This window comes from Aotus nancymaae, unplaced genomic scaffold (assembly GCF_030222135.1).
Source record: "Aotus nancymaae isolate 86718 unplaced genomic scaffold, 86718_ANA_hifiasm-v0.15.2.pri h1tg000062l, whole genome shotgun sequence".
Lineage (NCBI taxonomy): Eukaryota > Metazoa > Chordata > Mammalia > Primates > Aotidae > Aotus > Aotus nancymaae.
The window spans coordinates 35,721,812-36,010,169 of NW_026988476.1; the positions used below are offsets into that span (position 1 = coordinate 35,721,812).

Genomic DNA, 288,358 nt, shown 5'->3' on the forward strand with positions numbered 1-288,358 from the left:
TAGATAGGATGAATGAATTCTACTGTACTTTTGCACAACAGGGTGCCTGGTTAACAGTAGGGTATTGTTTATTACAAGACAGCTAGAAGAGAGGCTTTTTAATGTTCTTAACACCAAGGCATAATAAATTCATGAGATGAAGGATATGCTAACTACCCTGACTTGCTCATTATACAGCATATACACGTACTGAAACATCAAATTGTACCCCATAAATATGTACAATTACAATGTGTCAATTACAAAATAAATAAAAACACATTTAAGGCTTTATCTTGGTTTCAAGGCTATCTTCTGGAGGCAATAATTCATTCAATGCAGTAATTTAACTAGTGGGGATTTAAAAATAACAGGCTGAAGTCAGTAACAATTCTTTTAAAGCAAGAAGATTCTTTTGGATTCTTTGAAATCACATAATATGTGTGACCAGGCTGCCTAGAGGTTGGGGTAGGCTTTGCATACATAGTACAAATTTAATTGTGACTGAGCTATCATGCCTAGTAATCATGAACAAGTACTTTTCTGAGTTAAACTTCAGCTACACTCCTTTAAGGCTGTCTTATAAACTAAAAAGTTAGATTTCTGTTTAATAAGGCCATCAGTGAATCTCAGTCAGCAGAACAACTTTTAAAAACATGACTGTGTGACTAGGGAGTTATCCTTAGATACTATCAGCTTAATCTGGTATCCCCTAATTATGTCTCTCAGTACATGCTATTGTCCTTGGAGAGCAATCAAATACCCTAACTGAAAACCTCCCTTTTAAGGATGTGAAAGGGCCAGACTGGTTTAAAATACGTATACATATATGTAACATTTCTTCTTTAAAGCAAATGACATACCAGCAGGGAGTTGATACAAGCTGATTTTACAGAGAGGAAACCAAGTCCCTTCATTTATCAAACTTAGGTTTTTTCTCTAAGAATAATGTTGAAGGCTGAGGTTTATCAATAAGACAATTTGTCTTATGTACTTAACACTCAGTAATTTTTAAACATGTTTTTAGGCTTTTTTCTTTTGGTCTTTTATTAGTATTTTAAGATTCCAAGCTTCTACCCAATAGTCCATTAGAAATTTTTCCCATATTCCTTGCAGTTGAGATGGCCATGCATTACTACATCTTATAGAGCACTGTCTTTGCAGATTTATTTCTCATTTAGTAATTCCATTTAAACTGGTTCCCATTATGATTGTTTTCTGGGTTGTAAATTATTTTAATCTTTGAAGGCTTTATTTACCATTGTGTTCCAGAAAATAAGAAATTTGCCTTATTATGAGGGGAAAAAAACATTTTTATTCCTCCTTTGTCTTATTTTTTATTTATTTTAAAGTCTACAAATGTGGATAACACAGAGAATAAATCCATCTACAGAACCGCCATTCTGTGAACCTCACACATAATTTCTTGGGAAGAGATTATAAATTAGAAGTAGAATATCTCAATAAAGAATGAAATATTTAGGCCAGGCATGGTGGCTCACACCTGTAATCCCAGTACTTTGTGAGGCCAAATCAGGCAGATCCCCTGAGCTCAAGAGTTCAAGACCTGCCTGGCCAACATGACAAAACCCTGTCTCTGCTAAAAATACAAATATTACCTGGGAGTCACCTATAATCCCAGCTACTCGGGAGGCTAAGGCAGGAGAACCACTTGAACCCGGGAGGCAGAGGTTGCAGTGAGTCAGGATTGCGCCACTGCACTCCAGCCTGAGAGACAGAGCAAGACTCCATCTCAAAAAAAAAAAAAAAAAAGAATTGCGAGAGTCAACCACAGAAATTATTGTCAATTTTCTATTGCTAGATTTTTTTAGTAGTCATCTTTTACTGCAATAGTCACAAGTTCCTCCCCCCACACACTTCAAAGCTATAAATTGCAAAAGTTACACATTTATGCTACTAATGAGGATTCAGTCCATTGCTATGCTTCATTAATTATTTAACAATCAGCCTGTGGAGAAAGAAAGGAAAGCTCTAATTTTTAGCCTTTGCCGATTTCTTCAGTGTAAATACTATCATCAAGCCTGATTTTAAGTTCCCAATGTGACATCACTAAAAGTAGAATTGCAAAGTGATTCACAGCAGTATTCCACACACACACATATATATACACATGCACACACACACACACACACACATATACACACAGACACACACACCACATATATATATATATATAAAATAAAGATAAGTTTTCCTCATGCATCAGACTCGTGGTGCCCCATCTGTGGAGTTACACCTCACTATAATATTTTTCTAGCTGCTTTGTCTCTTCACAGAAATAGTCAATGCACACTCAGACACATCTCTATATATTCAACACCTTGTTTTTTTCACATAACAATATATCTTAGAAATTGTTCCATTAAAGCACACATAGAACTGCCTTACTCCTTTGCCAGCTGCATAGGACTCCACTGTAAGGATGTACCAGTTATTTGACCAGTCTTCTGTTGACAAAAATTTAGGCTTTCAGTGTGTGCCTTTTTCCTCAAGCATTATTACAGTAGGCATCTCTGTACACACACTGTAGTGCATATGAGTAGTACTATCCATAAAACAACTTTATAGAAGGGAAATTATTGAGTCAATAATTTATTCATCAATAATTTCTTAATTTACACCGTTCAGAGTTACTGTGAGAACTGAATGAGATTACAGAGGCCAGGCTCGGTGGCTCACACCTATAATCCCAGCACTTTGGGAAGCCAAGGCAGGTGTATCACTTGAGGTCAGGAGTTCGAGACAGCCTGGCCAACATGGTGAAACCCTGTCTCGACTAAAAATACAAATATTAGCCTGGCATGGTGGCACACGTCTGTAGTCCCAGCTAATCAGGAGGCTGAGGCAGGAAAATCACTTGAACCCTGGAGGTGGAGGTTGCAGTGAGCTGAGATGGCACCACTGCACTCCAGCCTGGGTGACAAGAGCAAAACTCCGTCTCAAAAAAAAAAAAAAAGATAAAGGAGATAAAGTGGCTAATACATAATTCAGCATATAGAAAGCACTCAGTAAATGTTAGGCATTATTAGCATAGCACCTGTGGCTCTCAATTCAAACCAGGACCCACGGACTCAGGGGAGCTGGTAAACAAAGGGACACACTTGCAGGCCATACATAGCTGAGCACTCTGGGGCAGGTGTACAGAACAACAGCAAAGACAGCTGGGAGAATATGTCATTACATGATTTCATTTTCTTCAAAGAATGACATGGATGTCATTAGAAATGGTCTGACTGGATCTGATAATTAAGTGCTAGGCTTAACTGGCAGATCACTCAGCCAACTGGTTGTTTCTGTTCTGCATGATACAACCAGTCTGACTAAAGTTTTTCATTTTTCAGTTGATTACCTTGGCAAGTTTTAGACATTTTAATGTAAGCATTAAAGGCGAAAGAAGTTCAGGCCTTATTACTTAAGTTTATTCCCTAATATTTATTGCTGAATTCAGGACATTACCTCCTCTGATGAGAAAGCCAATAGACTAGAAACTGGCTTATGATTACCAATATCAGGCCTCCACGCCTCTGGCATTAGGGCTGATGTATCAACTCTGCTGTGTTGCTCATGCCAAGGCAGGGGCTTCACTAATCCCACTTTTAATTGGATTTCCCTCCACCATTTCTAACAAGCAACCCTCTGTCTCTGTATTAGAATAAATGTTTCTTCCCTGCTGAGTGCTTAAAGGCTCAGTATTCAAGAAAGGAGGCAGATTTATTCTAGCTTTTCATTTTCACATATTGTATTCCATTCTTAGTATTTACTGAGCATTCAAAACATGTAAAGTTCTGAAAACAAGACACCTTGCTTCCTGTCCCTGGAGCTAATCATGAGAGAAAAAGAAACTGTTGGGATTAATTAGCTATTTATTTACATTTAAAGGAAAAACGCTGCATGATCTTCCCCTTTTGTTTGAGACAGGGTCTCACTCCATCGCCCAGGCTGGACTGCAAGTGGTGCGATCTCGGCTCACTGCAGCCTTGACCTCCCAGGCTCAAGAGATGCTCCCACTTCATCCCCCTGAGCAGCTGGGACTGCAGGTGTGCACCACCATGCCAAGCTAATTTGTTGTGTTTTTTTAGAAGCAGAGTTTCGCCATGTTGCCCAGGCTGGCTCCAACTCCTGGACTCAAGTGATCTGCCTGCTTCAGCCTCCCAAAGTGCTGGGACTACAGGTGTGACCCAAAGCACCTGGCTAGTGCCTCTTCTCCCCTTCCGCCTGCCACCCTGAGAAAAGGCAGTCAAAATATTTCACCTCTTTTTCCACCATAATATCCATACTGAAGTTCTACAGTTACCGTGTTGTGAGCCTAGGATGAGGCCAGACATCTTTCTGGTTGTTTTGCCATGATGGGCATAAAGTATGTCTATTGTGCTAGCTACTTTTAGGGAGCTTAACCAAATGTCAGAAACCAGATCCTACTGATGGTCCTGGCTACTGAGCTGCTTCTGCTACTAGGCCATTTAAAACATTTTGTGAACAGTTTTGTTTTTAATAACCTGGATGCTAGTCGGTTAATGACAATGAAAATGGAAAGAAAGATTATTACTGGAAGGCAGGAGGAGCTTCGGGAAGAGGAGAGAAGGATGTTAACCTGGGTGAGAGACACAGCTGAACTGAACTGATATAATCTTTCCTTTCTTCTTACCCCTCCCAAATTTTCCTAAATCCTTCTTCACTCTCCCATGTCTCCCATTCCCTTAACCATGACCAAGAAAATCCCTTTCATCAAAGCTGATACCATTTATATAAGGAAGTACATGATTCAGAGTCCAAGGACCTTAACGCTTCAAAAGGATATTTACATTCTCAAAAAAGTGTTTGCTAATGCCTTTCCAACGGGTGTATTATGCTAGTGTATTTTAGGCTCAACTCTCTGATACTTCCTGTCTATTCCACAGACTGTGCTGCTTGTTCTTCCTCTTAAATTTTAACTATTTAGGAGATTAAAAAAAGAAATACCCACAGCATCGCTACGTTAAGGCCCTGACTTCCTGAATTCATTGTGTGTGTGTGAGAGGCAGTGGAATGAAGGGCAAGGAGAGGGTTCGCATTAAAACCTGAGTTCCCCCCGACTGCCTGCCTGATGCTTCTTCCTCTCTGTTTCTCTTGTATTTTCAATTTTTCCACCTCTACTGACCCTTCCTTCTTTGCCTGCAAACATTCCAATGGACCTTCTAGGTAGAGCTTTTGTCCTTGTTTTTCCCTGGAATTTCTAGAGCAAGTGGTCCCCACACCTTTCCTCTGCCTCTTTCTCACCCCACTAACTTGCCCAGTCCTCAGCGCTTGCTGTCTGGTCTATGTTCTCACCACTCAACTTTCCCGCACAGCTAATAGGCCACTCCCATTGAAGCTCCCTGACCTCTTAGAATCTTCAGCGTGGCAATCTACTACATCTTGACTTCTCTCCTCCCTGCCCACACAAACTGCTCTTGCCTAAGACACTAATGATTGTTTCCATTATATTCAATATAGGCTTCTCCGCTGACCTCTGGCAGTGTTTAGTACAGTTAACCCAATGTGCTAGTTGATATATCCTTCCCTGTATCCTGGAACACAGACTCTCTTCTGCTTTTCCTCCTGCCTCTCTGGTAAAAGTGTCCCAGCCTTTGTCGTTGTCTCTTCCTTCTAATCCTATCCCTTAAATACTGATATTCTTCAGGGATCTATCTTGGTACTTTCCTGTTTTTGCCTGGGAGTATGTCTGGTAAGCACATATTCTTCAGAGGTTCCGCTTTTCATTTATGTGATAATGACTTTAAAATGTATAGCCCCAGACTTGACCTCTCTTATACCCATCAAACGCATACTCAACTGCCCACTGGACATCTCCGTTTAAATATAATCTCAAATTTAGCATTACAAGACCAGGTCTCTTCCTACAAATCAAATTAAACACACACAAGCACCATCCCTAGCTACTTTTCTATTTGTTACTTAGTGCATGGTAACACCCACCACCTTGTGGCCAAGAAGAAGCTAGATGTTTCTCTTGACGCTTCTCTTCTACTACCCCTACTCCACAAAAGAAATAATGAAGTCTTGTACCTCTATCTCTTGAGTCAATTCACATTTCTCAGCCCACATGGATACTATACAAGACCAGGTCTCCTGAATTTCACTGCCCTGTGTTTTTCCTCCTTCTGTTTCCTCATTGTTGCAGAGCAATTTTTATAAAACTAAACTATGATAATACCCATCAGCTACTTCCTATGATTCTCTGGATAGAGTCCACATTCCTTAACATAACCCTCAACCTCTGAATAATTGGCTTTATCTTTCCAGCCTTCTCTCTCAACTATTTTTCATCTTGTATTTTCTGCCCTTTTGCACCTTGCTGCCACTCTAAGCTGAGCTTTCACCCTGCAAGGGGATGCTCTCCCCAATTCACTACCTCAATCTTCCGCCACTTAGAGGTCACTTGTCCCTGGGATCTTTCCCTGACCTCACAGTGTAAGTAACACGTTCTGAAACTCTTCCAGATGCCATAACACCCTGTGTTTCTCTCTCTTACCCCAAACAGTTACCAGTTTGGGTTCACCTGTCTGCATCACTCAGCAGACTGTAAGAACTCTTAGATATCAGAAGCCATGCGTCTTGTTCATCTTTGTAATCCCAGTACATCATACAATGCCTGGCACATAGTGGATTTTCTAGATAAATAACTTGCTAACAATTTGCTAAGTAAATGACTACCAATTCTGTATCTTAGCCCTGGCCTATTTCTTGTAATTTAGTTGCCTGCTGAGCATTTCTAATTGTTTCTAGCTAGTACCTTCATTTCAGTGCATTCCAAAATAAACCCCACATTCTCCAAGACTCCAGACTTTCTTCTCTCTCCACGACAACATTATTATTCCAATCTCCTGGGCCTGAAATCCAGGCATCATCTCTATTTTCTCCCCCTTGTCAGGCACATCTAACGAGTAGTCAAGTCTGTAGATTCTACTTTCAGAGTTTCTCCAAACTTTTCCTTCTTTTACTATTTCCACTTCTACAATCCTAATATAAGAGATTTGTTACATTTTGTTTAGATGACCAGAAGACTTAGTGTCATGGGTTTCAGCCTCCTCTCCTAATAAATCCATTAGATTAATTTCTGAAAAGTGCATTTCCAGTTATATCACTTCTTTGTTAAAAATCTTCAAAGATTCTTTACTATTTAGTTAAAAACCGAATACTCAGCCTAACATTTAAGGCTCTTCCTAATGTGGCCCCAAGATGACTGTTCATTCTTATCTTTCCCTATTCTTCTATAAGAATGGGATGCTTCCGTTAAACCACATTGTTCTACCAGCATGCTCTGCACTTTCCCACATGGGCATGTTTGTTCTCCTTCTTCCAGATTACTGGAATGCCCTCTTCCTGTCCCCTTTCTTCATATGTTGAAATCCTCCTCACACATCTAGGTTGATCATAGAGTCCACGTCTACCATAAAGCTCTTCCCCATCTCGCTTGATGAAATATGATCTCCTGCAGTGTTAAACCCGCAGAGCGCTTTGTTTCTCTTACATGCTACTCACTAGTACCAAATTTGGACTTGCCCCTTACTATAGTCATACAACTCTAATACACTGTCTCTGTTCCTGAAAATCCACTGAAGTTAGGAGTGATAGCTTACCTATTTTATCAACTCACCGCAGCACCAGTTGTAACTCTCCATGTACATGGATGCACACACACATTACACACATACAACAATTTGCACGGGCTCATGCACTTGCTTTCATCATGAAGAAAAGAGTAGAGAAATACCCATTGCTCTGCTCTTCTCTCTGCATCTTCTACTCAGGACACATACACTAAAATACTAATCATGGCTATACTTTTTCATTCCTAGGGCATCTAAGATATATCTCATTCTTCCAGCTCATAATCTTTTTTAAACTAATTCAGACTAGAGGCGTTACTGGACCAGCTGCTTGCTGTCCTGCATATTTGGGAAGACTCCCTTTATGGAACTGTACACTGACCAAAGTGGGTCTTTCCCAGGAATGAGCCACATCCTTGTGTTTTTCAAAGTATTCAGACAGACCTTGCCAACACCTGGGCAACTTTAGAAAGCTCTGTCCTTCTCAGGTAGGATTCATGTTCACATTTCCAGATTAAATCACCAGTGCCACTGGAACTTGAGAATGAAGGGAGATCATTCTTAGCCTGAACAAAAGGGACTTCATGCCTGACTTGTTCCCCAGGGTGAACAAACACAGCCATGTTTACCCTCACCAGGGCACATTTGCAAGCTGAAAAAGACTGGGCATATTCATCCTTTTCCTGTTTAGAGTAATGGGGAGCCCAGCTGGGGTGGTTACTAGGCTCACAAAGAAAGAGGCAAAATTTTGGCAAGTCATTGGGAGACCTAGCAACAAAATTCACTTCCCCCACCCCTTTCCCATCCATTTGAAATGCAGGTTGCCTCAAAGCAGCATGAAATCCCTGGGAACTTCTTGTGCCCTTTCAACAAATCAGCTTGATGAAGGGAGATGACTCAGTCTCCTTTGCCCCTGAAAGCCAGAGCCAACTCTGGCTACCGGCACTCTTGGCTTCACAAAAGAACAATTTACCCTGGTTCCCTCCCAGACTCCAGTCAGTCTCCCTGCAGCTTCAAGTGGCATCAAAGAGGGTATGTATACTCTGTTTAATTATCACTTGCTCTCCTGGAAATACCTCTTTGATGGCCTGTGTGTGGAAATGTGCCGATTTACAAATGGATGCTTCTATTTGCCAAGTAGAACAGTTCAATGCAAATCAAAGAACTCTTCCTTTACATTTAGGATTTTATTTATTTATTTTTCTTATGCAAATGGGACAGATAAGCTCTGCCCAATTATAAACTGGTTCTGCTGACTCTCAGCAATTTAAGACCGATAATTATATTGCAAACTGCCTACTTTCTGTGGTACAGTAGAAAGGATTTATAGATATATATGGTGGGTTTTGTTTTTAAAGGAAAATGTGTCTGTTGAATCTTTGTATTGGTCTAGAAACCAGTCCTGACTTGGCCTGGAGCAGGACTGCTGATGGCAAATTGAGACCTGGAGACACATTTCATTGCCTGATGGATGGGAGAAGCTACCCAGCCATGGTGCCTCATTTTTCTCAGGAGGAGGGAGGACCGCACCTCTGTTCAGAGGAAATAAATCACAGGGTCAGAGGTCAGAGGGCATTAGTCTATAAAGTTTTATGACCTGTAGCTGACAATTATTTCTCTTGGGTAGAGGCGCAGGAGGAAAAAGGAAGACAACTTGTACTTGTTCTCTTTCTCATTTCTTATCTCTCTCTGAATTTAATTTCCTCATTGTTGCATTCGATCCCCAAACATTGCTTTCTCAGCGTTTCTATTATTTATTCTTCACTATCTCATTCATTTTTACTACTGTTTGCTTCAGCATTCTATTTACCTTTTCTCGGTCATGTTATTACTGTTTTATTTGTTTCAGCTAGCTTGTCATCCTTCTCCAGGAACTGACTGTTAGCAAAGCCTTGCTTATTGACAAATTCATGCCTCCTTGAAGAAATGCTGAATTAAATTGTTGAGATAAATCCTTTGTGTTCTTGTAAATTTTTTCTATTATTAAGGTTATTTTCTTAACTTTACATTTATTTTTGTATTTTTACATTTTATTTTGGGCCCTGGATGGAGGCAAATAGACTGAAGGATAACAAACGATAGCTACACTATCTTTTTCAACATTTATTTCTAATTTTTCTCCTTTCTATCTTATTAAAAATTATTGAAAATTAGGCTTAAAAAGCCCTTATAGATTTCTCAGCAAATTTAAAAAGAAAATGGACCTCAGTACATGCATCTATGTAATTTATTTGAAGACATTTCTGAACATTAATGGAAATATGTTCATTCTGGTTGTTTAAACAATACAAAGATTAGGAATAAAATAAGAGTAGAACAGAATAATAGAACTTAACAGACCTCCTATGAACTTCAGAAGAAAACTAAATTAAAAAATGAGTCTAGAATAGGAGTAATGGAGATCAGAGGCAGAGAGAAAGCTAAAGAATGAATTTGGGATGAGTCATGTGCCCCTTCACATCCCTCAGAACCATCAATAACTGTCATTTTCTGTGTGACAGCTAGAACAAAAGCTTCTCTGAGGTAGCTCTGTGTCTTGTGTGGAGCTCTATGTCTAGCCTCTAGCATAATTCCTGACACAAAAGAAGTACTCATTAAATACGTGCCCTGTGAGACAATGACTCAACACAATTATCAAAGACTTGTGATAATGGGGTTCTGATTGCAGGAGTCTCCTGTTGGCTTATCTGTCCTCTACTATGTTGTAGCCCACGGTGCAGTTCTTGTGGTTCTCCACGTGCACTGTGTTTTCTCAGTTTAGGTTTCACCATTGTGCTGCCTGACCGGAGCTGACTCCTGTCTCTAACCACTTCTACTTCCTTGTTCCTTTTAGCATTTCATTTACATGACCTTCCTCAGGAGCTGGGTGAGGAGCCTCAACGCATAACAGGCATCCGAGTCTACTGGAGGTGCATGTTTGACTTGCTAGGCTGAAAGCATCTTGAAGGTAAAAAGAGTATCTTACACAGCTCTGTACTCTCAGTGTCTAGCCCAGAGCATGAGACAAAATAGAAGCCAATATATCTGTTGAATTAATAATGAATGAAGGAGCAGCAACAACAAAGGGAAGAAATGGAACAAAGGGAAGCAGGTAATGGCAAGAAGGGGTTGAAAAGCAGTCCTCTGTCTTTACCTTGAGAATACAAAGCACAATCTTATACAACAATTAAATTGCTTTGGATTCCAGTGCCCTCCTATGGGGACCATCTGGTTAGATATGTGTTGTTCTGAGAGATTCAAGGTAAGGAATGAATTAGGTAGAGTAGATTGTTCAGTTAAGAGTATAAATGACTAGAAGTGAGAGGTAGCATCATGGGTGGGCTTTGTCCCAGCCATAAAGTGAAGAGGGCACTATGGTGGATTCTCCCACCTACCTGCTAGAACTTATTCCGCACTCTCCCTTAATGTTTTCCTTCTCATCTGGTTGAATCTACATTTTTACTGACTCTATAAAAATACCTTATTAATTTCTACTTTACCACCTTTTCTCAGTTTCCCCTTTTCTGTTGTTTCTTCTCCCTCTTCTCACATATAAAAATATGGTCCTTTAAAGATCAATTATATTTGTCTGCCTTCAGACTCTATTAAGACGTGCAAATGAATCTAAGCCTGTCGTCATTGGAACACCTACAATATTGCCACCTACACTATACAATCGATAGATGACATAACTGCTAATAACACTGTATTGCCTACTGCTTTATCCACTCAGTTTGTCTCCCAACCAGACTATAAAACTCTTTCAGTCCAGGTATTACACTTTGGACTTTTTGTAATCCTTTAAAGCACTCGGCCTTATAAGATGCCAGTTGCCTCATGAATAACTGATTGAGAAAAATGGGTTATTAGATAACTTATGTATATGTGACATCATCCTCAGTCAGCTGATTATCCTACCCAAATCTTGCTTTTGGTGCATCCCGATTTTATAATTCTATATGGATGTACATATGTAAGCATAGATATGGTTATAGGTGTAAATATAGAGAAGTAGAAAGAGCTCTTTCACTGTTTTATTGGACACTTCATATTCAAGAAGTTCTTGTACTTGCAAGCTTCTTTTCTCTTATTTCTTTCTAAGAGGGGATGATAAACAGTTGTTTACTGCCCTTTGAATAATGGACTGTCACGAATGCTACTTCTGGTTTCCTCCTTTCTTGGCTAAACAACCTTAGCCCCTTTAGACATTTCAATGCCATGAACAGATGCTCAATAATATTACTTGGTGATTAGCCATAATTTATAGTGCTTATTTATGGAAGTTGATGAAAACAGAAGCCTTATGTATTTTTAAACCTTTCTTTCACATATGGCATACTTTACAGAGAGTGAGGATTTAGATGAATGGATAGATGAATGCAGCTAATATTATTATTTTGGTCTCATCTAAAAGGGGGGAAACATAGGAAACATTAGAATGAAAGCTAAAATGCAAAAGATGCTATTTTACTATTAACTCAGACTTTTCTTTTGCCAGATGGTGTTGGAGGAAAGCTTTTGATTTTTTGATGATAGGTATCTCCTTTGAATTTTGCTAGGCAGACACATTTCCTCTCTTCTTAGCATGCAGAGACAGAGCGGCCATCTTTTATATACCTCCTAGATACAGTAACTGGTTTGGCATTTCCCAGTGACTGTGGATCTGGCAATTGCTCAGAATTTCATTAGCACTCCAGTCATGTGTAGAAGATGCTCCCAGAGATAAGCATGAGATCTTCATCAGTAGAGTTATTTTAGGCTCTGCTTTACTAAAACAGCATGAAATTCTAATAGAACCTACCAGACTTAAATGAAGGAGCTACAGTGGACTAACAACAATGTACTGTGATATCCAAAATATCAACACAATACTACAAGTAATCACAAATGTGTCTGTGTTTGCGTGTGTGTGCATGTGACGTATATGGTAGAGTGGAGGGCTGTTGACGTATATGGTAGTGGGTTGTTTTCGTACCATACCAGATAGGTCTTGGTACTGTCCCTCAAGAAAGACATAAGATTATAAAAGGGAAAGGTAACCGAATAAGCAAAGGAGAAAGCAGTTGCCACGTTAGTAAAACTAGATCTTGAGATGGAAGGAAACTGAGAGGTCAGTTAACACAACTTCTTACTTGATGGGGAATGCCATTTCTATTGTCATCAGTAAATATCAGCTATCCTTGGAAGTCTATATGAAAAGATTATTATTTATTTTGTAAACATAAAGACAGAGAAAGAAGAAGAATTGAAACTATTACTTTTCAATTAATAGTTGGGAAGGCTAAAGAAAGGGTAAGCATGGATTTAGTCACCTATTACCAGAATATCAGACTTAAAGGCACTTCTTGAAGCTGAGAGATGGGTTTGTGCTTGTGGCATTTAGCTCAGCAGGACAGACTGGAAATTACACTTCTAGTCCTAAGTGCTGGAATGTAGCACAGGCTCCATATAGCTAGCTATGTAGCACTAAGCTATACACATGGCTTCTTACCTGTAAAATAAACAAGTAGAATTAAATGATCCCTAAGTTCTTTCCCAGCAAAAAATTATGTGATCCTAAGGAAAATATTTACTTCTAACAGTGGATCAACTGTAGTGCTGATATGAATCTCAAACTTTCTAGCACATTCTCCCCTACCGAAAATTATACAGTCATTGTGTCTGCCCCACAGGCTTGCTCCATTTCTTTTTCTTTTTAAGATCATCTTGCTTCCAGATTCCTCCCACAGACTCAGTGTTGGATTAGAGAGGTATTAATGTTCACAAGGATGATTCTAAGGCTATGGTGTATCTTGTCCAGATTGTATACTGCACAAGGGTACCCAACTGAAGGAGCAAGTGGGAGCTGCAAGCAGGGTGCCTTGGGTAGATGCATCCACCTGAAGGCAGGCATGCCTATGCTAATCCACTCTAGGGTATTGGCTTAGCGTATTCTGAGAAGTGGGATTCACCCATTTATTCTATGATATGAAAAGGCCTGAACGATACCAACACTATTAGCATTGATTCTCCAATGCTGAACATATATCACAAAACCAATTACAAGAGACTCGGGGGTTAAAAAGAGATGTAACATATCAGTTCCTCTTAAGGGGCGAAACATTCCACACAGCTCAGATTAAACTTTTGCATCACCTATTTTGTTGGAATACCAGTACATTATCATGGGAAAATACATTTTTTAAATGAAATTTATTGGATAAAACATCCTCCAGGCTAACTTGCACTGAATCCCTGCTGAATGATCTCAAATGAATAAAACAAATTATGTACACTGCATTAGGCCTTAGCATGCATAGTACAGTCAAAAGGAGATTCAAACACTCTCTGTAGGTGCCCTGCCTGGCAGGGGAAGGCAAATCTCACTGAAGCACTTGTTAGTATTCCTTCTTCCTCAGAAGAATTTGATAGAATTTTCTGCAGATATTCAGCAACCTGTTTGGGGTTTGGAGTGAAAATGTGGTGTGTAAGGCTGCCCTCAAATTTCATGGAAAATGTAAATTGCCTGAGTTTTCTTCCAAATCAAATCAGACTGAAAATGGCTCCCATAGCTTCTCCCTTCAGCCATAAGATGCCCATTAGGTCCAATTAATGCTGAGACCCTAGCAGTCTGTATGCCTGATTCATTAATGATGAGCCTCATTTACAGTTGAAAAAGTAACGCAACGGAGCGATTACAATAATTTCCTGCTTTTTCCACACTGACCCATGCTCTGCCAACTGCTGACCTCTTCCCACAGAGAAGCTTTGCTCCGGCTGGTCAATGGCAGCATATGCTCAGGAGACAGTGAACATGGCGACAACAAAGGTGAAATCTCACCTAGCATCACAACCTCCATGCTTATTTGAGACCAAACATGAGACCCTTTCTTTTTAAATGAAATTTCTAATTTAATTAAGGATGGAACAGAGAAGCTGAGACCTCGATTACTCTGCAGCACATTGCTTTTCTACAAGGTATTCACTTCATCAACACCCTCTAAATCTGTAAAATATCCTGCTAGCCTCATTACTAACATGAAACTGGCTCAATTATAATTTGTAATGCTGCTCTGTGTCAGAGGTGCTGGTTTTTACAATAAAAATATAAATACACACACATATATATGTACATCTTTTACATTTTGCCTGAGTATTTCATTGCAGTGACTACAGATAGGATAGTTATTTATTTAGCTGTAACAATCAAGTGAACTTTTCTCTGTATCTTGCTGCATTCTTCCTATTCTCCAACCTAAACAGGGATACAAACAAGAAGGGACTGGAATTCTGGGCACCAGCCAGTGTCCCAAATTTACCGTAGCCAGAGAAAGGGGAGAATGCAGCCTTAAGTCTAGGAAGCCAGGAAACACTAATCCTCTTCAAAATGAGAAAGTGGCTCTCTCTGCCTTGGAGGGAAAACACACCAGCCCCGGCAATCTCTTTTCTCCATAAACTTGGCAAGCATTTTTCTCCCTGCTCCCACTCTTCCTGCTCATAGAAGAAAGCATGACACACTTATTAGCAGAGTCATTTTAAATACTGTTTTGCTTAAAGCAGCATCAAATTCTAAACAAAAATCTGTGAGTTTTAATTTTAACTTTTAGTTCATTTCTAGTGGGCTAAAATATAACTTTGTACTTTCTACAAACAACAGTGGAAGTGACATTGAAGAGGAAACTTTTATGCTGCTGATATGGCTTGGCTCTGTGTCCTCACCCAAATCTCATCTCAAACTGTAATCCCTATGTGCTGAGGGAGGGACCCAGGGGGAGGTGACTGAATCATGGGGGTGGTTTCCCCTATGCTGTTCTTATGATAGTGATTTCTCACGAGATCTGGCTTTGCCTCTCCTCACCTCCCTTCCTTCCTTCCTTTCTTTTTTTTATTTTTGAATTTCTCTCTTGTTGCCCAGGCTGGAATGCAGTGGCATGATCTCAGCTCACTGCAACCTCCATCTCCTGGGTTCAAGAGATTCTTCCACCTCAGCCTACTGAGTAGCTGGGATTACAGGCACCCGCCTCCATACCCAGCTAATTTTTATATTTTTAATAGAGACGAGGTTTCATCACGTTGGCCAGGCTTGTCTCAAACTCCTGACCTCAGGTGATCTGGTGGTTTTTATAAGTGGCAGCTTCCTTTCTCTCTCTCCTGCCACCATGGGAATATGTGCCTTGGTCCCCTTCCTGTTCCACCATGATTGTAAGTTTCCTGAGGCCTCCCCAGCCATGTAGAACCATGAGCCAATTAAACCTCTCTTTTTTTTATAAATTACCCAGTCTCTGGCAGTATATTTATAGCAGTGTACAAACAAACTAATACAGTTGCTAAGCAGAATCAGCAGTTTTCCACATCTTTTTGCAGTAGTACATTTGATCAAAATCCCTCCTGAGCCATTAACAAGCATGTGACCTTGAACAAGTCTCTAAACCTCTATAGGCCTCAGTCTGCTTATCTGTAAAATGAGAGCATTGGATTGGATTTTCTCTATGTGATCCTTATACCTGTAAGAGGTTATGATTCTATACATTAATTGCAAATGACTCTTACATAAGTGATAAAAATCAGTGGCCCAACACACTATTGAAATGAAGGCTGTTTCTAGCATTTTTTTCTCTTGGATGAAGATAGAAATAATAATCATTATCTGGGGCCTTGGGGGCTACTTGCTCGTACTCAGGCTTTTTGGAAAGTTGAGATGCATTAATTGGCTATCTTCTGGGTCTAAATCTACCTCAAAATTGATTAGGGAGTTTGCATTTTCTCTGTGAGACTCAGCAGTGGCTAGGTACTCAAAATAAGTTATTGTCAAACCAGGAAGCATAGTCCTACTCTCTGGAGGGCTCAAACTAAAACCAACTTTATTCCTACTTAAGCCTCTGGTAATTTTCTAGAGGATGGAGGGACCAAAAAATTACCCAGTCCATTAGACATTTCTGATATGTTTAACTAAACTGAAGCACAGTTTTATATATCCATAGAGTTAGGATGATGCCAGGTAAACTGTATTAACTGTACTATCCAGCCCAGTAAGTTTACTCTTTATGTTTATGACTTGTCATTTATTTAAAATATATTATTATCTACAAGGATTCAGTGGCTACAATGCCTTTTATTTTGTATAATGCTGTTTTTAGTCAGATTAAGCAAAGGTTAATAGCATTAATAGCACCAGTTTGTTCTTTTCAGAGAAAAGCAAAAGCCCTTGGATGTATGGACAGAAGTTACACAGGGTTAACTGTATCCTTACAAACCTCTATAGAAAGGGATGACAGGACTTTGGCTTCATCCCCTCAATAGCTATATCAGTAGCAGAAGTGCTATAATTTAATTTCGTGGGCAAACTATTCAGATAACCCTTCACACAGAATTATAGCTTCTATTAAAAATGTGTATTCTTTCCCAAAGCCTTTTTATTATCTTGTTTTAATATGAAACAACTGAGAGTTATAACAGCACATTGGGAAAGAATTATTATCCTTGTCAACATCCTTAGGGGACTTGATTAATATAAGAATCTCTTCCTCCTGACTAATGATACTACAGGCTGCAGGAGCATTCCCCAAACAATTGTGTAATTCAAGTCCTTTGTATCTGGTGTGTATCTGACAGACTGGTCAATAGCTTCTGCTGAAGAAAAGTATCCCTCTCAATTTCAATCACAAAGCGACCTCTAAGGAGAAATTCTCAAGTCTCATAAGTAGGCTGGACTTAGAACATGAGGCTCACCTGTGACACTCCGGCCTCAATGGAGATGTTGAATTCCAAAAGATGTTGAATTCCAAAGGAAATCTGGAGAAAGAATGACAGAGAAAGGTCATGTACTACGGTACAGAGAAAAACAGTCAGGTAAATGGTACCAATCTTAAATTATTTTTATATGATGATACCAGCAATAATAAGCTATTGTATATGGAGCACTTACTTTCTGCCAGCTAATTTTGGAAGTGTTTTTATATGTATTAACTAATTTAATCCTCACCTTGACCTTATAAAGTAATGTATAGGACTATAATATGTAAGTAGTTTTCTCTACTACTGTTTTACTTAATATTGTTTTGTTTGAATTTTCCTATATCAGTTACTTCCATTTAGTTGTAAAAGCTGTTGACTTCCATCATTTAGGTAATCTACAACTTCATTCACTCATTCCAACATCACAAACTTGGCTTGGAAGTTTCCTCTTTGCCAAGAAAGGGGAGAGAAGATTCAGAAGATAATAGGGGATGAGTAAAGGATGAACATATATTTTATTGCAGTTTCTCAATACTGTCAATTGAGTTGTATGCCTTTTCCGTGATAAAGCTGTAGTTAGGTTTTCAACTGTGCCAAAATGGCTAATGATAGATTTGGTGCCCAGTATGGACTGAACTGTGTCCACCTGTCCCCCAAATTTATATGTTTAAGTCCTAATCTTCAGTATCTCAGAATATGACTACATTTAGAAATATGGCCTTTAAAGATTAAGGTTAAAGGAGGTCTTATATAATGGTGGGCCCTAACCCATGAGACTGTATTTAGAGATAAAGTCCTCAAAGACATGACTCAATTTAAACAAAGACATTAGGGTGGGCTCCTAAGCCAATCTGACTGGTGTCCTTATAAGAGAAAATCTCGTTCTGAGGGAGACACTGGGGGCACACACAGAGGGATGACTATGTGAAAAGGCAGCAAGAATGCAGCTATCTGCAAGCTAAAGGCCTCAGAGGAAATCATACCCTGCCTGCACCTTCACCTTGGACTTCCAGCCTCCAGACTTATAAGGAAACAAATTTCTGCTGTGAAAGCCACCCAGTCTGTGCTATTTTGTTATGGCAGCCCTAGAAAACTGATTTAATATACAGCAAAATGCCGGTTTTTGCTGTTTTTTTATTTAACCATTTCCCCTTTAATTAGCTGAAATAAACTTGTACTAAGGAAAAAGGAAGTCTTGATAAGCCTTTCGAACACATGTTGAAAATGGCCAGTCACAGACTCAGACCATATGTACATAAGTAATTTAACCCTGGTGATTTAGTAACACTACAGAGAGCCTCTGGGAAGTGTCCAGCAGAGGAATGGTGGTATTTACGGATCTGACTAGGCAGCATTTGGTGTTCCTCAATCCTAGGAACTACCAGATATTGTAGCATCCCATGACCTGGGCATCTGTAGGTCCATCCACAGTGCAGCAAAGAGCAAACAGCACAGAAAAATATCTTTTAATTGTCCTGCCTTCCCATGGCATAGTTGGGTCTTGAAATCAGTTATCTTGTTGCCAAGTCTTTACTTAAAAATGTACACAACATACTGGCATTCAAGTATTTATTAAATTCTAATTATATGTTGCATATTTATATCGTGCTTTGAGTAGTAGAAGAAGATCTAAGAGAGTATTGATACATATCCCTGTTCTTGAGGAAATCTGGAGGTCCAAAATCCTGAATAACTGAGGTGTGTCATCTAGCCACATTATTATGCTGAGTGCTCCTTATGCATCCTGGAAAATAAGGCCCATTTGAAAATAATGTCTTTAAAAATTTTGGCACAAATTTTTATGACAGTGTTGATTAAAAACTAAAAAAAGATAAAAGCATATGCTGTCATTTTTAAGCACATATGTCTCCCTTCAGAGAAATCACATGCTTTCTCTCTCTTCCTTCTCTCTCTCTCTCTCTCTCTCTCTCTCTCTCTGACAATGCCTTTGGTTATCCATTGAGGAATTTAATCATTTCCAACATTAAGAAGAATTTTCTTACATAGATGATCTTAATCTCTAATGTAGCAGTTTGTCTATTTCTTCCTTTTAGGTCTTCAGCAAAAAGAGAGAACAGCTGGTCTCAATCTTTTCTCTGTCAGTTTTTCACATACTAGGGGACTTAAAAGGGTGAGCTACTTCATGCCTGTCAATTACAATAGCAGACTTGAATTCATATAACCTTGTTTCGTTTAGCTCCCTATGCCTGAGAAACAGAGGCTGGGGAATAACTGGTGTTTGGCAGGGTTTCACAGGTTGCCATAATCTTATTTGCAAACAATGTCTGTCCTCTCAGATTTGTCTTACTTCATTAGCAAAGTGCCTCAGGGAAAGTACACAGGATAACCGAGAAAATTTCTTCTGTGCATGATTGAAGAAAACTCACCAAAAAAAGGCAAATAAGTCCCTCTGACTCTTCCTGTGTTGTTCATGTTTTGTAAAATGTGTTAAACACTTGTGATACACATTTTGTTGAGCACTTGTGACGCTTATGATCCTGAATTGCTAACCTTTAGATTAAAAAACAAAGTTTCTAGGATTTTGGCCCCTATGGATTAACTTGGTCATGTCAACCCTCCCACTGGCAACAATAATTAAACCTAAACAAAATTAAAAGCTAGCAAACAAACAACTATTTGAAGGCATTGCAGTGACCAAAAACAAGCAGAAACTAGAGAAGACTGCTTTTGAAAGATGAACTGCAGTAGGTGAAACTTACGTTTTGTGGCTATTTGCTTCAAAAAATACATAAAATACAGCAGAAAGACACAAAACTACATTCTTAAGGTGCCAGAGAATATAGTTTTGGGTTGTCAGAGGAGTCAGAATGTTTGGGGAGGAAATCTTGAAAGTGAAAGAACTAAAGAGGTGATCCCTAAAACAAGTGTCCGAAATTTACCCAGACTTTTCGCTAACCAGTAAACTACATATTTACAGGGAAGATCCTAGAAGGCCAGAATAAAAGCAGCAGGTGGAGGCTAAAATTACCGCATAGAGAGTCAGCTAATACCAATGCAGAAGAGACAGAGTTTGACTATCAAATTAACTGCCTACTAGAATATTAAAAAAAAATCATTCCCCAGATAAACATAGCGGAATCCAGAATCTTTACAATGCATCATCCGTAATGTCCTGTATCCAAATAAAAATCATTAGATATGTAAAAATAAAGGAGAACATCACCCTCAATCATGAAACAATTAATGGAAACAAACCTCCAGGTAAACCAGGTGTTGCAAGAAGCAGACAAATACTTCAAACAGCTCTTACAAATATGTTTAAGTTCTTAAAGGGAAATACGTGTATAATAGATGAACAGATGGGGAAAACTCAGCACAGAAATGAAAACTGTAAAAAAAAGAGCAAAGGGGGAATTATAGAACCCTAAAATACAGTAATTGAAATGAAAAATTCACTGGAAGGGCTTAAAACAAGTTTGAGATAGGAAAAGGAAGAACTGGCAAACTTGACGATACATCAGTAGAAATTATCTAATTGAAACAACAAAGAAATGAAAATTGGAAGAAACTCGAACAGAGCTTCAGTGATCTGTGGGATAATAACAAGACATCTAACGTACATGTAATTTGAGTTGCAGAAGTCAAGGCAAGAGAGAATGGAGCAGAACAACAACAATTTGAGCAAATAATGGCTGGAAACTTTTCAAATGTGCTGAAAAACACCAATTATAGCTTGGAAGATACAATATTTTAAAAATATTCATTTTACCCAAATTAATATTCAATTTTAATCTCAATCATAATCCAACAGCTATTTTTATAGAAATTGATAATGTTGTATTAAAATGTACATTAATATGTATACAACCTAGAATTTGCAAAACAATCTTAGAGGAAACAATAAAGAAAAACTTGGAAGGCTTGCACTATTTGACACTAAGAATTACTCTAGATTAATTTAGTCAAGACAACAAAGCACTGTCACAAAGATAAACAAATAGATCAACGAAATAGAACGGAGTGTACAAATGAACCCATGTTTATATGGCAAATTCAGTCTCAATTAAGATGCCAATTTAGTTCAATAAGAAAATGACAGCCTTGTCAATAGATGGTGCTGGATTAACTGACTATCCATATGAAAATGAAAATGTTCGGCTCCTAGTCACATCATGCACAAAAATTAATTTGTGATAGCTCAGAGGCCTAAACATAAAATCAAAATCTATAATGCCTTGAGACAAAAGCATAGAAAAATATTTTTATTAACATTACAAACATTAAGGAAACAAAGAGGCAAGCCAAAGTATTAAAAAAATTCAAAAATATGTATTTACAAAACATATATTTGACAAAGGACTTGTATCTAGAATAGACTCATAATTCCCACAGTTCAAAATATGAGCAGAAGACATGGAAAAGTTGCAAATTAAGTTATACACAAGACCAATAAATACAGGAAAATTACTCAGCAAATTGAAATGATTTATTACTGAATTCCTATAAAATGGCCAGAATGTAGAGATTTAACGACACTGATATTGCAAAGATGTGAACAACTGGAATGCTCACACTGGTAAGAACACAGAACTTCATATAACCACTTTCATATAAAAGTTTGACAATTTTTCTTAAATTGCCTATCCTTAGACCCAGTTTTATTTTCCTAGGTATATATAGAAGAAAAATGAAAACATATGTCTACACAAAGACTTAGACCAGAGCATTCACAGCAACTTTAACAATTATAGCCAAACACTGGAAACAATTCAAATGCACATCTGCAGAAAAATGGATCAACAAGCTATTGTATAGTCATAAAACAGAATACTACCCAATAATAACAATGTCTGACCTGTTGAATCACTTAACAACCTGGATTACTCTCATAAACAATATGTAGAGTGAAAGAAAGACAAGAAGAACACAGGCTGAATGATATTATTTTTGTAAAGTTTTAGAACAAGCAAACCTTATCCAAGGCAATAGGAAAATGGCAATACTGGTTGTCTGCTTTGGGGTAAAGGGGTATGCCTAGAAGGGACTACAGCAAAGTCTTCAGGAGAGACAAGAAGGCCCTGTTATACTGAGGTGTGGATTGTGGGTTACCTAGTTGTATTCAGTTTTTGAATTGTACATTGAATGTTTGTGTATCTTAGTGTAGGTGACTTACACCTCAATGAAAAAAAAAAGGCTCCCTGATGCCTGTGTATCCTGAGTAGGAGATACCTCCTAGCAGGGGCTGACAGATACCTCACATAGGAGAGCTCTGGCTACCAACTGGTGAGTACCCTCTGAGACACAGCTACCAGAGGAAGGAACAGGTAGCAATCTTTGCTGTTCTGAAGCCCCCACTGGTGACTCCCAGGCAATCAGGGTCTGGAGTGGACCTCCAGCAAACTCCAGCAGAGGAGCCTGACTGTTAGAAGGGAAGTTAACAAACAGAAAGAAATAGTTTCAACATCAACAGAAAGGATGTCCACTCAGAGACCTCATCCAAAGGTCACCAACTTCAAATATCAAAGGTAGATAAATCCACGAGGATGGGAAGAAACCAGCGCAAAAAGGCTGAAATCTCCAAAAACTAGGACACTTCTTCTTCTCCAAGGGATCACAACTTCTCACCAGCAAGGGAACAAAACTGGATGGAGAATAAGTTTGACGAACTGACAGAAGCAGGCTTCAGAAGATGGGTAATAACAAACGTCTCTGAGCTAAAGGAGCATATTCTAACCAAATGCAAGGAAGCTAAGAACCTTGGAAAAAGGTTAGACGAAATGCTAACTAGTATAACTAGCATAGAGAAGAACATAAACGACTTGATGGAGCTGAAAAACACAGCACAAGAACTTTGGGAAGCATACACAATTTTCAATAGCTGAATTGATCAAGCAAAAGAAAGAATATCAGAGATTGAAGATCAACTCAATGAAATAAAGAATGCAAGATTAGAGAAAAAAGAATAAAAAGAAGTGAACAAACCTCCAAGAAATATGAGATTATATGAAAAGACCAAATCTACATTTGATCAGTGTATCTGAAAGTGATGGAGAGAAGGAAACCAAGTTGGAAAATACTCTTCAGGATATTACCCAGGAGAACTTCCCCAACCTAGCAAGGCAGGACAACATTCAAATTCAGGAAATACAGAGAACACCACAAAGATACTCCTTGAGAAGAGCAACACCAAGACACATAATCGTCAGATTCCCTAGGGTTGAAATGAAGGAAAAAATGCTAAGGGCAGCCAGACAGAAAGGTGCGGTTACCCACAAAGGGAAGCCAATCAGAGTCACAGCAGATCTCTCAGCCAAAACCCTAGAAGCCAGAGGGAAGTAAGGGCCAATATTCAACATCCTTAAAGAAAAGAATTTATAACCCAGAATTTTATATCCAGCCAAACCAAGCTTTATAAGCAAAAAAGAAATAAAATCTTTGACAGAAAAGCACCTGCTTAGAGATTTCACAATCACCAGGCCTGCCTTACAAGAGCTCCTGAAGGAAGCACTCAACATGGAAAGGAACAACCAGTACCAGCCGCTGCAAAAAATATATATATATATCAAATCATAAAGACCATGGACACTATGAAGAAACTCCATCAACTAATGGGCAAAACAACCAGCTAGCATCAAAATGGCAGGATCAAATTAACACATAAGAATATTAACCTTTGGTGTAAATGGGCTAAATGCCCTAGTTAAAAGACACAGACTGGCAAATTGTATAAAGACTCATGATCTATCGGTGTGCTGTATTCAGGAGACCCATCTAAAGTGCAAAGAAACACAGGCTAAAATTAAGAGATGGAAGAAGATTTACCAAGCAAATGGAGAGTGAAAAAAGCAGAGATTGCAATCCTAGTCTCTGATAAAACAGACTTTAAACCAACAAAGATCAAAAGAGACAAAGAAGGGTATTACAGAGTGGTAAAGAGATCAATGCAACAAGAAGAGCTAATAATCCTAAATATATATGCATCCAATACAGGAGCACACAGATACATAAATCAAGTCCTTAATGACCTATAAAGAGACTTAGACTCTTATGCAATAGTAGCGGGAGACTTAACACCCCACTGTGAATATTACACAGATCAACAAGACAGAAAATTATCAAGGATATCCAGGACTTGCACTCAGATCTGGATCAAGTGAACTTGATAGACATCTACATAATTCTGTATCCCAAATCCACAGAATATACATTCTTCTCAGCACCACACTGCACTTATTCTAAAATTGACCACATAAGTGGAAGTAAAACACCCCTCAGCAAATGCCAAAGAATGGAAATCGTAACAAACAGTCTCTCAGAGCACAGTGCAATCAAAATAGTACTCAGGATTAAGAAACTCACTCAAAACTGCACAACTGTATGGAAACTGAACAATCTGCTCCTGAATGACTACTGGATAAATAATGAAATGAAAGCAGAAATAAAGATGTCCTTTGAAACCAATGAGAATGAAGACACAATATGCCAGAATCTCTGGGACACTTTTAAAGCAGAGTCTAGAGGGAAATTTATAGCACTAAATGCCCACAAGAAAAATGAGGAAAGATCCAAAATTGACACCCTAACATCAGCATTAAAATAACTATAGGAGCAAGATCAAACAAATTCAAAGCTAGCAGAAGACAAGAAATAACTAAGATCAGAGCAGACCTAAGGAGATAGAGACACAAAAAACCCTTCAAATAATCAATGAATTCAGGAGCTGGTATTTTGAAAAGATCAACAAAATAGATAGATGTCTAGCCAGAATAATAAAGAATAAAAGAAAGAAGAATCAAATAGATGCAATAAAAAATGATAAAAGGGATATCACCGCTGATCCCACAGAAATACAAACTACCATCAGAGAATACTACAAACACCTCTATGCAAATAAACCAGAAAATCTAGAAGAAATGGATAAATTCCTGGACATCTACACCCTCCCAAGACTAAACCAAGAAGTTAAATCCCTGAATAGACCAATAACAAGGTCTGAAACTGAGGCAGTAATTAACAAATTAATAGTCTACCAACCAAAAAAAGTACAGGACCAGATGGGGGCGCAGGTGACTTCTATCAGATGTGCAAAGAGGAGCTGGTACCATTCCTTCTGAAACTATACCAGACAATACAAAAAGAGGGAATCCTCCCTAACTCATTTTATGAGACCAACATCATCCTGATACCAAATCCTTGCAGAGACACAACTAAAAAAGAAAATTTCAGGCCAATATCACTGATGAACATTGATGTGAATATCCTCAATAAAATACTGGCAAAGTGAATCCAACAGCACATCAAAAAGCTTATCAAACACGATCAAGTTGGTTTCATCCCTGGGATTCCAGGCTGGTTCAACATACGCAAATCTATAAATGTAATCCATCACATAAACAGAACCAAAGACAAAAACCACATGATCATCTCAATAGATGCAGAGAAGGCCTTCAACAAAATTCAACAGCCCTTTACGCTAAAATCTCTCAATAAACTAGGTATCAATGGAATGTATCTCAAAATAATAAGAGCTATTTATGACAAACCCAAAGCCAATATCATACTGAATGGGCAAATCTGCAAGCATTCCCTTTGAAAACTGGGACAAGACAAGGATGTCCCCTCTCACCATTCCTGTTCAACATAGTATTGGAAGTTCTGGTCAGGGCCATCAGCTAAGAGAAAGAAAGAAAGCGTATTCAGTTAGGAAAAGAAGAAGTCAAATTGTCTCTATTTGCAGACAACATGATTGTATACTTAGAAGACCCCATCATCTCAGCCCAAAATCTCCTGAAACTGATAAGCAACTTCAGCAAAGTCTCAGGATACAAATTCAATGTGAAAGAGTCACAAGCATTCCTACACACCAGTAATAGACAAACAGAGAGCCAAATCATAAGTGAACTCCCATTCACAATTGCTACAAAGAGAATAAAATGCCTAGGAATACAACTGACAAGGGATGTGAAGGACCTCTTCGAGGAGGACTACAAACCACTGCTCAAGGAAATAAGAGAGAACACAAACAGATGGAAAAACATTCCATGCTCATGATTAGGAAGAACCAATATCATGAAAATGGCCATACTGCCCAAAGTAATTTATAGATTCAATGCTATCCCCATCAAGCTACCATTGATTTTCTTCACAGAACTGGAGAAAACTACCTTAACCTTTATATGGAATCAAGAAAGAGCGCACATAGCCAACACAATCATAAGCAAAAAAAAAAAAAAGGAGCTATTATGCTATCTGACTTCAAACTATACTACAAGGCTACAATAGTCAAAACACCATAGTACTGGTAACAAAACAAAGATAAAGACCAATGGACATAACAGAGGCCTCAGAAATAACATCACACATCTATAACCATATAATCTTTGACAAATCTGACAAAAACAAGCAATGAAGAAAGGATTATCCATTTAATAAATGGTGTTGGGAAAACTGGCCAGTCATATGCAGAAAGTTGAAACTGGATCCCTTCCTTACACATTATACAAAAATTAACTCCAGATGGATTAAAGATTTAAACATAAGACAACACCATAAAAACTCTGGAAGAAAACCTAGGCAATACCATTCAGGACATAGGCATGGCAAAGACTTCATGACTAAAACACCAAAAGCAATGACAACAAAAGCCAAAATAGACAAATGGGATCCAATTAAACAAAAGAGCTGCTGCACAGCGAAAGAACCTATCATTAGAGCCAACAGAATAGGAAAAAATATTTGCAAACTACCCATATGACAAAGGCCTAATATAAAGAATCTACAAAGAACTTAAACAAATTTACAAGAAAAAAACAAATAATCCCATCAAAAGTGGTTGAAGGATATGAACAGGCACTTCTCAAAAGGAGACATTTAGGTAATGAACAAACATATGAAAAAAAGCTCATCATCACTGGTCATTATATAAATGCAAATCAAACCCGCATTGAGTTACCATCTCATGCCAGTTAGAATGTTGATCATTAAAAAATCAGGAGACAACAGATGCTGGAGAGGATGTGGAGAAATAGGAATGCTTTTACATTGCTGGTAGGAGTTTAAATTAGTTCAACCATTGTGGAAGATAGTGTGGCGATTCCTCAAAGATCTAGAACTAGAAATACCATTTGACCCATTACTGGGTATATACCTAAAGGAGTATAAATCACTCTATTATGAAGATATATAGACACATATGTTTACTCTGGCACTGTTCACAATAGCAAAGACTTGGAACCAACTCAAATGCCCATCAACGATAGGCTGAATAAAGAAAATGTGGCACGTCTACACCATGGAATACTATGCAGCCATAAAAAAGGATGCGTTCATGTCCTTTGCTGGTACATAGATAAAGCTGGAAACCATGATTCTCTGCAAACTGACATGAGAACAGGAAACCAAACACCACATGTTCTCATTCATAAGTGGGTATTGAACAATGAGAACACATGGACACAGGGAGGAGAACATCACACATTGGGGCTTTTTTGGGGGTGGGGGGCTAGGGGATGAATAGCATTAGAAGAAATACCTAATGTAGATGACAGGGTGATGGATGCAGCAACCACCATGGCATGTGTATACCTATGTAACAAACCTGCATGTTCTGTACCTGTACCCCAGAATCTAAAGTATGATAAAAAATAAGATAAAATAATATCACTAATACCACTAATGATAATCAAATTGTAGATACAAAATGGTTGAACGTATAGATATAACACAAATGGCAGAATGTTGATAACTATACAATCTGAATGACAGGTCCATGGGGTTTCAGTGTACTATTTTATTTAGTTTTTATGCTTTTATTTAGAAAATTTATAACAAAAAGTTAAAAATAATTTGATATGCAATACAGTTACATGACAATTATTGGAAAATGGCATTATTCAGTAATCATTTAAAACTCAAATTTGTAGGCTGGGCATGGTGGCTCAAACCTGTAATCCCAGCACTTTGGGAGGCCAAGGTGGGCGAATCAGGAGGTCAACAGTTTGAGACCAGTCTGACCAACATGGTGAAACTCCGTCTCTACAAAAATACAAAAATTAGCCAGGCGTGGTGGTGCGCGCCTGTAATCCCAGTGCCTGCCTGAGTACAGGAGGCTGTGGCAGGAGAATTGCTTGAACCCGGGAGGTGGAGGTTGCAGTGAGCCGAGATCACACCACTGCCCTCCAGCCTGGACAACAGAGTGAGACTCTGTCTAAAATAAATAAATAAATAAATTACTAAAAAATGAAAACAAAAAAACCCTCAAATTTATATTAGATTTTATCTAAAACAATTAAATCTAATTGCTCACACACAAAAATAAAATAGCTTTTGTATCTTAAAAATCATATGGCACAAACAACCCAATTAAATATTCACAAGAAATTTAAATAGATATTTTACTAAAACTCACAAATGGAAAATAAGCATATGAAAAGATGCTTAACCTCATTTGTCATTAGAGAAATAAAAATTCAAACTACAATAAAGTGTCACTTTATATTCATCACAATAGCTAAAATAAAAGAGATTGAAAATACTAAGTGTTGGCAGCTATGCAGATCAACTGTTGGGAATACAAAATTAAACACACTTACCAAACTACCCAGAAATGTCACATCTAAGCATTACACAAGAGGAATGAGGATATGTTCCCACAAAGATTTGTGAAGGAATGTTCACAGATAGCAGTTTTATTCTTAATAATAAAAAACTAGAAACAATCCACATGTTCACCAACTGCAGAATAGACAAATTTGGGATTATATGTACTATAGAATGCAATTCAGCAATGGAAAGGAACAAATCTTTATATTCACATCATAATTAGGCCTCAAAAGCATTGTGTGAAGCATCACAAAATAAGCCAGTAACAAAATATTACATATTCTGTAATTTTGCTTATATGAAATGCTAGGAAAGGGAAAAAACAATCAGTGGTTGCCAGGGTTCTGTGGGTGGAAGGAGGCAAATGATTGCAAAGGGATGTGAGAGAACTTTCTGGGATGATGGAAATATTTCCTATCATGATTGCAGTAGAGGTAACATTATTGTGTACATTTGACAAAACCCATGGAATTGAACAAGTTAAAAGAGAAGATTTTGTAACTTAAAAAGTGGATTGGGAACATGCTTCTACATATACAGACTCTATCTTCCATGGGAAGTTTACTTTTTTTTCCTGGTACTGTTTCTGAAAGAACAGCCAATATGATCACAGAAAATCACATTAAACGTGAAAATGCAGAATGGAAACCAGGCCTGCACTTCAGCACAGGCACTAAAAGGCTCAGGAAACACTATGCTCTACTTAGACTCAGTCTTATGACACAATCATATTAAAAAGTTCTAGCTCTGAAATGCTAACAAACTGTGTGGCTTTAAATATACCATCTTCAAATCAGTTCTAAGTAAAGGCCAACTTCTTATATGTTATCCTACTTGCTGGCTATACCTTATGGTCACCAAGTGCTTCTCTGAGAAGTTGTTGCGTAGTGTTATTTCACAGTCTTCTGCCCTTCTGAGTCAGAGAAGGAGAACTCAGTTGAGAATTAAAGGGGGAAAATGAAACACAGAAAATAACCTTGTCTATACTGGGAGACAAATGGAGCTAAAAAGGTAATCAATTGAGATTAATGTTGGTATCAACCTATCCACAAAGATTTTTGTTGTGGTTTGCAACTGTCTTAAGAATGAAAAATTCAAAATGCATCTAAGTAACATTCCTAGTAACTCAGAATGTGAGTAACCTTTCTTATATGATCTTTTACATTTTTGTATATTTTTTATTTGACAAAGATAATATACATATTTATGCCGTACAATGTGATGTTTGGCTATATGCATTCCACATTGTGGAATGGCTAAATCAATCTGTTTAACATACGCATTACCTCACATGCTTTCTCTTTTTTTTGTAGTGAGAACACTTAAAATCTACTCTCAGCAATTTTCATGTATAAGTATATTGTGACAATAATTACAAGGATGTACACCAATCTCTTGAACTTATTCCTCCTGGCCAGCTGGAATTTTATATCATTTGGTCAACGTAAACTTTAAGTTTCTAGTTGCCTTTTTTGGTACCAGAAGTCATAGAATTCAAAAATACAGAGGGGACAAAGGGCATCACTTGGTTTTAGTAAACCAAGTGATGATTTTTAGTACAGTGTCACTTTTAGAAAGCTGCCATTTCCGAGGCTGCCAACAGTTTCCTAAATATGTTTACACCCATTAGAAAGGTTTATCAACATTACAGGAAACGCTGACAGAGAAGATCTAAGGTGTGGCTGCTGCTAAACTCAATGCCCAAACTCACCATTCTTGGAATTCTTATCAGGGCTGTGTCCCAGGAACAGCTATTTCTAGAAACCAGAATATGTATATGTGTGATGGTGGCGGGGGAGTGGTGGTAGTGGTGTTAAACATAGGAAAACAGACATTGGAGAGATGCTGTTTTTAAGTTTTCCATATGATATTTGGCTGGGTATACCAACCACGTTTAGGAAGCCTGACTCTTATTCACACATCAGAATTTTGGTGAGAGACCTCTCATTCTCCCCTCTTGAATCCCAGTGCCCTTCACACTGCACCATTCTGCCTCCAGCTAAGTAGATGTTACCACAGGCATGAACTGGCAAGGGAAAGGATAAACCAAAAGCAAGAAGGCCTCTTGGCTATTGCGATAAACTAGATAAAGTAAGTAGTGATTATGAAGATGTGAGAAAGTTGAAGATACAGGAGACATTTAGGAGGAAGAATTGGAAGGTCTCGCAGACCTGATGAGGTGAAGAAATTAAGTAAGCGGCAACTGGGTGGAGGGCACCACCATTCTCGGAGCTAATAAAACAGAAAATGTTGCTGGCTGAATTGGGGGAAAATGGAGAGTATAGGCATGTAAGGGATACGTGTGAAAATGCAGCAAGAATATTAAACTGTGGTGTGAATCTTGTGGCTTTATTATTTGCTTGTTTAATATTCAGTGTAACTGTCTATACGCCATCATGCCCACTTACTTTGCTTTCTCAGTTTTCTAGCATATTTATAATAGTTTCTTTCAGTTCCTTGAGTGCTCTTTGCTCTGTCATTCTTCAGCAACTTCTGCGTGTGAGTTTCTAGGCCTCTTGTCTTGACTCATTGCCATTCACCCTTCAGGTTTCCACTGAGACATCCCTTCCCCTGGAAACTTTACTGGCACCATCTCCAACCTCCCAGGGCCCAAGTTAGGTAATTCTCTGATACACTTTGACTTCCCTTATTGGAGGAATTATGACCAATACTGATACTGGACTTTTAATTGTCTCTTTTCACCTCAATACTGTAAGCTCTAATAAGATAAAAAGAAAATGCCTTGTCAATAATTAAGCCCAAATATCACAATGAAAGTTAAATACAGGTTAATGGAAGTAAATATTTTAAAAATTATATATTAAAGTTAAATAAAATTCAAACAAACATACAAAGATATCCTAGTTTTCTTCCTTTGTATTCATTATGATTTATGTCTTAATTTACATAAATTTATAATTCATAAGTAATATGTGAAACACATATATTTATAGGAATATAACTACATATTATATAGCCATATATGTATTCATGTGTACATATATGTACTCATATGCTGTACTGGTCCATTCTGTATTGCTATAAAGGAATACCTAAAGCTGAGTAATTTATAAGAAAAGAAGTTTATTTGGGTCACAGTTCTACTAACTGTACAAGAAGCATGGCACCAGCATGTGCTTCAGTTGGAACCTTGGGAAGCTTTTCCTTATGGTGGAAGGTGAAGGAGGAGAAGGTGTGCTACCTGAGAGACAGAACAAGAGAAAGAAGGGAAGAAATGCCGGCTCTTCAGTCAGCTCTTTTGTGAACTAATAGAGCAGAACGCACTCATTACTGTGGGAAAGGAACCAAGCTATTCATGATGGGTCCACCCACATAACCCAAACACCTCCACAGGGCCCGACCTCCAACATTGGGGATTACATTTTAACATGAGATTTGGAAGGGACCAACATCTAAACTATATCATATACACATAGACATACAAACACATAAACACACATGCAATAATATGTTACTTTATTGCCTTTTGCTTTATTGCAGCTTGCAGATATTGTGGTTTTTTTAATTAATTGAAGGTTTGTGGTAACTCTACATCAAGCAAGCCTCTTGATATCATTTTCCCAACAGCATGTGCTCACTTTGTGTCTCTGTGTCACATTTTGGTAATTCTCACAATATTCCTAACATTTTCATTATTATTATATCTGCCATGGTGATCTGTGATCAGTGATTTCTGATGTTACCATTGGAATTGTTTTAGGGTGCTGTAACAATCAGCTTACTTGATAAATGTTATGTGTGTCTGACTGTTCCATTTTCCTTCTCTCTTCCTCTCTCTTCCCCTGCTTCAGCCTGCCTATTTCCTGAGAGCAACATTATTGAAATTAGTAAACCTGCAATGACCTCTAAGTGTTTAAGTGAAAGGTAGAGAGAGTTACATGTCTCTGACTTTAAGTAAAAAGCTAGAAACAATAAAGCTTAGTGAAGAAGGCATGTCAAAAGCCTTTTTTTTTTTTTGAGACGGAGTTTCGCTCTTGTTACTCAGGCTGGAGTGCAATGGCACGATCTCGGCTCACCGCAACCTCCGCCTCCTGGGTTCAGGCAATTCTCCTGCCTCAGCCTCCTGAGTAGCTGGGATTACAGGCACGCGCCACCATGCCCAGCTAATTTTTTGTATTTTTAGTAGAGACGGGGTTTCACCATGTTGACCAGGATGGTCTTGATCTCTTGACTTCGTGATCCACCCGCCTCGGCCTCCCAAAGTGCTGGGATTACAGGCGTGAGCCACCGCGCCCGGCCGCCATTTTTTTTCAAGAACAATTTTATTCCTGGATTCTTCAAGCTTTGTTTTATATATTATAAATATTTAGTCAGGGCTAGCAACAGACTTGCTGAAGGTGAAGTGCAGCTAGTTAACATGCCTAACATTTAATAATAATGAGAGGCAACATGGAGGCTGTAGGCACAAATCAGGCACATGTCAAAATAAATGACTAACATGGTAGTACCTCATTTCCAAAGAAATATAAGATGTGTAAACAATATCAGAGAAAGTGAGAATCTTTCACCTGTTCTAAAACAAAAGAATGAGAAGTTGGGAAAAGTCCTTAGACATTATGTAATCCAACCCAACTGGAGACTTTTACCTTTTGGAAATGCCCCAGTTACGTGCTGTCCCAGTCACTCTTGAAAATCTCTACAGAGGCAATCTCACTGAAGCAACTTATTTCGTCTTTGGACAACTCTGTTCATAGCAGAGTGTTTTTTTTTATTGTGATCCCAGAATCTTCCATTCATTGGTTTTAGTTCTGCCACTGCGATCATGTAAAATACAAATACTCTTTTTTTAAAATACTTCTTTCACATGATAGCCTTGAATTACTATTACAAATCTAGAATGAATCCACAATTTTGTGTTTCTGTGCTACAGAAAATGTAATACAACAATCAAAACTTTTTGGAGCTAGAATGAATAGTTTAATTTCTTTTTTATTCAACAAATTACAGAAATTATGGTTTAGCTTAAATTCTGATTCATGTTGTGTTTGAACTAAAGCTGCCCTCTTTTAAAAGTATCACACCACCTTCGTGCCTCTTTTCTTAGTCTAACATCAATCATCATAATCTAGTTTTCGTTCTTGCTTCTTGATACACAGAGGTGGGTGGTCAGTTTGATGACATCTGACATTTAATGCTTGCTGAGTTCTCTGTTTTATAGAAATAATTCGATATGTTGTATTGAAGCAGGCTGCCAGCTGATGCTGGGGAGTGGGGTGGTTGTGAAGATGGCGAGGGCTGAAGCCACTTCTGCTTTCTGACAAAAGTGTGTTGTAGTACAGGGTTAAGAAAATAATACAATGAATTCTGTGGAATGAGACCTAATTTTGTAACTTGGCTTAGAAAGTTACTATCTACATGACCTTCATTAAATGAGCTGATTTCACTCAGCCCTAGGGTCCTCATCTGTAAAATGGGAATAATATTGACTTTGCAGGCCTGTTGTGATAATTAAACAAGACTGGCACATTTCATCTAGTACGATGTCTGGCATCTTTCATTCCAAAGCTAGGGTAGAGTGAGAAACTTTAGCTCTTAGTTGTTGCTAGCTCCCCTAGCGCCTCCACTCCTAATCATTTACACAGTATTGTTGTTCAGGACAGTCTCCCTCCCCACAGTCAGGACAGGCGGCATTTTGGGCTCTGAGCTTTCCTCTTGTCCAGTTAGATTATTCTGAAATGGAAGCTCCTCAGCAGTGGTGAAGGCATCCGTTTTCTAATTTCGCAGAATAATAAAGGTGGTGGCAATGCAAAGACTGAAGAGGAGTTGAATGTTTCCAGGACTCGGTTTGGTATGTCCCTGAGTAACTGACGCTACTATGCCTCTGCACATACTCTTGACGGTATTGGGATGGCTTTGCATGGGAGACACCTGCTGCTATTACCCAGTGAACCCATGAGAAAGAAACATACACAGAATACTGATTGTGTGCCAAGAATTCTGCCAGATCTGTGCCTCAAAAAAAAAAAAAAAACCTCACTAAGATATTCATGCATTCATTTATGCACTCATTAATTTATTTATCAAAAGTGTTGAAAGCTCCCTTTGGGTCAAATGGTGTATGACAGTCCCAGTAAAGAAGTTACAATATAGTATAGAAAGTAGAGTAAATTATGTCAAATGCATAGAAATGATAGTGAGAAAAGGATCCCTACTCCTTGGGGTTGGAAAAGAAAGCTTCCAGGAAGAAATGACATATAAAGTGAGGTTTGTTAAGAGAATAGGCTTTCAGAAAAAGGATAATCCGGGCAGGCATATGAACACATATGTGAAAACAGAGGAGGCTTGACCTAGCATAGCTTGTTATGGAAATGTACTTATGTTGATACTATAGAAGCTTAACATGCAAAAGGGGGTTGTGAAAATAGCTTAAGATAGAAGGAGAGTGTTGTGGAAAAAAGACCCAAAACCAAAACCTCAAAATTTAATCTAAAACTATGCTGCTTACCAAGAAGGGAAAGGTGGAATTCTCACTAGTTCATAGTGGCTGGGCTGCTATCACAGTTCAATTCCTTTGCATATCAAAATCTTAGGCTTCCTGTTATATACGGGTACAACTTAAAACCCGTTTGAGAATCAAATTTTGTTGGCAATGAAGTGGAGATTTCATGGTCACAGGTGATGGGGTTATACTTTGTGAAAAGGAAGAATGGAAAACTTGGGGTAAAAATAGGAGAGAAATCTTACAAAACACCATCTTCAGAAGGCTGTTTGTGAAGCGAGTGACCACTTAGACTTGAAAGGGGTACAAGCTTTTTCTGGTAAACATTAAGGTGTTCTTATTTTGTAGAGACCATATATTCTTCTAACAGTAAGTTATGTGAGATGAGGTTTTGACTAATACAAGAGAGTTGTTTTTTTTTTCCATCAGAAACCTGGACTTGTATGTTATATACATCTTGCAAGGCTAATATGGAATTATAAGCTTGTAGAGTCATGATCAGATTTGCAATTCATAAATATTACCTTGATCACAATGCAGAAGATGAATTTGTGGAGTATGAGGCTGGAGGCAGATAAATTAGTTAGGAGGCTATTGCACTATTCCTAGGGAGAGATAATGAGGGATTAAACTAACAAGAGCCATTGGGAATAGAAAGGAGATGATGAGGTTATCTAATGCAAGCCCAAAGAAAATAACAAACGTAATCGGGAGAATTTAGATGCATTCTGTTTAAAGTTGGAATAAGGCATGAGCGCCTGCTATCAGGTATACTTTTTGATATAGCACAGAAATTCTGTACAATTTAGAAATTTTAGAAGAATAAATAAGATGTATAAAGACTGGAAGCAATAATACAGTATGTGATTGTTTACAGATATGATAAGATACAGGAACACACACGTATACCTCCACACATACACACACAAAAATTCATAGACCAGCTATTAAATTCAAAATAAGTCTATCGATATGCTGGATATAAGATTACATTACAAATCATAAAAAAGATCAACAAATTGAACCACAAAATAAAATTTTGCCAAAGACCAAATTTCCACTCAGGGAATCTCCTCATGCAACTTTCTCCCTTTGTCTCCTAAGGGTGGCAAACCTCCCTGCCCGCTTCAAGGGTAACCTGTAGCTACAACCAGGGAACTCCACTATCCCTGTGGCTTTCCTATACTTCGACTGCACTTCAGTAAAATATCATTTATTAAAGTCTCTGGTTAGGACTGTGACAAATATAATTCCTTCTCAAGATGGATAGTGTTAGCCACCACAAAAGCTCCATTCTTCTTGTCTGTCATTGGTTCAATAAATATTTATTGTCATATGATTGCATTCTAGCCATTGAATGAGGTTGGAATTCTATTGACTAGCTTCTGAAAAAATGTTTATTGACTCATAAAAAATTACAAGAAAAGATTTCTTTTTTTTTTCTCTGAATATTGTCCTATCTGATTGTGGAACCTGGAATTTCTGAATCATCTTTCTATCAGTTTATGGATGAAGTCATCCCAAAGTGTCCCTTCAGCATTGACAGATGGAAGGGAATGAATGGAGAGGAAGAAGGCAAAGGACTGGACTCTAGAGAACCTCAACACCTGGTAGGTGCTGTGAAAAGAGGAATCTCAGAAAAGAAAATATCAATCAAAGGTACAGAGATGAACCAGAATAACAGTTAGAAAAACTAAAAAATAAAGAACTTCAAGAAAAATGTCACGGCCAATATCATCCTGCTGTTGAATGGGCTTATCAGGTAAGGTCTGAGCAGAGACTATACAGTCTGAAGCAAAAGCAGTTGCAGTGAAATGATGGTGCTGAAACCTGATTTCTAAAGCTTGAGAGACAGAGAGGCATTAGACTGTGTAAGGAGACCATAGGAGAAGCTGAGTACATTTTCAGAGAGTTTTCTAGTGAAGCAGGGGAAGAAAAGTCACTAAGTAAAGTTGTTATTGTTATTCTTTTTTTTTTTTTTTTTTTTTTTTGTACAGGGAATAATTCAGGGTGAGGGAAACCTATGGGTAAAAGTGATAAAGTCACAAAAGAAGAGATATTATGGAACTGTGACAACTTTGAACAGGTAGGCCATTTTGAACAGATGAGTGATTTTAATAGAATTTACCTCACATATTTAAATACTCAGACCATACCTATAATCTGAAGTGGTGTCGAATCTGGATTCCTACTTACGCTTTCTTCTCTCTTTCTCTCCTACTCTGTCACTCTGTATAATATTAATACTAGCACTGCAACCTCTATTCTGAAAGTGTGTCACTTGCCTTTAGGATTTATATGCTCTGACTCAGCCTGATCTCCATCAGGAATACCTGTGGCCCTGGTCACTGCCTGAGTTGTCGGTAAGTGACGCTTTACTAAAATAAGCACTGGGGAAAACTCAGGAGTGCTGATCTGCACAGGAGCACTTGAACAGGATGTGCCTACTTCTGATGGCATTTTTGGCTGGGAGCCATTTCTCTAACTCCTGAAATCTAGGTCTTGCCCCACGGCAGGAGGCTTGGAGCTTAGAGAGAAGCAGATTGGAACAGGGAGTGGGTGCTCAGAGGAAGGTCTAAAAAATGTAATCTTAAAAGGCAGAGCAGCAACTAGTTCATCTTTTTTCTTTTCTTTTTTTTTTTTGGTGACATATGCCCCAAAATGCTGGTGAAGGAATGGGCATTTGTGCATGAAGCATGTCCACACATATGTGCCCCTGAAGGAACATGGTGGTGTGGAGAAACACCTGGGCTGGTCCCAAGTGGACTTTTATTCAAAATCTGGCACTGCTACTCACTGTGGGTACAATATAATCGCAACAAGCAAAGCTGATTGCACAGTTGCACACTAGGCATGGTACTGAGTGTTTTGGACAGGTAGGCCCATTAATGCTTACTCTTTTACCTCCGCTGGAAAGTTGATGGGAAGACTGAGGCATAAAGCTGTAAGAATTAGTCTACAATCACACAGCTGGAATGGTGGTGCCTAGATTTGAACCGAGGCAGTCCAACTCCAGAGCATGCACTCTCTTTTTTTAGAGGCAGGGTCTCGCTCCATCACCAAGGCTGGAGTACAGTGGCGTGACCATAGCTCAGTGCAGCTTTGGACTTCTGGGCCCAGGTGATTCTGCTGCCTCACTCTCCTGAGTAGCTAGGACTACAGGTGTGTGCCACCAGGCCTGGCTATTATTTCTTTTTTTGTACAGACAACGTCTCTCTCTGTTGCCCAGACTGGTCTCGAACTCCTGGGCTCAAACAATCTTCCAGCCTTGGCTTCCCAAAGTGGTGGGATTACAGGCATGCATCACCACGCCTGGTCTTGAGAGTGTGCACTCTCAATCACTATTCTGTATCTCAGGGCCTTCATTTTCTCCTCTGTCATGAGGGCTGACTGCCCCGTCTGCATGAGTTCTGAAGACTGGAGGGAGAGCACCTTATGGGAAACATGTTCTCCATATGTTGAAGCTGTTAGTATTTTTTTTTTTTTTAATGAGAGAAAGAAAGAAAGAGAAAGAAAAAGGGGGAGAGAGAACAGGATTCTTGCTCTATTGCCCAGGCTGGAATGCAATCTAAAAATAGGTATTAAAATCCTCTTTCATGCCGATAATTGTGCTTAACAACGGAGACAGGAAGGAATAAGGGAAGAAAATAACAAATAAACAGCCAACCAATATTTCATTTAAGTCTGTGAAATGCTATGCAAATGCTGAAGAGTGATTTACTTCCAATTATGTGGTCACTTTCAAAATAGGTGTAATGTGATACTGAGGAAAATGTATGTTCTGTGGACCTGGGGTGGAGAATTCTATAAATATTCACTGAGTTTACTTGTTCCAGGTCTGAGTTCAAATCATAGATGTCCCTATTAATTTTCTATGTCGTTGATCCGTCGAATATTAACAATGTGGTGTCAAAATCTCCCGCTATTATTGTGCGGGAGTCCAAGTCTCTTTATAAGTCATTAAGAACTTGTCTTATGTATCTGGGTGCTCCTATATTGGGTGCATATATATTTATGATCATTGACTCCTGTTGCTGCATTGATCCTTTTACCATTATGTAATGTCCTTCTTTGTTTCTTTTAGTCTTTGTTACTGTTAAAGTCTATTTTGTCAGAGACGAAAGTTACAACTCCTGTTTTTCTTTTTCTTTTCTTTCCTTTTTCTTTTCCTTTTCTCTCATTCTTTTTCTCTTTTTAAATTACTAGAGCCTTTATAATAACTAACGGTAGTCAGAAAAAAATCTAAGGTTTTAAAAATTGTTTTGCACTTCGTGGAATTCATTTCCTCCTTCACACTCCGCTCCTGTATTTCCTTCCTATTTAATATTAATGTGATTCCAATCCTGCTTCCTCTCTACTCTGCCTGCTTTCTTTTTCAACTTCAGTGATGAGTCCCTGGCACTCAGGTTAATTTTCCTTTTATTTTAATTATTTCTGCTTTCTCATCTTGACCTTCCCTTCATTTCTAATTGATGCCCTCAGACTGCTGTGAAAAAATTAAGTCACCTCCATCCATTTCAGAGGACCAAAGTGTATCCTGTCCAGTCACAAATTCTCCATCTCATTTTCTCCTGTAACAGAAGCCCATAGAGATTACTCAAAAGGAGCAAGAAATGGGTAACCTATCTGTCCATGGTAGTTAAAAATTTAACATATAGTAACAGCACATTTACCTCATTTCCCAAGGGTATGGGGTTTTTCATGGAAGGGATTTTTTTAAGTAACAGGAACTCACTACTTCTCAGGCTCCAGTGTTCAAAAGAAACAACTTTCTCTTAAATAGAAGTCTTTGTGAAGACTGATCATTGTGTAATGCACTTCCTAAATAGCAAGCTCAATACATAATGCCACTGGAAAAGGGAGGCAGCATGGTGAGCACTCTGACTATCTGAATTTATCTGAGTTTAACTCTGCCAAACTCTTCAGGGACAAGCTAGGAAGGTTTGGGAAGTTACTTCACTTCTCTGAGACTAAGTAGCAGTCTGAAAAATGAGAGCTTTAGCTCCATGATGCATTTCTAACATCTCTTCCAGCCTTGCTACTCTGTGATTCAACTTTAACTTTTCTGTTTAAATTGTTCCTGGTTATTAGGAACATCAATTATTATTATAGTGATACATTCAGGCCTAGGGTTTATGAAATAAAACTTTTCAATAAAGAAATAAATGGATACATGACCCTCCATAAATGAAAGCAATATGCTAACATATGTAAAATACTTGTATCCATCTTGGCATTTTTTAAAACCTTCTTACTCAGCAATTATTTACATCTTTATATGACTCTCAGCTCACTTTTTATAGCATTTTTCTCTGTTTTCTAATTTGAGGTTTCTAACCTGCTACGATTTGGGAAGTAAAAATCACTGTAGTTGCTAAAAATGCACACAAACTGTCAATGAGTTCTAGATAATGAAAAGACTTAGTGTGTTATGAAAAACATGCTTTTGTATTGTACATTTAGTACCATTTATGCTAATTTATTTGTACTAAAAAATTTCAGATAAATGAAGTTGCTGAGTAGATTCTTGTATTAAAATATTATAACACTCCCACATTTAAGAAGACTAATACATCCTGAGCAGCTTATTATTTTAAATAGCAGAAGTTAGAACCAATTCTAAAAATAGAGTTAAAGAATGTGTACAACATTTACTTAAAAATGCACAGCATAGTCACAAAGAATCATGTCTAAAATTCAGTTCTAACCCCCTTGTGGTGGAATGAGAAGAACATGGGCTCAGGAATCCAGCAAGAGTATGTTGAATCCAGACATGTTTGCAAAGGGGATTTACACCAGGCAACTACTGAAGGGCTCTGGATTCCCACCTTGCCTGTGGGGTGGGGATGAGAGTACCATCTCCCAGGGTTGGTGGGTGAATTACCCCACTTCTTAACACGTACAGTTTATCAAAAATATAGTAGTTTCTTCTCATCATCATTTATTATTCATCAAAGCCATTTTGATTATCTTGAAATTGCCTGCAGAAAGCAATTTAAATTTTTTTTTCTCTATCAACAAATCAGGGGAAACGTGCAGGTCTGTTACAAAGGGATATTGCATGATGCTGAGGTTTCAGGTATGATTATATCTGTCACCCAGGTAGTGAGCATAATACCCACAGATGGTTTTTCAGCCCTTCCCTGACCTCCCTCTCTTGTCCCCCTAGTAGTACCCAGTGTCTATTATTTCCATCTTTATGTGCATGTGTACTCAATGCTTAGCTTCTACTTGGGAGACAATGTAGTATTTTGCTTTCTGTTTCTGTATTATGTCCCTTAGGACAATAGCCTCCAGCTACATCTACGTTGCTGCCAAGGGCATAATTTCATTCTTTTTTATGGCTGCATAGTATTTCATAATACATATATTCCACATTTTCTTTATCCAGTCCACCATTGATGGGCACATTTTTGCTATTGTGAACAGTACTATGATACATGTGGGTACATGTGAACGTATGGGTGCATGTGTCCTTTTGGTAGAACAATTTATTTTCCTTTGGGTATATACCCAGTAATGGGATTGCTGGGTCAAAGTGTAGTTCGACTTTTAGTTCTTTAAGAAATCTTCAAACTTCTCTTTGCAGTAGCTAGACTAATTTACATTCCCACCAACAGTGTGTAAGTGTCTCTTTTTTTCTGTAGCATCACCAATATCTGTTATTATTTGACTTTTTAAAAAGTCATTCTGACTAGTGTGAGATGGTGTCTCATTGTGGTTTTGATTTGTATTTCTCTGATGACTAGAAATAATGAGCATTTTTCATATTTTTGGGCTACTTGTCTATCTTCTTTTGAGAAGTGTCTGTTCTAAAATTCATATGGAACCAAAAAAGAGCCCAATAGCCAAAACAATCCTAAGCAAAAGAACAAAGCCAGAGGCATACATTACCCAACTTCATACTATATTACAAAGCTGTGGTAGCCAAAACAGCATGATACTGGAACAAAAACAGACACATAGACCAATGGGACAAAATAGAGAACCCAGAAATAAAGCCGCACATCTACAACCACCTGATCTTTGACAAATTCAACAAAAATAAGCAATGAAGAAAAGACTGTCTATTCAGTAAATGGTGCTGGGATAACTGGGTATTCGTATTCAGAAAGAACGAACTCCTACCTATCAACATATTAAATAAACTCAAGATAGGTTAAAGGCTTAAATGTAATACCTCAAACTATCAAAACCCTAGAAGTAAACCTAAGAAATATTCTTCTCAATATTGGCCTTGGCAAAGAATCGCTCAAAAGCAATTGCAAGAAAAATAAAACTTGACAAGGGACAAGTTTAATTAAACTAAAGAACTTATGCACAGCAAGAGAAACTATCAAGGGAGTAAACAGACAACTTACAGAATGCGAGAAAATATTCACAAATTATGTATCTGACAAAAGTCTAATATCCAGAATCTATAAGAAACTTAAATCATCAAGCAAAGAGAAAATTACCCCATTAAAAAGCAGGTAAAAGACGTGAATTTAAAATATTTTTATGGGTCATGATGAAGTTTATGAAAATGAACATGCTGCCAATTATGGATAATCCATTTAATACAAAGTTGAAAGTGAGTAGGCTAACCAATGTTAATGTAATCAAACCATCAGAAAATCAAAACAAGCTCAGAATCCAAACTTACCTCAGCTACAAAGAAAGCAGTGCAGTTCTTTGAGAGAAACTCAGATGTGGACTGAGAAACTTGGATTTGAACTTCAGACAGACAACATTTTACTAATTGTGTGACTTTGAACAAGTCTCTTGATCTTCAGTGACTCAGTTTTCTCATTTGCCAAGTAGAGATATTAAGATTTTGTATCTACCTCACTAGCTTATTGTAAAGGAGAAATCAGATGAAATAAGTCACAGGTTTCAGAAACTAAAAGGTGCTCTGAAAATGCAGCAAGCCGTTATTACCACAGTTACATTCTACCTTAGTCAACGAGTATCAGTAGATTTTCTGAATACTGAACTTTTTTTTTTTTTTTTTTTTTTTGGGACAGAGTCTTGATCTGTCACCCAGGCTGGAGTACAGTGGTACAATCTTGGCTCACTGCAACCTCTGCCTCCCGGGTTCAAGCAATTCCCTGCCCCAGCCTCCTGAGTAGCTGAGATTACAGGCACACACCCCCATGCCAGGCTAATTTTTGTATTTTTAGTAGAGACGGAGTTTCACCATCTTGGCCAGGCTGGTCTTGAACTCCTAACTTCGTGATCCACCTGCCTCAGCCTCCCAAAGAGCTGGGATTACAGGTGTGAGCCACTGCGCCTGGCCAAATACTTAGTCTTAAGAATAAATTTTGCCCTACTTTTACAACACTCTGAATAACTTAAAAGAGAATTCATATATTTTTGTTTTTTATTTCTGTGGCTTCCCTGTAATGAATGTCTAGTTCTATATTACACAGAGTGGATGATTCAAAATAATGCAAGATACAGATTTAAAACATAGATAGGAAAATAAAAAACAGAAACAGAACAAAGGTTAGTCCCACATTTTGAATTCATGGTCTTCATCCTTATTTCACACCAAGAAAAAGAGCTCTGTTGGGTCAAAGAACACACGAAACTCTAAATTGTACACAACTTAGGTTTCTAACAGATGCTCACTATTTTCTAACATACTCATTCTTTTCTCTCATTCTCTGTGGACAATATAATGGTCCCAGACATCTGAAAACCTTCTTCTTAAGGACTGCCCACCTTCTGGAAAGCTGAGGTCATCAGTTGAGGCAAAGAGGAAAGGGCACACACAGTGAATGGTTCAGGTCAGTTCTCTTCTTAGGGGGCAGCACAGCAGAGCTGTACAACCAGAGAGACCTATGTTTTACTGCCTATATGCGAAATCATAAGTAAATGCCTTAACAGCTCTTAGTGTTGGCTTCCTAAGTGAAGATAAGGTTATATTTAAATCTCACCAGATGATTATGAGTATTAAATGAGATCATCATGAAAAACTCTTGATTGGCACACTCTAAACATTCAATAATGACAGCTGTTAATAACTTCTAAGCTGTAGAGAAACGGGTTCTCCCTTTTTTTAACCATAAAATAAATAAAATATGAAGGGACTAGGCAGGACTTTGTTAGATCCAATGAAAAAGGAAGCCTAGACTAAATAAATAGAGTCAGCCTCTTTTCTAGGTCTTAAGCCTCCTTGACCTCCACAAACTCTAATCTGTATCTTCTCAAATCACAAATACTACCAAGCTGCCCGCACTGTAGCCTAGAAACTGCCTCCAAGCAGAAAGTGGGGCAGTTGTCAGGCTCCTCTGATTTGCTTTCCTTCTATAATATTAAGGATCTTAGTCACATGCTGCCTTTTGTGAGATGTCTGGAGACCATTATTTGATACATTTTTTTCTAGTTTTGTTGTTGTTTAAGTCAGGAAGGTCAAGCCCTTCCCTGTTACACCATCATGGCTGGGAGCAAATGAGGGACTACAACTCTGTCTTTACTCTTGAGTATTTGATTGATTGTTTTCTTTAATAATTTTTACATGTATTATTTTGTGAACTTACTGCTATTGTGAAATTTACTGTCAATGCATTTGTCATTTGTTCATAGGTAATATGCCTCTCTTTTTTTCCCAACCCAAAGCAAGAGGGCAAGGAAGCTCATTTATAAAGATCATATAGGGGCCGGGCACGGTGGCTCACGCCTGTAATCCCAGCACTTTGGGAGGCTGAGGCGGGCAGATCACGAGGTCAAGAGATCGAGACCATCCTGGCCAACACGGTCAAACCCTGTCTCTATTAAAAATACAAAATAATTAGCCAGGCGTGGTGGCACGCGCCTGTGGTCCCAGCTACTTCGGAGGCTGAGGCGGAAGAATCACTTGAACCCAGGAGGCAGAGGTTGCAGTGAGCCGAGATTGAGCCACTGCACTCCAGCCTGGTGACAGAGCAAGACTCTATCTCAAAAAAAAAAAAAAAAAAAGATCATATAGTTAGGAAAAAAAAAACATCCATGTTTGCCTGAAACTGCTCTAGTCTTTGCAATGAAAGTCCTGTGTTCAGGATAGTTGGTCACCTTACAATACAGGTCAGCATCTCAGGGCAAGAAATAGGGTGAAGAGTGTTGTAAAGTGGATTGAGAGGGACAAATAGAAGGTATCTAACATACATTGTATTGATAATGTTTTCTTATCAATTTTTCTAATTTTGAATTTTTAATGTATGATTTCTCCCTTGTATATAACATGCCATTTAATCTTTCCTTCGATTTTTTTATCTCACATTTTTTATACAATTTCTTTTTCATGATTTTCAAATTGGCTAATGTATGTTTGCTTGTTTGCTCATTTTTTTATGGTTCCACATTATCTCAGATTGGGTTCTCCAAGAAGCAGACTCTCAGATGTAGATAAGCAAGCGCGACATTTGCTAAGTAGTGGTTGAGACCAACATCTGTGAAAGGGAGAGGGACAAAACAGGGTTTGAAGAGTGAGAAGATGAACTGCATGACAGTACCTACAGAAGCTCAGCTGCTGCCTTGGGGAACTCTGGAGATGGAACGGTCTTTCAGTTTATCCTGAATTGGACCAGGGAGTCAGCTCTTTATCATCTGCCTGATCAATCATTGGAAGTAGGGTGCCTCTAGAAGGTGATGTGTGACTTGAGTTAAACAGTTTTCTTTATTTGAGGCAACATACAAAGAGGACTCATCGCTGAAAGGCCTATCCTGGAAGCCCTCGTAGCAGTTGGGGAAATAAGTATGTTACTTACAAGGCTACAGTAATCAAAGCAGCATGGTACTGGTACCAAAACAGAGATAGAGACCAATGGAACAGGACAGAGGCCTCGGAGGCAACACCACACATCTACAACCATCTGATCTTTGACAAACGTGACAAAAAGCAATGGGGAAAGGATTCCCTGTTTAATAAATGGTGTTGGGAAAACTGGCTGGCCATGTGCAGAAAACAGAAACTGGACCTCTTCTTGACACCTTACACTAAAATTAACTCCAGATGGATTAAAGACTTAATCGTAAGACCTAACACCGTAAAAACCCTAGAAGAAAACCTAGATAAAACCACTCAGGACATAGGCATAAGCAAGGACTTCATGCCTAAAACACCAAAACCACTGGCAACAGCAACAAAAAAAAAAAAAAAAAAAAAAAAAAAAAAAAAAAAACCCAAATGAGATCTAATTAAACTCCACAGCTTTTGTACAGCAAAAGAAACAATCATTAGAGTGAACCAGCAACCAACAGAATGGGAAAAATTTTTTGCAATCTACTCATATGACAAAGGGCTAATATCCAGAATCTACAAAGAACTAAAACAGATTTACAAGAAAAAAGAAACTCATTCAAAAGTGGGTGAAGGACATGAACAGACACTTTACAAAAGAAGACATACATGAGGCCAACAAACATAGGAAAAAATGCTCATCATCACTGATTATTAGAGAAATGCAAATCAGAACCACATTGTGAAACCATCTCATGCCAGTTAGAATGGCGATCATTAAAAAGTCTTGAGACAACAGATGCTGGAGAGGATGTGGAGAAATAGGAACACTTTTACCCTGTTGGTGGGAGTGTAAATTGGTTCAACCCTTGTGGAAGACAGTGTGGCGATTCCTCAAGGACCTAGAAATAGAAATTCCATTTGACCCAGCAATCCCATTACTGGGTGTATATCCAAAGAATTAAAAATCATTCTATTATAAAGACACATGCACACGTATGTTCACTGCAGCACTGTATACAATAGCAAAGACCTGGAACCAACCCAAATGCCCATCGATGATAGACTGGATAAAGAAAATGTGGCACATATACACCATGGAATACTATGCAGCCATAAAAAAGGATGAGTTCATGACCTTTGTAGGGACATGGATGAATCTGGAAACCATCATTCTTAGCAAACTGACACAAGAACAGAAAATCAAACGCTCCATGTTCTCACTCTTAGGCGGGTTTTGAACAATGAGAACACATGAACACAGGGATGGGAGCATCACACACTGGGGTCTGTTGGTGGGGAATAGGGGAAGGACAACAGCGGGTAGGGAGGTTGGGGAGGGATAACACGGGGAGAAATGCCAGATATAGGTGACGGGGGATGGAGGCAGCAAACCACATTGTCATGTATGTACCTATGCAACAATCCTGCATGTTCTGTACATGTACCCCAGAACCTAAAGTGCAATTTTATATGTATATATATAATTTTAAAAAATGTATTTACTTCTAAAGGAGAATCTGAGTAGTCCCTCACAGCAACCACCACACGTTATTTTCTTCTCTTTCTTCCATGCCTTTATTTATTTTGATCATAAATGGTTAATAAGCTTTATCTTATAGTTTAGCTATCTAAATTTTTTGAATGTCTGATTGTGTGCTTTATTGTGTCTGCTGATTTTGGCTAATGTGAATGACACAAGAACTGCTTTTCCTGGTGTATTTTATAATTGTGCATGAGTAATTCTTTTCTGTGAGAATTTAACTGTGGAAATTCTCTGTAGCTTATATTTAAGATTTGTCTTTCTAGAGTGTTTCTATTTTTCTCTGCTGTAGGTTTTCATAGCTTTTTCTTTTATGTTAATTTTAATTGGGATATTCCTGCACCACATGGTCACATTTTAACTCCAAACCCATGTGAGATTCAGGCCCAGGATATCAAAGATTTGAGAAAGTCTTTGATGTTTTTGTTGTTATTCCTCTAACCACACCTCAGGTGGAGAACAAAAACTTCATTATTGTCTCCTTGTGATGAACTTTTGTTAATATCTACCTCTTTTAGATTATGTAAACATTATTCGTGGGTTATAGCTTAAAATCACTTTCTCACAAAGGCTCTGAGTCTCAACTTCTATTTTTGTGGGATAATTAAATTGCAAATTTAGGTAACCTTACATATTAGTAATTAATGCCAGCTGATGCAGCAAATGACCCCATAATATCTTACAGGCTTAACAAAACATAAGTTGATTGTTCACACATCAATCAATAAAGATTGAGCATCTCTCTTGGATACTTTTCTCTAAATAGCAATTAAGGGTCTAGATAGCTTTCCTATTTTCATTTGCTTCCAGATACATGGATGAAGGCGAGAACAAGTGGAAGAGTGAATAGACTGTATTTAGGGATAATCCCTCCTACCCCCCATCCATTGGCCAGAACTCATTTGCATGTTCAACCTAGTTAGAAAGGAGGCTGAGAAATATAGAAAAACATGTGATTATGGATATACACTAATAGTTTCTGCCATATTTTGACAGAAAATTGCCACACTATAATTCTGATGGTATACATAGGCTGAATGCCCTTGTTTTCCATTCCTTTTTTTTTTTGTCCTTGTGAGCTCAGCTAAGTATTTAATGGGTGCTAACCTGTATTTCTAGGTATTTTGTTCTTGGAAAGCTTTCAGGTTGTCTGGTTCTCCATATTGTAGAGAACAGAAGTCTAAATTCACCAGTCTACATGCAGCTGTCCTAAATATGCTATTCAGACAGGATATTGTCAGAACAATAACTGAAATTTTTCAGAATCTAACACAGTGCCTAACACATAGGAAGTGATTGTAAATGTTGGTTAAATTGTAAAATTATAAAATGTAGCACTCTACAGAAATCTCTGTGCAAAATCTCAAGAATCCATGAGTTGCAAAATCCAAGGGAGTGCTCCTGAGCTATCATTGGAATTGCTTGGATGTTATGGCAAATGGAGATATCCTCTCGCTCTTTCTATGAAAATTAGGCCTCTGCTCTGCTAATGCCATCAATGTTACATAGATCTCAACTTTCTTTAATGTTCATAGCTTCCTAACATGATCATTGGGAGGCAGCTTTGCCTTATTCATCTTGCCCAGCATCATATAAATAAAGCATTTTTAGTGCTTGTGGGTTTTCAATTCTCCTTCTTGTTTTTTATATGAGGGTTAAAGTGCATGGAGCTTGGTGCTCTGCATCTGGATGAAAAGACCTAGGAGTCCCCTCATCATCTGCCATTATCTTTTCAGCAGGTAAATGCCATATTTTCACCTTAGTCTATCCTAATATTTTACCGCATCGAGATTTATAAAGGGTACAAGGTTGAGCGTCTGTAAGAGCTAGACAACAGAGGCCTACTCTACAACTCCATACCACTGTTTGTATTTACAGACTGTGCAGGAAGTATTTATGTGCCCTGGAAAACCAGGTTGGATGACAGCACCTAGAGAACAGCTTTGTCTTTCATTTTAGTTTCATTTCCTGATGTCATGGCAGATGAGTGCATGTTTCCTTTGCTGTTGGCAGGTGTTGTATCCAAATTCAACTGTGTTTTCCCTGTAATTTACTTCTTCCATTCTTCTTGAAGTAAATGTTACTCATAGTTTCTTGTAGCTCTCATTGGCCTAAAGTGTATAAAATGCAAGCCTCAGTCCTGAACTTATGGCTGATGTGTGGATGTTACAAACACCAGATCAGTGAGATCATGCCATGGAACTGGAGGCAAACCTTGGGGATAACCAGGACAAGTCCATTAACCTGTTTTGGTCTCAGCTTCCTTATTGGCACAGTGCACATGTTAACCTACATCATCCTTTCCACTATGACATCTTGGGATTCTGGTTCTTGATGTTTTTTATTAATGGTTAGATTCTGCATTTCTTAGTGAATTGTTTAAAACTTTTCCTTACACGCACACTTAATTATCGGTCTAGGCCATTAATTGCCACTTTGTGAATCTATCTATGTATTAAAATAGTAAATGTGGATGCATTGCTGTGAGTGCAATTTCAGACGGTGTTGCATTGAGGAAACATAAACTACAAGTAACTCAAATGTTTTCCTGAAATCCTCAAGACTAAAAGATTTACCAAATAGTGCACAGAAATATTTTTTTTAACATCCCTTGTTCTTTCTACGTTTCTCTATCTTCATAAACTCTCTACAGAGTCTCCCTCCTCCGAGTGCAGAAGTACCTCCTAATTCCTCATTTCCTATCTTTCTCATATCAGTCGCTCTTAATTATTTCATTTCTTACAGAGATTCATGCACCTTTTTCAGTCCCAAGGGAATTATAGTTTATCTTCTGCCCTTAGTCTATTCTCACCCTTCTCTTCATCGTCTTTCTCCTTCCAGTTCTTGGGAAAAGGATAAAAGACAGGGAAGCAGAAAGTGAATGTTTGCCTTTTTGCCATATTCTTCTCTGAGTGATAATTTATTTTTGCAAATCGTTATGAAAGTGCAGGAATGATAATTTAAGGAAATCATGGTGAGAAACATGAGAAGGGTGTATTTCAGCTCCTTACCGGTGATGTAGGAGAGACCTGAGGAAGAAAAAGAATAAACTTCCCAGTAACAATCCCTTCTCTTTCTTACATTGAGTTCATTAAAATGCAAGCGGGTCATGAGTCTTTGGAATATGAAGCTGGACACACTGCCCATAATTACCTTTCCTCCCAAATACCAGGAAACTGTGGGATCTTTGTGGGCTAGTTCCAAAATTATATATTGAAGTGCTCACTTTGGGCACTAGTTACCTCCAAAAGCCAATTATAAAACAAAGGGATTATGAGATAGAAAAGTAGATATGTAATTCATTTTTCATTGTTTAAAATTCAGACTTTCTTGATATGATTTTGAGTTGGTCAGTTTCTGATCAAGTTTACTCTTATTCAACCTAAATGTCCACAAATTGGTGTAAATTATTGAATATCTGGACTGGCCTCCCAACAGTTGCCTCTTTAAAAGAATATATCTTGTATCATTTAGAAATCATTGACTGCTATCATTAAATCATGAAGGCTATTGCTATATACAAAATGTCTCAAGGGATACAACTGAATGCACTATTTTGGTGACCTATGACATCGGAACTGCCATCTCTGTGACTAATATGGGCTTCCTTTTATCTTTCCACATCATGACCACAAGATGACTTCTGTAGACTTAGCTTTATATCTGCACTCAAGCAGAAAGAAGGGAAAAAAGGAAAAAATTGTACCTGGAACTTTCCCCCCTCTTTTATTAGGAAAGTATAAGTAAGCACTTTCTGCAAACAACCCTACCCATCCCCACCCACTGCCATCCCAGCAGACATGTCATTTGATAGAACTAGATTCTATGGCTATTCTTTACTATAATGGAGGCTAGAAAAGAAGACAAGGAGACTGATGCACGCCACTGCCTGGGGCTGTGAATACCACAGCTCTGAAGTGATTGGGGTGCTTTTCTCAAGGAAAATGGGGCAAGGGTTCTGACACAGCCAATCCTCACTTGTTCCATGATACCTCTCAAATAAGTGGACATCATCTTTTTGAGACCTTTACTTTGAAAGAAAAGAGCTAGAAAGTTTTTATAGAGGTTTACTAGTAAGTGTTGATCAAATAATCTTCGTTATATGGAGACTTGTTCCATTACACCTCTCCACCAAGTAGAGCATCATGTTTTAGAGAACTTTACCTTAAAAAAGAGAGTAGTAAGCTTTTGCAATGGTTTTCTAGTACATGTTGATCAAATATTCTTCAATATATAGGAGCAGGAAAGAAAAGAGGAAAGGGATAAAAAAGCATGAATATCCATTGGGAAAGCCATGGAACTGAGGCATTTTTCCTGGTGAACCTGGAGTGTAAATTTATATTTCTCTGAAGAATTCATCATCCATTCTACCTTATATTTTGCTTCTATGAAATTATTCCCCATCCCACGTTGGTGCTTCTAGATAGCCTACTTTAATCTGAGTTCCTCAGCATGAGCATGACTGAGAGTGCCACAAACTGAGTATGGGTATATCCCTTTCCTTTAGTTTTGTAAAGATAAATGAAAAGCTAAATGTTTAACTCCCTGAGAACTTGGCAGGCACAGCGGTACTGCAGAAATCACACAGTCAACATGTGCATGTGGGAGGGTTTTTCCTCTCCTGGGGAAATAGAGTTTCCCCAATGCTGAAGAGCTGGAAGCATAGGTATATTCAGAAATACTTGCACACTGAATCTGTATTCACACCTCAGCTCTAGATAAAGTCTTTCTGCCTTTGGATTTATTCAAAGAACTGTAAGAATCCAATGTTTAAAAACATGTCTTTAGATGTAGTGAATATATGTATTTCATAATTTCTTCTGGATGGAGATGCGAACCTCAAGTGTAAAAGACCAGGGAGTCAAAAGCAGAGCTTTTCAGGTCTAGTAAGACACTATGTGTGTGCAATGTCACTGCAGCCTTGTGGCCCCTGAAGTTGAAGTCCCTTAGGACTCTCTGAGATTGAAGGAAACTTTGCTAAAATATGGTTTTCAATTCCAGCCCTGTGTGCCATCTCACATCCATTAAAATATTTTACTGTGAGTACTTAAATGACAAAGTAAATCTCACCATATGGTAGATCTATGCATGTGGTTTGTTCCCTCTTGCTAACCTCCCAGAATGTGAGTTTCACAAGTAAGGCTGATGACACAAAGACTGTGGTCCTGGTCGCTCTTCCCAGTGCTGGGTTTTCCTGCCACACTACAACAGTGCTGTCTGGGGAAAGACCACACTAATGTGGAACAGGTTGCTACTACTGGAAATATACCAGAGAGAATCTTGTTGACTAAAATTACCTGTTATACCAGCCTCAGCTAGTGTATTAAATGAGTTCCAAGGAAAAAGAAAACTGAAAAAACTTAGGAGGCACCTGACAAGGCACTGATAGCAAATGTATTCCTATCCATTACCAAAATCCTAATAAGACTTGGTAGTCTGCTCACCTAATTGAAGCATTAGGAGAAATCTGGGAAACATTATATCAAGAACATATCTACAGAGGTATACTCCTGAACCCCAAAAGACAGGCCTGTGTAGAGAAGTAATTTCTGAATTTGAAGGTTGCAGTGTAGGTGGGTGGTATATGGAGATAACAGTTATTGAATCCCATCAAAGCAACCCTGTTCTTCCAGTGTGGTTTCCTCCTGATGATAAAGGAGGAGTCTGTCTCTACATGAATGACCTGGCACCCACTTAGCTGTGAATTTGGAGCAGAAATAACTTGGAGGAATCCAAGAAATGTGGGCTTTAACCATGAGATGCCAAAAACCTGTGGGAATAACCCAAGATCAGGAACCTAACCAAGCAAAAAGCAACAATTTTTTGTTATAAAGCAAGTAGCAGCTGCAAATTGAAAGGCATGAGCTATATCAACCAGTTATAGATACAGCAGAAAAAAGAAGCCACACAGAAGGATGCCATGTGGAAAATGTTCTGTGAGCTTCTTAAGGAAACACAGAGCAGAGAGCATGGTGCGGAACTAACATCCCACAGGCTAATTCTTGCTGTCAGGTTACAGTGCCTTGATTTGGAGTGATTGTCAAAAACATGAGTCACTAGAGTTCATCCCCATACCCTCACTTCAATACAGATTTCCTTGTAACTTCACTGACAGTAAATATAATAATAGCTGCTGTAAGCTAAGTCCACTGCACTGCTCACAGCCACTGAGGGTCTGAGGCTTTGCCATTCAACATGGTGACTTACAAGATTTCCTTTGCTCTTCTCTCTTTTGCAATAGCACATGCTTAAGCACAAGCAAGCATAGAGCACCCTGGATAGGAGCACCAAGCAAAGTCTTTAATTACCTCATTCGTTTGCATGTGGCCAAAGTTATAGTCATAGACAAGAACAGATTAGGTTATTTGGCTAAATATTTTATTTTGGTGTGAAGAACAAAACAAAGACTCTAGACATTAGACTCGTGAATAGCTGTGCTTTTTCCTAAAGATTTGATATCTGAAAACAAACAGCCCTAAATACAATTACCAGTTTACGAATTACTCTAGGCCTTGGTTTGAATGACTCTGCTTGGCCTGGTATAGTCGAGTTTCAATTACATGTAAATACTATGGGGCATTGCCACCGGTGCAGGGAAGACTAGCACTATTCTAGAAAGTAGTGGATTTCTGACTTGATTAAAATTCTTTTCTCAATTGAAATGTTATTAGAAACCCAAATATATAAATCATAAAGAAGCTGGTTTTTTTAAACTTACTATTTTAAAATAATTATGGACTCAGAAATTTGTAAAAATAGTACAGATAGGTCTCATACATCCTGCGTGTCGCTTCCCTCAAAGGTACTATCTTACATAAAACTCTAGTATGACATCAAAAATCGAAACAGACTTTCTCCATTATTACACTGTCATGAAACTTTGCAAGTACTTGCTTGAGTTAAAAAAAAATCTCAAAATATAATTGTGTGTATTACATTCCAGTTGCTTGCTTTTTAAATGTTTTGATGCCTATCATAATGCCTGGATACTACCCCTTAGTTAATCAGCCAAAACAAAATACGCTCTTAAGACAAGGTTCTTCATTTGTAATGATAAATATAACTCTATCTCTCAAAGAATTTCACTGATAATTTTGTGTTTTTAGGCTACCATCTTATGCAATCTGATTAGATAACAATTTTTTTAAAAAAAATTTGAGATCTAACAGCTTTATTAGAATTGTAAGTCATCCCAGTGCTCTCCTTTTAGTGTTTTACTTGAGTCATGCACTGTTAGTATCATCTTCCACAAGCGAGGGACTTTCAGAATCCACAAGGGTAGCTTTTTGGAGTACTGCTATGTGTGGCATGCTGGCTAAGGTACTCAGTCATGAAACAGAATGGTCACTACAAGTAATTTTCTTCACGCTGTACAGTTTCCTCTCATTCTAAATACCTAGAAGTTTGCTTCCATCTTTGGTTTTTATAAAACATTAAAAAGTTGTTAACATTAATTAATTATTTATACTGTGGTGTGTACTCAGTACAGATTACATAAAGCCAATATAAGCATATATTCAGTGAGTGACAGAGGCCACACCAAAACAGTTCTGTTGTTAGAGAGACTTAAACATGCCATCGTAAACATTCCTTAGGGATCTTTCATGTGTCATATATTATCTCATTTAGTCTTCCTGATCTTTCATTGGGGTAGGTATTATGACTTTTTGTTATAACTTTGTAACTTTTCAGATGAGAAAATTGAGGCTTTAAGAAATTCGGTAATCAAAACAGCATGGTACTGGTACCAAAACAGAGATATAGACCAATGGAACAGAACAGAGGCGTCGGAGGCAACACAACATATCTACAACCACCCGATCTTTGACAAACCTGATAAAAACAAGCAATGGGGAAAGGATTCCCTGTTCAATAAGTGGTGTTGGGAAAACTGGCTAACCATATGCAGAAAGCAGAAACTCGACCCCTTCCTGACACCTTACACTAAAATTGACTCCAGATGGATTAAAGACTTAAACATAAGGCCTAACACCATAAAAACACTAGAAGGAAACCTAGGCAAAACCATTCAGGACATAGGCGTAGGCAAGGACTTTATGACCAAAACACCAAAAGCATTGGCAACAAAAGCCAAAATAGACAAATGGGACCTAATCAAACTCCACAGCTTCTGCACGGCAAAAGAAACAGTCAATAGAGTGAATCGGCAACCAACAGAATGGGAAAAAATTTTTGCAGCCTACCCATCTGACAAAGGGCTGATATCCAGAATTTACAACGAGCTAAAAAAGATTTACAAGAAAAAAACAAACAAGCCCATTCAAAAATGGGCGAAGGATATGAACAGATACTTTACAAAAGAAGACATACAAGAGGCCAACAAACATATGAAAAAATGCTCATCATCACTGGTCATTAGGGAAATGCAAATCAAAACTACATTGAGATACCATCTCACGCCAGTTAGAACGGCGATCATTAAAAAATCTGGAGAAAATAGATGCTGGAGAGGATGTGGAGAAATAGGAACACTTTTACACTGTTGGTGGGAGTGTAAATTAGTTCAACCACTGTGGAAAACAGTGTGGCGATTCCTCAAGGACCTAGAAATAGAAATTCCATTTGACCCAGCAATCCCATTACTGGGCATATATCCAAAGGATTATAAATCGTTCTACTATAAGGACACATGCACACGAATGTTCATTGCAGCACAGTTTACAATAGCAAAGACCTGGAACCAACCCAAATGCCCATCGATGATAGACTGGACGGGAAAAATGTGGCACATATACACCATGGAATATTATGCAGCCATTAAAAATGAGGAGTTCGCGTCCTTTGTAGGGACATGGATGAACCTGGAAACCATCATTCTCAGCAAACTGACACAAGAACACAAAACCAAACACCACATGTTCTCACTCATAGGAGGGTGTTGAACAAGGAGAACACATGGACACAGGGAGGGGAGCACTATACACGGGGGTCTGTTGCGGGGGAGTGGGGGGGACAGCGGGGGGGGAGTTGGGGAGGGATAGCATGGGGAGAAATGCCAGATATGGGTGAGGGGGAGGGAGGCAGCAAATCACACTGCCATGAATGCACCTATGCAACAACTTTGCATGTTTTTCACATGTACCCCAAAACCTAAAATGCAATAAAAAAAAAAAAAAGATAATTATAAAAGAAAAAAAAAAAAGAAATTCGGTTATGCTATATCACAAGGCTAAGTGTAAGATCCAAGATCTGAACTTCAGTTGAATACTAAACCAGCGCTTTTAAGCACTATATAATGTATCTTTATAGAACACTATAGAAACCCTTATTCTGGAGGGACTAAAGAGTCTCTTTAAGGCCCACACAGGATTGTGCCAATCAGGCAACATCTAGATGCTGATACTGTAATATTAATCATAGAAGTTCTCAAGTTCTCTTTTGAGAATTGTTATTGTTCAAAAGTCAGACTTTAATTTCAGTCTTTTCCCAGCTATTCAGAACTCAGTGTTATTGCATGTAACAACAGCTAACAGGGATTTTAGGAAACATAAATCCTTTCATGTTTCCTTCAATCCGGAATGCCCCTGTAAATACTGCCTACCTAGAAATGCTTATTTTTTCAGCTTTGCAGGACTTACCATTTTTCTTGTTGAATACTATAGGCATTAATTTGTCTGAAAGGAAGATATTCTCCCTTACACTAAAATGTGCTCTTCTTCCTGTTATTTCCAATATTCTAGCTTCAAGCAGCTTGGGGGAAGCGTGGGTATTTTACTCATTTATGTCCATTCTCTGCTACATGAGGCTATATCCAGCTTTTGTGGGGCTTAAAATTCATACAACTTGGCAAACCCTTTTTAAGAAATGTAACACAAAAATACCTTTCATTTTTGCAACAGGTATGCATTGCTAAGGCCCCTTCCAGATCTTAGAAATAGGCCCGGGCAGGGTCCTCTGGGAAAATTAAACTCCAATAGCTTCACGATGTGGACAATCTCAGCCTGTGTGGGGTAATGCTGGTCTTCTGAAGCCATAGAAGAAAGAGATCATCACACAAGTATAATAATATCTGTTTCAGAACCAGAGAGAATTTGAGACATCCTCAGAGTACTGGTAGGGCAGGAGATAAAGGAAAGGGCATAGGAATCCCCTGGGGAAGGCAATACTCAGGCTCTACCATATACCTGGCATCTGTTAGCAAATTTTATGTATTTATTGACAAGAAAACGAGCATAGAGGATTTCCTCAGCGGGTCTCACAGGTAGATTTTTCTGATCTAATGAGCCAGTGAATTAGTTCTTTGCTTTAGTAAAATATGGATATTTTAAATTAAACTCTTTTTTAAAAACTCAATGTATTTTAAATATGAAGCTAGGGCTTTGACTCTGTGATCATTCTCAGTAACCAGCATGCCAGATCAGTTCTCCTTGCCACTCCAGAGCAATCGAGTTCATGACAGAGATGTGCAAATCCATGTCCACATACGGTCAGACAAGCCTGTCAAGCAGAAGGACATGGCGAGTTAAGAAGTGCATCTGTCCCAGGCAAAATGCATGCCCGGAAAAAGTGGATCATGTCCGAGTTCTAAGATACTGTGGTGTCCAATTTATTTATAATGTGTTTTCAAGGCAAAAATCCAAGGACGTGTAAATGTAAGGAAGGGAAGGAATAAAAGCAACATTTGAAACTCAACGAGCTCCAGATCATTTTCATCAAACTTATTTCCAGTCACTGTCACTCCCCCGAGCAGACGATTTTGTCACAAGGCACCAGGCCAATGCAGTTAGGTTCCTGACAGATTTCTTCATCAATCCAGGAAAGATGTAGTGGGCTATTTGTGCCATCTGCCACCCAGGTGTCAGTCACTGAAAGGCAGAGAGGAACCCAGGAAAATGCATTGGGATGCCATTTGGAAAACTGCTGAATGCTACTCTGGGAAAGAGACCGGGAGCACATCAAGCATGATAAAGAAAACGACCACATCAGAAGAGCATGAAGGAGACAAAGACTTATGTTGAAGCTCTGACAAATGAGAGGAAATTTTACTGTCTCTTGGCCAATTGGATAAGATCCATGCTTTAGAAATCATAAAAGTTTCCATATTTCTCAGGCATTTTGTAGTGGTTGATATTACACTCTTTATGTGTATAAATATCCCCCTTGTAATAATATTTGCACACGCTTCTTTTCAGAGTGAGAACATGGGAGAAAGTTTCAGTGTTAGGGATCCTAACCCTGACCTCATCTCAGCCTGTAATAAAAAAGCTTCACTGTATTTACCATCCTGAAATAATTATGATTTTCACTTAGAAACATATTAAAGTCACAACAGTAGTCCTCCTTTATCCATGAGAGATATGTTTCAGTACCCCCAATGGAGGCCTAAAGTCACACATAGTACAAAACTCTAGAGACACCATGGCTTTTTTTTTCTTTAATCTGATAACCAAGATGGCTACTAAACAACCAACAGGCAGGAAGGAAGCAGATGACAAATGGCAAATGGAGCGTGGATCCACTGGACAAAGGGAGGATTCACATCCCTGGACAGAGAGGGTGGTGGTAGGTTTCTCAGTACAGTGTGAAATTTGAAACTTATGAATTGTTTATTTCTAGCATTTTTCATTTAATATTTTCAGATCACAATTGACTGTGCATAACTGAAACCACAGATACAGGGAGGTGCCTTTATACTGCAACTTTCGCACAGTTGGTGTTTTAAGCACCGGCAGTCCTGGGTTCTAAGAGACATTCATTTTATTTGCCTCAATACAAGACTGTCTTACTTCTCAGTTTGGAAGGCTTAATACAGGCCACTGAGTTTTCACGCAAGGTGGGTCTGTGATGGAACTGCACCCAGTGACACAGAAGGAGTCACTGTTTCATCTGCCTTTGTATACTGCTCCAGTATCCAAGTGATTGGTACCATTGTAGTTCTCAGTTATACTTACTGTGTTTTCAGCACTGGGTCATGACAAAGGTGTGTAGTTGGTAAAATTTCCCCTTGGTATCATCCCACCTTTTTAGTGCTGCTTCTGATTTTGAAGGGACCTGTGTTTCCTTCCCTCCCCTAACCCCTACCTATCTCTTGCCCTCCACACAAGTTGCTACCTGTTGCTTGATTCCAACAAAACCTAACCTGGGGCTTAGGAGCATTCATAAGAACGTGGGTTGTGTTTCTCAAGCTTGAGTAATATGTTTCTCCTTTTAAAGAATAAAACATAGGCATGGGCAAGGATTTCATGACCAAAACACCGACAGCAATGGCAACAAAAGCCAAAAAAGACAAATGGGATCTAATTAAACTAAAGAGCTTCTGCACAGCAAAAGAAACTATCATCAGAGTGAACCAGCAACCAACAGAATAGGAGACAATTTTGCAATCTACCCATCTGACAAAGGGCTAATATCCACAATCTACAGAGAAATTTTAAAAATTATAAGAAAAAAAAACAACCCCATCAAAAAGTGGGCAAATATTAACAGACACTTCTCAAAAGAAGATATTTATGCAGCCAACAGACATAGGGGAAAAAAAGTTCATCATCGCTGGTCATTAGAGAAATGCAAATCAAAACCACAATGAGATACCATCTCATGCCAGTTAGAATGGTGATCATTAAAAAATCTGGAGACAACAGATGCTGGAGAGGATGTGGAGAAAGAGGAACACTTTTACGCTGTTGGTGGGAGTGTACGTTAGTTCAACCATTGTGGAAGATAGTGTGGCAATTCCTCAAAGGTCTTGAACTAGAAATACCATCTGACCCAGCAATATCATTACTGGGTATATACCCAAAGGAGTATAAATCATTCTATTATAAAGAAACATGCACACGTATGTTTACTGTGACACTGTTCATAATAGCAAAGACTTGGAACCAACCCAAATATACATTAATGATAGACTGGATAAATAAAACATGGCACATATACACCATGGAATACTATGCAGCCATAAAAAAGGATGAGTTTCAGGGACATGCGTGAAGCTGGAAACCATCATTCTCAGCAAACTGACACAAGAACAGAAAACCAAACACTGCATGTTCTTACTCAAAAGTGGGAGTTGAATACCGAGAACACATGGACACAAGGAGGGGAACATCACACATAAGGGCCTATTGGTGAGTGGGGGGCTAGGGGAGGGATAGCATTAGGAGAAATACCTAATGTAGATGACGGGGTGATGGATGTAGCATCACATGTGTATAACTATGTAACAGACCTCCACGTTCTGCACATGTACTCCAGAACTTAAAGTATAATAAAAATAAATAAATTAATAAAAGAGTAAACCAAAATACTTCCAGATCTTGAATATTAACTGAAATAATTTTTGCTACTTATGTATGAGCATAAAGCTAAGTATAATCTCCATCTGTTTAAAACTGTTTTAGAAGAATACAACCAAAAACAAATGTATATATTAAACACAGAGAAAAGCTATAAAATCAATAAAAGTCAAATTAACACCATTAATTTAATGTAATAGAAAAAATCTATTTTGCTAAAATCCTATTGACTGTCATATTATGAATACTTTACTCTGCTACAGCTCACGTTCTTGAGTCTGACAGGCATGTACTATTATATGCTCTGTGGTGACTATATAGGTGTGCAGGACAATTGTCATTTAGACATCAGGACAGGCCAGTATCAGGACATTCCAATATATTAGAAGAATTACAAAGATTTGACTATATTTAAATGCCTTCTTTAGTTTTATAAATAATCTTGGAACTTTCAAAAATTCCATTCAAAACAATGACTATATTGGTGGTTACTTATAACAGATTTTCCTCTTGTGTAATGTTATTGTTAATATTAACAGAAAAAACTCTTGTTGAGGATTTATATGCCCTAGTTTGAGTTTCTTTAGTATCTAATTTTTTTCATGTATTTAATTATTGAAATAGAATGCAGCAAATGCCAAATCTTAGACTTGCTAGAAACATCTGCATTTTTTTGCAACTTGATAGGAAATCTTACTCACTGCATAATTTATTGCAACTTTTTTCCTTCAAACCTTCAGCAAAATTTTGTCTATGTCTTCTCAACATCTTTGCTGATAGAGAAACACATTTTAGTTTATTTCCATATTGCTTTTCATGTATTATTTCAGTCATTTTTCCTACATAGAGAAAAACAGCTATTTATTCCAATGGTATATGGCTTCTTGTTTTTGTTTTTTGCCATTAAGAAATCTTTTAAAATTCAGCTTTCACACACACACACACACACACACACACACACACATATGTATATCAAGTGTTAGAGAAAATGAGTATTGAAACAATTATAGACTCATAGGCATTTTAGAAAATAGTATAAAGAGGTTCCAGGTACCTTTACCCAGCTTTCCTCAGAGGTAACATGTAACATAACTCTAGTATAACATAAAATATCAAAATTGGGAAATTGGCGTCAGTACAATCTACAGGCTTTATTCATTATTAAATGTTAGTAAAACTTTGTAAATACTGGCTTGAGTATAAATGACCTCTATTATTGAGAAAATGAGTGTGATGTGTCCCATGAGCCAGGTGCTTAGTTAGCAAATGTTTTGGTGCCTATCATGACGTTTTCATAGTATCCATGGGCTAATCCAGTGAGGGAAAATAGGCACTTGGGACAAGGCTCTTCATTTATAATAATGGATATAAATCCACGTTTCAAATCCTTTTGAGGCAGGAGAATAGAGTCTGGAGGCGGCGAACCTAAGGCTGTTTCACACTCTCTTCCTAGAACTAAGTTGAAAGGAAAACCCTAACTTTGCATGCCTAAGTAACAAAAAAAAACCCAGAAGCTATTCCCTTTGACCTTTTCTGTGTTACAGATAGGAAATTGACTGTTCACAACAAATCATACTGGGTGTGGGTGGAATCTTCATTTGCAACTCTGTAACTTCAATTCAGTCTCTGGTTGGCAGCTTTCTGCAACCAATCAGACTGATTGCCAGCTACCACTTCCTTTACATGAGGTGAGCATGAAGTAGCCAATGTGACACTTCTTGGGGATATTTGGACCCCAGAAGATTCTGTATCTGGGCCCTTGAGCTGCTGCTGGGGCCCACTCCCACACTGTGGACTTTCGTTTTCAGTAAATCCCTACTTTTATTCTTTTGTTGCTTCAATTCTTTGCTGAGTGTTTTTGTCCAATTCTTTGTTCAAAGTGTCAAGAACCAGGACAGCTTGCAGTCATCACCCTTTACTGGTGACACTTTTATTCATAATTTTTGTTTCTAGGCCCTATTTTGTGCAATATGATTAGAATACTCTTTTTCAATTTGACCTATGGCTTGATAGTTTTCTTAGAAATAGGAAATGTGTCAGTTCTCTCCTTTTATTGTTTCATACAAGTACATGCATGATTAGTGTTATTTTCAGCCTAGTTTCTCTGCAGGAATCTTTCTAATCACTTCATTTTTAAAGTGTTTCATTAAAATCAGATATTTATGTAGTACATCTACCTAATTAGGTACATGTAAGCTACATAAATCACTTAAGATAAAAGAACAATTGAGGCTCCAGTTCCTCTTGCCCTCCCTTTATGTTCAGGAGCACTGTTTCTTCATTCAGGGTTTCTTTATATACTTCATGTGGCACCTAACCTATGTCTTCCTTATGAATAGATATTTAGAAAACATGACTTGAAGTTTAAACACTCAACTGATCCTCGTATGTCTCTATTGGAGGCTATAAACTCCATTTAAAATAAACTGACCTGCAGGATATAAAGCCTTCCCAGTGCTTTCCTTTCTAGTCTCAGCCTTGAGTTTACATGCTCACAATACCAACCGATAACTCATCACATACATCTTGATCTTTCACAGATCCTCTCCTGTACAAATGCTTTTCCATCCATTTGGAGTTTTCTTCCTTCTTTTACTGACTGAGAGGACTTCTCATCTTTGAAAGCCCAGTTCAGATGCCCTTTCTTCCATTAAGATTTTCCTTCTCTGCATTTCATGCCTGTTCCATGTGAATCAACCTGTGCCCCAATATCTCATTAGGCTGAAATCGATTTCATTATATCTCTACTTGTTGAAGACTAAGAATTATGGTGTATTCTTCTTTCTCAGTGTTTAGTATTTTTGGACTACATTTATTTTAGACTGGGTCTTTCTCCCACTCCACCCCCAAAAACCAATGGCTTGCCTTTATCATGTCTTGACCATTTGGATGACAGAGAACCACCAGAAGAACTAGACTGGCCTTCTTTCAATGTCAGGTGGCCCGCTGAAGGGACAATAGATCAAGAGGTGGTTGGCCATGTATATAGAGTAGTAACCGGGGTCGGAGGACAACCTGGACACCTTGATCAATACCCATACATTAACTCCTGGCTAAATGTGGTCCAATTAAATCCCAAGTGGCTGAAGCCCTGCCAGAAAGTGTACTGTAAAACTTTGGTTGCTTGAGCAGAATCAAAGATAGTAAAGGAAACCACAGTGCCCCTCGCCCAAAAATAGGGAAGGGAGAACTGGAAAAACAAAAACAAGTCCTACAAGCCCCTCAGGAGGAGAGAGAATGCCGACCTCCCTGTGTGCCAATATATCCATCCTTGGCTAACCTAAGGCAAAGTGAAGGGAAAGTAGCTGGAGAATAAGTTTCAAACAGAAGTGACACTCCAATGTCACCCCTTAGCCAGGAACAGAAAGGCACATCCATGGAAGTCAGGGAAAAGGAAAGGGACAATTCCCCTAGCCAACTCTGGTCTGGCGGTACCTGAGCCTCACAAATGCCTTTCTGGGAGACTAGGTTCCAAATTCACCACGATGCTGAGGGCCAAGGCAGAGGAGGAGAAAGATTCTTTATCCACCAGCCATTCTCCACCACTGACCTCCTAAACTGGAAACAGCATACTCCCTCCTACACGGAGAAACCCCAAGCCATCATGGATTTAATGCAATCCATTTTCTTAACCCACAGCCCCACATGGGCAGACAGCCAGAAGCTCCTGTAAACATTGCTTAATACAGAGGAGTGGCATAGAGTAACCCAGGCAACCCTCCAATACCTGGAAAGAAATACCCCGTCCAGCACAGTTGGTGCATACCGATATGCTAAGAAACATTACCCTGTGGGACCCAGTGGGATCCCTAGTGGGACCCTAATGAGGCAGAGGGCTTACAATGCCTGCAGGCATTTTGGGAGGCACTTCTAAATGGAATCAAGGCAGGAGGGAAGAAGGCCCTGAATATGGGAAAAATTTCAGAGGTCTGTCTTAGAAGGCAGATGAGAGCCCAAGTGAGTTTTATGAGAGGCTCTGTGAAGCATATTGACTCTACACCCTGTTTGACCCAGAGGCACCAGGAAATCAATGTATGGTGAATGCAGTCTTTGTAAGTCAGGCAAAGAGTAATATCAGAAGGAAACTCCAAAAGCTAGAAGGGTTTGAAGGCATGACTTCAATTCAGCTCATACAGATGGCGCACAAAGTATTCATTAACTGTGAGGAGTAGGCCAAAAGGGAGGGCAAAAGAGAAGCGGATTGGAATCTTAAAAGGAAAGGAGATTTGCTGGTCATGGCTCTCACAGAAAGGGGGACAAATGCAGCAAGAGGATGTGGCCAAGGTCATGGGTGAGGGAGAGGTTTAACCCGAGAGAACTTTGAAAACCATTCTAGAGGGAGACCAGTGTGCAACATGCAAAAAAAAAAAAAGGACACTGGAAAAATGAATGCCCAGAAAGAGATGCAGTTGACAGTAATGAAAGTCAGAAAAGAGTTCAAGAAGCTGACCTAATCGGCCTGGCGGTGGCCAAACGCCATGAGAAATGAGACAGACCAGGCTCCATTTCTCTAGGTTCCCAGGAACCTATGGTCAGGATGGAAGTAGAAGGCCAGGATATAAATTTTATGGTAGACACAGGTGCTAAACATTCAGTATTAACTCAACCAATTGGATCATTAACTAAAACATATGCTGCTATAACTGGAACCACAGGAGTGGCAGAGAAAAGGCCCTTTTGCTGGTCAAAGGGGTGTGTTATAGGAGGACAGGAAGTCCAGCATGAGTTCTTATACCCCCCAAATTATCTGTTTCCCCTGCTAGGGAGAGACCTACTCCAAAAGCTGTTGGCTCAAATTTCCTTCAAACTGGAAGGGAATGTGACTTTAGATCTCCCTGGCCAGCAGCAACGATGCTAGCTCTAACTGTGCCACAGGATAAGGAGTGGAGACTGCACACTAGGGGAACACAAGGGCAGGACCATCCCTTAACCCCAGAGGAAGAAACCATACTAATTAGATGAATTTCCCAAAGTCTGGGGTGAAAATAACCCACCTGGGGTGACTGTAGACCATGACCTAGTGGTAGTAGAGCTAAAACCTGGTACCACCCTATCCATCTTCATCAATATCCTTTGCCTCAAGAAGCTTTTAGGGGTGTATGGGAGCACACAGAGCCTCCTTCAGCATGCCTGGATATGTCTCAGCCCCAGTTCACATTCCTTTCCTTATTTAGAAATATGTTAGCTCTCTATCCCCTGTAAATGATCCCCTCCTTTCTTTTTTTCTCCCCCATCATGCACCTACCTTATCCGAGAAAAAGTCTAAGTGTTCACGCAATCGGGCTAGTTTAGATTGTGCAGTCTGAACCCACACAGAAGCAAGGACTGCATTAGGCATAAAAACCCTTACTCTCCTTTGTTCCCTGCACTCTTGCAATCATGACCAATGCAGGCAGCACCCTTCTGCAGAAGTAAATTGCTTTGTTGAGAAAACTCTGCCCGAGTGCTGATTTTTCCTTGCAGCACTGAGCATTTATTTCTAACGCAAATCAGGCCCTTTTCATTTTTTTTAAGAGCTGATTGTGGAACATTTTCCAGCTCACCCCTGAAAGTAGATTAAATTCAAATAACTTTAAAGATATATATGGGACCAATGGGTCTATAAGGAATTTCTCTTTTATGCTGCTGTGCTTAGTATACATACAATTGCTTACTACTTGCATAATGATTCCAAACTTATTATCAGCATTAGCTAGAGTCCTGGCCAAAAAAAAAAAAAAAAAATCATTCATTCAAAAAATACTGAGTGAACTCTGTGTATTCTGATCAAGGTTTAGGGCATGCTGAATACAAATCAAAAGGATTAGTACAAATAAAAATGGAGATCCCTTACTATTTTTTAGCCTGAAGAAGAAAGAACAAGGAGCCATTATCAGAACCTGGGGACAAAGCAGCTGTGTAGAGAAGTGTACTTGATAGGACCTGTGACCTTTGGAAGAAAGATGTAATCAGCCTAAGGGAACCCTTGGGAAGGAGTCAGAAGAATACTATGATGTCAGTCTTCTCCCTAAGAAACCTTGTCACTTTCACCATTGTCCCAACCTAGTGGTAAGCCAGAGCAAAACTGAGCCTGTTGGTTTAGTTCATACAGGTCTGAGTCACAGGGAAAGAAGAGAGGTAGAGTGACTCTGGAGATACAAATGGAAGATATCCAGTGAAATACCCATGGATGTTGGTTTTATATGTCATTTTCTGGTGTGTGGGTTTGCAACATGAAAGATGCTAGGCCTTAGAGAATTGCTTTTGCTGATTCATTACAAAGAGGCAGCTAGCAGTAAACTGTAGGTTGCCCTGTCAAGGATCAAACCATACATTAGCAGTAGGGCTGCTCTGGGTCCAAGAACTCAGGTCATTTGTGTTGCTGTTTCCTGTAACTGGCAGGCTAAGTGGCTACAACTGGGTAAAGTGAATACTTGATACAGATGTTCTCTTCCTGAAGGAACTATCCATAGTAAATGGTTAATGGGAAGAACTGGTGAACTTTTATAACTGGAGCTTCTCTGTGTTCAGTCTCTATTTCATGGTGGCCTCTACCCAGTGGTGTGCTAAAGCAGGTTTCTACCAACTTTGTGAGAGACAAATGCTTATATGTTTTCCCAACTTCAGTTCAGTGACATACGATGATAGCTTGAAATCTGCCATGATGTGAGAATTTACACCATGGAAATCAGCAAACACTATAAGTAATTTTATTTTCTTCCCCACAAGTTTGTTTTTAAACACTGAGCAGCATACCCCTGCCTCTGTATGTGAAAATTCTGAATAATAAGTTACTGAGAAGAGTTCTATGAAACAGAATTTTTTGCTTAGGTCTCAGATCTGAGGTTCTGGCTTTCTTGTTTTATTATTCTTCTCTTAAAATTTGATCTTTAGTTTCTCCCCAAATTTGAATTCTTTCCCTATCCAGAAGTACCAGCCCACTAGAGTATCAGGAAATTTATGGTGTGAAAAATTGTAACATATGAAGAATTTTTCCTTTTTAAATATTTACTCCAAAATATGAAGGATCGTTGAGATAAAGGCAAGTAAGAAGCAAATACAAAAAAGGTCCCCATTCTTCTATTTTTCTGAAATCAGGACATAGATTTAAAAATAAAAAAGGTATCCTGTCCCTTTACCCCAATCCCCACCAAGGAGAATAGAGGTCAACCACTGAAGACAGCTTTAGACCCTTACTAGCCTAGCAATGGTACCAGAGGGACCTATCTTAGCACGCTGTGCTAACTAGGCTCGACCTGCCATTGATTTGCCTTCTCACAAGTTATTGCCCCAAGATACTTGGCCCATGACTTTTTTTTTTTTTTATTGCATCCAAACTTCATGGCCATGCTCTTCATTGTTGCTCTTAAATAAAACAGTTTTTCTGCATACCCCTTTAAAGAGTAGCAATTTCTTCTGTTTCAGGAGTATTTTACAGTTCGAAATAATTATGTGAGTATAAATCACATAATTATTTAAAGCATTTGGAAATATCACTATGGCTGTAAACTTCTCTAATACTTCCAGAATATGGAAAGGCTACCAGCAAATCTGGCAGAGTACAGTCTGTTAACAGTCCAAACACTAGCACTTTCACATCTGTTGAATGCTCACAATTTTAAAACTAATGTATTCATTCCAGAAACAGCAGAACAAAAAGATATCCTGCTAAGAGATCTATTTTCATATCAATATCTAAAATGCTTTCAGTATTCACCATTTCACACTCACTAAAGCTCCAGTGACTTTTTGCTCCGAGGAAATCCATCAATTACAAATCAAAGAGAACATCTAAAAGGACCTGTAAAACGGAATACACATCGGCAGGCAGGAAGTCCAACCCTCACCAGAGAATGCAATTAGCAAAATTTTTCCTAATTTATGCAAATGAATAAATCATGTCACCATCTTGAAAATCCATATTTATTATTACCTCAAAGAGAATCACTCAATATCTACTTTTAGAATCTGGCCTTCAGAGGAAGGTACTCCTCATAATTAAATGACGAACACACTAAGGAACATAAAAAATACACAAAATATCCAAAATATACAAAATATAAAATTATGAAAAAACATTAGCTTCATTAATAAAATTATGTAAAGTAAAAACAATAGTTTTTTTTTTGTCTTTCACATTGATGAAAATATTTCAGTGGATAATACTAATGAATGCTATGGAAAAATACTCCTACTGTGTTGTGGTGAAAAGCACAGTCTATGGAAGTCACCCTGCCTGGACACTTATATCCCAACTTTATTTCCAGTTGTGGAAACTTGGACTTAATATGGTTAACCCATAGCTTCTTAACTTGTAAAATGGGAATGATTAGAATATGCCTTACAGTATTGTTGAGAAGATTTAAAAATATAATGTCTATAAAGCAGTTGGAACAGGGCCTGCCACAGGGTAAGTTCCTCCTAGTTGTCGATAATCATCATTACAGCTATGATGAATGAAGATGAGCTGTGGTGAGGACAGTGAGTTAGGCAAAAAACACTTGCTTATCCAGTATTGAGAGAATAAATTGGCATATATTTTCTGGAGAGAGGCTTACCTGTATGCATATGATTTATTTTCAAGAATGTTTTAGCGTTATTTATAGAAAATCATGAGAAATAATGTATAAAAATGTCAATATCAAAATCACTCAATGGGGTATTATGCAATAAACTACTTTTGATTATTATTTAATATCTAAGTAGAATACATACAAAAAAGCAGAATATCAAATGTGTTTCTGCAGCAGAATCTTCATGTTTGTTTAAAATATAAATTTTATAAATTATATATGTACATAAAAATTATATATGTATGCACAGGAAAAATATCAATGTTAATTCATCAAACTAGTTGATTTTGAATACTGTTATTAGTTTATTTTTGTTGATTTCTTTATATTTTTGTGTTTTCTAAGATTTTTATTATGAGCATTAATTAGTTTCAGAATTACAGGAAAAAATCTAGTGAAAGTCTCAAGTGCTTTATATGTAATTAACAGATGTTCAAGTTAGAGCAGTTCTTGATAGTCTCCCAACTCATCTTTCTTTCCTGACAGATGCATGCTCAATTAGATGCATTTACAACTTCATGCACAACTGAAGGCCTCTGTCGTAAGTGTGACTATAATTACCTGGCTGACAATCCCGACACCAATTTAGCAGCCAAACATGGACATACGTTATCTCCATTTTCAAGGCTCTTAATAACTAGCATTTACTGAGAATATACTTTATGCTACACACTGTTAATTATTTTGCATGCATTAGCTACTTACATCTTTGTAACTATCCCTTGAATTAGGTATACTCTTTTTCTCTTTAACAGAACAGAGATTTGAGGCCCATTCAGATTAACTTGCTCACAGTTGTGAAAGTCCTATGACTAGAATTTGATGCCATATCAGTCTGACTTCAAGAGATTAAGCTCTTAACCCCTATGTATGCTGCCTCTCAATAAAATGCCTCACACTTGCTTCTTTTCTTTGCTTTTACTATTGAGCAGAAAGAAAAAAATACAACTTATTAAAAAGTATAATCTAAGAATTCCTGATGTCTGTAAAGTTAGTATAAAATAACTTCGAATTTAACAATTGTAACTAATAAATAAACCAGGCAAGCACACTAAAGATGAGTTGTACGCATTTTGCCAAGACAATACATTAAAAAATCATAAAATAAAAAGTTCTTAACCATATATATGAAATGCACATTATAGCATTCTTTTTTCAAGAAAACAAGCTTTTAAAAGTCTGTTGAATAGGAATTAATTTCTCAACAATGAAAATATTTCCTGTTTTGTTTTGTCTTCAGGTTGATGGTTGTGGTGGAAGAAAAACAAAGGCAAGGCAAATGATAAGGTTTTCGTATAGAAATACTGAGCTTTTGTAGAAACTGATTCTGTTTCCGGTTCTATCACAATTTGCTATGATGGCCTACCCAGAGAGGATAAGGGTAATCGTGTAATGAAAGAGTATTTTATTATCTCAAACATACCTCTTGACTATATCATTCTATGTTTCTCTTAGTGCCCAAACATCATAAATATACAATAAATATTTATCAAATTGATATATATCTTTAAGTTACTACATAATACTATGTACAAGGTCTAGCTGAAGTGTCACCTCCTTAATGAAGTCTCTTAATTATTCAAGCTGTCTCAACTCATAGTTTGTGCAGTAATTGCATGTTATTTTTAAACATGGCTTAATTTCACATTTAAAAGTCGTTTTCTTAAAACAAGTTGTAAATCAATTTGTCAAAGACAGATTTTTGATACATAATTTTAGGTACTCCCTGTGTTCTATCACAGGGCTCCTTGGGTCTCATAGTTGATGCTTAGCAAAGTCTTGTTGAACGAATGCAGAGTAAATCTGAATCAGAAACTAGATTCAGTATTTTCTATTTCAGGGCATTTATTTCATCAAAATGAGGTTCCTCCAGTTGCAGTCTAGGTCTTCTTTATGCCTGTTGTGGTTTTATCATCACAACCATCATCATCTTCATGATAAAGAAACATTTACTCAGTCCTTCTGCAGTGAATGGCAGCAATCCAAACTCTATCCTCGAGTGAGATAGGAAGCAGCTGGCCATCATTCGCTGTGTAATAATCTTTCATATGTTTGAAGACTATTTTCAGAGTCTAAGATCATTAACTTTAAAAGAGCTTTGAATATTGGACAAGGTCAATTGCTACAAAAGTGGGAATCAGAGGAATGACGGGGAACACATTATGAGGAGAGGAGGCACGGTGTGTGTTACCAGCTCGCTAGCCAGCTCTCCACTCAGTGTAGTGCAGCTGGTAAGAGTGGGAGAAGATGAGCTGTCAGTCTCTTGGTGCACATCGTTTGTCATGGGTCGTCTTATGTCTGCAGAGGCAGGGACAACCCTGTTAGTATGCAGAGCTTGTCATGGAACCAGGAGTATCTATGCACACTGAGTGCACTTTTGTTCTTGCCAGTTAATGTAGCTGAGAATGGTTGTACTGCAAGATTGCAATTTTGCCAGCGCTCTTGGCAGTTGAAATTAAAATCGAATTCCTGAATATAGATTTTTAAAAAGATAGATGGCTGTCCTCATTCTCCTATGAGGTGAGGGATAAACTTAGAGCACTCTTTTGACAGTTACTGTTTACATTTAACAACTCACCTAAAGTCCAGAGTATGGCCTTGGTGTGGGACTATGTTTTGACATGGCCATTGGACAAAGAATTAGAGATCATCCTGAAGAATACACATGTGACTTCCACACTGAACTGCATAATTCTAAGGATAATCATTTTGTGTCCCCACACACATCACTTCACAAACCAGTAGTTGTTTAGGGAAAATAGCATAGAAAAGCTAAAAGACGATTTGAATAAAAATCCAAATTTGGCCATGATCCTCCTCTGAATAGAAGGAAAACCATATATTCAGCTTGCAAAATCTCCATTATTTTCTAGTTTATTTACCCAAAGTCTAAGTTATATGCTTCTTACTGTATCTCATCTTTAGTTCTATGTCTTCTTTTCATTTGACTCAGGAACACATCTCTCTTTTTTGAACTCTTCCTAGAATTTTGCTTTTCAGCCCAGGGAATTAAGTCTAATTAATCTGAAATATGAATAGGTGAGGGCTGTAAGCACACCAACACAGAACAAAAATAATGAGAAAGATGTAAAAATATTCTGATTTGGGGAACGGGGGGTATAATTGTACTAAGAGGTTCAAATTATTATTTTTTTCTTGGCACTCATTCCTTTTATTTTTCTAACCCCTGCACTAAGGCACTGATAAATATTCCTTGCCTAGAATGATGATGCTGAGTCGAGCAGGCAGAATTCTCCATCCTCGATTCTTTTTTTTAATAACACCTCACTGCTCCTTCAGTTGGAACTGGTGTCATTAAGCAGTGTTCATGAGGGCTAGATTTCCTGGGAAAATTTCAATGTCAAAATTTCAATTTTCAATGTCAATGTCTCTCATAATCTCATCCAGGCAATTTACAGCATGTAACCTGATTCAGGGATTTAAAAAAAATAAAGTCACTTATTTTGTGTGCGTGTATGTGTGGGGGGGAGTGCACGTGCGCATGCATGTTTGTGTGTAGAAATATATATATACATACACACAGTATATACATTTATACATGTATATATGTGTTATATGTGTATGTAAAGTCAATTATAAGTCTATTTATGTATATTTTTCATAACAGTCTCTTATGATCCTGAGGCATCTGTTGCAGTATTGCCTCTTTCATTTCTGATTTTATGTATTTGGGTTTTCTCTCTTTATTCCTTAGTTTGTCTAGCTGAGAGTTTGCCAGTTTTGTTGATTTTGCCATTAAACAAACTCAGTTTTGTTTACTTTTATTTTTTCTATTGTTCTATCCTCTAACTGATCTATATAGATTTATATTGACATTGTATCAATATAAATTTTCTAATTTACTGACTGGTTCTAGTAATAATTTTTGTAGATTCTGTGAGGTTTTTTCATAGATAATTATGTCATATGTAAAGGAAGTTTTAGTGATTCATTTTCAATGTGGATTTTCTTTTTTTTTTTAAATTTTTTGCCTTGTTTTGCTGGCTAGAAGCTTCATTACTATCTTAAATAGAAATAATAATAGCAGACATCCTGACATCCAGACATCCAGGTATTACAGAGTACTTGAAATAACAACTATTTGCAATTTTTGGGGGGAATCATTATTACATTCCCTTTTGCACTTTGTTCAATTGATATCTTTAAAATTTAAATATACGTTGTGTCTATATACAACAGTTTGCTCATCTATTTACTACTAGATGAATATTTGAATTGTTTTTACTTTTTGGCTATTATGAATAATGGTGCTACAAACTTTTGTGTATAACTCTTTATGTAAACATATGCTTACAATACCCTTGAGCATATACTTAGGAGTGAAATTGCTGGGTCGTAAGAAAACTCTATGTTTGGCCGGGTGCGGTGGCTCACGCCTGTAATCCTAGCACTTTGGGAGGCCGAGGTGGGTGGATCACCTGAGGTCAGGAGTTCAAGACCAGCCTGGCCATCATGGTGAAACCCCATCTTTAAAAAAAAAAAAAGAAAGAAAGAAAGAAAGAATATTCTATGCTTAACATTTTGAGGAACTGGAGCTGCCTGTTTTCCACAGTGCCTGTGCCACCTTCAGTTTCCATCAACAGTTCATGAGAGTTCCAATTTCTGCCCCTTTTTTCTAACACATCCACTTGCATGTATTTTTTAATTTTAAGCATCCTAACGGTTATAAAGTGGCATCTTATTGTCATTTTGATTTACATTTTGCTAACAACTGATGATGTTGAGCCTCTTTTCATGTGTTTGCTGGATATTTGTATGGAGTTTTTGGAGAGTGTATTCAGACCTTTTACTCATTTTTAAACTGCAACTGTCTTTTTACTGTTAATTTGTATGAATTCTTTCTATATGCTGTATATGTCTCTTGTCAAATATATTATTTACAGATATTTTCTTCAGTTTTGTAGATTGTCTTCACATTCTTGATGATGTTAATTGAAGCACCAAGCTTTCAATTTTTATGTGTAATTTATCTATTTTTTTTTCTTGTTTGCTTGTGTTTTAGGTATTCCTACGAGTTGAATGTTTGTCCCCTCCAACACTCATGTCAAAATTTGGTTGCCACTGTGGCAGTGTTAGAAAGTAGGGACTTTGGAAGGTGATTGGCCATGAGGAGTTCTCCCTCATGGGCAAGACTAATGTCATTATAAAAACAGTTTTCTTTTGTCTTTTTGATTTTTGTTCTGCCATGTGAGGACACAAAGATTGTCCCTGCTTCCCCTTCCACCTTCCACCACATGATGACACAGCAAGAAGGCTCTTGTCAGATACTAGAGCCCTGATTTTGACTTCCCAGCCTCCAGAACCATAAGCCAACAAATTTCTGTTCATTATAAATTACCCCATCCTAGGCATTCTGTTCTAGCAGCACAAATGGATTAAAGCAGCTATCATAACTAAGAAATCATTGCTTAATCATGGTCATGAAGATTTACACCTATGTTTTCTTCAAATAATTATAACATGTTGCCTTTTACAGTTAGGTTTTTGATCCATTTAATTTTGAGATGAGGTAGAGGGTCCAAATTTATTCTTTCACATCTGGGATCAAGAGAGGATCAAGAATATCTGGTGCCATTCATTGAACTAGGAACATGTGGAATGGTCATTGGGAAATTTCATAAATTCAGCTCTTATACGTTGCCTTGAGTTTAATCTACCTTACAAAAGAAATATAGATTAGGCAACTGTATATAATCATAGTAGTAGTCATAAGAACAAGTAACACAATGTAGCCCTTCTTTTTTCTGAGCAACGTTCTCAAAGCATCATGTAACAATTCACTTTATTCTTCCAAGGAATCTAGGAAGTAAAAACTATTAATTCCATTTGACTGACAAGACACAAAAAGGTGTATTTGTGCATGTGGCTATGTGTGGGTATGCATAAGTTTTTATGGTGTGCAAAGGGAAGATTGTGGAGCACTGAGACAGCAAGAGACCAAAGAATTGGGTAGGACTGCCAAACAGCTTTGATGGTTCCTTTGAGGCTACAGAACCAAAAATTTTAATAATATCAATAGGCTACATTGTGGGGTACTTGATCACTTGAGTAGAGACAGATAAAGCAAAGAGCGGGCTGCATGAGAGATGAAGTTTTACCTCACAAAGTGTGGTGAAGTGTGATGAAAAGACAGACAATAGTGTTCATGGTGTGGCTAAGAATATTACTGAAATAATGCACAAGAGGAAAATGGGAAAAAGAGTGGAGCTAGAAATTGGCAGAAAATTGAGGAGTTAGTGAATTTCCTTTTAGCTAATTTCCAGCCCCCATAGCATCCTTGAAAATCCAGTAATATTGTGATGCTAGCCTATAATTTCCTTGGCTTAAACCTCATAAAAATACTGTCAGTATTTTCAAAGTCCAGAACATTTTGTTTGTTCTCCATGAGTTAATCACGACTCAGCTGTTTTTCTTAAAGCCCCAAGGATAATCTCAATGGGATCCAATCTGCAGAGGTCTGTGCCTTTAAAGTTTAATTACTCTAAACACAATAAATCTATCCACAATAAGATGTCTCACATTTATTAGACTTTCACTTTAATTAAAGGTTTATTTCTGATTTTTTTTTTTACATTGAAGTTGAAACCATAAATCTAAACCTTAGATAACAAACCTTTTCTGTAGGTTCATATGTTGGAAAAAATATTGCTGAGGTAGCTTGAAGGTAGCTTAAATAATAAATATTTACTATTAACAAATAATTCTGGACAACACAATCTTAGGACATGTATTTTTGGCATCAGTGGCCCTTCACTATTGAGACAACCAGAAAAATGTCTGGGGATGAATGGATAATAAGATAGACTGGAGCCTTCAGACAGAATGACACTGAATGGGAAAATATCTCACAATTTTGTGACTGTTCTGTTATTTGTATTTTCTTGGGCTTACCAAATCAATGTGAGGAAATACATTACTGTGTAATTCAAGTTATTTGCTTGCACATTTTGGGGGCTGTAAATGATTCTGACCTTTCCTGAAGTATTATGAGCAGAAAGGACAACTGTCCCTTTAAAACTTGCCTGTTGATGTTAGTAAATTAGCGACCTCTCACAGCTCCATGCCAGACTCCATTTGTTGTAATGTTGAATTGAAGTCTCCAGGTGAAATGAACAACTGCCAAGCTAGCCTTTCAAGAAGCTGCCTTTGGGAACATAATACTTTATTATCTGTGTTGTGCCATTCTATGCTGAGTAGTAGTTAAAATAATGAGAGGTCTGACTAAGTGATCTATTTCAAGGTCTGTTTTCTCCTTAGCCAGTGGAACACCTTTAGACTGTTCCATCCATCTGTTTTTCCTCAGGGCACAAGAAGTAAGCCAGTTGGCTGCAACTAAGTCTTTCAGCTGTTTTTCAAAAATCTAAACGTGTAAACTGAATTCAGTACCTAATATGTTTTTCTAAAGCTAAGCTTTTGACTTTCCTAAAATTAGCATAGTTTTTCACTAGTATTTTTTAATATATATTTTTTCATTTGTTTGAGTTTAAAAGACCCTGAAAGTTCCTATAGCCGGAAATTAAGGGCAGTTAGTTTTTTTTTCTTTTGTTATCTTTAACCCCTCATTTTTCCTGTTCTTGAAAGATGATAGAACCGAATTTACCTAGTCCAGTGCTATTTTGTTCTGGCAGAACAAAATTTCCTCTTAAAAGCTTTTTGAGGAAAAAATACAACAATCTTCAAATTTTGGCTTGGACATCAAATGGCTTTTATTAAGCAACATGTTGAGTATAAATAAATTAAAAACATGTTTTAAATAACAGAGGAAATGAATTTGGAAAACCTTATGTTAGATCTTTCCAAAAGCAAAATAATTGAAAATTTTTTATGATGCTTGGCAAACTGAAAGTATTCCTTTTTCTGGGTTTGTTGGGAAGAATTGTAAGAGATTCAGTGGTTTGAGATGTGGAGTTCTGTCTTGTCTTGAACCAGGATAATCTGTTAATTTATTTCTTATATCCAGGAATAGTAACAGAGAAGGTTATAGGAACCTACCACCCTACATATGAAATTATACTAATAAACTGCACTGAAATTGATTTTTTTACAATAAGTTTTCTATTGTGTCATACAGAACTAGGGAGAATAAAATAGTGCTAGAATTCTAGATATATGATAGGCACTGTTGGGGCTGATCTGTATCAGGGGCCCCATTCGGCACTCCTAGACACTATTTTATGGCATCCTATATTTGTCCCTGCAGCTGGAAAAAGGTTTTAACCTTGCATATCCTGCTTCCTCTCATAGCTTATAGACTGCAAACTGGAAGAGCTTTTAGATGACCTCTGTCACGACTGTAATTTGATTTCAAGGTATAGGCTGGTTTCTCAGCAGGAGCTTTTTCTGACTTCGCAAAATTAGGTCTCCTTCTCTTCTAGTTTCTTTCTCATAGAACCTATTTATTTCCTTTCTAACCTTTATTACAATTGGTAATTTCGTTTATCTAATGTCTACTTTCCCATTAAACTGTTAGCTGTGGCTCCATTGTAAACCTCCCATGTCCAGGCTAATATCCTGACAGCTCCCTTCTGATTTCAGCTACTCACTTCATGATGGCAGTGTCTTCCCTCTAGGGATATTTTATTTTATTCCTAATCTTCTCCCGTGCTGCAGTCTTTGTGATACTCATTCATCAAACAGGCATTCACAACCTGTAATACAGGGGGTTAATGTCTCTGGGGATGACTTTCATCCAATGGGGTTCAAAGCTAATGAATAAATGTTTTGGTCTGTCCTTGAATGCTGAACTGTTGAACTCACTCATATATAGTGTGCACCACTGGCTCTACTAAACACTGTACAATTGTGAATGTAGCCCATTTTCCCAGCTGTCTTGACCAAGGTGCTCACATTCACATTGAAAAGGCCCAATACTTCAAACTATACTACAAGGCTACAGTAATCAAAACAGCATGGTACTGGTACTAAAACAGAGATATAGACCAATGGAATAGAACAGAGGCCTTGGAGGTAACACCACACATCTACAACCATCTGATCTTTGACAAACCTCACAAAAACAAGCAATGGGGAAAGGATTCCCTGTTTAATAAATAGTGTTGGGAAAACTGGCTAGCCATGTGCAGAAAGCAGAAACTGGACCCCTTCTTGACACCTTACACTAAAATTAACTCCAAATGGATTAAAGACTTAAACATAAAACCTAACACCATAAAAACCTAGAAGAAAACCTAGGCAAAACCATTCAGGACATAGGCATAGGCAAGGACTTCATGACTAAAACACCAAAAGCATTGGCAACAAAAGCCAAAATAGACAAATCGACCTAATTAAACTCTAGAGCTTCTGCACAGCAAAAGAAACAATCATTAGAGTGAATCAGCAACAAACAGAATGGGAAAAAATTTTTGTAATCTACCTATCTGACAAAGGGCTAATATCCAGAATCTACAAAGAACTAAAACAGATTTACAAGAAAAAAACAAGCCCATTCAAAAGTGGGCGAAGGATATGAACAGACACTTTTCAAAAGAAGACATATATGATGGCAACAAACACATGAAAAAATGCTCATCGTCACTGGTCACTAGAGAAATGCAAATCAAAACTACATTGAGATACCATCTCATGCCAGTTAGAATGGCATTCATTAAAAAAATCTGGAGACAACAGATGCTGGAGAGGATGTGGAGAAACAGGAACACTTTTACACTGTTGGTGGGAGTGTAAATTAGTTCAACCATTGTGGAAGACAGTGTGGTGATTCCTCAAGGACCTAGAAATAGAAATTCCATTTGACCTAGCAATCCCATTACTGGGTATATATCCAAAGGATTATAAATTGTTATATTATAAGGACACATGCACATGAATGTTCATTGCAGCACTGTTTACAATAGCAAAGACTTGGAACCAACTCAAATGCCCATTGATGATAGACTGGACAGGGAAAATGTGGCACAGATACACCATGGAATACTATGCAGCCATAAAAAACGATGAGTTCATGTCCTTTGTAGGGGCATGAACCTGGAAACCATCATTCTCAGCAAACTGACACAAGAACAGAAAACCAAACACCACATGTTCTCACTCATAGGCAGGTGTTGAACAATGAGAACACATGGACACAGGGAGGGGAACATCACACACACTGGGGTCTGTGGGGGGAACTAGGGGTCCAGATCCATGCTCAGGATTCTTTTTCAACAATGACAGAGCTAGTTCTTACTCCTCACTCCCAGGTAGACTCTATGGAGACCCAGGAATGTCTCTGTCATTTTGGATCTTGGTACCATCCCCCACCTCTTCCCAATGAGTTCTGACAAGGACACCAGAGTATTCCACAGTCATCTGTTTTATAATCCTCTTTCTAAAGGATCTTTGTTTTTTCTCAAAATTTCACAGCAATATAGCATCTAAGTTTATGCATAGCTCTTAGTTACTGTTGTGCCTTCAGAGATTGGACATTCAAACCAGCTGACTTTTGAAATTAGTATTTCAATTCCAGGACTTAAATTACTTAGAGATTTTCAAAACTAACTCTATCCTTTGAATTAGGATTTGAAGATGAGGAGTAAAACTTGGCTTTAGAACCTAAGGGTGACTTGCTGCAGCCAGGCAGAGCTCTGAGGAAGACAAATGACCCACTGGTGATCCCAGGTGCAGAGGCATATGGGAAATGGGAAGCCTTTATATGAAGCTTAGAAGGAAAAACTGTTCACCAGTTCTTAAGTATAACATTTAACTAAAAAAGTGTAACATGTAGATGGTAATCAAAATGCACTTCTATTTCTATTTCCTATTATCTCTTTAAAATTTTACTTAGAGATATATAATCTAGCCCTTCCTCTAGATAAAAGTTTGGGCAGGCCTGTGACTTTACTCTTCCCATTTATATTAAGAATGAACAAACAAATAAGCAAACAAAAAATTTAGTCATTTTTAGTCGCAAAAGTCAAAATTCAGAAATTAAGTAAAATTGGTATCCAGGCCCACATAAAAGTTAAAATTCGAAACTTGACTTAGTGTTAAAGATTTGATTTATCCCACTTCAGGTTGAAAGTCTCCAAGGGCAGGAGTGTAAACTACTTCTGTTCTTTGCTTTCTTCATGTTCACATTCTCTACTTTCTTTCCAGGGAGGTGGTTGAGGGAGGTGAGTCAGTAAGCTAGTTCTTATTTGTCTGTCAAGAATATTCATTAAATCTTTATATAATCTTTATCTTGGCAAATGCCTAAAGTTGGTGACCCTGGGTGTGCCTAGCCAGTGATAATCTTTATCTTGTGGATGTGTTTGTGGCATTTCCATGGTAGCCTGCTTGGTCCTCCTTGCTGTTGTTGCCATGATCACCCAGATGCATCTATCTCTCAGATGGTCTCTTGTAACCTCTAATTCAGTTTCTGAGCATTCAGCAGCACAACCTCAGCCTTTCTCTCAATGCCCCTTAGCACATCCAGAAGATTACATGGTCAGAACCAAGAGGATGCTGAACTTACTCATTCCACCATGAGGCTAACCCGAGATGGTGGAAAACACATCTGTTGCACTGGGGGGTTCAGGAGCCTCTTAGTGTAGTAGCACTGAACTGGTTCTGCCATCAGTGATATGAGTCTGACTGAGATTGCCTTCTGGATTTCCAGGGATGGGATCAAACCCCATCCTTAATTCACTTTAGCTTCTTCAGGCAGGAATCAGATACTGCTCTCTGTCTTTTGACTGTAGAGGATATATCACAAAGCATTCTGAGTGATCATCTTATCAAGGAATGTTATCCAAAACTCATAAATAAAGCAAAAAGATTACCATATGCCCTTTCAAATTTATATCAGAGTATTGTCTGACAAGCCTGTCCAAAGGTCATCTGTCACTCTATATAAAGATAATATTTTTGACTTACCATTTGCTGATAAGTAGGACTCAGGCTCTAAAAAGTCAGATATTAACTTACAGAATATTGTTCAGTTGCAAATTATTTTTAATCAGTAGCAATACAAATGAGATTTTTAGTAGAGAAGATGATTTATGATTTCTATGATTATGACCCTTTTGCCCTATAGGACACTATATAATATTCTATCTAACTTTAAAATATTATCTGGCATTTGTTTATCTACTGAAAAAATATATGTGTGTGTATTTTATATGTATATAGGTATATGTGTATTTTTCTTTGAACCAGGTTTCTCATTAGGCAGGTTTTCTCATTAGTGAGTTAATAAATTATTGACACACACTATACATTTGTGTGGGAGTTAATTTTCTGCAAATTATATTTTGATGCCCTTGAGGTCCCCTTTCTAAGCTTGAAAGTGGACCCTTGCTTCTCCTACACTGAAGGGGGCCATCTGAGAGCTCACCAAGGCAACAGGTCCGTTAAAGAACTGTATTCACAAATCTCTTTCTTTCACAAAATCCTTTCCTAACACTCTGATCTCTTATTATATTCATGAAATGGACGAAAATGTTCATGATTTCTGTAACAGGTTTTTAATCATTTCCATTCAAAATCAGTATACAGATGGGTTGTGTCTCATTCATTTTTGGCTCCCTGATAAACCAAAATATATACACTTCAGTCAATCAGAGGCTCAAAAAGTCATCCTCTGGCGTCTTGTTTTACTACTATTAAAATGAAAGAACAAATTCAAAGAACAAAGGCAAACGTGACTATTTTTAACCTTTGACTCACTTGTAGGAAACCAAGGTTTTACATTTGAAGTCCCTTTTTATTTAATACTTCCTTTTTTTCTATGTGGATTCAGCAATAGTGTTCTTTGGACCTCAAATTCTCACAATATTATTGTCTAGAAATTTGGATTGGGCCAGCCTCTATTACTTAGGAAGCTAAAAAATGTTCTCTGTTAATGTGGAGCTGGTACAAGATTCATGCTAAGGAAGGGAAGGGAATATATTAGAGAAAGTGACTTCACCTCAACTGTTGTCTTCTTAAATTTATAACATAATCACTGGGAAGCTAGTATGATCTTTTAAAGGTATTACAGAATCCCGTTTTGTAATATTACCAGAATTACTTTTCTAGTTCCTTCTCATTTGAATAGTCCATTTCTTCAAATTGTTCTCGAATTTGTTTGATTGGATGGTGATTTTTTTTTAAATTTTTTCCCTCTTAAGAATACTTAATGTTTATTTTAGCCTAATTTGATTCTTGGTGCTTGTAGGGGTGAAGTCTCTATTTGAGTTCCTTAGTTACAGAAAGTCTTTGTGCACTGGTATCTCCCAATGATGGTTGTAGTAGTTATGTTCTTGTCTCCCATGAGGTTGGAATGGCAGGAATATCTTGAAGCTTATCTCATTCTATCATGGTGTATTAAAAGTCAACAAAGTCTTCAAGAAATATGGAATTATGTTAAAAACATAAGAATACTTGGTATTCCTGAGGAAGAAGAGAAATCTAAAAGTTTGGAAAACATATTTCAGGGAATAATTGAGGGAAACTTTATTGGCTTTGCTAGAGTCTAGATGTTTAAATACAAGCTCAAAGCTCACATATCAATAATTACGTTGAATATAAATGACCTAAATGCTCCATTTAAAAGATACAGAAGGCTGGCGCAGTGGCTCATGCCTGTAATGCCAGCACTATGGGAGGCTGAGGCAGGTGTATTACGATGTCAGGAGTTCAAGACCAGCCTGGCCAACATGGTCAAAAACTGTATCTACTAAAAATATAAAAGTTAGCTGGGTATGGTGGTACACACCTGCAGTCCCAGATACTCGAGAGGCTGAGACAGCAGAGTTGCTTTAGCCCAGGAGGTGGAGGTTGCAGTGAGTGGAGATCACACCACTGCACTCCAGCCTGGGTGAAAGTGTGATACTCTGTCTCAAAAAAAAAAAAAAAAAAAAAAAAGAAAAGAAAAAAAGAAAAAAAAGGATACAGAAAGGCAGAATGGTTAAAAATCCACCAACCAAGTATGTGCTATCTTCAAGAGACTCGCCTAACAGATAAGGAGTAATATAAATGTAAAGCAAAGGGGTGGAAAAGTTATTCCACACAAATGGAAACCAAAAGTGAGCAGCAGTAGCTTTCTTACATCAGACAAAACAGGCTTTAAAGCAAAAACAGTAACAACAAAAAAAGACAAAAATGATATTATATAACAATAAAAGGATTAGTCCAACAGGAAGATATTAAAATCTTAAATATATATGCACCTAACATTGGAGCTCCCAAATTTATAAAACAATTATTATTAGATATAAAAAATGAAATAGCAACACATAAATAGCGAAGGATTTCAATATTCCACTGAAAGCACTAGACAGATCATCAAGACAACAAGTCAAAAAAGAAATAATGGACGTTACCATGGAACAAATGGACTTCACAGATATTTGCAGAACATTCTACCCAACAACTGCAGAATATACATTCTTCTCATCAGCATATCGAACATTCTCCAAGATAGACCATATCATGGGCCACAAAACAAACCTCAATAAATTTAGGAGATTTAAATTAAGAATCTTTACATATCACAGTGGAATAAAACTGGAAATTAACTCCAAAAGTAATCCTTAAAACTATGCAAACACATGTAAATTTAAAAATATGCTCTTGAATAATCTTTGCATTAATAAAACCACGATAGACGCTTAAAAATTAATTCAATTAATTGCTAATAGTGACAACATATCAAAACCTTGGAGAGATGGCAAAAGTGATGCTGAAAGGAAAGTTCATGGCATTAAATGCCTACATCAAAAAGTCTGAAAGAGCACAAATAAACAATGTAATGTAATGCCTCAAGGGTCTAGTGAAACAATAACTAATTAAAACCAAACCAGCAGGAGAAAAGTAATAACAAAGATCAGAGGAGAACTTAATAAAGTTGAAACAAAAAATAAAATACATAAATGAAACAAAAATCTGGTTCTTTGAAAAGATAAACAAAATTGACAAATCACTAGTGAGATTAACCAAGACAAGAGGAGAGATGTTTCAAATAAGCTCAATTAGAAATGAAACAGGAGATATAACCAATACCAAAGAAATACAAAAGATCATTCAAGGCTACTATGAACACCTTTATGTGCACAAACTAGAAAACATAGAGGAGATGAATAAATTCCTGGAAATATACAACCCTCCTAGATTAAATTAGGAAGAAATACAAACTCTGAACAGACCAATAACAAGCAGCAATATTGAATCAGTAATCAAAAAAAAAAAAAAAAAAAAAAAGCCAACAGAAAAGGTCCTGGACCAGACAGATTCACAGCTAAATTCTGTAAGACATTTAAAAAAAAAATGGTACCAATCCTAATGAAACTACTTCAAAAGATAGAGAAAGAGGGAATTCTTCTTAAATCATTCTATGAAGACAGTATCACCCTAATACTAAAACCAAGAAAGAACATAACAAAAAAAAAAAAAAAAAAAGGAAACTACAGACCAATATCCTCGATGAACATAGATGCAAAAATCCACAACAAAATACTAGCTAACTGAATCCAGCAGCATATCAAAAAGACAATACATGATGATCCAGTGGATTTAATATCAGGGATGCAAGGATGGTTTAATATACAGAAGTCAACAAATGTGATCTATCCCATAAACAGAATTAAAAACAAGAATCATATGATCATCTCAATTGACACATAAAAAGCATTTGATAAAATCCAGCATTTTAAAAAATAAAAACCCTCAACAAAATTGTCATAGAAAGGACATACCGCAAAGTAATAAAATCCATGTATGACAAATCCACAATGAACATCATACTGAATGGGGAAAATTTGAAAGTATCGCCCCTGAGAACTGGAACAAGACAAAGATGCCACTTTCACCACTTCTATTCAATGTATTACTGTAAGTCCTAGCTAGAGCAATTAGACAAGAGAAAGAAATAAAGGGGATCGAGTTTGGAAAAATCAATGTGTTGCTATTTGCCAATGATATAATTGTATACCTAGAAAACCCTAACGACTCATCCAAAAAGCTTCTAGATCTTATCAATGAACTTAGTAAACTTTCAGAATACAAAGTCAATGTATACAAATTAGTAACACTGCTATACACCAATAATGACCAAGTTGACAATCAATCAATAACTCAATCTCTTTCACAACAGTTACAAAAAATATAAAGAAATACTTAGAAATATACTTAATCGAGGAGGTCAAAGATCTCTGCAAGGACAACTACAAAACACTGCTGAAAGAAATCTAAAGCAACACAAACAAATGAAAACATATCCCATGCTCATGGATGGGTAGAATAAATATTGTGAAAATGACCATACTGCCAAAAGCAAGCTATAGATTCGTTGCAATTCGCATCTAAATGCCATCATCATTCTTCATACAACCAGATACACAATCCTAAAAACCATTTGGAACCAAGAAAGGGCCCAAATAGACAAAACAATACTAAGCAAAAATAAATCTGGAAGCATCACATTACCCGACTTCTAATTATACTACAAGGCTATAGTTAACAAAATAATATGGTACTGGTGTGAAAAAGGAATATGGACCAATGGAACAGAACAGAGAACCCAGAAATAAAGCCAAATACAGCCAACTCATCTTTGATAAAGCATACAAAAATATAAAGTGAGGAAAGGAAACCCTACTCAATAAATGGTGCTGGGATAACTGGTAAGCCACATGCACAAGAATGAACCTGGATGCTCATCTCTCACCTTATACAAAAATCAACTCAACATACATCAAAGACTTTAATCTAAGACCTGAAACCATAAAAATTCTAGAAGATAACATCAGAGAAACTCTTCTAGACATTGACCTATGCAAAGAATTCATGACTAAAAACCCAAAAGCAAAAGAAACAGAAACAAAAATAAATAGATGGGACCTAACTAAACTAAAAAACTTCTTCACAGCAAAAGAAATAATCAGAAGAGTAAACAGACAACCCACAGAGTGGAGAAAATATTCACAAACTATGTATCTGACAAAAGACTAATATCCAGAATCTACAAAGAACTCTTAACAAATTAGCATGAAAGAAACAAATAATCCCACCAAGATGTGGGCAAAGGACATGAATAGACAATTATCAAATGAAGATATACAAATGGCCAACAAACATATGAAAAAATGCTCAACATCACTAATTATCAGAAAAATGCAAATTAAAACCACGAGATACCACCTTGCTCTTGAAAGGATGACCATAATTTAAAAATCAAAAAATAATAGATGTTGACGTGAGTGTGGTAAAAAGGGAACTCTTTTACACTGCTAGTGGGAATGTAACCTGGTAAGACTACTGTGGAAAACAGTATAAAGATTTCTTAAACAACTAAAAGGAGAACTACCATTTGATCCAGCAATCCCTCTACTGGGTATCTACCCAAAGAAAAAGAAGATATATGAAAAAGACATATGCACATGCATGTTTATAGCAGCACAGTTTCCAGCTGCAAAAATACAGAATCAAGCTAAATGCCCATCAACCAACCAGTGGATAAAGAAAATGTGGTATATATACACCATGGAATACTACCCCATCAAAAAAACAGAACAAAATTATGGTCCTTGCAACAACTTGGATGTAGCTGGAGGCCATTATTCTAAGGGAAGTAACTCAGGAATGAAAAACCAAATATTGTACGTTCTCTTTTACTTATAAGAGGGAGTTAAGCTATGAGGATGCAAAGGCATAACAATTACATAATGGACTTTGGGAGGTTGGAGGGAAGAGTGGGAATGGGATGAGAAATAAAAAACTACACACTGGGTACAGTTAACACTGCTCGGGTGATGGTTAAACCGCAATATCAGAAATCACCACTAAAGAACTTATTCATGTAACCAAAAATTACCTCTTCCCCCAAAATTATTGCAATGCATATATACATATATATATATATATATTCAATAAAATGTACATAACATCACTTAGCTTAAAGTGAATTTGTAGAATACTAGATTTCCTATATAAAGTCTATAATCAAAAATATCAACTGAAATAGTTATAAATTATCAACTGGGGGATAATCACCTGATTGGTGTTATAGAAATTTTGGCAAAATTAACTACCTCCACCTTGCTCCAGTGTTAGTTATGACAATAGGCTCTAGCAACATCTGTTAAATTTTCTTTTCTAGTGTTCAGGTCATAGACAGACAAATTATGACTTGAACACTTGAAAAGATAATAAATGCAAGACATTTCCCCTCACACAGCCTCCAAACAGGGAAGCAGTATTTGCAACTATTGACTAAATGGAACTGACAAGAACTTTCAGGTTGGGATTTTCCTTGCTAATTGTGTTTCGTTTTCAGATGATTGAAATTTTGGAAAATGATGACATCAGCATAGGCAAGCCCAAAGTGGTTGACATTTTTATTATCCTCTTAGAAGCATAAAATGATGTCATCTTAACAATGAAATTTCTATAAAGTTTCAGACTTCTCTTAAGAGTAAAAAAAATCTGTTAATTGCAAACATTAGGATCGCAAGTTAATTGATTATAATTATAGTGCTGCATTTCCTGGAAAAATATTGAATAGAAAATGGTCACCCATCCTACCATTCTATGTTCAGGCCCTGTTATCTTTGAAATGCTTAAAATGCAAGTTGTATGAAAACTCTAAAAAAGAATTCATTGTGCCAGAACTGACAGAGGGCAGCAGAAAACTTAAAAGCTGTCCTCTAGTCGACTCAAAAAGTAATTAATTGCAGGTGCTGTTTTGCAGCAAGCTAGGGAAATGTCATCAAATACAGAAAACTCTAGAAAGAGTGACAAGGCCTTCCTGTAATTCTCCCAGCCTAAACAGAAATGAGATGAATGCTTTGTGACTGCTCTAGGTAATGAGACTTTGTAAGATTATTATAAATAGGGTGCATAATTAGCACTCTACAGTTCAGTAAGCATTTTGTGTTGTTTTTGTGAATTTGGAGTTGGCCCCAGTGGCTTGACAAAACATTCACTCTCCCTAAATCAGGCGAATATTTTGGCTTCAGACACCGATTCCAAATACATGGACTGTCAAGGCAAATTAAAAAAAAGAATCAAGACATTAACTACAGAGAGAGAAACTAATAGTAAATAGGTGGCTATCATGTGTCAGCCAGGGGCATCTGCTCTACAAAGCACACATTACCTGTATTCGGTCATTTAGTCTGCATAGGGCACTATTGCTTTTCTCTCTTACAGAGAAGAAGCTGAGGTCTGGAGAGGTAAAATTCATCTACATTCATAGATAATAAGTGATATTTAAACATAGGTCTGTCAAATTTAAAATACCTGAGTCTCTGAATTCCATACCCTACCTTCCACAGTTTCTGCAATGTCTGGAAATTTATCTTGTAGATCTTTTCCTTTGGGATTCTCTTTGGAAAGATGTTTGCTATGCATTGTAGTGAAAAATGTTACAGAAGAACATATGTACTTACCACAGAAAAACTGATGAAGGCAACCACGACAAATGAAAAAAATATGTTCAAATTATTAATGGGTGAGAATCAGGCACCATTCATTCATCAGTCTGTCATTATATTTGCAGAGGTGAACTCATAAATATCTGGAAGATTTTATTTACTTTTGGTAAGGATTAAAAATAAAGAGACTAAAATTGAACATGAGTATCTCTGATTTTATAATGATAGGAAGGTATCACTGGCTTAGAAGAACATCAGTAAAGAGGAAGGGATACATATCTCTTCACGCCTAGACATAAAATGGGATTTAGCCCTCAAATTGTATCATGGTCAAAAGCATCTTGAAAACTATGATGTGAACTAGGATCTGTGTAATGTGGGACTGGGGTAAAGCAAATGCAAGGAAAAAGAGTAGGCCAGGTTTCTGAAGAATACCTTTACTTGTACTAGTTGGGATAGAGTCCAAACTAATACAAAAAAAAAAAAATACAAGACATAATGGCTTAAGGATTATAAAAACTTACTTTTTTCACACAATATTCAAACATAAGAAGTTCAAGGCTGCCAGGGAAGGTCTGTCATTCTCAAAATACACTTGATCTCTGGATTCCAGGCACCTCTCTCTGCCATCATGCCTGCATGCCAGCCAGTGGCAGAGGAGAGTGACAAGGAGGAAGACTTGCTCCACATAAGAGCAAGATTGAGAAGTGGCCCATATGCCACAGGGCTCCATCACCCTGGCCACAGTGGGGCTAGAAAAGGAGGAGTCTCCAGTTGACTAGCCAGGGACTTAGCTAAGACTTTGGAAGAGTATGAACACTGGTGGGCAACGAGCCTATCTGCCACATCTGCCAAGGGAAGGAAGGAATCTGGGTGGCTGTACTGAAGGAAACATCTTGGTTAAAGGCTGAGCTGAGAAATTCCCTCTGTCTCTTCAAATCCCTGCCCTTTTTCTGAACACCTCTCTTCTTCACTCTAACTATCTCTGGAGTATTACATGGTAGAGAAAAGAAATATAGAGTTGTTATGCACACAAAGGTGGAGTTTTGACATTGAAATCATATTATACATCATTACAGCTTTCTGGGGTTGATAGTCACACACACACCAACAGTAACAACAATAACAAAAGAAAATGAAAAATAAGCAAGTGGGAAATAAAGGACCAGCCTATTTTTTACCAGCCAAATACCTTATATTTTTATTTATTTTTTTATAGAGACTCAAATGATCCCCCCGCCTTGGCTTCCGAAACAGCTGGGATTGCAGGCATAAGCCACAGCACCAGCCTAAACATCTTTTATACAAACAAGAGTAGGTGTAGGACTTTTCTGGATATATATAATATATCCAGAATATATATATCTGAAGTAAAAACTGTGTGTGTGTGTGTGTGTGTGTGTGTGTGTCTGTATATAATTTCAGAAACAATCAGCCTGTAAGCCAAAGTAGACAGCCCTACTCCTTTCCATTTCTGCAGTTTGTGGAGATGACTCTGAATCTACTTACCCTACAGGTCACATGGACAAGACTGGGAAGTATGTGTCATACATCATCCCCAACCTGAGCTGGAACTGCAAGCTCTGCTCAGGGTGTGCCTGCGCCTGCATCACTTCAGCCTCTCCTTTCTTTGGGGAGGTAGTAAAGGATAGAGAAAGAAAGAAGTTGCAAAGGCATATTTTTTTCCTTCCCTTCAGGATGAAATGTTAAAAGGAGACTAGAAAATAACACAGTATAGAAGAAAGTATAACAAAACTGAGACAGTCATCCACTAGTTGATTGGTCCTTCTCCACTAAAGTGGTAATTCAAAGAGGAATATTTAAAACCAAAAGACCTTAGGATAACATAAAACAGACAGACGCAGATAGGATTCTATATGTGGTGGCATTCTAAAAACAAGACACAAAGATGGAAACATACCTTTCATACCTTCTCTGTTCTGTCACATAACAAGAAGAAGAGACATTTTAAAAAAGCAAACGAAATCTGGTTGTTAAGGATTTGTGGTCTGGGCATACTGCTTTTCAAGAGGGATGAAGAGCTCTCTGCTGCAAGCCACCATTGTGGTCAGGGTGTTTTGATATCCTACAGCTCAGTAGAGGCTGGTGCTCCAGCCACAAAAACATTACTTGACCTGCTGATGTATACTTAACCCTAAGGATTATATCTGGGAACCCCCACGAGACCCTGAGTCTTTCCTCCTTATTTGTGTCTCAGTACTGCTGCTGCTGGAACTATAGGGAACCTAATGTAGGCTTTTAATGGGAAGGAACTTCGGTTTATCAACCCAGAAAGCAGAGCCTAAATTTAGTGTTTATGTAATTGTAAGTCTCAGTTTTCACATTGATAAAATGAAAATGATAATAAGTATTCAAACCATCAGGTTACTATGAAAATGAATTAGCATTATAAATGCCAAGAAGGAACACAATATATAACATAATTTGAGAATTCAACACATTTTTGATAAAATTTACCATTCCTTTATGTTAAAAACTCTCCATAAATTGGATATTGAAGGAACATATTCTAAATAATAAGACCCATCTCTGACAAACCCACAGCCAACACCATACTGAATGGGCAAAAGCTGGAAGCATTCTGCTTGAAAACCAGCACTAGACAAAGATGTCTTCTCTCACCACTCCTATTCAACATAGTATTGGAAGTCCTGGCCAGAGCAATCAGGCAAATGAGAGAAATAAAGCACATACAAGTAGGAGAACAGGAAATCAAACTGTCCTTTTCTGAAGATGACTTGATTCTAAATCCCATAGTTTTATAGAAATAAAATAAAAAAAATACTTCAGCCCAAAAAATACCTTCAGCTGATAAACAATATCAGCAAAGTTTCCAGACATAAAATCAATGACAAAAATCACTAGTATTCCTATACACCAATAATAGCTAAGCTGAGAATCAAATCAGAAATGCAATTTCATTCACAATTGTCACAAAAAGAATAAACTACTGAAGTATACAGCTAATCAGGAAGGCAAAATATCTCTACAACAAGAGTTATAAAACACTGCTGAAAGGAATCAGAGATGACACACAAAAAATGAAAAAAAAAAACCCATGCTCATGGATAAGAAGAATCAGTATCATTAATGTGGCCATACCGCCTAATGCAGTTTACAGATTCAATGCTATTTCTATCAAACTACCAATGACATTCTTCACCGAACTAGAAAAAGCTATTTTAAAATCATATGGAACCAAAAAAGAGTTCAAATAGACAAAGCAATCCTAAGCAAAAAGAACAAAGCTGGAGGAATCACATTAGCCAACTTTACACTATACTACGGGGCTAACGTAACCAAAGCAGCATGGTACTGGTACAATAACAGACACATAGACTAAGGTAACAGAATAGAGATCCCAGAATAAGGCCACACACATACATCTTCAACAAAGCTGACAAAAACAAGCAATGGAGAAAGCACTCCCTATTAAATAAATGATGCTGGGATAGCTGGCTAGCCATATGGAGAAGATTGAAGCTGGACCCCTTCCTTAAACCATTTACAAAAATCAAATCAAGATGGACTAAAGACTTAAATGTAAAAAAACCCTAGAAGACAACCTAGGTAATATCATTTTTGACATAAGAACTAGCAAACATTCCATGATAAAGACATGGAAAACGATTGCAACAAAAGCAAAAATTGACAAATAGGATATAATTAAATTTAATACCTTCTGCACAGCAAAAGAAACTACCAGCAGAGTAAAGAGAAAACTAAAGAATGGGAGAAAATATTTGCAAACTATGTATCTGATGAAGGTCTAATATCTAGCACCTATAAGGAATTTAAATTTACAATTTAAAAAAACAATTAAAAAGTGGTCAAAGGATATGAACAGACACTTTTCAAAAGAAGACACACTGCAGCCAACAAGCAGATGAAAAAATTCAGTATCACTGATCATCAGAGAAATGCAAATCAAAACCACAATGAGATTCCATCTTACATTGGTCAGAATGGCTACTATTAAAAAGTCAAAAAATAATAGATGCTGGCAGAATTGTAGAGAAAAGGGAATGCTTATAACACTGTTGGTAGGAGTGGAAACTAGTTCAACCATTGTGGAAGGCAATATGGAAATTTCTCAAAGACCTAAAAACAGTAGTATCAGTCAACCTGATAATCCCATTACTAGGAATATACCCCAAAGAATATAAACTGTTCTGTCATAAAGACATGCATGGGTATGTTCATTGCAGAACTATTCACAATAGCAATGACAGAGAATCAACCTAAATGCCCATCAATAGTAGACTGGATTAAAAAAATGTGGTACATATACATCATGGAATACTACACAGCCATAAAAAGGTACAAGATCACGTCCTTTGCAGGAACATGGATAAAGCCTGAGGTCATTATCCTTAGCAAACTAAGGCAGGAACAGAAAACCAAATACCACATGTTCTCACTTATAAGTGGGAGCTAAATTATAAAACCATATGGACAGAAAGATGCAAACAACAGACACTGGGGTCTACCAGAGGTTGGAGGGTGGAAGGAGGGAGAGGATCATGGAAAGTAATTATTGGGTACTCGGGTTAATACCTGGGCGACAAAATAATCTGTATACCAGATCCCCATGACACAAGTTGATAAACCTGTACACGTACTCCTGAACCTAAAAGTTTTTTTTTAAATAAAGTAGTCAGTACATTATTAAAATTGCTATTATTATTGTTATGGATTTGATTAGCCATACACTATGCTTGGTTTGAGGCACAAAACAAGAATTAGCATATGCTTTTACTGCAAAAGATATACAATGTAATGGAAGACACACATAAAATGAAATTAGAACAATAGACTAATACGTGTTCAGTAATTGACATCTTTACAGAGTATGTTACCTGTCAGGAGATGTTTACAGAGGAAGTCACAAATTTTGCCTAATTTAACTCAATACTAAAAAAATTTAACAATTTTGAAATTCTGTTTTCATCTCTAAATCTGTATGCACAAAAAGAGTCTCTATAATTTCACCCATCCAGGAAACTGGACACTGACAATTCAGGCTTTTCCCCCAAGTTGCGAAACTTATCTGTTGTTTCACATCTTTATGTGAAAGCCTATCTCTATCCACACCTAACTCTTGAAGTATGAATGACAGTTCTATGTGCGATGTTTATAAATATCCAGAAATAATGTATATAAAGCACCTAGCTGGTGTTCCATACGCTGAGCACTGAAAAGAAGAACATCAAACTAATAGGTTCTCTGAATGAAAAAGAAATCTTTCCAACTGGAAAGGCTTGGTTAGACATGCTTGTGCTTCAGCAAATGCCCTTCCTGCCTTTCAGTCAAGAGGATAGAGGGTGTTGCTGGGGACTGGGCAAACAGCTTGGTTAGGGGCAGTAGATACAGGGGTGCAGAGTGTGGAAGCTTTCTGTCCTGTTTAGAAAACAAAAACAAAAACAAAAACATGTAGCTCGCTACCAGAGCTCATTTAATTTTATATAATGTGATCATTGAGGCTGAAGCAAATCTGACTGATTTTCAATGTGAAAATAAAAACTATTCTTAAAGTTATTTCTTTACATCTTAACAGAAGTAACATAAAATCATCTGAATCATCTATTTAGGACGAATCTTCAGCCTAACCGTTGGAAAACGATGTTAACATCGTGTGTAGGAATGCTACATATTCTAGGATTTGACGTTTTCAGCTATCGAGAATTACCATATTTTGTAAATGGAAAGACCACTACGAAAACCTGAATGCCTTAAATTGAATGATGTGTTATTTCCAAAGTCGATATACCAGAGCAATGAAAAAAAAAAATAAAAGCGAGGTTATTCCTGGCACAGTTATCTCAGCATAAACATCACAGCTGCAAGCACTACCAGCTAGTAGTCTTGGGGCAAACATTGAAAGGATTAAAAGAATGCTTGTTAAGTACAGAAAAGAATGTGACTTACATGCAAAAGAATCTTCCCGTTCTAATGAGTATCTGTAAAAAAAACCCTCTTGACTGGCAGTTTTAACTTGCTGGTAAGATTAATGAAAGAGAAAATTTGTGGAGATAGTGCATGAAATGATACGACAATTGCATTGCATTTATACCCGTGTACAATGAATGGAATGGCTTTTATTATAAAAGTCTGTGTGGCTAAGTAGCTGAGCTGACACGTAAGTATTTGCCGATATATGGAAAAAAGAATAAGGAATGGATAGCATCCTGGTTAGTTTCCAGGAAACTGATATTTTCAAAAGCTTGAACTTTCTTGTAATGTTGTCTATACTTAGCACATGTCCAAGTTCTTCCCCAGGTATAGAATGCTTTTCTAATTTCTTGTCACTCCAGGAATGACATCCCAAGCCAGATCACCTTTATTGCTCAAAGAAATGTGTGTGGAACTTCACAGGCATTTCTATTTCCTCTGACATTTATGTTTCCTACAGTGCCCCTTTCTGGCATGTCCTGAAATAGGACATGTTCAGTAATATGAAATTTGTTGTCTGACAATGTTATCAATAGAGCGGAAGCCTTCCTCAAGATCCCCTGAGACCTGTGTGTCGTATTCATAAAAGTGGTTATTACTTTAGGTGCTGCTAGACTGTGAGTCTCTCTATATTTATTAATTACATCTCTCAGCTGCACTGGATAGAAAAGAGCTGCTGCTTTATGAGTTTTCTCATTTCCCCAATCCTGCAATGTTTTGGACTCTGAATGGGGCAAAAAAGTAATTCACAAAAGCAACAGTTGTTATTTGTCTCATACAATTAAATTCCTGGAATTGACTCCAGAGGTGATGTTTTGAGGGGAAACAGAGTATATTGGTCATAAAATGTCTTTGCCATTTGTTGAAATTGGAGTTCGATTTGAAGATGAAATCTGATAAAGTAAACAGAAAGTTGCACTGGTGTTTGGAGACCTAGGTTATTGTCTGAGTACTTGCGCTGACTTTCTGGAAAGCTTCAGCTGAACATATTATGCTTTTCTGTGCTAAAATTTCCTCATGTGTAATTGTCACTAGCTGTGTCTACTTTTCTATCAGATGAAAGATTTTTACTTGTAATTGCATGTATATAGCAAGGTACTTACATAAAAACTCTAAATTACAGTCATGGCATGCAAACTGTAGAGTCACACAGTGCCCTCTACTTGGTTTAAGAGTCAGCTGCCACTGCACTGAAACTTAATAATTTTTGAATAAGGCATCCAACATTTTTCTTTTGACAGACTCCATAAATTAGGTAGCTGGTACTGATTCTATTATTGTGATTACATTCATTTGTTACTAAGAAAACTATATAGATCTATATAGCTACAGATCTCCACACTATTTTTTTTTCAGTGATGTAAGTTAACAATTTATCCAATGTTTTAAAAGAGAAGTTTTTAATTAGGTTGGTGCAAAAGTAATTCATTGCATTTTTTTTACATTGAAAGCAATGGTAAAACCCATAAACACTTTTGCACCAACTCTAATAGTTCCTATCCCATAATAGCACTCAATATTAACAAGTTTAATATAACATTAATATGAGTAATTTCTACTTGATTTTTTTTTTTTTTGAGACAGAGTTTCCCTCTTGTTACCCAGGCTGGAGTGCAATGGCGCGATCTCGGCTCACCGCAACCTCCGCCTCCTGGGTTCAGGCAATTCTCCTGCTTCAGCCTCCTGAGTAGCTGGGATTACAGGCACGCGCTACTATGCCCAGCTAATTTTTTGTATTTTTAGTAGAGACGGGGTTTCACCATGTTGACCAGGATGGTCTCGATCTCTTGACCTTGTGATCCGCCCGCCTCGGCCTCCCAAAGTGCTGGGATTACAGGCTTGAGCCACCGCGCCCGGCCTCTACTTGATTTTTATAAGATACATCCATCGTTGTCTTATAGGAAGACAAATAAAATCCTTGGGGAGAAATGAATTGATGAAGTTTTGAAAAATACACCTTGGGCCAAGGTCACATATTCTATACGTCTTTAGTACTTTTGAAAATACTGAAAGTTTTAGGTAAAAACTGTCTTCTATCACCCAAAGTTCCAGACTGAGCACCTGACAGCTGTCAAGTAGAATCCTAGACACAAGTCAGCTCAGCAATACCTAGCAGACTGGTGGCCACTGCTGTGTCTGCCATTTTAAGCAGTAATTAAACAGTATTTTTTCTTGAAAATATATTATTGAATATGACCAATAAGTGACATTTACAATATTTGTGGGGGTGAGGAGTATGATTAGCCAGTTTAGTTAATAAGAGACATTTATAATAGAGCCATCCACAATAGTTTTCTCCTTGTGACTTACTTTCCTGTCATACAGAACTAATAAGTTAGAAGTTCCTACTTCTCAGGAGTTGGAACTTTTTCCCTACTTTTTTTTTCTTTTGGAGGAGGGGAAGGGAAGGAGGGTCATAGGCTCATTATTTGCTCAAGTTCATATACACATAATTGACACATGAACGAATCACAAATGGTACCCCATTGCATTCCTAGTTTGGAGCTTATCAGCTTTCACTTACTTAGTTTGCCAAACACAAGACTCATGACACGAAAATGGTGCTTACAAGGAAACTCCCTCTCATATTATATGTGTGCTGTCATTATGTCCCTTTTGTCATATATGAAAACATGTTTCCTTGAGAGAGCTTATAGTTCTGTTTGAAATGGAAACATGTAATTGTTGATTTAAAAATTATGTTCAATTTGAAGATGAAATCTAAGAGTTGGACTAGAATTAGGAGACCTAGGTTAGTGACCGTGAACCCCAGCTGATTTTCTGGGAAGCTTTAGACACACCATGCCTTTCTGTGTTACTACATTACAGAAGGGCCACTTAGTTTGAACTGAAAGAGTAAGAAAGGAAACTACATTTCAGCCTATGCCTGGATAACACTAGTACCTACCTTGAACTTCCCTGCTTGACTTTAAAGACAGCTGGGAAGCAGAAGGTATAAACCAAAGAGAAGGGTAAGCAGAAGGTATATGATGAAAACTACAGTCTGGTCAAATATGAAGAAATAAGGTAACTGATGTTAAGGAGAGGCTTAATTTTTTTTTTTTTTAAAGTAAGAAACAGTAGTTAGTGGTAGATTACCTGTATTAAAGGCCAGCAGTTTATGGTTGCAGAATCTGAGGATAAGTCAATTTTAGAGTACGCAGTGCTTCTGGGGAATGCTTTCTTCCTTTTAAAAGGTGCTATGTTCAAGTCCATGACAATGTAGGCTCTGTCTTAATTTCTGCCATGTCGCAAGGCATATAGACAGTGTTCTCAGTAATAATCCCCTATATAATGTCTTGGATATTTGAATGAATTATCCAGCAAGTATGTAAGTAAATAAGTTGAAACTGAGAAGACGGATTTGTCTGATTCATACCATTCTAAAATCTGTAACTAAGTTGTATACCTGTAAATTATCTTCCTGGGTAGCTTCCTTACACTTTAGCAAAACACTTTGTGCACATAAATAAAAGCAGACAGAAAAGGAAAAGTACATCACTGATTATGAATGAAGTGAAAATGTCCAATAACTGGACCTCTGACTCTACCATTAAAAAGAAGTTTTAAGAGCGATTTCAAAGTCTAAAATATCACTTTTAATTCTTGCCTGTGTGTGTGATTTTAATACATTAACCTCTTCATTGTCAAAGTGTATGGGGTCCTAGGGGATCAAGGACTTCTTCTTAATGACAACCCAGAAACTTCTGTCTCAGTGCTGAATAGACAGATTCCAGAATTTTTGTCTAGGTCACTTGAAGGACTCATAACCAAGTGTAGGACCCAATATAGTCTCTGACAGTGAATTTTGGGGGGTAAAGTTATGGACTATTGATAAATATTCAATAAAGTTCCACTTACTTTTCTTATATTAGACTATTTGTAAAATACCTAATTCTCAACTCTGAAAAAGGTGTATTTATGGATGCAATTTTAACTACAGAAAAACAAGCTATACCAAAAAGAAGCTATTTATTTAGCTAATGACAGAATGTTAATATAAACTAGTGACATGCGTCATGTGAGAAACCATTAAAACTAGATCTATTAAAAAATGCCTTGAAGGAAAAATGGAATTCAAATGAAAATATTTTTAATGAAAACATTATAGGAGAAGATCAATATAATTAGTTTTTAAAAATATTTTGAGCATTGATTTTAAAAACATTTTAGGGTATTTATTTACCATGAGGAAAAAAGAGTAATTAGTGATTGATTCTTCAGGCAGAGTAAAATCTATTGTTACAGAGAATATTTTAAAAATCTAATGAAGAAATGTGAGCTGGAGTCCCTTATATTAAGATGACAAATGAATCACGTTTCATGTATTTAATCAAGCAAAATAATGTCAGTGAACTAAAGGGCATTATTTTGAAACACATGGGCTAATACTGTATGGCCTCAGATTCTCCTGTCAATTCCGATCTCACAAAGATTTGCAGGCCCTCACTGTGGGGCTCAGGAGAGGGCATGTGGGTCATTGTCAGAACGACATAGGAAGAAAAGTTCATTGGAAGTTGGCCCAATGTCTCATTTTTCTTGTATGAACAGCACATTTAGCAGAAATGAGAAAAGGCAGTGAAGAACTAACAAAGAAAAGGGACTTAATCTATTCTATTTTTCCTTCTTAAAATTTTTATTCTACTCCTCCTCTTCAAAGAAAAAACTGTAATTCTACCGAGGCATAAGTGACATGTGAGATATCTACTTAGAGTTCTCTGAGCAGGGAAACTTCAAAATTTCAAATATTTGAAAGTGAGTTTTGTGCCAGAATGTGAAATTTGGTAGGAAAACAGCCAGGACCTGTGTTTGGGTGTTCTCAGTACTAGTAGGTGTGGAGTCCCTGGGGATAAACAAAAGAGCTCTTCCTGAGAGATGTGGGGAATCGTTGATGGATCTCATTCTTCATTTAGATATGATTTGCTATGTATTTATTAGTTTTTCTGAATCAGAGTCTCACCCTGTTGCCCAGGCTGAAGTGCAATGGCACCATCTTGGCTCACTGCAACCTCTGCCTCCCAGGTTCACATGATTCTACTGCCTCAACCTCCCAAGTAACTGGGATTACAGGTGCCCACCACCACACCCAGCAATTTTTTGTGTTCTTAGTAGAGACAGGGTTTCTCCATGTTGGCTAGGCTGGTCTCAAACTCCTGATCTCAGGTGATCCACCCACCTCAGCCTCCCAAAGTGCTGGGATTACAGGCATGGACCACCACACGACATGCTTATTGTTATGATCCTAAAGAACATGAGCTCTGAGGTCGCTATTAGGGATATATAAATCTGTCTGTCCTCCCAGGTCCATCCTACCTCAACAATAGTGTCTCTGGGGAGTTTAAATTGTTGCTTTGTTCCTCTTTTTACTGCTGGACCTCTTTCACCTTTAGGTGGAACCCTTCTGTAGTTAATTTTCAAATCCATCTATTGTATATAGACCATGTTTACTCTTTTAAGGATTTGTAAAAATAAAAAAAACCTGTGGTTGATTAAAGATGGTTGCAAATACTTTGCTATTCCTCCAATTTAGGTGTGGAGTCTAATCATGCTCCCCTTGAATCTGGTCTGGCTCTTGGACTTATTAACCAGTGGATACTGCAGAAGTAATTTTATGAAGTTCTGAGGGTAGATCATAATAAGCCTTGCAGCTTCTGCCTGGACCTCTTGAAACATTCCTTTTTGGACCCTTGAGTCTCTACATAAGAAATCTGCTACTAACCTGGAGAGAAATTGAGGAGAGGGCCTGAAACCAAGCGGAGAGGGACAGGTCACATAGGAGTTTACGTTTTCAGTGCCCCCAACCAAGAAACTAACCATGTGAGTAGCTATCTTGGACCTTTGGACTTTTGGTCTAAGATAGATGCTGGATCTCTCAGGCTGAAAGTAAAAAAAGAAGAAAAGCAATATGGACAACTCCCCTCACCAAAAGACTGGAAATGCAGCTGCATCTGAGGAGTATGAAGAAAATAGGAGTTCAGGAAACAATGTAACTATAGCAAAACAAGATAATTCAGTAACAGAAAGAGCGAATTACACCCTGAGTAGGGAAACTGCAATAGGGGGAGCGGATCTGAAAACTATGGATAAAAGTGCTAGTTACTCAAGAATCAAAAGGAAGAGAATTAAAGGAAGCCACAAAAAGGGGGGAATTCTAAAATCGGCATATAAATTCTCACGTTTTTGACTAGCCTTTTAACTCTGCATTAACAAAAACTGGAAGACTGGCATATAAATAAATTATCTTTAAAGAGCTTTCTTAGTAAATGTTCGAAACGACTACTGCTTATATTTTACTGACCACCTTGAACAAAAACAAAGCTGATAATATCTAGTATTCTTTTTTTTTAACCTTGTAGTTTATTGTCAAGAAAAAAAATAAAATAGGATTTGTCTCAAAAAAGGGGAATGGAATACCGGAATCAGGTTGCTAACTCGAATTATTTGTCCAAAAAACCATAAATATTGTCTAAGAACAAGAATGCTAAGCATGACATTATGATTGTGATCATGACCTAAACCCCTACCCCCTTATTTTGTCTTTGAGGAAGACATTAATGATATTCTCTGCACCAATTTATTGAAAAATATTTAATTAAAGGGGCAAGAACATCTTTGGGAAGAAACGTAATGGTTATTATCTGTGCTAAGATGCTAGTGAGAGACGATGCAATTGGAATAGAGTCTTGAGATTCTATTATGATTACAAGAATGATATCCCCATAGGGTTCTTTGGCCATGGCTAATTGATTATGAGGTCTCTTAGACTGAAATAATTGGGCAGATGGATAAATTATTTGATATATATTTTTAAATAGCACCAGAACTAGTGGACAGAAAATTATTTTCTACAATAGAAAATCTTCACTCCTTACCCCATTTACTCATTTGAGCCATTTCAGTTTCTTTTCCAAGTATACAACCTTTCTGTTAGTTCTACTTATTTGATTATTTGTCATATTGCCTCTTAAACTTTTGTGTTATTAACTCACATTAATATGTAACTTTTACGAATACTTTATTTCCAAAACTCATCTGTAATTTTTTTTCAAGCAGGAGCCATATTCTGTGCTTCTCACTCCAGACAGTGCCTAGCTCAACAGTGAACATCTGTAATTACTTTCTTGAATTGACTGGACACAACATCTAGACAGGAAATAGTTATTAATTTTTGCCATTGCTACTTTCAATCAGAAATCCTTCCCCTATCCACTGGATGATGTCTTTGAAAGATAATGGTTCCTGTATTTCTCTTAAACATTTAAATAATCCACATTGGACATTTGGACATTTAAACAATCCACTTTCAAGTATTTTATAAATGTAATTCTATTTTTGAGTAGTATAAACAGCCAAATATATTTAGGCCAGGCAAGGGGCTTATGCCTATTATCCCAGAAATTTGGGAGGCTAAGTTGGGTGGATCACTTAAGGTCAGGAGTTTGAGGCCAGCCTAGCTAACATGGTGAAACCTTGTCCTTACTAAAAATACAAGAATTGGCCAGGGGTGGTGGTGGATGCCTACAATCTCAACTACTTGGACTGAGGCAGGAGAATCGCTTGAACCTGGGAGGTGGAGGTTGCAGTGAGCAGAGATCATGCCAGTGCACTCCAACCTGGGTGAAAGTGCAAGACTTCATCTCAAAATAAATAAATAAATAAATAAATAAAAATAGACAAGAAGAGGCATGAAAGATAATTTGAAAAAATATTCCTAAATTAAGAAAAGTCATCAATTCAAACATCCAGAAAATTCATCAAAACTCAAGAAGGAGAAATTCAAAGGAAAACACATGAATGCATATAAAATAAAAATGCTGACAAATGAAGATAAAGAGGAAATTCTGTTTCGTGTTTTAAATTTTTTAGAGTTTTATTTTAATTAAGAACAATTATGTCTTTTATAGGATACAATGTAATGTTTCAATACATGGTATGCATTGTGGAATGATTAAAAATCCTTTCTTTAGCTATTTGGAAATATACATTATTATTAATTATTGTTGCCTTACTGTGCAAAAGACACTTGAACCTCTTTCTCCTAACTGTAACTTTGTACCCATTGAGCAATATCTTCCCTTTCACATCCCTGCTGCCTCCAGCTTCTAGTAACAATAAGTCTACTCTCTACTTTGTCTGTTAGTTTGACATTTTATGATTCCCCCTATAAGTGAGATTATATGGTGATATGGTCTGGCTCTGTGTCCCCACTCAAATCTCATCTCAAATTACAATTCCCATATTTTCCACATATCAAGGGAGGGACCTGGTGGGAGGTAACTGGATCATGGAGATGGTTTCCCCTATGCTGTTCTTGTGAGAGTGAGTTCTCAGGAGATCTGGCAGTTTTATTAGTGTTTGACAGTTCCTCTTTCACATACTCTGTCTTGCTTGCCTGCCACCATGTAATATGTGCCTGCTTCTCCTTCTGCCATGACTGTAAGTTTTCTGAGATCTCCCCAGCCAGGTGGAACTGTGAGTCAATTAAATCTCTTTTTTAAAATAAATTACCCAGGTTTGGGCAGTTGTTTATAGTAGTGTGATAATGGACTAATAAATATGGCATTTATGTCTCTGTGCCTGACCTCTTTTACTTAACATAATGACCTCGGGATTCATCCATGTTGTTGCAAATGACAGAATTTTCCGTTTTTATTAAAGCTGAATAGTATTCCATTGTGTATACATACCACACTTAAAAAATCAGTTTATCCATTGATATACACTTAGATTGTTTCCATATCTTAGATATGGTGAATAACGCTGCATTACACATGGGAGTGTACATATCTCTTCAGCATATTGATTTCAATTTCTTTGGGCATATATCTAGTACTGGGCTTGCTAGATCAAATTGCAATTCTATTTATAGTTTTTTGTGGAATCTTCATACTGTTTTGCAAAATGACTGTACTAACTCACAATACCAGCAAAAGCCTATGAGGGTTCCCCCTTTGTTTTCACATCCTTGCCAACACTTGTCTTTCATTTCTTGATAATAATCAATATGACAAATATGAGGTGATGTATCTCATTATTGTTTTAACTGGCATTTATTTGATGATTAGAAATAAGTTTTTAAAATATATCTGTTGGTCATTTGTGTGTCTTCTTTTAATAAATGTCTATTCAAGTCCTTTACCCTTTATTTAATAGGGTTATTTGTTTCTTAGTATTGAGAAGTTAGAGTCCCTTGAATATTGTGGACATTCATTCTTTAATGTAAAATTTTCAAGTATTTTCTCTTCATTCTTATCTCTTCATTCTTCTAATTGTTCTATTTGCTGTACAGAAGCTTTTTTTAGTTTGATGCAATCTCATTTGTCTATTTTTTTTTTCTTCCTTTGCCCATGCTTTTAAAATCATATTCACAAAATCCCTGGCCAGATCAATGTCATGGTGTTTTTCCCCTAGATTTTTCTTCTAATTGTTATATTAGTTGTATTGTATTACCTTTCAAGTAATTAAAGACTTATATTTAAGTCTTTAATCCATTATTGGTTAATTCTTAAATAAAAGGGGAGATATTCGTTCTTCTCTATGTGAATATTTAGTTTTCACAACACCGTTTATAAAAAATAATGTCCTTTTCCAATTGTATATTCTCAGTTCTTTTGCCAAAAATCAATTGATCATATATATGTGGGTTTATTTATTGTCTCTTTGTCCCATTCCATTGGTCAATGTGTCTGTTTTTATGCTAGTACCATACTATTTTGATTACTATAACTTTGCAATATACTTTAAAATCCAGTAGTGTGATGCCTCTAGCTTTGTTCTTTTTGGCCAAGATTGTTTTGGCTATTATAAGTGTTTTGTAGTCCCATAGGAATGTTAGAATCCTTTTTTTTCTATTCTGCAAATAACAAAATTGGAATTTTGATAAGGATTGCATTGTAAAGCACTCTGGGTATTATGGACATTTTAACAATATTAATTATTCCAATTCATGAACGTAGGATATCTTTCCACTTACTGTGTCTTCTTCAAATTTTTTTTCATATTATACTTTAAGTTCTGGGGTACATGTACAGATAGTGCAGGATTGTTACATAGGTATACACATGCCATGGTAGTTTACTGCATCCATCCCCCCATCATCTACACTAGGTATTTCTCCTTATGTTATCCCTCCTCAATCCCCCCCATTCCCTCCTATCCCTCCCGTAGCTCCCATCCTCCAACAAACCCTGGTGTGTGATGTTCCCCTCCCTGTGTCCATGTGTTCTCATTGTTCAACAACCACTTATGAGTGAGAACATATAGAATTTGGTTTTCTGTTCTTGTGTCAGTTTGCTGAGAATGATAGTTTCCAGCTTCATCCATGTCCCTGCAAAGGACATGAACTCATATTTCTTTTCCTTGGTTAAATTTATTTCTATGTATTTTATTATTGATACTATTGTAAGTGGGATTATTTTCTTAATTTCTTTTTTGGATAGGTTGTTGTTAATGTATAGAAATGTTAGTAATTTTTGTTGTTGATTTTGTATCTTGCAACTTTAAAATTGTTGATCAGTTTTGATGTTTTTTTGGTGGAGTCTTTAAAATTTTCTATGTATAAGATCATCACATCGGCAAACAGAAACAACTTTACTTCCTATCTGTGTGACTTATATGTATTTCTCTTGTCTGATTGTTCTGACTAGGACTTCCAGTACTATGTTGAACAGAAGTAGTGTGAGTATCTTTGTTTTATTCTTTATCTTAGAGGAAATACCTTCAACTTTTCACCGTTGAGTATGATGTTAGCTCTAGGCTTATCATTTGTGGTTTTTATTCCATTGTGAAATGTTATTTCTATACTTAATTTGTTTTTTCATTAAAGGATATTAATTTTATCAAATACTTCTTCTTCACTTATTGAGATGATCATATGGTTTTTGACCTTCATTCAGTTAATGTGGTGAATCACATTTGATTTGTATATGTTGAACCAAACTTACTTCCTGGGATAAATTTCACTTGATCATCGTGAATGATTCTTTCTTAAAATTTCTCAGCTTTAAAAAAATTTATGACTGACACACAATAATTTTACAAATTTATGGGGTTCTTTTAATGTACTTTTAAACATAGTTTGCTAGTATTTTGTTGAGAATTTTTGCATCTATTTTCATGAGAGATATTGGCCTATAGTTTTCTTTTCTTGTAATGTCTTTGTCTAGCTTTGGTAGCAGAGTGATACTGGCCTTGAAAATAAGTTTGAAAGTATTCCCTCCTCTTCCATTTTTTAGAAAAGTCTAATAAGAATTGGTATTAGTTTTCCTTTAAATATTTGATAAAATTCAGTCATGAAGCCACCTAGTCCTGGTCTTTTCTTTGATAGGATACTTTTAATTACTGATTCAATGTCCTTATTTGTTATTAGTATGCTTAGATTTCCAATTTCTTCTTGGTTCAGACTGGTAGCTTATATGTTTCTAGGAATTTATTTATTTTTTTCTAGGCTGTCCAATATGTTGGTGTATAATGGTTCATAGTTGTCTTTTATGATCATTTGTATTTCTGTGTTATCATTTGTAATGTCTGTTTCATATTTTACTTTATTTGAGCCTGCTCTTTTTTTTCTTACTCTAACTAAAGATTAGTATTTTTTTTTTTTAGCTTTACAAGAAACACTTGATCTTTTCTATTTTGTTTTAGGGAGTCTTTTTTTTTTCTGCTCAAATCTTTGTTTTTCCCTTCCTTATGCTAGCCTTTGGCTCAATTTGTTCTTCTAGTTTCTTGAGGTATAATATGAAGTTATTAGAGACCTTTTTTAACATAAGTGTTTATTGCTATAAGCATCACTCTAGAAATACTTTTATTACAACCCACAAGTTTTGGTATTTTGTGTGTCACTTTAATTTGTCTCAAGTTATTTTTAAAATTTTCCTAATTTCTTCTTTGACCAAATCATTGTTCAGGAGCAAGCTGTTTGTATTCCACATATTTGTTATTTTTCCATGATTCCTTCTGTTATTGGTTTCTAGCTTGTATTAAGAAAAATAACTAGAAAACTAAGAGAAACCAGTAGCATTGTATTTGAAAAAGACATCTGATATGATTTCAATCTTCTTATAGTTGGTAAGGCTTGTTTTGTGGCCTAACAAATAATTTATCCTGGAGAAGTTTTGTGTGCACTTGAGAAGGATGTGCATTCTGTTCCTGTTGAGTGCAATAATCCTTACATGTCTGATATGTCCATTTGTTCTAAAATGTAGTTCAAGCCCAGTTGGTTTTTTCTTTTCTTTTCTTTTTTTTTTTTTTTGAGATGGTTTTGTCACCCAGGCTGGAATGCAGTAGTGTGATTGTGGCTCTCCGCAAACTCTGCAACCCGGATTCAAGTGAGTCCCTTGCCTCAGCCTCCCAGTTAACTGGGATTACAGAGGGCAGCCACCACACCCAGCTTATTTTTGTATTTGTAGTAGAGACATGGTTTCACCATGTGGCAAGGCTGGTCTCAAACTCCTGGTCTCAAGTGATCTGCCCAGCTTGGCCTCCCAAAGTGCTGGAACTAGAGGCATGACCAAGACACCTGGCCTAAGCCCAGTGCTTTCTTAGTGATTTTCTATCTGGTTAATATGCCCAGTGTTGAAAGTGGGTACTGAAATTTCCCATTATTGTTGTACTGCATTGCATTCTGTGCCTCCCTTCAGATCTCTTAATTTTTAAAATATATTTAGGTGCTCAAATTTTGGGTGCACATATATATTTACAACTATTATGTCTTAAAGAGAAAATTTTAAACATAACCAGAGGAAAGTACAAAAATAGATACATTATAATAAGAGGTCAAAGATCAAAATAGCAATTAGCTTATCCTCAGAAACAAGCAGAAAGCAAGAGTTATATATTTAAAATACATTATTTAGAAAAAATACCTATCAACTTAGAATTTTCTGTCTAGTGAAAATATATTTCAAAAGCTAAGGTGAAATGAGGCTATTTTAAGATAAATAAAAGCCAAGGTAATTTTTTATTAAATCAGTAACAAAAAATGTTAAAGCTTTTTTGGCAAATTCAATTATAAATTAATGAAAAGAGTCTATGGGTAGAAATGTAGAATACTGGAAATGGTCATTGGTAATGATTGAAGATGAGACATAAATTTTTGTTTTTAAATATTTTTAAATCTATTGACTACTACATCTATTTTTACATATTATTTATTTATAACATATATTTATTTATATATCTATACCTAGATATATAAGTTATACAAATTTATATGTCTTTATATATATTTTAGATATAGATATATAGACTACATGTTCTATATATTTTGTGGGATTCAAAACATGTAGAATTATGACATAATAGCACAAGGGATGGGAGAGAAACTGAATTGTAATATTACAAGGTTCTAACATTAAGTATATATATTCTATAATAATAATTTAAAATCAAGATGAAAAATTAAAGAAAAAACATTTTAACCATTATAGTTACCATATATTAAAAACAAGACATCACATACCAAAGAGTATCTAAAGAAAGCTAATTGTGGGAAGGAAACAGAATATCAAAAATTATTCAAAAAAAGATAGGAAATGAAGCATAAAAGAAGAGAGAAACACCTAAAATAAATACAAATAAATAGCCAGGGGCAGACTTAAACTCAACCACATAAATCATTACATTAAATGTAAGTATACCAAAATGGTAATTAAAAGGCAGAGATTGTTGCCATAATGAATAAACTAGAAAAACCCAAGTATATGCTATTTACAAGATACATTAATGGCAAAGACACACAAAATGCATTTTGCTTCAGGCCATTTAGAGTAACAGAGGTTGGATATACTCTATGACCTCAAAATAACTAGAGAACTAAAAGAAATGCACAATACAACAGTTTTTAGACACCAGACAACAGGCAAAGCAGGACTGTGTCTAGATTTCAACTTCAAATGGAAAGCTACACAACATATTAGTGATCCTAATCGGTGTAACACAGTAAAAAAAAAAAAAGAACTAAACTTATTTAAGATTGGAATGGAAGAAGTTAAAATTGCCTTTATTTGCCAATAGCATCACTGCTTATTTAGAAAATCCCAAGGAATCCACAAAGAAGTTACTGAAATCTATAAGTGACATTAGGATTTTGGAATATAAAGTCAATACACATAAAAACTTGATTAGACATAAAGGAGGAGCAAGATGGCCAAATTTAATCTTCCAGTGATTGTCCCTCCTGCAGGAACAACTGAACACTATTCACATGTGAAATTACCTTCTTATGAACCAAAAAATTAAGTAAGCAATCATGGTACCAATTTTAAAACAACAAGAAGAAAAAATGCAGAAAAAATAGAAAGAAAAGTCTTGCATTGCTTACACCACCCTTCCTCCAGCCCTAGGCAGTGAAGCATCTAGAGAGAATCTGTGTGATTTGGAGAAGGAGAGTGAAATGAATGTGGGACTTTGCAATGTACTTCATTGCTCCCTTGTTACAGTGGAACACAACAGAAGGCAGAATTCTGCTGATGCCCACAGAAGGAGCATTTAAATCAACCCTGGGCCAGAGAGGAATCCTCTACCGTAGCAGGAAGAAACTGGGTCCTAGCCAGCATCATTACCAGTTGACTAAATTGGCCAGGGATCCTGAGTAAATGTGTGTGGCAGTCAGGGCCACAATTACTGCAGTCTTTGAGCAATCCCTGGTGCTGCACTGGTCTTAAAGGCAATGAACTTGGGGGGCCACCCAGTGTGGCATATCTGTGGTGGCAATGGGATTGCCTGTATCATCCCTCCCCTAATTCCAGGCAATGCAGCTCTGGGAGAGACTCCTTCTGCTTTGGGGAAGAAGAATGATAGTATAGAGATCTTTGTCTTGCAACTTGGGTATTAGCTAGCCACAGTAAAATAAAGCACTGGACAGATTCCTTAAGCACCTGATTCTAGGTCTTTGCTCTTGGATGGCCTTTCTAGACCCATCCTAGGCAAGAAGGGAATCCACTGTTCTGATGGCTCAAGGCCAGTTCTGGCAAGATATTGCACCCACTGACTAAAGTGGCCTTGGGCCTTAAATAAACATCAGCGGGAGCCAGAGTAGTGGCCCAGGGACTTGGTTAAGCCCAGTACTATGGTAGTCTGAAAGGCCATTGGCCTCAGTTAAGACCCAGTGCATTGCCACCAGTGGTGACAACAGGAATGCTCCCATCATCCCTTCCCCAACTCCAGGCAGCCCAGTGCAGGCAGAGACACCTGATAGGGGAAAAGAGAGGAAAGAGAGCAAGATAACCCAAGTAATTCTCTTGTTGTCTGCTCCAAATCCACGGATACACAAGATTGTGTATCCCGGACTCTGGGTATCAAGAGTTGTAGTGTTTCTGAGTTTCTGGTGCCCCCTACTGCTAAAATAGCTGCAGTAACCACAGCCTTTGGTCACAACACTCAAACCCCTTTGAATTCTTGGAAAGGCCTCTCAAAAAGGATGCACACAGACAAGCCCAGAGAGCACAAATTGGAATAAATACACAACTCTCTAATGCCCAGACATTGACAAATGTCCGAAAACATCAAGAAAATCTACAAAAACATGACCTCACCAAATGGACATCAGTGACCAGTCCTAGAGTGATGGATATATATAAACTCTCTGACAGGGAATTCAAAAGAGCTGTCTGGTGGAAGCTCATCAAACATCAAAATAAAACAAAGAAGAAATTAATAATTGTATCAGAGAAATTTAGCAAAGATTGAAATAATAAAAAGAAAGCAAGCAGAAATTCTGCCCCTCAAAAATTCAGTTGACAAAATGAAAAATGCATCAGAGTCTCTCACCAGTGGACTTGATTAAGTAGAAGAAATAATTAGTTGGCTCACAGATAGGATACAAGAAAATATATAGTCATAGGAGAAGAAAGAAAAGCCAATAAAAAAGAAACTTGCCTAAAATATCCAGAAATTAACCTCGAAAAGGTAAATCTAACAGTCATTGGCTTTAAAAAGGATGTAGAGAGAGATTGGGGTAGAAAGTTTATTCAAAGAAAATAACAGGAACTTTCTAAACCTAAAGAAAGATATGAAGATTCAACACAAATAATGTACCTCGAAGTATATAATAATAAAACTCTCAAAGGTCAAATATATATATATATATATATATATATATTTTTTTTTTTTTTTTTTTTTGAGACGGAGTCTCGCTCTTGTTACCCAGGCTGGAGTGCAATGGCGCGATCTCGGCTCACCGCAACCTCCGCCTCCTGGGTTCAGGCAATTCTCCTGCCTCAGCCTCCTGAGTAGCTGGGATTACAGGCACACGCCACCGTGCCCAGCTAATTTTTTTGTATTAGTAGAGACGGGGTTTCACAATGTTGACCAGGATGGTCTCGATCTCTCGACCTCGTGATCCACCCGCCTCGGCCTCCCAAAGTGCTGGGATTACAGGCTTGAGCCACCGCGCCCGGCCAAATATATTTTTTTTAAATGATGCTAAAAGCAACAAGAGAAAAAAAGAAAATAGAATAGGAAGGAGCTCCAATATTTCTGACAGCAGACTTCTCAACAAGAACCTTATGGGCCAGAAGAGAGTCGGATGACATATTCAAAGTGCTGAAGTAAAACGATTTTCAACTTGAAATATTACACTCAGCAAAATTATCTTTCAAATATGGAGGCAAAATAAAGACTTTCCCAAACAAAAGCTGAGAGATTTTGTTAACATCAGATCTGCCTCATAATATATTTGAAAGATAATTTGTCAATCTGAAAAAAAAGGATGTTAATAAGCAATAAGAAATCATCTGAGGATATAAAACTCACTGAAAACAGTAAGTACACAGATAAATACAGAACACTCTAATACTGTAATCACAGTGTGTAAACCACTCATATCTTGGGTAGGAAGACTAAGAGACAAACATATCAAAACTAATAACCACAAACAAATTTAAGGTGATAGGCAATATAAAAAGATAAATAGGGGTAACAAGAAGTCAAAATGTGGAGTGGGGTTGAATGAAAGTGTAGTTTTTTATTTGTCTCTTTGCTTTTCTTTTCTTTGTAATAAGAATTATGTTGTCATCAGTTTAAAATGATTGATTATAAGATGTTATTTGTAAAGACATATGGTAACCACAAAAAAAAGCTCTAACAGTTACACAAAAATTAAAAAGCCACAAATGAAGATATACAGAGAAAAGCAATTTTACACAAAGAAAGGAAGAAGGAAAGAGAAGACCAAAAACCAACCAGAAAACAAATAACAAAACCCAATAGTGAGCCCTTACATCTCAATAATAATATTAAAAAGACACAGCTATAGGTGGCCTACAAGAAACTTCCACCTATGAAGACAAACAGACTACAACTGAAAGAAGAGAACAATGTATTACACGCAAATGGAAACCAACAAAAGAGGAGGAGTAGCTATATTTATATTAGATAAAACACTTTTCAAAACAAATATAAAAAGAGACAAAGAAGGTCATTATATAACAATAAAGGGGTCAATGCAGGAAGAGGATATTACAATTCTAAGTATATATGGATCCAATGCTGGAGCACTTAGAATACTGAGCAAATATTATCAGAGCTAAAGAGAGAGACAGACCCCACTGCAACAATAATTGGGTATTTCACCATCCAACTTTCAGCATTGCACAGATCATCTAGACACAAAATCAGCAAACTTCTAACTTAATCTGCACTATAAGCCAACGTACCTAATAGACATTTACAGAACATTACATCCAATGACTACAGAATACCTATTATTCTTCTCAGCACAGGGATGTCCTCAACAATAGACTGTAAGGTATGCCTCAAAATACATCTCAAAAAATTAATAAAAAAAAGAAAAAATATCAATATCTTTTCTAATCACAAACGAATAAAGCTACAAATCACTAACAAGAGGAACCTTGGAAACTGTTCACACACATAGAGATTAAGCAATATGCTCCTGAATAACCACTGGTTTATTGAAGAAATAAAGAATGAAATTTAAAATTTTATTGAAACAAATGAAAATGGAAATACAACATATTAAAATCTATGAAATGCAGCAAAAGCAGTACTGAGAAAGTAGTTTATAACAACAAACACCTACTTCAAAAAAGTAGAAAAACTTCAAATAACCTAATGATGAATCTTAAAGAGCTAGCAAAACAAACTCAAATAGTAAAAAAATAAAGATCAAAGCAGAAATAAACCAAGAGCAAAACTAATTATAAAAGACCAACAAAAAAGAAGTTTTTTTTTGAAAAGAGTAACAAAATGGACAAGTCTTTAACCAGACTAAGAAAACAAGAGAGAAAACTAAATAAAATCAGAGACAAAATATAAGAGACGAAATATGATATACAGCTGATACCACAGAAATAAATGAACCTTTACCCTTCTCCTTTCTACATGTACTGAAATTGACTTGAAATGTATTATAAACATGTTTAGAAACTATGAAATAAAGCATTTAGAATAAAATGCTGAAGAAAGAATAACATTTGTTAGATAAAGCAACAAAAGCTTGAAGCATAAAATTAAAGCATTGAACTTCAAAACTAAAAGAAAAGTGATCTTCAAAAATATCATTCAGAAAATAAAATAATAATACACAGCCTTGGCAGAAATATGTTCAAAACACATGTCTGATAAGCTTCCATATCTCAAAAAAAATTGGAAAAACTTTGGAACAGAAACATCACAGTTACACAAATGGCTAATAATCACAGTAGTAGGTGCTCAACCTCATTAGTTATCAGAAAAATGTAAATCACAAGCTCATTGCTAATCACTATATCCCTATATCCCCATTAGGAAAGCTAAAATTAAATACATATTCTTAAAAAGAATTTTTTAAAATTAAAAAGTATATATATATATGTGTGTATGTGTGTGTGTGTGTGTTTATAGAGTCATCCTGAAATTTATATAGAAATTTAAACAACCAAGAATAATTAAGCCAAATCTTCAATATTATATATATATAATGTCAAGTACTGGTGATAATGTAGAATAACACTGACTCTCATCTACAACTTATAATGCAAAATGGCGCAAAACGGTACTGCCATATAGGAAAATAGGTTGTCATTTTCATATAAAGATGAACATAAATTTACAGTATGACCCAGCCACTGACCTTTTAGTATTTACTTGAGTTTTGAAAGCTGATATACATATAAAAATACAGACATGGGTATTAATGTAGCTTTATTCATAAAACCCAATACCTGGACACACTGTCAGTCAACAGGTGAATAGATAAACACATTGTGATAAGGACATTTAGTGAGATACAATTCTCAGAAAATGGGAAGAGTTACGGATACATTCAATAGCATGAATTAATCTCAAACATGCTAAACAAAAGAAGCAGACACAACTAAATGATTACTAATTACATTTACATAAAACTCTTAAGAAGTCAAATCTAACCTATGGTGACAAAAAGCAAATTAGTCTTCACCCTGGATGTAACATTAGGGTTAGGGATTAACTGGGAAAGGGCCCAAGATAACTGCTCCCTTAGTGGTTATATGAGTGTATATTTTTGTCAAAACACATCAAACTGCATCCTTAGAACTGGTGTATTTTTTCTGTGCAAATTACAGTTCAATCAAATTGTGGGCTTTTTAATTACAAAGAAAAACTAAATAGCTAGAATTAAATTTAAAATATTCACAAAACTATACAAAAAAGCTGTGTATTCATTGCAGTGAATTAAGAAAAATAAATAAATATAGGAAGCTCACATTTTGTAAATCTCAGTGTTATAAAAATAAACAATTCTCTACAAACTAAAGAATAGATTTAATTCATTCACAATGAAAATCCTGAGGGAGATTTTTTCATTGTGTTTACAGTCATCCTGAAATTTATGTAGAAATTTAAACAACCAAGAATAACTAAGCCAAATCTTGAAGAAAGGAAACAAAGCTAGAACATGAGCTATTCAGACTTATTATGCAGCTATTTCAATTAAAACAGTCTATTCTAACTTAAAAGTAGACTGAAAGACCAATGTAACAGAATAAAGAGTCCTGATCCGTAAATACTGTAATCTGATTCATGTCAAAACTAACATTAATGAGTACAGAATTTTCTGATTAATAAATGGTTTGGGGATTATTGTATACTCATATATAAAAAAAAGTAAATCTTGATCTCCGTTCACAGAATACACAAATTTATTTGCAGGTGAATTGCAGATATAAACATAAAAGACAAAATAAACGAAAAATTAGAACATCTTTATGGTCTTAAAACAGGTAAAAAATAAAATCTAGTCTAACCTAAAAGAAAAAAAATGACAAATTGGACCATATTAAAATTAAGAAATTTTCTTCTTCAAAACACAACCCTAAAAGAGTAAAAATGTAAAATACAGAATGTTAGAAGATATTTATAATACACCCAATAAAAAATTCATACTCAGAATATGCAAAAAAAATCCTCTGAAAATAAGGGCAATATGAACAATTCATTTAAAAATTGATAAGAAATCTTAAGATGTACTTCTCATAAAAGTATATCTCAACTGACAAGGAACATATTAAAGAACGGTAATGCTTAACATTATATGCCACCACAATGCCTCAGGAGAAAAAGTAAGAAATAACAAAGCTTGCCACAGAGGTGGAATAACTAGAACTCCTGTAACACTGGTAGTGGGAGGAGTAAGTGGGTACAACTTACTTGGTAACTGCGTGGCAGTGTCTACTAAAGCTGAAAGAATAAACCCTGTGGCCCAGCATTTTAATTTTAGGTATATACTCTACAAAAATGTATTCATATTTCACCAATATATTTTTATCAAAATTGTCCTACTATCGCTATTCATAATAGCGCAAAACTCACCTTTATTTTAATAGACAAATATTACGGTATTCACACAATGGAAAACTATAAACATAGTGAGGAAGAGCCAACAGAATCAGAATAATTTATACTGTGTTATTACACTGATATTACATTAAATCATCCAAATATAAAATGTAGTGTTAGACGTCAATATAGTGGTTACACTTGGGTGCTGAGTGGAAAGTGGAAGACAGCTGGAGAGGAGCTCTAGGGGCTAGGAAGAATCTTAAACTGGATGGTATATGCCTATTCAGGGTATACCTATTCAGGTATGTTCAGTTGGAAAAATTCATCAATACATAAAAGTATGATTTTATACTGTCCTATATCTATGTGGTACTTTGATTACAAGTTTAGAAAAATAAAAATTTAGGGGAAAACTGCATTTCTAACAAAATCAGAATTCATTGTTCTCAGCTTTGGCAACTCAGCTCAAATTCTGAAATAATAGAAAATGTTCTTGCTATGCAAGCTATAAATATACTTAGAATTCCCAATCCTGTATTCTTTTATGCATAAAGGCAACAGACTCTGGCATAGCACCATGTTAGAATTTATGCTATTTAAAGTTAGAACAAGTCATTACAATATTTTCCATAAAACTACTTTGAATGTTCTGGCTCTGAAAATAATTGAAAAAGCATGTTATTTACCAACTCATGTGAGGAAATAAGGAACCTGAGTAAAATGAAGTGTTCTGTAACCAATACTTCAGTTCCATTAAGATTTAATAGGATCTGGGCAAGAAAAAGGATACTAGCACTTTGAGCAAGAGACCAACCATGTTGGAAGAGGTGATTTCTTTTGAGGCTTCTCTTGACTTACAGATGACTGTCTTTTCCCTGTGTCTGCACATGGTCTTATTCTGTATACGTCTGTGTCCTAGTACTGATTGCCTCTTCTTATTAGGAGAGCAGTCATACTGGACTAGGGCTTACACTAATAACTTCCTTTGACTTTGATTACTTTCTTAAAGTCAGAATCTCCACATATAGTCACATTTTTAGGTACCAGGGTTTAACTTCAACATATTAATTTTGTGGGGACACAATTCAGCTCATAACACCAACGAATTCGAAGACTGTTCAAGGTACTCTTCTTTTCATAACCAAGAACGATTTAAAACGGACCTTCCACTGTCAAGCTAACAGCACCCAATTTTCCTAGGTACCAATTGTTCCCAGGCTTTCTGGTTCCTTCCAAGTCCTAGGATTTGAATAATCTAGGCCAACTATCATGTTACTTCCCTTTCCACTCTAGTTATGGACAAGTGATATAGTCCTGGCCTATGAGATAAACAGGAAGTGCATATAGGGAGCTTCTTAGAAAGACTTTCTGTTGTTAAATGGAGACAGAATGCAGGAACTAGTCTAATTTATGACTGTAGATTCTGATGCACGAGGATTTGAAGATTGGAGTTAAGGAGGTATCTTGCCACTTTGACGGTAATGTTTCGTACACTCTAAGAAAGCTTAGGGAAGAATGGGGAAAAGCCAAGGAAATCTTAGTGAAAAAGCTGATATGTAACTGTGACAACAATGAGTTGTTGAATTAACCTTGTAATTGTCTTGCCCTGACTTCTTGCTGAAAAAATGAATATATTCTTCTCTGTCAAACTAATTTGAGTTAGATAGTCTATTTCTTGAAAGACATCATAATTGATAAAAGGATAATATAATCTGTACTTTCAGAGTATTTCTACTGCTCATTTCACAATTACTCTGTGGGAAATGGAAGAAGAAATTTTCTTTTCTTTTTACAAAGCTGCTGAAAAAGCCCAGATGCTTTACTACAGATGAAAATAAGACAACACACCTACATTGTTTTCCAGCAGTATAATTTTACATGGAATAAACAGTTCATACTTAGGGAAATGAATTTGTCTAAAAAGTGCTTATAGTTGTTCCGTTATATTCTTATATTTGTCCCAGCCTACCTCTGGAAAGCTTTGGTTATTAATTTTAGACTTGTCGGCATTGACAAGATGACTTAGGAAAGTTCCTAATGCCTTGTCTTGTCCAATGTTGTGAAACCAATAAAAATCTCCTAGATTTTCATTCTTTACACTAATGTCAACACATTTCATTCCAACAGACATCTCTTCCAAGAGGTTCTCTTTCAGGTCTCTCATGCATATAATTTATGTGAAATCACCTCCCACATTAAGTGCAAAATAAAAGTCACTTTATACTTCAAGAACTGTCCCTAAAAACTTTAAGATCCACAGAAGGTCTATCATAAATGCCAGGGAACTCTGGATTCTGTCTAGCTAGGTATAGGGTTCTACGTCTTCATTGTTTGTTGCTTCCAATTTATTTCCAGTGCTTTGCTTATATGCAATTTCATACTGAACGTTAGCATCAAGGCAAGTATTTGAAAGCTTATTTGACTTCAACCTATATTCAATCTGATATAGATTGATGAGATGACATTTTATGTTTCCTGAGGACTATGAATGTTCTTCTAGTCACTCAATCTAACAATTACTGGATTGGTTTTTGGAATAAAGGTAGATAGATTTGAATGAAAGGAGGCTACTCTCTCATCAAATTTTAAATATGGTAGCTGGCACTATATACGACACTTCTACTTTCAAAATTGTTTATAAAAATGTGAAGAAAAATGGCATCTAAATAAATCCATGTAAAAGTTGTCAGATTGTTTGTTCTCAGTCATTGATCTTCAACAGATTTAAGATTATTGATATCAGATGAGACTGCTAGTTAAAATCATAATTGCCAATGCCCATTTCAACAATCTCTCAGTTATCTTCTGCATCTATTTTGCTTCCTTTGAACTTTGGCACTGATATGTTAATTTTATTAGGTGGCACATCCAAGCCAAGTTTTTACTAGATTAATGATTAACCATAATAACTTCATTATCTTAGCATGTGCGTCTAGAACAGATTTGGAGACTGAAAATCAGGTAAAGAGTCTGGGGGAAATTCTCACAAGGTATATACCTATATGAAAGCTAGAATGGAGAGAAATTGACCTGCAATAAGATTGCACCTAAGACCTCAACAGAGCCTACAGATTGAGGGAAATGTCACTCTAGAACTGCAATAACATTATGCAGTTGTCCTAAATAGAGGGGCTGGGGACTCACGCTTCATTCACAAACCAATTACTGGCTGCCAGACACTCCGGGAGGGAAAGAATGTAATCTCAGGACAACTACTTTCTTGTTGTTGAGGGCGATTCCCAGTGAGTGAAGCAGCAACCAGTCACAGTCGCTGGGAGATGAGTGCTTCACTCCGGAAAGAAAATATGGACAGAACATAGCTCTTATGGACAGCTTCTTAAGGTAATTCTATCTGAGAACAGCTACTCCAGGATTATTCTTATTCCCTGGGTTAATGGGAAGTACTATAGCCCTACCACTAATAGTGGTCTTGGGGTGACAACTTATAATTTATTTTTGTACTCTACAATTCTTTTTAGATTCTCCTCACACTCAGCTCACACCTCCCCTGGTGTAAATGGCTTGTCCTTGTGTGTGCACACAGATTCTTACCCTTGAGGGATATGGGCCATAGGTTACAATGTCCTTATTAGGCTATGGCTACTGCACTTACTCATCTACATTAAATCCAAGCATGAAAGCACCAAAAGGTATCCTAGTGTATCACCTGTGTGTCAAACATACTCTTACCAACTTCTGAGGATCAGGGGCAGTTACCCCTGCCAACATGATGGTTTCTTGTCTTGCCTTCTGGTCCTTGGTACAAATGACCCAGTGGTAGTCACAGCTTAAATTTCAATGGGACTTTTACTAAATTCTCTAGTGGCCATAATCACCATCTAATGCCAGGTTCTCTCTATAGCTGTACAAAGCCAAAAATGTTTCATGGCCAAAAAGTGCACATTTCTCAAGCAGATCAATAGGGTGACGTTAAGCAGGGTTATTTCTACTTTTACTTGTTGATTCCTAGACCCATGCCTTCTGCCTATTAAGGAAACAACACTTAATTTGTGAATATTAACACATTATGGAGGATTTTATGCATTCAGGGTGCCATTTCTGAACTGATGCCTGAGTAGTATTTTTAAGAGGTTATTTCAGTGACCTCTTAGGCTGTCAGCGTGTGATTGGTTGCAGTGTGCAGGAGCTTCAGTATAGATCCCATGATCCTTTGGTCACTTACAGATTTTCTTTGCTATTAATTAGGCCCCTTGATCTGAGATGACACTGTGAGGAATCTTGTGTATGTATATCAGATACTCTGTAAGCCCTTGGAAGTTGTGCTGGCCAAAGTCCTGAAGGCTTAAAAGACAAACCTTTATCTAGAATCCAACCAATCCCAGTGAAGAGAAACGAAACTCTGTCTGATAGGGGTGGAAGGTTCCTAATCTAGTCAACTTGTCATAAAATTGCTGGTTGATCTCCTCAAGTAATTGTGCCATATTTGTGATGTGGGTTGGTCTTTCATGGGCATTTAGAGGCATTCAGCCATGGCAGTAGCCAGATTAGTCCTGATGAGTGAAAGCCTATGCTATTAGGCCCATACATAGGCTTCATCCTGCCGCCATCCATGAGCCCATCATGCCAGAAATGGGGTGGCCATTGATAAAATCTAGCTGATGTCAACTAATCAAGTCATTCTGTCTACTAAGTAGTTTTATGACTCTTACGGTGGATACTGTCTGATGGGAATTAACATGTGATACAAAGTTCCTCACATATTGTACCAACTCCCATTTGTCCATATATAGGACTCTTCCCCACACCTCCCTGACCTCAGTCTTTTAACATTTCTCTTTTAAGGTCTATAACCAACCAGCCAAGCCATTTGCCATTGGCCATGAGACTGTACACATTATTATTTTGTGCTATTTCTTTATCCACACAAAATGGCTGACCAGGTGCACTGCAAAGAGAACTGCCAATTGCGAGGATTTTACCCTCACTGCTCTCTTTCAGAAACATACCTGAGTAACGTTTAGGATAGCTGCCTTCAATTTTTTATTCACACTAACATATCAAGTCAATCTATCTGGAAGCTAGGTCTGTCCTTCTTCCTTCTCTGTTAGCTGATGACTAAGCCCTTATGTAACATCATATTGATATGAGCTGAGGGGGAAGTACCCATGAAACAGTAGTGAAAGGACACATGGGATCATATCATCTGCTTGTACAGTTTACTTACGTCTTCCAGCACTGCTTAAACCCACTCACAAACATATCACCTCTAACTGAAGATAGATTGCTGCTGTGCTCCCCTAACCTATGACTCAGAGGGTTTCACATAACTGACTAAAGTTGAGCAGTTAATATTTTCTTGTCAGAGGCTCCATCTTGAGAGGCATTTAGTAGCATATTAGAACAATTAACTTTTCTCTGCAGATGGTACACCCTTACTACAGAACATCAAGGATTTATATTGCAGTTCTCCTGCTGAAGCTTGCCATGAACTCTATATTGCATCTTTTTCCATCACAGACACATTTAGTGTCATAAGGTCTGTCAAATTGTATGGCCCAATTTTCAGAAATACATATACTGCAGGCTGAATTTTTACAAAGTTAGCCATTTTTGTGGCATCTAATAAATGAGTCAGAGCAAGATTCTCTCGTGCAGAAGTAAGAAGCTGGACAGATCTCCACAGGATTCATTTCAACTCGCTTCACTGACACGATGGTGCCTTGGCAGCATTTGTATCGATATTACCCAAGAATTTAAAAAATGCCTGATGTTTTTAATACTACATTATAAAATCTTTTTAAAATCAAAAGCATCTGTGAATAAGAATAGGAAAAATACTTTATTTAAAAGCTGATGTGGAATGGCCAGGTAAATTACTTATTTTGGTAAACAACTCACCAACACTAACAAACTCATGGGATAGTCCATGCAACACAATAAATTTATCAAATGTGGTGACAGTGTCAGAGAGACACTCTTGAATCATTAAAACTGTAAACATTAAATATGCAAAGTCAAGAGCTTACAGCTGAATTGCTGATGGGGTATGTACATTTCTTGAGTGAATATCTAGTTTCCATTCAGTCAACTTCCATCTCTTACTTTGTTTTATTTTCTTGGACAAATTAAAAAGCTGAGCACTTTTGTACAACCAGGGGAGCTATTTTGGCTGATAACAGATGGAATTTTTCTAGGCATCTATTAAAATTTTCCAGAAAGAAAACTGCCTAATTGGACTACAATTAATACTGGTCTGTGCTATATTATATTTATTCATACTCTGGGAAAAAAATTCAGAAAAACAAAAACAATAAAAACAACAAAGAAATCACAATAAAGTACATTCAAATGCTTTGAGGTAAATTGTGTGATTCAAGAAACTATGAGAACCAAGTGTTTCTGGGGAAATGAACACTGGTACAAGTGAAGTGCAAAAGGAAGTGGCAAATAAGACCTGATTCAGAAAAGACTGTTACCATTCTGGGCAAGGAGAAATCAGTAATGATTATCTATAATTTATTATTGTCCTTTCTCTTAACTTTGAAAGTAAGACTATTTGCTAATGAAATTTTAAAATTGAGATAAATGTTATTTGCAATAAAATTTACCCTTTAGTATATAGTTCTATGACTTTAGACAAATGTATACAATCAGGTAACTACCATTAAAATCAAGATGAAGATCATTTCCATCACTCCCCAAATTTTCTTTATGCCCATTAATAGTTAATCTTGCCTTGACCAGTAGCTTATGACATTGACTAATCTCTTTTGATACCTGTAAGTTTGCCTTTTTTGAAATGCTGCATAAATGGACTCACAAATGGATTTATTCGTGTCCTTGTTTATTTTAGAAGTTCATTTCTTTTATTGCTGGTGAGTATTCCATCATATAGATGTACCACCACTTGTTCATTCATTCACCAGTTGAAAATCATTTGAGTTGTTTCCAGTTTGCGGTGAATATAAATAAAATTGTCATATATATTTATGTGCAGATGTGTATATGAACATGTTTTCATTTCACTTGGATAAATACCTAGGAGTGAAATTACTGGAAAGTATGGCAAAAGTATGTTTAATTTATTATTAAATTTCTAAACTCTGTTCCCAAAGTTAGTTTACCATTTGTTTCAATCCCAGCAACAAGAGATAAAGTCCAGTTGCTCCTCATCTTTACCAGCACTTAGTCTGGTCAGCTTTCTTTCCTTTTTTCCTTTAACTATTGGAATAGTTACTGAATGGTTCGTTAAGAATGTTAAGCATAATTTCATGTGCTTATTTCACATTTGTATATCTTCCCTCATGATGCCTTTTCAATACTTTTTCCATTATTTTAAATTCTGTTCTTTGATTACTATTACTAAGATTTGAGAGTATTCTGGATACAAATTTATTATGAGATATGGAATTGCTCAAGCTGAGAATCGAATCAAGAACTCAATTCCTTTTATAATAGCTGAAAAAAAATACTTAGGAATATACCTAATGAAGTAGGTAAAAGACCTCTACAAGGAAAACTACAAAACACTGATGAAAGAAATCATAGGTAACACATCCCATGCTCATGGATGGGTAGAATCAATATCGAGAAAATGATCATACTGCCAAAAGCAATCTACAAATTCAATACAATTCCCATCAAAATACCACCATCATTCTTCACAGAACTAGAAAAAACAATGCTAAAATTCAAATGGAACTAAAGAAGATCCTGCAGAGCCAAAGCAAGACTAAACAAAAAGAACAAGTCTGGAAGGATTACATTACCTGATTTCAAACTATATTATAGGGCCATAGTCACCAAAACAGCATGGTCCTGGTATAAAAATAAGCATATAGGTCAATGGAACAGGATAGAGAACCCAGAAATAAACCCAAATACTTGCAGCCAACTGATCTTTGACAAATCAAACAGAAATATAAATTGAAGAAAGAAAAATGGTGCTGGGAAAATTGGTAAGCCACATGTAGGAGAATGAAACTGCATGCTCATCTCTTACCTTATAAAAAATCAACTCAAGATGGATCAAAGATTTAAATCTGTGACATGAAACTGTAACGATTCTAAAAGACAACATCAGAAAAAACCCTTCTAGACATTGGCTTAGGCAAGGATTTCATGACTAACAATCCAAAAGCAAATGTAATAAAAACAAAGATAAACAGCTGTGACTTAATTAAACTAAAGATATTTTGCAGGTCAAAAGAAACAGTCAGCAGAGTAAACAGACAACCCGCAGAGTGGGAGAAAAATCTTCATAATCTATGCATCTATATATGTAGATGTATATATATGTTGAGCATATGAATCTATATATACGATCACTAATAATCAGGGAAATGCAAATCAAAACCTCAATGCAATATCACCTTATTCCTGCAAGAATGGCGAATTCAAAAAATAGAAATAAATAATAGATGATGGTGTGAGTACAGTGAACAGGGAACACTTCTACTACATTGATGGTGGGAATGTAAACTAGTACAACCACTTTGGAAAATGGTATAGAGATTCCTTAAAGAACTAAAAGTAGAACTACTATTCAATCCAGCAATCCTACTACTGGGTATCTACCAAGAAGAAAAGAAGTCATTATATGAAAAAGATACTTGCACACACATGTTTATAGCAGCACAATTTGCAATTGCAAAGATGTGGAACCCACCCAAATGACCATCGATCAATGAGTAAGGAAATTATAGTATATATGTACGTGAAACACTATTCAGCCACTGGATGGGACTGGAGACTATTAATCTAAGAAAAGTAACTCAGGAAGGGAAAACCAAATATTTTATGTTCTCACTCATAAGTGAGAGCTAAGCTATGAGGATGCAAAGGCATAAGAATGATACCATAGACTTTGAGAACACAGGGGTAAAGGATGGGAAGGAGTTGAGGGATAAAAGACTACAAATTGGGTTCAGTATATACTACTCCGGCGATAGGTGCACCAAAATCTTACAGATCACTACTAAAGAACTTACTCATGTAACCAAATATCACCTGTTCCCCCAAAACCTATGGAAATAAAAAAAAATTAAAAAGAAATATGTGATTTGCAAATATTTTCTACCAGTTTGTGGTCTGTTTATTCTCTTCGGTGTTTTACAAAAGCATGTCAGCCAGTTTTCTTTTATGGAACAGGCTCTTGGTATTATTTCTAAAAAATCTTTCCCTCTTCCAAGACTTCAGATATTTTCTTCAATATGCTATTTTGGACTTTTTAATTTTTAGCTTTAATATTTATACTTATTACCTGTATTTAGTTAATATTTGTACATAGTTTAAGGTGTAGAGCGATATTTGTTTTCATTTAATAAAAATGTAATTATTCTAATGCCATTTGTGGAAGAGGTTGTATGTTATCCATTGATTTGCCTTTGTGCCATTGTCAAAAATCAATCAACTGTAAAAGTGTGAGTCTACTTCTGAATTCTCTATTTTGTTCCATTGATCTATACCTCTTTGTTTTCAACAACAACACATTCTTGATTAGCTTCATAGTTAATGTTGAAATAATCAACCTTCCACTTTGAACTTTATCAGTATTATTTTTTCTAACCTAGCTCCTTTTCTTTTCACATAAACTTTAGAACTAGCTTGCCAATTTTTATTCAAAAGACTGCTAGGATTTATATTGAAATTTTACTGTATTAAAGATAAGTTTGTAAATAGTTTGTCTGTTAAAATACTGAATCTTCCAATCTATGAACATTATACAGCTCTTCATTTTGTATGTATTGTTTCTTTTCATCACTGTTTAGTGGTGTCAGCATACAAATTGTTAATATATTTTGTTAGATTATACATATTTTATATTTTTGGTACAGTTGTGGATTGCATTTTTTAAAATATTGAGTATCAATTGTCCCTTACCAGTATATAGAGATGCTATGGAATTTTGTTGCTATTGATGCTATCAAATTTTATTGACTCAGTTGACATTGACCTTGCATTCTACAACTTTACTAAGCTTATTTGTTAGTTCTAATACTGTTTTGTAGATTATTTGTGTGTGTGTGTGTTTTTTTTTAATGCAGGGAATTATGTTGTGTGCAAATAGAGACAGTACTATTTAATCCTTACTGAAATGTATGCTTTGTATTTATTTTCCATGCACTATTACACTGGCTAGAATATAGTACAATGTTAATTAGAAGTGGTGAACATCAGCATGCTTGCCTTGTTTCTCAAAGGGAGAAAGCATTTGGTTTTTTACTAATAAGATGTTAGCCAGAGGCTGAGCTGAATTTTAGCTGTTTTGGTAGATACTCTTTCCCAAGTTGAGGAAATCTTCTGTTTCTTAATTTCTATACCTACTAAAATTATCACAGTTTTCTTTAGTCTGTTCAAGTAGTAAATTATATTTTTGAATGTGGAAGCAGCCTTTTGTTTGCAAAATAAATCTCACTTGTTCAAACTATATTATCAATTTTACATATTACTTTGATTTGCTAATATTAAATATTATATGGGTTTGTATAGTATTTTATGGAGCATTTTTGTGTTTGTATTCATGAGAATTACTGGTATCTTTTCTTGAAATACCTTCATCTAGTTTTTGTACAGGGTAATTCTTGTTTTATTAAAAAGATTGTAAAGTGTATTATACTCCTTATTTTGTGGAGGAGTTTGTGTTATTTAAAAAAGCTTAATAACTCACATTATTTTGTCAGTGAAACTATCTGGATTAGGTGTTTTCTTACTTAAAATATTTTAAAATACAAACTAAGTTATTTTAATAGGTAATGGACTATTTAGCTATCTCTTTATTATTTAGTAAGGATCAGTTCTTTATGTCTTTGAAGAAAATAATCTCACATATTCTAGTTGCCAAATGTATGGTTAAAAAATTGTCCTTAATATATCCTAATTACCCTCTTAATGTCTGTGGAAATACAGTTAATTGTTTATCTACTCTATTGATCTATTCAAATAATTAGCTTTTTGGCTTTGTATACTTTTTATTTTTTACTTATATTCATATTTTGCTTCTGCATACTTTGTTTTTCACTTATACTTCAAATCTGAGTTCCTTAACATGTAATACTAGACTATTTGTGTAAGATGTATTTTTTTATTCTTTTTTAAAAATTAAGACTTTATTTTGTAGAGCAATTTAAGATCACAGCAAATTTGAATAGAAGGTGCATGTCCTCCCCGCCCACATTCTCACCCAAGTGGTTCATTTTTTATAAGAAATGAACCTGCACTGAAACAAATTATCACTCAAAAGTTCATAGTTCACATTAGAATTCACTTTTGTGTTGTACAGATTTGGACAAATTTGTAATTAAATGTAACCACCATTATAGTATCATAGTGAGTAGTTTCACTGGTCTAAAAATCCTTTGTGTTATACCTGTGCATCCTTCTCTCTCCACCATCCATGGCAAACACTGATCTTTTTATCGTCTCAATAGTTTTGTATTTTCCAGAATATCATGTAGTTGAAATCACACAATATGTAGCCTTTTTCTGATTGGTTTCTTTCTCTTAGTATTGTTTACTCAAGAACCCTCCATGTCTTTTCATGACTCAATAGCTCACATCTGAGCTGTCTAAGCTCAATTTTCTGAGCTGAACTGAATGTACCATGATTGCCTGAACATCACAATTGTGTGATTGTATCACAGTTTATTTATTCACTTACTGAAGAATATTTTTGTGTATTCCAAGTTTTGGCAATTGTGAATAACGTTGCTGTAAACATCTGTGTGCAGGTTTTTGTGTGAACCTAAGTTTTCTGCTCATTTGTTTATATAGCAAGGAATGCAGTCATTGGAAAACATGGCAAGTGTATATTGAGTTTTGTAAAATACTGCTGGACCGTCTTCCAGATGTAACATTTTATATTTGTACCAGTAATGAATAAAAGTTTCTGTTGCTCCACAACCTCTCCAGCATTTGTTGTCATCAGTTTTGTGGATTTGATAGGGGTGTAACAGTATCTCATTGTTGTTTTAATTTTCATTTTTCCAATGACATATGATATGAAGCACCTTTTTACATGCTTACTTGCCATCTGTATATCTTCTTTGTTGAGGTGTCTGTTAAGGTCTTTGGCCTATCTTTTAAGTGAGTTATTTTCTTATTTTTGATTTTAAAAAGTTATTTGATTATTTTGAGTAACAGTACTTGATCAGATACATGTTTTGCAAATATTTTCTCCCAGGCTATATTTTATCTTTTTACTATTCTGACAGCATGTTTTACAGAGCAGAAATTTTAAATTTTTAATCATGTCTAGCATATCAATTCTTTCTTACATGAATCATGTCTTTGGTATTGTATCTAAAGAGGCTATGCTAAACCCAAGATTATCTATCTTTTGTCCTATTTTATTTTCTAGGAGTTTCATAATTTTGCATTTTACATTTAGGTCTATGCCCATTTTGAGTTAATTATTGTGAAGTCTGGAAAATCTGTGAGTCAATATTTCTTTTTCTTATTTTTTTGATTTTTAAAAATTGTACTTTAGGTTCTGGGGTACATGTGCAGATCATGCAGGATTGTTGCATAGGTACATACATGGCAAGGTGGTTTGCTACCTCCATCCCCCCATCACCTATATCTGGTATTTCTCCCCATGTTATCCTCCCTAACCTTCCCACTGTACCTCCCCTAGCTCTCCTCAAAAGACCCCAGTGTGTGATGTTTCCTTCCCTGTGTCACGTGTTCTCATTGTTCAACACCCACCTATGAGTGAGAACATGTGTTTGATTTTCTGTTCTTGTGTCAATTTGCTGAGAATGATGGTTTCCAGATTCATATATGTCCCTACAAAGGGACATAGTATTACGGATTGAATCAGTCTAGTCAGGATTTCTTTGACATCTGGATTTTGTTGTTGGTATTTTACCTTCTTTATACTTTATGTGGTGTGGGATTTGGTTTGGAGAGTTTTTCTCTATGTTTATGCTCAACTACAAACCGTAGTTTACCCCTGCACTCCTGCTCCTCAAATAGGATCTCTGTCTTTGCCCTTGCCCTTGATTTTTCCTCACTGCTTGTTAGATTGGTGATGGTTATAGTGAACATTTTCTTGGAGGTAGATTTCTCAATATTTCTTCCCCTCATCTAGCAGTAAGATATCTCTGTTTCCTGCTCTCGATGCCAAGGGCTAGATTTCCTTTTCTTTTGACCTTCCACTAGACACAAGAGATCTTTTCCTGTACTCCAGGAACTACAGGGTTTACTGCTCCTGCAGCCATTTAAGGCTTTGTTCTGCAGAGAAAAGACAGTGGATGTGAGCTTTGTGCTTTCTAGCAGTGGCAGTCACACTCTTCACTCAGACCTGCAGTAAGGATAGAGTCTTTCTCCAGTCTACCTTCCTGCTCTCAATAACTTTTGTGAGCACTTGGTGGAGATCAGTGAGGAAATCCTGCTGGTAGGTACAACAACCTTTGTGTCTCTAGCTCCCAGGTTTCTTGTACTTTCTCCCTAGCTCACAGTTGCCCTTTTGTGTTTCTTCCAAAATTTTGGCTAATTTCCTTTTATATGCTTATATTGCAACAAACACCTATTCCTTCTAAAGAAATGAAAACAAACAAAAATACACAAGACAAACCCTGTCCTTAAGGAGATTCACAAACTCTCAGGAATGTTCTGTACTGACTGCTTTTTCACTGCAAGTGCATATTAATTGCTTTAGTTTTTGTATGTAAGCATAAATTCTGGGCATTTAACTCTGTAGTTAGTTTATCAGATAGGACATATGAATTTGCTGCTTGCTCCTAACTCTAAGGGCAACCCAATTCTACTTTTTGACTTATGTCCCAAATCATTACTTGAGTTTTTCTAGTAGATTTACTTCATGTACGAGCAGCTAAGATAATGAAAGTAGTCTTGTTTAGTAAGTTCTTGAGTCCTTACCCCAAAAGCCCATAATATTCTTCTACCAGTGGGATATAGTAGCGTTGGAAACCACCCCCATTATCATTCAACTACACTTGCCTCCCAAAAAATCTAGCAATAAGATATAATAGAATTACTTTGCTAAGCTCTTTGTTCTTGATATTTTGCAAATTGCTATAGGCCTCTTAGATAATTTTCATTTTTCTTAAATATAACAGTGCAGTTCGCAAAGTTACATAATTTTTTTTCTTTATAACATCTGTTTCAGAAATCATTATAGCTCAAGTTTCTTCATGGCATAAATTGCCTTATTTTGATTTCATCAGTTTTTATGTCACTTCTTTTTTGTGTCAATATGATTAAGGCTATATTTAGAAATAGCATTTTCAGACAACCTTTGCTTATCTAGCTGCACTTTTTATATACATGTTTTTGGGCTTTAATTTCCATGCAGATATATTCATTCTCTTGGCAACTTACCTTCCCTGTTCCCTCTAGCTACCTACACACAAAATCTAGATAGATTTACTACTTTAATGCTTTAAACTCAAAATGGTGGACCACTTTCATTTTCCATTGATATTTACTTTCTTACTCTTCATAAACTTGTTTACAAATTACACAAATGATATCAAAATACAGTTTAAGTAAAACTATCTGTTTCTTTTTACATTGCTAACTTGAAGAATAGCAAAAATATTCTTAATACGAATGATCAGGGAAGTAGATAGCCTCCCACCAGGTCCCCAAAAGCCACTGCTAATATACTCATATGGAGAAGTCATTGTGCTGGGGTCAATCTCTCAACTAGTGCATCACAGCAATATTGGTTTTGACATGTATATGTTCATCACTGACTTGATGATACAGAAGATTCATATCTACATAAAATTGTACATCCTGCTGGCTAGGCTGTGGTCCTAAAAATGTGAAAGGAAGAAAGACAGGAGAATGACAATAGGAAATGGTGAACATGCTAAAGAGTATTTCCTTTTTAACCAAAACATTTAAAAGTACATTTTAGCTCTTTATGCATGCATTTAATTTACTTTCTTGTTGGTGGATGAGAGTACTTTTGAAAAGTTTATAAAAATGTGCTCAACTCTTTCCAAATAGTGATGTAGATGGAGAAACTTCTATTTTGGTTTTGGCTCTTGGAAAGCTTCCCCTACCTGTCTTTGAGCTTTGTAGTTAGTGCTACCTCAGGTACCAAGTTATGAGTAAAAATGCTTAATCAAAGAGTCACTGTGGCAATCTGAGATGGACTGGTGGATTATGGGGCTGCTACACAAGATTAAATAGGAGAGGCTAAAACCCAGACATTTCTCTTGTCCACTCCCCAAATACTAATTTTATTACAGCATCACAATATCTCAATTCTGCTTTTTGATTGGGTCACTGGAGACGCCTTCGAAATCTTTATTTTATCATAAGAGGGATTATGGCCCAAATCTTTAACAACATGGGCCATAGAATAAGATCCCTTGTGCTCTAATTGTTTTTCTGATACTTAAAATTATTTAATCTTATCTCTAAGATAAGAGGTCAAGAGACAAGTCTTAAGACTGCTATGAGGAGTAAATAAAATATCCACAGCCCATTCTTAAAATAGCCCCTGATACTAGTAAGCACTCCTTAAGTATTAGCAATTAGTGTTTCATCTAAGAGGAGAAAGATATTTACTGTGAAACACTAAGTCCTTTGATAGTACTTCTTGTTCTAGCAGGATTCTGCAAGGATGAAACAGAGAACAGAAGAGGGGAAGGTCAGGATCTGTTTTAAGCACTAAAAGCTGGTAAGAGAATGAAAACTTGGTTTAGACTACTAGATCTAATTATACATACACATATTTATGAATAGTATTTAAGGATATTGAAGAATAATGACACATTTTATATGCATATATGTTATGTGTACACACAAAACAATATCCATGCTTATATATACATATAATATTTGTCATTCTTAAAGATGCTTTCCAAAATTGTATTTCAGGCCCAAGACAAGGATCTTCACCTGTCCAGCTGAGCAGTTTGTCTCCAAATGTAATGTACCTATGAATCACTTGGGGATTTTGGTGTAAGATGGATTTTTATTATATAGGTCTGGAGTGAAACCCAAGATTCTAACAGGCTATTAGCGATGCTGGTAGTCTCTCTGGGAGAACATTATGGGTAACAAGGACTAAAGGCATTTTGAGTAGAGATAAAAATCGAATACAACACTCTACCTTCTCATTCTCTGCTGTGTCCCATGAACACTGCCAACACAGCTACCCTGATCCAAATCCCTTAAAACCAGTGCTATTAATGAGCCTGCACTTTCCATGGGTGACTAACTGCGCTGTCAGAACATACTCATCATAGCTGAGGAGTAGAAATGCAATCAGATTGTCATTTGACTGTTTGGAGGTACTGATCCTGTTGCCTTTGATTAAAAATGCATAAGCTCTCCTGCTTCCAAGCCATACTCTCTGGGGAATTAACGGGGCTCAGGTAGGGCTTGCTAATGCCTCCATGGAAGACACTCCATTACCTGACCCTCTGATAATTATAAACCCCTTGTGAGGTCAGAATTTCATTATCAAACACTTAGAGGATGATTGCTACTTGACACTGGATAGGCCACAGTTTCACAAATAGTGGCACTAACAGAAACATCAGAAACTCTTTAATCCAACTCTCTCTGTATCTACTCACAGATACTACATGTGAAGTCTGGAGGTATTAACTGACTTGCACAAGATAACACAGCCAGTTTGGAACACAGTTTTCTCCTCAGTCCAGCTCTCCTCTAAACAGTGTTACTGCTCAGAGAATGGAGAGTAAGCTTTACACAGGAAAAGAATGCAAATGCACCACCCATGGTAACCTGTAACATGCAGAACAGTGGTGCTTTTACTGAGGCATTTGAATGGGAAATTCTGTAAGGATAGGAATGGCCAAAAAAGGTCTTAAAGGATATGTGGGAATAAAGTTGGACTTTAAGGGAAGAATGAACCAGATCCAAATTCAGCCCTCCAAAGAGAGCATCACATTAAAAATGACTATGCTTGATGCTCATCTTGGAACCTGGATGGTTATGGCAATGAAATCTATGCAGATCTCAAGAAAGCATCCTCACTGGTATAATTCAAAATCACACCAGCTGGGCAGATACATCATTATGTAAACTGTATCACTGCTCTCAGAATATTTTAAGGAAATGAGGAAAAGCTAGGTATATTTCTATTTGTGGAACCAAGGGGATGGCTATTATAAAGAAGACTTAGTCTTTGGAGAGACTACAATACAAGGTATGTCTGGGTTTGAAAAAACTGAGATACTGATGAACACCCCTCAGATATAGGAGCAGAATGTCCAGGGAGATCCTGGAGATGACTCTGTTTCTGGTTACAGGGATTTAAGTAACAAGAGTTTAATCCCCAGGATTTTTTGAGTAAATAGATCCTGGAAAACAAAGGATACTGCAAGGAAAACAAAGGCAGGTTTAGGAAAAGGCAGGTTTAGGCATAAGACATGCTGGAACCAGCATATGAAGAGGGAAACTGATTTCCAGAAACTAAATAATATCAGAGGTGTTGGCATTGATGCAGATGGTCAGAGCAGGGCCCAGGGCATGGTGAATACGGTACTTATCTGCCAGCCTAAGGAGTTGAGAAAAAAGACAAATGTATCTACAGTTAGAGATGGATGAGTGAACTGGCTACAATTTGGATGGTTATGGCAATGAAATCTAGGATTGAAGCATTTTGCTATAAACAGGGACAAGCTTCTCTCCCTGAGGGTCATCAGCTATGTTAATGTGCAAGAGAGTGCTGTACAGACAGACATTACAACGGTAAAACTAGGTAGATAGAGCTTAGACTCTGGAGCCAAGTCATTTTGTCATTTTGCTGTTTCCATGTACCTAGAGATGATATGCTTGGTCTGTGAGCAGATCATAGAGATTGGAGGTAAGTCTGGTTGATGCTTGGAGTCTGATCTATTGTGTGATCTAAATCAAAGCATTTTTTTTATTCCTCCAAGCCAAATTTGTTAATTCCCAAAACTGAATAGGGAGGCTGTCAAATCTTTTACAGTATTATTTTAAAATTTATTTCAAAATAATTCCAGATTTATAAAAAGTTATAAAAATAGTCAATTACCATATACACCTTTCAACCATATTCCCCAGGTATTAACTTTTTAAATGATCATGCTTGCTTTAATATACTTTGGGTGAGTGTAACTTTTTTTCCAAACCATTTGAGAGTAGGTTACAGACATAATGACCTGCTACCCCTAAATACTTCAGTTTGTAATTACTAAAAGTAAGAATGTTCTCTTACATATGCACAAGTAATTATAAAAATCAGGAAATACATTGTGAAACTATATTATTCATCCTAAGGGGAATTATTCAGATTTGTCATTTATTCTAGAATGCCTTTTAGAGAAATTTGCTTTTACAGGGGTAGCAAGGTATGCTGTAGGCCCAATCCAGGACTGTGTGTTACATTTAGCCATCAGATAGCTTAAATATCCTTTATAGTTTAAATATCCTTAAATAGTTTCTTAGACTTTGTATTTCATCTTCAAAACATTTTTAAAGAGTATTAGCCTTTTTTTTTTTTTTTTGTAAAATGTCCCTCAATAGGATTTTTGATGTTTTCTTATGGGCTAATTCAGGGATTTTTATTATTTGTCCATCTTCATGCTACTATAAGAACATACCTGAGATTGGGTAATTTATAAAGGAAAGAAGTTTAATTAACCCACAGGTACACATGGCAGGGGAAGCCTCAGGAAACTTACAACCGTGGTGGAAGGGGAAGCAAAGACATCCTTCTTCACATGGTGACAGGAGAGAGAAGTGCAGAGCGAAGTAGGTAAAAGCCCCTTACAAAACCATCAGATTTCATGAGAACTCCTTCACTATCATGAGTACAGCATGGGAGAACGACTCCCATGATCTAATCACCTTCTACAAGTTCTATCCTCCAACACGTGGAGATTACAATTCAGATTACTATTCAAGATGAGATTTGGGTGGGGACACAGAGCCGGACCATATCAGTATGTATTTTTGACAGGATTAATGCTGGCTTCGTATTTATCATCAGAATCAAATGCAATAATGTATACGAAAGTGCTTTGGTTAAATGTAAAGTTCTATTACAAACCTAAAGTTGAGGACCAAATTCTCCATCTCCTGTCTATTCTTATCTCCTAGAATGCATGAAAAGTACCCTGGGGAGACAAATGTTTCATTTAGGCACAGTAATGAAACTGGAGGATACAAGTTAGTTGTGCATCATGTTCACTGTTACAGAAACTTTAAAACACTGGCATTAGGATAACCTAGAGTGCTCCTGGCATCCTCTGGAGCTCTATTTTTTTCCTTACACAGGCTTTTCTCCTTGTAAAATCCTTACACATTTAATTCCATCTTGGTATTTGAGGTCCTGAACTAATACAGGGAACTTCTATTCTACTGAACACTGTGGGAAAAATATGAGAGGAAAAAATTATGTCTGACTGAAGAGTACAGCACACTACTGTAATAGACAAGCTATCTGGCGAGGATATCTCATGATACCTGGTACCCCTCCCTGTACCTGTCCAAACTATAGCATTTGATGAATTAAAAAGTTAAATATACCAACTATTTGCATTTCAGAAAGAGCAGAGAATGCCAAGTTTATCCCAGAGTGAACCACCAGTTGGACCAGGGACAGAAAGGCAGAACAGAAGCCCCAAGAGGGAAAGGAGAAAGGAAGATACATAATATAGATCCACTAATTTGCCATAATAACAAGTGTCCCCTTAAGAAATAAGAATAAAGTTTATTGGTTTCATATTAGTTGATAGTAAGAACAATGATTATGAGAGGAAAACATCCACTTCCCTGAAGGAGATTCTAAATGGGGTTTCTAACATTTCCAGCTCTTAAATGAGGATGGGTAATGATCCCTCATATTTCATTCTTACTGTGTCATGTAAACTACTAGGAGACAAGCCTGCCTGGAATTGCAGCCAACATATTAGTTTTCTGTAGCTAAGACTACATCTGATGTGTGACAGGCACATCAGCCTTTCAGAGGTGGAAGAGTCAATGTACCCCAGGGATTCCTATTGGTGATGCTTGGAAGGCAAGTGTGCTAGTCCCAGAATCACCAACGGTCTGACTTGCACAGCCTCAGGGGACAGCTCTGGCAGCCTTTGTGAGGATTCTAAAGGGCCTCTGGCAATGCTCAAATACTGAGTGATCCAGGTGGGAACCTGGGGTAAAAAGAAAAAAATCTGACTTATGTCTGCATTTATCGCAAAAAAAAAAAAAAAAAGATGGTGTGTTCAATTATAAAGATCTCAAGAAAACATCCTCATTGGTCTAATTTAAAACCATACCAGCTGGGCAGATAAATCATTACATAAACTGCATCACCGCTATCAGAATAATTTAAGGAAATGAGGAGAGTCTAGGTATGTTTCTATTCATGAATTCTCTTCATCACACACACACACACACACACACACACACACACACACACACCAATGCTGAATGTGCTATAATTAGTTTTGTTCTCTACAGAAAGCTTCATTTATTGGGGATGCCATTAAACAAGTGAAATACAAATTACAAGTGACATTGATATGATCATAATCGCTCCTTCCTGGCTGCGAGAGTTATTTTCTGAGAGGAGCCTGCATTTCTACAGATGGCAGAAAAAAATGAGGCCTGCAGAACACACCATTATTCCTGCGAGGCCCTCAGTTCATTAGTTGAAGCAGCCAAGTCTTCACGAGCCGCAACTGATCAGCAAATGGGAAATGAGCAAGAGTATAAATTCCCAGCAAACCAAATCATTAACATTTGCTGCCTGCATCCTGGAAACACAGTAAATCAAATGTGTCATCATTTATCAAGACAAAATATCATTACTAATTGGGATTAATTTGCTGCTGTGGGATTGCTGACCTTTGCTGAAAGAAAATAAAACTGCTCGTTAACTGTCTTCATTTAATTTTGCTTGAAAAAGGGAGAGGGGAAAAGGCATTCTGGCTTAGGGAGGAGCGAGGAAAGATGGGTTGGGAACATTCTTATCTTTCTAACACTACACATTTTAAAGTCACAACTTGATGAGAGAACCTGCTCCTATGCTGTTGCCAATCCATGATCCAGGATTTTCTATTTGTGTCCTGAGATAAATGCCTCCGGTTGTCACTGCCTGTGATTTAACACTGTCTTGGGAAATAGTAATTAAAATAATGGCTAGGGTAATATTATATATGGCTTCATTTATAAATAGGAAAAGGCAAGCCCACTGCAACTCTAGGATTTATCTGTCTGCACTAATATTAAAGGTGATTCAAAATAAATAACATATACGTCTGAGCATCCCCAGTGATTCTACATCTGACTGGGGTCTACATGGAACCACCGACTCAATTATTTTGGGTATGATCTTTTACTCTAGTAGGTACCAATTTTTTTTTTTTTAATAGGGCAGATGAATGTGTGTGCTATGCTAAATGGCTGAACCCTGAATCAGGGTTCTTGTCTTTAGACTCCAGGAAACTGGATCCTGAGATGTCAACTGTGGACTCAAATCAAGACATTAAATACCACTGATATTTAAATTTTATAAAACACTGCATAAAATTTTTATTTATCTTGATTGTTATTTGATGCCCCCTTAAATTTTGCTTCTGGGGGAAGCTTCTCATATACCTCCCCCTAGTTGTGACAGGCAATGCTGAAGTTCAAATGATTTACTCATCACAACAGCTAACAGGAAAACTCAAGATGAATAACCTTCCCAACGTGGCAAACAGTGGAATTAGGTTCCAAATGAGAGCATCAGTGCTTGGTTTTAGTATCCATGCTCCTAATACTGCTATTTCTCTTAGCTATTGCGAGTAAATGACAGTAGGTTAAGTAGTGGACCATGCCACCAAGTGGTGAATGATGTCTTGGGAATTTTAGACACACATATAGGTGAACACACATACACATAAACATACACATTCACATACTAAAACAATTAAATGCCAGGCAATAGTTAAATTGAGAATGTGTGGGTGAACCAACGTATGCTACTGTGAAATTGAATATGAAAAAATGAAACCCTAATTGTTTTATTTAAGATTTCTACAAAGCACTGCACTGCCAAATCTGCAAGTCACTGCTAGCCACTTGCTATGAAACACATAATTCTGGACCAAAGCAGGAAAGGGGTTAAGGCAAATGTGCAGTTCAAGGCCTGGACACATCCTAAGTCTCTGGTCAAACTGTTTTGGGAGTTTACAAATATCCAATTCATAAATGGTTTACTTATTTTCCTGTGAACATAAGCTAATACTTGCAGTGGTAGAAAGCATATTAATATTTCTTCTAAAGCGTTTTAAAAGAATTTTCTCCTCTTAATGAGGAGAAACATCCTTCTCATATTTTTGCACTGTAGTGTGCCTTGCAAACTTTGTGTAACTTTTTTTTTAATTTTTGTGGGTACATAGTGGGCATATATTTATTGGGTGCACAAGATGTTTTAATATAGGTGTGCAATGTGTAATAATCACATCATGGACAATGGGGTATATATCCCCTCAAGCATTTATCCTTTGTGTTACAAACAATCCAATTATACTCTTTTAGTTATTTTTAAATCAGCAATTATATTGTTATTGACTATAGTAATCCTGTTGTGCTAACAAATAGCAGGTCTTACTCATTCTTTCTATCTGCTTTTTTGTACCCATTAATCATCCCTTGACTCCCCACCACCATTTCCACTCTACCCTTTCCAGCCTCTGGTATCCATCCTTCCACTACCTATCTCCACGAATTCAACTGTTTTGATTTTTATATCACATAAGTGAGAACATGTGATGTTGGTTTTTCTGTGCCTGTTTTGTTTCTCTTAACATAATGATCTCCAGTACCATTCATATTGCTGCAAACGACGGGATCTTATTTCGTTTTTTAAATTGTACTTTAGGTTCTGGGGTACATGTGCAGATCATGCAGGATTGTTGCATAGGTATACAGTTGGCAATGTAGTTTGCTGCCTCCAACCCCCCATCACCTACATCTGACATTTCTCCCCATGTTATCCCTCCCAGACCTCCCCACTCCCCCTCTGTCACTCTCTCTTGGCCCCCCACAACAGACCCCAGTGTGATGCTCCCCTCCCTGTGTCCATGTGTTCTCATTGTTCAACACCCGCCTATGAGTGAGAACATGTGGTGTTTGATTTTCTGTTCTTGTGTCAGTTTGCTGAGAATGATAGTTTCCAGATTCATCCATGTCCCTACAAAGGACATGAACTCATTGTTTTTTATGGCTGCATAGTCTTCCATGGTGTATATGCACCACATTTTCCTTGTCCAGTTTATCGTTGATGGGCATTTGGGTTGGTTCCAGGTCTTTGCTATTGTAAACTGTGCCACTATGAACATACGTGTGCATGTGTCTTTATAGTACAACGATTTATAATCCTTTGGGTATACACCCAGGAATGAGATTGCTGGGTCAAATGGAATTTCTATTTGTAGGTCCTTGAGTAATTGCCACACTGTCTTCCACAATGGTTGAACTAGTTTACACTCCCACTAACACTGTAAAAGTGTCCCTATTTCTCCACATCCTCTCCAGCATCTATTGTCTCCAGACATTTTAATGATCGCCATTCTAACTGGCGTGAGGTGGTATCTCAATGTGGTTTTGATTTGCATTTCTCTAATAATCAGTAATGATGAGCATTTTTTCATATGTTTGTTGGCCTCATACATGCCTTCTTTTGTAAAGTGTCTGTTCATATCCTTCGCCCACATTTGGATGGGTTTGTTTTTTTCTTGTAAATCTGTTTTAGTTCTTTGTAGATTCTGGATATTAGCCCTTTATCAGATGGGTAGACTGAAAAAAATTTTCCCATTCTGTTGGTTGCTGTTTCACACTGATTGTTTCTTTTGCTGTACAGAAGCTCTGGAGTTTAATTAGGTCCCATTTGTCTATTTTGGCTTTTGTTGCCAAAGCTTTTGGTGTTTTAGTCATGAAGTCCTTGCCTATGCCTATGTCCTGAATGGTTTTGTCTAGGTTTTCTTCTAGGGTTTTTATGGTGGTAGGTCTTATGTTTAACTCTTTAATCCATGTGGAGTTAGTTTTAGTGTAAGGTGTCAGGAAGGGGTCCAGTTTCTTCTTTCTGCACACTGCTCATTTCTTTTTATGCCTGAATAGTACCTCATTGTGTACATGTGTCACATTTTTAGAATCCATTCATCTGTTGATGGACACTAAGATTGCTTCCAAATCTTTGCTATTGTGAAGAGTGCTGCAGTGAGACTGCGGATATCTCACTGATACACTGATTTCCTTTCCTTTGAATATTTACCCAACAGTGGGACTGCAGGATCACATGGTGGCTCTATTTTTAGATGTGAGGACCCTCCAAACTATTCTCTATAGTAGATGTACAAATTTACATTCCCACCGCAGTGTATGATCTTTTCATTCTCACCAGCAGTTGTTATCACCTGTCTTTTGGAGGAAAAAAAACCATTTTAACTGGGGTGAGATAATTCATAGTAGCTTTGTTTTGCATTTCTCTAATGATTAATGCTGTTGAGCACCTTTTCATATACCTGTTTTCTATTTGCATGTCTTCTTTTGAGAAACATCAATTCAAATCTTTTGCCCATTTTTTTCCCTATAGAGTTGTTGCAGTTCCTTATATATTCTGGTTATCTATTCCTTGTCAGAGGGGTCGTTTGCAAATATTTTATCCCAATCTATGTGTTGTCTTTTCAGTTTGTTGATTGTATCCTTTGCTGTGCAGAAGCTTTTTAACTTGATGTGATCCTGCTTGTCCATTTTTGCTTTGGTTGCCTGTGCTTATGTGGTATCATTAAAAGGGTTTGCTCAGACCAATGTCCTGGAGATGTTTCCCAATGTTTTCTTGTAGTAGGTTCATAGTTTGGGGTCTTGGATTTGAGTCTGTAATCTATTTTGATTTAAACTTTGTATTTGGTGAGAGACAAGTTCAATTTCCTTCTTCTGCATATGGTATTCACTTTTCCCAGCACCATTTATTGAAGAGACTGTCTTTTGCCCAATGCATGTTCTTGGCACATTTGTTGAAAATGAGTTCACTGTAGGTATGTGAATTTGTTTCTGAGACTCTATTCTATTCCATTGGTCGATGTGTCTGTTTTTTATGCCAGTATCATATTGTCTTGGTTACTATATCTCTTCAGTATAATTTGAAGTAATATGATTCCTATAGTTTTTTTCTTTTTGTTTGGGATAGCTTTGAATATTCTTGGTCTTTTGTGGCTCCATATAAATATTAGAATTTTTTTTCTATTTCTGGGAAGAATGTTGTTTGTATTTTGATAGGAATTGCATAGAAATATACATTGCTTTGGGTATTATCAACATTTTAACCATATTGATTCTTCCAATTCATGAACATGGAATATCTTTCTGGTTTTGATGTTCTCTTCAATTTGTTTCAACAGTGCTTTATATTTTTCATTATAGAGATCTTTCAGGTACTTGGTTAATTCCTAGGTGTTTTATTTTATTTGTGGCCATTGTAAATGGGATTACATTTTTATTTCTTTTTTTTTTTTAGATTGTTCACTTTTGGCATATTGAAATGCTACTAATTTTTGTATGATTTTGTATCCTGCAACTTTAGTGAATTTGTTCACAAGTTCTAATCATTCTTTGGTGGATGCTTTGGGTTATATTATACCAAATATAAAATCGTGTCACCTACACACAAGTATAATTTAACCTTTTCCCTTCCAATTTGAATGCCCTTTATTTCTTTCTCTTGTCTGATTGCTCTAACTAGGACTTCCCGTACTATGCTGAATAACCATGGTGACATTGGGCATTCTTGTTGTATCCCAAATATTTGAGGAAAGACTTTCAGTTTTTCCCATAGTTGTGAGTCTGTCATAAATGGCTTTTATTCTGTGGATTTATGTTCTTTCTATACACTGTTTTTTGAGAGTTTTTATCATTAAGTGATATTGAACTTTATCAAATGTTTTTCCAGCATCAATTGAAATAATCATAAGGTTTTTGTACTTCATTTTGTTGATATGATGTATCACATTGATAGATTTGCATATGTTGATTCATCCTTGCATCGCTGGGAAAAATCCCACTGGGTCATGATGAATGATCTTTTTAATGTACTGCTGAATTTGGTTTGCTAGTATTTTTTGAAGATTTTTACATAAATATTCATCAGAGATAGTGGACTGTAGTTTTATGTTTTTGGTGTGTTTTTGTCTGGTGTTGGTATCAGGGTAATACTGACTCCATAGAATGAGCTCGTAAGTATTTCCTCCTTCTCTATTCTACAGAATAGTTTGAATAGGATTGGTATTAACTTTTTAAATGTATGGTAGAATTCAGCAGTGAAGCCATTAGATCTCTAATTTTATCTACTGTGAGATTTTTTGTTATGGCTTTGATTACTGTATTAGTCCATTTTCACACCATTATGAAGAACTACCTGAGATGAGTAATTTGTGAAGACAAGAGGTTTAATTGTCTCACAGTTCTGTAGGCTTAATGACAAGCATGACTGGGAGGCCTCAGGAAACTTACAATCATGGCAGAAGGTGAAGGGGAAGCAAGCACATCTTACCATGGCAGAACAGGAAAGAGAAAGAGAGAGCAAAGGAGGAAGTGCTGCATACTTTGAAACAGTCAGATCTCGTAAGAACTCACTCACTATTATGAGAAAAGCAAGGGGTAAGTCTGCCCGCATGATTCAATCACCTCTTGCCAGACTCCTTCTGTGACATGTGGGGATCACTCCGAGATGAGATATGGGTGGGGACACAGAGCCGAAACATATCAATTATGTTACTTGTTATTGGTGTGTACAGGTTTTGGATTTCTTTCTGGTTCAATCTTAGTAAGATGTATATATCTTTCAATTTGTCCGTTTCTTCTAGATTTTCCCATTTATTGGCAAACAATTGTTCATAGTAGCCACTAAGGATCGTTTTAATTTCTGCAGTATTAGTTGTAATGTCTCCTTTCCATTTCTGAATTATTTGGATCTTCTCTTTTTTTTCCTAAGGCTAAAGTTGTCAATTTTGTTTTTTTAGTTATCAATTTTACCTTTTCAAAAAAAATTTTGTCTCATCAATATTTTGTATTGTGTTCTTCATTTCAATTTTATTATTTCTGCTCAGATTTTTATTTCTTTTCTACTATTGAGTTCAGTTCACTCTTGTTTTTCTAGTTATTTAAGATGAATCATGAGGTTGTTTATTTGAAGTTTTTCTTTCTTTATTATAAGCACTTATACTGCTTTTGATGTATCCTGTAGATTTTGGTATGCTGTTTATATTCTTATTTGTTTCAATAAATTTTTAATTATTTTCTTAATATCTTCATTGATCCACTGGTCATTCAGGAGTATGTTGTTTAGTTTTCATGTATTTGCATAGTTTCCAAAATTCTTCTTGTTGCTGATTTCTACTTTTATTCCTTTATGGTCAGAGAAGATGCTTGATATTATTTCAATTCTTTTAAATGTTTTAAGACTTATTTTGTGAACACATTGTCTATCCTTGAGAATAATTCATATCCTGAGGAAAAGAATATGTATTCTGCAGCTGGATGAAATGTTCTGTAAATATCTATTAGAGACATTCAGTCTATAGATATTTTCTGTTTAGAAGATCTGTTCAATGTGGAAAATGGGCTGTTAAAGGCTCCAGCTATTTACTGATTTGGGCCTCTCTCTCTTTAGCTCTAATAATATATTCCTTTGTATATCTTTATATATGTACTTATCTTTATTGAGAGCATAAATATTTAAAATTGTTATATCCTCTTGTTAAATTGACCCCTTTCTCATTATATAGTAACTTTATTTTTCTCTTCTTATGGTTTTTTTCTCGAAATCTATTTTGTCTGATGTAAGTATAGCTACTCCTATACATTGGTTTCCAATGGCAGGGAATTTTTTTTTCCATCCCTTTATTTTCAGTCTATGTGTGTATTTACATGTGAAGTGTGTTTCTTATAGGCAACAGATGACTGGGTCTTGTTTTTTCATCCATTCACCCACTCTATGTCTTTATATTGGAGAGTTTAGCCCATTTACATTCAATGGTACTACTGATAAGTACTTGCTTCTGCCGTTTTAAAATTTGCTTTCTGGTTTTGTGTCCTTCTTTTTCTTCTTTCTTTCTTCCCTGTCTTTCTTTTAGTGAAGGTAATTTTCTCTGATGATATGATTTAGTTTTGTCATTCTATTTTTTGTGCATCCATTATATGTTTTTTGGTTTGGGACTAAATGAAGCTTCCAGATACTCTTATAATCCATTAATTGAAGCTAATAAAAATGTAACACTGTTTAAGTCAGTAAACAAGAACATAAGCAAAAATGACTGATAAAAATTCTATGCCTTAAATTTGTCCCCCTCCTCTTTTTTTGTTTCTATTTATACATTATTGTACTGTCCATGTCTTGAAAAGTTGTAGTTCCTTTTGTTGTTTTGTTGTTACTGGTTCATCATTTAGTCTTTCTGCTTGGGATAAGAGTAATTTACACATCAAACTTACAGTGTTATAATATTCTGGGTTTTTTCTGTGTACTTACTATTACCAATGAGTTTTGTACTTTCAGGTGAGAACCTACTGCTCATTAATATCCCTCTCTTTTTGACCGAAGTACTCCCTTTAGAGTTTTTTTGCAGAAGAGGTCTGGTGTTGATGAAATGCCTCAGCTTTTGTTTATCTGGAAAGGTCTTTATTTCTCCTTCATGTTTGAAAGATATTTTCACTGGATATATTATTCTAGGATGAAAGCTTTTTTTCCTTCATCACCTTTAATATGTCATGCCACTCTCTGCTGGCCTGTAAGGTTTCCAGTGAGAAGTATGCTGCCAGATGTATTGAAGTTCAATTGTTTCTTTTCTTTTGGTGCCTTTAGGATCTTTTTTTGATCTCTGATGTTTGGGAATTTGATTATTAAATGCCTGGAGGTAGTCTTCTTTAGGTTAAATCTGCTTGGTGTTCTATTACATTCATGTGCTTGGATATTGATATCTTTCTGTAGGTTTGAGAAGTTCTCTATAATTATTTCTTTAAACAACCTTTTTTAACCCTATCTCACTACCTTCTCTTTAGGGCCAATACTGCTTAGATTTGCCCTTTGAAGGCTATTTTTTTTTAGGTCCTATAGGTGTGCTTCATTTTTTTAAAATTCTTTTTTGTCTCCTCTCACCATGTATTTTCAAAAAGCCTGTCTTCAAGCTCACTAATTCTCTTCTGCTTGATCACTTCTGCTATTAAAAGCCCTGATGCATTCTTCAGTACACCAAGTGCATTTTTCAGCTGCAGAATTTCTGCTTCAATCTTTTTAATTGTTTCAATTTGTTAAATTTATCTGATAAAATTCTGAATTCCTTTCTGTTATCTTGAATGGTTTCTTCAAAACAGCTATTTTTAATTCTCTATTTGAAAGGTTTTGCATCTCTATTTCTCCAGGACTGGTCCCTGATACCTTATTTAGTTCATTTGGTGAGCTCATGTTTTCCTTGATTGTCTTGGCAATAGTAGATGCTTGTCTGTGTCTGGGCCTTGAAGAACTAGGGTTTTACTATTGTTTTCTCAGTCTGAGCTTCTTTGAATGCATTTGTCTTGGGAAGGTTTTCCAGATATTCAAAAGGGCTTGAATTTTGTGATCCAAGATGTATCTGCTTTAGGGGGCATCACACGCCCAGTAACACTGGTTCTTGCAGACTCACAGAGGTACCACCTTGATTGTCTTGAACAAGATAGACTCCAGGGGATTCTCTAGATTAACAGGCAGAGACTACTGTTCTTTTCCCTTACGTTCTCCCAAACAAACAGAATCTCTCCCTCTGTTCTAAGCCACTTAAAGCTGACAGTGGAGTGACACAAGCACCCCTGCAGCCCCCACCATTATAACTGCGCTGAGTCAGACCTGAAACCAGCACAGCACTGAGCCTCACCCTGTCTGGTGTAACATCTCCCTAGTTATTGTCTGTGTTTGCTCAAGGTCCTAGGGCTCTACATCAACAATGTCAAAACCAGCCAGGAATATGTTTTTCTCTTTGGAGCAGTGAGTTTTCACAGACCCCAGTGAGGTCCAGAGGTGCTCTCTGGGAGCCAGAGACTAGAGTCAAAAATCTTAGAAGTCTACCTGGCGTTCTATTATTGTACTGTGGCTGAGGTGGCACTCAGACCACAGAAGGCAGTCATTCTCATTTTTTATTCCCATTCCAATGTCAGAGGAGCTTCACTCCATGGCTACTGCCACCATAGACCCATGGGGAGTACTTCCAAACTACTACTGATATTTCCTTAAGGCCCAAGTGCTCTTCACTCAGCTTTTACTGAATGCTGCCTGGCCTGGGACTCATCCTTCAAGGCAGTGGGCTCCCCTCTGGCCTAGGAAAGGTCCAAAATCCCATCCAAGAGCCAAGTCCTGGAATTGGAGACCCCAACAGCCTGCTTGATACTCTACCCTGTGGCCAAGCTGGTGCTCTACACCCCTGTGGCCAAGGTACAAGAAAAAGCCCCCTCTACTTTCCCTCTGCTTTTCTCAAGCAGAAGGTATCCCACACTATAGGCACTACAGCTGGGAATGTGTTGAGTCTCACTGGAAGCTAGCAAGTCTCAGACTCTCATCCAAAGCCTCTGACATAGTACCTAGGTATCACTTCTGGTTATTCAGGGCCCAAGGCTTTTCAGTTACCAGGTGATAAATTCTGGCAGGACTGGATCTTGAAGGCAGGATCTTCAAGGCAGTGGGTTCCCTTCTGGCCCAGTGTAGATCTAGAAATGATGTCCAGGAGCTAGGGCCTGGAAAGGGAACCTCAAGACTCTGACTACTACACTATACTATTGTGCCTGAGCTGTTATCTAAGATGTAAGACAAAGTCCTCCCCACTCTTCCTTCTCTTCTCCTCAAGTGAAGAAAGGGGTCTCCTTTGGAGCCACAGTCTGTGCAGCCTGGGGTTAGGAGTAGAGTGATACCAGTACTCCCTTAGCTGTCCCAGTTGGTGTCTAAGTATGTCACATGCCCACCCCGTGAACTGTTTTTTGACCTAGTTCAGCACTAGCACTTTCCTGGGAGTTGCATTTCTTGTGCCCTTGACTGCCTTTCATATTTATTTAGATCCTCAGAGCACCTTTGCTCATGGTGGTGAGGCTTGAGGGAACTCTAGGTTCTAACCACTGGGAACAGCGATTCCCTCTGAATAGGGCTGGTTTAAATGCTCCCTTTTTGGGTGGGCATCAGCTGAGTTTGGTCCAGCTTTTCTTGCTGCTGTAACAGGGCAGCACTGAGTTCACTGCCTCACAATTGCTGTGTTCTCCCTCCCCAACACACAGAAATGCTCTCTGCACCATGCTACTAATACCAGGGGTGGGGATGAATGGGGGGTGGCATCACCAAGTCAAGACTTTTCTTTCTACCTCTTCAGTGATATGAAGTTGAAACCAGGTACTGCAAGTGCTCACCTGATTTCTGGTTCCTATGAAGAGGCTTTGTTTACATGTAGATAGTTGTTAAATTGATGTCCTTGCAGGGGGGATGATCAATGGAGTTTTCTATTTCATCATCTGCTCCACCTCCTCCCTATAGTAACTTGTGTAACTTTCTAAAAAAAAGATGTGTGCGGTGGCACATTGAGGTTGGGCGGTGGGGAGGGACGTAGGGGTGCCAAACCAGGCCAATTTCCCTTGATTCTGATTTAATAAATTTTGCTAAAATGTGTGGTATTTCATAGCTCAGTGTCATGGAAAGAACCCAATGCCAGACTTGTAGAAACTGTTGAAGAAAATGTGTGGTTAAGCTCCTCTGAAGGAGAAGAGCTGTGAGGTAATGCACGGGCTGCTTACGATAGCAAGTACTTGCAAAAAAGTGAAGACAAGGTGGACAGATTTAGGAGTCCCACAGCCCTTATCAAAATGATATTCCTGCAAGCCCTGTCCAAGTGCAGATGACTTTAGGAAACTGAATTGATGACTCTGCAATGTTTACGAAAAAATAAGTTTATGTACCTGCAAGTTCCTTTAGTTCAAGATGGTCTTGTTACTGATTTTTCTTCTTCCTACTCACTTGAATCTAATCTTAAACCTTGTTGATGTTAGAATTCTCAGGCATTCAACCATGGTCCAAATAGGTCACAGAGTTATCAACCACATCACTTTGGTTTTATCACTGATTGCTCTAAGTGCCCTTTTCTTGCCCTGAACTGAATATGGGACAGCCAAGGATTTCATGAATTCAGTTTGCTAGTACCCAGATTTGACTGTCTAACATTGTTAGGAGTTAATGAATTCCTTTTCATATACAAACTTTAAAAAATCTCCCTACCCTGGACCTGCTACTAGTTTCAATGACATGATACACAGAAGTAGTTTTAATCAAAGATAATATCTATAGATACTTCAATTTTAAAACCTGCCGCTTCTTCAAAACTAAATTAAACTCTGAAGGTTTTAGTTAACAGCACTATAATAACTGGATCGTATGCTGACTCTTCATGGGTCCTTGTAGTTCTACACTAAATGCCATATAAACGTATTTTTTATTTGGGAGTTAAGAAATAAAGACAGCATTTTAAAAAAGCATAAGATGAGGTCAAAGCGTATGCAGTTTTGCTAAATTCTCTAACATTTCAAATTATAACTACAGCTCTAAAGTGTTGTCAGCACCTTTCTAGTGGTGAGTTGCTAGTGATCCTCTAACTAAAAATTAGATCAATGCCCTGTACTTTCAGACTTTGGGAGACTTCTGGTGGGGCCAACTGAATGCAGTGTATGGAAAACTAAAGCCAGATTTGCTTGTAAAATTTTACTAATATTTAATAATCTCATGGTGTATATTTCAAAGGAGGAAGCTTTGACAAAAGTGTATGCAGGCTCAGACTTTCCTATTACAGTATCATTCACAGTCCTCTATGAGTTATGCTCTAACATCTTCACACTACTCATACCACAGCAGAGGGCATGGGGTCTACAAGCTCTGCTCTATGTCTGGGGGTTATTTTGTCTGATGATCTTGCACAAGCCTGAGGCCAGTGGTTTCGACACTCAGAATTTCAAGACCTTTTATTAAAGTGTACATATTTATTGGATACTGAGTGATATTTTAATACATATATACAATGTGTTATGATTAAATCAGGGTAATTAGCATATCATCACCTCAAACATTTATTATTTCTTTGTGCTGTGGTCAAAATCTAGCTTTCAAAAATATACAATAAATTACAGCTAATCATATTCACCCTATAGTGCTGTGGAACCCCAGAACGCATTTCTCCCACCTAGCTATAATTTTGTGATTGTTAATTAATCTTTCCTCACCCTCCCCTTCTTGCTACCCTTCTTATCCTCTAACACTCAAAATTCTACTCTCTAGGAAGGCCTTTTTACATTTTGGATTTTTCTGTCAAGGAATACTGTCCAGGGGCTTATTAACTTGGTTTCCCTCCCCATGATCCCATTCAAATAAATAAGCCAACAATAAAATTGCATAGGTCTTCCAGAGCAAATACTGTGAAAGTCAAGGACTTCATATGTGCTTTGTACTAATTCCCTTCCATCTTATCAGTAAAGTAGAAAGATCTGTATATATTATAATGTAAAAAAAAAGAAAATATCATTATATACCATAAAGGTATGTGTGTATATATCCTATATATGCTATAAAGATATACTATATAAGTCATCACATAAGTAGCTTGCAAACTTCTTAGAGACAGAAATAATACATAAATGTCTTGTTTATATGATATAAAGATATACAATACGAAGAATCACATTATAAGTAGCTTGCAAAACTCTTAGAGACAGAGATGATAACATAAATTTCTTACTTGGTTGTTTTTGTTTTTTCCTTTGAGAGTCAGGCATTGTGATGGATACCTAGAAGTCCTCAATAAATTCTTGCTGATAATTTGAACAACTAAATAATTTAACTTTACCTGGCTAAGGTTGGTCCACTCAGAGCTCATGAAGAGTTGGCCACAAATCCCAATATAAGCTCATCTTTTTCCCTTCTCTGAAATGAATGTTATTACAACCCTACAAATGAGTGGGACACATTTTTCACAGAAGTTTGTCAGGATCTTAGTGTAGACAATCTCACATGTTTTCTTTCTCTCAACTATCTCTTCTTACTTTTCCCCACTGCAAGATAATGATCCCTGAATTCATAACATCTCCTGCCTCAGGTAATGATCCCTGAATTCCTATCTCCATTTGATTATACTCATTTTTCTACTACATGCTTTTTATAAAGGATCTTTCACATTTTGTTCTCTCATGTCTATTTCTGTATTTCTGTCTTGCATTCTATTTCTATTTTACCCTGATTAAAATTCAAAATGAAAAATATTATTGATGTCTGGGCAAATAACTATAGACTTCAAAACTCCTGGTTAGATTTTGACACCTAATTCTTCTTCAAAACCATTCTTCTGCTTTACCCATGGATAATCCACAGGAAACTGATAAACTGATGAGAAAAGATTGAGCTGCCACTCAAGCACACCCACTGCCACGCCCCTGTCTTCCAGCTCAAGGATGAAATGACACTATTTATGGTATTTTGCAATAACATTCTAGATTTAGCTCCAGAGGGCTGAACTTTATCTGAGTAAGTTCTTTTGTCCCATGTTCATGTTTATGGTAGCATAAAAAACCTGCAGAAGCAACAAGAAGGCAGTAAATGATATCTCTGAAATATCATAGGGTGTCCTGGCAGCAATAAAATATATTCAGCCTTTCAAGAAGATGTAAAGTCGTTCCTCTAAGAAAAGACAGAATCACAGGGTCAGTAGCTGCTGATTAGGCTTACAAAGGGGACTACTCAAAAGGAATCATGGAGTGTTTTACTGAGCAATCCCTTAAAGGAAAGAGGTCTGGAGAGTTAAAAAAGCTTTAGTCTGCATTCTCCTTACCACCCACCCCCACCCATTTCCCTTTTAGGTGCTTTAGTGCTTAATAACAAGCTATATTGTCTTTTATCCAATAACTCAAGCCAGTCCAAAGACAGCTTTTGTTTTATAAAGTATAATTTTTTTAATGTCAAACTCCATATTTTTCATTTTTCTTATTTTCTTGATATAAGGAAGACCTGGCAACACCAGGCCCACATTTCCACAGGGCAATGATGCTTATTGCTGGGCAATGACTTTCTCATTTGGATGGGGTCCCATCTATTTTACCACAGTATCTACTATCTCTTAAATTATTTCACTTAATAATTCATTTATGTAGTACAGTTAAACTCCGAAGACATCTGCAATTTCTGCCTTAAACGTTCTGAGCGGTAAAAGGTAACTTGTTCAGGACTCATCCCTTGCAACCTGGCCTTCTCAAGCCCCACAGAAACTGAGTAGAGTCCAGTGACCATGGCAACCAATGCTAGTCCATCTCTCAAAATACTGAAAAATAAGACTGATGCTTCCTTAACTGTGTTTACTTAGATGATGAATTCTGCCATTAGCATGCCATGTCACCTAACTGCAACTGCAAAGCGTGAGACTAGCTTCTTAATCATTCCAGGAGAGGGGTTGGTTCTCACCATTAACCATGAAAGTTCAGTAGGCAGGATATGGCCTAAGGCATGATTCTACCATACAACATTACTCTTGTATCCTGGTCCTTCACCAAATCAGCATGGGTGAGGTTTTTCTTATCATGAAACTGAGAACCTCCAGAGCCCAAGGGTTGCAGTCTACTGCCTAGAGTCTGAGATTGCATGTTGCTAGATATCTGTGCTCAAACCTAGCACATGACAGACAATAAGAACTTACACACCTGCTACTTCTTTCTTTAAATTTTTCTTATAAACAGGCTTTCTGAGAGTGTCCCTTGGCTATTTTCCCTTGTTTCCACAACAGTTGGAACTGGAAATCTAACCAAGAACCCACTATGGACCATTTGGTGTAAATCAAAGGATTAGAAATCCTTTGGTCTCGCCTTGGGGATGGGATAAGTCTTGGGGGTGTCTACTTTGAGCTGCACAACTGGCTATTGGCGTCACTGGTCATTGTTTACAAAAATTAGTCCAATAAGGTCCTGAGAAACGGCATATTTCCAGAAAATGATAAAACCTGGAATGAATTCCTAGGTCATTAATAAGGGTCTTAGAGAGTTACTTAGAAAGGAGTGCGCTCCATTGAGGTGAATATTGAACTATGTTCCCTGATAAACCAGGCACAAACACTCTCTTTCTCTCTCCCTCCCCAATCCCTTCTCACACAAACACATGGACAATGGAGTATAAGGACCCACTGGGCATTTGCGAAGGTCTGACTAGTTGGTACAAGGGAGCAACGATATTAGGGACCAGCACAAAATACCTGTAAGACAAAACTAAAGAGGTCTGCAAGATATAATCCATGAGAGGTAAACTAGCTGACCACTTATTTGAAATTCCAGGATTATCCAGTGACTTAGATGTTGATACAGAAACAAACACAGCCTGTCTTACTGCAAATGCCTCCACAAATTATTAAAGTGTTGGAGAACTCTATTTTTTATTCAATTAAATTGTGAAACACCAGAAAACACAGCACCGTGTTGCCCCACAGTAAGTTTCTGCAGCTAATGTATCATGATGATGGACTTGCCACTCAGTGCCAGAAGTGTTAAAGGGAGAATTGGTGGCCATTTTAGTGTCTGCTAATGGAACTACTGTGCTCCCAGTTCCTCTCACTCGTTTGCCTGACTCCATCAAGACATATCCTCAGTACATGCCAATAAAAGTGACTGCCAACATTGGGTTCTAAGAAGAGAGGCTAAGCCAGTCATACAGTAAAACTCTTCCTCCCTCCAATAATACATTGTTTCTTCAGCCACTGGAAAAGTCCTGGAAGCGATGAAGCAAGCTGTGGTTAACCTCTACTTGATCTTTCAGTCACAACCAAAGATGCCAGCCTTATTACTTTTTCTGGACTTGAAGATGTGACGCTCCCAGGATATTCTTACAAAGGATGGTGCCCTGTCTGCCTTGGACAAATATGATCTGCACACCGTGACTAGTGAATTGGTAAAAATTACCATTTATTAGAGGATCTCACGATAAGTTGCACCGCTCGTTGGTTGAAATGGTACACGTTGCTACAATAGTGAGGCATGCCACATGGTTAGAGGCCATCTTTGGGAGGTGAACTGAGTTATTAATATGTCAGTTATTTAAGACTGGGTGCCTGTATGCTCTCTTCGTATACTATGAGTTGAATTCCTTCAAAGCTCAGTAGAGACTAGGCACGGCCCAAGCTTCCTAATTAACAAATATACTCAAATCCAGTCCTCCAAGTTGCCTTTGACATTATGTCTAAGCAGGGTTAGTGCTGTCATGTCTTCCTGCTAGGTTGTCGAAGTAATTGGCCAAGTCATACGGCTCGTGTCAAGGCTTGTGCATTTACCTTGGATCACACCAGAAGAGAGACTACTTCTTTCTAATCATACCACCTGGAAGCCCCATAACTAAGAATAAGGATCCATTTTCTGGAGCTCAATATCCAGTCAAGCAAGATTTCTGTAGGCTGTTACAGAATACAGTGGGTCACTGAGGACTTGTACACCCATCACTGCTGCTGCGAGGTTTCCCTGCTGAAGGGAATCAGGCCTACTGTGAGAGCTGCTTGGGTGTGTATCTTCCTTTGCAGCCCAACACCTGAGGAGTCTGCTTTTGAGACTATTTTTGTTTCTGGAAAACGTCTGTAACAGCCTATATATTGTTATCTATAAATCATGCTGAATCCTTTAACATTCTCATATTTGTATATACAATTCTCCCTTATAGGCTACTAACTTAATATTGATATTTGTCTTAGTATAGAAATGCTGACTGTAGGAGAAAAACAGGGATGGTTTTAACTGATACCTTTGTGGCCAAATACTGAAGGCCCTTATATCCCCAGGGATGTTTACAATACTAATGGGAACGTGATGTTTAACAGAAAATATCAATAGCCCACAGGAAAATCAAGAGAAACATTGCAGTTTCACTCTTTCTTTTGTCTTGAGAATAGCTTTATCCGGGCTTATGGGTTCCTGCTCTCTGGGCAGGTTGCTGAAGCCTAGCCTTGTGAAGGGCTGTAAATATCCTGAGGACCTCCCAAGAAGAAGCCCAGAAGAAGGAGAGAGGGGTTCAGTGTCCCTGTAATATGAATGTAAAAGGATTTTTAAAAATTTTATTCCTCAAACTGGTGAAGCAGGTAGTATCAATAACTTATTTCAAATGTGTAATCAATTTGTGTAGTAGATTTAGTTTACCTAGAAAATTTTAAGTATTCATAATTAAACTATTTATAAGACAGAAAATGTGGGCAATAAATTCTGAGAAACATAAATTACAGAGTAATATTAAAACTGTGATACAATCTAACTGTGTATGTATTTGCATCTAAAAATGGCTTTTTTAATAACTCTGCTAGTGTCATTTGCTTATTAGTTCTTAAATTGTGATTTCCAGCTCTTCATTGTTTTTTATAGTAGGTTAGGTGAAGCTCAGAACTGGGCCACTCAGTCCTTTGTTTGTTTCCTCCTGGTTGAAGATACATGTGTCCCTGGCAGCTGACATACTCACATGGGTAGGCCCCACCTTGGGAGGTCACAGCACACATTTACTTTAGAAAACTCTTAGAATACCCACCTTCTCCCTGACCACAAAAAGAAAGAAAAAAGGAAAGAAAAGGAAGGGAAAGAATAGAAAAAATGAGGAAGGGAAAAAGGGAAGAAAGGAGGAAGGGAGGAAGGAAGGGAAAAGAAAGAAAGAAAAAAAACCAAAGCAAGGCATTTAGCTGAAAGGGCATTTAGTCCCTTTCACTTCTTGTCTTCACCTAACAGTAGAACTGGGATTACTATACCTATTACTTATTGCCAGCAAGTCAAGTAGCAAACGCCAAAAGGAAAGATGGTAAAATTGCTTTGGTGGCCTTAATCATGTGTGAAAATATGAAGTCAGCGCTTTTAGTTAAAGTAAAAATAAAAGCTTCATATCCTCAAAGCCACCATCATTTTACTATTGCCATCATTTTGTTCTTATTTCCAAGGCATTTGGAGATCTCTTAATAGTTCAGATATTAGTAACTGGAAAAACAAAGAGAGTTATTGAAGAAACATGCCATTTTATTTCAGCCTTGCTAGAATCCCCAGATCCCTGTGATTTTGTTTCTCTTTTGTTGTGCAGAGAACCTCAGGGAATTAGATCACAGCCAGCCTCTTGAGGCTGAATCAATCATTCATATGTTATTTGAAATCTACTGAACAAATAAGAGAAGGAAGAAAAAAAAAAAAGACACTAAAGTAAGTGCTTGCTCGATTCTTAGTGTTTGGCTACATGCTATATTTATCTGAGGTCATCCTTCGTGGACCCAGAGCCCCTTGGAGAGCTTTCAGTTACTACATAAGCACTTAAGTGCCCCCATTTAATTGTCTATAGGTTCATATTCTATGTTGTTCTCTGCTCTTTTGTGCTTCCCGGGCCATGTGATGAAACGACAGGCTCAAAACCTATGGATTGAAGGCCTGAAAGAATTTGTGAGAGGCTTGTAAAGAAATCAGGTTGTGAATGTGGCGAAAGGATTAAAAAAGAGGAAAAACAATACAGGCCTTTCCCCAAAGTAACTGTGAATTTAAAGAAAGTGCTAGAGAAATTGGTGATAGATGAAAAGAACATAGTGCTATTGTTTTAATATTGCAGGTTATAGAAATTGAATGGATGCTCATCAGCAAGTGAATGTGCCCAGAGTCCCTGATCTTCATGTTGCTTAAGCAAGCTGATGGGGTCTAGTAAGAAAAAGTAAAGTCATATGAGTTTTTAGAGACCCTGTGGCATCAGAAACACCCCAAGGAGACCCCAGGAGTTGACAGACAATGGAGCAGCTGAGACAATGGAGCAGCTAAGTACTGATTTATTACTTGAATCAGTAATAAGGTTGGTTGTGGTGGCTCATGCCTGTAATCCCAGCACTTTGGGAGGCCGAAACAGGCCACGTGAGTCCAGGAGTTTGAGACCAGCCTGATCAACATGGCAAAATTCCATCTCTACTAAAAAAAGAACAAAAAAACACAAAAATTAGCCAGGCATGGTGGCAGGTACCTATAATCCCAGCTACTTGGGAGGCTGAGGCAGGGAGATTTACTTGAACTTGGAAGGCAAAAGTTGCAGTGACCCAAAATATATATATATATATATATAAATCAGTAATAAGAACTGAAGAAGAATAAAGTTGAGGAGACTTTGAGGGATGTGGGGTTTCCATCTGGACAGACTCAGTGTTCCCATTGCCTTCTCTCCTTCCGGTCACCTACTGGTCCCCTTGCTCTGTATCTTAGCAGGCCCTGTGCGTCTGGGAACAGATTCCTCTACCTTAGTGGGCTCTTCGTCTCTCACTCATACATTATCTGGACTTGTAAGTCCTGACTTTTCCTTGATGGTGGTGCCTTCTCTATTACTTTAACACTGAAGTATGGAGTAGGAGGAGTGAGGTACACCAGAGTTCTTGTTCTTTGCTGCCTCTACCAGGCTATTCAAATGATGAAATTTCATGAAGGTTAGTAAGGTGAAGTCCATGCCATCCATATGACACATTCTTCTTCATCATCTTTACCTGCAATTCAAGGGCATTCTTGCAAGAAGCTGGGATCGCTTGAATTTGTGTATCAGCTTTGCTACTTTTCTGTCTTTTGACCTTAGGCAAATAACTGGAAATAGCTCACCAGTTTGTGTGTCTGTAAAATGGAGATAATGACACCTGTCTTAAGAAAATGCTGAAAACAATAATCTGATGTGAAATAAACTTTACTATAACTTCCTGGATAATACAATGCTATTGTGGATATTGATAAAATTGTCAAAATTATGAAACTTCTCAATAATTCAGAATCAGTTACAGTCTTCTTTCCCAGTCTATCTTTTAAATCATCCTCCAGGACTTCAGTATCATGTGATATTTCTAAAGAACCATTGTAACTGCCTAGTCACAATACTATTCTCAGCATCTATATACCGACATTTCTTTCATTCTCAGACTTACATCTTTCAAAGGTGCAAATTGTAGGTGGGTGCATTTTACAAAGTTTTGAAAGTTCCAATCACTTTTTCCCCTTAAAATCTTGCTGTTTAGATAATTACCCCTCTTATAATTCATGGCATCTTAGAACTAAGGAAATGTGGCAATTTCTCTTTGGCTTGGCTGACATCTTTACCATCTTTTCCCCACTTCATGTTTGTAGCACTTCATCAATAACTTCCTCTCACTGCCAGCTGCTGCTCAGAAGATGATTCTAGGCATCTCCTCTTTACATTTCTCTCATTCAATCCCGGATTCCTCCAATTCTATAGACATGCTATTCAGAATTTCTCCCAAGGCCCACTGTATCCAACTTGGTACAAATATAAGATACCTCTTTGCCTTCAGCAGCCCTGGCCTAGCTTGCCAGGACTTTCATTCCTCTATGCTTAACTCTGCTGTTCTCGGCCTGCCACACCCAGCCCAGGCATCTGAGTTCTGGTCTATAGTCAGATACCAATCCTTAGATAGGAAGTCAGAAATCTTTTTCTGCCAGAAAATAAATATTTCTGACATAAAAAGGTTCAGATAGTAAATATTTCAGTCTTTGTGGTCCACAGAGTGACTTTAACAACCATTCAGCCCTGTCATTGTAATGCAAAAGCAGCTATGGGCAGTATGTCAGCAAATGAGTGTGGCTGTGATTTCACAAAATTTGATTTACGAAAACAAGTGGCAGGTTGTCACTCATACATTACTGGTAGGAACGTAAAATGGTACAGCTACTCTGTAAAATAATTTAATAGTTCTTATGGAATTAAACATGCAATTACCCTGTGAGCTAGCGATTGTACTCTTGGGCATTCATCCCAGAAAAAAATAAAACTTATAGTCACACAAAAGCCTATCTACAAATGTTCATTACCACTTTAATCACAACAACCAAAACCTAGAAACAACCCAGATGTCTTTCGACAGATGAATGGTTAAACTGTGGTAGAGCTAGTCCATGGAATTCTACTGAGCAAGAAAGGACGTGAACTTTTAGATACAGGCAATAATTAAGACAAACCCCCAGGGAATAGCACCCGGTGAAAAAGGCAGTTCCAAAAGGTTACAAACTGTATAATTGCATTTATAAAACATTCTTGAAGTTACAAAATTACAAAGGTAGAGAACTGACTGGTGGTTGCAGGGGGTTGGAATTGGGAAGGAAGGAGATGAGTGTGGTAAGGAAGCAGCAACTTCATTATGATCCTTATGCTGAGGGAACTGTTTTGTGTCTTGACCGTGGTGGTGAATATATGAACCTACACACATGATAAAGTTGCACAGAACTCTCTCTCTCTCTCTCTCACACACACACACACACACACACAGACTGAAACATATAAAGGAATACAAGGAAAACTGAGGATGTCTGAATGTTACTCTTGTGGAAAAGTCAGTGAAGGTTACACAAATCTCTTTTATGACATTTTATAACTGAATGTGAATATATAATTATTGGAAAATAAAAAGATTACTAAAGATAATAAATAAGTACCAGGTCAAATACTACATTTGGGCTGGAGTTTGCTAAATCCTGCCATAGAACAGTATTATTCAAATTTCCTTTCTAAATGTAGCGTCTGGGCATGTGGTTCCCAATTTTCTATTTCTGGTCTTTGCCTCTCTTTCAACCCATATACCCATTTTCAATCTCCCGCTATTTGTATGGCCTTCTTGTACATATGCTCAAATTATTCACAATTAAGTTATCATCATTGCTGATCCTACCCCTCAAAAACTACCCATTTTTTCCTGTTTTTTTTTTTTTTTTTTTTGAAACGGAGTTCCGCTCTTGTTACCCAGGCTGGAGTGCAATAGTGCGATCTTAGCTCACCGCAACCTCTGCCTCCTGGGTTCAAGCAATTCTCCTGCCTCAGCCTCCCGAATAGCTGGGACTACAGGCCTGCGCCACCATGCCCAGCTAATTTTTGTATTTTTTAGTAGAGATGGGGTTTCACCTTGTTGACCAGGATGGTCTCCATCTCTTGACCTCGTGATCCACCCACCTCGGCCTCCCAAAGTGCTGGGATTATAGGCATGAGCCACCGTGCCCAGCTATCATTTTTTCCTGTTTTCCACATTCCTGCTCTGTGAAAAGCAGCAAGAGCCATCTTTGAATCAGACTTGTTCTAAAACCAGGAGTCTTCTAAAACTAGAAATCTGTGACTTCTCCTGATCCTTCTGTAGCAATCACATGACAAGATTTGTAGGTTCTGTTCCCCAAAATGCCTCTTCTCCTGCTGTGACTCTGGGTCTGACTTTTCTTATTTATTGTTTAAACTATTGTCAATGTCTTCTTTCATTTCTCCCCACTAAGCCATCCTATGGTGACTCACACTGGGAAGAAGGCTTTGACCCCTCAAACCCACTCTCTGGCTCTCCCTTATTTAAGAAGGGATGTTCTGGCTCCTCAGCCTGCCATCTGGGGTTCTCTACATCTTTACATCTTCGCCATAACTAGCCTTCATACTCCTCCTACTTGCCTATTCATCTACTATGAATTAGCCAAAGTAGAAGGCTCTCTACTCCTTGCACATTTGTCTCTTGATATCTTTGCTCCTTCTTCTGGTTATATATGTAGGTTCCCATATCTGCCTGGCAAAATTCTTTCAGATGGTCATAAAAATAAGTCATTCTGTTAGTCAACAAAATAGCTCTTCATGGATATAAAGAACACGAAAAGTAGAAGGATTTAGTTTCTGAGAGGTAGAGGCAGTGATAATAATTTATAACACAATACTACCCTGACAAACCAAAACCTTGCAAAAAATATGCTTGTATATGCTGGCATGCAACACACATATTATGTTTAACTAAGCAAAGTTGATTTGTGTTTGTGATGGAATGCCCAGATCCAAGGGGAAGACACACTAGATATGGTCCAAAACCATTCAGATATTGATTTTACCAGGTTAATTTTGTTTAGATCACATCAACGTTCCTCTTGTGTGTGTCCCACTTCTGCACCACATCATTATAGGATACCCATATTACCACCCTTCTGCTCACCAAATAACACTGAATCAACTATGGTGTACGTAATAGAATTTTACTGACAGTCTGGGTTTATCAAAATTCAAGGATGGCCGAATCCAGATGTACAGACTATCTCTGTTGGAATCTCTCTCCATTTCTGACACTGCTTCCCTTTGTTTTGACTTTGTTTTAGATAGGTTTCCCTCTGTGATTATAAAACAAAATGAACAAACAGAAAACAAAATCTAAACAAAAAAAACTTGAGGCTATCATATTCCATCTTCACAATTCCAACATTAATATGGGGGTTAAAGTCATCTCTGCCTCTAACCCACATACCAGTCTGTTTGGGCAGCTTCTATGGAACTTATATTACTTCTTTAATTATAACTATGTAAACTAGTTATTATACAACCTTCATCTTCCTTAATTTTTTTTTTTTTTGAGACAGTCTCACTCTGTCACCCAGGTTGGAGTGCAGTGGCATGATCTCTGCTCACTGCAGCCTCTGTGTCCCAGATTCAAGCTTCCTCAGCCTCTTGAGTAGCTGGAATTACAGGCGTGCACCACCATACTCAGCTAATTTTTGTATTTTTAGTAGAGATGGGGTTTCACTATGTTGGTCAGGCTGGTCTTGAACTCCTGACCTCAGGTGATCTGCCTGCCTCATCTTCCCAACATCTTATTTAATTCTTACAAGGACTCTTTATTTAAGTACTATTATTCCTCACATTTCAGCAGTAATAAAACTGAGTTTTAGAGACTCCCAATTGACTTGGTCGAGGTTCCTCAGTTAGTGAATGAGTCACAATTTGGAACAGAGGTCATCTAGTTCCAAAGCCCACATGCCTAACAAATGCTCTACTTCCTATCTGAAACTTGGTCTCTTTATTCTGAAAGTGAGGAGAATTGTAACTGTTCTATTGTCCTCACAGAACTGTTGTGCTTATAAAAATAAAAAAGATGTACGATAATTCTTGAAAAGTACTGTTAAATGTATGGGATTATAATTTTTCCACAGTTCATTTGAAACCCCATCTAATATTTACCTGCCTGTCTGTGAAAAATGAAAACTAAATGTTTTTCTAGTATCTTAAATATATAAAGAATTTTTAGTATTAAATAATAAGACAGCCTGATAGTTTTTAATGTGCAAAATGTTTGAAAACATACTTTTAAAAAGGATATTTAAGAATGGTCTATAAATACATAGAAACATGATCAACATCAGTAAGAATCAGAGAAATATAAATTGGAACCATGATGAGATACTACTACTATCCCATTGGCACAGCTAAAATTAAAAAGAGACACTACTGTTGGGAATCTAAATGGTATGACCACTTTGCAAACTCCTCGCAATTTTATAAAAGTTCAGCATATCCTATCAGTCACTGTACTTCTACACATTTACCCAAGAGAAATTAAGGCATAGGTCTCCATAAAGATTTACATGTTAATGTTTGTAACGGCTTTACTTCCAATAGCTAAAAACCAGCAACAGTTTAATTGCACATCAACAAATGAATGGAAAGACAAATTGTGTTACATTCATACAGTAGAATACTGTTCAGCAATAAAATGTGAATTAATTATTGACATAAGCTACACCTTGAGGAAATCACAAAATCACTATGTTCAGAATGAAAAAAAGCTAAATAAAAAAGCCTACTTCCTGTATAATTGCATTTACATGAAATGTGAACTAATCTGATTAGATCAGTGGTTGCCAGGGATAGAGTGAGGAAGGGCTGTTTTGAAATGGTGCACTGTGGAGGTCATCTATCTTTAACGTTGTTGTTAATTTATACAATTGTCAAAAATCATTGACTCGTACATTTTAACTGAATGCAGTTTATTGTATGGAAATTATCCCTAAATAAACTCATGAGGGAAAAATAAAAACAATGGATGACAGCCCAGTGTGTGACTAATTTAGACAATACATCTCGAGGGACAAATAATCAATGAGAGCTGGTGGCATCTCATACCAGATCATGAGAGCTGACTGTGCACATCTTTTCTTAACTGCACAGACAATGGACAATCAATGACATCTTATTGGTAGCTTGCAACTAGCCATGGTAGGAGTGTTTACACCATGGAAATAGACAAATGTTACTTATTCATACCTACCCGTATTCCTTTCAGTACTGTTGTTAAACATTTACTAGCAAACTCCTGACTAGTATCATCTATAACATACAATTTATGTCCAATGTCTATGTTTGTGGTTATGTACTTACCTCAACTTTTAAGAATTTTATAATAAAATGGGAAATACACAAACTGAAAGATTAAATAAAAAATAATGTTCTAATTAGATTATCTTTCTAAACTTGAAGAAGAGTGATGGGGCACAGATTATGTTGGAACTGAAGTGGAAAGAGCACCACGTTAGGAGTTTGCGGACTTAAGGCTGACCTAAGTTCTGCCCACTGAACAGGCTGTGTGACCTTCACACATCTCCTTTCTTCCCTCAGCCACAGATTTCTCATTTCTAAATTGCAGATGATAATACTAGATGGGCTTAAATCACGTGGTTGTGAACATTAAATAAAATCGTATGTTTGAAAATGATTGGTATTACTTAATCTGACGTTTCTAGAAAGCTTAAATGTCTCTCCAAATATACTGTAAACATTTTGAGTGCAGAGAACATAATGGTTAAGTTATTCTTTATGAATTACAGAAAACATTTTAAAATATAAATACTAAGGGTCTTATTTCTATTTTGAGGAAGACAGGAATTTCAGCTAGTTCCCTCTTTTTTGTACATGTATATTTAAATTGATTATGTCATTATGTGTGTGATAAAATCTTTTCTCTTTACTGTAACACTTCAGCTCTAACTTAAAACTTCTCCATCTTAAAACAGTTTCAAAAAGAACCTCTCAAGCATAGCTATAAAACTGCATCTAGCTTTCTATGCTGAAATCTAAGTAGCCTACAAAAAAAGAAATTGCTGAAGCTTCTTTGAAATAATAAAAGAATTATAAATAAAACTCACACAGCTTCAGTGGCAGTTAGGAATCGAAAAATCAGGGTCTATTTGGTGCTTCCTGAAAAGAAGGGAAATTATTCTTGTGGCACATAGCAAATCAAAAGTGAGGTGAATGAAGGAGGTGTTGAAAAACCCCTTTGTGTCTTCCTACCCTTCAAATATGGAGGGTAAATGCTATAGAAAGGTCTTTCCGATGGTTTAATAGGAGCCAATGCAAGATTGGCTCCATGAAGGCAAATAGGGTTATGAAAACTTACACCTGAAACCACAGAGTGACTGTGGAATTTCATCAGGAAGTGATTCAAAGTGGTCTTTTAAGGGACACTTGGTTGGTGGCACTGGGGTCAGCACAAATGTTCAGGAATAAATATAGGGTCCAGTACTTGGATTTAAAAAAAATGGGGAGAACTGAATAGAGAGCCAAAGACACAACTAAGAACACTGACAGCAAACTTCCAGGGGTTTCAGTCGATAGTAAGCTAAGTGTGAACCATGTGACTCTGATGTTGTACCAAAAGCTACTGTGCTGGTGGTGAAATGCATCCAGGGGAAGGGTTTTAAAACCCCTGTGTGTGCCACTGGTCATACCACATCCGAAGGATTGTATTCATCTTAACACGACATACTTTAAGGCAGATGGGACAAACAGCAGCATATGAAGAACTGGGTATATTGAAACTGGAGATGCAGAGATTCCTGGAGTGTGTAATGAGGACTGAAGTTAAAAGAGTTGTTTTCAAAACTGAAAAGTTTTGCATTGAAGTGTCCAATGTTTCCCTTGAGAATTAAATGGTAATATGATAACCGCTTTGAAGTTACCTTACAACTCCACTTCCATCTAAATCGATGGGAGGTTATGATAATAAAATATAGAAGGAAAGGGGATGTGCCAAAAGTAATACAGCCTGTAGGTGGGTAGAACTTTCCATTAGAAAAGGTATGAATTCATGACATGGAATCAAAGTTAATGAAGTGAACATATAATATTCTGCCCTTGTATACAAGATGATGGTGCTGATTTAAATTGTTTTATTGTGGTAACGATGTTTGCATTGACAGACTGCCCATTTAATTGCCCTATTTGCAATTGCATGGATTTTGCTTTAGAATGGTATAAAGTATGAGGCCATGGAACTCATGAAGGACTCAAGGCTCTGAGACTCTCTTCATTAGCACTGCTCTAACAGGACTGAGACACACTCATTTTAACTGGGATCCGAACACGGCATATTTGCTTGAGTAGTTGATTTTATTATTGAAAAAGGACAATTAAGTCATCATTAAAATAGCCTTCTTAGAAGATGAATATTGAGTTATCCTTTACCTATCAATGGCTAAATTAAAGGCAGTTCTCTTTATGAATTGATGAATTATTCCAGGCTCAGAATTAGTGGCTCATGCATTTAATATACTATAAATATAGGATGATTTTCAAGTTATGATAAACTAGCTTACCTAATGAACTCAAGCTGACTGTGTTATTAACATCATTAGAGTGAAAGCAATATTTTATTAATTTAAAGGATGGATGACAATGTTATAATTAGATACCATAATTCAGATCAAAACTACATTTCCATTTCTACCTGGTAAAGTTAAGCATTTTAATCTAATTTTGTACTACTGTTTAAGATAATTGGATTTTATGCTTTTTCAGACAATCAATAATATTTTCCAGTTATTTTTAAAAATGACAGACAGACCTAATCATGTTGATATGTCACTGGTGAACCTGGATTATGTTCATAAAGGAATAACTTTTTCATTCTCTTGCCACCTACCATCTGCTAGGTATTTGGAAATAATATAGAAAAAGTCACTGTCCTCATTGAGTTTATTATACATAAAACTCCAAAATGTGCCTATAATATCTTATTTGGTCAAATATATATTTAGCAAAAATATCAACTGAGTGTCAGGGATGTATAAAGACATTGTTAAACATCAATGTTTCAAAACATTAACTCTGATACACTCTTTAGCAGGAAGCTTCTAGAGGACATATTCCACCAAAATAAAGGAGTAAATGTGAAAAAGAAAGGCTTAAGAGCTAGGATCATATTTTTTAAATTGCACCAACATGCCCTGGAAAGCCACAAAGGGGACTGTGGAACATTTTAGTCATCAAGGGAGATACAGTGACATTTGCTGGACATCACATGAATTACCACTAATATTTGTTGAGACCTAAGTACTTAGTATACAGAACTGTTAGGTACTTCTTTTGGCATAGAGCGTCATTAAAGAAAAAAAAATGTGATGCAAAGGGCATTATAAAATGAGAGCATTTGAAAATATTTGATCGATGTTATAGGGTATCAAACAGAAGACAAAGGCAAAGTCAATCTTCAGGGGGACGATGAAAGTATGGTCTTAATAACTCATGTTCAGCAGGCCTAGAGTTGTACCAGGCAACACTGAAGCAGGTCAGGTGACTCTGGGAGAGCATTCTTCAAAAGAGGAAACAGCAAGCATTACAATGTCTGATAGATTTAAATGCTTTAAAAGAGAAGATTGGCATGGCTGAGAATGTTGTGGCATGATTTATGAGAAATACGTTTTAAAAAAGAGTTAACTAATATGAGACAATTGCTAATACACAAGAAAAATATTTAAAAGGGAAAAATTGCCATAGCAATATACATGACTCATTTGATAATAGTTTTTTGTAATGTAAAAATAATACAAACACTGAATATCTTTAAAATTTTGGTTTATTTTGAGAGAATATGGGAAATGTACAAATTTGTGTGTGTGTGTGTGTGTGTGTGTGTGTGTACAAGGAAGACCCTAAATCATCATGTTTCTGTTGGAAAATCTAAACGATAACTTCTACAACTAAACACTTTCTAAGTAGCAATAAAATCATAAAGTACCAAAATAATCAGCTGAAAGTGTGGAAGATGTCTACCTCTGGGGAAATAGTAACTGGGAATAGACAGTATGCACATTTTCTATCTATCTATGCATCTGTGTATCTCCATCTAGAAATGTCATAGAATTATATTTGTTTCTTAAAAATACTACTATATGAATATTTTAAAACTAACTTTTGAAAACATGTTTTAAGGCACTGAAGCCTATTGTACACTTCCTTGTTTCTGTTTTTGTTATCATCTCTTTCTTCGGTGATTAGTTTATATAAGCCTGACCTCAGTGGAAAGAGAGGAAAACATTTTAAAAATGGGGTCCTTCTTTCAGAAGATTTTAAAGTAAAAAGAAACGAAGTAGAATGTGGCAGCTTTTGAAGGAGAAGAAAGAAAGCTTTAATCATTTCACTTTAATCATTTCACTCTTTTTATTTCAGTCCTTAATTTTTATTTTTAAAAGTAATAACAGCATTTTTTTTAGTAGATTGAGTGGATGAGTAAATTTGTGTTCTGAAATTTATCACTAAAAATGTTCCATTTGCTTCTGGTACTCACAATTTTATTTTATTTTTGATGCACATTATTTGTACAGTTTATAGGGCACATGTGATATTTTATTACATGCATAGAATGTGTAATGATCAAGAAAAGGTATTTAGGATATCCATCGCCTCCAAGTATTTATCATTTCTATGTGTTGGGAACATTTGAAGTCCTATCTTCTAGCTATTCTGAAATATACAACATACTATCGTTAACTATAGTCACTCTCCCCTGCTATTAAATACTAAAATTTGTTTTCTCTATCTACCTGTATGTTTGTATCTATTAACCATCTTTTCTTCATCACACGCTTCCCACATACACACCCTTTCCAGCCTCTGATCATTATCATTCTGTTATTGAAACACCAGGGGTTTGGTCTAGGTCCTGCTGCTCCATGTACAGAAAGCCAATAATCGAGACAAGTACTGTGAAGGAAGAAGGCTTCATTTGAGTGCTGCACCCAAGGAGATGTGAGCTCAGTCTCAAATCCATCTCCCTGACTGACTAAAACTAGAGGTTTATATAGCAGGGAGGAAATGTAACAGTGTGTAAGGAAACAGCAACGAGAGAGGGGCAAGGAGGTATCTAGATCAGTGACCTGGTGATTTTTAGTTCTTTAATACTTTGTTTGAGAGGCCTAAAGGTCGTTTTCTGAGGAAGAAACTCATGTAAAACCAATAGAAGTTTCAAGCTTTAACAGCAGAAGGGCTAATGTCCATGTTTATCCAAAAACAACTACCTATGGGACAATAGGACCTATTTCAATTTCACTCTTTTTACCTCTACAAAATTAACTTTTTTAGTGCTCACATATGAGTGAGAACATAATATTTGTCTTCCTGTACCTGACTTATTTCATTTAGCATAATAATCTGCAATCTCATCCAATTACTTAAAAATACTTATTTTGGCAATCTGATTATACCAATGTTAGATATTTGGTTTTGTCTCACAGATTCCTGTACTTCTTTTTGTTTCAGTCTATTTTTTTGTTTTTAGATTGGGTATTTTTAATTTATATATCTTCAAGTTCAATGACTATCTTTTTTGTCATTTCCATTCAGCTGTTAAACTTGAATATTTTATTTTTATAATTGCATTTTTACTTTAATGTTTTGTTTGCTTCTTTTTAATGTCTTCTATTTCATCGTTTAAATTTTCTTTCTATTTAAGAATGTTTGCCCTTATTTCTTGGAGTATTTGCATAATAGCTACTTTAAAAAGTTTGTATGAGATAAATCTAACATATAGCTGATCTCTATGTGGGTGTTCTTTTTTTCTACCATACAAATTGAGACTTCCCTGCTTCTTCATATGCTAATAAATTTTGTATTACATTCTGATATTTGAATATTGTGTTATGAGACTTTGGGTCTTGTTCAACTTTTGTGAAGAATGTTTATGTTTTTATCAGGCAATAGATATGGTTAGGCCAAGATCATAACTTTCAAACAGCTGCCTTCTGAAGGATATGTTTTCAATGACATTTCCATTTTCAACGTCTTAGCAATGTTACTTGGATCTTTACTGGGTGTGCGTGTATATGTATGTACGTGTGTGTGTGTGTGTGTGTATATACATAGATGTATATATATATCTATATCTAGCTAGATATATCTAGATTGATATCTATCTATATCTAGATCTGGATATAGATATCTATATCTATCTTTCTATATCTAGATAGATATCTATCTAGATCTATCCATCTAGATCTATATCTATGTATCTATATCTAGAGATAGATAGATAGATAGATAGATAGATAGATAGATAGATAGATGTATATATATCAGCATATCACCCAGTGTCCTGACGGATATAGGCAGAGGTCTATCATTGGATTCAGTTCTCAAAGTCTTTGGTATGTTGTATTGGAATATCATATGCCCATTTGAGGGTCAATTTAGTTCATAAACATCTGTGTATATATGGTAAGTTTCTCTACCAACTTTTGTATACTATCTAATTTCTGAGAGTTTCTTTTGGTTCTGTGATTATAAAGCTATGGAATTATTTATTTTACTCTATAATGACTTCCCACCAGTGTGTTTTAGTTTGATGTCAAGGAGCAGGAGAAAAGAGACAGACAGACAGACACACACACACACACACACACACACACACACACACACACACACACACACACACAGAGAGACATATTTTCCATATCCATCTGTAACCGTAGCTTCTTATGAGAAACTGAAGTTCATCTTCCTCAGAGTTTTAGCCAACTGTGGATTCCAGATGCTATCACTTTTATTTATAGAACCCCTATTCTCACTCTGTGAGCCTGAGCTATGGAGCACCCAGGGCCCGGTCTCTAAGCCTGTACTATAATTCCCTTCTGGAGCTCTCTCTGCTCATACCCACAACCACTTTTCAGGTTCTGGCAGCCTTGAGAGCAGGCCAGGGGATACTAGAAGATGAAAAAACAATTAACTCACCTCTGGCTCAGTGGAATTTCAAATTCCATTCTTCTCTAATATACCTACTACTATTGACTTTTCTGAGTCCTCAAATAGTTCCTCGATGCATCTGTCCAAGGTTTATAAGCATTCAGAACCAGAACCACTGGTTATTTTATTCTTATTTATGTATTTATGCATTTAGGTCTGTACTTCCATAATTAAAAATGTCTACATTTCCACATTGCTGGCTTCTTTCTTTTGATGGTAAGTTTTCTGGGGCAGGCAAAATTTGTTTCTTATAACTCATCACACAATCCATAAACAATATATTTTCAGAAATGGTAATTTTAAAAGAAGTTAAAATGACACATTGACCCCATCCCCTTCTCTTGTCCTGCTAATTGAATAGTACATATTCTAACCCTGGAATTCCACTGAAGTGCAGCTCTCATTAGGATGAAGTGGCTTTTTATATACAGAATGTACGTTGTTGCAATAGCTTAGTGGGCATTTCAAATTACAGGAAACACAAATGAGGGGGTTCCTGTAATTTGGCAATCTTTATTGCCAGAGTGAACAAAAATGAAAAAAAAGTATGAACTACATGGTGAATATACACACATCATTCAATCGCTGCAGGCAGATTTCTAAGTAGGTATCACTGACTTTATTTTGTGGATGAGAAAAAACAGTGAGGACTTTGTCACCTACTCACACACTTACTTTGAATCAGAGAATGAGAAAGGCACCACTAATGAGCCCTTTCATAGAGCCCAGTCACTTCCCTGAACTTATATAAAGGATGTAGTATAGCACACTTCAGAAAACCATTTTCAGAGCAATCGTTTTTTATTGTTTTATTCTGTCATCTTTGCAATGGACCTTTCAGAGCTGAAGCTGACTGTGATGAAACTGTCACTCTTGCTTTATTGATAGTGTTTTTGTGGATTCTCCAAGTGGCCTAAAGAACACTTGGACTTCTTATGCACATTCTTATGCTTAAGAAGTGCTGAAGATTGCAGGTCTGAGGTCTAGCTTGGAGAGCAAAATGCATTATTTCATAAGTTTCAGAATGAGAGGATTTGGTGCTGCTGAAAAGGCTGGGCAAGCTGAACCAAACACCTTCACTTGATAATTATTTTAAGGACTAAATATCAAAGATTGTGTGGTCTTTGCTCCATGCGTATAGTATGTGTATCGTATCTCCCAGTTTACCAGTGACTGATAATGTAAAATAAAACAAGGAAAAAAAGAGTAATCACCTTTTGACAGACTTAACCTAGAATTACAGGTAATCCTGGATTACCAGGAAACAGAACTCACAAATTAATATCCAGATAATGTTTTCTTTTTTAACTTTCAAGACTCAGTTGAAAGATCACTGCCAAAAATAATGCTCTCTGTAGTTGTATATCACATTATAGGAAGGTCTGCCTATTGGCACTTGATACTTCTAGTTATCCTGTGAGACAGATGAGGCATGTTTTATTATCTTCATTTTATTTATGAAGAAATGAGGCCACAAATAATATGGTCCAATGTCACACAGTAGCTGTGTAGCAGAAACAGGTCTCCAACAAGTAAATGGTGTATCCACGTATGCACCTCCCACTTACTCTTCACGCCACTCTAATCACGCTTCACTCCTACCACTTCAGAACAAAACTACACCTCCAGAGGTCACTGATCACCTCCCTGTCTTAATAATGCATGCCCTCCCGGCAGCACTGACACTGCTGCCCAGTGACTCCATACTAAAATCCTGTCCTGCTTTTTCTCCTATTTTAATGGCCTCTGTTTCCTTCCACTCTTCTTTGCTGGAAAAGCCATCTACTCCAAATTTTAAATCACAAAGTTTCTCAAGGATTGAGATTCTAAGGTCTCTTATCTTTAAACATACATTTTGTCTCTCTATGTATGCCTAGCAACTCCCATAATGTAACCTTAAAATAAATGAAGACATACTGACTTTTATTATACAAAAGTTTTTACCTTTCAATACTTCTGATAATTTATATCATTCATGCCCAAATATTCTCTTTAATGCATTCATTTGTTTTATTAATTTACTCAAAAATACTTATTGATGGTCTATACTTTTTGGAAAATTCAGAATGCAACATTCCAAAGACTGAAAAAAAAAAACCTTCCTCATGGAATTTACATTTCAACAGCCAACACAAATAATAAACCAACAAAACTTTATGTATAATAACATTATGTATCACAATGTAAAGTGTGATAAGCCCCAGGGAGAAAATTAAAGCATTTGCAAGTGGTGGTGACTGCAACACGGAAAAGACAGGAAAGTTCATTAAGAATAAAAGCACTAACCATTGTGGAAGATAGTGTGGCAATTCCTCAAGGACCTAGAAATAGAAATTCCATTTGACCCAGCAATCCTATTACTGGGTATATATCCAAAGGACTATAAATCGTTCTACTATAAGGATACATGCACACGAATGTTCATTGAAGCACAGTTTACAATAGCAAAGACCTGGAACCAACCCAAATGCCCATCGATGATAGACGGGACAGGGAAAATGTGGCACATATACACCATGGAATATTATGCAGCCATCAAAAACGATGAGTTCGCATCCTTTGTAGGGACATGGATGAACCTGGAAACTATCATTCTCAGCAAACTGACACAAGAACACAAAATCAAACACCACATGTTCTCACTCATAGGCGGGTGTTGAACAATGAGAACACACGGACACAGGGAGGTGAGCATCACACTGGGGTCTGTTGGGGGGAAATAGGGGAGGGACAGTGGGGGGTGGGGAGTTGGGGAGAGATAGCATGGGGAGAAATGCCAGATATAGGTGAAGGGGAGGAAGGCAGCAAATCACACTGCCACGTATGCACCTATACAACAATCTTGCATGTTCTTCACATGTATCCCAAAACCAAAAATGCAATAAAATATATACATATAAATAAATAAATAAAATAAAATAAAGAAATTACTGTTAAAAAAAAAAAAAGAATAAAAGCACTGGATGTCCCTATAGAAAGAACTGTTAGACCAGAAAGAAATGGAATTAGATAAAATAAAGCCTGTGTTTGTTTGTTTTTGACCTTTATGGATTATCAAAATTTATTCTAAGACATTAAAGAACATGTGCTTAGAGCAGTGGCTATTTAACAATGACACCTGTGTTTTATCATGCCTAAATTTATTCATTTTATTTTAAACTTTTATTTTAGGTTTCGGGGTACATATAAAGGTTTGTTATATAGGTGAGCTCATGTTATGGGGGTTTGTTGTACAGACTTTTTTATTTCCCAGGTATTAAGCCCACTACCTAATAGTTATCTTTTCTGCTTCTCGCCCTCCTTCCCTTCTCCACTCTCAAGTAGACCCCAGGGTCTGTTGTTCCCTTCTCTGTGGTTCATGACCTCATTGCTTAGCTCCCACTTACAAGTGAGAACATGTGGTGTTTGGATTTCTGTTCCTGTGTTAATTTACTAAAGATAATAGCCAACAGCTCCATCCATTTTCCCACAAAAGACCTGATGTCATTATTATGGCTGCATAGTATTCTGTGGTATAGATGAACCATGCAATTGCTTATCCAGTGTCTTGGGCATTTCAGTTGATTTCACGTCTTTGCTATTGTGAATAGTGCTGCAATGAACTTTCGTGTGCATGGATCTCTATGGTAGAATGATTTCTATTTCTCTGGGTATATACCCACTAACAACATTGCTGATTCTCCTTTTAGCTCTTTGGGGAATCAGTATACTGCTTCCCACAATGGTTGAACTACCTTACACTCCCACCAACAGTATATAAGCATTCCCTTCTCTCCATAACCGCACCAGCATCTGTTTGTTTTTTTTTTTTTTTTGACTTTTTATAATCACCATTCTGACTGGTGTGAGATGTTATCCTATTGCAGTTTTGATTTGCATTTCTTTAATGATCAGTGATACTGAGTTTTTTCATATGCTTGTTGGATACATCTGTGTCTTCTTTTGAAAAATGTCTGTCTGTTCTTGTTCTTTGTCCACTTTTTAATGGGTTTTCTCTTATACATTTGTCTAAATTCCTTATAGAGACTGGATATTAGATCTTTGTCAGATGCATAGTTTGTAAAAATTTTCTTCTGTAGGTTGCCTGTTTACTCTGTTGATAATTTATTTTGCTGTGCAGAAGCTCTTAAATTTAATTAGATTCCATTTGACAATTTTTGCTTTTGTTGCAGTTGCTTTTGGCATCTTTGTCATGAAATTTTGCCCACTCCTATGTCCAGAATAGTATTGCGTAGGTTGCCTTCTAGGGATATTATAGCTTCGGGTTTTACATTAAAGTATTTAATCTATTTTGAGTTGATTTTTATATATGGTGTAAGGAAGGGGTCCAGCATCAATCTTCTCCATATGGCTAGCCAGTTAATCCAGCACCCATTTATTGAATAGGGTCATTGCTTGTTTTTGTTAGTTTCATTAAATATCAGATGATTGTAGGTGTGCAGCCTTATTTCTGGGTTCTCTATTCTGTTCCATTGGTCTATGTGCCTATTTTTCTACCAGTATCATGCTATTTTGGTTACTGAAGTCACATAAAGTGAAGCCTTCAGCTTTGTTCTTTTTGCTTAGGATTGCCTTACCTATTCGGGCTCTTTTTTGGTTTTGTATAAATTTTAGAATACTTTTTCTAGTTCTGTGAAGAATGTCCTTGATAGTTTGATATAAATAGCATAGAGTCTATAGATTGCTTTGGGCAGTATGGCCATTTTTATGATGTTGATTCTTCCTGTCTTTGTGCATAGAATGTTTTTCCATTTGTGTCTTCTCTGATTTCTTTGAGGAGTGTTTTGTAATTCTCATTGTAGAGATCTTTTACCACTTTGGTTAGCCAAATTTCTAAATATTTTATTCTTTTTGTCTCACTAAATTTAAACTATGGGAAAGATCCTTAGCCTCTCTGGGACAAATTCTTAGATAATTTCTGAGAACCTTTTTAGGTCTACAGTTTTATCAATTATCTTGAAAAAGATGGTGCAGAGACAGAGGAATAGATAAGAAATAGAAACATTGGGGAATCCAGGCCAGGTGTGGTGGTTCATGCCTGTATTTTCAGCACTTTGGGAGGCTGATGCTGGTGGATTACTTGAGTCCAGGAATTTGAGATCAGCCTTGGTAAAATAGTAAAATTCTGTCTGTATAAAAGATTTTAAAGATTAGCTAGGTGTGGTGGCGCACACCAGTGGTCCCAGCTACTAAGGAGGCTGAGGTAGGAGGATCACTTGAGCCTGGAAGGTGGAGGCTGTGGTGAGTGTGGTGAGCATGTTAATGAGGGTCTGGGACCTTTGAGAACTCTGAGGGTATCCCCAATGATTTATTCTCATGACTTCTACCAGTTCCCGAGAAATCAAATGGCCTTCTTAGCTTTGTTCATTCTTTTTACATGAAGCATATGTTGTTTATCAATAATCTACAAATATGGAAATATAGAGACTTTTTTGGTTGCTTTGTCTTCTGCTTCTTTCTAGTAACATGATAAGCAACACTTATATGGCACAATTCAAGTTGCTGCAGTCTGAGGTTCAGTATTGTGTCTAGCCTCACATAGACAGGCTTCATCCACTAATTTCAGCTGATCTCATTTTTCCAGCCTTCTAGGTTTTATTAAGTTAATTGTTAGTCTCAGGGAAACTAAGGTTCGTTCTAGCTGGTTTTATTAGAATTCTGATCTATCTTATGTCCTCTCGATTCATATGATACCCCAGGGGCTTGTTCTCTTTTCTCCCTAACACTTTATATAAAAACCTTTAAACCTTTCCAAGGCATTTAGTATGTTTTAAGTCCTCACATACTGCAGTCATATAAGCATTTGCTTTTAACTGGTCAATAGAATGGTATTATCAGTTCCTTTTAACACTTCTTTCTTATGTTGTCAGAGTTCCCAACATTGGGCTACATTTCTGCTTCATCCCTGAAAGACACTATGTTTTCTATTCTATGGTAATGTAATTTTCTTCTTGTCAATCTCTACCACATACAGATCTATATCAAAATGACCATATTTGCTTGAGATAATTGTTTTAGCCAGAGAAATGAACTAGATATATGCACAACTGGGAATTCAGTTATCCACACTGGGCTCAAGAAACACAAAATAACATGATTTTTGTCTTTGGGGGCCCAGGTCTACTCTGAGTCATTAAACAAATTGCAGAATCTTTCTGAATGTTTACTACATTGTTAGAGCCTTCTTAAGAATTCTGATAATGACAATTTTAAAACAGTTAACATTCTGAACTTACTGATTGAGAAGTCTTATTTTAAATATACTAATGCACCCATAAATTAGAAACTCAGATATAGCTACTGTAATTCCCTGAGTGCAGACTTTTAATGAGCTAACAATTATTGTAAGGACAAATTCTCATCACAAACTCCCTCTCTTCATAACTGCTTAAGTTTAGTTTATGGTCTGTTGATTGGCTGAGGGAAGTTGATTGAAAGTAATTATATGTAGACAAGTCACAAACTGTGAAATATAAAATAAATGTGAAAAAGTAAGTCTTTGTGGCACAATTCAGTGGGTCTTATGGTAAGAGCAATAAACTAAAATGTCTATATTAATCCATATAACAACTTTCCATGGTGTTATTTGCAAAATAATGTAAACCAATGTCAGTATCCTTCTAAGTGGAGAAACCACTATCTATATTTTCTGCATTTAAAATGTCCCTGGCCATTTAAGACCTAAGTTTCATCTCAAAAAGCATACATTAAATACAAATAATAGGCCGGGCGTGGTGGCTCATGCCTATAATCCCAGCACTTTGGGAGGTCGAGGCGGGTGGATCACGAGGTCAAGAGATCGAGACCATCCTGGTCAACATGGTGAAACCCCGTCTCTACTAAAAATACAAAAATTAGCTGGGCATGGTGGCGCACACCTGTAGTCCCAGCTACTTGGGAGGCTGAGGCAGGAGAATTGCTTGAACCCAGGAGGCGGAGGTTGCGGTGAGCCGAGATCACGTCATTGCACTCCAGCCTGGGTAACAAGAGCGAAACTCCGTCTCAAAAAAAAAAAAAAAAATACAAATAATATTAATTAATTATTCAACCAACATCTTCGTATTTTCTACATACCAGGCAATGTACTCAGCATAAGGAACTAAAAGAAAATCAAAGCTTTATAGGCTGCTCAAAGTCTAGTAGGAAGACCAATATACAAAAAAAGTATAATGCTGTGTAATAACAAATAATGCCAACAAAATGTTACAAAGGAGCATAAAGGGACAAATAATTCTGGGAAAGTCAGGAAGGCTTCACAGAGGAGACTGCATTTTAGTTACGCATTCAAGGCACTGTTCCATCAGATCAAGAAGATGAAAGGAGAAACAGATACCTGTATATAACACTTTATCCTATCTCTCTCTCTCTGTCTCTCTCTCCCCCCCTCCCTTTGCATACACACACACACACACACACACACACACACACACACACAACGTGTATTGACACAGCTTGTTGAACGTGTCAGTAAACAGATTTTGCAAGGTGCACAACTGGGTGTATTTGTCTTACATTAGACTATGAAAACGTATTCTGTCTGATGGCTGCTCAGTTTACAGAGCTTGCATGACTGGGTTGTGGCAAAGGTTTCCAGACCACTGTGAGTAGCTGAAGGACAAATCATAAAAGGTCAGAATTGTCAGGGGCCTTAGAGGGTCTTCATACTTGAGGTCTCTATTTTGCAAAGTGACAATTAACTCCCAGAGGGGAGTGTTGCTTGTCCAGTGACACTTATTACTAGAATCAATCAGTATACAAATTCTATAAATAATAACTGATAACAGCGTTTACTGTGAGAAGTTGACAATATGGGGGAATCAGCAAAAATATAACTTTAAGTGCTAATCCTCAGATACCATAAAATATGTTTTGCTTGGTTTTTCAATCTATTTTGTTCTTTTACAAGCACTTCTCAACTCTAAATGTTTTGAATTATTGATCTAACTTGGAATCTCTTTTCATGTTCTTTGGAGAAAAGCAACAATTACATGACAATTACTTCTGTTCTCACCAGTAGGAAATTTATTAGAAGGTTTCTTTACCTTAAATTTGGCTGTAAATCAGGAAACGAAAGATTAGAATCTCTAACGTGGTTCCCTCTGAAATGTTACTACTTCCCAGAACAGCCTTTAAGTATTTTGTTTCTTAGTTTCTTACCTCATGTTCTTTCTCAAGAGATAGATGATAGACTAAAATACAGAAGCTGGATAGACATAATCCTATATGCATGTAGACATATATATTTGCATATATGTATTTGTGTGTGTATATATATATATGTGTGTGTGTATGCATATCTAACATATATATCAGGTCCTCAAATAATGTTGTTTCATCTAACGTTGCTTCATTGTAAGATTCATTGATGAGGAACAAAATAATCGATTCCTGGCTGAGGCCACTGTCTGTGCAGAGTTTGCACATCCTCCCCACGCCTTTGTAGGTTTCCTCCAGGTACTCTGGCTTCCTCCCACATCCCAAAGATGTGCTTGTTAGGTGAACTGGCATGTCTAAACGTCTCAGTCTGAGTGAGTGTGGGTTTTTGTGTGAGTGCACCCTGTGAGGAATGGCATCTTGTCCAGTGTTGGTTTCTGCCTTGCACCATAAACTGCTAGGAGAGCCTCCAGCCACCAATTGCCCTGAACTGGATTAACTGGATTAGAAAAATGAACTAACGAACAAATACAAATTATTGTAAAATAAAAATTTTTTAAGTATACAATAATTATACAAATGCATGACAATAAACAATGCAGTACAGAACAGCTTAGTGAGCCCACCCTATCTGTTAATGTTGTTTGAACTGTGTAGTGGTAGATGGTGCTGTTTACAATTTTCGCTTCACAAACATTTGTTCCTCAATCTAAACCACAACCACTACAATCACCGTCACTCACCGATTCACCAAAAGTTGGGTATGTAATCTTACTTGTTTTTATTGAACTTTAAAAATTTATGTGTAGTTCATATTTATTTCAATGTTTAAAGTTAGAAGCATTTTGAAGTTTTATTTAGAAGTTTGGTGATGCTTTTGTGACCAGAAATATGCTGAGGAACTTTACTCCTGCTTCTATTAATTAACCTATGGGAAAACTGGTTTTATTATTATAACCATTTTGCTTAAGGTCACAGTTTACAAGAACCTATCCATAACATTAAGTGAGAACTTAACTCTGTGTGTGTATGTGTGTGTGTGTGATTTTTCTCAGTAATTAGAGGTATCTGATATATCATATCCATACTTAGAGAAGTAGATTACATAAATCTGAGCTGGGTATAAAAGTTACAAGGTTTTCTAGTCTGTATCATGAAAATGGAAAGCAGTGTTCACGGCTGAAGCAAAAAGTGTTCAGTGATTCTGGGGAAGCAAAAAGAAAGCCAAGTAGACAATTAAGTGAAGCAGAATAGGGACAAAATAGATAGGTAGAACCATTATTGTGTGGAAAAGGGCAGAAAGAGAAAACAAGAATTAGCAATTTCCACCTGCCAAAAAGGTGGGGTAAGAAGTCAGTGAGCTAATCTTATCAATAGCAGTTTTCCAAAATCCTAAAGTTTTGAGAAAAGTTAAGTTCTCTGAATATATTAACATAAAGAAATCAGAATTTTCTAAGAGTAAAATAGTAATTTTCTAAGAATTTTGTAAAAGAAATTCTAAGCCAATTATATAGTTTGGATATGTGTCTACTTCAAATCTTATGTTGAAATATGATCCCCAATATTGAAGGTGGAACCTGGTGGGAGGTGTTTGGAACACAGAGGTGGATCCCTCATAAATGGCATGCTGTAGTCTTTGAGGTAATGAGTCCCAGAGAGTCCCAGAGTTAACTGATTGTTTATAAAGAGCCATAAAATTCCCTCCCCTCTCTGTTGCTTCCTTCCTCTTTGCCTTCTGGCATGATGGAGGCTTCCTGAAGCCCTCACCAAAAACACATGCTGGCCTCCTGCTTGTTCTACAGCCTGCAGAACCATGTAGCAAATAAACCTCATTACCCAGTCTCAATTATTTCCTCGGAGAAAATGAACTAAGACATCCAGTAATAAAATGTATTTAAGATATATTAAGAGAGAATGATAATTCCAATGTAGAAAGTGCCTTAGGGATGGAGAGAAAATTTTCAGGAACATTCAGTGGTTTCATTATTACCAACTTCCCTAAAGTTGCTAGATGCCTACATCTAATTTATTATTTGAAGCAAATAGGTCAGAGGATTAAGGATACTATCTGTTTTCTCACAGGGCTTTTTGAAATCTCCTGACATTCTACACATTAAAAATATCCAAAAATACATAAATCTATATAGATAAATAAATAACCATTTCACTCAGGTGCATCCCCCAGAGTCATTAAAGTGATGTTACTGAAATGATGGATAAAATGTATAACTTATGAATTCAGATGCCACCATGCCTGATATTACTAGTGCTCTCTATATAAAGAAAGTAAAACCTCATTCTAAATCTTAAGGCTGACTTACAAATAACCGAAAGAGATAAAATACACTAAGGAAATTATTATATGCTTATGAGTAGAACACGGATGTAAACTCAAGACTTGGTGATTTGTCTGTTGGAAGTTTGAAGACTTCTGTTCTTCACCAGGAATTCTTACTATGTAGTGATGTTAATGGATTAAGAAGGCAATGAACACGAAACACAACTACTCTGTGGTTGTTCCCAGAATCTCTTTCAGTAACTGTTTTTGTTACCTTAATGAAGGCATTTGATCTCGACATCTTTTTTTAAAGGGTTCAATGATATGATGAATGAATGACTTTTCAATAGTTGACTGATTAGGCTTAAAGCCCTAATATTGGGGAAAAAATCTATTGAGAGTCCATGTGTGCTTTTTTTCTTAGAATTATCCAAGACATACTATACTACACTATGCTATACTTTACTACACCATAGCCCGAAGTGCGTTGCTTTGTACAATTTGACCTATGATTACATTCTGATGTAACTTGTTTTTAAGAATTTATAGAAAAACTTGTAGTCTTCCCTCATCTGCAGAAGATACGTTCTAAGATGCCCAGTGAAACCAGCCATATTACCAGATGCTATATATACTACGTTTTTTCCTATACATACACACACATGATAAAGTTTAATTTATAAATAAGGCATTGTAAAAGATTAACAACAATACATAAAAATAAAAAGAGCAATTATTAACAACATGCCAACATCACTACTCTTGCTTTTTGGGACCACTACTAAGTAAAATAAAGGTTACTTGAACACAAGTATTGTGATATCACAGCAGTCGATCTGATAACTGAGATTGCTAAGTGACCAATGGGCAGGTGGCACACAGAGTGTGGATATACTAGACAAAGGAATGATGCGTGTCACAGCATGTAATTTAACACGTATGAATTGCTTATTTCTGGAATTTCCCATTTTAATATTCTCAGACCTCAGGTGACCACAGGCAACTGAAACTTCAGAAAGTGAAACCGTAGATAAGGAGGACTACTTTATTTGGATGCCTCCTAATTTTATACGTTGGTCTGTTTTGAGATTGTACAAAATGAAGTAAGTTGAATTGTCAACTTAACTCAGGACCATATTCTTTCCTACAAAAAGCCAGTCAACTAGATTTTGAAAAGATGTTCTCTGCTGTTCACAGTGGGGAGAGTGGTGGGTGTAGGGTATGGAACCTCTATATTTTATATTATGATATCAAAGTGTTTAGGATGGTTTATGTTCATCTTAAGTTTGACTTTGTCAGATTGAACCACAACTTTAACATTATTAATACGTGGCTTTTGTATTTCATTAAGAGAGAAACAATTAAGTTTGCATTTCTGATGCACCGTAATTGTAATAGTGTGACACTGTTCTGATGATAATGTTCATTGATCATTCATAATGCAGCTACTCACGCCATGAATCAAATATAAATCAACACCTTTTTAAAATTATACATGCAGAAACACATTTTCAGATTGATAATTTGCTTTCATAGTTTAATCTTGAACTGTCAGAATTTTTTGGTGTAATTTTCATCTATTTTCTTACCACAGATCTTTAAACTCTTATTTAACATGTTTTAGAAGTAAACCAAATACTATGGCAAAAGTTGAAAAGGGAAAGCTTCTAGCATTATCAATTTGAGGTTTATTTAATGGCTGAGTCAAGCAACTGACATTCAGGTATAGGACAGACTGCAGATCAGCGAACTCCTTAGTTTTATGCAGGAAATGGGGGTACATGGCTAACTCTCCCAAGCAACATTAGAGTAAATAAATACCTCACTACTTGATCTCAACACCTATGAGGTTCTTTCTGCTCCAACCCACTCTGAATTTCACAATCAACAGAGATATTGTCCTCAGAATCTATTCCAATACCTTTCCAATTTTTTTACATTGCTAACATAAAAGTATCCTAACTGCAGTGATTTTGTATGGTGCCAACTTATCTACATTAGAATTTTGTTTTTATATGGTGTCAACTTACCCAGAATTGCTTTCCCTATATGGTTCTGGGACAAATTGGGCCATGGAGAAGTTTATGCAAGATTTGCAAAAAAGAAGGTAAGTAGCAATCATTAAAAATGGAAGCATGATACATGCCACTGAAATTTGCACACAGTGTCCCTGATCTGCTACATCACCTGACTGGGGAGGAAGAGCAGTCTGGCTTGGAGTTCTTTGGGGTCCTTCTTGCACTCCTTCATCTTCTTCTCTGAGCCCTAAACCAGGCATGTGTGCGGTATAAGGATGAAGAACACCAGCTTCTTTTCCAAAACATGACATCATTGAGATTGGACGCAGATATAGGTTTTAACATGTCCTTCCAAGTTCCAGTTTGTTCTCACTGTCCTTTGCTTCATGTCCCAGTTTTCTTCCCAGTGCTCTCTGTGCTGACTTACAAAACTTCATGGCCACCACCACATACAAGAGCTTATTATAGACTTCTTGATCACCTTCCACAATATGCACTTTTTAGTCTCTATAATAAATTCCTTTTTCCACATAACTCCAAGTGGTTCTGCCTCCCTAATCAAACATTCAACATGCAAAAACAGACTGAATTCTAAGCCACTGAGTCTTTTTCAGTTGATAACTGGGGGAGGAGCACAAAGTGTGCATTCTTCTCTCCATGACTTTGCAGCATATGCTGACATGTTTCTATGAAAAGAACGGAAAAACTTTAACCTTCATGTATGTATGCATGTATCCTTTTTAAAATGCAGAATGCAGCCTCACATCATCCAAGGAATTTTCTAAAATGAAGCCACAGGACCTTGGCTCATTATGGTCAGAAACTCTGCTCCCCTCAGATTATTGCCTTTGCTATTCTAAATCTCAAGCATGCATACATTTCTGTATAATGATGAACATTTTTCTTTCACTAAACAGTCTTTGCTCACTGTCAGCAAATAAGGGCCTTGGTAATTGGTGAACTTGAGCAATTATTAAAGAATTGTATCTCCTCTCTAAGAGTTCTCTTTCTTCTCTTGGCCTCTTGTTCTTTCTGACTCTTCCCTTCCCTAGGAACCGTCTTGAGAAAATACAGTAAACCTCCTCTAGAAGCTTGTTTTCTTCAGCTCTTCTGTTCACTATTAAATTGGGCTCTCTATGCCAGTTTTGGTTTGATTGTATGTTTAATGTTACTTAAAGATAGAAAGAGGCTGTGATGGTGGAAAGAGAGCCTGTAGGTTTACAGAAATATTTCTCATCCTTAGATTTATTGATCTAGACAATAGATAAGTCAGATGATACTGCAAGCTCAAGATTTTGTGTATGGAAGAGAAGGGTAGTGATCAGCATTCAGTGGGAGAGGCTGGAAACTAGTTTCATCCAATGGCATAGGATCAATGCCAAAGGAACATTTACATACAAGTTATGAAAGGAAATTAATGCAGATGGCTAGAAATTGGCATCTTCCAAGTTCAGAGCCAGTTGAGCCCATTATTCTTGCATTTCTCTAAAGAGTGATAAGATCTCCCTAAACACAGATAATCACGGAAATCTTAAATAGAAGAAAATTGTAGAGATTCTGATGACTGAGGTTTATTATTTATTCATAATGCAATCAGGTCACCCATGGGTGGCTAGCCATGTAGGAATCTTTTGAGGAAGTAAGTGTAGTTAATCAGACTACACATAAGAAGCAAGATTTCAGCTTCTAAAGAGAAAAAGTGAAGAGAAGATTCTCCAGTAAGAACACTTGGCAAGAAGCTTCTTTAGCAAGATCAATTCAGGACCCAGTCACAGAGCTATTCCATGATTTATGTATTCACTCAATGTTTACTGAGTGTATAGTATATCTTGCAACCTGGGCTTGGCATTAGGGGTGCAATAATTTTCAAAAACGTATTTCCAGGAAGTAGTGGTTATGTATTAGTTATAGTCCTTGAAAAATAATTATGTGAGTAAATATTTCTTATTTTCTACAGAACTGCTAAGAGCTTTTATAAGCACATTTATGCTGCTAATGTGTTTTTGCAAAAGGGTGTATATAGTAGATTGCATTTTTCATACATAGTCTGTTTAATGGTACATCCTTTAGGAAATGCTGGCATGATGAATATATGCCATCCTGGCTTTCAAAGACCTCATCTTCTATTGACAGCCAACAGTGGGAAAAGTGATCAGTGTAAGTAAATAGAACACTAGAGTAATAGAAGTAGAAGGTGAAGAAAAGAAGCTGTGCCAATGGTTCTTCATTTGCTCCTTTAGATTCATCATTCAGTCTTCTCCTTCTGCTCTGTGTTCCAGTGATATGGTGGCTGTTGGCAGCATTATCTGGGTTTCCTTGCCCTCTAACTTCCAGTTGGGATCAGTCAATGAAAGTTTCCAGCAGGACATCAGAGGGTATGAAGATAGACTCGGCTCTTACTTCTGCCTTCATCTACCCTTCCCGTACCCCTGGCATGGGGGATTTCAGCAGTGGCTGCTTTCTTCTAACGAAGGCCACAGATCCTGTCAAGCAGACCCTTCACAGGTACATATAGCTCTCACTCTTTTCTGGGACAGGATCCTTCTATCCCTTTAGGTTTAGTGTTGATAACAACCTACATTTTTGCTAGTTCCTGTGTGTTTCACCATCTGCTTTTCATTCCTTAACTTCTGTATAAAGCACCTTAACTTAATTAAACTAACTCTCATTAGCTTTTGTGTGCATAATCTATATTGTGCCAGAACTCTGAGTGACAGAGGAACTAACATTTATTGAGTGTCTATTATGTCCCAAACACTTGAACATACATTATTTTATTTTCTTATCACAAACACCCTACAATGTATGAATAATTAGCCTTATTTTATAGAATTTAAAAAGAGGGGAAATGAAGACCCAAAAAAGGTTAAGTAACTTGTTCTAAGTCACACCTCTATAATTAGTAGACTTGAGACTTGAGCCTAGCTGTTCAATAGTCATACACTTATCATATAGTATTATTAAGCAAAAAGGAGCAATTACTCAAAATAGATTAGAAAGTTAGAACCATACTGGTCACAAGTTTTTCTTGATAATGAACCAACTAAATAATGAAATGATTTGGTGTCAGAATGCAGGAGTAGATCGATGAGATTGAGCATTGAGAGAAGCAGCAAGGGAAACGACAGCTGTTTTTTAGAACTGGATGTGTTGTTTTCCTCAATTCTATCAAAAAGATTCAAAAGACACAATTACACTCAATACACACAGTGTTATACAATCATACATCCTGCCACAATAAAGTAAGTCTGAATTCTTCAGGAGCTGTGTGCATTTGAGAGTTTCTTAACTGATCACTATTCCTGTAGACTTTAAAAAATAAAATTAGGAAAACAAGAACAACAGCAATGCCTTATCTATGGTTCTCTGTGCATCTGGGTGTGGGGGCATGAATAAGGTATTGCTGTTTTCCCTAACTATACCGAAACTTGGGTGCTAATATATGTGGCATTGCTGTCCATATTTATATTGGAACATCAAGTCTCACACAAATGTAGTAAATTCAGATGGGTAATTTTAAAATTTCCTTTTATTTTTAAATATATTTCTTAGATATAACTTTCCTTAATGCTCAGACCCTCTGTGAAAACCTAGAGAATCCAATAAAAAGAAGTAAGACAGGTGCACATCTGAACACTGGCAAAAAGAATGTTCAAGTTGTTAGACAAATGTAATTCAGCAACAAAGCACAAAAACAGCAACCAACATCTGCAAGAATTTCCAAAGCCAGCAATGTATCATTATTATTATTATTTGTAGACAAATCTAGTATATGGGTTTCCTAGAAGTAATGACCAGTCTCACAAGGGTTAAAACAAGGCGGACAAGGGAAAGATACAAAGCCTTACGACAATACTGACACATATATAAAACAAATGTAGCCAAAAATTCTTATGCACTTTCTAAAATCCAAAAAGGATGAAGATGAATGAAGATTTCATTAATCTAAAAAAAATCTCCTGCTAATTCTTAAATGGCATGTTTGTTTCATTTAAGTATGCTACTTTCCCCTTGATTTTACTGGGAACGTTTTCACCAACTGGAATGGATCTCATAGTAGTGATAGGGTGGAATTTCTTCAGCACAAAAGGGAAATTTTGCCTGCAGGGCCAATATCACAAGGATCAACGATTTTTGATTAAAATACATACACCAAGGAATGTAGCTATGATATTTATGTGTGATATTTGGATTTCGTAATGAAACACAGCAGGGAGAATGTGGTCTTTAAGGTAAAGAAATACAATATGCCTGAAATCTGTGTAAGATCTTTCTAACTCCTGGTATTACGATTAATCTTCTCTGGGACGCAGCCAGCACTGACATTTTGCTGCTGTTCAGAGAAGTTTTTTTGAGGGAGAATGTCTGGTGATGACAGTCTCAATAGCTGCACAGACGATGATGGCTATGTCTTTACTAAACTGGATTGTTTGATGAATCAAAAGAAATTTTAGAGCTATGTGGAACCCAGAGTAGAAATTTTGTTATTTTTCCAAATCTTGAGTTAATCTAAATTTTAGAGGCCAAACTTGTTTTTCCCAACAGGCAGAACAATATGCGGTAAAGTCTCATGAAAAGAACGTGAGACCGTGAGACCTAGTGTCAGAAAATCTGATTTGGAGTAAAGCTCTGCTGTGTTCTGAGAGTGGATTCAGAGTAAGTCAGTCTATCTCTTTGGATGACAGTATCCTTACCTGAGTGATGTCAGTAACAGTGACATCGATACATAGGTAATCATGACAATCAACTAAAGTGATGTATTTCAAACTGATTACATAAATCTGTTTCTTGAAATCAAGAGGTCTACAGATTCTTTCCAACTCTTTCCTTAAAAACAACTAACACCTGGACAAAGTATTTTAAATGCTCTTTTAAAAAATATAGTAAGGGGATGGCAATAAAAGAATAGAAGCAATCAAAAACTCAGTAAACCTGAGAACCTAGAGGGATGAAGACGAAAGTGAATTTCAGTTTCATCCTGAAGACACTAAATCTGAATGAACTTGACATTGGGCTTTCATAGTCTCCCAGAAGACATGAGACAATGCCCAGGACCAAATTAAGGTAGGAAATCTAAAAAGACATAACTCTATCTTGGCATTAGGCTAGAACCTCCAACGAGTGTATCTTGCCATAAGGCCCTCCAGAAATAAACCAGACTGCTTTTCTTCCCAGGAAACCATTTAGAAAAACACCTTGTCTCAAATATTTTTTTTTTTTTTGAAGAGTAAGTTGCTTTGGCAACTGGCAACTATAATAAACTCTCACATAGATTTGTTCATCAAATTTACACTATTTACCAAATTTACATTTAAACCAGCAAAAGCCAGTTTAAGATACGAAGACTTTAATCACAAATATTCCTAGGATAGTAGTGCTCCAGATGTGTGGTAGAAGTAAATGTCAGTTATTTGTGGAGGCGCCAACCTTTAGCCTACACCTCAAGTGAAGACAAGCTTCTGGTAAAAACGTATTAAATGGGTAGTCCGGGGGTTGGTTGGGGGTAGTTCTACATGATCAAAAGACAGCATCACACACTCACACTCACACTCACACACACACACACACACTACACGAAAATCATGCCCCCTAAAAGTTCAAATATTGAAATTATTACACATAATATAAAATAAGCATGTATAATATGTCTAAGAATAGGAGACTAAATATAAGTAAAGACAGACTTCTGTTTCCAACTATGATGGAGTATGTAACTTGTATTAAACTAACCTCTCTACCAAAAAAAAAACTGTAAATGTGGAATAAATACGGAAAACATATATTTGGAGGCATAAGAGCAAAAGAGGTAGTGAGGGCTCGAGGGGAGGAGACCCTGGAGAGATGCAGGCAGGGTCGGGGCGTGTGTGAAGGTGATGTGAATGCTGTAACTTGCCTTCACTCTTTTTCTTTTCCTAACATTTGCCAATATACAACCAGATCAGCAGAAGACAAACGGGAGTGACCTAAAGCTTGGGACAGTCACTCTGGGCTGAGGGGGCAAAAACTGACACTTAAGCTAGAACTTAAGAATCAAGATCACAGAGAAAAAGGAACCAAAGAGAAAGCAGCCCACATTTAACCACGTAATTTCATCTTTGGATATTTACTTACTCCTGAATTTAGCATTCACAATATAACACAGGAAACCAAGTGAAACAGATGATATTCCCTCTAGTACTCATCTGATAAGAATTTTTTTTCATGAATGGATGCAGAATTTTACAATTTTTTTCCTGTACACAAATTTTTTCTGTACATTTTTTTCTGTATCTATTTAGACAACTGTATGACTTTTTTTTTTAAATCTGCCAATACAGTGCTTTGCATTGCTTGATTTTTCAAATGTGAAAACAATGTTGTAATTCTTTTTAGTCATAACTAGATTTTATTTTGGTAAGGATTGTTTTCTGCCTATTTATTAATGATATAGTGAATTTTATTACTTACAAATCTTTGACTGGTTTCAGTGTCAGGGTTAATACAGGCTTTATATACTATATCAAAAAAATTCCGTGTTGTTTTCTCTTCTAGAAGAGCTCATTTAGAAATGGCATTATTTGTTCCTTAAATGTGTAATAATGTTCACCACTGAAATGCTCTTTGTGAAAACACTTTTAATCAAACATTATCTTTAATAGACACAGGGCTACACAGGATATGTATTTTTCTTGAATAAACACTGGTGATTTTGTGTCTTTCAATGAATTTCTCTACTTAATCTAAGTGGTTACATTTATAGGCAAAATTTTTAAAATATTCCATTAATATCCTTTTAATTTGTAGGATCTTTAATGAGTCCTTCTTTCATTCATACTATTGGTAATTCATATCTTTTTTTTTTTCCAATCATTCTGGCTGGAATTTTTCTCTCTTTCATTGACAATCTCAGTCTGTGTGTGTGTGTGTGTGTGTGTGCGTGTGTGCACACTCACATGCATGTATGTGTATGTTCACTGATTTCTGTTTTATTATTTTTCTTCCCATTGCTTATTTTGAGTCTAATTTATTATAATAGAAACTTAGATTACTGATGTAAGGTACTTATTTTTTAATATAAGAATTTAATACTATACATTTTTTTCTAAATGCATTTTAGCTATATTTTCCAAATACTGATATGTGTATTTTTATCTTTATTGCATTCCAAGTATTTTCTAACTTCCCTTGTAATTATTTTAAAAATTCAACATAAGTTACTTAGAAGTTTCGTTTGTGCTTGTGCTATCAACTATTTAGACCTTTTCCAAATCTGTTCTTTTGTAATCAATTTCTAGTTTAATTCTGTTAGATCAAAGAGCCTAACAGGGATATATGACTTCAATTATTTTAAAATTATTAAGACTTGTTTTCTGACCCAGCATGTGGGTCACTCTTGGGGAATATTCCTATGCACTTATAAAAAACATGAATTCTAGGCCGGGCGCGGTGGCTCACACCTGTAATTCCAGCACTTTGGGAGGCCGAGGCGGGTGGATCACGAGGTCATGAGATCGAGACCATCCTGGTCAACATGGTGAAACCCTGTCTCTACTAAAAATACAAAAAAATTAGCTGGGCATGGTGGCGCGTGCCTGTAATCCCAGCTACTCGGGAGGCTGAGGCAGGAGAATTGCCTGAACCCAGAAGGCGGAGGTTGCGGTGAGCCGAGATCGCGCCATTGCATTCCAGCCTGGGTAACAAGAGCGAAACTCCGTCTCAAAAAAAAAAAAAAAAAAAATAACTTGAATTCTGCTACTGAGTGGGATTTTTCTATAAATGTCAATTGTGTCAGTTTGGTTGATAGGGTGGTTTGAGTCTTCTACATCTCTGCTCATTTCTGTAGTTTTTATTCTTTAACTTATTGAAAGAGATGCTGAAATTTTCAGCCATAATTGTGAATTTCCCTATTCTTCCCTTCAGTTCTACTAGTTTTTGTTTTGTGTATTTTAAAATCTGTTATTAGAGGCATGTGTATTTAGGACTTCTATGTGTGCCTTCTTAATGAATTAACACTTTTATAATTTTGTGATGCCCTCAGTATCCTTGGTAATATTTCTTTCTTTGAAGTTTACTTTCTCTGATTTTAATAGAGTCAAAGTATCTTTAAACAGTGTTTTTATCATACTTCATTATTCAGACCTTGGTTTCTATTTAAAATACATTTATTGGAGACAGTGTGTAGTTTTGTCCTACTTTTATTTTTATCCAGTCTGCCATTCTTTGTATTTTAAATAAACAACGTTAGTCATTCACATTTAATTCATTACTGATGAATCTCCCAAATTCTGGTTGTTGATTTTGTGTGTGTCCCATCTGTTCTTTGTTCATTTTATCCCTGTTTTCCTGCAAGATTTTGGATAGAAGATTATCCATTTTTCCATTTCATCTCCACTTGGCTTAATAATTATAGTCTTTCTAACTTTCTATTTGTTTCTGTAGAGGTTGCATTCACATTTTTAACTTATCCCAGCCCATCTTCAATAATGTTATGCCAGATGAAATATAGCATAAAGCTCGTAGAATAGCTTATCTTCCTCATTTGTTTTTCACTGTTAACATAAATTTTATAACTAAATATGATTACCGAAATACATTGTTACTACAGTCACATATTTTTTTTTACAGTGACTAAATATAAAGAAACTATCTTTTATGTTTATTTCATTACTTTTACTATTTGTGGCATTCTTCATTTCTTGGTATGTATCCTAATTTATTTTCATTTGGTATCATACAACTTGTCCCTGAAAAGCTTTCTTCAGCATTTCTCGTCTGCTGTGGTGAACTGTCTCATCTTCTGTTCCAGTGAGAAGGTCTTTATGCTGCCCAAATGTTTAATTCCAGTTAACAGTGTCTGTTTCCCTTTAAACTCTACAATATTTAAGATATAACTCCATGTTTTTCAAAAATTCTGAAAGGTGTGGTATAATTTCTACTTTTGCCCTTTCTGTATGTGTGTTTCTTTTTATCTGGTTGCCACAAAGATTTTTTTCCATTTCTGCTTTTCAGCTGTTTTATTATGATATGCACGAGTGAGTGTGTGTGTTTCAGGTTTTATATCCTTGGGATTCTTTGGACTTCTTCAACAGGTGGATTTTATTTTCTTTTTAAATTGGTCATCATATTTTAAAATATTTTTCTTCCCTATTCTCTATTCTTGTTCTTCAACTTTAAACTGTTTGATATTGTACAACAACTACTGAATACTCACTTTTACAATTTCTCTTTGTGTTTTCCTTTAGATAATTTTAATTGATCTGTCTTCAAGTTCAATGATTCTTTTATCAGTTATCTCCAGTGTTACTTCTGCACACTGGAAGAATTATTTACCTCTGATAATATTTTATTGCTATATTTTCATTTGTCTCATTTACAATATCTCTTTCTGTGTGTGTTGAAATTCTACATCTTATTATGCATGTTGTCCACCTACTCCATGAATTACTTCAACACATTAATCATAGTTTCTGTTTTTAAGCCCCTGTCTCTTAGATGCCATATCAGGGTCATCTCTGAGTATTTTTTTATTGCTTTATTTCTTCACAATGTATTTTTTTCTTCTTGCATTTTTGTGTATCTTATAGTGTTTTATTAAATGCTTCATATTGTACATAAAAGAACATTAGATTCTGAGGTAAAGGCTATTTACACATGGAAACGGGCCATTAGGAAGTTTGTGTGTGGTGGCTGACCTGACCTGGATTTGGGTTTTGTTGCTCCTATCAACACTTTCCATGCATGACAGTGGAGGGTTACTGTTACTTTTTGTTTTAGAATGCAGCCTATGGTGTCACTGGCTCTCAGCCACCTTAGATCTCATCAGCCCTTCTTTATATGGACCTTAGAGTCTGCCCATACTATTGCCTCTTACACAACAGGAGACTGCTGTAATTTTTTACTTGGCACTTTGCTCATAGTGGCTGTGGTCTCTGGTGTTCTGTTGCCCTGGTTCAAGCTCACTCTTTTGCCAACTCTGTGCAACCAAGTCTTGTGGGTTGGGGTTCCACAGTGTCTTTGCTTCTCCTTCCCAAGGCTGTCTAATTCTGCTCTGCACTGTATCTGTGGTGGGTCTGGAACAGAAGAGCATTTTCTGGCTCTCTCCAGCCTAAGCAGACCTCAGCTTTGTAGCAGCTTGAATCCTGAGTTTCCTGCTCCTCCGTCAAGATCAGAGTATTTTTCTTATATTCTTCATCCAGAGGCAGTGGATCTTTGCCTGCGACTTGATAGTAGGAAGGACTTTATCCCCCTCCTAGAGGCAGACATACTTTGCTTCTTGCAATTCCAGAAGCAATAGCTCTTCATGCTGGTGTTTCAGTGGCAGCCAGTTATCTCCTGCAGGTTTCCATCACTAAAGGGTACTCTCTCTCTGGACCTTGTTCCTGATTTTTTTTCGGAAGAATCCTGTTAAGACACAGGGGAAAGAAACTTCAGGGAAGCCACCTGTTTCTGAGGTTCTCAGGGATACTAGGCCACGCACAGCTTTTAAGAGTTGGTTAATATATTAGCTGTGTTTTGCTCATTCACTTTTATGGCTCTTACTGTTCCTCCTCTTGCTCTGACAAAGGCAAAAGAATACATGAGCCCTGTCTCTCCACACGGGAGCTCCTCAACCTTTGAAATTTAGTCTTCCTTAGTGTCATATTCTCGAATGGGCTCAGAAAACGTTATGATTTTGTGTATTATCCAACTTCTCCTGGTTGTTAGGATAGAGGCAACATTTTCTTTTGGCTTTCCATATCCTGTGCAGATGTGGAACAACTGGTGCATTCTGTATTGCTTTGGTAAATGTATTCTCCAGGCCCTACTTTGAAGCACAGTCCTCTGACAGGGTTTCTTATATCCCACACTGTATCTCCCAGAGCATGCCATTCTCTCTAAGCCTGAAAATGCTTTTGTCTACCATCTTCCATACCAATTCTAGCATTTCTAGTTCGCTTTGTGTGGAATGTCACCTTTTTTGATATTTCCAGAACCTAACCTGGCAATATGGCTGTATCATTTCTGACATCCTTGACTGAGTATTAAGCCCTCTATCCCAGGAGAGGGGTAGAAAATCAATAAACTCTGCCTTTTCTGGCTTTTTCATTTCCCTTTAACCAAAGCACCTTCAGAATGCAGGCTCATGGCACTCCCTGGCTCTGCAGGTATCGTGAGTCCTGCTGTAGCTTTGTCCCACACTTCCTTTCCTCCTGTATAAGGCCCAGCACATCTCCAGCTGGTTTACACTGCAACTTTAAACTACTTACAGTTGTAATGTCTCGAAAAGGAGATAGACACACATTTTGGAGGCATCATATGGTGTCTTCTTTGGAAAACCTATGTGTAAGTTTCAAGGAATTAAGAAATAAAGTACTGGGCTGCTATTTCAGATTCATTAGTTTGAGATTGAGGATGTGAGAGTGTCAGAAACTTCAACCCAGATATTCTCATACAATTTGTCAGAATTGCATTCTTTCTCACCCTGGCTCCTGATGATGGCATAGCAGACCTACTTTGGTTGGGACTTCTACTTTCTCTGTAGCTTATCTTCTTTTAGCATTAAATACTGAGCCTGGTTATCAGTTCCCTCTGCCCTACAACTGTTTTCACAATTAGCTTTTAATTACTGATCTATCATAGTTAGCCTTTTATTCTTTTTTAAAGCATCTAGTTTAGGAATAGACAGCTAGTCCATTGTCTATCAGTGACTGTTTATTCCAATATTTCTCAATTACCTGATATATTACAGAAGAAACTGCATTCCTTTTCACTGATAAAGTATTCCAGTTGACTGTTGGTGAAGATTTTAACATAACTGAAATACCATCTTATTCCAGGGGCCATCTTCATTCTACCAACCACAAGTGATGAGTTCCTCACTGATAACCAGACAGTAGGTCATCCAGCTCCAAAATCACTTCATGTCTTCAGCTTTTGCAGAATGTTCTGTGTAATAACTACTGAAGGTTGGGTTTTCTGGTAGACTTGCAGGAGGTTTATTTGGGAGTCCTTTTGGGATTCATAGGTGGGAAAGTGAAAGAAAAGAAGCAGAATCGGGTATAGGCAGAAGTTGAGCTTTGTTATATAGTCTCTGTGAGATGCCTCAGTCAACTTTTTATGTGTGAGGAAGGGAGAACTGAAGACAGAATGGGCTTATGGGCTTTCAGACCTCTCCATAAATACTCATATAGGTTATTGGATGTGGACCTCCATGGGAAAGTGACATAACCTTGGCTATAGTGACGCTCTTCAAATAAGACTATCTCCCAAGATGACTACATATCAGAGGGTGTGTGCAGGAAGGAATTAATATGCCCTGAATTTCTGAAAGATATCTTAGAAGCATATCAAATTTAAGAAATTCAAAGAAACCACATCTAGGCAATCACAGTCAGACTGCTAAAAAAATAAACACAAAGAGAATTTTTTAAATCAGCAAGAGAAAAGGGACATCAAATAAGCAATAATAAGATATAGAGTCAGTTTTTAGTGATGTAAATCAAAACTTTAAAGCAAAAGAGAAAAGTAATTGAGAATCAGGAATGCTATTCCCTATGGAAAGCACTCTTTAAGTGTGAAGGCAACATAACGACATTTTAAGGCCATAATAAAAAACAGAGTGTTTGTTGTCATTGTTTTGCTTTTTGTTGGTTTGTTCCAGAATAATTGCACTAACAGTGATACCAAAGGTGATTTATCTCATGGAAAGGGTGTTGCCTAGACATTTAAAGAATGATTGGAGGCCAGGCATGCTGGCCTGTAATCCCAGCACTTTGGGAGGCTGAGGTGGGTGGATCACCTGAGGTCAGGAGTTTGAAACCAGCCTGGTCAACATGGCGAAACCCTGTCTCTACTAAATATACCAAAATTGGCCGGACGTGGTGGTGGGTGCCTGTAGTCTCAGATACTCAGGAGGCTGAGGCAGGAGAATCTCTTGAACTCAGGAGACAGAGGTTGCAGTGAGCTGATATCACACCACTGCATTCCCTGGGTGACAGAGGAAGACTGTCTCAAAAAAAAGAAATGATTGGATATACGGTCTCAATGGAAGTTGATGCTTGGAACCCAGATGCGTCCTCACATGACCTGTGCTGCCCCCTCATTAGAGACTCTAATGGAGGACCAAGTAACAAACATAATCTTGGATATATTTAGCTTACAGTGGGTTCACTGTGTTTGCAGACTCACCCAGTGATTACTGCCTAGTCCCCAAGAGTATAACTGAGGTTGATATATTTGGAATTTAAAATAATTACCACAGCCAGTCCTTGGCTTGTTCAAATACTGCAAACACAAACAAGTTGTAGCTCTATGGCAGTTGCTATGCCGGAAGTGGTACATTTCTTGGTTAACAAGCCCCCAGCTATGTGGTATATACCCACTGATTTGGCAAATGCATCTTTGCTATTCAGATTAGAAAAGTGGATGAGAAAAGCTTGTGTATAAGTGGAATGGATATTGATACTCATTTGCAACTTTGTTTCCCTTTGTCATAATGTCTAAAGAAATCTTGACCGCCATAATATTGGTTAAATTACCTGTCTCTTGTTATTATACTGTCTAAAGAGATGTGAACTGTTTGCACATCCCGTGTAATATCACATTGACCCACTATGTCGATGACAGTAAACTGATTGGGTAGGATAAGCAACTGATTGCTAATATACTAGAGACCTTGGTAAGACCCATGTTCTCCAGAGGTTGGGAGATAAATCCTATGAAGTTTCAGGGGCCCACAGCTTCAGTGAAACATGTAGCCTGGTGGTAAGCAGTGTCCTAAGATATTTCCTACAAAATAAAAGGCAAAGCACTCTATCCAGCATTCTCTACCACAAAGAAGGAAGCACAGTGCTAGAAAGGCCCTATTGGGCTCTGCAGGCAATATGTTTTACATTTAGAAATGTTATCACAGCTCACAACCTGAGTAACATAGAAGCTGCTAATTTCTGAGTAGGGTTAAGGGTAATATGGGGCACTATAGTAGGTCCAGACTATGGTGCAATCAGCTCTGTCCCTTCGGGTCTTATCTAACAGACGTAGTAACGCTGCAGGTGTCCATTGTTAGATGGAAATGGTGTAACTGAGACTGAGCACAGCCAATCTTAAGAGCGTGACTAAGCCACATGAATGGGTAACCCTACTACATGGTGCAAGTTTAAGTAAACTGGATAGCCACGTGGCACCAGAATCTGTGTATGCCTCATTTATAACCAGTGATGAGGTTCTCATTGCCAGCTGGGCAGCAAATGAAGTAGCTTCTACATTTTGCTGCCCAAAATCCCATCTTACATTTTGATTTTTTTTTTTTTTTGGTATCAACTGTTGGAGGGAAATAAGGAAATGAGCTGTATTAATATGTACAATGTTAAGTAAATTAATAAGGCACTGAATGTTTACCAGACCTTCCCACCTGCGGAAGGGAAAAGGAGGAAACAGGCTTGGGCAGAGGGGAAATCAAACTCAAGTGCAGCCTGGAAAGGGTGAATCAACCTGTCGGAGCTCTGGATCATATAGGATCTGTCAGTGTTGTCCACATTACATAATAATCACAAGACACTTCAGTTAGGTAACAGTTCACAGAAACAGACTTCTAGAATTGAACGGAGGCTCTCTTTCATGTATTCACATATTCAAGAAATTGTTATTGAGAGAGGTGTCAAGAAATGAAAATAACTAGCCAATGGCCTCTAGATTAAATATGTCTTTTGTATACAACACTTGATAATTCAGGGAGCTAGTCACATTTCTGACCAGTTTCTTCCTAAGTGTATTCAACATTTCTCCCCCATGGAAACATATTTTCAATTACCTAATGGAAGTCAGCAGAAAATAAGATTTACATGACAAATACTTCCATCTAGTCACCTCTGCTGTAAATCAAGGGCTTTATTTCTAATAAAAAAGTTTTTTATGCAATCAACAAATTGTGTATATGATCTGGTTTATATATTGTGTGGCATGTGAAATCAAAGGTGAATAAGCACTAAGTTTTTCTTTTTTTTTTTAAGAATTTCCATTCTATTGGGAGAGACGAGAGATGGATATAAACAAAATATGAAACAGTATGTATTAAGTATCAGATGACAAGCAAAGTGATGTCAGAATTCAGAACAAGGTAACCCCCATTTAATAGACATGAGATCTCTAAAAGGAGTAGGAATAAAGCACATTCTAAGCAGAAACAACAGCACTGTAGTTACTAAATGAAAGGAAGAAAGCAAAATCTTTAGGGTAGTGCTTACTTGTCCAGGTTACCTAGAACAAAGGTTACTTGTAGAAAAATTAATGAATAAAAGTTTAGCAAGGTGGTCTGAATTTTGCGAAGATTCTGAATGCTGATCAAATGATTTAGGCCTTTAGTAACCAGACGATGTAAATACTCCCAGGGTTGTTAAGAAGGAAGATGCTGTGTAGGTTTAGGACCAATCTTTAAGAAAATTATTTGATTGCTTTGAGCAATTTGGATTGAACTGGAAAAAGTCTAGATGTTTGAGAACTACAAGAATATTTAAATAGAGCAGGTGAGAAATAATAAGGGCCTAAATTAAGTATTGTCATATCATATTGCAGTTATTTATCTATTGTTCTATATTATTTGACTTTCATTCTAAACTCCTAACACAGTGTTTAACTCATTTGCTTTTTAAGAAATATGCTTTTAATAAGTAAACATATAAGTCCATGATAAGTCGAAAGGGCTGTGCAAGTGACATTCAGTGGTACATTTTGAATGATTTTATGTGAGAATTTAAACAGAGAAATTTCAAATAATTTGAACCTTAGCAGTTAGAAGAATGGCAATAGTTATTATAGAAGAAGTCCAGAGAAAAGTCAAAGAGGAAGCATGGGTCTGAGGGACAGTATCGTAAATTTGGTGCAAAATGAGGGTCATCCTTACCTGAGCCAAGAAGGAGAGTGGCTTTGACCACAGTCTCACAAAACGGCACTGAGCAGGGAACAGGTACTTGCCTGTTCCTCGCAGAATGCAGCACAGCTCCAGGACAGTGAACACTTAAAGAAGGTAGCATCATTTTGACTCTTTAGATGTCTGCTGTTTTGAGATGTTCTGAGAGTTCAATACTCAGGGTACTCAGTGTTTTTTTTCAGAGGAATAGGAGGAATCTGTGTGACTGAACTACAGAGAATATTTCAGGGTTTGGCAAAAGGGGTAAATGTCCAACAACCAGAGGGAGCTCCCAGTAGCAGCCTGGTGTTGACCGACAGCAGGCAGAAGCTATATTCACATTGTTAGACATAGGTGGACACAGTCTGGCGATGCCCAGACATTTTTGGGGTGGATAGGAAGCACTCTGCAGGATCGTGAGGATTGCCAATAATGCAGATGAGTTATTGATCTCACAGAACAAATGGACGTCATTGTTAATTTAACCACATTCATGGTTATAGACTGTGGGTACTATAGACAGTAAAGTCACACTTCCATAAAAACTATCCCCTCCCATGCCACTGGCTTCCAAGAATCAATTTTATACTCACTCAGCATGTCTTATTGATGGGCAGAAATCAGTTTGGAGCAAAGTTTTAAAGCATTTATGATTGGTTTTGAAATTGAAAAAAATGTGCACACATCCCCAGAAAAGCTAGGCACAGCTTTTCATCCAAAATGAATAATTATGCATAGAACTGATTACTTAAATACACATTTCATGATTATGAATGAAATTACCTGCATTACACTGCAAATACCTTGTTCTGCATGGATTAAGGAAAGTAAAACTTGATTGCAGATGTTGGAAATTTTAGACCTTGAGTTTTTTCAGTTATTCTGAAAATATATCACTTGCCTCTTACAACATTCACCTTACGGAAGTAATTTACAAGTTGAAACTGAAAATGAAATATTGGTTATACTGGATTTTACATTAGGGTGAAATTCTAGGAGCTGGAACACAGGAAAGTAAGTGGACTGCTTCTCTGTTTTCACATCTAGTTCAGACCTTTCCATAAGCTGCAGATGCACAGGCTAGTAGATCTCTCTCCACTTGTTTAATCTGGGGGATTCCAGAAAACCCTTAAACCCCTGAGAGTTTCTTCCAAAAGCCTGTGTATGTGTCTCAAATCCTATCTTTATTACTTTACTTCTGGTTTTTGCTTGTTAAAATGCACATGTTCCTGAGGAGAATAATCCATGAAACTGTAATCCATCAAAGCAACATAGTGTGAATCAGCTTGTCAGTTCCATTCCAAAGCGACAGCTTGGGAAGAACAGGTTTATTTTCCTATGTTGTTTTAGCAACCTCATTTTTCACATCTTTTTCCACTAACCAGATTAGACCTTCTCTGTAGGCATAGGCTTTGGTTTAGCCTTTCATCTGATCATTTCATGTGGACTCACATCCTGTTTTTGGGGGAACTCATTTGCTTTTCTTGGATTTCTTAGAGGTTTGTAGGAGACCAGGCTTTATTAGTATGTAGTGCTTAAATGCAAGGAGTCAATATTGAAATTGTAATCCTAGATCAAAAATAATTTAGATTCAGAAATATTTTGAAATGTAGGCAAAATACAGTTCACTTCCCCTGGTGTATTTCTTTATGGTCCTCAATCACAGCATAATTTTAGTTAAATTTCATGTTTCTTAAAGTAATATTTTTGATACATGTAAAAAGTAACTCGAAGTTAAAAAAAAAGAAATCTAAAAGGTTTCTATAAAGAAAAACAATGCCTCACCCAACCCCTTTTTCCCAATCTTAAAGGGGAAGCCTTTGGTATAATATTAGTTGTAGATTTCTCTCAAATATTCTTTATTGAGAAATTACTCTACTTTTGTTAGTTTCTTGAGTTTTTTTTTTTATCAGAAATGTATGTTGTATGTTCTCAAATTGTTTTCTAGATCTATTGAGACATTAAATTAAATATTGACGGATTCATTTTTTGAATCTTCAGTCCTTCTTTTATTCCTAAGATAAAACCCTTTGGTCATGTTATATCATCCTACTTTGTATTACTGGCTTTGATTTGCTAATATCAGTTCCCTGAATTTTTTGGAATTATAGCTTCATCCTACCATATCTTCTCATAGGTCAGAACAGTTTTCTATATAATCAAAAGTATCTGATTGTTTGTCAGTTTCTTTCCCTCAGCAGCCTCATCCAAACAATTTAAACCAATTGCTCTTAAGCCTTGTTTTTCTTTCTCTGATGAGCTTTGCTCTTCTGTCTCCTAAGTCATGCTCTCCTACTCTTAGCTTTTTTATTTATTTGTTTATAGAATATCCTTTAGTAATTTCCTTTGAAAAGGTAAATTTTTGAGATACTTTTCATGTATTCAAATAACTTTATTTTATCTTCATCCATAACTGGTAGCTTGACTGGCACAAAAATTTATCTTTACAATATTCCCCATGCATAACATAATTCTCGACCCTTTTTATGTGGCATTTTTTTTTCTTTCAGGGAAAAAAGAATTTTCTAGGATCTTGATATTATCCTTAACATTCCAAAATTTCATAAACCTCATAGTCTCTGTCCAAATGCTCCTCGATCTGATATACAACTTTGGCAAAGTTTTAGGGTACAAAGTCAATATACAAAAATCAATAGTATTTCTATACACCAATAATGTCCAAGCTGAGAGCTAAATCAAAAATGCAAACACAAAAGCCATAGGAAACTAAAATACCTAGGAATACCTGTACAACAAGAAGTAAAAACACTGCTGAAAAAAGTCAGACAACACTAGCAAAGGGAAAAACATTCCATGTTCATGGGTAGGAAGAATCAATATTGTTAAAAGGCCATACTGCCGAAAGCAATTTATAGATTCAAAGCTATTCCTGTGAAACTGCCAATGTTATTTTGCACAGAATTAGTTAAAAAAACTGTTATAAAATTCATATGGAACCAAAACAGAGCCTGAATAGTCAAAGCAATCCTAAGCAAAGGAACAAAGCTGAAGGCATCACACTACCTCACTTCAAACTACACTACAAGACTACATTATCTAAGACAGCACAGTATTGGCACAAAACAGACACACAGACCAATGGAACAGGTTAGAAAACCCAGAAGTACAGCTGCACACCTACATCCATCTGATCTTCAACAAAACTGACAAAAATAAATGAAGAAAAATAGGGAAAAGGATGACTTCATAAATGTTGCTAGGATAACTGGCTAGCCATATACAGAAGGTCAAAACTGGACTAATTCCTTTCAACATATATAAAAGTCAACTCAAGATAAAGACTTAAATGTTAACCCAAAACTCTAAGAACCTTAGAAGAAAACCTAGGAAATTACCATTCTGCACATAAGACTTGGCAAAGATTTTATGACAAAGTCTCCAAAAGTAATTGCAACAAAAACAAAAATTGACAAGTGGGACCTAATTAAACTAAAAAACTTCTGCACGACAAAGGACATGACTAACAGAGTAAACAAACTTACAAAATGGGAGAAAATATTTGCAAACTGTGCATCCAATAAATGTCTACGATCCAGAATCTAGAAGAAACTTAAAAAAACAAGAAGCAAAAAAATCCCCATTAAGAAATGGGCAAAGTACATAAACAGACACTTTTCAAAAGAAGGCATACACGTATCTACTAAGCATATGAAAAAATACTCAAAATCACTAATCATTAGAGAAATGCAAATCAAAACTGTAATGAGACATTACCTCACACCAGTCAGAATGGCTATAAAAAGTCAGAAAAAAAAATAACAGATGCTAGCAAGGTTGCAGAGAAAAGGGAACACTTATACACTGTTGGTGGGAAAGTAAATTAGTTACTGTGGAAAGCAATTTGGAGATTTGTATAAGAACTGAGAACAGAACTACATTTAACCCAACAATCCCATTACTGGGTATATACCTAAATAAATATGAATTGTTCTATCACAAAGACACATGCACCCGTGTGTTTGTTGCAGCACTATTCACAATAGCAAAGTCATAGAATCAACCTAGATGCCCATCAGTGGTGGTCTAGATAAAGAAAATGTGGTATACATGCAGCATGGAATACTATACAGCTATACAAAAGAAAGAAATTATGCCTGTTACAGCAACATGGATGCAGCTGTGGGCCATTATTGTAAGCACATTATTATTGTAAGCATGGGAACAGAAAACCAAACACCACATGTTCTCATTTATAAATGGGAGCTAAACATTGATGATACGGTTTGGCTGTGTCCCCGCCCAAGTCTCATGTTGAATTGTAGTTCCCATAATTCCCAGGTGTCATGGGAAGGACCTGATGAGAGGTAACTGAATCATGGGGGCAATGATTCTGATGCTGTTCTCATGATAGTGAGTGAGATCTTATGAGATCTGATGGTTTTATAAGGGGCTTTATCCCCTTTTGGTCACCACTTCTACTTGCTGCTGCCATGTGAATAAGGAAGTATTTTCTTCCCCTTCCACCATGACTGTAAGTTTCCCGAGATCTCCCTAACCATGCTAAACTGTGATTCAATTAAACTCTTTTGTTTTATAAATTACCCAGTCCCAAGTATGTCATTATTAGCAGCATAATAATAGGTTAATATAGTAAACTGGTACCAGATAGTGGACACTGCTGTAAAGATACCGGAAAATGTAAAAACAACTTTGGAACTGGGACACAGGCAGAGGTTGGAACAGTTTGGAGGTCTTAGAAGAGGACAGACAAATGTGGGAAAGTCGGAATTTCCTAATCCTTTGGAGGGCTCAGAAGACAGAAAAATGTGGGCAAGTTTGGAATTTCCCAGAGACTTGTTGAATGGCTTTGACCAAAATGCTCATAGTGATATGGACAATAAAGTCCACGTTGAGGTGATCTCAGAAGGAGGTAAGGAGCTTGTCGGGAAATAGAGCAAAGGTGACTCTTGTTATGCTTTAGCCAAGAGACTGGTGGCATTGTACCCCTGCTCTAGAGATCTGTGGAACTTTGAACTTGAGAGAGAGAATTTAGGGTGTTTGGCAGAAGAAATTTCTAAGCAGCAATGTATTCAAGATGAAGCAGAGTATAAAAGTTCAGAAAATTTAGAGCCAGATGATGTGACAGAAAAGAAAAACACATTTTTCTGGGGAAAAATTCAAGCTGGCTTCAGAAATTCACATAAGTAATGAGGAGCCAAATATTAATTGCCAATCCAATGGGGAAAATGTCTCCAGAGCATGTCAGAGACTTTTATGGCTGCTCGTTCCATCACAGGTATGGAGACCTAGGAGGGAAAAAATGGGTTTTGTAGGCTTGGCCCAGCCCCTCCCAGCTCTATGCAGCCTCAGGACATGGTGTCCTGTATCCCAGCTGCTTTAGCACCAGACGTGGCTAAAAACAGCCAATGTATATAGCTCAGGCTGTTGTTTCAGAGGCTGCAAGTTCCAACCCTTGATGGATTACAAGTGGTGTTCAGCCTGCAGGTGCATGGAAGTCAAAAACTGAGGTTTGGGATCCTCCATCTAGATTTTAGAGAATGTATAAAAACTCCTGGATATTCAGGCAGAAGTTTGCTGCAGTGGGAGAGACTTCATGGAGAACCTCTGCTAGGGAAGTGTGGAAGGAAAATGTGGGATCGGAGCCCACATTTTCCTTCGACACTTCCCTAGCTGAGGTTCTCCATGAAGAACCTGGGGCACTACTTACTGGAGCTATGAGAAGAGGGCCACCATCCTCCAGACCCTAGCACCCCAGGTCCACTGACAGCCTGCACTGTAATCCTTGAAAAGCCACAGACACACCAACCCATTAAAGCAGCTGGGATTGGGGCTCAATTCTGCAAAGCCACCGGGGCAGAGCTTCCCAAGGCCATGGGAGCCCACCTCTTGCATCAGCATGGCCTGGAGGTGGGACATGCAGACAAAGGAGATTATTTTGGAACTTTAAGATTTAATGACTACCCTACTGGATTTTGCACTTGCATGGGCCCTGAGGCTCCTTTATTTTGGCCAATTTCTCCCATTTGGAGCAGGTGTATTTGCCCAATGCCTGTACCCCCACTGTGTCTAGGAAGTAACTAACTTGCTTTTGATTTTGAAGGCTCATAGGCAGGAGGGACTTGTTCTGTCTCAGATGAGACTTTACTTGGACTTTTTGGTTAATGCTGGAATGAGTTAAGCCTTTGGGGGACTGTTGGGAAGGTATTATTATGTTTTGAAATGTGAGGACATGAGATTTTAGAGGTACCAGGGATGGAATGATATGGTTTGGCCACATCATCACACAAATGTTATTTTGATTTGTCGTCCCCCAAATCCCCATGTGTCATGGGAAAGACCAAGTGGGAGGTAATTGAATCATGGGGGCAGTTACCCTCACGCTGTTCTCATGAAAGTGAGTTCTCATGAGATCTGACAGTTTTATAAGAGGCATATCCTCCTTTTGCTTGCCACTTCCCTTTGATGCCACTATATGAAGAAGGACATATTTGCTTCTCCTTCTGCCATGATTGTAAGTTTCCTGAGGCCTCACAAGCCATGCTGAACTGTGAGTCAATTGAACCTCTTTCTTTTATAAATTACCCAGTCTCAGGTATGTCTTTATTACCGGTGTGAGAACAGTATACAACCGAGAACATAAAGATACAAAGAAAAGAAAAATAGACATGAAGGCCTACTTCAGGATGGCAGGTGGGAGGAGAGTGAGGATTGAAATACTACCTATCAGGTTCTATGCCTATTATCTGGGTGACAAAATAATCTGTATACCAAACTCCCATGGCAACAACTTACCCATGTAAGAAAACTGCACATACACTCCCTGAACCTAAAAGTTGAAAAAAACCCAAAAAAGTATACGTATTTGTTTGAAACTGACTGTTAGAAAAATAGTTATGTGATTAGTTAGTTGGCCTCTTGAATGTTGAGTTCTGGGAAATTGTCTAAGTTCTGGAGATTGTTCATCTGTAATTTATTTTGTTTTTATGTCAAGTACTGCACTGTAAATTTATTTATTTTGAGGTAAGGTATGTGTTGAAAGAAGATAATGGAAATATATTTACAATTGTAAAGCCAGAAATCTGCTACTTTCTTCAGTTTATAACTTTAGTTGATCAAATATTAACTGAACATTTGTTATATGACTGGCATGTGCCAGATGTAAAGAACCAAAAATGAATTCAGTTCCAGACACTAACCTTTAATTGCTTTACATTAGTGGGAGAAATAAACATAAAACCTGATAATACCACTCTAATATCTAAGTGATGGTAAATAATATGAAGGGATTCCTCAAAAAATTTCAGGGAAGAATCTCTGGAAGAGACAATACATAAGCTAAAATTTAAAAAGGCATAAGAATTAATCAAATGAAGAAGTAGATGAGGGACTTTCTGAGCAGAGAATACAGCATTCATCCATTTATTCATTAATTCTTTTACTAACTTATTCAATAAGCATTTATTGAATATTATCTTACTCTAGCCACAATTCTAGACATGAAGACCAATAACACATAACATAATCAAAGCCATAAACTAACAAAATGATATTTTTTGTGTGTGCCTGTGTGTTACTAGAAATGTTTGAGGACTTACCAGCATGTATAATAAATGACAGGGAATATTGCAGAAGAGAATTTTGATAAACAGGCCATTTTCTTGAGCAAATCTGTATGGCATAGTAAGTCATTTGGATTTTTTTCCTGCATATGTGTGTCACCATACGATTTTTTTTCTCATTTTCTTTTTATAATATACTCCTTTTATATGTATTACTTGTATTCAATTTTTTAAAGTACCAACTAGATGTCGTTTATGTCAGAAGTTATCTCTATGTAGTCTTTCATTTAGAAAAGATAATTACTGATATCTACATCTTTATTTATATATCTATCTAAACTCTCTCCTCACCTTTTTCTTCCACCTTTAGATTACTTACTAACTTATTCAATAAACAATCAGCCAGCAACCAACTCACATCTTTTCTTCCACTAAATAAGTTGACATGTCTAACGAACTGGTGTGTATTGTTCTGGAATTTTATCCATCCTGAAATAATCATGTAAGAACATACATTCACCATTTTATAATTCTATATTCATTTCTAAATCCATCTATTCATCATCTATTCAAGTTTGTTTTGTCATTTAAAAGAATTAGGTCCAATTGTACAATTTCTCTGCTAGACTTCACAAAGTTCAAGTTAACTCATGTAGCTTTAATTAATCATTCTTAATGGCTTCAAAATATTCCACTTCATTTGGATTTACCATGATTTATTCAACCATTCTCCTACTAATGGTTGCTATCTTTGCTTCCAGTTTTATGTCATAATGAAAACTGCTGGAATAAACATCCTTGTATATATATATCTTGCCAAGCTATTTTAATTTTATAAGATAGGTCCCAGAAGCAGTTTCTGGTTTGAAAGTTATGTGGATTTTCAAATTTAATAGATTTTGTTGCTAAATTATTTCTTCAGAGACAGTCAGATGTTCACCAGCAAATTAAGAGAAGGTTGTTTTTCTCATATCACCACCAGCAACATCGATTACTGCTTTAATTTGTGCCAATTAAACTATACACAAAATTTTATTGACATTATACTTTTTATTTACCTGACTACTGGTTGGTTTAGGGACACATTTATTGGTTATTTGGATTTAATATTTCGTGACTTTTGCTTGTTTTCATTAGTTTTTTATATGAATTTTTAAGTGGTCTTATGTTAAATATTACTATTTCTCTTCCATGTATAATTCAAATGTGTATATTTTAACTAGGATTTTATATAACAGATATTTTTCATATACTAGTTTATATCTTTTTGTAGAAAAAGATCATTTTATAGCTTTTAAGGTTTCTTAACTTTCTGTCTTGACAATAAAGGTCTTCACCTTTTTAAATTTTTGTACATAGTCTCAGAGCTTCTCTTCAGTTGTCTTTTTTTTAAGTTCTTAATTTATCTGAATTTTTTTCTTTTACTTATTGTTCAAGGTAGCATTCCAACTTTCTTTTCAGATGTACAATCGATTGTGTAAGCCCTTTTGAAAATGTCACCCTTGTCATATATTAAATTTTCATAAGAATTGTGAGTTGTGTCTGCATTTTTCATTAGATCTCACTGATTTCTATTTCTATATCAGCATCCAATTTTACATCAGAATATTTATAATGTGTTTTAATATTCATTAAAATAAACTCACTCACTATTATTGCTTTTGCTTCTTCTGGCAGTATTCTTTCTCATCAACTTAAGAGACTTTTGTCAAATTCCAAAAACAAATTTAAATCCTAATCCCCATAAATATTTTAATTGAATTTGAAGTATATTTATTTTTTTAATATTGGGGAAATTGACATTTTTATTCTATTAATATTTTCTGTTTTAGAACATGATATGCTATTTCAGTTTTTTCTTTGTTCACATTCTTTCAATCAGATTTACCCAGTTTCTATACCTTTCTTGTTGAATTTATTCCTAAGCATTATATATTTTTTTGTTATGACTGTTAAGGGAACATTTTCACCATTTTCATTTCTCAGTAGTTACTGCTAACAGAGAGAAAACCACAGTAGTATTTTAAACAGTACTGAGAAACATCAAACAAATTTTAAGTAGAAACATAGTGATAATTTGGAGAACAGATTTTTAAAAAAGAGAGAATAGGACTGAGAGACAGTTAGAAGGCCGCTGTTGCAATTCAAGTGGAAGGAAATAAATTCCTGAATCAAGGTGCAGTTGTCAAGCAGGAGAAAATGGAGCATGAAGCAATGAGTATGTATAAAATTGGTAGAACATGGGTGTTGACAATATGGGACACATGGGCAGAAGAGGCATTTAAGTTAACTGTGAGATTTCTGGCTGTCTCCTGAAATGGCAGATACAGGAAAATAAGCAGGTTAAAAAAATCCATAGTGAATCTTAGTTCTGCTTATGTTTCTAAATATGTTATAAAGCAGTGTTTCTCAAAGTTTTGGCAATCCAATAACCACTTAGTGGGTGACTAGTGCAATTATAGGTTATCACATTTTAGTTAAATAAATTTAAATAATAATAGCTTTAAAAATAATTACTCAGTAAACATTATTTTGATTGTTAAAAAAAAGTATTACTCATTTCATATCAATGCTAGATATGCTATTCATTTTAAAGCTTTACTACAATGTATATGTGGCTCAGTGGACAATGACGGACAATGTAGCCAAGTGGCCACAATCTACATGTAGTGGATTTCTATTGAGTTAAAACTTTTTGACTTTCAATTATATATTGTGTGGAAATAGGAGCAACTATTTACAGTTTCATCGGCTATGGACATTACTTTCAAATCTGCACATAGATATTATGAGACAAAGACTCATATATCTCATTAAAAACTATTTTCAGAGCCTTATCAGATATAAAATAAATGAGTATATCACACTGTAAAGATTGACTTCAAATGTTTCAACTCACACCACAGCATCAATTGGTTTGCTAATCTATTCTAGTTGTTTTGGGTGATAAATAATAATCTTAATCATTATTGCCAATTTCTATCCCCCATAAAGTGAAAACACGTATTAAGGAAACAGTTAAATCCTTCACAAGGAAGCCATTGGTACCACTGTTACGATTTCGAGGGAAACTTGGTGCTCTACCATCAATTTAAAAATCATCATATTTTCCCTTGAATTTTTAGTGCCATACTATTCAGATAACTGAAAATCATACAAATGCATTCTACTGGTATCATCAGTGTAATAAAGAAGTGATTTTAACTTTACTAACACATAAGCTCAAATATTTCTCCCTCAGAGAGCAAGGCAAGTTATATGGAAAGCAGTCTTTGACTTGAAGCACATTTCCTCACATTGCGTGATGAAAAGATGGACTCACTATAGTTGTTATTTCGTCATATTCAAATATGTTTACTATTTCAGAGAAATGTGCTTTCCAATACTGTAGTCCTTAGATATATGTGAAGAGTCAAATTTAAATTATTTCAAGTAAAAAAAATTAGGATTCAATTTCTCAGTTGCACTAGTCACATTTCAAATGCTCAACAGCCACCTAACTAGGGCACCATGTTGGACAGAGCACATAAAGAACATTTCCATCACTGCAGAAAGTTCTTCTGGTCAGTGCCATTCTAGGACAATGGATCAAGGAATATTACTGACCGCCATCTGTTCTGTTGAATGAGTAATGTTTAGACTGACATTGTAGACACCCTCTTTTCCTGTGTCACATATTTTCCTTTCTTCACACATAGCTAAAGGTCTTCTACCATGTCCCAAAGGTGCCTGTTACAGTCTATATCACACCTCAGAAGGTAATCATTAACTACTTGAAAACAAAAATCTTTCTTCTGATTCTCACGAGTTTTGTGAAAAATAGAACAGAAATCACAAAGCATGTTTTTTTCCTACCCCTCCTATACATGTGCTGAAAACTGATATCCCACATATTAGTAATTCTATTCAATAGCATTAACTCTCATGGCATACACACATGCAGACACAGACACATGTGCACACACACATACATACCCCTACACAACCCCACACACCAATATAAACACGTTTTAATATTTTCCTGACATATTTTTATCACTGAGATTCAACAGTATCATTTCATAAATAAATTTTACCAGTAGCTTATTATTTTTTCTGGTATAATAATTATTTTTAACTTGCTATTGGTTTTGTAGCCTTTTCAACAATAGTGTAACCACCATTTGTATCTGTTTTTACTCTGAACAGTGCAATTCTGGATAATGCTTCCTTAGTTGTGCTCCTGCCTTTCTTCAGTGCCAAAACATCATCAACTCTACACTAAAATGTCTTTTTAATTATATATTGGAAAAAAAAACTTGTAATTATTTGAAAATTTAGGAAAACTTCAGTGACTTTATGTTCTCATTCATTAAATTTTTGTTAACAGCTAACTCGTTCTGAAGTGAGAGAAAATTGTTCCATGGCCCAAAAGAATCCAGTTTTTAAAAAATGATGTATTTTAGATTCTACATTTCATTGGCTGATGTCATTATATTAAAGATTCAATTTCCAAGAACATACACATTCTCATTCTGTTTTACAAATGAAGTCCCATTTATTATTTCTACTAACAAGGCATTCAGAAGAGGCTGTTTGTGTTTCTATCTCCATCACTGTTTTATGCTTCAGTAACAATTTGTTGGAGCTATTGATTTGTTTATGTCACTAGGGAATATGACAAATCAATAGAGTTAAAACCAAAATGCAAATGTGACATACAGAATATAAATGGTATATATACTGTATATAAAAACTGGATATGCATAGGAATATACACATTTATATGATGCAAAATTATGTTAGCTGTGATAAATTACATACTCCTTAAAAATATGCACAGCTTTTAGGAAAGCAAAATAATTAAGTAGATTAGGATTTCTGTAAAAATCACAGTTAATCTCACATTTTAAATGTTTGAAATATATACCAAAATTATTTTCTTTAGGATTTACCCACCTCAGGAAGATCATTTGTTTGACCATGAAGTTCTGAAGCTATTATTGGTGTGGTCAAGAAGGCTGCTAGTGTCTCTAAACTGTGTATGCTTTTGGTGAGGGAATTTTTATGTTTCAGTTTTAATCCTCAGGAACTCAAATCGAAGGCAAGGGCAAGGTGTCCATGCTGCACACAATGCCTGCCTTTGGTGTGGTCATGGGAAACTTGGATGATGTCTATACCTCCTTCTAGGATTGGGTTGGTCAGTGTCTCAAAAGTGAAATAAAGTTTACTAAAGGTTTAACAAGTCCACTCAGAAATGGAGCTAGAGTCACAGGAAGGCACAGCATTGGAGCCACCACTACAGCTCTCTAAGAGTGTAAATGCACGTAACAGGCAACACACAGGAGTGATTTAAAGGGGAATTGAGGGCTAATTCTTAGGACGGACTCTCCGCAAGACGGAATTAACTTTTCAGGGTCACACAAAGTTCCAGGCTATCTAGCTGGGAACATAAAACTCCATGATGTGCTGACTCCCATTCCCACCCACAGACTCACCTATCACCAACAGAGGCAAATAAATGCAGACCAGTGATGTGTTATTGCTCACCTTAAAGAGAATATAACATGTTCATGCAACTAACATATACAGAGGTTATTTGCTTTCTTGGCACTGCCACAGAGGGAAATGTTTCATATAAAGGGACTCTGCATGTAACTAATTCAAGTACAAAATCTCTTAAAAAATTTAAACATGTCATTTAAAAAATCTCACTAAACTTTCTTCTACATCCCCTAACCTGCTAAAGCAGAATGTACTAAATATACTTTTCATCCCCCTAATGACATTACATGAAGACCATCAATGATTCTGCTGTGCTGTATAAACTGACACCTCTAGAGTTTCCTGAAGCATGTGAAACTTCTTTCCTCTGTACTAAGGGGCCTGAAGCTCTTCTACTTTCGCTTTTAAGTTTTCAGACTCTTCCCCCGTAGAAAAGTAGGCTTCAGTTGAGACTTCTCATCAGAGTGCCTGCTTCAAGTATTCTCTTCCCACCCTTCTGTTTTTTCCTTTCATTCCCTTCCACCATCTCTTCTAAATTGGTGTTTCTTTTCTTTCTTTCTTTTTTTTTTTTTTTTTTTGAGGCTGGAAAACAGGTAATCCTACGAGTGTGCTGTAAGAGTCTATAGGTTTCCAAGTGATGGTCAGTGGTTTTTCATGGAGTAAAATAACAAATATAAGGAACTGGTTCTTTGACAACTGTCTCCTGGCATTTTTTTTTCTCTTCTTTTTCTGTGTTCCCGACTGTGTAACAGAGGACTGAGGATACCCCACACTTGATTTCTGTTTAAGAGGTGTAGTTTTACAGTGTTTGGAATACATTTTTTTGTTATTTCTGTAACATCTTAAATATGAAATGAAAAATCAGCACTAAGACAAAAAGCACATAAGTACATGCCTTTTAACCATGTGATTTTTTGCAATTATTGATTTTCTTGGCATTTGTTTCAGTGCATGTTTTCTGTTACTGGTGTCAGATACATTTCACTTAGAAATGCTACGTGATGAAAATCCTATAGTACAGAACTCTCTTTCCTCCCTGTATTTTTATTCACAGCATAGAATATCTTCTAACTTTGAGGAATCACTGCAGCAAGTTGTAAATGATACATGGAGTGACAAGTTTTCCCTACTGAATAAAAAGAGAAAAAGTACTGAGCAATGACTGCTGTGATGCACTGTTTCTAGTAATATTTAGTTTATACAAAGCTTTGGAAACCCAGCAGGCTCTGAGCTTTTGACACAGTGAGACAAAACCCAGACCAAATGCATTTAACGTGCTCATTTCTTTTTTCTTTCTTTTCAATACATTTCCAGTTGAGCAATCAGTTTCATGCCCCAGGGTGCATTGCATGCCTATAACCCTAGTTATGCAAAGAGCTTGGACTAGGATTAGATCTGGAGGTGGGAGTAGGAATTGCAGCTTCTTTGATCTCTTGCCAAATACCATTAGGAAGAGAAATGCATCTACAAAAAAATTCTGAGTGTGTGTATTGGTGGTAGTGGGAGGGCATACATGTGTATGCATTTAAGGGAAAAGAACAAATAGTTGGCCTCAACCACTAAGCCAGTCTCATCCTGGGTGTCCAGACTTCTGCTGGGCAGGGAGGAAATGCTCATATCCTGGATGAATGGGCTGTTCTTAACACCATTCCTTCCAGGACACATTTGGAGAGGGACAGAGATGATATCAACACAGATGAAGGTAAGAGGATAGACATATCGAGAAGAAAAGTCTCCGAGTGTACATTGAAAGATAGCTTTTTTAAAAAAAGCTGTGTGACCTCAAACTGCCAAGGGCACTGTTTTAACTTAGAAAAATTTATACATCTATCCTAATTAGAATTACTTTACAGGATATTTCCAGTATGAAAGTTTCTGAGATACCCTGGTGAAGAATGTCTTTTGACTTTACTTGATACTGGGAAGCCAAATGACTTATTGTAAAGAAGATCAAACACAAGAAACATCGTGAACGCACATGGGATTTGGCTCCATCTGAGGTCAGTACCTTACTGCTAACCTCGAGAAGTTTGACTTGATGCTAAAGTGTTCTTTTCCTGCAGTGCTTCCTTACCCAGTGGTTCTCAAGCATTATTTGGAGAAAGAAGGGATTTGGGCATAGCTGAAGAATAAAGCCCATATACATATTTTCCCATCAGATGGGTGGAAGGATTCTACAGACGAGCTAGGTTTTGGATATTTTAAATTTCTTGTACTTTCTCTATAGCACTACTTATTTTCTTTCCATTGATACACAACAGACCTATATGCAACAACACAATTAAAGAATCAGTGGTGGCCCTTAATACCGATTTACCAGTTGCTCAGAGATTTGAACTGATGATCATTAATACTGTTCAGAAAAATTGTATACATGAAGTTCAAGTTTAAATATCTACACAGAATTAATTTGAATATTTATAAATATAATAGAGAATTTGAAAAGGATTTTTAAAAGTAAAAATATGTAAGGCTTTTACAAAGTTGGAGGCATCATGCTACCTGACTTCAAACTATGCCACAAGGCCACAGTAATCAAAACAGTATGGTACTGGTACCAAAACAGATGTATAGACCAATGGAACAGAACAGAGACCTCAGAAATAACATCACACACCTACAACCACTGATTTTTGACAAACCTGACAAAAACAAGCACTGGGGAAAGGATTCCCTATTTGATAAATGGTGTTGGGAAAACTGGCTAGCCATATGCAGAAAGCTGAAACTGGATCCCTTCCTTACACTTTATACAAACATTAACTCCAGGTGGATTAAAGATTTAAACATAAGACCTAAAACCATAAAAACCCTAGAAGAAAACCTAGGCAATACCATTCAGGACATAGGCATGGGCAAAGACTTCATGACTAAAACACCAAAAGTATTAGCAACAAAAGCCAAAATAGACAAATGGGATCTAATTAAACCAAAGAGCTTCTGCACAGCAAAAGAAACCATCGTCAGAGTTAACAGGCAACCTACAGAATAGGGGAAAATTTTGCAGTCACCTATCTGACAAAGGTCTAATATCAAGAATCTACAAAGAACTTAAATTTACAGAAAAAAAAAAACAACCCTATCAAAAAGTGGGTGAAGGATATGAACAGACACTTCTCAAAAGGAGACATATATGCAGCCAACAAACATATGGAAAAAAGCTCATCATCACTAGTCACTAGAGAAACTCAACTCAAAATCAGATTGAGATACCATCTCACGCCAGTTAGAATGGCGATCATTAAAAAATCTGGTGACAACAGATGCCAGAGAGGATGTGGAGAAATAGGAACACTTTTACACTATTATTGGGAGTGTAAATTAGTTCAACCATTGTGAAAGACTGTGTAATGATTCCTAAAGGATCAAAAACCAGAAATACCCTTTGACCCAGCAATCCCATTACTGAGTATATACCCAAAGAATTATATATCATTCTGTTATAAAGACCCATGCACATGTATGTTTATTGAGCACTGTTCACAATAGCAAAGACTTGTAACCAACTCAAATGCCCATCAATGACAGACTGCATAAAGAAAACATGGCACAGCTACACCATGGAATATTATGCAGCCATAAAAAAGGATAAGCACATATCCTTTGCAGGGACATGGATGAAACCATCATTCTCAGCAAACTAACACAAGAACAAAAAACCAAATATCACATGTTCTCACTCAGAAGTGGGAGTTGAACAACAAGAACATATGGACACAGGGAGGGGAACATCACACACCAGGGCCTGTTGGGAGGTGCAGGGTGCAGGGCTAAGGGAGGGATAGCATTAGGAGAAATACCTAATGTAGATGATGGGGTGATCGATGCAGCCAACCACCATGGTACGTATGTACCTATGTAACAATCCTGCACAATCTGTACATGTAACCCAGAACTTAAAGTACAATTATATATATATATGTTTCAAATAGAAGAAAATATATAAGGCTTTTAAAAATTACATTTATATCATAATCACACATTCACCTTACCTTATAATAATATTTCCTTTATCCTCCATTATCTTAAGTCCTGTTATGTTTCAAGTTTAAAAAATACCAAAATTCAAGTTAAAATCACTTTTGTGTCTCTCTAATAGAGTGTCTTGAGGAACTTTTTCTAAATTTCAGGAAAAAATTCAGATTGACATCTTAGCATCTCAGATCAACTCTCTGAATGATCATGTTTCTGGTAGCTGTATCATCCATAATCAGAAACACTAAAATGAAATTAAAATTTAGGTATCACAACAATATTACTCCTTCTCTTTCATGCTTGTTGTCACTGTCTTTTTTCTGATCAAATAATATATATTTCCTACCTTACTACTTCTCATGATTTAATATTTCTTCAATTTTGGTGATTTTTCATCTTCTCTTTTTTTTTTTTGTATTTCTTTCTTTCTAAAGAAGAAGTCATCTTCTCTTTGAAGTTCAACTTTGTTAATTTTCCTATTTCTTCGATTTAATTATCGTCTACTAAACATCTCTAAGTGAAGACTAAATACTTAGGACATCTACTAAATTTAACTTTCTCTGCTTAGAAAAAAAGTTGATTTGATGCAACAAAAATATTGACCAATATTTTGAAATAAATTTTATATAGGCCTACAGCCCTGATTACAACTTCTGCCACCTAGATTCTGAATCTATAGAAGCCATCTCTGCTCCAAAGCCTGATGATAATTATGATGATTACTGATGACAAACTGTTCTAAATGCTTTCCACTTATTATCTCAGGCAATCCTCAGAGCAACCCTTTGAAAGTAGAGACATTACTATTCCATTTTATAAATGAGGAGGCTAAAGCCCGAAAAGACTTAGAAAATTTCCAAGGCCTTATCAATATTATGTCTGAAATAGCTTCAGCCCACTTGTCTTAGTCACTCCTCATTAAGCCTGCTGCGTTTTACCTCTTAAGTTCTCCTAAAGAACATATCCACACTAATTATTCTGACAATTTTGAGAGGAAGACAGAAGAGGGCTTGTGCTATGCACCAATAGCAAACAACTATTAATAAACATACATATTAGATAATTATGTTATTTGAAATCCCTTCTTGACAATCTTATCCCTTCCATGGCATTTCTTTGTGTTGCCTCCACCCATAAACCTCTGTCAGTTGTCAGCAACTTGAGAATCCCCTGCAAACTCTGGTTCTCTTTCCTTGATTCTATAGAATATTCAGATCTTTTCGGTCCTTGCTCCTCGGCTAGCCTATAATACCACCCAGGTATTCAGCTACAAACTGCCTTCCTCAGAATGAATATCACATACTCAGAAGGTAATCATAGTATATGGTGATGAGACGTAGTGTTTCTATTAAAATTGGTTTCTATGTTGTTACAAAGCCTTTGTAACATTTTAAAATCATAATTTTAAAGGTTCACTAAATTATCTCCTGCTAATGTTACATAAAATTCATAAGCCATTTTCAATTGTTGAATATTTTCGTGGGTTTTGGTGTTTTGTTTGTTTCATTTATATATCACTACAACAAATATTTTTATTCATTTAGACTTTGTGTATGTTGAATTATTGCTTTATAATAAAATCCCAGGGGAGAGACTACTGGGTCAAAGGATATGAATATATTTATGACGCGTTATTTTACAAATCAGTTGTATCAGTTAACAGAGTCGTGTATAAGTTAAAAGGCATACCAAAGCTTTGTCAGCATTATTTCTATTTTCTTACTATGTAGAAACATGAAAATATTCCCCCATGTACAGAAGATTCCTGACTTAAAATGGTTCAACTTATGATTTTCAACTTTGTCCTGGCTTTCTGGGGTATTAAATACATTTTTGACTCACATGCAGTGTTATCAGGAAACCCATCCTAATTTAAGGAGCATCCACGTTTGTTTTTTATTTGTGTTTCGTCTAGTGTGAATGCTTCTTCCACACATGTTGATCATTACCTATATGGTGAAACAATTCTTTGTTATTTGTTTTGTTTCTATATTTCAATACCACTTCACACAAAGACCACTTTTAGTCTGCTGTACTTAATACAAATATTTTAACTTCAGTTTTACAATTTTTTTCATTTTGGTATAAGTTTTAGATTTCAAGTATATTTCAAACATACTTTGAATTGGTCAGGCTATTCCAAATAAAATTATTGTTTTTGCTTCAAAGTCGAGAAATCCACCTTTTCCAAAGATCAAATAATAGTCTTGTTTTCTCCTTTAAAAACATAGTTTTATGTTTCCCTCTTTCATGGCCTATATTTTGGAGTCAGGTAATGATATTTGGTATTGGACAGGTTTTCGTGTTTCCAAATTCTCAGTAACACTGTTTTGTCAAGGGCATGGTTGGTAAAGGGAAGAGTGCAGACACTGTTTTCTCAGAGCCATGGACCTAAAAGGGAAGGAGTGGTGAAGGCAGAGTATACAGGGGTGCTGGAAGGCAGAGTATTCACTTTACAGTCTGTCCCTGTGCTAGAACTTTCAATTAAGTCTCAGTTATAATTGACACCTTCAGTTGCAGCCTATGATATGGGAACTAGATTGATGGGTTTAACTGCTTCAAGGTAGTTTAGAAAAGTAGCTTGAAGACCTATATTTTACTTTAGCATGAGTATTTTTGACCAAAATCTGCAAAAAAAAAAAAATGATAATTTTACTTAAGCCAGATAATGGAGCATAATTGTAGTTTAAAGAAGAAAATGGAATTTTAGTGTTTTTTTTTTTCTTTCATTAAATGAGGACACCAAAAACAAGCAAAAAAAAAAAAAAAAAAACCACAAAACTGTGGAAAAATTAAAATAAAGTAAATTTATATAAGAAATAAAAACTTCATGGTGAGTTTTCTACTCCCTTTCCCTAATGATATCTTGGAAATGAGACAAGTCATGTCTCATTTCCCCACATCTTTGGGGCTCATGGAGAAAATGAGGGCCTTGGTTCCATGTACAGAAGATTCATGACTTACAATGGTTCAACTTATCATTTTTCAACTTTGTTTGAAGAATCACTCTGGGCCCAAGATTAAGTCAGCCCCTATATTCCATGTTCAATAACAGGAGCATACGGGTCACATTGACCAGAAAATGGTGGTGGTCGCAGGACAGGTAGCTCCAGATTTTCCTCTTTTCTCAGTGTCTTTTTTTCTGATCTTAGCTTTCCTGCTTGGTTTTACTTAGAGCCATAATTTCTTAACAAAAACAAAAACAAAAAAATACAAGTAGGTAACTGAAGAAAGATAAGTTTACCTGAAAATTTAGATATTTTATACAACTGTAATTCCTTAACCTCCTTTTAAATTCACAAATTCACATAATATAAACACTAAGCTAAAATACAAATCGATTTTGTCAGTTGCTTGATTCTTCAGTGAATAGGCTTTCGTCTGTCATGAACAACTGTTTCTATAAAAGAAATTAGTTAGGTCTACAACCAGAGCCACATTAACAATTCTGCTTTCTTATACACCATACATCTTGCTGGCTGGCACATGGGAAGGAGAAATGAAGGGAGAGGCATAGAACATGTATCAGGAGTCTACTTCTCAAATGTTTTCTAGACCTTCACTGAGTATTCCTACATCAGAGAAAAAATTGCTCTTCACCTCTACTAAGCAAATTCCTTTTTGTCCCATAATTTACCCTCTCCTGACTTCTCTAAATTCACCAACCTTTTCTTTAAAATCATCTCTTATTTCTTATCTTTGCTTTAAAACATATTGGGAAACTAGGGAGCAAAAACTAATAAAAATTAAAGAGAGAGAGGGAGAAAAACTAAGATTTACTGAGTACATGTTATGGGCTAAGCAATTTATGTATGTGTTCTTATTTCAACATCCCTCAAAATTACCAAACATCACATCAGAGCTGTGAAATACCATTTCTAATTCATTTTACACAACAAAAACCTGAGATTCTAGGAGCATAAGTAACTTGGACAAGGTTATGCCGCTAATATGCTACATCACTGGTATTGCGAGTCATATTTATTTAATTTCAGAACCTGTGCTCTATACAACTTGACTTTGCCAAGCTCCTTAACTTTACAAATCTCTTCCGTTACTAAAAAAAAAAAAAGTCCAAATCTTCTGACCCTGCAACCCCTTCAAGCTTCTGTATGCTGACTCTAAAAGTCTTTTGACAAATCCTGATTGTCCCACAGCCAGCACGTGTGCCTGGACCCTTGATACCCTTTTAAGTTTCCACCCATAATCCTGTCGGAGCCATCACCAGGTAAGCGACAGATCTGTTGCTCCTGTCTCTTTTACTGGGTTCCAACAAGGCAAAGCTTTTTGTTTGCTTGAGTTCAGATCTCAGTTTCAGACTGACTAGCTGAGTGATGTTAGGCAAATTATTTACCCTCTCTTACTCTTCATAACTGTATAAAACAGCCTAAAATATTTACCTCACAGGATTATGGGCAGAAATAACCTTGCAATTATAGTGAGAGTTCTTGACCACTTTTTTAAGGCTAATAAATTACAGGATGGAAATCATGGCATATCCATTCACCTACTACATGTAGCATGGTGTCTACTTCATAATAGAAATTTAATAAAATTGTGTTAAATGAGTGAATATGTTAGGAGAAGACTATACACATTGCTTCTAACTTATTTTTCTTTAAACTCTTGTAATCTGGCTTCCACAACCACCAATTCACTAAAATTATTATCAAAATCATTAGTAGCATCTTAATAAATCCAATTCAAAGTTTCCTTTTTTAATTTATTCCATATTGGGCATCAGTGCAGGTACCCTATTTCCAAAACTCTTCCTTCCCCTGACCAGTGGCATGGCACTCAAGTGGACCTATATATTTTTCATGGCCAATTCTGTTAACTCCTATAAAATCTCTGCATCCACTTTCCTCTGCTCATATGCACTGCTATGCATCTAATCCTAGCTTTTATTACCTTATACCATGACATGCAGAGGGACTGCACATACACTATGGCCAATGGGAAAACGGAATCATAAAGGAACCTAGGAAAAATTGGTATGATCATAGATTAGGAAGCAAAAGTAAGCCCTGCAGGAATGGCTCTTAATTCATCATCTTACACCCACTATTTCCCCGAACCATCCTTTTTCTTCCCTACACATTAACAGAGTTCTCTTTTCAAAATACAGAACTGATTATATCACCCACACATAAAACCCATCAATGCCTTCTCTTTGCTCTTAAAATGAGGAACACTAGGCCCGGTGCAGTGGCTCAAGTCTGTAATCTCAGCACTTTGGGAGGCTGAGGCGGGCAGATCATGAGGTCAGGAATTTGAGAGCAGCCTGGTCAACATGGTGAGACTCTGTCTCTACTAAAAATACAAAAATTAGCTGGGTGTGGTGGTACATTCCTGTAATCCCAGCTACTCTGGAGGCTAAGGCAAGAGAACTGCTTGAACCCAGGAGGCAGAAGTTGCAGTGAGCTGAGATTGTGCCACTGCACACCAGCCTAAGTGAAAGACTGAGACTCTGTCTCAAAAAAAAAAAAAAAAAAGAGGAAGAACACCATCCCTAAGGCAGCACACTCGGCCAAAATCCCGGCCTTTTCTCACTGCTTCAGCCTCCTATCCGTGAGTCTTTTTTTTTTTTTTTTTGAGACGGAGTTTCACTCTTGTTACCCAGGCTGGAGTGCAATGGCGCGATCTCGGCTCACCGCAACCTCCGCCTCCTGGGTTCAGGCAATTCTCCTGCCTCAGCCTCCCGAGTAGCTGTGAGTCTTACTTTTGCTTCTTGAGCTGCAGCCACACCAGTGTTTCTTAGATGCATTTACAATCCCTTTCTCCCCACTGGCCCTAGAATACACGAAGCCCCGCTGCACATTTCCCTCTTCTTGGTTTCATCAACTTCCATTTTACCTTCATGTGTTAGTTGTCACTTTGCCAGAGAGCCTTCTGTGGACTCCCTGACCAAGTCACTCACCCCGTTAAACACTTAGAGAACAGCATTCCTTTCCTTCAGAGCCCTTGTCACAGCTCCAATTTTACATTGGATTATGGTATTTCTCAGATTATGGTATTAATGTCTGTCCCCCCTACTCAACTGCTTGAGTTCCATGAGGGTAGCAGTGTGTGACTTGTCTCGCTTTTGTACACCTGGCACTTACACAAAAAATTGGCATTTTATGAGCTCGAAATCTTTTGTTAAATGAATGAAAGAGCAAATGAATGCATCAAAAAGGAGATAGCAAAATTGCAGAGAAGAAATGCCCAAAGGCTAAGAAACAAAACTGTATGCCCAATAAAGGGCCAAATACAGTTTTGTTTCCTAACCTCTGAGCATTTCTTCTCTGCAATTTTGCTACCTCCTTTTTGTTTTCATGCCACAAATGTAAGCATTCTCAAGGTTCTTCACTCAATCATTATCTTTTGTCTCTTCCTAATTTTTCCCATGGAAATATCGCCCTTTCCCACAGCTTTAACCACCAAATCTATGCAGTTAAGCACGTTGACTCCTCCATGACTTGCTAATGCAGTCAACAGTTTCTATCAATATCTCCACAATGTTGCTTGCTTTAAAAAATTTTTTGACTATCATGCTTAAGGTTGTATGTGTGGGGATTGAATATCAAAAAGTACTAATTCAGCAGGTAAATATAGTTGAATCAGTAATAAGCAAAAGAAAGGACAAAGCAAGGACCCCAAATACCATCTAATAGCCATGAAGAGGACATTTAGATTTAAGCATCCCTTTAACACATATAGGAGATTTTTTTTTTTTTTTTTTTTTTTTTTTTTTTTTGAGATGGAGTCTCCTTCTGTCACCAGGCTGGAGTGCAGTGATGTGATCTCACCTCACTGCAACCTCCACCTCCCAGGTTCAAGCAATTCTCCTGCCTCAGCCTCCTGAGTAGCTGGGACTACAAGTGCGCACCACCACACCCAGCTAATTTTTGTATTTTTAGTAGAGATGGGGTTCCACCATCTTGGCCAGGATGGTCTGAATCTCTTGACTTCATGATCTGCCCACTTTGGCCTCCCAAAGTGCTGGGATTACAGGTGTGAGCCACCACCCAGCCTTATGTAGGAGATTCTATATGCTTCCTGGCATGGCAGATACCAATCCTTGAAAAGGGAAGGTAGATGGATTCAGGGCCATGCACTGTACTTTCAGTGCACACAGAGGAAGCAGGAAACAGCAGAGCTTTAAAATGGCCGGTACTTCCAGGGCTCAGACCTCCTATCTCTCCACATAGAACCCTCTGTTTAACGGTAATCATGAAAACAGGCTTTTCTACCTGCTTTGTGGCTCTGTTTCAGTAAGCTTATTCTTCATAATTTCCAGGTTGCAGAATTACCCATCTAAATTTTCTTCACATAAATGGTGCTTGATGAATACAAGTACAGTGCAGCTTATGTCCCTTAATGGTATCTCTAATCTTCTGTAATAATGGTGGGTGATGATTACTGTTTACCTTATTCAAGGTAAAAACGGATTTGTACGTGTGTATGTGTGCTTTTTGATTTAGAAGTAGAAAGGGAGGGGGAATGAATGGAACTGCTGAGTCAGAGTGCTAGATTGGAGAAATGGATTAGGCATTTTAATCACCTCAGGCTTGGTCTCAATTATTTCTGATTATTTAAATCCTCTACATGAGGTAAATGCATTAGAAAACCATGTGACTTTCATATTTTAATATTTGATTTCTGAATTGCTGCAAGTGATAAGTAAAAAAAAAAATGCAGTAGATGTTATTTTATGCTCTGTTTATGAAGTGGAGACAGTTCCAAAGAGCACAGGGATTACTGGCATAAAAGCGGATTGTTAAGTTTCAGTTTCTCTTTCAGGTTGCTATCTTCCAGGTAGCAAGAACAGAAGTTCTATCTTCAGACATTTACATTCACCATTTTCTGTTTCCGAAACTTAACCACGTCTACCCCATTCCCTGTCCATTTCTGTTTCTGTTAACTGTGCTGCTGATTATAAAACTGTGGATACTTGAGGTATAAACAATGGATTAATGGTTTGTAGACCAAGTGCAGTGCTGGTTTTTTTTCTAGTGACATCCTGGCACCTCCTCGGAAGCAGAGTGGGAAGCATTTCTTCTCTGGGCTTCCATATGTATGAAATATTCCTTTCTATCATAGATATCACAGTGTGGCTTATACTAGTAGCCATTTTAAAACGTCATTTACTTTCTGAGGAAAAAAAGCCCACGTACAATAGGTGCAATACCTTTTTATTTTTTTGTTTTTACGTATGTATTCATTTAGTGTCTCAGCCAGTTGGGCTTGGCTAAAATCTTTATTCATCAGTTTGTTATAAGCCTTAGTTATTAACCTTTACTCTTAACACTGAGTCATTCTGGTCACAGATACACCTACCAAGACAGGTTTTCTTTCTGTTTCTATAACTATTGGTTTCCTGTTATGACTATCTTCCTTTGAGCTTTTTATAAAGAGCATCTCATGTGGGAGATTCTGTATGTTTCTTGTTAAGACAGATGTCAGTCCCCTTATGCTGGTGGCTTGAAGAATATGTGAATGTAAGTTCACATGTCTCATGACAGTGAAGAACAAGGGAGCGGCAAGAGGATTTCTTCTAAAAGGCACTTCTTCTCGGGAGTTGGTCTTAAAACTCATCTGTGTAGGACTGCATGTGTTGGTGGTAGTCATAAAAACAGCCTTCGAGGACTCTTCTCAACACATCCAGATGAAGCCGCCTCCCTGCAGCCTTTTATGACCACACCTCTCTGACTCTTTTGTGGGGTACTTTTAAAACTAAATATACAAGGCTCTTTAGTGTCTGGTTTGTATCCACTCACAAGGCTACAATTCTCATCACCAGTTGCAGAATTAAGCCCAGTGAATTCAAATTCTCACTTGCACTAAGGTGATGAATGAGTTACTTACCTGCAGTGCGGACTACCCTAAAAAGATGGAGTTAAATAACTCAAATCCACCAGAAAAGGAGGAAAGACTTCACAAGCCTATAGTTTTCAGTTCTTTCTTTTTGTATCCCCTATCTCACTCTCCACTAAGAATTCAGAGTGAAGAAAATACAAAATCCAGGTATATTCTGCTTGGATGAGATATTCATGAGTCCCATTTTGGGGTGTTTCTGATTTGAAGCTTCATAGAAATGCTGGGGAGCCATGAGATTATTGTCTCCCTAGTGAAAAAGTGGAGAGTAAACCTAGTGAAACTGTGGAATAAACCTCTTTGCATTCAACAGAGACAGCATATGTTGCAGTAATGTCAGAAAGCTATATTTTACACAAATACAGCTAATGGCTGGGTGCTGCATTACCTTCCTAGTGTTAGGGTTGTAAGGCCAGTAAAACAAAAACCTCAGCTGGCAAGAGATCTTTATGGCTCACCTAGGCCAGTGGATGGTGTGCCGGTATGTATGTGTGCATTTGTGCATGCACGCATGAGAGAGAGAAAGAGCACATTAGTGAGGGAGAACAGACGGTATCTGAAAGACAAAATAAGCATATTTATAAAATTGGAGACATAATGGGATTGGGTCAGTGTTTCCGTATCTTTACTAGTGGTGCATGTCTATAGAAATGTATTTCACAAAGGTTCTCAATTTTTCTTGATTCACATGACTTATACAGACCTTAAAATGGATAATGATGGATCATAATGAGACACAGAAGGAGAGTCAGACAGGGAAGCAGCTGGAGACCAGAAGTGATGGAAGGGCACTGATCCTCAAAGTGCTAAGGCATTTTAATCACCTCAGGCTTGGTCTCAAGTGCTAGCACCTTCAGAGACTAATAACTGTGATCCTTAGCAAAAGAAAATTGGGCTTGTGACATCTTGAATAGGGGAAAAATGACACTTCTTGTTTTTAGGTACAAATGAGACACTTAGGCAGTCCAGAGCAAGACAACCCTGTAGGAATTTCCTCAGGGGGCAGGTAATAGATCAATTTACTTTATCACTGCCTAGGTCCTAAAACTAGTCTCTTTTTCTCACATAAAGAGCTCAATGTAAAGGACAGTGCCAGAATATGCCATTTTGGGAGAATTAAAATTGAAGTTTTCTGGTTAAAATTCATTTAATGAGGTTTTCTTATAGACCTTTTAAATCTCAAATGTTAAAAGGAAGGAAACAGAAAGAATTGCTAATTCAATGACACTGTGTTATCCAACAGATTCACTTTTTTTTTTTTTTTTTTTGAGATGGAGTTTCGCTCTTGTTACCCAGGCTGGAGTGCAATGGCGTGATCTTGGCTCACCGCAACCTCTGCCTCCTAGGTTCAGGCAATTCTCCTGCCTCAGCCTCCCTGGGATTACAGGCACGCGCCACCACGCCCAGCTAATTTTTTGTATTTTTAGTAGAGACGGGGTTTCACCATGTTGACCAGGATGGTCTCGATCTCATGACCTCGTGATCCACCTGCCTCAGCCTCCCAAAGTGCTGGGATTACAGGCGTGACAGATTCACTTTTAACCTATGACCAAAGCCATTAATTCCACCATTTTTGTTCTCTTCATGTGAAAAGGAAAATTCAGTCAGAATGTATCAACCCTTTGGGCTTTTAGTTTTCTTCTCTTGCCTTGATCCCTATGCTGGGTAAATGCTTCACTAGAAGATATCTCCCTTGGTGGCTGAGCCAAGTGCACATGCGAATGTTGTGAATTTACATGATTCTTCCGGGAAACATAAAATGATACTGAAAATAGTACTTGATCCAAACTTAATAACTTAACACTGTTTTTCTTGCTCTCTGTAACTTAGAGCAAGAAACTCTTGTAGTAGTAATTTCAGTTAACCAAACAGTTTCATGGATGGAACTAGTGTTCATGTTCACTTGACCCAGATATACGTGTGTGTGTGTTTGTGTGTTTGTGTGTGTGTGTGTGTGTGTGTAATGCAAAGTGAATGAAAATACTGTAACTCTGGATAACTGGCCGAAAGAGACAAATAAAATTCATTCATACTGGAGGAACAGGAAATTCAGTGCCCAGGAATTAATGAAAGGATACATAAAATAACAGACAGAGATGGTACTATGGTACTATATCCCTGTTTCCACAAACAACTGTCAAGTTCAATATAGGAAAGCTTTCTGAAGCTTTTTCTCCTATGATCAACACTGTTGAGCAGACATTCTTGATGCAACACCGCCTACCTCCACCCCAACTCATTAATTAACTGCTACTATGAGTTTTGCTGCTGACAATCACATCTGCACCCTCCTCAAGGAGCTTGCCCTTTGTGATTGGATCTGCCTCACCCTGAGGCAGCCAGGAACTTAAGACTCAGCGGTCTGAGTGTGTGAGTGGGTGGAAGGTGGTGGTAACAAAGCTCTACCACCTTGCTGCACAAGGCAGGCAGTCTCGCCAGAACAAATGTTTATGTTTCAGAAGACCTGTGGTATCAGACTGAAGCTAGACAGCACCTGAAATCACACCTTTACTTAGCCTCTCTCCTCCTCTATCCTAATTTTCTCACTTCTGCTGAAGTTTCGCCCAAGAGTACCCTCTAAATAAATCATTTACATAAAAATCGCATCTCAGGCTCTGCTTCTGAGGAAGCCAGGTATAAGACAAATAGTTACAAATGGTGCTCAAAATATTCCTCAATGCCATTCTTTCATGTTCTAAATGTAGACATTTTGTTCATCAATTCTTAAACAAACATTTTCAGAGTCCCATGTTGGTGCTGACTGCCAGCCAGCAGTTACACTTGAGTATTAATTATTACCTTTATTGGTAGACCAGTGTTTTTACAATTCTTTGAATATTGTATTGCTTTTCACTCATAATTTTCTAAGAATATGAAATTTTAAAAATTAAAGTACTCATAATAAAGAGAAGGGATGTAGCCCTAATAGAAAAAAAAACAACAACAATGAAATTAAAGCAAAGATGAAAATCCTCAGGGCTGCACTCAAATGGTATCTTTAGCTTCAAACTTTCTAAATCAGCATAAGTGAGCAGAATGTGATCATTGTGAAGGAAATGGACACAATAACAAATGTGTAAAAGTCTGGAAATACGGCATTGGATATTTTGTCTAAAGGAAAAAGGCTAATTAAGAATTTTATAAAATCTTTATACTAATCTTAATTATCTGAGAACACAACTCTTCATTATAGTGTCTCCCTTTCTTGAAAATTTTAAAGAACTTTTTTGTGTTTTAGGCATACATTATAGATGAATATATATAATTGCATAGCAATAGGCAATTAAAATTTTGAAGTGTAGAGGATAAGAAATCCAGTGGATACTGAAGGGAGATCTAAGTTTGGCAGGCCTAAAAGTTTACCACTGAGATCTCACTGCAAGTACCTGCTACAGGGCATACTGACACGTGACCTCTGTCTGTGGCACCTTCAGGGCATACTGACACGTGGCCTCTGTCTGTGGCACCTTCAGCTCTGCTGCAGTGTCAGCACCGAAGCCAGGACTCGAGTAGAGCAGAGGCACCAGGGCTAGGTCATTTCTGTCCCATGCAGGTCTCCTCGAATAGATCACCTTACCTAGGATTCGTCATGAGCCTGGCTAAGGCTTTCTCAGACAAGCGCTCAGTCTGAAGCTCCACCTGCCCAATTCTCCCTCCTTTCTCTCTTCTTTCACAGATGCCAGACCTGTATTATATTCTGAAGGCTTTTCTAGCCTTATATTTATTCCTTCTTTATCCACATTAGGTGTTTCTCCCAGTAACTCTCTTGTGATCTAATTTGTTTCGGCACATTTTTTTCTCTAAGAATCCAAACTGGCACAAAGAAGTATGGTTGGGGTGGAAATACACATTATTTAGACAACTGAGTCCTCCCAATAAAAAGCTTAGAAAATGATTATGAAAGGTTACTTTCCAAAGGGATTATGTAGCTGCTAGACTTTGTAATTTTCTGCTGTAAACCTATAAGGCTAGCAAATTAAGCAAATAGAACCACCCAAAGAATCTGTGTCTTAATTCAGACTTCAGACTGCAGAAAAAGCACTCAAGCAGTAAGAACTCATATTTGAATTCCATGTGCTTCGGGAAGTCCACTTTATCCTATTGGGCTTTAGTTTCTTTACCTAGAAAATCATATATAATAGTGTTCATGTTGCAAATGTCAGATAAAATGACTTGGTGTATGTGGAGACACCTAATAATCAATAGATGATAGTTTCCTCCCAGCTAAATACTCAGCTATTGCACATTATCCACAGAAAATCTGTAGATCATTGGATATGCTTTACAATTAGTGGAAGTAGGAGAAAAGAAAAAAAAAAACAATAATCACAAAAAACAACATTTGAATATATGGAAAGTTATTTTCTTGTATGACCATAACCGATGATTTTCTTCCTTACATCTGAATTCCAAAGGATCTGGCTGCAAAAATGAATATATATTGTATTTTGTAAAAATTTTCATATGTGGAAAGGAAAAGATTGAAAAAATATATTTTTATTATACTAAGCAAATAAGTGAAGAAATAGGAACTATGTAAGTTCAAATACTAATCCTCTCACAGATTTATTACTTTCCCTAAGTTACCAAAACCCCTAAATTTGGCAAAGGAGAAACATCAATGATATGCAGCATTCTAAACATAAATATTTTAAAAGGCAATTGAGCAGGCGCTCCAGTAAATGTGCAGAGCTAATAGAGAAGACTGAAGTCTTCTAAGCCGCACACAGAGGGAAATTAGAAACGAGCTGGAAGATCTTAGAGCAGAAGAGAGTAGAGGGCAAGAAGCTAAAGATGTGTGAGAGCAATGGTAATAAGCTACAGTGGTGTCACGGTGCATGACCCAAATTCCCCGCCCCACAGCTAGACAGCTAGAACTTTCACCCCCCGCTTGCTCCAGAGGTGTAGTTGCTGAACCAGCAACGCTCTCTCTAAGGCCTAACCTGGAGTACCAAATGCCTGGCTGAAGTGACTTTAGCTGGGGCAAATCTGAAGGGCTGCCCCAGCTCTAGAGCTCTTTGTAGGAATAGCTAAGGCCTTGGTCATAACCACATTGCATTTACCTTCTCCTTCTGTGCATTCCTGCTCCCAATACTACAGTCAAGGTGTTCATCCTAACAGCGTTCCCCCATGAACGTGCCACAGGCAACTATGTCCTTGCTTCCAAGGAACCTAACCTGGGTATCAGTCCTGTTGAAAAGCATCCAAATACGGAATGAATAAAGTCAGTTGAGTATCAAAGTCTTGATATGACCCCAGAATATGTGTAAGAGAACAGATTTCATCAGATTTATTGTGGCCAACATTAGTAGCCATTGGTAGATCAGGATTTGAGTACTTTCAAGGATGCTGGTTTCAATCTAAAGGCAAAATATATCCTGAGGCTTAAATTAAAAATATTTTCCCTGCAATCAATAGGGCTGAGTAAAAAACTCACTCTAACTTTAAAGATAAATATAAATAGAAATAAATAAAACCAAATAAATATATGCACCACAACCCAAAAACAGACTTAAAAGAAGATTCTACCATGAAAGACAAACCCAATGCTTACTGATCAGTTAAAATTGGGCCCTACTAATGTTTATTCCAGTGGCTTCCAATTGTCTAGAGGAATTTTTCTAATTTATAAGTTTGCACATTTTTAACCAACAACTCAGTTTTCTGGGCTGCAGATACAATATTTATGTCCCTCCTTGCCTATGTTATGTATCTTAAAACTCTTATTTAATTCCCTCATTTATTCCTTTTCTCTTACCTTGTATTAAAAAAGAAACAACACTTAACCATAATTCCCCTTAGCTAATTTCTGCTGAGTATATTTATTTTTTCGTTTGGTTTTATATATGGCATATTTAAAATAAGGATGCAAACTCACTTTAGATCTGGTCTTTTTTCTCCTCTTTGTTGCAGTTTGTTAATACTGTAATTCTTAGGAATGCCCATGGTGTGGCACGATATCAGGGATGTAAAACAATGCAAGTCCAGTATGTTAAACACTTACTATTATCTCTCCAAGAAAATAATAATTAGTAAATCATGAATAAAATTGCACAGTAACATCAGATGTAATACCCTGTATTCCTGGCCTCTTCTTTGAAGTTTCAACTTCACCAATCTCAGCACAGATCTCAGATCTGTCACTGGCTTCAGCTAACAATTACTATTGTTGGAGTTTCTTCATATTGGACTAATGACATTCCTACTTTCAGAATGGTCCTTTGGCTGATGTCAATTTATAACACTCTAAAACAAAAGAGATATCTGTTGAGTATCCCTTTTTACAAATTGCAAACTTATAAATGATAGTATAAGTAACCAAAACTGGTATTCAAAAGGGTATGGGAGGAGGGCACAGAGAAAAGGAAGGCACCAATGCTAAAATTAATTGTATGATTTTGTCAATTTTAAAATGAAAAATTTTCACATATTGCACATATACATATTATGTATTTAGGACCAAATATAGAGAATGTGTGCAGCTAATATATGATTTTTCTTCCAAAGGAAATGTTGCTGAAAGTATATGAAGACAATTCTGAAAATCTGCATAATTTGTAGGAGAAATAACATTGTAAGTGAACTTGGACGAGGAAGAGATGGAGCTTTGTTTACTTGGCTTATAAGCACGTGCTTATATTTACTGAGCATGGTTTACATGTCAGACATTTTACATATATTAATTCACCTGGCCCTTGTAATAACCCTTTGAGGAATACGTCATTATTTCCTTATCATATGGATGAATAATCAGGTACTCCAATGCATAACATAACTTGCCTAAAGTCACACAGTTGTTAATTGTCAGAGCTGGCATTTGCACTCAGGCAGTTCAATTCTAGTGCCTGCTCTTTTAAAAACAATACACTGCAGAGACAAAGGCAGTGGAGCAAACACACATTTGCCCCATTAAAGAGAAGGCCAGGGAGCAATCAGCACATTTGCTAACCTGAGTTCTCATTCGTAACAGGGAAAAGCCAATAGCTATTGCTTTATTATCCAGCCTCTTATCTCCCCAAAGATTGTTAAGCTCCATTAAATAAGGAATCATATCTATTTGAGCTTCCTCTCTAGTACCTGGACAGTGCTTGGAACTTAAGAAATAGTACATATATATCTAATAAATAAATGAACGTAATAAAAGAGGAATATCAGAACAAAATCCTGAAATTTGTATCATTTGCCTCTCATTCTTAGACTCTGTCTATAACTTTTCCCTGTTTTGGCAGAAGTATACGTTGTCTCAGGAACAATTTTGATTGTAAGGTGAGAATGCCAAAGGAAGAAGTCAATGTCAATCATATGACTTTCAAACAAGGCCCTTGAAACCCAAAATTGAAATGAGAGCTTTGAGAGAAAAGTATTTTTTGAGGCTCAACAAAGGACATCCTAGCATAATTGATTTTTCTGTAGCACTGAGAGGCAATAAAAGTCCTTTCAAAGTTGAGTTGTGGGGAAAATCTTCAGAACTAGGATAAGACAGGAAAATAAGAAAGCAAGGATATAGAAGGAAAAGTAGACTTAGGGTAAACAGGAGTTTCAATACATGTGTAATTAGAATTCTAGCGTGAAAAACCAGAAAGGAAGAAAACAAGGAAGGAAAAAAGGCAGAAAGGCAATATTCAAAGAGATGATTGTTTTCAATTAAACTTTTCTAGTTTCTATTAATTTACTTGGTAACTATTTTCCCCAGCAGCCACCAAAGGTCCCAAGAGAAGAGCACCAGCAAGGAAGCTACCTGCATGGGTCTCTTCAGGGGCAGGGCTGCCGGCATGATTTCAATGACATAGCCACAACACGGAAGTTTTAAAGTTTTTTATTACGTCCTGATCCTCATGCTAGGTATGGTGACTAGAGAGGGGCAAACAACAGTCCTCTGTCCCGTAGCAACAGCAAGCGTGGACATGTGGGAGCAAGCTTCCCTTACTTAAGGGTCGTCTGGGATGAGTGTGCTAATTTTGCAGGGTTACTTTCTATTGGGTACTTCAAACAACTCCGTCAACAAGAGCAGTTGAGCAGTTTGGCACAAAGCTAGTGTTGAAACAGGGCTCCACAGAGGGACGTCTTATTTTAAATTATGGTCAGCCTACCCAGGACCAGGCAGCAATCAACTACGATTTCTCAATTGCTTGTAATATAAGGTTGGCGGAGACGTTTTCTGTATGGTTCAGAACTGCCAGTACACAGATTCAAGAAACCAAACAACAACAACAAAACCAAATCCCATATGTAATAATTTTTTTTAAAAGTCCTCAAATACATAATAGAGAATCTAAGGAATATCAAAAATGGGTAGGAAATTCATATAAGCAGCCAAAGTGAAAATACCAGTTATCTATAAAGGAAAACTATTCAAGTGACAGCTAGTACCTACACAGCAAGTATGGAAACCAGGAATACTATACTGGAATGATATTGTCAATATGTTAAGAGGAAATAACAGTAAATTAGAATTCTAAATTCACCAAACTAAGTTACAAGAAGGCTAAAATTGTATTTCTTCTAGCACCAGATATACAGAATGTCCTTCAGGTAAAGTAAAAAAATAAATTAGGTATTGGGAGCCAAAAAAAAAAAAAAAGGTAAATGTGGATTAATGTAAATACTCCGGGACTATACCAAGCAATTAAAATTTGGCATCTTCAATGTCTAATCTGGAGTTTCAAAATCACATTTTTAATTCATCTGGTCTTGTCAAAGGTATATTGATTTCCTATTGTTGCTATTACAAATTACCACAGACTTGATGGGTTAAAGCCACACAAATTTACTATATTGCAGCTCTGTTTGTCTTGGGCTAAAATCAGTATGAACAGGGCTGTGGAACCCTGTAGGGAATGTCTTGGGAGGAGTCATTTCCTTGCTTTTTTTCTAGCCAGAGGTTGCCCTCTAGTGGTCACCTACCTTATGGTCATTTCCTCCACCTTCAAAACAGGCAAAACTGGGGAAGTCTTTCTCACACCCCCTCTCTGGTTCTCCATTTTCTGCCTCCTTCTTTCACCTCTAGGACTCTTGCGATTACACTGGGCCCATCTGGATAATCTAGAATTATCTCTGTATCTCAAGGCCAGCAGATTAGCAACTGTAACTCCATCTTCAACAACTTTAATCCCTCTTTGCCTTTTAAAGTACCACATTCACAGGTTCCAGGGATTAGTACTTAGATACCTTTAGAGATCTATTATTCTGCCACTATAATAAGCTTCGAATTCTCTTTACCAGTTTTTACTATACAGTAAACCAAGTCCAATCATGCAGAATTTTTCTATTATGGTAAACTTTGCTTATAAACTTTTAAATCACCAAAAATACAAGTGTAAAAGTAACCACTAAATAGAAAAGCAGACAAACAGGTTTAGAAATTGTTTGGTGTTTTTTTAAATAAAGGTAAAAATGTATCCACATTATGGTCTAGAAATTCCTTTCGTAGGTATTTACCCAAGAGAAATGAAAACATGCTTACAAAAAGATTTGTACATGAATGTTTATAGTAGCTTGATTAATGACAGCCCAAACTGGAAACAAACCAAATATCTATAAACAGAAATTTAGATAAACAAATTGTGATATATTTAGAAAAAGGAACAAATGACTCATGTACTCAACACACGAATAAATCACAAAATCATTATGCTCAGTGAAACAAGCCACATCAATAGACACAAGGAATCCATAATATATGATTCATTTACATGAAGTCCTGGGCAGGCATAATAACACATGACAGAAATCACAATGTCTTGGCCATAGGGGAAGTGGGAAAATTATGAGAAGGGGCAAATAGAACATTTTGGGGTTTGTTTGGGTGGTGGTTAAACGGGCATATACAATTCTCAAAGCCAATGAACTTAAGAATTGTGCAATTTAAATAATCTATCACAGCTCTCTGGTGACTATCCAGGTAACATCCACTAACTCCAACCTTTAGCTTGCCTGCACTGATACTGTCAGTCCCCTTGTAAATTTATTCCCAAACATTCTAACTGTTGTTAAATTTACTTTTAGAGCTCCAATTAAAAGCAAAATTGATTTGATTTTGGAACGGAAACAAAGTAACCAAACACATATATTGTCTAAATTTAAGCCGAAGTGTTTTCATGGAACAAATGCCCTTGCCCGTCTCTCACGGACTGATGCTTTATGTATTTCTCGTCTGAATTTATAATTGGAGATGACTATATTCAATGCCTCAGGAGAGGAGTGCATTATTGCAGGCTCACTGCCTTTAAAAAGGTGTGTAGATATTTCCCACTAATTAGAATAAAATAAGATCAAGTAGTAATAGCCCAATTCGTGATAATTTCTGTTCTTGTAATTGACATCATCATACAAATGAGTTCTACAACAATGGAATAGTCTCAATTAGAATTCCTTCAACCTTATTTACATTTAATTTTCCCTTATAAAAATTTAAATTCAATCAATTTTTGCTTACTGAAAGTATATCTAGGAAGTTCACACTAGTAGGCTGTGAAGTATAAAATTCAATTATATAAGATATTGGGGTAAACTCATAGTAAAATTTGTCAAACTTCAAATTATAAGTAACTTTCAGATAGTTTATTATCATATGCTTACATTTTCTGTGTCAAAAATCTTTTCTATAAATGATTTCAATAAAATAAATGTTTTACATGTTACATCATCTTATCCTTATTCATAAATGGAACACTACCTCACTTATTTTGTGCAAAAGGTGATATGTTAGCTTTGATGATCACTCTACTAAGTGTAAAAACAGTATTCTTCCAAATAAAAAATTTCCAAATAAATCCTATTGTTTCCAACTTTAATTTATTTTTCTATTTTTATTTAATTTTTAAAATATTTAATATCATTTGGAGTCATGGATTTAGTTTTAAACTTTGAAATTAATTTAGAAAAATCATGGCTCTTAATTTATCCATGGGGTATTAAAAAACAGAGAAATAGTCATATTTTTCTTTTTTTTAGAGAAGGAGTCTCGCTCTGTCACCCAGACTGGAGTGCAGTGGTGCAATCTTGGCTCAGTGCATCCTCCGCCTCCTGGGTTCTAGCAATTCTGCCTCAGCTTCCTGAGTAGCTGGTACTACAGGTGCATACCACCACGCTGGGCTAGTTTTTTGTATTTTAATAGAGACAGGGCTTCACTCTGTTGGCCACGCTGGTCTTAAACTCCTGAGCTCAGACAATCCACCTGCCTCAGCCTCCCAAAGTGCTAGAATTACAGGTGTGAGTCACTGCACCCAGCCGACAGTCATCAAATGCATCCTTATATGAATGGACACAATAAACCAGTTAAACAGTGTTCATCTGCTCTTATTGACAAATATGTGCTTTTTTTGCTTCAGACCCATGACAAGACTAAAAAATTGTAGTTTTAAAATCATATCTACTTCAGTGTATTTGCACTATCCTTCCACATAAAACATACTTTGTACACAATGAGAGTTCGATGACATTTATTGAAGTCAGCTGAGTTCATATGACTACACATACAAATATATATTTTAGACACTATTGCATTTAAAAACATTAAAGAGGCATCTTCAGCCTGAGGGATTACTTATTTGCCAGAGGAAAGATACCAAGTCCTTCAGAGAACTAGGAACTCCTGTCTGTTTTCCTTGCTGCTGAGTATGGTACTTCCTACAATCTTTTCTATACCTGTACAAATCTTGGTTGGTAAACTTAGACTCCATGATTATTAGGAAGGATCCAGCTTCTGTCTGGGGAAAACCAGTTTATATTTGTAAACAATAGAAAAGCTTTTCAGTAGCCTCAACTGTTAGCACAATTTTCTCCAGGATTTAAAAAAGTTAAAAAAAAAAATACCTCATGGACACTCTATATTCTACTTTACTAATTCAATTTCTTCTAAGTCATATTTACATGTTTTTATCATTTTGAATGACATTTACTTAATTTCCTCCAGGAAGTTCATGTGCTTAACAGATTTCTAAATACGTTCAATCTGACTTCTTCTTCATCTCTCATAGAGTCCCTTTAGTTAGCCAGTCATTGCTGAGAACCAAGATAGTTGTAATCGTATCCACTGTTCACTACCTTGCTTTAATGTTAGCATGTGAGGCAAACACTCTCTCTACTTCAATCCAGTTCTCTATAAGATAAGGCTCATTAGGATTTTCTGACTTGATGAAGGGAAAACATTAGGATTACCTGGAGAGCCCCGGATCAAGTTTCCCTGATTCTCAGTTATTCTACTCTAGATTCTTCCAGTGGTAAGCAGAAGGTGCCTAGAATACTTGGCATTGAAGCTATTATTTAGGCCTGGAAGTTCCCTGAAACTCACCATTTAAATATCACAAAGGCACTGATATTCCTGTACCTAGGCTCAGCATCCCCACGCTGCAGTTTATTCTGTTGTACAGATTGCACTTCTCTAACCACACCCACGTTTAGCCTGAATCTATGAACAACCCTTTTGTATGTGGCCAGACGCTTACAGATGAAAGTAAACACAGAAGCCAAGAAATAAAAAGAAACATCTCATCAACTCATCTAAGAAAAGGGTGTATGTGTGTTTCATTTCAGGCCAATTCAAAACTGTTTATCAGAGATACTCGTGTGGTAGTTTATATCATGATAAAACCTCATGTGTTCAGCAACTATAGTTTTTGTTCAACAATCACTAATTATTTACTGTGTGCCAGGCACTGAAATAGGCATTAAGAAGGATATAAAATATTGCATAGGCAAAAAACAAAGTCCGCAACTGACTGTAACCAATTTAGTCTTAAAGAGAGTGGCAATCTGCCTCTTGGTTGACTGTAGCATTGGAGGTAAAAGTGGAGGCTCAGGGTCATGTACAAAGGCTGCTGCTTCTACCTAAGTAACTCATTTTCTTGGGGAAGCCTGTGATAAGTAAATAACCATAGACTACTTCATGGAATGAATGAATGATTGGAGGAGATCACCTTCCAGGGGCTTCAATAAGCAGCTGTAGTTCTGAGTGTGCTCTCAGTGACTTTTCTCTGTTATCTGACCCTCCAGACAGAATATCCAAGTATAAAGCTATACAGCATGGAATCAGCACCCCTTTGTGCTTTGTATCATTTTTATGAATCTCCCTGTTCTCACAGTGAGATCTATGTCTTTAAATGGTGAGTTTGCTCATGTGTCATCCTTACAGGTTTGTCTCTTATGCTGGTGGGTCTTCCTCCTTTATATGCAACAGCAAATCCTGACTGCTTTATGATAATTTATGTTTCTTAATCTCAAAACAATGTCTATTCTCTTGCTTTAACCATAACACATGGACCAAATTCTTGCTTTTGAATTCTAAGCCCCTCTTTACTCATCCTCAGAAGTACTGGGAGGACCTGCTCTGCTTGGGGCTCTGTATATTGGGCTAGTCTCATCTAAGGTCACACAGCCTGACCGAGATTATAAAAAGTGGGAAGACGCAGTGAGGTGAGCTTTAGTTATAACGCCAGAGGGGCATTTCAGAAGCCAAAAGTTTGCATGTCAAATGTAAACACAAACTACAGACAGCAAGGGGTCAAAATGAGTATCTAGAAGTAAGACTAAGATCAGAGAAGAAAGAAAGTGGGGGAAAAAAGGGTTTTTAGCTTCAGATTGTTGTGATATCAGTTTGATTGACTTCTGCATGCTATGTAGATCTAGATCAACATCAATTCTAGGTATTTCTTCTCCCTTTATGCTCTAGAAATACCCATATCTAATCCTTTACTACTGTACCATATCTGAATTTGAGATAGACCTTTGAAAGAATCTCCCATTTCTTGACACACATGTGGCAAATAATTAAATGCTTGTCAGCAACATAATTTTACTGTAGCGATGGAGGTAATCCTGGATAATGTTATGTTTTGAAACCCTGGCGATTTAATTGTACTGCCTTCATATCATTTATGGTAAGTTGTTGTGGAGCCCTGCTTTCCAAGGTAAGGCCAATGTTTGAAGCAACAATATTAAATTTTACCACATTCAGTTAGTCCACTGTGTAGGATGACTTTCCACTTTTACAGCTCTTATCTTGTACACAGATCTTCCCACAATTTATTCAGGACCATGAGTTCAATTTTTACACTGACTCATCACCTACAGTGTGCTCTTTAGTTCTCCCTGGTAATTATTCAGTTTCTCCTCTGGAAAGGCAACATGTCTGTAATAATTTGAAAGCAACTGTTGTTGAAGACTCTTTTTAGAAGATAAACATACATTTAGCATTGGGGAAACAAGTATGCGGAGACATAGAAAAGCAACTCTCCCATCTGGTTCTGTTACGGACACAACCTTTGTAGTTAAAAAAAAAAAAAAAGATAATTGGAAGAATCATCTTCAGTTTGTTTCTCTGGGAATCTATCAATCAAAGGCCAAGTTTTGCTGTTAACAACCGATGTTCTGTCAGTTAGGCTAAGAAAAGTTTATTGAGATCTATTACTTAATTCACAGTCTTAACTATGCAATTAAAATGTATAAACAAGTAAAAGACATGATTGTATTCTTCAAGGAACTTGTAAACATGTTTATTTTTTAAAGTCCTAAGAAACAAATCAGAGAAAGGTAAATGGACTGTAAAAACACATACACTAGACTGAGGTATCAACACGTGCTACATGCTTTGTGAGAAAGGAGAATACTGGTAATCGGGGAAATTATGACAGATGACCAGGAAAAGTTCTGAGTCATACTTGTCCTTAAAGGGTGGGTCCAATAACGCAAACCATAGTGAAGGTAACTGGCATTCTACATAGAGAAATAGCATTATCGAACAGATCCTCATGGTATTCTATTTTACACCTCTAAACTAGTATTATTTCAAATAAAATTTTAAAACAATTTGAAAGCAAGAATATTCTTCTGTTGTCTGAGGATGAACGAGATGCTTATTGGCATCCTTTTCCTTTACCAAAATAGAACTACACATTATCAGAAGTGCAGATAACTTATGCACAAGTGGACCTGAAACAGATTAACAGACTGCTATAGATCGTAGAGGGGAAAAGAAAGAAAACATAGAAATGATAGAAGAGGATCTAGAATAGTCTAAAGAAACATCTCCATTCTGCTCACTACTTCATGACACAATAAAAGAAAGACTTTGAAGCAGTTAGCAGCAGCTAAGAGGGCACAGAAGAAGTACATTTCTTTAGTTCTAGTATCAATTTCTTGTTCTCTACAATTAGATTTAAAAACAGAAAATAAAGACTTTACAAAATTATAGCAAAACTGAAGATAGTTTTGAAATGTGCAAACAAACCTTATGATGAGGAAGTTATTGTTCTGACACAGACTGGTATGGTATAGAGGAAGAACCATATGCAGATGATGAAAACCTAACACAACAAAGAAAGAGAGTCACATCAAAACCAGAACTTGTTTCTGTACCACATACAGTAAAATGGAAATGACACAGAGATTACTATGGCCAGTGCACAAAGATAACATGCAAATTTCCGAGGTGTGCCATACTTTTCTGCCATCACACACAAAAAATAAAATTATAGAACTCGTTGGTAGAACAGATACAAAAATGAGAAAGAGAAAGCAATCAAATGTTATCACAACAACAACAACAAACCCAACAAAAATAAACACTAAGAGAGAAAGAAAGGATCAATGGATACGTAAAAGAACCAGAAAACAACAAAATGACAATGCTGAGTCCTCACCTATCAATAAAAATCTCGACTGGAAATGGCTTAAATTACCTAATTAAAAGATGTAGGTTAGTGGAATGAATAAAAAAATAAACAAGACTCAACTATTTTCTGCCTACAAGAAACCTACATCACCTGTAAAGACACACATAGGCCAAAAGGGAAGGAATGGAATAAGATATTTTACAAGAATGGAAGCAAAAAGTAAGCAGGAGTGGTAATTATTATATTAGATAAAAACAGATTTTAAGTCAAAAGTTGTAGAAAGATCAGGGAAGGCTATTATATGATTATAAGGAGATCAGTTCATCAACAGGGATATAACAATTGTAAATATATATTCACCCAATGCTGGAGCATCCAGATATATAAAGCAAACATTATCATAGCCAGGGGGAAAGATAGTCCAAAATACAATGATAGTTGGAAATTTTAACACCCTACTTCCAGCACTGAACAAATTATCCAGGCAAAAAATCAACAAAGAAACATTGAAATTAAACTGCACTATAGAACATATGGACCTAAGAGATATTTACAGAACAGTTCATCTAACAGCTGCAGAAGGCACATTCTATTCATCAGCACATAGAACATTCTCTAGGAAAGACCATATGTTGGGCCAAAATACAAGTCTTTACAAATTGTAAAATACTGAATTTATATCTAGTATATTTTTAGACCACAATGGAATAAAACTAAACATTGATAATAAGAGGAACTTTGGATATTGTACAAATCCACGGAAATTAAACAACATACTCTGAACAACCAATGGGCCAATGAAGGAATTAAAAATGGAATAAAATTTTTTTTGAAACAAATAAAATAGAAAAGCAACATACTAAAACCTATAGCATAGAACAAAAGTGGTACTGAAAGAAAAGATTACAGCAATAAATGCCTACGTCGAGAAAAATTCTCAAATGAATAACCTAACAACATGCCTCAAGGAACCAGAAAAGCAAAAACAACCTCACAATTAGTAGAAGAAGCAAAAATAAAGATCAGAGGAGGACTAAATAAAAGAGAGACTTAAAAAGTACAAAAGATCAACAAAAAAGGTTTTTTTTTTTTTAAAAAAAAGGCAATCACCAAACCATTAGCTAAACTAAGAAAAAAAAACAGAGAAGACTCAAGTAAGTAAAATCAGAAACAACAAGCAAACAAACAAAAACCGTGACAACTGAGACCACAGAAAAACAAAGGGTCATTACAGTTTATTATGAACACTATACACCAACAAACAGGAAAACTTGAAACAAATACATTTCTGTACACATGCAACCTGCCATGATTAAACCAAGAAGAAAAAGAAACTCTGAACAGACCAATAACAAATAATGAGATTGATCAGTAATAACACTCCCAGGAAAGAAAAGCTCAGAACCAGATGGCTTTACCGTTGAATTCTATGAAACTTTTATAGGAGAATTAACACCAATCCTTTTCAAACTATTCCAAAAATTAAAGAGGAGAGAATTTTTCCTAGCTCATTCTATGAAGCCAGCATTACTCTGATATCAAAACCAGACAATGACACAGCAAATAAAAAGAAAACAACAGGGTGATATTCCTGATGAACAACAGAGGCAAAAATCCTCAACAAAATAACAGCAAATCAAATCCAACCATACACTAAAAAGACAGCATAACAATATCAAGTGGGATTTATGCCAGGGATGCAAGGATAGCTCAACATACACAAATCAATGAACTTGATATATATCAATGGAATAAAAGACAAAAACCAGATGATTCTTTCAATAGGTACAGAAGAAGCATTTGACTAATTTCAACATGGCTTCGTGATAAAAACTCTCAACAAATTAAGCATAAAAGAAACATACCACAACACATTCAAGGCCGTATATGACAAACTCACAGCTGACAACATACTGAACAGGAAAGCTCAAACTCTTTCCTCCAAGAACTGGAACAAAAGAATGCCTACTTTTACCACTTTTATTCAGCTGACTACTGGAAATCTTAGCTAAAGCATATAATCAAAAGGAAAAAGTAAAGATCATCCAAACTGGAAGAGAGGAAGTCAAATTGTCTTTGTTTGCCAGAGGACATGATCTTATGTATAGAAAAACATAATGATTCCACCTAGAAACTCTTAGAACTGATAATTAATTAAAAATTGTAGGTTACAAAAACACCACACAAATATGAATGGCATTTCTATATATCAGTATGAACTAGTTGAAAAAGAACTCAAAAAGCAATCTCATCTATAATAGCTTAAAAAATATCTAGGAATAAATTTCACCAAGGAGGTGAAAGGCCTCTACAATAACTACAAAACACTAATGATGGAAATCAAGGGGGACACAAATAAAAATACATCTCATGTTCATTTATTGGAAAAATTAGTATTGTTAAATGAGCAGGCTACCCAAAGCAATCTACAGATTCAGTGTTATCTCTATCAAAATACCAACGACATTTTACACAGAAATTTAAATAAATTATAAAATTTGTTTGGAACCACAGAAGACTCTAGCCAAAACAATACTGAACAAAAAGAGCAAAGATGAAGGCATCACGCTACCTGATTTCAAAACATACTAAAAAGTTATAATCATCAAAATAGCAAGGTACTGATATAAAAACAGAAACACGAACCGTTGGAACAGAATAGAAAAATGAGAACTAAATTCACATATTTATAAAGGTGCCAATAACATACGTTGAAAAAGGACACCCTCTTTAATAAAAGGTGCTGGAGAAAGTGGATATCTATATGCAGAAGAATGAAACTGGACTTTTCATCAGTATACACATAAATCAACTCAAAATGTACTGAAGACTTAAATGTATGACCTCAAATTATAAAACCACTAGAAGAAAACATAAGGGAAACAGTTCAGGACATTGGTTTAGCCAAAGATTTTATGGCTAAGACTAAAAGAACTGGGAAAAACAACAAAAATGGACAAATTAGACTTTATTAAACAAAAGAGCTTCTGCACAGCAAAGAAAACAATCAAGAGTGAAGAGAAAACCTGAAGAAGGAGAGAATATATGTGCAAACTATTCATTTAACTAGGGACTGATATCTGCAATATAAAAAGAACTTAAGGAATTCAACAGAAAAAAAATTTAATATGGGCACAGGATCTGAACAGACATTTCTCAATATAAGACATAAAATTACCAACAAATAAATATATGAAAAATAATAAGCCTCACTAATCGCCAAGAAAATTCAAATTGAAACCACAATGTCATCTTATCCCACTTAGAATGGCTATTGTTAAAAAGGCAGTAAATGCTTGTGAGGAGGCAGAGGAAAGAGAACTCATATACTGTTGGTGTGAAGGGAAACTGGTATAGTGTTATGGGAAAGAGTATGGAGGTTTCTCAATAAATGAAGAATAGAACTACCTATGATTTAGCAATCCCAATACTGGATATTTATACAAAGGAAAAGAAATTAGTATATCAAAGGTATACATGCACCCCCAAGCTAATTGCAGCACTATTCACAATGGCTAATATATGAAATCAACCTAAGTATCGAGCAATAAATAAATGAATAAAATGTGGTATATATAACCAACTGAATATTAATAAATATGAATGAAATCCTGTCATTTGTGGAAACACAGATGAGCCTGGAGGACATTATGCTAAACGAAATAAGCCAGATGCAGAAAGAAATATTGCATGTTCTCACTCATATATGAGAGCCAGAAAAGTTTAGTTCATAGAAATAGAGCACAGAATTATGGTTATTAAAGCCTAGAAAGAGTAGTGGGGAGGGGACGATAGGCAGAGATTGGTTAATAAACATAAAATTGCAGGTAGCGGGAAGATAGGAGTTCTGGTGTTCTGCAGCACGGTAGGGGGAAGACATTAAGCTGTAATTTATTGTTTAGTCTGAAAAAGCTAGAAGAGAAGATTTTCAATGTTTCCAACACAAAGAAATGTTAAATATTCGAAGAGGTGAATACATTCATTATTCAAATTTGGGTAATATATGGAATTAGTACTTTCTACTCCATAAATATGTGCAATTATTATGTGCAAATTAAAACAAAAGAAGAAAAACAGGGCAGGTACCACCATGGCTATAGTGTGTACAGAGGACGGATTGCAGAGCAACTCCAAAACTCAATGTGTTTATAACTTTGCAGTTTTATAATTTAAATGTTAATAATACAATACAATTGGGTAATTAGAACATAGTTCATTCCGGGTGTTAGCCATTATTAATAATACTTTGGTTGTCTTTAAACAGCTCCTAAGAAATTCCTTTTTATTATTACCAAAAAGAAGCATTTGAGACTGGTGAACCTAGTCAATACTTTCTGAAATTATGCTAGGGCTAACAGTGGGTAGAAAAGAAAAATAAATAAAAACCCTTTTAGATAATTATACATATAATTATCAGCAGGATATACTAATTATTGGTGTGCTACACATTACCTATGATACTTCTCTTAAAAAATAAAAGAAAAAAACATTTTTCTTCAACTATTTTTCACTTTTCCTTTTTTTTAAACCTTGTTGAGAGAAATGTATAAAAGCTTAAATGCTATTGCTTTTCTTTAGAAGGACTTCAGAAATCATTATCTTATACTGTTTTCATGAACAGTAGAAGCACAAGATACTTTGAGTTTTGCTTATATTTCTATTTTAATATTCAATGCATAAAAGATTTATGTGTTTCATATAATCACTGATACTCTGAGTGCCAAGACATTCCTAAAGGTGGCTAGTCTTGAAAACAGGTCTGTTTTACCTTGTGATTCTAATTTAGCATGTGCCTTTCAAATTAATATGTTTAATTTGTCTTCTCTATTTTTTTTCACATTATCAAGTGTAATCTCAAGGAATATCAAAGAAGCACTGAGAAATATTTTTTATACTTTAATTCCTCAGATGGTTTAGGTTATATATATGTAATTCCTGAGTAGGTCTTTTGAAAATTAACTATTTCCATTTCATATATGCATTTGACAACGCAAGTAGACCAATAAATCTGTATCTAGAGGATGTTATATTGCCTGAATATGTCTTTTTAACATTATGTCAAGTATTGTGTTTATTTGGATTTTTTTCCACTCACAAGACCAGTACTTTTTGGCAAGGAGAGATGACTCATGAAATTTAATTGCAGTTCATAATAAATTTATCCAAAATATCAAGGTTTTCTGAGACAAAGGCCATCAAAATTCAATCCAAATCATCAAATTTAATGAAAAAAATATGACAACATTTTCAATTACATCTTTAAGAAGTCTAATATGCTACTTGGAGTGTATGAGGATTCTTTAGAATGGTGATATTCATTCATCCCTCAAATCTTAAATGATTATCAAATGCCTACTGTGAACAAAACATTATAAATATGTACCTGTTCCTTAACCCTTGGGGTAACAGTATACAAAATGAATTAAGACAGGAATTGTACCTGAGTTTTATACAGAATTTTATTTATTATTCACCCCTACTGAACATGAAAAATATTTACCCTGTAGAGTATCACAAGTATATACTTCATTGACTTTTGGAAGTCTCAATTCTGGTGAGCTATCCAGAAAATAAAGAAATGTATATCTTTACTTCACTATAGGCTATATAAAAATGTGGATAAGTGTATCTTGATAGAAAGATGAGAGACTGATGCTATTCAACATAGCTTCCTGTGTGCTTTAAATTGCAACATAAGGGAAATAAATATTGCACACAATTCTTTTGGAGAAAAGATAAGGGGACTTGATCCCAATATATGACACTTTTCTTGAAGCTAAATTTAAAAGCCCTAAGGTAGACAAAAAGGGAGAGACGTGTAGGGAATATAAATGAGGTGAAACCTGGTTTTATAAAACAATATTTAAGAGAAAAGGTGCAGTGCTATGTCCATAGATTTAAGCTAAGGACCGTCTATGCACATTTCTGTCTGTCTTGTTTTCCAGGATAAAGAATTACATGCCAGAAACCTAACAATAATAGAAGTATTTGGGAATTTGGTGCTTTTATCTTAAAAAGAACATCTAAGAGAAATGAAAAGGCTGCTTTTTTATCTGCACAAAAGCAAATTCAAAAGATTATTACTTTTTATCCTTTTGGTGCTATTGCCATAGGCTTTAATTAAATATTTCTCTCCTGGCATCCACCCTTTTACATTTATGACTAAGGGTGCCTGAGGAAGAATGGGAGTCCACTGAGCAGGCCATAATCTTAAAGCTCCTCTGACCCTTATTAGCAAAGTGTTAAAAACAAAAGTCTGGAGGAGGATCCACATAAAAGGGACAATGTCCTCTGCAAGAAAGGAAGGAAATCCAAATTCAGCTGTTGTCAGCATTAATATCACTGTACACTAAGGAATAAGACCACATTAAATACCCTCTTTCTTTTCTGTTACAAACTAGTAAGTTCAGGTTAGTTCTACTACACGATCTTAAAAACAAACAGACCTTTGCTGGAATATAAGTAGCTCAGGAAAAGAGCATGTATTGTCTCCCTCAAGGATAAAGAGAGCGCACAAGTAATCTGCAGTGCCTCAGCTATTTTTTCCTCATCTTAGGTCTTTGAAAACATTAGGTCTTGAAGGGGTCAATTTGCTCTCAAGGGTGTTTTCTCAACACCTAGACATTGGTTTGAAAATTGGAATGTTTAAAGGTTTGAAAGAAGAGAATATCCTTCTATGACTTTCTTTTCCTTCAATTTTGGTCACAGTTCTGCTATGAATGTATTCCTGTCCAGACACCCCAAGGATTGATGCTTTTGAACAATGGAGATACAAAAACAGTCAGTTAGGCTGAGATTTAGTCAAAATCCTGTGTGTTAGCACATGTGTGGCTTGTGGGGGTGCTGGTGAAGAGGCCCTTTTTAGCACTGCTATCTAATAAATATATTATTAGGATTAGTGTTTCACTGATGGTATTTGCAGCCCTGTCTCACTTTAGGCATTAATTGTAGTGATTCTAGTGTGACTTCCATGATTATCACAATTGTGCTCACAATTATTTATGACTTTTTAAGTGCTAGGTAGTATTTTAGGTGTGTTTATATATTATCTCACTTAAGATTTCTAACAGTCCATGTGTTGGATATTATTAGCATTCAAATTTCATAGATGAGGAAACTGCAACACAGTAAAGTTCAGTGACTTGCTCCAAGTCATAAAGCTGTCATGCAGGTGAAGCAAATATTTGAGCACAGCCAAGATTTTAACCACTATAGAATTCTGACTCCCTACTCCAACAGGACTGCTGTATCCACTATATCCTCAGTGTTGTTCCGTAATTAACACGTCTCTCTCTTTTGCTCCCTCCTTTCCTTTCTGTCCTTGTCCTTTCTCTCTTCTCCCTTTCTCCCTTCTTCCTTCCCTTCCTTTCTCCCATATATTCCATGTGTATTAATAAAACATACAGTATACAGTATATATGTATATATATACATACATGTATATATATACATATATACACACACATGTATATGTGTATATATACATACATATATACATATATGTATATGTATTATACATTCCATGTGTATTAATATATATATTATATATAATATACAGTATATAAGTGCATATGTATACTGTATATTTTATTAATACACATGGAATATATGGGAGAAAGGAAGGGAATAAAGAAGGGAAGGAAGAAGGGAGGGAAGAAAGGGAGAAGAGAGAAAGGACAAGGACAAAAATTATGTATATACTGTATACTGTGTATATGTGTATATATATTAATATACTTATAACTGCCAAATAATTCCTCTTAGAAAGAGGAAAATTCTGTATGTGTACATGGAGTTAGCTGGTAAGCCTGTGCTATACCTAGAAATGGAAATAACTCTTTTGCATAAGACAAGGGAAGGGATGTTTAACTCCTTTAATTATTTGACATCAAGAAAGAAAGCAGATGAAAGAGGAGAAAGGACGTTGGGTAACTAAACCTGAACCTCTGAGACTGTGGTCTAGCCAAATTCCATAATTTGATTATGACCCTAGACTCCCTCCAAAACGTTCAATCAAGTTTTTTAAAAACGTAAAAGCAAATTGATTTCTAGTGGAAACTGAGGAACTACCTGAACTAAGTATCCAGTGTTCTGTGGAGCAGCAAATGAAAGGAACTGAAGAAAGGAGCCAGGGAAAACATTAAAAACTAGTCTTCGAATGTTTCCTCAAAGCATAGAACAAACAAGACATTGAAGGTTGCTGGGAAGCTTTTGCTTTTCAAACACCAACAGAATAGGGTTTGGACCAACTTCGTCATCTCCAAGGGCCGGGACCTTAACTATCATTTTAGTTTCTTTCCTTTCCTCCCTACCTTCCTTCCTGCTTTTTTTCTGTCATTTAAAAAATTTTTTCCTTACTTTTCTTTTTCCCTCCTTTCTTCTCTCTCTCTCTTCTTCTCCCTGTTTTTCTCTTCTCTACCTATTTTTAGAAATACATAAAATATAATTAAAATTTTAAATATATATTTAAAATAAAGTGGAAGAAACTCCCAATAATGAAGAAAATAAGGCAAAGACTGAGATGCATCCCCCCAGATACATTGGTTATAAAAGTATTTTTATACACTTATGCTAAAATTATGCTGTAAATTTTAATGTGAGCTTCCTCTTGACAAAAGAAACAAAAGGAAATAAGTGTTTATAAGATTAATATTGAACATAAGAGAATGGTGTATCATTTCGTGAAATGCATGTATTTTGCTCTTAGTACTTAACAGTGGCTTGTTTGATTATAAAAAGTTGCAAAATTTTACTGTTTGCTTATGCAATGTGGTAGAAACCCAATGCTTTTCCACATACTTTGACATGTTGGCCAAGGTGACTAGCCTCTTACAGTTTTGAGAAAATTTCCAATCCATATGTGTGTTAGCCCACCCCTGATTACAGGACCAAGAAGGGCAGATAATCTGATTGTTGGAAAGCTCTTTAAGAATTTAAGACAGTCACATCCTTTAGTTTCCTTCTTCAGAACATGTCACAGCCATTTCATCTATTCCGTTTTTAGGATGCAGTGGACTGCAAGTCTAATTATATGTTTAAATCTATGCTTAAAATATTGTTGATATTTTTAAGTCATTTCCATTGTTAGAATTCTCTACCAGAAAATAATTCTGTGGCAAACAAAGCATTGGAAGAGCAAATATCAGCTTTCTTTACAGTGACTATCTAGATTCTAAATCTACAGCTAGAAATATAAAACAGATTGTTTTCTATATTTAGAGGCCAAAGTAGTCACTGAACAGTGTAAAAATGCACTAAGAAATAAATCCCATTTATCTATCTATCTATCTATCTATCTATATTTTTTTTTTACAAAGAAACAAAATTTAGAATCTCACAGGAGCTTTCCGTAAAGCAATTACACTTGAGTGCTAGGTAATATTGCTACCACAGCACTTTTTGATGGTTTATGGGAATTCTCTACAATCTTAAATTCTCTCAACTTAAATTGCACTTCAAAGTTTCATTCATATCCAGCAAAAATGATATAGTTAAGTTTTCAACTGGGAATGAATTATTCATTAACGCAGATAACGGTGTTAGTGCAGAACCAAGGAGCTATAACATTAGCATAAAGATTTCCCTGTCTTACATTAATTGTTAAAATTGAAAACAAACACAAAAGATATTGAGTTGGAGATCTTTTTCATTAAATTACATAAACTGAAGTCTTTTATGGTAACCTTTATATCAGATTTTTAGTCACGCTTCCTAGGGGATTATAAACTATTTCATTTTGTTTATTAATGATAGTCATGCAAGAAACATGTTTTTATGCAGAATTAACAATTGTTTAGGGTGGTGATTTGATTTTTTTGGGGTCTATGTAAATTCTTCAAACGGCATACTTAGAAAAAAAAGTAATCTGTGTATTTGTGTATCATTTTGTTTTATTTTGTCCCTGAAATATGTTGATTTTTAAGTGGCAGCTTATAAATGCTTTGACTGAAATTTACAAGAAACACAGTAGCAAATAGTGATTTCTTCAATAAAGGTATCCTGATTGAAGCATACAAAATGCATCATTGATTTAAAATGTCATGATTTAATGTTTAATATGTGCCAGATAAAACATTAGTCAGTGTGAAAGATGGAGAGATAAATATAACATGATTTATACTTTTAAGGAAATCACAATTTATTTGGAAAGAAACTATAAAGAGAGGCAAATTCCAGAGGAAGGATTAGCTTTCAAGCTTATTCAGATGGATATTGGCAAGCCTCAGCAAAAGAAAGAGAAAGAGAGGAGAGAAAAGAGAGAACACTCCGGAGTGGGTTCCCAAGGAGAAAGTTTTCTTCCTATCATTTGATATCAGAAGCAACAACTTAATATTGGAAGCAACATTTTTATAACTACAGTATTATATTTGCTGAGAAGTGAGTCGATTAGTCCCACCCACACTCCTAGGGACAAGATTACACAAGGTGTGAATACTGGGAGATAGGGCTCAGTGGGGACCATTTTACAGGCTACTTCTCACAGGTTTATATATTGTGTCAGCCCTTCCAAGTTAGAGTATAGCTAAGTCAGAATTCCCCAGATTCCAAGGGAAAATAGAAGATAAATGCATCACAGTAAAACATGTTTAAACAATCAAATAATAAAACAAGCAAACAAAACAACCCTGTAAATGTGAAGTATTTGGGAAAGTCCCATTCTTACTAGCTCTTTACAATTCAACCCAAGAGAAAGTTTTTTTTTTTTTTGAACCATCGATGGAATACGGTTAATCTCTGTGAACCAATATGATGCCAGATTTTTTTAACTTAATAAAGCTGAGGAAAAATGAAGCTTTTGTGTGAAGAATGCAAGCCCCTTTGAATTATTGACCCAGATAGGCACTGGGATGAAATAGCAGTCAAGTCCCACATCTCCCTTTGAGCTAAATAAATACCTTTTGAAGCCATCAGTGTGCTACTCGGGCTTTCAACTAGCTGTTGCTAAGTAGCCACAAAATGCCATGTGCTGGACAACACTTAAACTTTATCGTTCAGCAATGTATAGCCTATCACTAATCAATGTTTCTGTAAACCAATGAGTATTCATTCCTATGAACAACTTTTGTAATTACTCCCTCTCCTGATTCATCTTTTTTTTCTTTAAAAATTTGAGCTTCTCTTGTTTTCCAGACACTTGTCTAGGCAACTTGGAACGGTTTTCCCAGTCAGCTGTCCTTTTTATATATAAAAAATTAATATAATTTATTTAAACCCTGGTCTAAATACATTATATTAATTTTGCTTAATTTCTTCTTTTAGGTCAACAAAACAAAACGAAGAGCAAAGAGGAAGGTAGTGGTCACAGTGCCATACTGCTGGCTCATCAGCTCGTGATTCTTTCAACAAGAACTTCAAAGATTCTTCTTTGACCTTGAGATTCTGGACTTGTTTTTGTATGGAAAATTGCTTTTCCTTATAAGAGAGGCATGTGATAAAATAGAAAGCACAGCACATTTGGATTTAGAAGACTTGACCTCTAAATCTTGTCCCACCTCCTACCAGCTGAGCAGCATGAACCGTTTTTACATCCAGTTTCCTCAAGCGTAAAATGGATAGAATAGTGCAAAATGATTAATTGCTATGCACTGCATGTTCCAAAAACTATAGGATCTCAGAGAAAGCTGATGAAGATACTGACCACTAGTAAGGACTGTGGGATGAGTGTGGAGCTTGAGGAGAGTGGAAAAGGCTGAGCCCATGTGCTGTAGAAAATTGAACACAGAGCCATCTAGGTATTTGAGAGCATGATTGATGCCCCTTCTGAGGCTGGGTAATGTGGGTTTATTATGAAGCCAAAGAGAATAACTCTTTAGCTTTTGGCAGCTTTTTCAATGGGCTGCAAACAGGAATACTAATTGTAAATGGTGGGGTTTGCCTAGATTTAGGATTGGCAAGAAAAGAGAACTGGAGACCAAAGTAGCATGATAATCCAGGGTGTTAATGAGTAGGAAAATGTGGTCTCTTGGGATAAGTCTTTCCAATTGTTACATTTGAATAGAGAACTTCGAAGCTACTGGAGATGCAGCTCACAGAGACCTTGTATGTCTAAAAAAGCACTTGACTAGTTACAGGCAAAATCAGTAATTTTATTTGTCATGTATTATCCATCTTTTCTCTGTGCCTTGTTCAGTTTCACTGAAGGCCCCATACCTTTTGCCCACACATAGGGTTCTTACAAGTCTCAGGCTAATCTTTTTTTTTAATTTTGCTTAGAAAAAACATACGTAATTTAAAAAAAGTCACACCTTTAAGATGGAAGTTTATTATCCTTTATGGGCATCACAATCTCATAAGGATTTTCAAAAAAGGCGTGCCCTAGGAGTAATGAATTACTAATGGTATTTAGGCAGGTAGCCTGTTTGAGCAGAGGAGGCCCCAACTCCTCTATTGTAAAACTGACAATAATCAAAGTCAGTTCAACACAAGCTGCAAAGTTGAAGTCCTTACCTATTTTCAGTGTCTCGCTTGCTTTCTTCAAAAGATGCAGGTAGGACCAGGGCTATTTTATTCAGCAGTCACAACAGGTAGTGCTCATAGACTGTAAGATTTTCAAGGGCCAGTGAAAATATCGAAGCCCCAGAAAAATATTTTACTTATAACCAAAGAGGAAATAACTCTGAAACTAAAATTTTAACTTTATGTCTGTCAAATGTAATATTATGAGTTCATTAATTATTCATTTCAGTATTCACAAAACCATACATTTGAAAATACTTAGTGGCTTAGATTTTCAATAAGATAAATGTCAAAAACCTATGTATGATGACTGTCAAAATATCATATCAACTTATAAATTCAGTAACTTATTCATTACTTATTAAACTTAAAATCTTAATTTTGACTTATCCACGTGTTTATTAACTTAATACAAATTATTATTTCACAAACAAGCTCTTAATTTTTATTAGGTCAGCAGTACTCAGTCTATAGAGTGCTGGTATCCTTAGAGAACAAAGAGCCTTTGTGAGGAGGCACAGGTATAAGTAGTTTCACATAGACTAAGTTTCAGATGTTCAACTTTCATGTGTACTCATTACTGAAATTGATCAATCTAAAAACAAGCCTGCTCCTCTGGTTCCATTTTCTCACTGCCTTGTCTCCAATCAATCATCTTTCTTTCCATTGCAGATTAAAGGCATCTGCCTCGAGAGTGCGTGCGTGGCATGCGCGCGCGTACACACACACACACACACACACACACACACACACACACACACACACACACACACGGTAGTCCAAACCTTCCCCTAGATATGAAGGAACTACAGGATCATTTTAACACAGAGTAGGAAAGATTTGTATTTCATAAAAAATGATTTTTGATACTAGATCATTGAGTGATTTGGGGGGTATATAATTGGGAAAGAGTTAAAAGAAGTCAATTATATCAGTATGGGAACACCTCTCCCATTTCTGTTTGATGATTTAGGCAAACAAGTTTTCTCAGTTGTTTATACCAATAACAACCAAAAGCAAAAATGAAATTGATATGGAAACCTGTCTTTTTCTAGAAAAAAGTGGTAAATTGAAAAGCAGCTCTACCCGTAAAAGTAATAGATTGATTTATAACAACATTTTATTTACTAATTATTTTCCATAGTGTATAATATACTTATTTTCATTTTTATTTATTTATTTTTATTTATTTATTTTTTTAGAGATGGGGTTTCACCATGTTGGCCAGGCTGGTCTTGAACCCCTGATCTCGTGATCCACTCATCTTGGCCTCCCAAAGTGCTGGGATTACAGGCGTGAGCCACCGCGCCCAGCCTATTTTCGATAAATTTTGTGTCAATAATGATCATAATGATAATCCATCAGACATTTTCCAAAGCTTAAAAATCTCACAATAGGATTTTATAAAGACAAATTTTAATGTTTATCTCTCTGTGAATATATACATATATATATATGTGTGCATAGATGTACACACACACATATACAAGTGTATATTTTGTTTTTATTATAAAAATATAATAATGTGATTAATTAGAATATTTTTATGAGGAAACATATTAGCATAAAATAATGTTAAGGAGCTGAATGGAAACATTAATTCATGGAAAAAGAGTGCCAATTTTAAAATTTCTTATGCTAAACTAGAGTTTCCTCAAATATTTCTTAAATGTAGGTGGTAACTATCAAAGAGCTATGGTATTTACAGACCTTTGGAAACATTTAGGAGAATGATGTGACAATTTTTTTTAAATGTCAGATTCACAGCATGGCAGAAATTACAGTCTCTTGCAATAATTTAAAATTATGATGCAAAATTATAGATTAAATATAATCTATAAATATAATATTAAGTATAATATAATCTTAATAATATAATCAAGCAAGCTATAATGTTTTTCAAAGTTTTTTAGAGAGAATTCAAGAAATGTTTACAGTTTTTTTTTTTTTTTTGGCCTATCAGACCTCCTGTAAATAATTTCTACATGATCAGAAATTGCCCAGATAAAAGAAAGATACAAAGTAGATTTGAGTCTTTTCATCACATATGGAAATGCAAGTGGTGAGACAGACAGTCAGAATTTATAACAACAACAACAACATAAGGTCACTTTGTAAAATTTGTAAGTATAGTTTATTTCTCCTCCTGGTATTTTTGTGGGTCATGTTCTATTTTCGCTATTGAATTTGAAATTGTTACTCTATTAATTTAAAATATACTATTAATGAAGGTACTTGGTACTCTTCTGTTCTACTGTAGGACACTGTTTCATTTATTGAATTACATTACATTAATTGAATTAAATAACATTGATGAGTCTGTAATAGCTAGCTATACTGCCAAGGTACTGGGAGTGGGAGATGACAATGGCTTAGGGGAGGAAGGGCTATGAACAGTAATACAACATATCCTCTTGCCTGGAGAATTTATATTCCAGCTTTTCTTCTTTAGTTTTCTACCTATAGAATTAAAATGGTGTATCTCTGATTAAAACCTCTTACTTTCCCTTTGTTCATCAGGAAAATGGAAAAAAAAAAACTGAAGTCACGATGAACATACGATATTTTTCTGTCTCTCTGCCTTTGTGTAGATTGTGTCATTACACTGAATGCTGTATTACATATTAAAACCATCCCTGATGTGGTAAGGAAAAATTAGTCAATATTTGTACACCTAACTTTGCTTAGACTGGATTCCTGGAAACAGACTCAGACAATGAGTGGCTTGCTCTGGGAAGCCATATCTGTTAAAGTAAGGCAGGAGAAGCTGATTCTCAATGCAGTTGCAAGCAAGGCCTCATCCTGTCCTACCAGAAATTCTGACACCAGAATCCCCTTTCACACTTGTCCCAAGTTATGGCAAGAGGACCAGCTACTGTATCTCTGTATTACACAGTCATCAGACTAGGCCATAACGTTAGAGGATATGTAACCTTGTACAATGCAATTCAATGCAGCTGAAGCCAAAACCCAGTGAAAGACACCACTGAAAACACCTTTAAGTAACCACGATCTACAGCAGCTAGTATACTGTATATAGGCTGGGAAGAAGGGATCTTAATGAGGCACCATAGTATGTATTTCAGGCCTTATAGGTAAACTGAATTCATTCATCTACATAATATTTAATGCCTGCTGTATGCAAGGCACCTTTCAAGGTCTGTGGAGGCATTGTTAATGAAAACAGCCAACATCCCTGCCTTTATAGAGCATATATTCTTGTTTGGGACATACACCTCCAAGGATAAACATAATAAAGAGGGAAAGTATCTAGAAGGTGGTTCATGCTATGGCAAGAAGAAAAGATGGACCAGGGTTGGGGGTTTAAGACAGGGTGACCACATTTCATAATTTTCTTTTTGTGTCTCCTTTCAGCATTTTATTTTCTTGAAGTCAATCTTTCTAACACCCATGCCTAGAATGAAGTTAGGGTTCAAACTATAATGGAGTACAGTAAATTTCTCTCTCTTTTGGTTCCCTTCTCCTTGGTGATTTTAACTGCTACCCACACATCATGACCAGAGCTGGTCTGTGTTAAGAAAGAGTGGTGTGATTTGAAAAACTGCATAAAACAGTCCTCCCGACACAAATAGACCAAAAGCATCCAGGTGGTCAAGTGCTTAAAATTTCACCAGAATCTCACACACTTCCCCTGGGGTATCTTATTAAGAATGTCCTCCAACATGACTTCAGAAACTAGTCAATCCTGAAATTTTATACCAGGCAAAAGCTATGTTCTGGGAATAACAGAATGATTATGATAAAGGATATTAAAATGATGTCTAGAGTTTCTTTCTCATCCTTCTATGGAACAATAGATCAGCCTACAGAAAGGAGTGGGAAACTTTGCTCTTTCAGGAGTCACTGGTTACCAGGATGAATGAAGAAAAATGGCATATACATCTGTAAAAGTTGACTCCATAGTATTTTGTTTACAGAGAAAAAATAAAAATTAAGTGTCTTAAAATTATTGCAGGAAATTATAATTGAATCCTATAATTACTGCAGACAGTAAAACTAAAATATATTTTAGTTTTACAAGATAAAATATAAAACTGAAATATAATTTAAGTTATCTCTATTACAGTAAAAGAGGAAAAGGGAAATGGTAAGAAAATAAATGGAGATTCAAGAGAAGAGAATAAAAACAATTTTTAATAAAAGAGAGATAGAGACAAGAAGACAGAGAGAGAGAGGAGGCTAAGATGAGAAGAGAATGCCAGTAACATGAAGGGCAAAGTGATGGACAAGGAGAAAAAAATCTTAGGGACTGGAAACCAGATGATTGGTAGAAAGGGGAAAAGAAGAAAAAGAAACAACTTGAACAAATAATGCATATTAATGGTGTATTAATGCCTCTTGCCCCATATCTGGAACCCAGTTGGTTTATAAGTATCAAGTAAGTCATGACTGCTGTAACTTTGCTTCTGGCATGTCCCAATAACTGGAGTAGTTAATGGAACACAGGGAAATATGTCTGCTATCATTTTCAAATTAAAACATTATTATGTAATAAAGTTTTGTTTCTTATGGAGCTCAGTGTATTTTAAACATGTGTAAAGAAAATGTACTCTACAATTCCAACAGTTTATTACCAATAAGACAAAAGTTTTTAATCTCCATGAGATTAAAATTGTCTCATTTCAAAACACTTGCAAGCAGTATTTTAAAACCACCATTATTTATTTTATTGATTTTTACATTTCATCACTTTTCAAATTAAATTTTCTTTTAATCTATTTGAGACCAAGGAGATTAAAATGTGTAGTAAAATGTTTATTTTAAATTTTAAATTTTATATGTATAAATTTATGAGGTACAAGCGTAATTTTGCTACATGGTTTTTTGCATAGTAGTGAACTCAGGGCTTTTAGTGTATCCATCACCATTAAGTCCCTTTGCCCTTCAGAGTCTCCATTGTCTATCATCCACACTCTATGTCCATGTATACACATTATTTAGCATTATTTAGCTCCCAATTATAGATGAGAACATGCAATATTTATCTTTCTATGTCTGAGCTGTTTCACTTAAGATCGTGGCCTCCAGTTCCAACAATGGTGCTGCAAAAGACAAGATTTAATTCTTTTTTTTAATGGCTAATTACTATTCATTCCATTGTGTGTACAAACTACATTTTCTTTATCCAGTTACCCATTAATGTATATTTAGGTTGAATCAATATCTTTGCTATTGTGAATAACATGGTGTTGTGATAAACATATGAGTGTAGATGTTTTTGATATAATGATTTCTTTTCCTTTGGGTAGATACTCAGTTGTGGAACTGCTGTATCTAATGGTCATTCTATTTTTAGTTCTTTGAGAAATAGAATGCATATTCTTTCTTGTCGTTTTTTCACATATTCCTTCTTTTATAACTATTTACTACCGATCTCTTTTGTCTTTGTGATTTCCTGCTCATTTAGCTAAATTTTTAAGAAATATGAAACACTCACAGTCCTAACTAGGAAAACCTGGGCTATAATCAATACCATGCTAGGTTGTAATGGTCATGATCAGAGCAAGAGAACTTTTAGCTTTAATGTCCTCTACTCTTTTCTGCTCTTCTTCATAGATGAGGATTTCCTGAAGTGGTAAGAAAAAATTAAGAATTAACTCAAATCACAGAAGATGTAAGACAGGGAAAACATGCCTTTATAAAGAGAAGTCACAATAATCTGTTGTAACCGAGTGATTTATAGAGAAAGTGCCACACTCTGAGATTGAATCAGGAGTCCTTCAATTGCCGGCAACTAAGAGATGGCTACCGCTCAAAATTCTCTCAGCCCCAATTAAGGGGAGGTAGTCTTTTATACCCCTTTTTAGGGAGGGGAAGGGGAGCCTAGCTGAAGCAGAATTTGTACAGAAGCGGAACAGGCAGGTCAGAGGAGGAAGCTGGTTACCAGGCGGTAAATGGTTCTCATGATTGTTGGTTGCTAACGGTATTTCCATACAATCATCAAGTGGGGTACCAGGGGGATCTTTCCATACAATCACCAAGGAGGGTATTCACAACAGCAGGCAGATTTGTCAAACAGGATGCAGTTACAGTGATTACAGGTACTAAGAACAGTGTGCTCAAAACCTCAGTGGTTCAAGGCTCTGAGTGCAGCATGACCCAGTTGTGCACTTGAGGGGCCATGGCAGGGATGGAGAGGCTAGAGAAAGCTTGTGAGGTTTGCAGCTAAGATGCAGTCAGTCAGGCTAGCACAAATCAATAACAAGAATTAAAAAGGAAATATCATTACAAATATTATAGCATTAGAAAGAAAGTGAGAGAAACAAATTTATGCCAATACAATTTTCAAATAATTGAAATTAAAATTCAACCTATCAAAACTGGCAATAAAAAGAAACAGAAAATATGAATAAATAATATTATTACTAGTAAAGAAATGAAATTTTTGATGAAAAACCTTCCTATAAGGAAAGATCTTGTTCCAGCTAGCTCCACTAAGGAATTATTTCAATCATTTAAAGTGGAAATAGTGCCAACCTTACAATAACTCTATGTTTTATGAGGCCAGAATGATCTTCATGTCAAAACTTCTCAAGGATAATATAAGAAAGGAAATTTACAGGCTAAACTCATTATTGGACTGAAGTAAATCAAAATATTTTTCCCCCAAATATATTTCTTTGACATATTTTGAGATGGCTGCCAGAGGAACAGCAAACAGAAGTGGCCCTGAAAAACTGTCTTTCAGGGGCAGGAGAGATTTGCATCTATAGAGAATCTGCTTTAATGCACCCAGGTCTTTATTTGTCTACATCTAGGAAAGATTAACAGATTCTGACACCTTTAAAGGTTTAAAGAGAAATATTTACCATTTATTCTCTCTGAGAGCTACTCTCTGTGAGGATGCCTCTACATAACAAGATCACTTTTGCTAACCAAGTCTCCTCTTTTCTCCTTCTGATCACCTGTCTTGGTACTATAACCCCATTTACCACCCCAACCTGTTTGCTGCCATGCTCTGAGCCTGCCTTTTTTCTGTAACTTCAAAATCATATATAAGGTTCTATACCTCATTGGTGGGGGGAGGGGTTGCTTTTGGTCTTTATTCTGAAGGCTCCTGTGTCACATAAAACTAGGACCAAATAAATTTGTATTCCTTTTCTCTTATTAATCTGCCTTTTGTGAGTTCATTTTTCTGCAAACCTTCCAAGGGCAAAGGAGAGACTTTCCTTTCACTTCTACAGGACATAGATATGAAAATCGCTTTTAAAATATTAAACTGAATCCAGCAATTACCAAAACAGTATTTCATTGTAACTAATGTAAGATTAGATTAACATCAAACCCAATTAATGTAATATACATTAACAGAAAAAGGGAAATATATCATATATCCTATAATAGTTTTCACGAATATGGAGACATGCAATAATATTCAACATCCATTCACAGTAAAAACCTCCAAAAAACTAGGAAAAGAAAGGGTGTGTAACAAAACTTACAGAAAAATAACGATTTTTATGGTATATTACTGTAAGTTTTTCTCCTGAAATCAGGAAGAAAACAAGAAAGGCATTGTCACTATCCCTATTATACACTGTATAATAGATACAGATCGAGGTAGCAGAATTAAAAAAGAAGGGGAAAAAATCATTATTCATATGTGGTATGATTGTGTTAGAGGTATGTGAACCAGAACAACTCCATCTTGAATAGGAGCTGGGTAGTATAAGGCTGAAACCTAATGGGCTGCATTCTCAGACAGTTAAGGCATTCTAAGTCACAGGATGAGACAGGAGGTCAGCACAAGACACAGGTTATAAATACCTTGCTGATAAAACAGGCTGCAGTAAAGAAGCCAGCTAAATCCCACCAAAACCAGGATGGCCACAAGAGTGACCTCTGGTTGTCCTCACTACTACACTCCCATCAGTGCCATGACAGTCTACAAATCCCACGGCAATGTCAGGGAGTTACTGTATATGGTCTAAAAAGAGGAACCATTAATAATCCACTCCTTGTTTAGCATATGATCAAGAAATAACCATAGAAATGGGCAACCAGCAGCCCTCAGGGCTGCTCTGTCTATGGAGTAGCCATTCTTTTATTCCTTTTTTTCCTTAATACACTTGCTTTCACTTTGCACTGCAGACTCATCCTGAATTCTTTCTTGAGCAAAATCTAAGAACCCTCTCTTGCGGTCTGGATCGGGACCCCTTTCCTGTAACATATTTCTCTGTCCTGTAGCAATTGTATGTGCAGAAAATCTAAAAGAGACTATAATTGAATTATTAAAACTAATAAATTACTTTAATAGAGTTGCTAGATATAAGGTAAGTATAAAACGGGACTCAATTGCATTTCTCTACATGAGAAACAAGTAGAAATTGAGCATTTCAAACAGATGACATTTACAGCATCATCAAAAACATCAAATATCACTAGGACCCTTCGGAAAACTGTTTGACAACATATTCCAAAAAAGTAATGCATGTGCATCCTGGCCTCAACAATTTTATTCTTAGATATAGAGCCTACAAAACTCATACATATGTTCACAGTAGCCCCCTTCACAATAGCCTCAAACTCGGAATCTCTCAGATGCCCATCAACAGTAAATGCTTAAAAAATGATGTTTTTGCAAAATGCAATATATATAGCAATGAGAATAAGTAATTAAATATACATAAAATTATTAGTGAAGTTTATAAATGTAATATTGGCTGAAAGAAATTGTTTCACTAGGTAGTTAGTCAGACATGAGCAGGGCAGGAGAGGGCTCCCTACCAACACACATATACACACCAGGTATGTCAGGCAATCATCAGGTGATGGATAGGCGGTTGTGAACTATTTCTCCAAAATAATAACTGGCCACAGCCAGTGCCAGGGAAAGGCACTGGTGATCAGCAGCTTCCTGATAAGATCTCATGAACTGGGCAAATCGGCTCAAGCAGGCACACTAGGAGGCAACATGGCAGAGTTTAATGGGTATATCACATTATAGGAACACTGGCATGGTAAGAACACCTCAAATGAGCATGCATAAAACTCCAGTGAACATACTGAACATGTGACAGGCCACCCCAAGGAAGGAATCAGGGAAGAAGTAACACAAGACCTCAGAAGCATGCCAACATATGAAAACCCAAGTAAAAAGGTCAAACCGCACACTTGAGCTCTCAAGTCACCTGCTTGGCCCTCTTCTATGTATACCTTACTTCCTTTCATTCCTGCCCTAAAACCTTTTAATAAACTTTCACTCCTGCTAGAAAACTTGCCTCTGTCTCTCACCCTGCTTTATGCTCCCTCAAATTCTTTCTGCTGAGGAGGCAAGAACTGAGGTTCCTGTAGACCCATACAGATTCACCTTCAATAACACAATCATCTATGAACATCTATAAAACAATACTTACAGGATGATTCAAGTAATTTAAAGGTCAAAGGTAGATTAGAATGCAGCAGGGATTTGGGGTAGTGTTCTATTTCTTGACCTGGTGCTGGTTACAAGAGAGCTTTCACTTATTGAAATTTCATTGAACTGTTCACTGATGCTTTAAGTGCTCTTGTGATATTATACTCCAATATAATGGTTCTAATAGATAGAATTTAGTTTAAAACTTCTCTCAGAAAACTATAAAACATGGATTTGAAAAGTAAAAGTTGTAAAGACACCAGGTCTCCAAAACTAATATACAGATTTAATACAATCTCAATGTTGTGGAAATTACCAAATGGTTTTAAAATTTGTGTGGCAGTGTAATGGGTCATTCCCAATAAAGATAAAATAAATCTTGGAGAATAGAACATGGTTAAAAGCCTTCTTTTACTGAATGTCAAGACTTACAGAGCAATAACTGAATACATAAGAAACTTGGTTTTTGTTTGTTTGTTTTTGAGACAGGGTATCACTTTATCACATAGGCTGGAGTGCAGTGGCACGATCTCAGCTTACTGGAACCTCTGACTCCTGGGCTCAAGCAATCCTCCCTCCTCAGCCTTCCTAGAGGCTGATACTACAGGGGCACATCACTATACTCAGCTAATTTTTGTATTTTCTCTTAAGATGGAGTGTCTCCATGTTGCCCAGACTGGTTTCAAACTCCTGGGTGGATATTTGTTTTCAGATAGACAAATAAATAGACTAGAATACAATAGATTAAAATAGGAGAGCACAGAAAAATATCCATGCACTGTAGAAGCATGGGAAAAGGATGCCTTATTTTAAAATGTTGCTGAGACAATGAGATATTCATTTAGAAAAATTTAAAATTCATTTTAGATAAACTTCAGAATTAAATGCCAAACACAACCAATACAATTTATAGAAAATGATACAGAAGCCTATTTTCATAATCTCATGATATAGAGTCACTTCTTAAACATTGACAGAAAACTAATGATAAATATTTTAAATTAGGCTATATTAAAACCCAAACAATAAAAACTATAAATTAAAATAAAAATTTATATTAACAAATAGTGAAAAGGAAAGGCATGGAATGGGAGAAGACATTCTCTGCACCACATTACTAACAAAGGCAACTTATATGAATTATGTAGAGAACTCCTACACAATAAAAACAAAACTACAGTAACTCAAAGCAAAATAGGCAAAAGATTTGAGCGTGCATTTCACAAAAGGAAATGTCCAAAGGGCCAAAGGTTATTTAATATCCTGACTAGTCAAATACATAAAAACTGAAACAATAGTGAGATACCATTTACTATCCAAGAGAATGACTAAAATAAAAATGTTACATATTCTTACCAATATTTGACAAGTATGAATTTTAGACACTATTTGTAGGAGCATAAATTAATTTTAGAAAACTATTAAGCATTATCAATTTGAAAATATTCCCATCCTATGACTCAGCAATTCTAATCTTACATCTACCCAAAATAAATGTATTTACATGTACGCCAAAGAAATATGGACAAAATTGTGCTCAACTACAAATTTCATAATAGCAATCCATAAATAGAAGTAACCCAATTTCTGTCAATATGAGAAAGAATAAAGTATAATCAGACAGTGAAATATTATGCAGCAATGAAAATGAGTGAAAAATGGCCACATGTAACAACATAAATGAATCTCATAAACATAATGTTAATGAAAAGACCTTTACCACAAAAAATACATATGGTAAAATTTTATTTTTATAACACTCAAAATGTAAAAAAAAAAAAATGTAGTATTTGAAAATGGGTACTTATGTGTTAAAGTGATAAAGAAATGCAAGGAAATAATAAACAAAAAATATCAGGAGGGCTACTACCCTTGACAGAGAGGATAATTAGTGACTGGGGGAAGGTAGTAAGATGGAATTAAATCTTCACATTACTGCTAAGACATTCTTCACCATTTTAAACAATCCCAGTTAAAAGCATTTTAGGCCGGGCGCGGTGGCTCAAGCCTGTAATCCCAGCCCTTTGGGAGGCCGAGGCGGGTGGATCACGAGGTTAAGAGATCAAGACCATCCTGGTCAACATTGTGAAACCCCGTCTCTACTAATACAAAAAATTAGCTGGGCACGGTGGCGCGTGCCTGTAATCCCAGCTACTCAGGAGGCTGAGGCAGGAGAATTGCCTGAACCCAGGAGGCGGAGGTTGCGGTGAGCCGAGATCGCGCCATTGCACTCCAGCCTGGGTAACGAGCGAAACTCCGTCTCAAAAAAAAAAAAAAAAAAAAAAAAAAAAGCATTTTAACCAGAATATAGGATGCCCCATGTCGTGCACTCACTGCCTAACTCCAAGATTCCCTTTATACAGGCTACAAAACACAGAGCAATAATGCAAGGTGCAGCATCACTGCCATAATGTTACATGATAAAACAACCTTGCCAGAAAGTCCAGATAAACAAAACAGTCTTTTCTCCGTTGAATATGCATTTAATCTCACAGTTCTATTTTATCATAGTAACTGAAAACTCAAACGTTTGGGTGAGCAATAGATCTTTCAATAAGACGGCATTCGCTGTTTATATTTGTTTCTATTTTCTATCTTAATAAAAACTTTGTGATGTTTTAGTCTAGTAACCAAGTAAATATAAGAGATTTCAGAATGTATAAGGCAAATTTTCAATCTTCCTGACAGTTCTTTGTTGTTTCTGGCCACATCCCGTGTGGACTTAGCTATAAGGTATCCTGGGAACCTATATAGCAGTTTTGTTCTCACGACCACTCAACCAGGCTTATGGCTTGTGTGTATCTTATTAGGAGAGTTTTCAACACATAGATGAGTTGAAAAACTTTTACACTTAATATTCAGATACCCACCTACTGTATCATTACCATTTTGTTTAATTTGCTGTATCATGTAGCTATCTACCTGACCCTCCCTTTATCAACCATCCATCCATCTAATCATGTGATTGTCACTGTTTTTAACAGCTCCGATTAGTTACAAGGTAAACCTCAATGCAAGCAGCACCCATGTCCTATATTCTGGTTAAAATGCCTTTAACTGGGATTGTTTAAAATGGTGAAGAATGTCTTAGCAGTAATGTAAAGATTTAATTCCATCTAACTACCTTCCCCCAGTCACTAATTATCCTCTCTGTCAAGGGTAATAGCCATCCTGATTTTTTTTTATTATTTCCTTGTATTTCTTTATCATTTTAACATGTAAGTACTCATTTTCAAATAGTACTTTTTTTTTTTACATTTTGTTTTGAGTGTTATAAAAATAACAAGGTAAACCTCAATGCAAGCAGCACCATGTCACATAATAAATATATGCAAAGTTGACATTTTTCTCTTTGGTCTGAAGGTTTAAAACTGTCTATCCTGGAGTAAAAATATTCTAGTCTTGCAGCATCAGCTATCATGCCTGTTGATGGCCATGTTTTCCAAATGCCAGCTGTAGGGGGAACGGCGGCTCTCTGAGGGCTGCTTGTACCTTTCAATAGCACAGTCCTTCTTCTCCCATGTTTTCAGTTCTTAAAAAAGGAAGTGACCCCAAAAGAAGGCCTTTTTTTTCATAAAGGTAAAATTTTAAGAAAATTACCTCACTTTACCTTCCCTATTTTGTCTTTATTGGTACATTATTCTATAAGGTAAGAAAGAAGAAAGATAAAATTAATCAAAAAGTTTACGCATACAACTTTCTCATAGATTTCCTAGCGATCAGAGGACATATTAGAAATTCTTAACACTGAAATTCTAGAAGATTGAATATTTTTATAATCAACAAACAGACCAGGCTAGATCAGTAAACAAGTTAGATCTATGTCTCATGGGACATTTGCTAACCTAAGTTTTCTAAATATGGGCAATTTAGAGCTCACATTTGCCGTTATCTGGTGAAACAGTTTGCATTGAACCTAATGCAACCTAATGTTTTTTAATGTATGTTTTCTGAATTCCCCTCAGACATTATTGCAGCAAACCACACGGTAAAGAAAGCTTTTTTCTTTTCCTTTCTTTCTTTGCAGAGATTTCACTTCTCACATTTTTGTTGGAATGAAAATTAGATTCAAGGACAGCTCTGTACCTGTTAACTCTGACAAGGTGTGGAATGCAAAGCTTTCCATGGCTGTAATGAAAATATATGCAAAGTTGACTTTTTTCTCTTTGGTCTGAAGGTTTAAAACTGTCTATCCTAGAATAAAAATGTTCCAGTCTCGCAGCATCAGCTATCATGCCTGTTGATGGCCATGTTCTCCAAATGCCAGCTGTAGGGGGAATGGCAGCTCCCTGAGGGCTGCTTGTAACTTTCAGGACTTGATTTTCCAAGAACTGACAATGTTCATGGTCCCCCTGGTTGATTTTTTTGAGCTTCTCTTTTCTCTCCAGATGGCATCCTTTGGAATATTTGAACAAATATGGCAAAGTTATGGAGCTTCTATGAATGAAGACAAGTTAGTCTAAAGCACAAAAAGGAGCAAATGGGCATTTTTTTTGTTCATTTACAAAGAAGTATTACTATTTTCTTCATTACCATAAGGGGTAGGCAGTTTACATCCAGAGTATATTAAAATTCAGATCTTAAGTATTATTTTAACTTTTTGGCAAAGTCACATGCAAAATAAGCTTATAGTTCTGTGCATGTGTATAAAATAATTGTAAGTACGCAGCCAACTGATATCGCTATGAGTCCTCTAGGACAAAGGGAAACACTGACTGCTGGATTACTTAGGCCTTTTTTGGAATAATTTTTTAAGCCAAAAGTCAAAAGGATAAGTTAGAGTTCTACTGTGTAACACAACATCAGTACACTGAATGAAAATAATGTATTTTTATATAGTAGCAGTAAACAATATGAACATGAAAAGGAAATATTTAAAATATTATACAAAAGAATAAAATATTTAGGAATAAACAGAAGAAATGTGAGATTTGTACACTGAAAGTTATACAGCACTATTGAAAAAAGTAAATAAAAATATTCTATTCTTGTGGATTGGAAGAGAGGATTGTTATCATAGTGATACTCTCTGTATTAGTTTTCCTGTTGCTGCACTAACAGATTGCCACAACTTTAGTACTTTAAAATAACCCCAATTTATTATTTTACAGTCCTGAAAGCCAGAAAGGCAGCACAAAATCAACATGTTGGCAGCCACAGTTTCTTCTGGAGACTCCAAGGAAGATTCAGTTTCTTGCCTCTTTAAGTTTATAGAGTATGTCAGTGTGCCCCAGCCTGTGGTCACATCACCCCACTCTCTGCTTCCATCATCACATTGTTTTCTCCTATGGTCAAATCTTCCTTCCCCTCTCATATAAGGACACTGTTTACCTTAGTCTCACAAGAATAATCCAGGAAAATCTTAAGATCTTTGACTTTATCACAGCTAGAAAATCCCTTTCTCCATGAAAAGTAACATATTCATAGATTCTGGGGATTCAGACGTGGACATATTTGAGTGGGGACATTACTCATTACTGTACTCTTCAAACTGATCTTCAAAACTTATGCATGCCTTATCAAAATTCTAATTGCCTTTCTGGCAAAAACGGAAAAGCTGATTAGAAAATGTATCTGGAAACTTAAAAAAAAACCAGAATAACCAAAACAATATTGAAACAGAGCAAAGTTGAAGGACTCACATTTTCTAATATAAAAACTAAAAGCTTCGGTATGCATGACAACATAGTATTGTCATGGATATATAGATCAACAGAAAAGAATTAAGATTCCAGAAATAAACTCATATTTATATGGTCAATTGAATTTGAACAAGGGTGTCAAGACCATTCAAAGTAGGAAGAGGAATTTTTTTAAACAAGTAGGTGGAGATAACTGGACATTTGCATGCAAAAGAATAAAATTGGACTTCCTATCTTAAACAATGTTTAAAAATTAACTCAAAATGGATTTTAAAATCCAACATATAAAAGTTACATCTATAAAACTCACAGAGGAAAACATAAATGTAAACCTCTGTGACTCTAGGCAATAGTTTCTGAAACATGACACCAAAAGCATAAACAACCAAATAAAAAATAAATTTTACTTTATCACAGTCAAAAAGTTGTGGTGTCAAATGACGCTACGAGAAAAGTAAAAAGATAAACCACAGAATAGAAGAAAATATTTGAAAATCATGTATCTGATAAGGGTCTAGTATATAAGGTACTCTTAAAAACTAACAAAAAAAAAAAGACAAACTACTCAACTTAAAAATGGGCATAGAATTTGAATAGCTCTTCTTCCAAAAATACAGAAATGGCCAATAAGCACATGTAAATATATTCAACACCACTAGTCATTAGGAACACGCAAATCAGAATCACAACAAGATACTACTGCATAAACGTGAAGATGGCTAGAGTAGTAATTTTTAAAAATGTAAATAAGTGTTAGTGAGACTCTGGAGAAATTGGCGCCCTCGTATATTGATAGTTGGAGCATAAAATAGTGCAATTTCTATGGAAAACTTTGGCAGTTCTTCAAAAAGCTAAACAGTTATCTGACCCAGCATTCCACACCTAGTTCTATACCCAAGAAAACTGGAAACATATGTTCACATGATATTTACAGCAGCATTATTTATAAGGGCCAAAAACATGAAAACAATTCACATGTTTATTGACTGATGAACAGATAAACAAAATGTGATCTATGCATATAAATATATATTATTCATCCATAAAAACAATTAAATATGGTACATGCTACAGGATGAATGAACTTTGTAAACGTTACGCTAAATGAAGGAAGTCAAACGCAAAGGGCTATATATTTGTATGGTGTATTTCCTATGACATATGCAGAATTGACAAATCCATAAGGACAGAAAGTGTATTAGTGGTTGCTAGGGACTAGTGGGGAGGGACAGTCCTAGAAGTCAGAAATTCAGTATAAAATCAACATGATGGCACTGATGGTTTCTTCTGGATGCTCCAAGGGAGATTCACTTTCTTACCTCTTTAATGCTAATGGGTATGAGATCTCTTTTTAGGGTGAGAAAAAATGTTCTGCAGTTAGATAGTGGTGATGATAGCATAGCACAATCTTGTGAATATACTAAAAATCACTGAAGTGTAAAAAAAGAAAAGAGTATATATTATAGATAAAGGGAGAGGGGATCGAGTATAGTCTCTCTTAAATCCAGGGAAGAAATACTCTCTCTATTCTTACTCTTTTGAAGAATCTTGACAGGTTTTTGTTTAACTCTGAGTAACTTTGAGAAGAAACCAGAGATTTTGAAGATTCAGAGGTTAAAAAAATTCCAGTGTGTGTTCTAGAGTGTGGTAAACGTCATTTTGTATTTTCACTTCTCTTTAACAGGACAAGGCAGTGATGTCCCAGATGCTGACTTTGTATGTGTCCAGGGCACAGTGTTGATAGGTGGCAGAAAGAGAAGGGGCATAGAGTGGGTGGTACAGAAAGTAAGCTAATTATGTTGCATGAGATGAATATTTGTGTCCCTTCATATTTGTGTTCCTTCATAATTGAGGGTATGTTGAATACCTCATGGTGTTGGGAGATTTGGGGGCAGTAGTTGGGTTTAGATAAGGTTGGGACAGTGGAGTCCCATGATGGAATTAGTGCCCTTATAAGAAGAGAGAGAGAAATCACACAAAAAAATCCTCTTTCTACTATTGTGTGTGTGTGTGTGTGTTTGCGCATGTGCCTGCCATGTGTGGACAAAGGGAGAAGGTAGCGATTTACACACCAGAAAGTGAGCTGTCATCAGAAACCCAATCTGCAAGCGTTAAATCTTGGACTTTCTAGCCTACAGAATTGTAAAATAGAATTGTCTGGTATTTAAGTGACCCAGTGTATGATTTTGTAGTAACAGCTTAAGCCAATCATTAAATTATAGAATAAGATTGAAGAGGTAAGTGTGGAAATAAGGTGAGAGAACAGGGAATATATATGTTTAATAAAAAAGGATTCTGATCAGAAAGTGTGTTGAAAAGGGGACTGATGTAATACCATTTTAGTTGTCTGATTTTTAACTGACAATTCTTTCATGAACCACAAATAGATTGTAGACAGACTACAGTAACATTTGTCTGTTAAAATTTTCATTAATTTTTTTCAACATTAAGGTACAGTAGAATATATTACGCCTATTAGTTTTTATTCATGTAGAAGTTATATAGAGAATGCTGTTTTCATTTTATATAATATAAATATGGGTATACAATTTATAATGTTCTTTAGAAAAATATAAAACAGGCAAAGGAAAAGATCTATTAAATTATTTGAATTTGAAACAGTTATTTTTATTTATTATTAATGAGCTGGGATCTTCAGAATGAGAGTTCATGGTGAATAATAGGTAATAATCAGGTGATTAAGGAGGCAGAAGATGAAAATACAGGGCAGAACAAGAGCCTTGCCAATGTTAAGGGATATAGCCAAATGAGATAGAGCATGGACAATTCTTTATGCACACGAGAATAAACCTCCCTTCCATATTATCACGCCATCAGCCATTTAGACATAGTGTCATTTTGTGATTCCTGGGATTCCTGCAGGCACAAAGTATTGGACAGGCTATCAAAGAATAGCAGTAACCCAGATGAGTCAACAAACAGAGCAATGGGTCATGGGCTTTTGTAAATAGGTTCCAAATGGAGAGAGAGTTGGGCTTATGAGAAGTTGGCTTCTTTCACCAAATATATACTACTAGAACCTCAAGTAGAGCCTCATCTGGTATTCAAGGGGAGCCTGTTTTTTTAGCTTTAGTTCAGAGTGATTCTCCTCTGAACCACTGTTTAGGAGATTGTCTTAGATTATTAGTCTTATAAACTCAGTACCAACAGTACCAATGTGAACTTGGGGCAAATGCTTTCCTCCTATGTCTTATTTGCTCATCTGTAACATATAAATAATAATGTTTACTCCAGAAGCAAAATTTGTGAAGATTAAATTGGATAATATATGTGAAGTGCTTCACACAGCACCAGAAAGAATAACAACTCAATTCATGATAATATATCACAAAAGTAGCATTTCTTCAATTCTGAGGTCTCATGACCAGAAATCATTTTCTCTTTTCTACAGACGCATTAAACTTAGTTAAGTTCCTCATATTGTTATCAACAAGCACTTTCACAAATAACTGAAGCTCTTTTCTTGTCCATTAACAGCTGTGATCTCTCAAGCTCTATCAACTCCCTTTATTTCATAATTCTCTACCTTTGAATTGGCACTGAATACCTCAATATTTTTATTCTTCTAATTTCCTTAAATCAAAGTCTGATCTGTCACTCTTTAGCTTTTATATGTAAGAAGAAATAAAAAGATTTAGGCTTTTTTTTTTTTTTTTCTAAATGCCAGGAAACTAGCCATGGACACGCAAGGCCTTCTGTGTCATTTTGGGCAGGAGAAAACTAAAAGCCCAACAATGATGCTCTGGGCAGTCCTGAGGATGATTTCCATACAGGAAGTGTGAAGGCATGACTTCAGTGGTTGCCTGCTCTCACATTCCATCCATGCACAACCATCATTCCTCTGAAACTCTCTCTCATTTCCAGAAATAGAACAAACAAATCTACAAACCACCACCGAGTACCTTACAATTACATTCAACTATAGATTTTGTATTAAATATAAATACAGGTACTATTTATGTAGCATTTCTTTCCTAGAGAATTTTTCAAACTTCAATGTTTAATCATCACCTGAATTTACTTATTAAAGATGCAGATTCCTAGTTTATTTAGTCTGAAAAGAATGCCAAGTGATTTTAGTATAGGTAGTTCATATACCACACTTTGAGAAATACTGCCTAGAAAAGGGAGCACATGTGCTCACACTTTAAAGGAGAGAAAGCAAAAACCTCAAGGATGCACTGATACGGGGGGCTAGAATACACAATATAACCAATTTATGTATATATTTTTTAAGACAAGTTTTCACCATGTTGGCCAGGCTGGTCTTGAACTCCTGACCTCATGATCCACCTGCCTCGGCTTCCCGAAGTGCTGGGATTACAGTCATGAGCCACCATGCCTGGCCGTTTTGTATCTTAAACAGCATTTTACTCTCTATCTTGAGTATTTAGGTTTCACTAAAATAAAGTAAAATAAGAAATCTTTTGGTTAAATCAAGGAATGAAAGTGCTATAAGTAGAAGTCAGTTCCCTGTGAGAAATGGTAAAAAATCAGGGTATTACACACTATTTTTATGAATTACAATCCACTGGCAGTCTTTCCCTTATTATGCTTAGGAAATGCTTTGCTTTTGCTGAGTTTTCTTTTTTTTTTTTGAGACGGAGTTTCGCTCTTGTTACCCAGGCTGGAGTGCAATGGCACCATCTCGGCTCACCGCAACCTTCGCCTCCTGGGTTCAGGCAATTCTCCTGCCTCAACCTCCTGAGTAGCTGGGATTACAGGCACGCACCACCATGCCCAGCTAATTTTTTGTATTTTTAGTAGAGACGAGTTTCACCATGTTGACCAGGATGGTCTCGATCTCTTGACCTCGTGATCCACCCACCTCGGCCTCCCAAAGTGCTGGGATTACAGGCGTGAGCCACCGCGCCTGGCCTTTGCTGAGTTTTTAAGAGAAAATTCTTAGAGAATGATTCTCAAGACATCAGAGGAAAATATTATTAACCACTCAAACTTTAGGCACTAAGCACAGTTCACTAAATGGGAAGTTTTCCCTAGGAAGAACCTCATTATAATTTTCTGTATAGGTGCTTCAAGGAAAAAACTGCTATGTGATAAAATGATTTTGATATCATGGAAGTTCATTAAAAAAGAATTCTATCTGTAATGAGATGGGGGTGCATGACCCTGGAAGTGCTGGAAGCAGGTGCCAAAGAATACATGATGGCAAAGAGGGAAGACAATAAAATCAGAACTGATGATGACTCATCAACCAGACAAACTCTGCTGAAACTGGGAGAATGCAGCCATCAGGAGGAATGAGAAAAAGGTAGGACAAACACATAAATAGTACTTTTATTTCTCTCTCTCGCTTTTTCTCTCTGTCTCATATAGACACAAACCAGACGAGGACGTATTTGTATCTATATGATTAGTTATTTGTTCAGATTCTCCTCTTAGAGTGTTTATTTGAACTTGAGGCTTTATTGTTTCCCTTTTATATATCTTTGTGTGTTTTTTTGTTTGATTTTTTGGCTTTAAAATATGGCAGGGACTTAATGAGTAAAAGCATCAGACACATTTCCTGATTTTTCATTTATATTCAAAATATTATTCATTTTCTGTAATCTGGCTTTTATTATCAACTGCTTCTAAAATTCTCCCTAGAGTTATTTACTGTTCTTTTTCTGGACAAGATTAATATTTTAATTAGTTTCTTTAAATTCTACCATCATGTTTTTCACCTTTATTTCAGAAAACTGGCTACCTCTTTCCCTCTGAAGAAATTATTTTAAATCTTGGTTAGATCCTTTTCCTCTCTGACTCTATTAACTTTCTTTTATTCATTAAAATGTTTTCTTTTCCCTCTCCTTTCCTTTATTTCTCATTTGTTGTCTTTCTTTCTTCAACCATTTCTCCCTTCCTTCCTTCCTACCTTCCTCTTATTTTTTATCTTTGTTTTCTTTTTATTTTCTTTTTAAGTCTCAGTAGGAGATTTCTATTCATCCCTTTCCAGACCCATAAAAAGCTCAATTCATTCGCAAGACTTCCAGGTATCAATTTTTTACTTTGACTCTTCAATGGTTTCACTTTGTTTTTTAAGGTATTTCCATTTACATAATCAATCAAAGCCTAAAATGGGTCATATCCAAGTTTATAATGTGTTCATGAAATAATTTCAACACGGCAGTTTTCCTTCATTCCGACCTTGCCATCTCCATTTTCTAGATTTTTAATCTCTGAAGTCTTAGTCATTTTTAAATTTGTTCTCATTCTTCCACTCATTATCAAGTGCACCGATTCTTTCTTTTTCTTTTTTGAAAATGTTTGTTATTGCCCCTACTTTTCTGTGTTTGTATTTGTGACAATATTGCTAATTCTCATCAACTCACTTCTGAACAATTACATGGCATTTTTTTCTGGTTTGTCTGTAAGAATAAATAGTAAAGAAACCAAGTCTCTGGAGAACACATAGGGGCAATGGAGACATTGTCAAAAGAAGAGATAATGAAGGAAAATGATACAACCTTTAACCTCCCTTCCAACTCTGGCATTCCATGATGTCTGCCTTTCTTTCTTAGTTTCATATTTTCAGTATATCTATAACGATACTGGTTCTCTATCCTTTATTCTTTGAACCCACTAAAGTTCAAAAGGAGAAATGTCACAGTATTGTGAAATGCATTGTCAAATTCTGGATTCTCCACACATCATCAAATCTACTTTTTATAAGGCAAAACTAGGTTTCCTGCTTACCTAGGCAGGGAGACCACTACCTTAAGAAAGTCTTAGTAGTGTCTCAGAAAGAGAAGAGCAAACTTGGAATACTGAAGATCGTGGAATCTGTTTATGGTGGGTATTCCAATGCAGGAGCTTGGTTTGGATTGGGTAAGGATAGTGAAATGATAGTTTGAGATTGTTTAGATACAGCAAGACAACAGTGTTGAGGCAAAAAGTTCTAAGAGGACATAAACTGTTATTTGATGCCTCCTATTACATAATTTATGGATGTTTTAAGAAGATTCTTGGAAGAATAATAAATTATTTGCAGCTTTTATCTTTGGCAGAAAGAGCTTTCTGAGATAGTAAAGTTATGCTGAACTATTTTCTTAAAGAGTCCCTATTTCTTCATAAAGAAAATTTAAAAACACTTATATAATGTTTTAAAACATACATAAAACTGTAAAAATAAAATTTTATGGGAAAAATGAGTCCTAAAATCTCTAACTTCTTAGAAACAGGTGCTTCTGTTTTTCTACTAACTTCAGAAGCTTGTATTTTTACTAGTTTTACTTCATAGGAGAATCACATACCTAAATCATAAACACAAGCTCAAATACCTATAGATAGGCCAGACCCAAAACAGTAATGCACCAAGTTGTAGGTTCCACAGTAGGGGTAAGTACTATGGGAACTAAAAATGTAGAGAACACTGTCCATTTAAAATTATTTACATCTAAATTAAAGCATTTTAAAACCTGTCCTGGTCAAATGGAACGTATGTTCAGGCCAGTTTCTATCTGCAAACCACCGTTTTGTAACCTTTTTCAGTTGAAAGGACTGTGAGGATCTTAACTATAGTTTGATGTTGATTTTCAAGTTTGAAGATTGCTTACAAGAGTTTGCCAGCATCCATCTAGCTGTTAGTACCAGATATATGTAGTGCCCAAGTACAGACAGAGCCCTGCCTAACCTCATCCACAGTTAAGGAAAAGGTTAAGTTTTCCAAAGCTCTACAGTGACACAGAAAACCCTAATGCCAACCCTGGCAGCTCAGAACAAAGTGAGAGGATAAACACCTACAAACACACTTGGGAAAAATCACAGTTCTTTTCATTATGGAAGACATTCCTTCTTTAGCAAAGCAAACAAAATTTCAAAAGTGCTTTTGTTTTTATATATTTTGGTTTGTTTTTCAACATCGAAATGTATTTAAAGCATTTGAAAGCCTGTGGCTTTTCACAAAATCATCATCCTTCACTGTAGATTTGAAAGAAGAAAGTAATTAGGGGAAAAAAAATGTTGGCAAGTTTCATCAATAGACCGATGAAGTCAGCTATTATTTTCCAGCATGACTCCTGGCATGACTGATTAAATGATCATTTGATTCGTGGTATCAATGAGTTTTTAGATCTGGCTCTTCTTGTGTATGCAGCTTTGGGAATTATGTATGACATGTTGATTATATTCTGCAGCAGGAAAGGCTGCAGTGATCTGCTTTGTTCTAGCTCAGTCTCATTGCCATTAGCAAGAAAATCTCTAAGAGCCTTCAAAAGACAGGCTGCCAGCCAAAAGAGCAAATCAGAATTAAATTGTGGCATAAAAATATAGGAAACCTAATTAAACTGGGATTGTTAGTAGGGGTAATTTGTACATCATGTTAACACCCCTTCTCTCTGGTTACTCTATTTGTTTATGAGTGTGGGCTGATCTAGAAAATCATATAATCCATAGTCCTACTAAGAGCCTCAGTCACTGGGCTCCATATGGTTTAAAGGGTGATATTCCACTTAAGATAACCCATTTCAGGACAGCTGGAAAAAAAAATCGTCCTGCAGGTCCATTTGCCAACCAAGCAGTCTGCATCTGTTGGACTCCACTGCCTTAGCATTTGCCACTGGCTTTCTTGAAATGTGGAGAAAGTAAATGTGCTTGTCCTCAGCAAAAACACTTACGGTCATGCAACTAATTGCTAGCCACTGCCAACAAAAAGCTAACTCCATTTCTGAAATTTACTCATGCAACAAGAGCTGTCAATATGCCAGCCTTAGAATGTAGGGAGCAATAGGGCAGTGAGTAAGAGGGTTGGTAGTTGTCATTCTCAGCCAAGGAATCTATTAGAGATGTATGCATTCTCTGGTCTGACTGCTTACAGAAGACTGCATGATGTACAAAGCAGTAGGAAGAAACAATGGTGATTATGGTTCCTCAAAAATTGACCTGTCATTGGAGATCCCTTCATTATCTTCACACTATAGCTCTCTTCACAGTGCTGACTACTATAGCTATAATATGAATTCATCGAATCTTTCAAATGTATTAGAATTTACTCTATTGAATTCATTCTTCACTTACATGTGTTTTGGTGATGTAAGGTATCCATATATCTCAGACAGTTTAGAGTCTGATGGAAGCATTTTATCATTGAAAACAAACACTAGTGAGAGGTGATCCAGAAAATCTTGGAGTTCTTCCACTTGTAAATAGGCCAGGACCAAAACACATACATAATGGACAGAAAATCAAAGGAGATAACATTACTTTCTTTTTATTTATACAATTAGATTCCCCTAAGTATGTTTGTTTTGGACAACAGGACTGAAACTAATCTATTTTAGACATAAATTAGAGTTATGTCATGTACATTTTGGAAGAGAAGTTAGAGAGCAGCTAACCCAATCATCATTTTATAGATTAGAAAATACATTAAGGGAAGAAGCAGGCACCATAACGCCAGGGAAGAACCAGCTGATCCTGGCACAGAAACTCCTGCTTGGCCATTTTACTGTATCACATCCTCCCAGATTCCACTGTTATGAGGGCCAAAGAGCTTTGTGCTCTTGATGTGGAACCCGGTGTCTGGCCCACAGTAGTCTTTCTGAAAATGTCATGTGCTGAACCTAGTTGAACCATGAGGAAATGAGAAGCCAGGGAGGAAAAGCTCTCAGTTCTAACTATAACAAGGATCTTGAGGTTATAATAGAAAAGCAAATTATCAGTTTAATATGTGGTTTGAACTAAAACATTAAATTCCTTTAAAAAAACAAAGTACATTTAAAAAAATACATTTGGATATCTCAAAGTATAATTTGAGAATTATCTTCATCAGACTTATCTCAGTGCCCCAATTCTAAACTTATTGACGTAGAACATGGAAGACTGGAGCTTGGGAATTAAACGTGTAACAAGTTTTTATACATGATGCATACTGATTGACATTCACTCTGAAGACTGAAAACCACTTTATTCAGCTATTATGGCTCCAATAGTCCTCCAAAAATTTCTAGTGGGAAGCTTCTTTGATCTTATCTAAATAAGTGGATGTGTGGTCAGGGATGCTAACAGTGAGTGCCTATTTTGATGAAGGCATTTCAACTACCTAGAGTCAGAAATCTGATTAAGGAGGGGACAGATAAATAACAGCCATAATTTCTAGGTCCAGAGTTGTCTCCTTGCCTGGACCTGAAATTCAGGTGAGCTGCAAGGAGCTGGGCATAGCAGCAACTTTCACCCATAAGAGTTGTCATCTTTGCTGATATTTCACAAAAAAAGAGATTTTCTTGATGTTATCAATTAATACTCCCAGAGGGAGCCATTTTGCTCCCTTTTCAGTCAACAATCAATTCATTTCTTATTGTTAATTAGAGTTTATATGCAGATTTCAAATTATCCGATTGTCTCTATGTTAAAGGAGTAAAGTTATACAGTGACATAAAATAATTTATGTGTTACATAGTGACTATAAAGTTTATAGTGACATAAAAGTCACTATAGAAGTAACCCCTCTAAAGTCTATACATATATACAGTGCTTTTTAAAAAATTTATAGTATTTTTTTATTTGCTCATATGTACCTTTCTAATATTGCTTTAGGCTTTATTAAGGTATAATTGACATATAATAAATAGTACATATATTAGCATATTTGATAATTTTTTATGTAAATGTACATCCGTGAAAACACCATAACCAAAATAATGAACACATCCATCAACTTCCAAAACTTTCTTATGTCATTTTGTATTTCCTTCTTTCTCTTCTCTTTGATTCTACACCCACACATTTATCCATTTATAAGTTTTCTGTCACCATGAATTACTTTGAATCACCTAGGGTACTGTACAAATGCAGTCATACAGTGCGTACCCTGTACTGTCTGGCGTTTTTCACTCAGCGCAGTCATTTTGACTTTCATTCATTATATATCAATGGTCTATTCCTAGTATTCCATAGTATGGATATACACAGTTTTTTTAACCTTTAATCTGTTGATACATTTGGGTTGTTTTCAATTCGGGGCTACTGAAGATAAAGCTGCTATGGATGTTTATGTTTATAGGTCACTGAGAGAGCATATTATTTTGGGGGAGCGGTGGGGGGATGGACTGATAACTAGCCTGAAGCAAATGGTAGGTGTGAGTTTAATTTTATAAAAAAAGCTGCTAACTTGTTTTACCAAAGTGATTGTATCACTTTACATTGCAATCAGCAGTGTGTGAGAGTTGTAGTTCTTCTACTTCCTCACCAAGATTTGATATTTTCAATCTTAGCAATTTTAATAGTTGTGTAGAGGTATCTTTTCGTGATGTTCACTTGCATTTTCTTATTTAGTAATGACGTTGTGCGTCTTTTCATTTGCTTATTTGTTACCCATGTATCTTTTTTGTTGATGGGTCTGTTCACATCTTTTGCCTACTTATTTTTCGGGTATCTTATATTTCTATTACTGAGTTTTGAGAGTTTCTGTGCATTCTGGATAAAATCATTTATTGTATATGTGCTTTGCAAATGATTTCTTGTATACTGTGCATGTCTTGTCTTCATTGTCCTACCTGTACTTATGGAAGAGCAAAATTTTAATATCAATCAAGTTCTATTTATCAATATCTTCCCTTTTAAATCACACTTTTGATCTCTTGTATAAGAAATCATTCCCTGACGAAGGGTCACAAAGATTTCTGTCTGTGTTTTCCCCTATAAGTTTTATAGTTTTAGCTTTACTATGTCTATGATCCTTTTTTTTTTTTGTATATTGTATGAGGTATAGATCAAAGGACAAATGACTTAGGAGTACTGTCTCAATGCCCTCATTCTCGGGGCAGGAGTTTTAGTATTGTTATCTGTGAAAGACATTAACAAAAATACAAAATCCTATAGGTAACTGAAAGAGGTTGAATTCAAATAACAACCCCGGAGTTTCCAAAGACAGGAACACAGCCTGTCAGCCGCATAAGGTTTTTCAAGTTACAGTATCTTCATGTCTTTTTATTTCTACTGAAAAGAAGATTTTCTACATTGCTCTCACCCTGATCCCAAAGGGATTATTTGGAAAAGACTGAGAACAGTGGCTGGAGAGAATGGTGCGTAGAATTGCACCCTGATACTCATGATTAAACACGTACTCAATCCTCTACACTTCTGAAACAAGCAGCTCCCTGTTCTTGCCTCTCATATTTCACCTCCTCAGTCTGCTAACCCACACACTGAAGAATCATGGGAAGAAAAGAGACTGCTCAGGTTCATGGCATAAGTATAAGAACTTGTAGCCCCTTGATGTGAGCAAAGGGAGGGTGTGAAATATTAATACTTCCCACTGCAGGTATGAAAACATTAACTTAGCAATCTATAAATTATGTCTGAATATGTTTTAAAATATTTAACTTTGTACAAGTATTCCAATGCAGTTTCTATACATAAATATTCAGCCAAAATAGCATTTTTATTAACAAGATTGATTGCTAATGGGAAAATGTTCAAACCATATAGTTAAATAAAAAACTTAGGTTACATAAAAACACAGAGTTATAGACTGGCTTTGTAAAAAAAAAAAAAAAAACTATGCATATTAAAGGACTGAAAATATATACATAGAAATGGTTTTAAAAATTGTTTTTAGGTTGCATGAACTTGATTTAAACTTTCTAAAATTATTTTTTAATTTTGAGATTATTACACTCCCAAGAAGTTATAATAAATGATACAAAGAGGCCCCATGTACTGTAAAGAATTCCTCCCAATGATAACATCTTGCAAAACTGTAGTATGATATCACAACCAGGATATTGACATTAATAGAATTAAGACACAGAACATTTTCATTACTATGAAGATCCCTTTTACTGCCCTTTCATAGCCATATCCATCTCTTCTTCTATTCTTGCTCTATCTCTTCTCCCTGGAAGGCACTAATTTGTTTTTCATTTCTATAATTCTGTCATTTCAATAATGTTTTATAAGTGGACTCATGCAGTAAGTAACCTCTAAGCATTGGCAATGTTTTTCCATTCTGCATAATCCTCTGGAGTTTAATCATGTTGTATGTATCAACAATCATGTTGTATGTATTCAAGTATTATTTTCAATTTATTTTAGTGTGTTTCCTGTTTTTTAAAAAACATATTTTAGTAGTAACATTTTATTTTATAAACATATGAAGTGACTAGTCTTATACCCATATCAGAAAAATACTGGCAATTTTGTATATAAAGCCAGAGGTTTGTGAATACTTGCTAAGCAGAAAATTTTCTTTAATAAAATTTATAATACTCATATTGCCACAGTAGCGACAGTGTGGGTTAGTGACCATGATGTGAAACGGTGAATGCTAAAACAATATCCATTAAAATATTACATTCTACACTGGAGGGATTCAACTTTATCACTTGTTATTTGAATAGCTCAGCTCACTGTAGGCCCTTCTTAGAATTCCAAAGGGTGTGTTTCAGGATGGAAAGCTTTACGCATCATTATTTCATACCCCTCTGCGTCTTCACATGTTTGAGTCTGTAAAATAATTCTGTTCTGAGATACTGAAGATGAACTCCTGAAGTTGAACAAAAGGATTCTTTTGTCTCACTAGAAATTCATACTCGTTAAAAAACAGAAATCCTGCTTCCCCTCAGTAATAGAGCAACCATGAATCACAGTGTCATGCTGGCTCGCTCATAATCTAACACTTCATGCCTCAGACAACAACTTGATTTGTCAAGAGACCATCCCTGTCAGGGCTGCCAATAGTATTGATGCCCATTGAAGGGGATATAATTAAGCCCTTGGTGAGCTAATTTCATTTTTTTTTTATTTTTAATAACTTGGGGTGCATACATGCACAACAGGAAATAGAAGGTGCTAAGAAATCTTTCTCTGCCAATATTCGGAGCAAGTGTTTCTCACCTTTCTTTTATCTGAAAAAGGATGTTTAGAGACATTCAAAACAGTCTTCCCTCAAATACTCAACAGGTACATGTTTCTACCCAGGAAACACCATCAGGTTTTCTCCAGGTATAACATTTTCTTCCAAATTAACTGCAGAAAAGCCCAGTGTTTCATGTTTGTTATCTGCTTCTATTATGGCTAGAGGACAGAGAAATTGATTTGGATTCACTCTACCACTTGCTGTGAGCAGTTTGGAGTAAAGGTATTTGTTGATGTGGATAATTCCTTAGAAGCTTGTTATTTGCTTGGGAACACATCCTTTATTCCACAACTGAAAGTATAAGAAATTGAGTTAGCTCTTTATAATTATTAAGTTAAAATAAGAATTTTATGTTGAGACTGGAAAGTATCAGCTTAACAGTTATCTTAATCATTCCCGTATTAGGATAAATTCTGAAGTAGCATGATGCAAGTGTCCTATTAAGGCAAGAAAATAATCTCCACACCTGTGTGTGCTAGATTTGGGAGGCTCCAGAGTCACCGGATCATTTCAAACCTTCCGATCTGAAATTATACAGGCAACTCCTCTTTTCCATGAGGAAACATAACTCCTTTTAATATACAGAGAAATAAATTTATTCTGTACATGTTACATGTTTTGATCAAAAGCATTATATTCATTGGGAGATTTAGAGGGCAGGAAAGATCATTTTATGAGATTTCTGCCCCAAACTGATATCCAACTAGTTAAGCATGTTTTAGTCTTTCTCAACTCTCTGAATTCCTGGGCCCATTCTTAGTGATGATACACACAAACTATACATCATGACAGATCCTGCATTGAGAGTAGGATGGACAGCCGCCTTCACATAAAACCCTGGCTGTGTGGTGGGCAAAATTAGATTGTTTAGAAACTTTGAGTAGAAGGAGGATTGTTAAAATGTGTTTTAAATTTGCCATCTCATGGACAGACCCTATCCAGGTGGCTGTTTTGCCTCTGGGATACATATTTAGGTTCCAGAGTCTCCAGCAATATAATAGCAGAGTCAGGGCTGATAAGTAGAGGTAACCAAATCTGGGTTTCTGCATGAGAAACAACTGTAAACAGGGTAAATTAAGTCTGCAGAGCCTCAGTTGCCCTTTATGACTATTTTATTCTCTGTTTGCACTGTTTCTCCAAATCCTCAGATTCCTGGAGCTTTCAAGCTCTGGGTGTCTCTTATTCCAAGAAGAAATATTATCTCGTCATCCGCTAATATTTCAATGCATGCATTTAGTGTGTTTTGCCCTAGTATTGTTAGAATACTCAAAAGGAACAAATGGGAAAAAATAAAATAAAAATGAACTACCATGTGTGCTTGATATGGGAGGCTTCAGGGGCACTGGATCATTTCAAACTGAGATTATATGGGCAACTCTCTATTTCTCTCATGCATGAGGTTAGCCGAAATGTTCTAGCTTGCTTACACTGTGTTTTATGTAAAAACTAAGTCAAGATTTGGGAGGATAGCACTCTAACTTGGAGATTTCTATGGTTTGGATGTTTGTCTCTTCCAAACCTCATGTTGAAGTTTGATCCCTAATTTTGAAGGTGAGGCCTAATCGGAGGTGTTTAGGCCATGGGACAAATTTCTCATAAATAGATTAATACCCTCCCTTGGGAATAAGTGAGTTCTCATGCTATTAGTTCCTATAAGAGCTTCTTGATTAAAAAATCCTAGAACTTCGCCTATCTCTATTGCTGCTTCTCTCACCATGGGACCTCTGCATACATTGGCTCCTCTCTGCCTTTGTCCACGAGTGGAAGCAGCCTGTGGCCCTCCCCAGATGCCCAATCTTCCAGCAAGCAGAATCATGAGCGAAATAAACTCTTTTTATTAATTGGCCACCCCCAGGTATTCCTTTACTGCAACAACAACAACAACAACAACAACAGAAAAAACAGACTAAGACAGAGATGAATCTAAGTTAGTGGCTTTTAACATCATCATTCCAGAATGCTTCAATGAACTGCAGATCCTTTTGGTTGCAAGTAACAGAATACCAGACTAAGAGTAATTTAAACATATAGTGGTTTGTTTCTCTCACATAAGAAGGAGTCCAGAGATAGTCACTGTTATTGTTTAAGCAGGTTGAGCCACATGATCTTTTACTGTTATGTTTTATAACCTCACCTTTTTTAAAGTTTTGTCAAAGCCTAATCCCTGAGGCTCATATATTAGCTCAAAATTTTACCACATTTTTGTATTTGTGTTTATTTCCCTGTAAGAAATTAACCAATAATTCTAAATTTTCTCCCTAAGGGAGGAACAAGGTAAAGAGAAACGAGAAACAGAGAAATGGTGGCTAATCGTGATAAATATGCTAATGCGGACTGCTTCTCATGGCAGCTGAGCTCCTGGGCCAGTGTTTACGGTAGAGAATCAGTTAACGGAATCCACAACCCCAACCCTTCAGTAGGTATATCCTAAACAGCACACTTTCATTATTCTAGTCTAGTGGTCCCTTTTAAACACTCTTATCCAGCCAAGTAAAGAATCACATATGTACTGACTCATCCCTTAGACTTCCCTTGCAGCAACCAAAGTTCTGTAAGATACCACACCTGAGAAATGTTCCCAAGTGTGAAATTCTGAGCCTTCAAAATAAAGAAACATCTACCATTCAGGAAACATATTCAGATTGACTTTCTTGGAAGGTACCTGCTTTTTGGGCAATTCCTGCTATTGGCTTAGACGTGCACTTCTCCAGTTTCTGCCTTTCTCAAGCTTGCCACACTTTGAATGTCTCACTTGTCTGTGATTCCAGTATCAGACAGCTCTTCCCCGCAAACTTTTTCATTTCTCTCTGTACTAGGTTTCCAACGATTTTCAAATTTCATGTAATTCTCATGCTTTAAGCATTTCCATGACAGCTCACCTGAGCTCTGCCACACTTATTGATACTTTCTGAGTCTCCATGTCTTTAAATGCTAAGTATCAAAGATGGCCCCTTTTTTTTATTATTATACTTTAGGCTCTGAGGTACATGTGCATATCATGCAGGATTGTTACATAGGTACACACATGGCAATGTCGTTTGCTGCCTCCATCCACCTGTCACATACATCTGGCATTTCTCCTCGTGTTATCCATCCCTGAACTCCCCACGCCCCACGCTGTCCCTCCCTTGCCCCCCCACCAACAGACCCCAGTGTGTGATGCTCCCCTCCCTGTGTCCATGTGTTCTTATTGTTCATCACCCACCTAAGAGAACATGCAGTGTTTGATTTTCTGTCCTTGTGTCAGTTTGCTGAGAATTATGGTTTCCATGTCCATGTCCCTACAAAGGACACAAACTCATCATTTTTTATGGCTGCATAGTATTCCATGGTGTATATGTGCCACATTTTCTTGTCCAGTCTATAGTCGATAGGCATTTGGGTTGGTTCCAGGTCTTTGCTATTGTAAACAGTGCCACTATGAACATACGTGTGCATGTGTCTTTATAATAGAATAATTTATAATCCTTTGGGTACATACCCAGTAATGGTATTGCTGGGTCAAATGGAATTTCTATTTCTAGGTCCTTGAGGAATCACCACTGTCTTCCACAATGGTTGAACTAATTTACACTCCCACCAACAGCATAAAAGTGTTCCTATTTCTCCACATCTTCTCCAGCATCTGTTGTCTCCAGATTTTTTAATCATCACCATTCTAACTGGCGTGAGGTGGTATCTCAATGTGGTTTTGATTTGCATTTCTCTAATGACCAGTGATGATGAGCATTTTTTCGTATATTTGTTGGCCTCATATATGTCTTCTTTTGAAAAGTGTCCATTCGTATCCTTCGCCCACTTTTGGAAGGGTTTCTTTTCTTTTTCTTGTAACTCTGTGTTAGTTCTTTGTAGATTCTGGATATTGCCCTTTGTCAGATGGGTAGATTGCAAAAATTTTTTCCCATTCTGTTGGTTGCCAATTCACGCTAATGATTGTTGCTTTTGTTGTACAGAAGCTCTGGAGTTTAATTATGTCCCATTTGTTTATTTTGGCTTTTGTTGCCAATTTTTTTTGGTGTTTTAGTCAGGAAGTCCTTGCCTATGCCTATGTCCTTATTGGTTTTGCCTAGGTTTTCTTCTAGGGTTTTTATGGTGTTAGGTCTTTAATCCATCTAGAGTTAATTTTAGTTTAAGGTGTCAGGAAGGGGTCCAGTTTCTGCTTTCTGCACACTGCTAGCCAGTTTTCACAACACCATTTATTAAACAGGGAATCCTTTCTCCATTACGTGTTTTTGTCAGATTTGTCAAAGATCAGATGGTTGTAGATGTGTGGCAATCCCTCCAGGGCCTCTGTTATGTTCCATTGGTCTATATTTGTATTTTGGTGCCAATACCATGCTGTTTTGATTACTGTAGACTTGTAGCATAGTTTGAATTCAGGAAGCGTGATGCCTCTGGCTTTGTTCCTTTTGCTTAGGATTGTCTTGGCTATGCGGGCTCTCTTTTCATTCCATATGAAGTTTAAGGTGTTTTTTTCCAGTTCTGTGAAGAAGGTCATTGGTAGCTTGATGGGGATAGTGTTGAATCTATAAATTACTTTGGTCAGTATGGCCATTTTCATGATATTGATTCTTCCTAACATAAGCATGGAATGTTTCTCCATCTGTTTGTGTCCTCTCTTATTTCCTTGAGCAGTGGTTTGTGGTTCTTCTTGAAGAGGTCCTTTACATCCTTTGTTAGTTGTATTCCTAGGTATTTTATTCTCTTTATAGCAATTGTGAATGGGAGTTTGCTCATGATTTGGCTCTCTGTTAGTCTGTTACTGGTGTATAGAAATGCTTGTGATTTCTGCACATTGATTTTGTATACTGAGACTTTGCTGAAGTTGCTTATCAGGTTAAGGAGATTTTGGGCTGAGATGATAGGGTCTTCTAAATATACAATCATGTCATCTGCAAATAGAGACGATTTGACTTCCTCTTTTCCTAATTGAATACCCTTTTTTTTTTCTTGCCTAATTGCTCTGGCTAGGACTTCTAATACTATATTGAATAGGAGTGGTGAGAGAGGGCATCCTTGTCTAGTGCTGGATTTCAAAGGGAATGCTTCCAGGTTTTGCCCATTCAATATGATAGTGGCTGTAGGTTTGTCCTAAATACTTTTTGTTGTTTTGAGATATGTTCCTTTGATACCGAATTTTTAGCATAAAGTGCTGTTGAATTTTGTCAAAGGACTTCTCTGCATCTATTGAGATAATCATGTGGTTTTTGTCTTTGGTTCTGTTAATGTGGTGGATTACATTTATAGACTTGTATATGTTGAACCAGCCATGCATCCCCGGAATGAAGCCTACATGATCGTGATGGATAAGCTTTTTGATGTGCTGTTGCAATCTGTTTGCCAGTATTTTATGGAAGATTTTTGTGTCAGTGTTCATCATGGATATTGGCCTTAAGTTTTCTTTTTTTGTTGTATCTCTGCTGGATTTTGGTATCAGGATGATGTTGGTCTCATAAAATGATTTGGGAAGGATTCCCCCTTTTTGTATTGTATGGAATAGTTTCAGAAGGAATAGTACCAGCTCCTCTTTGTATGTCTGGTAGAATTCAGCTGTCTGGACCTGGACTTTTTTTGGTTGGTAGGCTATCAATTGCTGCCTCAACTTCAGCCCTTGTTATTGGTCTATTCAAGGTTTCAATTTCTTCCTGGTTTAGTCTTGGGAGGGTATGAGTGTTCAGAATTTTATCCATTTCTTCCAGGTTTACTGGTTTATGTGCATAGAGTTGTTTGTAGTAATCTCTGATTGTAGTTTGTATTTCTGAGGAATCAGTGGTGATATCCTCTTTATCATTTCTTATTGCATCTATCTGATTCTTCTCTCTTTTCTTTTTTATTAAACTGGCTAGCAGACTATCTATTTTGTTGATCTTTTCAAAAAACCAGCTCCTGAATTTACTGATTTTTTTTTAAATGGTTTTTTGTGTCTCTATCTCTTCAGTTCTGCTCTGGTCTTAGTTATTTCTTGTCTTCTGTTAGCTTTTGAGTTTTTTTTTTTTTTTGATCTTGCTCCTCTAGCTTGTTCAATTTTGATGATAGGGTGTCGATTTTAGATCTTTCTTTGCTTCTTATGTGGGCATTTACTGCTATAAATTTCCCTCTAGACATGGCTTTAAATGTGTCCCAGAGATTCTGCTACGTTGTGTCTATGTACTTGTTGGTTTCAAAGAACATCTTTATTTCTATCTTCATTTCATTGTTTATCCAGTCAACATTCAGAAGCCAGTTGTTCAATTTCCATGAAGCTGTGTGGTTGAGTTAGTTTCTTAATTCTGAGTTCTTATTTTTGATTGCCCTGTGATCTGAGAGACTATTTGTTATGATTTCTGTTCTTTTGCATTTGCTGACGAGTGATTTACTTCCAATTATGTGGTCCTTTTTAGAGCAGGTACAATGCGGTGCTGAGAAGAATGTACATTTTGTGGATTTGGGGTGGAGATTTCTGTAGATATCTATTAGATCTGCTTGGTCCAGCTCTGAGTTCAAGTTCTGGATATCCTTGTAAATTTTCTGTCTTGCAGATCTAATATTGATAGTGGAGTGTTAAAGTCTCCCACTATTATTGCATGGGAGTCTAAGTCACTTTGTAGGTCGTTAAGAACTTGCTGTGTACTTTGGTGCTCCTGTATTGGGTGCGTATACATTTAGGACCATTAACTCTTCTTGATGCATTGATCCTTTTACCATTATGTAATGCCCTTCTTTGTCTCTTTCAATCTTTGTTGGTTTAAAGTCCATTTTATCAGAGACTAGGATTTCAACTCCTGCTTTTATTTTATTTTATTTTGCTCTCCATTTTCTTGATAAATCTTCCCCCATCCCTTTATTTTGAGCCCATGTCTGTCCTTGCACATGAGTACAGCACACCAATGGGTTTTGACTTTTTATCCAATTTGCCAGTCGGTATCTTTTGATTGGGGCATTTAGCCCATTTACATTTAAGGTTAATATCGTTATGTGTGAATTTGATCCTGCCATTTTGATGCTAGCTGGATGTTTTGCCCATTAGTTGACACATTTTTTTTTCATTGTGTCGATGATCTTTACCATTTGGAACATGTTTGGAATGTCTGGTACTGGTTGTTCCTTTCCATGATCAGTGCTTCTTTCAGGAGCTCTTGTAAGGCAGGCCTGGAGGTGACAAAATCTCTCAGCAATTGCTTGTCCATAAAGGATTTTATTTCTCCTTCACTTATGAAGCTTAATTTGGCTGGATATGAAGTTCCAGGTTGAAAGTTCATTTCTTTCAGGATGCTGAATATTGGCCCCCACTCTCTTCTGGCTTGGAGGGTTTCTGCAGAGAAATCCGCTGTAAGTCTGATGGGCTTCCATTTGTGGGTAACCCGACCTTTCTCTCTGGCTGCCCTTAGCATTTTTTCCTTCACTTCAACCCTGGTGAATCTGACGATTATGTGCCTTGGGGTTGCTCTTCTTAAGGAATATCTTTGTGGTGTTCTCTGTATTTCCTGGATGTGAATCATGGCCTGGCTTGCTAGGTTGGGGAAGTTCTCCTGGATAATATCCTGAAGAGTGTTTTCCAGCTTGGATTCATTCTCTCCATCACATTCAGGTACACCTATCAAACGTAGATTAGGTCTTTTCACATAATCCCGGATTTCTTGGAGTCTTCGTTCATTTCTTTTTACTCTTTTTTCTCTATACTTGCCTTCTTGTTTTATTTCATTGAGTTGATCTTCAATCTCTGATATCCTTTCTTCTGCTTGGTCAATTCGGCTATTGAAACTTGTGTATGCTTTGAGAAGTTCTCGTGCTGTGTTTTTCAGCTCCATGAAGTCGTTTATATTCTTCTCTAAGCTGTTTATTTTAGTTAGCATCTCATCTAACCTTTTTTCTTTGCATTGGGTTATTTCTTTGCATTAGGTTATATGGGAAATAACCTAGTTTCTTTGCATTGGGTTAGCACAAGTTCTTTTAGCTCTGAGAAGTTTGTTATTACTCACCTTCTGAAGCCTGTTTCTGTCAATTCATCAGATTCATTCTCCAACCATCTTTGATCCCTAGCTGGTAAGGAGTTTTGATCCTTTGGAGGAGGAGAGGCATCCTAGTTTGGGGTGTTTTCATCCTTTTTGAGCTGGTTTCTTCCCATCTTAGTGGTTTTATCTACCTATGGTGTTTGTCATTGGTGACTTTCAGATGGGATCTCTGAATGGATGGATGTCCTTTTTGTTGATGATGAAGTTATTTCTGTTTCTTAGTTTTCCTCTAACTGTCAGGCCCTCCTGCTGTAGGACTACTGGAGGTCCACTCCAGACCCTGCTTTCCTGGGGATCACCCACAGGGGCTGCAGAACAATAAGGGTTGCTGCTGGTTTCTTCTTCTGTTATCTTCATCCCAGAAGGTTACCTGCCAGATGCTGGCCTGAATTCTCCTTTATGAGGTGTCTCTTTGGGTATATGGGGGTCGGGGAGCTGCTTGAGGAGACAGTCTGTCCCTCATAGGACCTCAAGTGCTGTGTTGGGAGCTCCGTTGTTCCATGCAGAGATGCTGGGCAGGTACTTTTAAGTCTGCTGCTGCAGAACTCATAACTGCTGCCTCTTTCCCAGGTGCTCTGGAAGGTCATCCCAGGAAGCCATCCTAGGAAGGTCGGCTTTATTTATAAGTTCCTGTCATGCTGCTGCCTTTTTTCATAGATGCCCTGCCCCGCGTGGAGTAATCTAGTCACAGCCTGCTAGCAGAGGCATTGCTGAGCTGCCTCAGGCTCTGCCCAGCTGCTGTGTGAACTGCCTTGGTAGTGGCAGACTGCCTTGGTAGTGGTGGATGCCCTTCACCCCACTGAGCTGGAGCATCCTGGGTCCAGTTGCACTTGCTGTGAAACTATCAATGTAGAGCATTTCAGATTGCTTGTTTTGTGTGGGTGGTACCCACCAAGCCAGATCGCCTGGCTCCCTGTCTCAGCCCCCTCCCTTTCAGTTGAATGGGCGGCTCTGTCTCCCAGGTGTTCCAGGGGCCAGTTGAAACGGCCACCCAGATTTGTGTGAGTTTCTGTGTGCCAACCTAG

General features: G+C 36.6%; 1 long non-coding RNA gene and 1 pseudogene across 2 annotated transcripts; both read left to right on the forward strand.

Annotated features, from left to right (window-relative positions):
• The first annotated feature begins 10,441 nt into the window (after positions 1–10,441).
• On the forward strand, positions 10,442–232,825 carry LOC135270436 (uncharacterized). Of its 2 annotated transcripts, none has more exons than XR_010338616.1 (3): positions 10,442–10,536; positions 211,398–211,544; positions 228,886–232,825. It is a non-coding gene; the product is annotated as an uncharacterized LOC135270436 (long non-coding RNA). The 2 variants fall into 2 exon arrangements; XR_010338617.1 differs by lacking the exon at positions 10,442–10,536 and adding an exon at positions 131,265–131,314.
• A 4,895-nt stretch (positions 232,826–237,720) lies between these two features.
• LOC135270456 (U6 spliceosomal RNA) lies at positions 237,721–237,820 on the forward strand (annotated as a pseudogene).
• Positions 237,821–288,358: the final 50,538 nt, after the last annotated feature.